The 288358-nt window shown below is 37.6% G+C and overlaps 2 protein-coding genes and 2 pseudogenes across 10 annotated transcripts in view; 2 read left to right on the top strand and 2 right to left on the bottom strand.

Annotated features, from left to right (window-relative positions):
* Positions 1-18391, top strand: part of NDNF (neuron derived neurotrophic factor) — a 40817-nt gene extending 22426 nt beyond the window's left edge. Inside the window, exons 2-4 of the mRNA XM_025873989.2 lie at positions 4602-4790; positions 14345-14469; positions 16363-18391. Coding sequence (XP_025729774.1) covers positions 4603-4790; positions 14345-14469; positions 16363-17756 — 1707 coding nt within the window. The 5' untranslated portion in view covers position 4602 and the 3' untranslated portion in view covers positions 17757-18391. The remainder of the gene's footprint in view (positions 1-4601; positions 4791-14344; positions 14470-16362) is intronic.
* Positions 18392-19401: 1010 nt separating this feature from the next.
* Positions 19402-20532, bottom strand: LOC112825854 (V-type proton ATPase subunit e 1 pseudogene; annotated as a pseudogene).
* Positions 20533-95081: 74549 nt separating this feature from the next.
* Positions 95082-285957, top strand: PRDM5 (PR/SET domain 5). 9 transcript variants are annotated; one of them, XM_073892198.1, is made up of 17 exons: positions 95086-95471; positions 110336-110419; positions 114280-114426; positions 149277-149399; positions 172793-172967; positions 175266-175440; positions 176626-176718; positions 176985-177106; positions 180804-180883; positions 185330-185414; positions 186659-186816; positions 206143-206236; positions 210346-210506; positions 213638-213731; positions 233281-233366; positions 271629-271733; positions 280657-285957. In XM_073892198.1, the coding sequence occupies exons 1-17, from the start codon at positions 95379-95381 to the stop codon at positions 280819-280821; spliced, it is 2040 nt and encodes a 679-aa protein (XP_073748299.1). In that variant the 5' UTR covers positions 95086-95378; the 3' UTR covers positions 280822-285957. The 9 variants fall into 9 exon arrangements, with proteins under 9 accessions (XP_073748301.1, XP_073748302.1, XP_073748305.1 ...); XM_073892199.1 differs by having other exon boundaries at positions 95112-95235; XM_073892201.1 differs by lacking the exons at positions 271629-271733; positions 280657-285957 and adding an exon at positions 265614-265940 and having other exon boundaries at positions 95083-95471.
* Positions 182172-182284, bottom strand: LOC112826239 (U6 spliceosomal RNA; annotated as a pseudogene).
* Positions 285958-288358: the final 2401 nt, after the last annotated feature.

Genomic DNA, 288358 nt, shown 5'->3' with positions numbered 1-288358 from the left:
TACTTCTGTTGGAACTAGACCCTTGATTATATAAAGATAGCGTGGTTTCTTGCTATACAGATAGGTTGCCGAGATTACTACCAGACGCCCGTGACAAAAGAAATAATGCTGAAAGAGAAATTCTGAGAAATGTTATTTAACTTAAACTTTAAATCTAGATAAGCTCTGGATACCTAGAAGTAACAAAAATAAATGAGAGGAAAAGTTACGCCATTAGAGGGCACTTTTGTAATCTTAGAAGAAAAGTCAGTTCTTATAGACTAGCTTACCCAAGTCTTATTCTTAAAAGGAATGTATTTTTAGTTGTTTATTTAAAATGACTAATTCTTAAGCTGAGTGTCAGAGAGAGTATTTTATTGGTAGAGGAAAAAAATCTATAGCATCTTAAAACAATCCTTTAAACAATATCTAAGTGACACTTGAAACCTGAATCAGTAAATAGAAGTTGTAAAAATATATACAGTCTGTCTGCATAATAGTTTTTTGATGCTTCTTTTAAATACATTTTGTTTAAAATAATTCTGCCTGTAACCTGATCAAATTGATCAAATGGTTAACTTTTCCTAATAACTGGGTATGCTTTTCCCCAACAACAGATGAATGTTATTAAATAACATTTTGAAAGAGATAATCCTATAGAATATAAAGACTTGTGCTTTGGGATCATACTAATTTTTTCCAGTTTCTTTGAACAATAGTTGTCACATATCACTGTGTAAATTTAAGGTGCACATATGATAGTTTGATTTATATAGATTATGAAATGATTACCAGAATAGGCTTAGCTAACATCCGTCTTCTTATAGAGATACAAAGGAAAAAAAAGAAAAGAAAAAAAGATCATACTAATTTTAAACACTTTTCCAAAAAGTGTCTGTTTTGCCCATAATATATGGCAATTAAAATGGTTAAAATTGTTTCAGAAATAAAAAGCTGACCTGATAGAATTTTAGCTGGAGAAATAATGATTTTTTTTTTTTATAAAGAAAGCAAAAAATAGAGTTGAGTCTACTCCCTGTTGGTGGTAATCTAAATAAAAACTTCTGCCTGAGCCAGTAAAGTAGATAAGCCAGTAAAATAATTTAGCAAGTAAGACGGAGTGTCAAGAACTGTGAAGAGTTTGAGATTTTACTCTGCTTGTAAGCTAACAAGTTAGCCTGTCATACACAGCATCATCAATGCTAGATGGCATGAGACTCCCGGGTCAGAGACAAAAGCAGTACTCAGAGCAACTCAGAGCCAACCATAGCACAATCCACAGTATTAACATTTTCCCCCACTGGCTCCCTGACCCCCAATTCCCACAGATGAAAAGAGGGCCAGATAGCACCAGCCCCAAATAGGTTTTTTTGTTTGTTTGTTTGTTTTTTAATGAGAGGAACCCTGAACTTGGGGAGCCCAGATCTTCCATGGTATAGTGATCATGTCTGCTCTTGGCTCAGGAAACTTTATCTTCCAAGGCTTTTCGTTGCACAGACATCCTTGAGAAGATAATCTGGAGCAAAGGCAGTGAACTCCTCTGCTCCCAAGATGTGCAAAAACAAGCACAGAGACCCATGGAGAATTATCTCTCTACACTTACTTTGTAGAATCCTACCATCTGAAGCTGTTCACTGCTATTCATTTATTTATAAGTGAAAAAGTAGCTGATGTGGCAAATATGCAATAATCCTATTTTCCATATTTTTTAACTTACTCGTGAAAAATAGTTTGTATTTCTTATATCATATTGTATTCACTATGTGATCTTACCTGTCCAAGCCTGTTTGATCATTTTTGAAATGAGAAAATAATAGCACCTACATCATAGAGTTGTTGCTAGCATTACATGAGATTATATATATATATATATATAAAGCATTTAGAAGAGTGCAGCATGTATAAAATAAAACTTACTAATATTGTTGTTTTTAACTCAAAATTCATTTCTTATCACTCACTGATTTAATAAAGAGAAAATTCTTCCCATGGATGGCTAAGGAAGCTGGGAAGATTCCCACCAATCATAACTAGCTACCTCCCTAACTCTGGAACTGACCTAAATATCCCAAATATCCTGGGGCATTGGGCAGCCTGTCCTGCTCATTCATACTGTGGTACTGTGCAACTGACAACTTTCTGGGCAAACTTGGTGCCTAATGAGGTAAAGCTGCCTGAGAGTGGTTCTAGGGCAAATACACCTGAGTATCTCATACTCAAGGGCTGCCATCGCACGTTTGCTCTAAGTTCCTAATAAGTATGGAAAGCCAAATTCTAACCATTTCTAGAGACCAAGTTTATTGTCTGGCTTCTGCTCTCAGGAGGCAAAGTTTCGGGGATGCCACTACAAAGTAAACTGGATATATTCCATTATGCTGAAATAATAATTATTTCTTAACAGGGGCAGCCAAGCAAATTCTAGCATATCAAATTGTTCACTTCTGTTAGCTACAGGAGGAGGGCATCAGAGGGGAGGGATTAAGGTTTGTGAGTAGAGGTCCCATTCTGTTTGGTCAACCATGTCCATGTTTGTTTCAAATGGGTTCATTGAGTTTTGATTTTGATCCATCTAGCCATCTTTTATACTTATAAGCTTCATCTGCTATTCGTAACTAATATGAGCTCCCGCTTTCCATCCCCAACTTCCCTTCGATTCCATCCTGACAATTATCTGGATATGTGAGGTTCATATTACTTAATGAAACTTAAGAAGGCCTGGTCTTATTCCTAAATTGCTAGCTAGTTGGGAGGAGGAGTTGAGGATTCAGTCTCAGAATCATCATTTGTTTTCAAAGTTTAGAGATCATTACCTTAACCCTTCAGAAAATTGAGGTCCATCTGGAATGGCTAACTGTAGTGCCTTAGATTAAACATCTAGTTAGTGCTGCAACTAAAAAGTCAGATTTCTTAGCTCTCAAGTCAAGTTTTCATTCAATTACAATACAATTGAGAAATAAAGATGAGAAATAAGAGCCCCTTGTAAGAAATTATGATGGCTTTCTTGAGAGATATTACAGAGGACAAACATTTGGGCTCTGCAGTCAGATCCACCTGGATTTATATCCTTTCACCGCTTACATAAGTGGTGATTTACTCTTACATGAGAAGAGTACCTACTTCACCAGGTTATTGTGAGGACTAAAGGCAATAATACAGCTATTGAATTTAGCACCTTGTTTTGCACATAGTAACTCTCAATTATTATAGATATCTTATATGGAAAACTGCAAAACACATGGCAAAAAAAAAACTTTTTGAAAGAAGAAGTTAAATTTACTTTTTGGGTAAGCTCACTGTGAGAAAATTACTTCTCACATTCTCATAAAAAAAGAAAAGCTTATTCTCTTCAAAAAATATTTTTAGTTCTATGAATCTATTTTGATAGCACTCCAAGAAAGATAAAATTAAAGTTAAATGATGGTTTAAGTGGAGGTGATCTCATAGCTGTAGTAATGACTCTTTAGAAATAAAACTGGCTTTCACTTCATTTCAAATTATTGCAAATATTTTCATTCGACTTTCTCACTATTTAAAGCACTTAAGTGTAAACACACTATGTTTCCCTAATGCTTGAAATCCCTGATGTATGTTGTCAAAGAGATAAGGGAAAACAACTTCTTACAGAGTTCTTTTTGTGAGGGAGAAAGGCACCAAGTCCACAGAGAAAAGAAAGCCTTTTGCCAGTACTTGACATCAAAAGAACTTGCCTACACGAGGCTTCCTGTTAGGGACACTGAGACATGTCGAAGATGGTGTCCTTGACAATATCCCCACAGCAGCGTGCAGTAGAGAGTGATCCATAATTACCTGTAGGATCTTCGATGAAAGCCAGTTTGAATGCCAAAATGTAACTCAGTGAAAATACTCTGCTGGAGTAGTAAATATACAACTCTGTTGGAGGTTAAGACAAATGACCTAACTATACAACTTTCCAACGGTCTCACTTGATCTGAGAGAGGGAATCCAAGCCCACTTCTAATATTGCAAAGGTTTACATTTAAATGATGTGTTGAAGAGTCTAGTAATGAATAATAATTAGACATCAGCAAATAATTTATCTTTTGATTTTGGACAAATTGCTTAACCTATAACAAAATTAACTTTATCATCTCTTAAAACCTCTGGTTTATGAAAATCTGATCTTGGAAACAAGAATAATACTATACATGTATAATCCTTAGTCAAATTTCAAGGAAGAATAAAAATAATTGTGCAATGGTAATGGACTCTCAGTGAGTCTGTGTGTCTTTTTATGGTATGGTTCAACCGTTGAGACATTTGTATACCCATTTCTACAAGAACCATATTGGCTTCTACCATAGTGAAGTGGAGATTTTCTCTCTAAATATCCAGAGAAGTTAATGCACCAAGAGTCCTTTCATTTCAAAATCTTTTTCATATCTGAAATTCTAGCGAATTTGTTATCAATTCCATGAAATACTTCGGGAAAAGACAAAACAAAACAGGAAGGTTGTCTTCAAGATCATGTATGTATCCAAAATACACACTACAACTCTAACTTTCTGTCAAAACTAAAATATTCTTAACCCTTTAGAAAGTTTGCAACTTGCCCAAGTGTCTACCTGCAGAACTAATGTAAGCAATCATTTCTGTTGCCCCAGGATGGTGCCTCTCCACTGGTGTCTGCTGTGGCTGCTATTACCACTCAGCTCAAGGACTCAGAAGTTACCCACTCGAGATGAGGAACTTTTTCAGATGCAGATCCGGGACAAAGCATTTTTTCATGATTCATCAGTAATTCCAGATGGAGCTGAAATTAGCAGTTATCTCTTTAGAGACACACCCAAAAGGTATTCCCTCTACAGTACCTTCTTTATCAATAAGTTCATTAAAAACAAAGTAACCATTTAGACTTAGATTAGATAATTTACAATCAACTTCTGAATAATATTGCCTATTTTCTCTAAGAAAAGAAAATGACAACACAACTTTTAATCATTAAGTAGAGGCTATTTGATCCTTGCTGATTGTGATCTCCTTTGGGATGGAGAGAGCAGTGTTTGTAGTTCTTACATTTTAGAGTGATTATTTTCTTATCTTTGGGATAGCAGGAAATTTCTAAGAAGGGTTCTGTAGGATTAAGGTGAAATTAATCAAGAACAGGGTTCAAAACAGGCATAAGAAGACCCTGAGCTCACCTCCTCCTATTGACACAACAAAACTGCAGCTACATATAGAACAATTCTCTCTGAAGAAGATCTGAAAACTAGCTGAACAGTTCCTCCACACAAAGGATAAAAAGGCCACATAGAGATGGACAGGAGAGGCAAAGGCATGATCTTGCAAAAAACCCTACCCCTAGTGTGGCAATTCACAAACAGAAAGACTCTGACAAATACAGAGCACATCCCTGAGGAGCAAGGGGTTTGAGCCTCACATCAGACACCCCAACCCTTGGGACCTGCACCAGAGAGACAAATCCCCAAAACATCTGACTTATATCTAGGAGACCCAAAAGGCTATGAGAAACTAAGCCTCCACTCTTTTTTTTTAAAAGGTTTATTTATTTATTTTAGAGAGCAGGGGGAGGGGCAGAGGGAAAGAATCTCAAGCAGACTCCCCACTGAGCGTGGAGCCCAACACGGGTCTCAGTCTCACAACCCTGAGATCATGACCTGAGCTGAAACCATGAGTAGGACACTCAACAAATTGAGCCACCCAGGCGCTCCCTAAGACTCCACTCTTTAAGGGCATATGCACAGATTTACTCACCCCAGGACCCGGTGCAAACATAATAAGTTGAAAAATGCCTAGACTACATACAAAGGAGATTCACTGGCTAATCTAAAAGTGTCTGTTGGAAGGGCAGGGGTCTCTTGGAACTCTTTTGAGGCATGGAGGTGTTGGCAAGTATCATTTTTGCCTTCTCCCTCTACCTTTTTAGCACCACTAACTGGTAAACCTGTTTACCACATTGTTAAACCTGACAGGTGGACTTGCCCCAGCCTGGCACTCTACCACAGCCCAACCAAAGCCAGCATATGTGCACAGGCCACACAGGGGATGCCCCTTGAATTCCTGGGTCTGGTGACCGACCAGGGTGATTACATTTCTGAGCCCCGTGGGATTAAAATAATCAGGGAGACAGTTCTGGCAGGCTACCACCACCAGGATACTGCAAAGACTAAGACTGAGACACCCCAGTTGTCCTGTGATCAATCCTTTAAGACAGGGAGAGATAGTTCTTTCACCTAATGCATAGAAACCAACACAGAGACTTGAACAAAATGAAAAACAAACAAACAAACAAAAATAAAATAGAGGAATATGTTCCAAATGAAGAATAAGATGAAACCCCAGGGAGGAAAAATAAAAGAAAAAGAAAAAAAAAACCTTAATGAAACAGAGATAAGTAATTTACCTGATAAAGAGTTCAAAGTAGTGGTCATAAGGATGCTCAGCAATCTTGGGAGATGAGTGGATGAACACAGGGAATTTCAGCAAAGAGATAGATAATATAAGAAAGTAGTACCAGACAGAAGTCATAGATCTTAAAAATACAGTAACTGAACTGAAATATACACTATAGGGGTTCAACAACAGACTAGATAAAGCACAAGAAAGGATCAGTAACCCAGAAGACAGGGCAGTGCAACTCAACCAAACAGAGCAGAAAAAAGAAAAAATAATCTGAAAAAATGAAGATTATTTAAGAAACCTATAGGACAACATCAGGTGGAAAAATATTTGCATATTAGAGGTCCCAGAAAGAGAAAAGAGAGAAAGCAACAGAAAACTTATTTGAAAATATAATGGTTGAAAACTACCCTAACCTGGAGAATAAAATATATATCCATGTCCAGGAAACCTAGAGTTCAAAATAAGATGAACCTAAAGAGATCCACACTAAGATATGTCACATTAAAATGTCAAAATTCAAAGATAAAGAGAAAATCTTAAAACCAAGAGGAAAACTTGTTACAAACAAAGGAACCTCCACAAGATGATCAGCAGATTTTTCAGCAGAAACTTTGCAGGCCAGAAGAGAGTGACATGATATATTCAAAGTGCTGCAAGCAAAAAACTTCCAACCACGACTACTCACCCAGCAAGATTTTCAGAATTGAAGAGAGATAAAGACTTTTCCAGACAAGCAAAAACCAAAGGAGTTCACCACCACTAAACCAGCCTTACCAGAAATGTTAAAGAGATGTCTTTAAGATGAAAAGAAAGGGCACTGACTAGTACCAAGAAACCATATGAAAGTAAAAATTTCCCTGCTAAAGGTAAATATATATTAAAGGTAGTGAACTAATCACTTCTAAGGCTAGCATGAAGATTAAAAGACAAAAGTAGTGAAAGAATAACTAAAACTACAACAATTAGTTAGGGTATATACACAAAATGATGTAAAATGTGACATCAAAAGCATAAAATGTGGGACTGGGAAGTAAAAATGTAGAGTTTCAGAATGTGTTCATACTTGTTACCAACTTAAAATAGACTGGTATATATACATAGGCTTATATTTGTAAGTCTCATGGTGACCACAAAGCAAAAACCTATGGCATATACAAAAAAGATAATGAAACTGGAATTTAAACATAACACTAAAGAAAGCCATCAAACCAGAAGGGAAGAAAGCAAGAGAAAGAGAAAGAACAGAAGGGAACTACAAAAAAGCCAGAAAACAATGAACAACAACAACAACAAAAAATGGCAGTATACACCTACCTATAATTACTTTAAACATAAATGGACTAAATTCTCCAATCAAAAGACATGGAGTGGCTGAATGGATTTAAATCTATATGGTCCCTACAAGAGACTCACTTTAGATGTAAGGACACACAGAGACTGAAAGTAAAGGGATGGGAAAAAGTGTTCCATGCAAATAGAAACCAAAAAACAGTTGGGGTAGTTATGTTTATATCAGAAAAAAATAGACTTTAAAACAAAAGACTATAATAAAAGACAAAGATGGGCATTACATAATGATACAGGGGTCAATCCAGCGAGAAGATGAAACATTTGTAAATATATTTTTTAACTTTTTAAACATTTGTAAATATTTATATACCCAATAGAGATAGGAGCACCTAAACATATAAACAAATATTAACAGACCTAAAGGGAGAAGTTGAGAGCAATACAATTATAGTAGGGGGACTTAGTACCCCATATTCATCAATGGATGGCTCATCCAGACAGAATATCAATATCAATATGGAAACACTGGCCTTAAATGACACATTAGACCATTTACTAGATATATACAGAACATTCCATCCATAAGCAGCAGAATATACATTCTTCTCAAGTGCATACAGAACATTCTCCAGGATAGATCATATGTTAGGCCACAAAAAAGTCTCAGTAAATTTATGAAGGCTGAAATTACATCTAACATCTTTTTAGACCATAATTGTTTGAAACCAGAAATCAATCACAAACAGAAAACTGGAAAAATCACAAATATGTGGAGATTTAAAAACATGCTATTGAACAACCAGTAGGTCAATGAAAAAATAAAAAAATACCTTGAGACAAATGAAAGTGGAAAAGTCACACACCAAAATTTATGGGACGCAGCAAAAGCAGGTCTAAGAGGGAAGTTCTTAGTAATACAAGACTACCTCAAGAAATAAAAAAACTCAAATAAATAATTTTATACCTAAAGGAACTAGAGAAATAGAATAAATGAATCCCAAAGTTAAAAGAAGGAAGAAAATAATAAACATGAGTGGAAATAAATAAAATAGAGACTAAAGAGACAACAGAAAAGATTCCAATGAAACTAAGAGCTTGTTCTTTGAAAAGATAAACAAAATTGACAAACTTTTAGCTCTACTCACTAATACAAAAAGAGAGAACTCAAATAAAATCAGAAATGAAAGAAAGTAAGTTACAGTTGATACCAAAAAGATACAAAGGACCTACTATGAGACTAATATGAAGAATTATATGCCAATAAATTGGACAAACTAGTAAAAAAATGGACAAATCCTCAGAAACATATAATCCTTAAGACTGAATCATGAGGAGTAGAAAATCAGAATAGACCAATTATTAGCAAGAAGATTGTTAGTCCCAACAAACAAAAGTCCAGGACAAGATGGCTTCACTGATGAATTCTACTAAACATTCAAAGAAGATCTAATACCTATCCTCCTCTAAATATTTCAGAAAATTGCAGAGGATGGAACACTTCCAGACTCATTTTATGAGGCCAACACTACCCTGATACTGAAACCAGATATAAGGACACCACAAAAAAAAAAAAAAAAAAAGAAAGAAAGAAAGAAAGAAAGAAAGAAAGAAAGAAAGAAAGAAAGAAAGAAAACTACAGACCAATATCCCTAATGAACATAGATGCAAAACCCCTCAACAAAATATTAGCAGACCAAATTCAAATCATACATTAAAAAATCATACACCACCATTAAGTGAGATTTATTCCAGGGATGCAAGGATGATTAAAGATCCACAAATCAATAAGTGTGATACCACATTAACCAAATGAAGGATAATCACCTTCATTTCATATATCAACATATAATCACCTCAACAGATGCAGGGAAAGCATTTGGTAAATTCAACATCTATTTATGATAAAAATTTTCCACAAAGCAGGTATAGAGGGAATGTACCCCCACTTGGTAAAGGCCATATATGACAAGAGGGAATGTACCCCCACTTGGTAAAGGCCATATATGACAAGCCTACAGCTAATATCACACTCAACAGTGAAAAGAAGAAAGCTTATCCTCTAAGATCAAGGACAAGACAAGGATGCCCACACTTGCTACTGATGTGTAACATGGTATTGGGAGTCCTAGCCTAAGCAATTAGGAACAAAATGATATAATAGGTGTTCAAATTGGAAAGGAAGAAGTAAAACTCACTGTTTGCAGGCAACATGATTTTATATATAGAAAACCCACGAGATTCCACCAAAAAATGTAACTAATAAATAAATTTATTAAAGTTGCAGGATACAAAAATCAATATACAAAAATCTGTTGTTTTTTTAAGTACACTGATAATGAACTACCAGAAAGAGAAATTAATAAAAACGATCCTGTTTACAATTGCATCAAAAATAATAGAATACCTAGGAATAAATTTAACCAAGGATGAAAAAGACCTGTATACTGAAAACTGACACTGATGAAAGAGATTAAAGAAGACACAAATAAATGGAAAGATATTCTGTGTTCATGAATTGGAAGAATTAATATTGTCAAAATGTCCATACTACCCAAGGCAATCTATAGATTCAGTGAAATCCCTATCAAAACTCCAATGGCATTTTTCACAGAACTAGAACAAATCATTCTAAAAGCTGTATGGAACCACAAAGACCCTGAAAACCAAAGCAATCTTAAGAAAGAAGGACAAAACTGGAGGTATTATTTTTCCTGATTTCGAACCATACTACAAAGGTATAGTAATCAAAACAGTACGGTATTGGCATAAAAACAGATACAGAGATCCATGGAACAGAATAGACAGCCCAGAAATAAACTATGAATACCTGGTCAATTAATTCATCACAAAGGAGCCAAGAATATACAATGGGAAAAGGACAGTTTATTTAAAAAAATGCTGTTGGGAAAACTGGGTAGCCACGTGCCCAAGAATGAAACTGGATCACTAATCTAAACATAGGCAGTAAGCTCCTTAACATTGGTCTTAACAATGTTTTGGGTTCTTTTTTTTCTCTGTTTGTTTGGGTTTGTTGGTTGGTTGGTTGGTTTTGGATCTGGCTCCAAAGGCAAGGACAACAGAAGCAAAAATAAACAAGGACAACAAAAGCAAAAATAAATAAACACATCAAACTAAAAAGCTTCTGCATAGTGAAGGAAATCATTAACAAAATAAAAAGACAACCTACTGAATGGGAGAAGATATTTGCAAATCACATATCTAATAAGGTGTTAAAATCCAAAATATATAAAGAATGCATACAACTTAAAAATAAAAACACAGCTGGGACGCCTGGGTGGCTCAGTTGGTTAAGCAGCTGCCTTCGGCTCAGGTCATGATCCCAGGGTCCTAGGATCGGGTCCCGCATCGGGCTCCCTGCTCAGAGGGGAGCCTGCTTCTCCTTCTGCCTTCCACTCCTCCTGCTTGTGCTCTTTCTCTCTCTTTCTCTGACAAATAAATAAATAAAATCTTTAAAAATAAATAAATAAAAAGAATAAATAAAAACACAACTAACCTGATTTAAAAATGGGCAGAGGATATGAATAGACCTTTTTCCAAAAAAGACATCCAGATGGCCAATAGGTACATGAAAAAATGCTCAACATCACTCATCATCAGGGAAATGCAATCAAAACCATAATGAGATGCCACCTCACACCTGTCGGAATGACTATTATCAAAAAGACAAGAGATAACAAAGATTGGCAAGAATGTGGAGAAACAGGAACCCTTGGGCACTGTTGGTGGAAGTATAAATTAGTACAGCCATTATGGAAAACAGTAATAGGTCCCTCAAAAATCTATAATTAGAACTATCATATGATCCAGCAATTCCACCTCTGTGTATCTATCCAAAGAAAATGAGGGGATGTAATGTACAGCATGGTGACTACAGTCAATATTATATTGCGTATTATGTAATTTTATATGGTTACAAGGGGGAAGTAGACTCATAGTGATGATCATTTCAGTGTATACATAAATCATTATTTTGTACATTTGAAACTAATATATTCCAACTGTATCTCAATAAAACAGGGCTTAAATAGCTAAAAAAATATGAAATTAAATGAATACATATGATTCCTCAAGGGTTTATTGCATTATAAGGATAATATTTCTGGGGTGCCTGTGTGGCTCAGTTGGTTAAGCATCCGACTCTTTTTTTTTTTTTTTAAAGATTTTATTTATTTATTTGAGAGAGAGAGAATGAGAGATAGAGAGCACGAGAGGGAAGAAGGTCAGAGGGAGAAGCAGACTCCCTGCTGAGCAGGGAGCCCGATGTGGGACTCAATCCTGGGACTCCAGGATCATGACCTGAGCCGAAGGCAGTCACTTAACCAACTGAGCCACCCAGGCGCCCTAAGCATCTGACTCTTGATATCAGCTCAAGACTTGATCTCACAGTCGTGAGCTCAAGCTCTGTACTGGACTCCATGCTGGGTGTGGAGCCTACTTAAATTAAATAATAATAATAATAATAATATTTCTCTGAACAATATGATTAGGTTCTGAGAATATTAAACCAAACTGTAGTAAAAACTATCACAGTTCCTTTACCTTTACTCCATTAACAAATTGGGCTCACACATAATAGTTCTAAATATTTTGACCTTGAAAAATGATATATATTTGTTTATCCTTTCTTGGCTTTTTCCCCCCCACAAATAATGATCGGGGGCTTTGATATCTACATTGGGATGAAATGTTACCTCACACTGAGTTGAGAGTTACAACAACAATAGAAACATCATTTCTAGGAGTGAAAGACACAGTGGGAGGCACTCACAGACATTGTTGATATTACAACTAAAGATGAAATTCCAGATAAAATGTAGCAGCAGCGGATAGCTTTTTTCATTAATTATTCTTATGTTTACACATAAATTCCAAAGGCTAAATGGTTCATGGAGTGTTTATCCCTCAGCTTTGGCATTATAATTTGGGGCCATGTTTTCTTAGTTATTCATTACATTTCTGTCTACCTCACCAGCCAGTAAATATCTGGAGCACATCGATCATGCCCTATTATTTTTGATTGCTGTTCTCTTCCACAAATGCTCTGTGTATGGTAGCCAACAAATGTTTGTCAAATTGTTAAAGTTTATTCAGATTATCTTTTATCCCTAATCGTAAATGCTTCCATATGAAAATGTTGAGTTAGAGGGACTCCCTGCTGTTTTGTATGTATAATGAATACCTTGTGGAATGCAAGAATTGTTTTGTCATTGGTTGCCTATGGCCTGTATTTAAGTTAGTAAGACACAGTTACTTTGGGAAATAAGCTACTTCCTTGTTTGAAATGAGAACAGAAGGTAGTAGATAAACTGACACATTGATTTCGGCTTCAGCAGTTAGCTCTGCTACCCACATAAAAATCTAACCCTAGAAGTTTTGAAATTTTTTTACTTCCATGATGCCAAACAAAATATTTTGTTGTACCTATTTCTTTGTAATATAGATGGGTTCAGTTGTGTGTGTATTGTTAATATATCCCATGCAGCCTGGCCAAAGGAGCAAAATTCTACTGTCCGGAAAGTAGACTGAATTGAAAATTAAGCCATCTTGTCTTGAAAGATGCTTATGATACATAGACTTCCTACCCAGTAAATAGTATAGTTATTTTGTCTAGATGACTTTATTATTTTATGAACAAGTTGTTTTTACTTTTATAGAGTCTTTGTCTTCCCACTGCCTGACTCCTACCCTCCTTCTTTTAATTCTTATTTGAATAGTGAGGGGGGAAAGTGCTGGATAGTGCCATTCAGATTCTGTATCTTTAGATAGAAACAGACTTGAGGTGTAAGTCTCCTGGAGCTGGAACAATAGGGTTGGTGTTAGGATTCTTGGGTTCTATTCATTAATTTAGTAATTGATCATTCAAAAATATTTATCAAGTACCTACTACATGCAGAAATCAGTGCTAAGTGCTGGGAATACAATGACATGGCACAGGAACTCTAAGTGGGCCTTTGTAGAGAAAATGACAATCAAATAATACAAATATATAGTCACAAATTTTAATAAGTGCCCCAGGTGAAAAGTACAGGATGCTCTGAGAGTATACGAGAACCAGACCCAGAATTAGAGGAATCAGAAAACGCAGCCCTGAATTCAGAAGTGACACTTAAATATGAGTAAGGGCAAAGGGTAGCATTTCAGGCATAGGAAACAACATCCCAGAGGTGCCAATATGGGGTAGATTCTGGGAAACTAGGGGAGTCCCATGTGATTCAAGCACAGAAGAGGAGAGGCCAGTGAGGTAGGCAGGGGCCCCATCACTGAGGAAGTTTTAGACTCTGCAAACAATTAAGGACTTTTCCCCAAAAAGCTGAAGTCTAAAATACTCATCAATTCATCCAACAAATATTTATTAGGAATTATTTTAGTCTCTAGGTCTTCATCAATGAACTGAATGCCCTGCCCTCTTATAGCTTTCATTCTAGTTAGAGGAGATGGAAAAATAAAAAGGTAAACAAAGAAATAGATACTATGTCAGGTAGTGATAAATGCTTTGAAGACAAATGAAGAAGTGTGAAGGAGAGCTTCATGGGTAGGAATGTGATATTTCCCATGAGGGGTCAGAGTAGGTCTATTAAATGAATAAAAACAAAACCAGTGATTTTTCCAGTGACTCTTGATTATAAGTCCTAGCACGAATGAGCTCAGTCTGAATTGGTCTACTTCCCCACAGGTATTTCTTCGTGGTTGAAGAAGACAATACTCCATTATCAGTCACAGTGACTCCCTGTGATGCACCTTTAGAGTGGAAGCTGAGTCTCCAAGAGCTGCCAGAGGAGACAAGCGGGGAAGGCTCCGGTAAGCAGCATGCTAAGTCTGGCCCCAGACTGCTCAATGGATAGCTAAAAGACATATGACATAGACTGCCTTCGGTCTGTAAGAAAAAGCAGCGTGGATGCATAGGTGAAGACGCCGGAGACTTCACAATGGGGATGAGAGAAATGGGGGATGGCACCGAATGACGGTGATCTTGGTAAAATAAACAGTTAAGGGAGGCAGACCTGGAGCCTGAGGAGTGAGGAAAATGGAAAGGTTTGGACTAGCCTCTCCAGCTGTGGTTTGCAATCCCACCCAAACACTGGAATCAACACTGGGGGCTTTATAAACTACTGATGCCTGGATCCCACCCTTAGAGGTTCTTATTCAATTGTCCTGGAGTGTGATCTGGACACTGGGACTATTAAAATCTCCCCCTAGGTGATTCTGGTATGCAGCCAAGATCTCTGGGGAGTAAAGGGTGGCACCAGAAAGAGGAGTAAAAAGGCATTGAGCATTGTTGAAAGGCCAGGATGACAAGAAAGTCAGTAAGAGGGGTATGTTAGGCATTTAAAGAAGATGCCAATAGTGGAAAGCAAATACCAAGATACAGGGAAATGAGAAGAGTCCATATGAGGCCCTGGGGTGACCTGCTCCCTTTAAGGGGTGAAGGCATCATAGCTTAAATGTGAAGGCTTGGTGACTGGTGCCACGCAAAGGATGCTAGCAAGATGCGCTACTTGTAGGGATAAGATGACAGAGAGTTGTAACTAGGAAAAGATGGGAAGTATGTCATCAGGGGAGACAGAGAATAAATAACTGCGTGAGATTGTTCATCTCATGGTTTGGGAATATGAAATTCTACATCCCTCACTCAACTTGCAGCAATAAGCTGAGCAAGGTACATTCCCACACTGGCTACTCAATCCTTCACTAAGTCCTATAAATGTATCTGGCATCTATATGATATCTGATATTAACAATAAAAAGACAGAAAAAATTACTTTGGTTTCAATACTTTCCTCCTATTATTCCTAGGCATGTGTTCTCTACACTGAAAATTAGGTACTCTTACTGGTGCTTTATATTCTATATTTTAATGAAAGACTGTCCAGTCCTAGTAACAGGAGTAAAAGTAGTGAAAAGGCTGGCCATCAAAATGCAATCAGATTGAATCATTTTGATAAGCAGATTGATGGTAGGGATTAATCTCTAAAAGGTTTACAGTCTTTGACCTGAAACTTCCAGTAATTGGAGTCTATCCTGAAGCCTAAATTTAAATATATATGTATATATATATATAGGCATTATCTTAAATGGTCAAAAATTGACCAACAGTATTATCTACATATTTATGAAAATATTGTTTTTTTAAATTTTTATTTTATTATATAATAATAATATTAAGTGAGAAAGACAGGATTCAAGATGGAGGTTTGTCTGGGAACATATATGTATGAGAATAAATGTTACTAAGTTATAGAGAAAGATGAAAAAGAACACCAATTGCATAAAAATATGTAAAGGACTGAATGGAAATGAATCAAAATATTAATGGATGATTTTTTATCTTGTTCTCTTTCTCTATTTCCCAATTATCTACTGAGAACATTATAATTTTTTAAATTTTTATTTATTTATTTATTTTAGAGAGAGCACAAGTGGGGAGAGGGGCAGAGGGAGAGGAAGAGAGAATCCCAAGCAGACTCTGCGCTGAGCATGGAGCCTGACTTGGGGCTCAGTCCCACAACCCAGAGATCATGACCTAAGCCGAACTCAAGAGTTGGATGCTCAACTGACCGAGCCACCCAGGCGCCCCACATTATTATTTTTATAACAGAGAATAAAGAAGATAGTTTTGAAAATAGAATTTAAGGTCAGCAAGCTACAGTACGTACCCTGACATGTAGCTTGTGTTTTTCTCGTGTCTTCTAGGTGACCCAGAGCCTCTGGAGCAGCAGAGGCAGCAGATCATTAATGAGGAAGGCACAGAATTATTCTCCTACAAAGGCAACGATGTGGAGTATTTTATATCTTCTAGTTCTCCATCGGGTTTATATCAGTTGGAGCTTCTTTCAACAGAGAAAGACACTCATTTCAAAGTCTATGCCACCACAACTCCAGAGTCTGATCAGCCCTACCCCGAATTACCTTACGACCCAAGGGTAGATGTTACCTCCCTGGGACGCACCACAGTCACTCTGGCCTGGAAACCGAGCCCCACGGCCTCCTTGCTGAAACAACCCATTCAGTACTGTGTGGTCATCAACAAAGAGCACAATTTCAAAAGCCTCTGTGCAGTAGAAGCCAAACTGAGCGCAGATGATGCTTTCATGATGGCTCCAAAACCCGGTCTGGACTTCAGCCCCTTTGACTTTGCCCATTTTGGGTTTCCTTCAGAGAATTCGGGTAAAGAACGCAGCTTCCTAGCAAAGCCTTCTCCAAAACTGGGGCGGCACGTCAACTCGAGGCCCAGGGTCGACATTCAGAAAATTTGCATCGGAAACAAGAACATCTTCACCGTCTCAGATCTGAAACCTGACACCCAGTACTACTTCGATGTCTTCGTGGCCAACAGCAACAGCAACATGAGTACGGCGTACGTGGGCACCTTTGCCAGGACCAAGGAGGAAGCAAAACAGAAGACGGTTGAGCTAAAGGACGGGAAAGTTACGGATGTGTTCGTCAAACGGAAGGGAGTGAAGTTTTTACGGTTTGCGCCAGTCTCTTCTCACCAAAAAGTCACTTTCTTTATTCACTCCTGTCTGGATGCTGTTCAAATCCAAGTGAGGAGGGACGGGAAACTTCTTCTGTCTCAGAATGTGGAAGGCATTCGGCAGTTTCAGCTTCGAGGAAAGCCCAAAGCGAAGTATCTCATCCGCCTGAAAGGACACAAGAAAGGAGCATCGATGCTGAAGATACTGGCTACCACAAGGCCCAGCAAGCAGCCTTTTCCCTCTCTTCCTGAAGACACAAGAATTAAAGCCTTCGACAAGCTCCGTACCTGCTCTTCAGCCACCGTGGCGTGGCTGGGCACTCAGGACAGGAACAAGTTCTGCATCTACAAAAAGGAAGTGGACGACAGCTACAATCAGGACCAGAAGAGAAGAGAGCAAAACCAATGCCTAGGACCGGACACAAGGAAGAAGTCGGAAAAAGTCCTCTGTAAATATTTCCACAGTCAAAACCTACAGAAAGCAGTGACCACGGAAACAATTAAAGGGCTTCTGCCCGGAAAGTCTTACCTGCTGGATGTGTATGTCATAGGACACGGGGGGCACTCAGTGAAGTATCAGAGCAAAGTCGTGAAAACCAGGAAGTTTTGTTAGTTACCTCGTCTGGAGAGATGCTATTCCATAGACCTGCAGGAGAGACATGGAATCACTTTAAGGATAGACTGACTCATCCCTCGGCTGAGAGAAGTGGTGACTGGTCGTCGGACCACGGAGGGAAGGATATCAACTTGTGTATGTTGGTGTTGATATGAGTAACTGTTGAGAAGACTTGGTGTCTAGTGTGCCTCGGTGGTACCTAGTGTGCGTCTGCTGCCCGTTGCTGTCAAAGCGAGAGGGCATCTGGAAGGAACTGCCATCCCTTGTTTTGACCACTGCATGAACTGCTTCTAAATTATTTTACTACATGAAAGTTTAAAATATGCCATTCATTGCACACATCCACAAATGCAAATCATTCCTCTCTATAGATGCTAGGATATATATAAATTATTTTATAAAGTCTTGTTTTAAATGTCAGTGTTTCTATGATTGTAAACTATTAAATTCTTTTCCTGTTAAAGTACAGATCTAATCTAAGTATATAATTAAGTGGACAGCCCTCTAGTCAGTTATATTGCTATTGTAAATTCTTATCTGTTGAGTAAAATGTTTAAATACTGTATGTATCTCATGTACAAAGTTGACATACATTATATTCATGTACATAAAATTAAAGATATTAGATTATATACTGTTCATTTTCCCAAGCAGCTACCACGGTGTATTCAATTTCTATTCTGTTCATAAAACTGCGCCCTTATATAATTTGGCACCTGAATCGACCCTTTTTGTAATGGTTAAGAGAGCATGCTGCATCTCTCTAAAGTTACTGTGGCATTAGAAATAGTTACTACAGTTCACTTTTGGACACTGAATTGGAGCCAGGTGTCATGAGAGTTGAAGGAGTTCCAACAGACTTGTTTTAAAAGGATAGGCTAAGCCAAACACTGTAGCTCAATAAGGATTCAACAAGTCATTCTTAAGAGCCAAAAATACATTACATTTATTTTAAAAATAGGCATCTATTCTAAGTAAAATATTGGGATATCCCAAGTATTTTCCATCTGCTTGAATATTAGCAAGATAACGATTTCAATGTCCATCTGAAGCAATCTAGCAACCACCAGTTAGGACTTTATTTGCTAATGAGGAGACGACAGAAGCTACTGTTTTGATAACATTAACAATCCGATACTTTGGTTTTTCACGAACTTTCACAAAGTAATTCAGGCGTAAGATGAAATTTAGGCAAATAATAACGGAAACCATTTAGCAAAGACTGCACAAAGAACACCCTTAGATAATTTCATTCTCCACAGTTCTATACATGAACTGTCATGAGAACATTAGATCAGGATTCAGAAGAGTGTAGAATTTGCAATCACCTAAGCTATATAACTTTAGGAAAATCTGTTAACTCCCACTGTCCCCCTTGCCCATTTATAAATTGGGTGGTGACAGATTTGGATAAGATGACATCAGAAGATCCTTGGTATTATAAGACATTGTCTTTTGTAGAATTCTATGATTCTGAAAATATAAAGCGCTTCTGTAACTACCAGTGGGGACAGATGCAATCTCTTGACCTCTGCATTGTCCCCTACATGCTGGCACCACCCTTCCTATGGCGGGCATGCGTCAGTGGCATTCCTACGGAGCGTAGCATCACTATGGCTGAGGTAGTGTATGTGGTGGTCCGTTGTTTTTTCTTTTTTCCACAGAGAAAAATAATTTATTCCAGTAGATGGCAGAAATAAGAAAGTCATCCTGAAAATATACTTTGGTGCAATTCTTTTGGGACCGACAGCCCCTTTGAACATGCTCTTCTACTGATTGCCCCACTGGATTCTGTCTTGTGACAGTTAAACACTTTGCTGATTCCCATGTTGTGACAGGCAGGAGTCATCTCCAAATTCACAGGTTCCAAGGAGAGAGCAATGTATTTCTCAGAAGAATAGCACCTTCTATCTCAGAAGAGTGCATAAACACTTTACAGAGTCAGCGCAGTTTAGGTTAAGTAGGCACATAATTCGTCAAAACGTAAAAAAGGTGACAGGAAAAATACTGCATTGTAGAATAAGATACTCAAACATGGTGTGAATATTTAAGGCAGCTGACGGCCAAAAGAGGTGAGTCAAAGAAGGTGGTCTGGGTTTGGAGTTGATTTTGCATCTAGAGGAATTCTCTTCGTGACCTCAATGATGGCACACTGGAGAGCAGGTCTTCCTCCTTAAGGCCAATGATACTTGAGCTACCAGATGGTTTCATTTTTCAACTGTGGTCCAAAGAGAGGGTTGAGTTGGGCCAGAATTGCAATCAGCCAAAAGAGATAGCAGCAAACTGAACAGGTTACCAGCATGGCGATGATAACTCCCCGGTTGGGACCCTTAGGAATGAACCAGGGCACGCAGAAGCCGACAAAGCCCCAGAACACGCTCATTACGATGAGAGGCACCGTGAGGCCGTTATACGCCATGGTTGCTGCCGGAGCTCTGTGGCGGTCGTTTTGAAAGGTCCTCTGATCACCTGAGGATAAAATATCTCCCCTAAAAATCCACCATCCAATTCCTCTGGGCTATGATATCAAAAGAAAATTGATCGTATCTATATAAAACAGTAATGATGCCAGAAAGAATGTTTAAAAAGAAAAAAAAAAGGACATGTGCCCAGTGGCCATGTAGCCAATCAACCTGGAAGGAGAACTTTAAAATTGACAACATCCCAGAGATGTTACATCCTAGGCTATAAATGTGGTGCATTTGGAAGGAGAATCGACTTTCTCCTATTACTCACAAATACGTTATTATAGAGCAGTGTGCTAAATAGAAAGGCAGTGGATCAAAGAGTTATTGCAGCTTCTGAAGGCGATGGACTTACTCTCAGCTATTGCTTAATGCCTGCGAACCCCTGGGAACCCGGCCAAGTCAATTTAACCAAGCTTTTACCTTTCAGCCAGCTGTGATGGTGGTTTCTACATAGTCTGGATAAATTTGAGAATTCTTTCATGGCCCCAGTGAAATTTGCCTTTTAGAACTTACAGGAAAATTAAGTACACATTGTGAAACTTCTATCACTCATAAAGAAAGGGAAAAAAACCTTTTAAAAATAAAGATCTCATTTACTAATGTGTTAGATTTTTAGGAGCACTCAGGTGAACTGGAGTCAAGAAAGAGAAACTTGTTGTTAATTAACAAAGAACTAGAAAGTCGCTAATATAAAAGCACCACCTTGTCTTCGTTAAAACCCTAGGATAGCTGTTTTGAGAACAGGGCGTTTAGAATCCCAAGGATAGTCACAGTATCATCGAAGAGGGAAGAATCTTTGAGGACATTTAGTTCAAGGTCACAATCTTTATTTTTCAGGTGCAAAAGAAATTGAAGACCAGAGAAATAAAGTTCTCATAGTCGAAACAGAGAAGTAGTGGAATTGCCCAGATTCCAAAATACTTACCGAATATAGATCACTAATTCTTGGGGGAGGAGGGGAGTCACTTGTGGGTCATTTTCCAAAAGGAAATAATCTTTTTGTCTTATTTATTATTGCAAAGCAACTTATTCTTAAAGGCCATTTCAGATTTTCTTAAGAATATGTGTGTAACGTATAACTGACAACCTCAAACGTGTAAGAAAAAAAATTGTTTAGTTATTTTCAAAGACACAGAGTGTTTTAGGTTTCCATGCACACACAAACTTCAGGCTATGAGATCATTAATCAATTGTAATGATAAGCCCTGTATCTAACACTATTCAGAATCTATAAAAAAATCACAGCAAATTATTTTCTTGGTTAAATTACTTTACAATCAATGTCTAGATTAATTTTCTAAATGTGCATGCATTAAAGGGTATGTGCTGGAAAGGATATATCCATTTCTTATTTTCGTTACTCAGAGTATCTTTGAAAAAATTATGATTTTGGCATCTCGAAAAGCCAAATGAAATGACTTCAATAAACAAAAAAATCTCTTAGATGAACTTTACAGTTTGAAATCAGCTTAATGATTCTTAATAGATTGGGAGGTCCAGATGCATTCCGTGAAAACACACACACACACACACACAGACACACACACACAGAGACACACACACACAAGCACTTAGTTTTGTATACAATTCAAGGGTTTGATGGACCCGAAACTAATCAGGATCTCTTCCAATACTTTACCAACCCCTCTTAGAGATCATCTATTTCTACTACCTCATTTTACAGATGAAAAAATTGAGGCCCAATAAGACGAGAGCCCAGATTCCTATACTCCCGTTTTAACGTTCACCCTAGGACTTAATTCTAAGCATTTCTTTACTTCAGAAAGCATGCAGTGACTCATCCAGAGTATACTTCTTTGTCTCTATTCCATGGCTGGCTTCAAAGCAAAACAAAACACGTTAGCATCTAACTTGAAAAACAAGGTCATTTGGAGCATCTCCAACCACTTCCTTCCCCACTTCGATATGGTGTGATAGAGATAAAATCGTCTGGGAACTTGACTTCGGGTCCTCTCACCAGCACCAAGAGAAGTGACCATGGCCAGACTTCAGCTGTCCTCTGTTTGTATCTGTCCATAGGACCTGGGAAGCATCAGGGCACACTCATCATTGTGTTCTTCCCAGAGCATTTTAGCCGGAAAAATATACAGTGGTTTGGGATTTGGGCCTTTGTTGTTGCTTTGAAGATGGAAAGTGGGAGAGAGGAGAGCAGGGAGATGAAATGGAGCATGGAGAAAATTAGGGTTTTGTCTAATTTCTTTCTCTAAGGGGTCTGAGAGAACAAGGACAGTAAGAGATCTCCTGTAGCTTAACTTTATCAAGATTTTGGATTCTGTTTTATGTGCAAAATTAACCTGGAAAATTTGACCTAGATCACCATCCACTCTATTAAAATTGTATCCACTGATTGACATTCTCATTTCCTCGGAAGTGTTGACCATGTCATTTGGGAAAGATTTTCAGTTCTGTTTATTCACATTGCCCCTTCCCAATCTTTGAGAAACAAATTTAGTAATCAAACTTTAGAGATAAAGTTACTTAGAATGGCTTTTCATATCCACCCTTTACCTCTTTCAAAGATATTTTTAGATATGTTTTCCAAGTGTAAAATAAATAGAAGGCTATTGATGGCCATCACAGACAAATGATTGGTTCCAAGATTGAAGAGTGCACAGCCTTTAGGCACAGTTATATTGCCATCTTGTCATTTTTCAGATACTACTGAAGATACAATGGCATCAGCTACCCCACGAGTGTTAGAAGGGGAGGAAAGTAGTTCAAGGAGGAGCACTGAGTCCTAGGAAAAGACTCATTAAAAAAACAGAAATAAGGATGAATGTAACTCATCATCCCATTAGGCTACAGGGCAGAATTTCAGGTAAGCTTCAGGTTTTCTTGAAAATTGTCAGAAATGTAAAGTTTAGAGACCACGAGCCAAGGACACATCAAACACCCTCCCAGGATGTGGTTGTGTCCCAAGACTTCAGAATTTGAAATAATATTTGAATTGAGACAAAGGTGTAATACAGAGAAGTCAGAGCAGATCAGTTCTCACTGGGTAATGAGATCTAGACAGAAAGATCTGGGGAAAAAATATCATTTTATAATAAGAGATGTGATGAGTCTGATATTATTTGATTCTGAGTCCGATATTATTGTCAGAAACTGAGTTTTAAGCAGCAATTTCAACATGTTTTGGTTCTCTCTCTTTTTGTGTAAATACCTGCCAAGATTAATGTTGCCACAATTTGGAAATAAGCAAATCTATCTATTTCTTATCTATAGTTAGCTCTTGGTATAACCCATCCAACTTGTGTAAATAAGGCAGCACAGAATAATATACACAGTTTTTTAAATGAGTTTTTTAAAGATTTTATTTATTCTAGAGGGAGAGACAGAGTGCAAGTGGGGGGAGAGGGAGAGGAAGAGAGAGAGAAACCTCAAGCAGACTGCGCTGAGCGCGGATCCCAATGCCGGGCTCGATCCCACAACCCTGAGATCATGACCTGAGCCAAAACCAAGAGTCAAACGCTGAACCGACTGAGCCCCGCAGGTCCCCCCATATGCAGTTGTTTTAAAAAGATATACTTGACAAAACCCCAAATGTCCATTCTTAATTATAACTGACAGGGTTTTGCTTCTGAGAAAAACTGTTCCTAGCAAACAGCACCAAGTACATTAATACACAGCGGGGTTAGAGGTTAGACTTCGGTCTCATCCCTTCCCATTAAATTTAAGAACTCAGACCTATTAAATAAGATTAATGTAATAGCTACTTTTACATTCAGGCTGGAAAGGTCCCACAATGCCAGCACAACAGCAGTTTTTAGAAGCAGCTTGTTACCCTCGAGAGCCACAGAAATATCGCACAGGCCTCTCTGTGTGTCTGACCCATTTCATGCTCATCTGCAGATCCACAGAGCAAAGTGACCAGCTTGTGGCTTAGCCATGTAATGGTTCTAACAACAGATCTAGTTTGCCACATGAGCAGTTTGCTAAGAGCAACTGGTATAGTCACAAATATGGCCCATTTCCAATGGCTGTGTTCCCGTGTATCATAGCAGCTACATTTAATATGTCCTGCTCTTTCTGGATGGAGTAAGAAAGATTCCTGAGACAAGAGGTATGAGAGACAAGTGAGAGAGACAAACAAGTATGGATATACTTTTTAAAGAACCAGATAAAATGTAACCAGTTTTATTATGGTAAAATGGCACTTTAAGAACAGTTTTTAAAGAAATAACAAACTCTTTTGGCAGGCTATTTTTAAATGGTAGTATTGAATATCTCCTTCCTGCTGAAGAAAGCTTGCCATTCTTTCTCAAAGAAAGAGTCCAAGATCTAAATTACAGGTTGCCGAATTTTTGCTTTTTTCCATCATGTACATGATAATGGGTTCTCTCAGGTTATCCACGGGTGATCTCTTCAGGCATGGAACAAGATGACAAAGATTCGACAGCAGGGTAAGATCACAACATTGACATTTAAATTGCTTGTGTTTTGTGCAAGGTCCATGGACTAATGGCATAGAGCCGTGCTTCAAATACAGCTGTGTGCTGAGCAAACTTGACTGCTCTAAATTCTGAACGGCCGCTCCTTTGCCAATTCCACGGGCAAGCATTCCGGGAGGCCTGAGCTGAAATGTGCAGATAAATACTCAGTTCAGGGGGTTTTGGTGCCAAAGCATACAGAATACTTATGCTCTGCTATGGAAATCTTGGAAGCACAGAACTTCTGTTTTTAATGTCTCTATGGATTTAAGACAGTTCTTAGTCTACTTATTACCTTTCATAAAACGTACTCCCACTTTAAAAATTTCTTGGTGGCTTACCTATATTAAAAAGAGGGAAAGAATACTTTTTGATTCCAGTGAGTTTTCTCTTCTCCATTGAAGTTAAACAAGCTTCTAGGAGAAAGGACAGTGCAAGAGTGTAGTAGAAACAGGACTTTGGGTGTGTGGGGTTTTTTTTGTTTTGTTTTGTTTTTTAACTTCTGTGGACTTGAGCTTTTTCACTGGTAAAATGAGAAGACTGATGATCTCTAAGATTCCTTTTGGAAAAGCAGGGAAACGAACAACCTTTAAGCACATACTGAGTGCCAGGCACAGGAAATACAGTGATTTAATCCTAACAACTCTGAGATGAAGACATTATTGTAGTCTCATGGAACAGACAAGTAACCTAAAGAACGAAGGAATTGCAGAATGTGCTCAAGGTCACCAAGTGGATACAAAGTGGATACATCTGGCTCCAAAGTCCTGCACCTTTCTCCTCCCACTTGTGTGGTTGCGAGCTCTAGTGCTCATTAGTGAACCAAAATTTTATCAGAATAGAATACATGAGGAGTAGATTGATAAAAATGGGGAAAAGTGAAAATACATTTAAAGCTTGGCCTGGACATTCAGAAACAAATGATCTTTGACATAGATAAATACAGAGAGCTAGAGACAGAAGAGAAATAATTCACAAAACACTGCCAAATTCCTCTTACTGGGCAGAGTTTTTCCGCTTTAATGATGTCTTATACTATACCACAACAACCTTGCTCGGTATTTGCTTATAGACCTTATTATGCAGAATTTGCTGTAATACTTACATATGATATGATGTGTGTCAGTAATATGATGCCAATAAACCTTTACTTAACGCTTTTGTGTTTTAGCATATAAACAGGTGTCTGTGGTTGTTTTTAGTTTGTTTCAATTTTGCCTTTATACATATTTGCCTTCTTTTGTTATTGTTTTATTAATGGCAGAAACCTACTGGGCCTTCATTATAGAAGAAGCCCTGAGCTGAGGCATTATGGCATTAATTCACAGGACAGCCTTATGAGGTGGATACTATTATTGTCCACATTTTATTGATGAAGAAACAAACCAAACGTCAGAGAAGTTAAGGTGCTCCCCCAACATCATACAGCTAATAAGGGGTACAGCCCAGTGTCAAATCCAGGGTTATAGATAAAGCCAATGCTGGAAGGGATGACTCTTGTTCCTTCCTTTTGGTTTCTATGGAATCCACTGGCACACGTTTACTTTTAATGTATGTTGGTCTTGTGTTCATTCTACTAAGGATTTGCTTTGTTGGTGCATTGGGTACTTGCTATTAATATTCTTCTGATACACTTTCTTACATCTTTACTCCCATACAAATTCTTCCTATGTATTTCGCATTTAAGAAGCTCACATAGCTGTTTTGCCTGAGTCCCAGACAGAAAGCTGGTGAACTCTGTGCCCTGCATGGGGAAGGAAGGAGCTGATAACAAGATTCAGGTATCGCGCTTGGGGCTAGTAAGTTAGCTGATGTGGCTGGCTTCTTTAGTAGTGCTCTTTTTCCTGGACAAATCTAAGGAGGGATAAGGGCCCTGTTGCCTCTCTTGCCCCTCCCCCACTTTAAAAATATTTTCTCCTAGTTCCTAAGGCAACATTTGGTATTAAAAAACCCTTCAACATGACTAAAACACGTAACATGAAACTTGAATCTTCACTCCCCAAAGAAAACTACTTTCTAACAATTCTGTTCACATGCCAATGCTTTCTCCTTCCCTGTACATAAACTAATATTTATTATTATTATTCATTTTTCTCAAATATGGAATTATACTAAATATACAGTTTTGTAACTGGCTTTTACCATCAAACTTGATACTTTGGCCCTCATTCCATCTCAGCTTGATCTCATTCTTTTTTTTTTTTTCTATTATGGTATGTTAGTCACCATACATTACATCATTAGATTGTGATGTAGTGTTCCATGATTCATTGTTTGTGCATAACACCCAGTGCTCCATGCAGTACGTGCCCTCCTTAATACCCATCACCACCATCACCAGGCTAACCCATCCCCCCACCCCCCTCCCCTCTAGAACCCTCAGTTTGTTTCTCAGAGTCCATCGTCTCTCATGGTTCGTCTCTCCCTCCGATTCCCCCCCTTCATTTCTCCCTTCCTTCTCCTAATGTCCTCCATACTATTCCTTATGTTCCACAAATAAGTGAAACCATGTGATAATTGACTTCCTCTGCTTGACTTATTTCACTTAGCATAATCTCCTCCAGTCCCATCCATGTTGATGCAAAAGTTGGGTATTCATCCTTTCTGATGGCTGAGTAATATTCCATTGTATATATGGACCACATCTTCTTTATCCATTCGTCTATTGAAGGGCATCTTGGCTCTTTCCACAGTTTGGCTATTGTGGACATTGCTGCTATGAATATTGGGGTGCAAATGGCCCTTCTTTTCACTACATCTGTGTCTTTGGGGTAAATACCCAGTAGTGCAATTGCTGGGTCATAGGGTAGCTCTATTTTTAACTTTTTGAGGAACATCCACACTGTTTTCCAAATTGGCTGTACCAACTTTCATTCCCACCAACAGTGTAAGAGGGTTCCCCTTTCTCCACAACCTCTCCAATGTTTGTTGTTTCTTCCCTTGTCAATTTTTGCAATTCTAACTGGTGTAAGGTGGTATTTCAATGTGGTTTTAATTTGAATTTCCCTGATGATTAATGATGATGAACATTTTTTCATGTGTCTGTTAGCCATTTGTATGCTGCCCGTGCCAGAGAGGACCACTCATTCTTTTTTTTTAAAACCTTGCTTCTTCCCTGACATGGCTCTCAGATGTGTGAAGTCTGTTATCAGCCTGCTGACCTACCTCAGTTACATATGAAACCATCCTCAAATTCAGCGCTGAATCAGCACCTACCTCCCCTGTGTCCACTGTGACACATGAGCTTTCTCTCCCAACAAGTGACAATGACTCTCTTTGACCTAACTCCCGAGGCTTGTCATCTAAAGCCGTCAAGGCCTGGACTTAAGGGTCCTCCTGGTAGGTTCTGCATTGGCCAGTTTTAGCGAGAATCCTGCTAGAGGGGCACCTGGGTGGCTCAGTTGTTAAGTGCCTGCCTTCAGCTCTGGTCGTGATCCCAGGGTCCTGGGATCGGGCCCTGCATAGGGCTCCCTGCTCTGCGGGGAGTCGGCTTCTCCCAACCCTTCCCGCTCATGTTCTATCACTATCTCTCAAAAAAAAAAAAAAAAAAAAAGAATCCTGCTAGAATCCCCCACCCCAGATATCTGATACTCTTGATATCTCACCAAACTTCATTCTTCACCACCCCCCAGATAATATCTTATCGTCTTGGCTTGCCTGCAGCAAGAGTCCTATTCGGTCAGTTGAGCCAGAATAACCATCCTCTTATCGTCCTTTTCCATCCACAGACCCCTTCCCCACCCTGCCACTTGGCTGTGAATCCCTACTTCTCTTTGTTGTATCTGGACTCTAGCTCGATCTCTCTCTCCAACTGCAAAACCCCACTGCAGTAGTCTCTAAGACCTATCATAACAGTCTTGAATAAAGTCTGTCTTAGCCTTTTAACAGATGTCAGAATGACTTTCTTTAACATAAGTAAAAACTCTCAGAACTTGTCTTCATCTTACGCCTCATCAGCAACTTTGCGGGAGTATTCACCCCCACAATATGGAATTTTGCTTAGGGGTGAATGCACACATAATTCTAAGAAATAGAGAAATATACTCAAATGTGAGTTCCAAGGAAATGTTCTGAAGCCCAGGTTAAGGGATTTTCATGTTAACATTTATATTAAACATTGTTTGGGATGATCCGTGTTTCTGTTCCACGCTAATCAAGTTGACATTTGGCAAGTAAAAATGATGACCTACATTGTCCCCGAATCCATGTGACATAGAGGTTGGGTTAAAAGCAGGTTACCCTCTGGCTTCTCTTTGACTATCGCTCTCACAAACCTCTCCCCCCTCCCCGACTTAGTCCAATAAGAGCAAGGAAAGGAGTCCTTTCAAAGGACTCCACTCTGTACGTGTCTTGAGCTAAAATCAGTTTCCTACTTGGGGAAGGAATAGTGAGGAAGCGAAGTCTCTTATCTTTCCACCATTACTGCCAAACAGTTCTGCCGTGGGTGCAAATGACAACCACAGCCAAGTCACCTCGGGGCTTTCTCGTTGTCTGCTGCTCTTGGAGCATTCAGGGTGGGGACTGATAAGGCAGGCACGAAAGAGAGCCAACAGCGTCTCCGTCACCTGGGAGTTAAATAGAAAGCCACCTGTGAAAAGATTTCAATCTAAAATGGAACCAGAGGATGTGAAATGGGAAACCTTGAGGATGTACCCTAAGGAAAATGAAACTTAAGAACTGAGAGACTGATTTCCCACAGAAAACCAAAACTTATATCCTGACCACCAAACATCTGACAAGGATCTCTCCCCATTCTCAAGCCAATGAACTTACTGACCGGAATTGGCTGGACTTCCTGTTCTCTGCAGTCCTCGCCCGTAAGTACAACACACCTCAGATCTTCAATGGCCTCCTTACAGGTTACTGCACTTTGCATTTCCTGAATTGCAATTCCTATGCTGTTCCCAAGTAAGCTCAGTTTTTGGTCATTCGAGCTTGCCTCAGTTACCTCCTTATTTAGGGTAACACACTCTTCTCTAACAAGAGCTTGAGCAAATAGCTTTAATATTCCTATTTCATGCTCATTCCAAATTCTGATTAAACAAAGCGACCATAAAAAAGTAAAATGAAACTACTCTCAAGGGACCTATACTGGACTAAACTAAGAATTGAAAAGTATTTTTAAAGAGTGTATAATAAAAATTATTACTACATCTGCATTTTGGGTAAGATAAAATACACAGTTTATGCCAACATCTGGTTCATTGTACATCTGATTTATATGTATTTACAAAAAATTATATGTATCTTATGTAAATACACAGAGGATATGAAGTTATTTACAAAAAGCATGTATAGAATATAATAACCATAAAATACTTGTCTTGGATTTATACTCTTGTGTTCCAGAATGAGAATGCATTCTAATTTTTCTTTCTCCTACTGCCTTTGTCTGGTTTTCTTACAAAAGTTATCTTTGCCTCACAAAATTAATCGGGGAGCTTTCCTTTTCTCTTTATCCTCAGAAACAATTTGAATAATATTAGGGGTTCTTGGTTTCTTGAATATTTGATAAAACACACCTGGGAACCATCTGGTTCTATTATCCTTTGGAACCTTATGACTACTTATTCTGTTTATTTACTAATAGTATTCTACTCAGTTTTCCTATTCCCTCTTCAATCAAAATTTTAACTCATATTTTCCTATAGAACTTGTCATTACATTTTCAAATACCCTGCGCCAAAGCTGTTCATAGTATTATGTTACAGTCTTTAAATATTCTCTCTCTGTATAGTTTACTTTATTATTTTCAAATTACTTATGTCTTATTATTTTCTTAAAGGTTCTCATGAGCTTATTTATTGTTTTATTTTTCTCAAAGAAAGCAGAAGCTTCTAAATTTTTTAATCTTCTAAATTTTCTAAACTGTTTCTTTCTTTCATTCCTTTTGGTATATTACATCCCCACAATTTATTTATTTTATAACTGGAAGTTTGTACCTCTTGACCCCCTTCATGCATTTTGCCCACCCCCATCACCCTTCCCCCTGGCTCTAACTGAGAAGGATTTCGGTTCCCAACAGCCCTTGGTTCTCTTTGGGTCTACTAGATGTGAGCTCTATTGGTTCTCAGAGCCAGACATTTTGGGGGTTCGTCCCTCCTTTGCAGGACCCGAGGGTATGGATGTCTCAGGTAAGGCACAAACCCCCCACTCCTCAGGAAGAAGCTCCAGATGTGTGAGATTCCTCCCGATCATAGGTCACAGCATTGGGGTGGGTTTTTTGTGAGACAGCTTCTCTGCTTCTCTGGCCATCTTGATGTGGCTCTTTTATCATTTGTTGTGAAGGAGCTGTTCAGCTAGTTTTCAAGTCTTTTTCAGGGAATTATTTCATATGTAACTGTTGATTTGGTGTGTTTGTGGGAAGAAGTGAGTTCAGTATCTTCCTCTGCCACCATCTTGGACCACCTCCTCTGGGTTTTATGTTATGTTAATTTCTAATGTTAACTCCATTTCTTTCTTCCTTTTTCTTTCTTTGCTTTTATACGGTTTTTTAAATCACGTGAGTTGATCACTTTGCTTATTTATCTTTACTTCATTATATTCTACCAGTATACCTTACTTAAACGCATGCAAATTTTAAGAAATCATTTAAGAGGTCAGGGAATCCCAGAATGGAATACAGATTTTGACCAGAGAATCTAATTGTATTACAGATGTATGAAACAATCCCACTGTAGGGAATGGGGGGAAAGTTGCTGACCTAAGTTACTTTGGAAAATGTGTATAAGACTGAGAGCAAAAGAAACTACGTGAGCACTATAGTTCAGTTGATAAAGTTGTTTCCCATTAGGCTAAGTGTTAATTCTAATACTGCTATGCTTGTATACTGGAATTGTGCAATTAGATAAAATGTATGGCAGATAGAAAGACTGGGAGTTGGAATGGGAGTTTACCAATAAGCAAGGAGACAAGGAGGCTAGAGTGATCCATGTGGTAATGGAATAGAGTTGGAGATGCCATTATAAACTCATGTTTAAATTAAGACAGCTGGGAAAAATTTATCAATATAGATACACAGATGACCATACACACATCTATTTCCATGCTTTGTCAGCTGAGAGGGCCTAGAAGCAATGATACCCCAGTAGCAATAAGCACAGCTGACACCCAGATCTTGGTTTCTGTCTTAGTCTATTTGGACTACTATAACAAAGCACCATTCTGGGTAGTGTATAAACAACAGAAATTTAATTCTCACAGTTCTGAAGGCTACAAGCACAAGATCTGGGTGCCATTATGGTCAGGTTCTGGTGAAGGCCCTAGGAGGGGTTGCCGACTGCCAACTTCTCCATGTGTCCCTACATGGTGGAAGGGATGAGCTAACATACTGGGTCTCTTTTATAAGGACACTAGTTCCATTCATGTGGGCTCTTCCCCCAAGAGCTAGTCACCTTCCAAAGACCCCACCTCCTAATACCGTCAGCTTAACTATTAGGTTTTCAATATATGAATTTCAGGTTCCAGTTATTAAGGTCAACATCGACAGTGATACTGATCTTGATAGCAAGTAACCTGACATCATCTTCCATAGTCTTCCCGGGTCCCAAAAACCCATAGCCCCAAGCTAATCATGAGAAATTCATCAGAGAAATTCTGACTGAGGGACCTTCTACAAAATGCCTTACCAGTACTCCTCAAAACTGTCAAGATCATCAAAAACAAGAAAAATCTGAGAAATGGTCACAGCTAGGAGGAGCCTAAGGACATTAAGTAAAAACTAAGGAAATATCAGTGAAGTATGGGCTTTGGTTAATAATAATGCATCAGTATTGGTTCATTAATAGTTACAAATGTGCTATAGTAATATATGATGCTAATAATAAGACAATTGGGTGGAAGGTGTATAGGAATCCTCTGTACTATCTTCACAATTTTTCAGTAAATCTAAAATTGTTTTAAAAAGTGGAATAGATGAGGTGCCTGGGTGGCTCAGTTGTTAAGCATCTGCCTTCGGCTCGGGTCATGATTCCAGGGTCCTGAGATCGAGCCCTGCATTGGGCTCCTTGCTCTGCGGGAGGCCTGCTTCTCCCTCTCCCACTCCCCCTGCTTGTGTTCCCTCTCTCACTGTGTATCTCTCTGTCAAATAAATAAATAAAATCTTTAAAAAAAAAAAGTGGAATATATTGGGGTGCCTGGGTGGCTCAGTTGTTAAGCGTCTGCCTTCAGCTCAGGTCCTGATCCCAGGGTGCTGGGATCAAACTCCGCATTGGGCTCCCTGCTCAGCGGGGAGTCTGCTTCTCCCTCTCCCTCTGCCCCTGCTTGTGTTCCCTCTCTTGCTGTCTCTCTCTGTCAAATAAATAAATAAAATCTCAAAAAAAAAATAAAAGAAAAAGTAGAATATATTAAAAGAAGTAAATGTTGCCTCTTAACCTTAGAAAAACCTTAAAAATGATTCCAACATGGTCAAGTATTGAAAAATACAGTTTTCTAGTGAATCCACCAGAATGTTCTAGGTGTACATATATCCCTAAGTTCCTAAATGGATGTATCCCCTGTATTCGGATTACTGAATACTTGCTGAATGAGTAAATGAATATATAAACCATTGTAAAACTAAAGTCACTGGTTTGTTTGGTTTTTTTTTACTCATTCACTCATTCAGCAAATATTTATTGAGTGCCATCTATGGACTAGACACCCTGCTAGGTATTTGGTATATAATAGGGAAAAACCAGATACCATCACTGCCTTCCCAGAAAGTGTAGTCTAGCCAACACTCAACTATTCTTTTTGACAACCGAGTTGAGGCAGATACCCACTGAGCTTACTCCTGGCTCCAGCAGTAGCAATGTTCAGCCAAGAGAGCCAAAGTCCAGCCCAAATATTTTCTGAGTCCTAAATATTTTAGCATGGAGAGGAAAGGGAGAAGAAAGCATCCAGTTCTTTATAAGCCATCTCAGTCAGTAAGATATAATTGAAATAAAACAAGAGAAGGAGGTAAAAGGAACTGACAGAATGTTGCCCTGTTTTTCAGGGACTGAGAGACCTTGGCCTGGACTCTGACATGTGCATACATGTGAAAATGTGGAAGTTCTCCACCTTGGCCTTATTCTCCTGGTCACAGCACACAGCAGAGCCTGGGTCTCGGGGGGCAGAGGAGGGCACAGCCACAGAGCGCTCAGTCAGAGCCCAGAGGTGTGGGAGCTGGGAGCCAGTTTGCTATGGTTTGAGTAGCAGCCAGAATTTTGCAAAGCATTCAGGAAGGAAGTAAAGCCTTCTAGTGAAACCCATATATGCTTAAACCCGTCTATACTGACTACATGTGAGCTATGCCTCTTCACCAAGAAAATAAAGCTTAAATTAGCACAAGTCTAACGTCAGACAGCTTTAAATTCAAATACCAGCTCCTTCATCTACTAACAAGGTCACCTTGGACAAGTGGCTTTGTTAAGCAAACCGCAGCTCTGAAAGGTGAAGCAAACTGCCCAGATCATAAGGCTGAGCTTTGGAGTCATTCTGACTTGAATGCACAGGCCCTTTCCACTTCCCAGAGCTGCCTTCCTGAGCAGAGAACCCTGAGGGACTGGGCAGTGTCCCCACAAAGGGTCAGATGCCTATCCCCAAGAGAAGAAGGTCCAGAGTGAGTGGGGCCACACCTTGCCATGCCCCGCACTGGTGAACTAAAGTGCTGAATCAGTTCCCTCAACTGGAATGATTCTCTTGCATTTTGCAACGTATAATAGAACCTTCAAGTAAATGAGGGGTATTCCAGTAGTCATGTAAAAAATTAAAGTAATAATAAAAGGTCAGGGTTACTCTCTAGTCACAAAAGCTGAAAACAACTTCTCTTTTTCTTTGGATTTTGCATTATTTTACTATGTTGAACCCATTTGAGAAATCCCATGACATTTTTGGTTGACACAACAGTATTTCAGATACTCACTGGCATATCTGTCCATCTCATTAGTGGGCTGATTAATAAGAACATGTTTTAGGTAATTTACCTAAGTTCACTATAACCTTCCTATAGAAAGAAACAGCAAGGGGGAAAGATATAAGCCCTCTGAAACTGAGGGAAAACTTTTATTTAAAATATTCTGCCTAAGCTGAGCTGCCCAAAAAGTCAATGACGATAAAGAATAATATATTTCTACAATGAGTCATAAAGTCAAGGGAACGTTCACTTTTATAAGTGGAGAAAGTATACAAGGGCTTGTAAGATCCTGAACATCATTGTACTCTCCCAGCTCTGTGATGGACAGTTTAAGCGAAAGATTATTTTCCCATTAATCAGGGATCGCGAGTATGTGAGCACTCATCAGAATCAGCTGCTACAGAGAAGTCTGCGATCAGCACACTTCACCAAATTAAAGACTCCATGTTTCCCCTCATGTGTTGTTGTTGATTGCTTGGAGAGCCAATATTTCCAGCCCATTTACTTCAAATTCATTCCACTCCAAGGTGTTATTTTGCATGGCCAGCACTCCCGTGTTACCCCTGGCACAGCTGTTGATTTCTCTGTAATTAAAATCCTTGTGGGGAGAGCAGAAAGCTGGCCTTTTACATCATTTTCTCATTAGTTTGGTTTTTCATTCCTCTTGGATCATTGTTTAGGCTTGTCACAGGGAAACTTTCATTAGGGTCTTTTGGCTGCAATGTTGTTTTAACAGAGCAAATGGAATTTAGAAACCCAAACAAATATCTCTTCCTCATTTCCAATTGATAAAAGAAAGATGCTACTAAACAAAACAACCTTTAGGGGTGTTATTTCAGCTGTATTTCATACTCGATCTTCAGGTTTAGGTAGAGGCTGTATTGTTTAAGAAAATTTTACAAATGTTAAGTCAAAATTTTAAGGGAGTCAGTTTTCTGGAAGGTATAAAATCTAAGTTCCAGAAACTCAAGAATGTGGAAACTCCCTCTGTGCTGTTGACTTTCTTCTCTTGGTTTTGAGCATTAGCGCTGATTGCAGACCCAAAGATACAATTAAAAATTGTATTTAATACAATGTTTTGGGGCATTGCATTTCTTTGAATTTTTATTACTTTGGACCTCAGCCTTCTCTTTCCAAATTCAACTTACCAGGGCATATTTGAATGCCTATTTAAGTATATATGTATTAATCTATAAGATACACATCTATATATCTGCCTCTAAATGTTCATCTATTGTAGAAACCCACTTCTAACTTCGGCCAGATGTGTTATTGCTAGGTCAAACAGAACAGAGTAAAGATAGTTGCTTCCCCTCATACCTCTGCTCTGGACTGACCTTTATCACCAAGGCATTTAGGGAAGGCTGGTACCAGGCTTTCACACATAGCTAGATTATACCAAGGAGCCATAAATAAGCTCGAGGTTGCTGACACCATTGCAGACATCAGGATCAAAAGAGAAAATTGCATTGAAACTAAACGTTAGCCTTCAGATTTTTTCTTTGTGTTGACGTTAGTTCTACTACACTTTCCTCTCACACTTCTTTTGCCTACTTATAAACCAGAATGGAGTCCCCAGAAAACATAGCTAGCAGAGTCTCGGAAAACACTTCCATTTTGAAACTGTAAAAATCCAATGACTTCCCATGGCCTCCATCACAAAACAACTGTGGCAAATTTATCACTTCGACAGAAGAAGAGAAAAGTATGTGTTAATAATAACCTATGCATGGGGACCTGGCCAACCCTACCATTTAAATGTACTGTCCAACCATTACACTTTACCGAGGGCCACCTAAAAATGACATTGCAAAAGGGGGTAAATGCCCCTCTTTGGGGTCTGCTTAATGTTATGACTTTGAGCTTCTGTGATTAGCTTCTTTAACCCGTCCCTGTTCTGAGAAGCTTATGTAATGGTCCTGCTGTTTCAGTCCTAACTTATTAAAAGCATTCTGTGACCCTCCACATTTGCAATATAGATAACATGGGTGCCTTGAGACAAGGGCTGTAAATCTACAGTGTTATGGACGGGCTCAAATGATGAGACATGAATAATATACCTTGTCAAGAATTCAGAAACAGAATGGAAACAATCCTGCCCCTCCACACCAAGTAATTTCTAGCAAGGCATAAAACAAGAGATAGAGACTCCCATAGATAATTAATGTTGGAGGAGCTCTCTCAGCTAATCTAGTGGAACATCCTCAGTTTAAAGTCAAAGAAATAGTCTCCGAGGGTTAAGCAGGTTGCCCAGGGTCACACAGCAAGTTACAGAGGCTGTTCCTTGATTTGTCTTCAAAGGCTTTTTTTTTCTACAATATTTCCTTTGTTTGACTCCTCTACTCACAGGCGCAATTTCAAAACGAGTTAGCAAACTTTAACCTGACAGTCATTATTATTTTTCAGAAGGATGTTTAACCATCAAAACTCCATGCAAGCATAAACTTCAGAGTTCGGTGGGAAAAGTGATGGTCAGGGATATATCTTCCACTCCTCTCCACTTTTCCAACTTGCAATAACGTCGCGCATTCGAAATACTCACATCGGAGCTTTACTGTAGAAATAGTATTTACCAATGTGCCATAATCAGTTATCCTCTTAGCCGCACTTCCGCGGCATTCCAGGTCTAATCAGTCTATTTTCTTTCGGTAAATGAGTCCTGACCAGTTCCTACTAACCCAGGTGCAGAGGGGCGGTAATCAGAAGTAACAACCGTGTGAAACTTACGAGGTACCAGTTGTTTGCAGGCTTCTGGGTGGAACTAAACACGTGGCTTGTCAGAGCCAAAGGCAACGTGGACTCATAAATGCCAGAGCTGGTGCAGAACCAGAGACTCTACATCCCTCCGTCCTTTCAAGTAAGAACGAGCCACAAACAGCACAAAAGAAGGGTGGCTTCAGCGGGGAGAGGAGAGGATGCCGCTGCTGGGTTTTGTCACATGTGGACTAATGCAGAGGCCTTCCGGAGAGGCCAGCCCTTGCAGAGCAGGAAGAGCAGAGCGCGGTGCAGCCCGCGCAGAGCTCTCTGCGGCGGGCCTTCGGCGTCTCTCCAGCTATCATAGTCCTGGCAGGAGCCCATGCTGGTTCCCGGCACCAGTGGGGAGCACCTCTGGAAGCTTTTGTTGTTGGTTTTGTTTTTCCTGTCTCTAAGATCTAGATTGGGGGGATTTCAAGCAAGACTAGTGGGTGAAATTAGAATCTTAGCAATAACTCATGGCATGGGCTGCTTGAAAAAGTAAGTATAAAAAGTTTACACTACAGAAGATATCCTCTTGTTTCCTTCTAAATGAAGGTATAAATCTAACCCGAAAGGAGAAGCTGAGAGGGAAATGTTTTATTGCTCTGCTCTCGAATTCCAGAGCCTGATTGTTGGAAGGGAAGCATGTGGGGCACAATGCAACTGGGACCAAGAGAAAGAGAAAAGACAAATTCAATTAAGCCACCTTTGAAAAAAAATTCAACCACAGAAATCGTAATGATTTCTATGGGAAAACAGCACGGATGTCATCCAACAATGTAACTATGCTGGTTTCATTTCCTACAGCACTGGGGCAGTGCTCGAGCCCGGGGAGCCTCTACCCACAGAAAGGTATAGGCTGTTGGCAGGTCTCGCTGTCTGGCCGCCTACAGAACCAGCCCTAACCCGCCTGCCAAGCGGCGCTGGGAGGCAAGGAGTCAGGGCAAGGAGTCAAATCCCCTGGGCCCCACGTAGGGGGTGGGGGGCGGGGCTCACTGGCTGTGGGTGACTTAATAATAAAGTTCTGATTCATAATATAAATGATTCTATGCACGCTTTACTTGCATGAAATCACTAAAAATAATATTTGATGAAAAGGAAATGGCAGAGCAAAAAAGCGACATTTTATATATGCAGCAATATCTAAATGAAGAAGAGTTCATAAAAACTTTAGCAAATTAGGCAGAATTAGGAAATGTGTTTCAGGAGTGGTAAAAAAAAGCTGACAGTTTTCCTAGATAATAAAAACTTTGGCTATGAGCTTTACCCAGAGATTCTTTCATGTTTCCAGTCTTAAGTAATAAAAGAGACCTTGGATATTTTAAAACCCAGTTTCTTCATCCAGCATAATTAAAGATGCAACTTTACATTCAGATAGCTGTTCACACTACTAAGCGAGTCCAATAAAAAGGATTTAAATATTGCACCATTTAGTACTTCGTAAAGACACATTTTGTCATAAAAAAATTTGACAGTATTCACTGTACAAGTGTAGAAGACCCCACACTAGTCACCCCTTATATATTGGTACAGTGTAACCTTGTTACACAGGTCTTTTATCCCTGCCTTTTAGTTGAGGGTAGTGGGGCTCAGAGACGTTAGGTGACTTCCTGAGGGTCATAGAGCTGCAAGTAGCAGAGCTAAGACTGTGCCGGCAATTCTATCCTCAAATCCAGGTCTGCTGCTCTTTTAATTTGTAACGTTGCTGTTGTCTTTAGATGTGAGCTCCACTGGGCAGGGAGTTTCGTCTCTTGCCCACCTCCCTACATGCAGATGAGAGCCTAGCCAATAGGAACTCCCAACAGATTTTGTTGAATGGATTATTGGTTATGTTATTATAAAATCAGTACATATTTGTCATGGACATTTTTGAAAACATAATAGGAGTTTAAAAAAAAAACAATATCCAGCCATTCAAACATAAGCACTATTACATTTCTGACAATTTGTTTTCATTCTCTATGCACATTTATTCAGATTTTAGGGTTTTTTTTTAAATATTTATTTTGGAGAGAGAGAGAGGAGATCATCACAAGTAGACTCTGCACTGAGCACAGAGCCTGACACTGGGCTCGATCTCAGGATCCCGAGATCATGACCTGAGCCAAAACCAAGAGTCGGACACTTAACCAACTCCGTCACCCAGGTGCCTAGATTTTAGTTTTATGTTGTACTTTATGATAGGATGTATTAGGCATATGTATGTAAATATATGTGTATTTATATAACCGTTTTATTCTTTCTAGCACCTCTTTTGAGAAATTTTGCTATTCTTAATCCATATAGTTTAGCTGGGTTGATTTTTCTCCATCAGAGCATTTAGCCTTTGATTGGTTCAATAAGCATTTAGAAAAACAGCAATAATAATAGCTAATATTTATCCAGTGTTTACTATGATCCAGGAACCCTAATAAAACATGTATTAATAATTTGAATGTATAATCTCATTTAATCCCCCAAATAATCATATAAAATGGTGATTATTTTTACTTCCATTTTTAAAATGAGGAAACTGCAACAGAGAAATATAGTAACTTCCACAATCACACAACTGGTAAATGGGAGAGCCAGCATTTAAACTTGGGGAGTTGTGCCTGCAGAGCCACTCTAGGCGACGTGGGAAGAGCCTGCCTAAAAGAAGGAAGCCCGGGATGGGCAGAGAAGTTGGCTCTTCCAGCATTCATCTTCCCCAGATCCAGCTATTTCTGAAGACATTACCATTTCTAAATAGACTGGTACACGTGTGAAATATTCAAGGGTATTTATGGCATCCTTATCTTAATAGCAAAAGACCAGAAACAGGCCACATTTAGCCATTACCCCAAAAAGAAAAAAAAAAAAAAAAAACGAGTCAACTGTATAATTTAAGAATTTTCTAGATCAGTTACCAAAAGGCATGTGGGACTTTTAAGGCTAGGTGGACATTGTAGGCACAGAATGCTAAATTCTGCTGAGATCACACTCAGCATTTTCTTTGGGAAACCAAACACGATCGCACTTTTTTTAAACTAAGGAAAGCTTTCCAACAACCCCCAATCTTATATATGTATATTACATATATTACATAATTATTACAAACTCTTCATTCTTTTTACCATAAATGTCCTGGGCAGGCATTGGGACATTGACTCAACTGCAAGAAAACAATCAGGAAGCCATTGCTTATTTCGGTCTGTTGGCCCATGTGTATCCACCACCACATGAAAGCTCTACTAGCAGAGCTTGTGAATATTTCAACTGATTTAGTTCTATTGTCTCCTCGAATATGATGACTCCCCATAATGTGCAGATGTCAGTAATTCCCAGCTAGGTACCTTACTAATATTCAAGGAAATCTTGTTAGTTTCCCTTTTAAATATCTGTATCCATTGCTATAATCCCTGAAACCCAGCAACACCCCTTTCTCTACCTAAGGAAGGAAAATCCCATAATCTTTGACTTTTGTAGGAAAAATTATTTTTGGAAACTCCCTTAGATAATCCTGATTTAATTTTGACGGTATCCAAAAATAAAAAATGGAAAACGTTACACAGGTTATATTATCACAGATCAAACTTCACCATTAGAGTATGAGTTTCTACCAAAAGTTCAATCTGCCAAATGGCTGAATTGATCACTCTCCTCTGAGACAAGCAAGTTACACAAGTTAAAGTGCAAATATTTATACCAATCGTAGGTAAGGGTATAGGATGGGCTGTGATGTAGGTAATGCTTCAGAATCAAAGAGGCTTCCTGAACTCTACAGAAATAACTAAAATTATTGCACCCATACCCCTCAAAAAGAAAAGCCTTGGAGAATTTCAAAGAGGTCATGCATTGCCAAAGGTAAGCCCCTGGTTCAAGAAAAGAGAGAAAGAAAGAAAGAGAGAGAGAGAAAGAGAGAAAGAGGAAGGAAGGAAGGAAGGAAGGAAGGAAGGAAGGAAGGAAAGAAAGAAAGAAAGAAAAAGAGAAAAAAAAAGAAAGAAAGAAAGAAAGAAAAAGAAAGAAAGAAAAAAACATTGGCAAAAATCATAATACACACTGCTTAAAGATAATTGTGGTTCACAAAACTGTTGTCTGATCATGCAAAATGCTCTTCTTGGGTTTATAAAAAAATGCTTCATTTTCTAAAGGGTATTGCCAAGGATGTTTCCATTATATGTCTTACTTGCCAATAACATAATCCCAGGAAGACAGTAAAGATGGGACACGGACAGGAATCACTGCTTCAAAGCTCCATTATATTCCTCCAGCCCTCTTCACCCCCACAAATGGGCAAAAAGTATCTTTTGGTCATTATTTGCTTCTTCTCAGGATGCGTTGAGGCTTGTTGGCACTGGAAAGGAAGTGGTGGTGAAAAATCTGTTTGATTTTTTTTTGTTTCTGATATGGGGAAATCTAACTAGCCCATCTTTCCAGGGACAGGGCACACCTTTTACTAGGACTCTTATTAAATGAACTTTGCAAAGCCTTGGCTTTTATTAACAAAAAATTCACCCTCAATCTTCAGGAAAAGTAGAATAAATAAATAAAATTCTAAAACTAAGATTAACAATGCTTTCAGCGATACTCAACTTCCCTTGGCCTAAGGTATTCCATTAGCTTTATTTTATTTATTTGTTTGTTTGTTTATTTTAAGTAGGCTCCACGGCCAGTGTGGGGCTTGAACTCACAACCCTGAGATCAAGAGTCTCCTGCTCTACTAACTGAGCCGGTCCAGGCACCCCTCATTGGCTTTAATGACAATGAAATAACTCCTTTTGGGATTCACCAGCTTTCACCTTATACATTAGTAAGAGACCACCGCAGCAAAATTATTTCTAGGATTTCATATAAATGAAACCATACAAGATATACTCTTTTGTGTCAGGTTTCATTTGCTCAGGATCATGTTTTTGAGATCCATCCATGTTATTATATAAATTGGTACTGAGTAGTAATCCGTTGTTGAATATACCACAAATCTATGCACCTGTTGATAGACATTTGGGTTGTTTCCAGTTTATGGCTATTAGAAATAAAGCTGCTATGAATATTTATATTTAAGATGTTTTGTGGACCTATGTCTTTACTACTCTCAGATAAAGACCTACAAAGAAAATTGCAAGATCATGGGGTAAGTGTATTATTTATAAGGAACTACCAAGAAGTTTTCCAAAATGGTGCTATCCTTTTATACATATACCAGCAATGTATAAGAGATCCAGTTGGTATCCTTATACATACTCACTGACACTTGGTATTGAGATTATTTATTATATGTTAGCCTTTTGGTGGGTATGTAGTGGTACCTCATTGGAACACCTTTTTTTGCGATAATAGGCCATTTGTATATCCCTTTTCTGAAGTTTCTGCATAAAAATCTGGTCTGTTTTGGGGCACCTGGGTGGCTTAGTTGGTTAAGCGTCCGACTCTTGATTTCAGCTTAGGTCATGATCTCAGGGTTGTGAGATCAGGCTTCGGGCTGGGCATGGAGACTGCTTAAGATTCATTCTCTCCTTCTCCCTCTGCCCCACCCCCAAAATATCTGGTCTGTTTTTATTGGATTGTTTATCTTCTCATATTATATTATAAAAAGACATTATATATAAACATATATAGATAAAGACCTAAATGTAAGGCCTGAAAGTATAAAACTCTTAGAAGAAAACATAGGGGAAGAGCTTCAGAACTTTGGATTTGGCAACAGTTTCATGGCCATGACACCAAAAGCAGAGCTAACTAAAGCAAAAAGGGACTAACTTAAAAACTTATGTTCATCAAAGGGAACAATCGTCGGAATGAAATGTGAGAATGCAGAATGTGAGGAAATATTTGCACATCATATCTGACAAGGGGTTCATGTCCAGAATAAATAAGGACCTTCTACAATTCAACAACAATAAAATAACCTGATTAAAACATGAACAAAGGACTTGACTAGACAATCCTCCAGAGCAGATATATAAATGGTCAGCAAGCATATGGGAAGATGTTCAGCATCACTAATTATAAGGAAATGAAAATCAAAAACAACAAGCAGATATCACCTCCCATACATCAGGATGAGCACGAGCAGAAGAAGAGAACATAACAAGTGTTGGTGAGGCTACAGAGAAATCAGAAACCTGTGCACCATGGATGGGAACGCACACTGGTCCACACATATGTTTACTGTAGCATTAATCACAAGAGCCAAGACGTGGAAGCAACCCAAAGGTCCACAGAGAGAAAAATAGATGAAGAAAATGTGTGTGTGTGTGTGTGTGTGTGTGTATAGAATATCATGCAACTTTGAGAAACAAGGAAATCCTGTCACATGCTACTACATGGACAAATCTTGACGACATTATCCTAAGCAAAAGACGCTGTCACAAAAGGACGCATACTATATGATTCCACTCACACGAAGCATCTAAAGGAATCAGTCATATTAACAGAAAGTAGAAAAAGCGTTGCCAAGAGCTGCTGGGGGAGTTACTGCTTACTGGGTATGAAGTTTCAGTTTTGCAAGATGAAAACATTCTAGAGATCTGGTGCACAACAATATGAATATACTTAACACTACTGAAGGTACACAAAAATGATCGAAATGGTAAATTTAATGTCTTTCTCCATCTCAGTAAGAAATTAAAACAAAACAAACAAAAACCAAAACATGAAATTCTGTACCCCACGTGAAAATGTAATCACACTTTAATACAGTCACTGACCTCACAGGACATCCGGCTGGTCAACTCTGTTGATGGTATTATTACGATAGGCCATCACGAGCAAGAAGTGGCAGACGGTCTAAACACCTTAGTAAAATAGTTACGTGCCTGGAAGATATATAACGTGGGAAAATGTCGCCTTTCTACCCCACTGATTTTTTGCTGGAGTCTGAGACATAGCAGAGGGTGATCTCCAAGATGAAAGTATGAGATATAAATTGTTGCACCTTGCTCCATCTCCGCTACTGCCAGTAAGGAAAGGCATCAGGCTTGAAAGACCTTTATAACGAATTTACGTTTTGCAAGGAGCATATATCACATTTGTGATGATTGTGTGTGTGTGTCTGTATACGTACATACGTGTACATATATACATACACATACATACAAATATACATGTTTCTCTCTACCAGATAAGTCATAAAGCTGCCAGCTTTAATTGGCCCTGGGCATGAGAAGTCTTTTCAGCTGGTTCAGTGTAACCTTTTTCAAAATCAATGGCTGCATACCATATGCTAGGAAGGGTGTTGTAAATAGAGCACATCTGGAAGAGCAGTACAATTTGAGTCACCACCTTATTAATTTCAGAAAAATCCCTTTTTATTCTCCAAAACAAAAAACCAAGTTAAAAGGCAATTTGATAGGAAACACCACCTCTACTTATTTCACGTGTTTGAAGATGACACTAACATCTGTAATCCTTCCAGAAAAGCAATACTGCTTTGGGTTAACAATTTGATATGGAAGAACGGTTACAAATGCTCCCTCTTGGCATTTTCATCGGAATAACCTTTACTTCATAAGTTAGTGAGTCAATGCTATATCCTGCTAATTGCCAAGTATTCCTATTTAAAATCTACATTAATAAATGGAAGAGGGGCACCTGGGTGGTGCGTAGGTTGAGCTAGCGACTTGATTTTGGCTCAGGTCGTGATCTCTGGGTCGTGAGCTCTAGCCCGGAATCAGGCTCTGCACTCAAGCTTGGAGTCAGCCTAAGATTCTCTTTCCCTCTCCCTCTGCCCCTCCCTCCCCCCCTCTTTCTCTCTCTCTCTCTCTAAAATAAATAAACAAATAAATCTTTAAAAAAATAATAAATGGAGGAAATAACTCAGGTATGATTGTGGAGCCATTATGTCCACCATGAGACAGTCTCAAGCCAAAATTCCTTGTATCACCTGAGCTTCATACATTGATTTCCAATCAACTGTCCTTGGTAGAACACAGTGATAATTAAATGATAAGGCTTAGCATCAGAGTAGAGCCCAGGGATCCCTGAAAAAGTTTAGGTACACAGCAACTTCAGTAAATGGTCACAGGTCCCTTTAGTGAAGTGCAGCATAAATATCTACAAACCAAACTTAAGGCCTTATCACAGTGTCGTCCCTTAAATGCACTCTTCAGTAATGGACCTTTGGAAATTGCATGAGAAATCATATCTCCCTACTGCGATCATTCAAGTCAGACTGTTGTGTTTGCTAGATATAGGGTATTCTAGAACCTTAGATGCCCTTTTTTTTCAGTTGGATGATCCCCATTTATCCAGTAGCTATCACCAAAGTTCTCTAGAGGAAAGGTCAAAACTTTCTGATTACCATTCCTTCCCTCCTACCTACTATGATAACCATGTCTGTCTTTGCTCTGGTGATTGAGAATTGTCATTCAGCCAAAAGCCCATTCATCTCTCAGGAAAAAGAGGGGAATCATCTCTTCTTTTGAAAAGCAACGTGCAGTGAAGCCTGGGCTCTGGGTGCTATGATTAATCTAAATTCCTCCAAATGTCTCCATTCCAATTCTCAGCTTCCCTCTCTCCTGATCAACATTCCAAATTTCATATAAAAGACCAAGAAAGCCTATGAATGAACTGCCCTTTAATGAACTAAGAATTTAAAACCCTGCACTTCACACTTCTTTCCTTAAATTTCTGTAGAAATCAGAAGAAACCACCTTGCCCTCAAGTCCTTGTACCCCCCACATAATGGCCCATCACAGGAACCCCAGCCCACCAAGCTTTGCTTTCAAAGGCCTTTATTCCAGGAGAAAATTTAAATAACTATTTTGCTCTTGTCATTTCCCATTTTCCATTAATAACTGGATTGTCTCTAATCATACAAATGCAGGGATCCGAAGGGGTACATGCACCCCAATGTCTAGAGCAGCAATGTCCACAATAGCCAAACTGTGGAAAGAGCCCAGACGTCCATCGACAAATGAATGGATAAAGAAGAGGTGGTATATATACACAATGGAATATTATGCAGCCATCAAAAGGAACGAGATCTTGCCATTTGCAATGGCGTGGATGGAACCGGAGAGTGTTATGCTGAGCAAAATAAGTCAATCAGAGAAAGCCATGTATCTTATGACCTCACTGATATGAGGAATTCTTAATCTCAGGAAACAAACTGAGGGTTGCTGGAGTGGTGGGGGGTGGGAGGGATGGGGTGGCTGGGTGATAGACATTGGGGAGGGGATGTGCTATGGTGAGCGCTGTGAACTGTGCAAGACTGTTGAACCACAGATCTGTACCTCTGAAACAAATAATGCAATATATGTTAAGAAAAAAAAAGAAGAAGATAGCAGGAGGGGAAGAATGAAGGGGGGAAATCGGAGGGGGAGATGAACCATGAGAGACGATGGACTCTGAGAAACAAACTGAGGGTTCTAGAGGGGAGGGGGGTGGGGGTATGGGTTAGCCTGGTGATGGGTATTAAAGAGGGCACGTTCTGCGTGGAGCACTGGGTGTTATGCACAAACAATGAATCATGGAACACTACATCAAAAACTAATGATGTAATGTATGATGATTAACATAACATAATAAAAAAACAAGTTAGATAACCAAGCTAGTTTCCCATACTTCCCATTGAGTGGCCTGCAACTCTTGAAACTAACAACTGAATGAGTCAAGTTTCAACTGCAGGAAATTTAAAACCGTTCTAGCATTCATAAAGAGAAAGGGATCTAGGTGTTTAAAAATCTAAAACAAAACAACACAAAACTGAGGAGGGACCAGATAAGCACACTTCAGAGCAACGCTGCTGAACCAGCCTGCCAAACTCTTACCATCGGCTAGATCGGAATCAGGGGCTGTCAGTGCAACTGTTGACTTCAAAAGCACACTGCCTACCCCAGGTTCACAGCAGCATTATTCACAGTGGCCAAGAGATAGAAGCAACACAAATGTCCATCAACGGATGAATGGCTAAAGAAAATGTGGTGCATACATATAATGGAATATTATTCAGTATTAAAAAGGAAGGAAATTCTGACACATGCCACATGGATGAATCCTGAGGACCCTATGCTAAGTGAAATAAACTAATCACAAAAAGACAAATTCTGTATGCCTCGGTATGAGCTATCTAGAATAATTCAGTTCATAGAAACAGAAAATGGAATGGTGGTCAGTAGGGGCTATGGGGGCAGGAGAAACAGAGCATTGCTGTTTAGTGAGTGTAAGGTTTCAGATTTGCAAGATGAAAAAGTTCTGGAGATTGGTTACACAACAATATAAGTAGGTTTATCACTACTAAAGTGTATACCTAGAAATGGTTAAGATGATGAATTTTGTGTCCTGTATATTTTATAACAATTACAAATAAAAATTTTTAAAAAGCATATTGCCTTAGCTGAGACCCAGGGATGAGATTTTGACGCTGTTACTGCCATCACTGCATGTGGCCACTAACAAAGGAAGTGACTGGATACTTACTTCTGATGAAGAAAAATCCCAAGGTCTCAAGGATCGTGCTTCTTAGCAGAAAAGCTGAACAGCCGGCAGATGATCTCTGTCCCCATGGTCTTCAAACCCTGCATGACTCTTTCCAATAGCCAGCACCTCCAGCCAGCTTTCGGACACTCTTGCACAGAGTATAAGAAGGAAGGCTCACCAGAAGGAGGTTCAATGGATGCTAAGTGCTCATCCACTGTCCACCACAGAAAAATGTTGTTCTACAAAGAAAAAAATACTTAAAATACATTTTTAGGACTTCTGGTTCTACTAAGAACATGGGGAATTTAGTTCTGAAATTTCCCACTTTCCCTGAAACCTATACAGAGAAATAAGGAAGAAAAATGGAGGGGGGTGGGCAAAAAAGTCCTACAACCTACATTTTGTATAAAACTACAAAATGTAGAAACCCCCTAAACCACAGATTATGTGTAAGAGATGTTACCACAGGCAGAGGTGGGACAACAGCAAGGCCAAAGAACAGAGTGCTAAGAAGCTAGTAGGGACAGATTTCAGAGATCTCTAGAAAATATCTATTCCCAGCAGATAGTATTGTCATGAGAAGGAGATGTGGAGAGCAGTGTGGAGATTAAACGGGGCTCAAATAATGCTCATATCCAGCCCAAGAACAGGGAGAGAGGCAGAGAAAAAAAAAAAGGTGAAGACTATAGCCAAAGGAGCCTATAGATGGCAGATCTTTAAAAGATCTAGCAAAATATGCATCTGAGAGTGCATGCATTCTCAGACGGCAGTGATAGCTCTTGGTGATGGTCAAGAGGAGGCTTCTGGATGGGGAGAAGGGAGATTGAGAAATCCATGAACTGGTGGCAAAAGCCCTCTTGAATCAGATATGACACTGGCTATCAGAGGAGGTGTGATTACACAGATTAAAGGCAAAGTCTTTAACTCAAGCACAGTGATTTTCAAACCTGGGCGATTTGAGCAACGTCAGGAGCCATTTTGGTTGTCACACTAGAGAACCTCCTGCAATGCATAGAACAGCCCTACAAGAAAGAATTATCAAGCCCCAAATGTCAATAGTTCCAAGGTTGAGAAACTGCTCTAGTAACAGAGAAGGGAGCCCTTGATCTGTGAGTTTTAGAATGCTACCTTGGGTCACCCCTTCCTCCATTGGAACCTCCTGCTAATGGTCCAGGAAAATCAAATAAATTCAAATTTTTTTTTTTAAAGAAGCAGCACAGATCCTATGAATTATACTATTAAGGAAACTGAAACAAAGAGGCTCATTTTTTTCCATAAATAATGAAAATTCTCCTAAAAATATTGCCATTGAAAGAGGTGAACGTTATAATCCAACTGTCCTACAGAAATTTGGAAAACTGATAGAAGACTACACAGAACATAAATACCATAACTAAGGGAGGAGACAGACAGGTGAAGGCACTGGGCAACTATGATTTGAGAATTTGAAGTGGACCTGGAGACTATAGGTTATTTAGAAAATGCAGGAGCTCAAGAAACCACTAGAACAAAGATAGAAAGTTTCTAAGATTTAGGACTATATTTTTTACAAGAGCAAAGAGGGGCACCTGGCTGGTTCAGTCGATTAAGTGTCTGATTCTTGATTTCAGCCCAGGTCATGCTCTCAGGGTCGTGAGATTGAGTCCCATGTTGGGCTTTGCGCTGGGCTTGGAACCCCCTCAACATTCTGTCTCTCCCTCTTCCTCTGCCCCTCCCCCTACCGCTCTCTCTCTCCCCTTCTCATAAATAAATAAATAAATAAATAAATAAATAAATAAATAAATGAGCAAAGAGATCACATAATGAAAAACATTTATTGACAGAGAAAATAATACAAGACTAAGATCAGACATATAAATAAGTATAAATGATTATTCTCACTTATTTTTTTTAGTATTTAACAACTGATTCACAAAACTGATTCAGAAAAGCTAAACATAAAAAAAATCAGCAACGGTTAAAAAGGCAAATAAAAATCCAAATAAATTAAGAGTTAAGATATTCTGTTATATGAAGAAAGCTTTACAAGACTCTTGCAGGACACAAAGTGGTCTGAATTAAGTGGAAAGACGTGTTTTTTAATAGGAAATTTTAATGTTATAAATATGTGATTTTTCCCTGGTTAATTTATAAAGTCAATGAAACCCCAATTAAGTTACAAATGTTTGCAACCAAAGAAATTAATCCTGAAGTTATTCTGTAAGAATAAACTAAGTAAAAATACCTCAGAAAACTGAAAAATAGGGGTGCCTGGGTGGCTCAGTCGTTAGGCGTCTGCCTTCGGCTCAGGTCGTGATCCCAGGGTCCTGGGATCGAGCCCCGCATCGGGCTCCCTGCTCAGCGGGAAGCCTGCTTCTCCCTCTCCCGCTCCCCCTGCTTGTGTTCCCTCTCTCGCTGTCTCTCTCTCTGTCAAATAAATAAATAAAATCTTTTAAAAAAAAAGAAAACTTAAAAATAAGTAAGTTCAACGCATGTCTTAATAAATAAGGTAACGATGCTAGTGCAGGAACAGATGGACAGATCAATAGTGCAAAGTAGAAAAACCCAAAATCGACTCCAATCTGTACAGGTGTTTAGGATGTGTCAAAGGAGGTATCTTCAATTAATGGCGTAAAGACAGACATGGTTTTGGAACAACTAAATAGCCATTTGGCAAAAAAAAAAAAAAAAAAAGGCAAAGTCGAGGCTTTCCTTCATAGGATTCTATGGGATAAATTTCACATGGATTTTAAATGTAAAATAGGAAACTTCAAAGTATCCTATATAGTGAAAAAGAGGAGAAGTGAGGAGAGGAGCGACAGAGAAAAGAAAGGAGTATAGTCACTTTCTTTTTACTGATATGGAAAGATTTCTAAGATACATTGTTAAGTGAAAATAGTAAGGTAGGGAAATGAGTACCAGTGTGCTACTTTTTATATAGGGAAGAGGGAAAATAAGAATATATATGCATAACTACTAGAAGGATATATAAGAACAAATAAATAACAAAGAGTGATTAGCATAGGGAATTATGTGAACTGAGGATGGGAGACAGACTTCTCTACATAAATCTTTTTATAGCGTTCTGATTTTGAAACTTGTGAATATGCCTGTTCATAAAATAAATGAAAATTGTTAAAAGTAAAGGAAAATACTCACTGGTGTCATCTACAAAACATCAACTTATACAAATCTTCCAAATGTACTCTAGATTCCAATTCACAAAAAGAAGGAAAAAAGAAGTCACGGTCACTCTCTACAAATACTCATAGTTCAGGTATCAGGAGGACTGTTTAATGTATATGCAAAGAAAACTAATATTTCAAGAGAATCCAACTGAATTTATTTTTTTAATTTTTAGTTATTTATTTAGAGAGAGAACGTGAGTGGGTGAGGGGCAGAGGGAGAGGGTGAGAGAGAATCTCAAGCAGACTCCATGCTTGTACTCCTCACAAGGGGCTCGATCTCATGACCCTGAGATCACGACCTGAGCCAAAATCAAGAGTCGGACACTTGACCCACTGAGCCACCCAGGTGCCCCTCAGACTGAATTTATAATGATGCTCTGAGGACCTGCTGTGTGTGGTAGTCTGCTGTGAATTGTAACAGAACTAGAGGTGTGCTCTTGGTGAGGAAAGAAAATTCAATATACCAAGACATACCAAATCTCCCCTCCCACAGAAAGGCAGCAAGGGGATGGAAGTATTATGCATACTGAATAAAAACAGTAGGCAAATTGGGCCAAGTCAAGTTAGAGACAACCATAAGTTAGTTTCATGATTAACTATGAAGGGAAACTAGAGGTCTGTGGGTCACAGATAACGCTGAGTTGGGAGTCAGGCTTCACACAGAGAAATTCACACTTCATCTACTTCACTCTTTTATCCGTGAGGTATTTGTAAGTTAAATTTGATTAAAAAGAATGATTAATAATATCAAACTTAAAAGAGAAAGAGACCTCCAAAGAGGATGACTCAGAAGGGCATCCCCCCCTCTAAGAAGGGTGGGGGACATGGACAAAGCTTTGTAAATTGGGCACTTTAAGTTTTACATGCCATTCCCATGGACATCAGTCCCTAAGGTCTTTTGTTAACACCAACTGCTCTCTCCCTTACTTTCTTCCCACCCACTGTCTGGATGGTTTCTATAGCAGCCTCACTTCCCTTGTCTAGCAAAGAGTACATGACCCTGGGCTATTGCCCTAATCTATCAAGCCTTAAACACAGAGCCATCTAAGTAAATCTTCAACCTCTCATAGACCACCCTAAGAAGAAACTTAACCTTCTGGGGCATATCCATTGTTCTCTAAGGAATGGGTTAAGGTGTTTGCTGCAGCATTTTCAAATGGTTTTATGTTCTGTATAAGTCAAAACAGCATCTTGTGTATCTCAGAAATTTGGATGCCAACAATGCATATGTGAAAATGAGGCATTTTGCTGTAGGTATGTATGCTAGAGACATTATTTCCAAAGAAGGACCAGATTTTAGCATCAAGTAATTGGCTTTTACTGAAACATGGTGGCTTCTTGGACACAACTTTATGCCTGAAACTTTACAGAAATTGCAAAGATTGGTCCCCCTCAGCCTGCCACCATCGGGTTCTTCCATACTAGATCTGCCCTAGGTCTTTGGGAAGGTAATGTTCTTTCTGGGTGGGGAAGGGGGTGTAACTTTATCTAGAACCGTCCAGAAGTAACTTTTCACAAAGGGCCATTCAGATGCCTGCAGGGTTATATTATTAACTACATACATGTGTGAAGCAGGCCAAGTGTGAGAGAAGAATGGTAAGCTGTATGTATTTCAGAATAAGGAGGAAGACAAGAAAGTGCTCCAGGCAGGGACACAAAAGTATGAGCAAGGATCCTGGGGTAGGAAAATGTTCAATATAATGAAGGTGAAGAAAGAAGGCCAGTATGGGCTAGAGCAGGGACTGGCTAGGGATTGGCTTTGCGCTATAACTGAGAGTAAGCAATTGCAAAAGAGACTGTCTGGCTTGGAAAGCCTAAAATAATTTTTATCTGGCCCTTTAGAGAGAAAGCATGCTGACTCTTTTTTTTTTAAGATTTTATTTTACAGAGAGAGATAGAGACAATGACAGAGATAGCAAGAGAGAGAACACAAGCAGGGAGGAGGGGGAGAAGCATTCTCCCGCTGAGCAGGGACCCAATGTGGGGCTCGATGCCAGGACCCTGGGATCATGACCTGAGCCGAAGGCAGACGCTTAACCGACTGAGCCACCCAGGCGCCCCAACATGCTGACTCTTGACATAGAGAATGGAGAGGCCGTAGCCAGGACATGGCTGGTGAACTAGAACCTGAATCATGCAGGGCCTTGAAGGCTCGAGTTAAACTATTTTGATTTTACGTTATGGGCCATGGAAAGCCACTGATGTGTTTTAAACAGAGAGTGCCATAACCAGGTAAATATTTCCAAAAGAGCACCCTGGCTTTTATGTATGTGAGAGGAGGACAGAGACAGAAATGGGAATGAGGAGCCTGGCTAGACAGTTATTGTGGTAATGCAGAGATGAGGGTACTTTGGGCTGGGGTGGTGTCAGTGAGTGTAGTCTAAGAAGAACTAAGTGGGGGGCACCTGAGGGGCTCAGTCGGTTAAGCATCAGCCTTCAGCTCACGTCAGGATCCCAGCATCCTGGGATCTAGCCTCACATCACGGTCCCTGCTCAGTGGGGAGTCTGCTTCTCGCTCTCTCTGTGTGCCCCTCCCCCTCCGTTTGTGCTCTCTCTCTCTCTCTCTCTCTCTCTCAAAATTAATAAAATCTTTTAAAAAAGAAGAAGAAGAATGAAGGGGACTCATACATACAGAAAACAAACTGGTGGGTGCCGGAGAGGAGGGTGGGACGATGGGCGGAATAGGTGAAGGGGATTAAGAGGTACGAACTTCCAGTTATAAAATAAATGTCATGGAGAGGAAAAACACAGCATAGGGAACACAGTCAATAATATTGTAAAATGTTGCATCATAACAAATTATAACTACTCTTACCCTGGTGAGCATTGCATAACATAGAGAAATGTCAATTCACTATGTTGTACACCTGAAAACAATGTAACAGCATATGTTGACTATACTTCAAAATTTAAGAAGGAGGAAAGGGCACCGGGCTGGCTCAATTGGAGGCGCATGCAACTTTTGATCTCAGGGTTACAAGTTCAACCCCCATGTTGGGTGTAGAGTTTACTTAAATAAATAAATAAATAAATAAATAAACTTTAAAAAATAAAAGGTGGGATGGGGGAGAGAAGTATTAAGGGGTTAGAATACCCAGAATTTAGGGATTTATTTGCTGTGACGATGAGGGTGGGAGATACAATTTTTTTTTCTTCGCAGTTATCTTGCCTCAAGAATATCAACTGAAATTAAGAAAAACGGAATGAGAGATCCTTGAGGTCTCAGTTCCAAATGTCTTACTTCTGTAATGTTTACACACTGATAACTTTGTTATTTCCAGTTATTTTTATTATTTTAAACTTAAAATTTAGGGTATGTTAAATATAATTATCAGTTTAAAATTATACTATTAGTCAAACATAAAATGAACATGTATCAAATATATTATTTAACTCATTAATAAATGAAGGACCAATAAAGAGTTGAAAAGAAATATCTATCTGAAATTTCACAAAGAAATGTTAGAATAAAATTGCTGCATTAGATACTAAACTGGTTATTATCTCACATCTGTGGTTATCTGTTCCACCAGACAGAAACTATTTATTTATATCTCTAATGGACAAAAATCTGTAAATTCACCTTTGCTTCTACAGAGTTGTAATATACCCCTGACAACCAAACATATCAAGCCCAGTACTACAACAAAAGAACACTCAATAATCTCTTTTCAAGTTTCATGTAACTTTTCTGGTAGGTACATTATGTTGCCTATAGTGAAATAAATGGCATAGCTCATTTCAACATAATTTAGATTTATAACAATTCCACTTCTGCTCTGATTTCTGTCATATTCAGATCCAAGTAAGGGATAATCAAAAGACATCTTGGCCATAAGAACAATAGCAGGTGAAAAGTGAGTTTTATGTAGAATGATGGTTAGAAGACTTCTTTTGGACTTTAAGTGCAAGTTTTCCATTTCTGGGATACTCACTAAAATCTTAAGTCCAAGAGTCTAACTTTAAATACATAAACTTGAATTTGTAGTATGGGGGGGGGGAAAAAGAACTCTTCTTAAAACTGAGAGCAAAATTAATGATAACTTATTGCAGCCAAAAACAAGATTTAAGGATATTTTCCTTACTTGTTTCATATGACTTTGGCTTGCCTAGTTGGCAGTTTCATAATTTGAACATGGCCAGCTGTGAACCGAAAAGCTGACCAGAGTTTTTTGAAGAGGGTTATCAGGTTTGCAGTTTCTAGCAATTGTACTTGTATGTAAGCTTCCTGTTCTTCTTATCTAATAGTCACACTTAACGGAATGATTTTCTGTCATAGGACTAATTATGAAGCATATATAACTAAATGTTTTAATACTCCATATTTATTTTATTTTATTTTTTAAAGATTTTATTTATTTGACAGAGAGAGACACAGTGAGAGGGGGAACACAAGCAGGGAGAGTGGGAGAGGGAGAGGGAGAAGCAGGCTTCCCTCGAGCAGGGAGCCCGATGCGGGGCTCGATCCCAGGACCCTGAGATCATGACCCGAGCCGGAGGGAGCCACTTAACCAACTGAGCCATCCAGGTGCCCCAACATATCATATTTTAAACCTATATGTTTTCTCAAAGCAAATCTTTGTGGGCAGTAACTTGTATCATTATTCAATTATTCATCTCACTTGACAGTGGGAAGTCAGAGCCATGAGAAGGAAACATCATGCCTGTAATGTCCCACTAAACAATTTGGAGAAACTTAAGAATATATTTTCCTGAGAAGTTGAAGGCATCCAATCATGAGGATTTAGTATTGGCCTGGAAATGTATTTTGAATGTCAAGAATAAAAATTCTGAGAAGAATAATTTTATAGAGGAATTCTAAGAATCTTTGGCTTTTTAATAGGTGGTATTCATGACTAATGAGGTGTTCTATTGTGAACTTGGATAAGCTAACTCCCAAAGGTGCTTTCATGCAATAAGGTGGGAAAGAGGCCATATCACTTGTAGTATCAGACTTGGGAAATGAAAATGGAATTGCTCCCAGGGCTACGATTTGTCTGTCATTTAGTACTAAGTAAGCTCAAAGGCCCAATTCTCTTTCTATTCTTGGTAAAACTAATGCAAGAGGCAGAAGAAAATTAACTATGTCTTACTGAATTCAGACAGTTCTAGAAATAACCCAAATGGTCAAATTATTTCTTTGGCTTGGGGCATGCATATCCTTTGCCTTCATAAGTTCATTCATTGGGTTATAGTCCTATGTCTCTTTCATTTTCCACTGGCCATTCAGGAAAACAAAATGGTGCTTTCTCACATGCGCTTGGGAGAACAGGAAATTTGGAGCAATCCCATAGTGGTGAGGAAGCATTCATGTGCTTTATACCTATCATAAAGGTAAAAAGTAGAGTTTTCAATAAAAAACGTTTTCCATTATCTAAAACAAAATTAAATTTTTCGTTCAAACATAGAAAGTATTAATTAAATAAATAAGAAGTCTTCAAAATAATTTGTTTTAAAATGTCATGGATTCTTTTTCAAAGAGTAGAGATACTTTTCATATCTAGCGAGGAAAGCTCCAAAAGCAACTTTGCTTTCTTCAACAATATCTGTAACCAGAAAGAATCTAACACATATACACAAGTATTTCACCGTTAAGGTAGGCATACATCCGGGCAACAGTCATACATGTTAACTTGACTTCATTTTCCTGGATATATTTACTAGGGAAAATTCTCTTTCTGTTCTGAAGGCTTAAGAGAATACATACTTGGATCCTTCCAAGTTTAACATGAAGCTACATCACCTATTGTGATATAGTAAAATCCTATTTATTCCCATTTTCTTCATCTTAGACAATTGTGAGGTATTACAAGAAGTGAATGGGTAATCTCAAAGAGAATGGAAACTTCCCTCAGTGGAGACTGAGGAATGACCATGGTAAAATCTGCTTTGGTATTACTTTTTTCTACTTTAATAATGGTTTGACAGTTTGATAAAAAACTGTCCTTAACACTGTGCAACTGAAGATGATGATGATGATGATGATGTTGATAAAAGTAATAGTAGTAACAACGACAGTAACAGTGACTAAACTTAACCAGGCACAGTACTAAGTACTTAGCATTACCTCATTTACTCTTAGCTGTTATCTCTCTGTGAGGTCTGCCTATATAAAGGAACACTCAGGTAAACACAAATTATCAAAAAACCCACTGTTGGGGGATCTACAGACATACTCCAAAGTGGCTCACTATATTACAAAAATTCTTTTTATTTCCTGTTTCATCATAATCATATAGGTTAATTTTACATTCTACTTTGTAGTGTATATGCCTTTATTTTACTATTAAAGTAATATGTTTTAAAAGTTAACAATAGAAAATTTATATAAATAAGTGTTTATATAAATAGAAAATTTATATATATATTACCTATAATCAATATTGCTTACTTGATATTTGAACCTCACTTTCATTGAAGCAGTCTGTTTCATGAAGTAAAATACCATTGTAGATTTTTTTAATGATGTTAAGTCAACTTAATAAGCTAACCATTATTGGGGCACCTGGGTGGCTCAGTCGGTTAAGCATCTGCCTTTGGCTCAGGTCATGATGCCAGGGTCCTGGGATCGACCCCTGCATTGGGCTCTCTGCTCAGCAGGAGTCTGCTTCTCCCTCTCCCTCTGTGCTCTCTCTTTCTCTCTCAAATAAATAAATAAAATCTTAAAAAAAAAATAAGCTAACCATTATTGTTAAGACAACAATGAATTAATTCACCTTATCCAAGATTTTTGCCTCTATCTTTTCTTCTACCCTTGAAGCTTTCCCCACGCCCTCAGAAACTTTTAATCAGTATCTTCCACAGCTTATTCACAGAGAGTAGCCCAAGGCTAACAAAGCAGCAAAGGATCTGAGGCCACAGTTCTCTGTCTTCTCCCAAGTACAGTTCTTCGGGTCATCCACTGCATGAATCTGTTTGGTTAGTTCCTCTCTCTCAGGTCCTGGAAATAAAGTCATCCTGGACATGACACAGTTTTGGTCATTCTGACATTCACCTTCAATTGCCCTCAATTTAGAGGAGCAGAAGAAAGTGAGACTATAAGACAAAGGCTGTGCACATCTTATTTTAAGGTTCATTGTCTTCATTTACAAACTCACAAAAATAAGTCTTCATGCCCACTCCACAGAGCCCAGGAAAGGAAAGATGTAGATGTGCCTGTACTAAAATTTCTTGGGAGTCTCCAACATCAGAACAGTTTTTCTTCAAACCTTTCAAAGAAAAGGACACTCCAAAAGGATTTGGCATGTTCCATTGACTTTTTGTATCCCAGCGCTTCACTGCAATGTCTTGAAGGTTCTTACAGGCCAATTAAGAAGTCTTAGACCAAATTTCGTTCAGAAAATTGTCAAAAACAGCTGCCAAGCCTGGGTCAGTTGGAAGGTAAGAGGATGTAGGTTAAAAAAAAAAAAAAAAGGAGATACTTCAGGAGAATTCAGTGGAATAAGAGCACTTACATTGTTGACCTACCTCCTAGGACTTGGGACAAACTCAGCCACTTAACAAAATGAGGCTCTTAGAGGGGGTCTTAAAGCCTTTCATCCTCTTGCGGCTAGTACGCTGTGGGTGACTATAGGAGGATCTTAGGCTCTGTCGACTTGTTGTCATATGTGAACTTACTGCCTTCAGAGATGAAGCAGATAATAATTAGTGAGGTGACAGCCCTGAAGTGCTTTTGAAAAGATGACTCTCGTAAAGAAGAGTGAAAGGAAAGACGGAGTGGGGTGTCTTATAAAAGGCCCCTATATGTTCAGTCAGGGTCAGTGACCTCTCAGGTCAAAACAGAAGGAACCTAGGTGAGATGAGAACCATTACCGTTCCCCCAAGATGATTTTCCACTGTTTTGAGACTTACATAGCATTCTTGGTGGGCTAAAAAATTTCCCCGTTGCCATGGAAAGAGGGAGAAGAATGACACCAAGGAAAATAGAGGCAACGTGACTTTAAGTCACGCTTGGTCTTTGGTCAAGTTTGTAAGCAAAGCTAGAGCAAAATATATCTTTCTCCTCACTGCTCCTCCCATTGACTGACAATTTTGAAGTCCACGCTCCAAGCACGTTGACTGGACATCTCAGTCAAAGGATTCATTAGGACTAGTTTTGCTGGTATAATGCAATTGTTCTTGTCACTGTACGTTTGTTCTGTTACCTCTATCTTTTGAACTTTATAAATAATGAGTAAGCCCTGCATGAGATGGTTTAGAGGAAAATTAAAGAATAAACTTGTGTAGTAGAGGATTTTAAGGCACACCATCCCAGCTGAAGACATATTCCCCGTGCATCCAGAGCAATGAAAAACTGTCCTTAACACTGTGCAACTGATAAGCTTGCTTTTCAACTTCAATTCTTTTTAGAATTAACAACCACTCCAAGGTTGTTACGGAGTTATATACAACATTTTCAAAGAATTTCATTTTGTCAGGATGCAGTGACTCTACACTTCATCTATCATCGAGAGATATCTGTCTTGGGGTCAATTTTGCATGATACTCTTCATCATGTGTAGACGAGAATGCAAAGTTTTGAGGTAACTTTTTTTACATAGACTACATCTTTGAAATATTTTTCCCAATATACTATTAGTTATGAAAACACTCAGAATGTGTCCATTCTTCTGCCAGTAAGAATATTACCTCGCTGGCAGTTACTGAATATAGTCTCTTAAGAGTTCTAACTATCCTCCATAGTTATTTGTCAACTTTCAAATATAATTTAATAAATGTTGTGTTGATCGAAACACTTAACACTTCACATCGAACATAGGTCAATTGGCAATTACCCATTAGGAAAGCTTCAGTTGTAAAATCAACCCACTTCTCCGGGAAATTACCAGCATGGAATTTAAACTTCCATGTCCTGTTCAAGAGCATTACAAAAACACTTAAGACTGTTGAAGCTCTTTCAAGAGCTCATGATTAATTTATTGTACAGTTGTACTGCCAAAAGTAGAGAGTTAATTGATAGACCAAAGTAGTCCCTACATCAGAACCGAATTTATGGAGTTTTGCAAAAGGACAATCCCTGCATAGGGGGAAATAAACCAAGGCTTCTAAAACACACTGGAGCCGCTTAATCACTTGGTTAACTCTTCTGCACAGTGAATAAATTCTGTGACTTTCAAGATCGCACGTGCTCTTTTTGTGACTTTTATCCCCTTGCCTGCACCTGCACTTCTGTTGTGCTTGGATGACGGAGCGGATAGCTCTGATTCAAATCATCAAGAGCTCTGTGCACTGGAGTTCTCTTGTTTTCTTTTCTACTCAGTTTTGTTTGGCCTCAGTGACCCAGATGTAAGGTAACACCAGATTTAACGTATTTTATTAAAACTCAGTACAACTGAAAGAAGACCCCAGCTAGGTTTGACTCTTACAGACGTATTAAAAATTTGAATAACCTCTGATCATTGCTCACCATCCTTGAAGTTATTGTACAGAAACTATTATTTTTTAAAAATATTTTATTTATTTATTTGACAGAGGGGGAGAGAGGGAGAGAGAACACAAGCAGGGGGAGTGGTAGGCAGAGGGAGAAGCAGGCTCCCTGATGAGCAAGGAGCCCAAAGTGGGGTTCGATCCCAGGACCCCAGGATCATGACCTGAGTTGAAAGCAGATGCTTAACTGATTGAGCCACCCAGGCGCCCCTGTACAGGAACTGTTATATCCTCTGTTAGAGCACTAGCTTTCAAATCTCATTTTAAAATACTATGCCTCCATTTATCTATCTATCCATCCATCATACATTTGTTAGGCACCTCTTATGTTTAAACCATGACGTTGGGTGTTATGGGTTTTACCATAATGTAGAAGATAACCAAAGAGAGTGTGATTCTCAGCTCACAAACTCAAGTAAGCAAAATACAAAATTTTATTTCTTTATTTTATTTAAAGCCCTCATCCTGTCAACCTGGAAGGTAATTCAGCTGCGGTCGTCACTAAGTTCCCTGTGCAGTTTTATATATGCTCTGATACATCAGAGAGGTCCTGTGGCTACAGCTGGTCATTTTTTCACACTGATCACTGAAAAGACACTGAAAAGACAACAGGATTGTTGGCTTATTCTGATCCTGCTATTCTGTCCTTGGCCATGGATATTCTAGTGGCTCAAAACTGACCGCTTTCAGTGTACTATGCATCCATTGCTTTCAAGGGCTCTCTCAGGGAGCAAGTGCTGTTCCCCTGTGCCCCACAGATCTCCATTTTCCCCCCAGGCTAGAAGGATCACTTGCTCTACTCTCCAGGACACTGTTTGCTGGCATAAGCTTTAGGAAAACAGAGCCACAAAAGGAAGCATTGAGTGGACATCTTGTGCTTTTTGCCTTATGACATCAATCACAATCCCCAAACAAGGAGAGATGCCAGAATCCCCAGAAATTTTCCTGACTTTTACTCTGATGAGACCATCCTTGAAACAATCTCCATGGCCAGGCAGATGTCGTGCATTCAGCTGGGCTGAACACAAGTTACCTGCTCTGTGGCAAAAGAGATGGAATTAGCCTGACTGACTGAGGAATTAGGATTCACCGCTGGAGCTTGGAGGTAAGCCCACCCAAAGTGAATAGCTACTACATAGTGAAGTTGGGTAAAGAGTCTTAATGTGTTTCATTACCTGGTTTAACAAACTATTTTCACCCTCAAACCTTCATTATTATTTTCTGGTGACTCTGTATATAGAACCTTTAAATGCCAATTTCAACTTTGGTAGTTGTCCTAGGATACTAAATAAGTGCAGGAGACAGCAAACCAAGAAATCAAAGCTGTGATTACAAACCATTCCATTACTGACCAGGAACATTTCATTTATTTGTCATTCACTGGGCACCCTGCAGTTGCCACATTGTGTGCTGGGCACAGAAAATAAAAAGATAAAATAAATAATCCCTGCCCTCAAAGAACCCAAGGTTGCCTTCTTCTCACTGATAGCCTCATATTGAGGATACCGATTAAAAAATATTCCCTACATACCTCTCTCTGTGAGTCTTGCACTTGAAGCAAATAAAAATGTTAAAAGGGTGGTAAATTTGAAGGCTAGAAGGGCATTTAAAAGCTTACATAACATCCCTAACGTAGTTTCTGGCAAGTGGATTTTCAAACCCCTTTATTCTCAATGCTTAAAAGCCCAACATTACAACGGCTCTGACCACTTCTTAAAAAAATTCAAATGTAACTTTCTCAGTCTCCATCTCTGATTCTTAGGCATTTAGGTCTTTGGACCACTTGGACCTTCTTGAAATTTCTCTTGCATTGGCTTGGCTTCCAGTTCTCACCATTTAAATTTCTCCTGTTTTCACTCTTAGTCTTCTCTCCTCTTTACTGACACTTCCTCCCCACCACCACCATTGTCAACTCTGGTTCTGCCTCACATCCTGGCTTTGTACCCACTCATATCTGGGAACATCTCTCCATCTTTCTGGAACCTCCTAAACTCGATGCACTCAGCTAATTGCAGGGCTTCAACCATTATTTCTTCGGATAATTCCTAAACGAACATCACATTTCCTGTTCTTTGCCTATATTCCTGGTACCTATTGCCTGGCACCATTAAGACTCCTCCCCAGAAAAGTTTCAGTATTACCCGGACATCACCGGAGCCCAAGAGCGGATGCCAACTCTCACCACTTGATAACTTTGAGGAAGTCATTCTACTATCTAGGCCTCAGTATCCCTCCACTACAGCCTGAGGAGGTTGGGCCAGATGATCTCACACATTCCATTCAATTCCAAAGACGTCATGCTAATTCATTTCCAAATCTGAATAGATGTCTACCACAAAAAGCACATTTTTTAATCTCACTTTCTAGTTTCCATCCCATTTTACTTTTGAACTCTGCTCTGTCTTTCATATCAACTGTCGCCAATGTTTTTCTCTCTTCAAAATGTGTCTTTCTTTTGACTCCTAGTGTTCTCTCCTCTGCCACTTCAACTATGCTTTCATTTAGTCTCCTTTTTCCCCCCTTAACCCAAACCTTCTTTATACCTTTCCTAAAACAATATTTTTATCATGTCATTCCCGGTGCAAAAATCCCCAATGCTTTTATTGTCAATGTCAGTCTCCATAGATAAAAATAGTGTGTGCTTACCATTTTCAAGGGATCTAGGCGCCAAGTCTAAGCATTCTCTGCAAGTGCAAAAATTCTTTTAAAATATTTTAAAGTGGGTTTGTGGTTTAGTTCATTATATTTCCATGTAATAGCCATGTATGATGTAAGGATATTTGGTGTGTGGGCATTGCTGCTGAAGTGGTTAAGTGTGTGGACTCTGTAGACAGACCTGCATTTGAATCCCACTCCACTCCTTACCAGCTAGGTGACCTTGGACAGATGACAATCTCTTTGCTTCTTGATTATCCCCATCTGCCAAATGGGGATAATAACAATACCTATAATATAATTTTGTTCTGAGGATTAAGTAGTGAATGTAAAGTGCTCGGCATAGCTTCCGGCCCACGATAAACACTCAGTTTTGTGTTTGAGCTCCATACTCAACAATTAGGACTAAATTCTTTTTTCACTCCTTGCTAGTTCTAGGACTCTCTGCAAGTCTCTTAACCTTTCTGAATTCCCTCATCTGGAGGTAATGGTAGTACTTACTTTGTAGAACTGCCCTATAGATAAATAATCTGAGGTGGATTTACCATGAAATGAATAAAGCTTAAGCTTCAGAGCCTCTTACTTTCCCAGGTTCCTCCCACAACCCCAATACTTAGCAGGGTGGGGGCGTGGGGGGTGGCTAGAAATCCACTTGTATGGTTATATGTGTTTATAAAATTTACAAAAATAAGATGTTGCATCCACACTTGGTTATGACTGGTGGTGCTTTCTACTCCAACTTCACCTCCATCACAGTTCCCCTCTGGTGGGCGAGGTTGGGGTGGCCTGTGGCATTTTGGGGGTGTCGCCAAGGTAAGACTGAGTTGGGGATTCATTTAGTCTAGGTTTATGGGACATTTGTCTGATTCACACAACTTTTTGTATAAAGTTACTTCTAGCTGTCCCTCTTGTAGATGGGATTTCCAGAAATACTGCCACCCAGCCTGTGGCATGACTAAACACCGCAGGGCCAGAGGTCATGGTATGAGCATGCTCTGCAGTGTCCAGTGCTGACGTATGTGGATAATGGTGGAGAAACTAGGTATGCAATGCGCAGAACCAGGAACCAATACCTGTATTTTATTTTTGATGCCTGCAGCATATTTGATAAAGTTCTAATCCATCATTTTAGCTGTAAGTTAGAAAGACACTTTGGAATATTTCAATAAAATAAGTAAAACAATTGTAGACTTTTGATTTGGTCATATCTTTTGTCGTCTTTAAATCTACTATTTATTAAGGAACTAAGTGAAAATTCAGGTAAAAATTAATGAAATTCGAAGTGGAAGTGTTAAGGTAAGTGATGAAATCAATGTAAATTATTCTGCTGTTAGAATAAAATTCTAAGAAAAAATAGATTATTTCACAGGCTGCAATTAATTAAAAGGAAGAGACAAGGTTTGAATACAACAATAAATAGGCTCTTGGATTGTTTGATAATCAATTCATGAAGAGAAGTGAATCATATACACACTAGAAAAAGATTTGTGTATTTTTTTGAAAGATTTTATTTATTTATTTCAGAGAGAGCACAAGCAAGGGGGAGGGACAGAGGGAGAAGCAGACTCCTTACTGAGCAGGGAGCCTGATGCGGGGCTCGATCCCAGGACCCAGGGACCATGATGCAAGTGATTTGCATTTCTTCATGATTGCATGTTAAATAATGGCAGTGACAGAGATCTATAAAACACTCATAACCGCCATGACAACCAAAGACAGCAATTAAAAATTGGCTAATTGTCAATTTAATGAGTGTGAACACTCCCTGCACGCACACCCACCCCTGCCACACACACAGAACTTGAAATGCCCCAAAGTCTTACAGTTTATTAAAAAAAAAAAAAAAATAGTAGGAGCCTTTACTGACCTTGACAAAAATCTGGAATATTTCTGTAACTTTACCAATAATGATCTGTGAAGCTACATAATGCTTTTGTAACCTGTTAGTAATAACAATAAATTTTAAGTAGGAGAAAATTTAAATTAGCTTCCTCTTCTCTCTGTGGAAAAGGTATCACTAAATCTTTATCATCAGAAATGCAATCAAGGGGCGCCTGGGTGGCTCAGATGGTTAAGCGTCTGCTCCTTTGGCTCAGGTCATGATCCCAGGGTCCTGGGATCGAGCCCCGCATCGGGCTCCCTGCTCAGAGGGAAGCCTGCTTCTTCTTTTGCCTCTGCCTGCCCCTCTCCCTGCTTGTGCACGCTCTCTCTCTGTATCTCTGTCTCAAATGAATAAATAAAATCTTAAAAAAAAATGCAATCAAAATGAATACACCAAAAATGAGGCAACAAAGCTATTACAGAAGTGTGTCCAACATTTATACTTCTCCCCTGGATTTCGGAATGTTTGTGGTTAGTTTTTTTTTTTTTTTTCATTCTAAGTAAATTCTCATTTTCATACTCAATCTTGTGTCTTGATTTTTTATTCTTTTTCTTTCATGTACCAACCCCCCATCCACCCCCCCCAAACACACACACAAACAACTGCCTAAGCATGACATCCCACAAAACCTGGATCCACTCCTGGCATTTCTTGGAGGAGTGCCTGACACACAGGAAGCTCTCAGTCAGTGTTCACTATGATTGCTGTCCCTCGTGTTTTATATTTCCGAGCTTTGGGAGAAATCACGCTCTAAGAGATCAGGGCATTCAGGTTTGTAAATGACAGTTTCACTTATCAAACTCAAATTCTTTTGCCCACTATTCAAAGCCTTCATTTTCTTGGTTCTAGACTACCTCTTATGCAAACATTTGCTGTTGTCCTCAAGTTGTATCCTTGGTTCTATTGTGACTATTTTCTGTTCATTACTGACACTTTGCCTTTGCTTCAATTGAGGGAAAAATTAAGTTGACGTGAAAATGTTGTGTATGTACTGTATATTTTAGTGAAAAAAATTTCTAAACTCAAGCATACTCATAACTTTGAAATGAAAGTAAATTTACGTACAGAAAACACACATCTACACACAAGTATACTGCTGGCTGCCTCTGAATTTTACACGGTTATTATTTTATTTTTTATATATTTCTGTAAATGCTGACTGTTCTATAGTAAACATTTATTCAGAAAAACATACTTAAAATGAAGTGAACGAAGTAGATTTTATTTAGTTATTTTTAAAGGGGAGAAAGTGTCTTGAGTAAAATGTGCCTTTATTCAGACTTTTCAATAGGCCATTCTTAGGGACCTGGTATTCTAATTGGAGCTTAAAGGCAGGAACCTGGCATTCCTGTGATCTACTCCCAGAAATGGTATTAACTTATTCAGTAGCCTTAAGCTCTTCACTTAACCTTTTAGTTTACCCCTTTATAAAGAGAGGATAATAGCCATTCTTGGCAAATTACAATGGCAAATTAGCTTAGGTTTGTAAAGGGTTTTAAAGACGAGTCTCTGTATTAAATTGCTTTGTAATTTTTGGTATCAGTCAAAGAAATAATGATGATGGTAATTAATTATCTTAAGTGTCTATGTTCCCATGGTAAAAGAAAAACAGAACTTTAAAATAATGTATTGCGTAGAAGCTTGGGATGGAGGCAAAATGGCTTGGGGAATGAAAGCAGGCAGGCTTGACAATAAAAGTCAGGCGAAAGCATCAGTGTGTGTCCTTTCTCCAGGACCCACAGAGTTGGTTCTTTATAAAATTTTATTTATTTATGTACCTTTGAGTCTGAGGGGTAGTCAGGGAATCTGGGTTGAAAGACAACATTCTTGGCAATGTTATTTTAATATATGAATAGAATGGAGGAAAAAAACTATAAAATTGAGAAATGATTTTAATGAAACCTCTTCCATGTGAGGTAGCAAACTGAGAGCATAATGTCACTTTCTTAAGCTGTTTTCTGCTGATCAAAAATAAAATTCTCCAAACCTAATTCAATCTAAACTTAACTTAATGGGGAGGGGGGGAGGGTGATGATTCTCCTGTAATTTCTGAGGTTTAAGAAATTAATGGACTAAATTGAAGTACTGATTAAAGTCAAATGGTTTTGAAATATCTTCTAGAGGCAAATGTTACCAATTTTTATTTTTATAAATCATTTGCTCATAGTAAGTCAAAAAATATTAGAGGAGAAAAAAACACGTTTTTTCCATCATCAAAAGTGTAGGCAAAGAAAACAACATTATGGAGTTGGGGAGGGGGAAGGGTAGCATTTTCCCTGAGGGTGGCGGGGTCTGCCACCAGTCTTAAATACTGACAAAAGGCCTGTTTAATTGTTTAAGAAAGTAGATTATGTCTTTGATTTCTTTTGAGGAACACAAGTTCGAAATCAGTAGTGAACATGTGGTTTGCGTTGAGTTCATGTCAATGCGATTTGTTCCAGGTCTTCTATCTCTAACTGTCCTGGTCCTATCAACACCAGACTATGAAGGAAAAAAGGTGAGTCGTGAAGCTCGATCTTTCAGAAGCAGAACGTAGTACAGGAGACATCATATGACCTTGCCCAGTGCCCTGCAGTGAGACCACATCCTCGCCTTAATCCTCATCCCTCCCACCAGTGTCGCGAGGGGACTCCCCTCCCCCAGCGCCCGTGCTGAGCTTTGCTGTGCAAGTACAAAAGCTGTCAAAGGCAATTTTTATAAAGTAAGGTGTCACCTTCCAGACCCAAACCCTAAGACTCAGCCGAAAACCGGCCCAGCAGTTTCCCAGCACCCAAGGAAACGTGTCGCCCATTATAAAAGCTTAGCGGGGGTTGGTCTTGCAAGTTCTGGCTCTAATTTTGTTCTTTTGAACATTATCTTAAACCTTCCAGGAGTTCCTTGCAGGTTTACAATTTTCTTGATTTTACTTGCTTTGCCGTTCTGATGAGCAGCGAGTAAAAACATAACTCAGTGCTAGGAAGTATTATTCATGGATTTGCTGAAGACGTTATTTACATTGCTCTTTTAGATGTCAGGAAAGAACACACTGTTTTAAAAGTCATGGACTTTTTGTTGTGTTGTGAAAGAAACACACATATCCAAGGGTCTCTGCCTCTGTTTCAAGATATTCCCTGTCTGATTTTCTATCTGTAATGTCTCAATCGCTAAAATAAAAGGAAAACATAAGTATGGAAGGAAAGTTTGATTCCAAAATTTCTTACGGTTCTTGAGACTAAATGCTTTGTCTCTGGGGTACATTTTTGGTCAGTTAACTAACAAAGAGAGTCATTATTATATAAGGAATATTAATAATAGTAAAAGATTAAATGTCATAAGGTAATATTAGAGTACAGTATGATGTGTATTTTAATAACCTAACATCTTTCACAGTTTGGCATTTATACTAAAGATCTTCACCTTCTGAGATTTTGGTATTATCTTTTTCAGAATAATTTTTATGTGTTTTGCATAAACAAATAAATTTGAATAGCAATTTAAAATTGAAGTGAACTCTGGAAATTCTTCACAGTTTTCTTTAATCACTAATTTGCATTTACTAATAGACTCCTTAAGAACTCGGTTGGGAAATCAAGGAGTTAGAATGACTCAGTTGCCTGAATAGAATTCAGCAAGAGAGGACATTAAGAGCCCTTGGTTTTAACATCAACTCTCTCAGTTTAAGAGGAGAAAGCTTGCTTTTGAAGCAGGCAGGCTGGGTCTGACAACCCACGGAAGGGTCCCATAGGACTAGCCACGAGGGTCGTGGCTTCATGCAGGATAGAAATCAAATATGAGCTGGAGAAAGTGAAAACAGAGCTTATTTAATAGCCTGAGTGACAGACAGAATAGCAGACAGAGTGCCTGGGAGACTTGGAAAGGAAAGGAGGATGGGTCTCATCATCATTTGAGGCTAGGGGTGTATATTGGAAAGGGGTCTAGGGTACGTGTTCCTTCAGGAGTTCAGGCTAAGGTCCAATCACAGGTGAGTGTCCAGTGAACAGTAAGTATTATTTTATAATTTACCCAAGGCAGTGATATTGATGCCAGCATCAGTTTTGTTTGAAGCTGAGTTTTGTTTGAAGCTAATGTCCCGGAACATGTTCGGAATCTGGCTCTTCTTAGGTGATAGCAGGTGTTTGGAGCCTTAAATAGAACTCAGAGAATGATTAACTTTCTCTCTCCCCCCTTGAGGTGGGAACATAGCTCCTTTGGCTTATTCAGGGGTAAACTATGGAATATGAGTAAATGGGGCCCAGCTGAAAAACAGCAGAGATGGAGCCTTTCTAAAATGGAGTCCCTTCAGCTTCCCCATCTCACTTTCACTGGCTCGAAGATGCAATCTTTAGACTCTTCCCTCCACCTTATTAATTCCCTTAGTGTCATTACCACGTATTCATTTAAATGTAGTCCATTGGCCGTAGGTCCTAAAAAGGGCAAGAAAGTTGAGGTTCTAGGGGTTTTTATTTCATTCAGCTTCAAGAAACATCTTTTGAAGCCAAACATTAAGTATTGTGCCTTATCTATCCTGAGCACACTTGTCCAAAGGGTTGACCACAAGTTTGGAGGCCATATGCTTCTTCTAATGGTCTTCTACCAAAGAAGGATCAGCATATGGCCATCATACTTTGATCCAAACCTAAGTAAAACTGAGCTTTCCAAGGGGAAAATACAAATTGTTTTACATTTTTCATTTTAGTTTCTTATTTACCCATGTGGTTATTAACGATTGCCCATATCTCCATTGAGTTCCACTCAGTCACACTCTAACTTTCCCTGGGTAACTTGCAGTGGACACTGTGAGTGAAACGATGGGCTACTCATGATTAAAGTCCTTGAGAGTTTTCTCAAGTAAATAATATGAATCAATTTTGAAAAGAATACAACACTATCACAGTCATATACTCTTAATTGAAATACAAATCTTGACCACTGATTTACCTTATAGTTATAAGTGTTCCTTGGGTAACAATATTTTAGGAAATAATAAGAATAACTAGCATTTATTGAACACCTAGTACACTTAGGATATACTAAGCTCTCACTCTATGTTTCACATTCATCATCTCAAATGCTTTCTACCACAACCTCAATAAAGAAAATTTAGGTTAAATATTTTGACATTCTACTTGATAATCAGAGTTTACTACGAAGTAAAACAATAATATGGAAACTCCAAGCAATAACAAGATAATTTAGGCAAAACACCTAATTTGTACTTTATTGAATTATGTAAATCTAGGTAAAATAAGTTATTTTCCATGTAGATGTATGTGCACACCTTTAGAAGTGTTTGGATCATTCAGGTAGTGCTCTGGTTCAATATTTTATATCTGGATAGTTTTTCTAAGTGATCTAAAAGTTTCTTGCGTTTGTTAAGATTAATGAGAAAGTCCCTGTGGGAATTCAACCAGTGTTTTACTAGTAAGTGCTCCATAAATATTAGCCTGTCTTGTTGCTATTGTTTTGTTATTCATTCATAAATTTATTCAATAGTATTTATTGAGTGACTTCTATGTATCAAATATTGTTCTAAGCAGTAAGAATACAACAGCAAGCAAAATAAACAAAAATTCCTATCTGGTCATCAATAATAAGAAAAGATTTTGTAAGATAGGACTAGGCTGGAAATGAGTTTTATAATAATAGCAACTTCTGAATAATGCTTGCTGTTATTTCTTACTATTATATCCCTCTCCTGGACATTGTGACAGTTATTGAGATGTCTGTAATTTTAGCCAATTTGACAGTCCTTTTAAAATTTTTACTTTTTTTAAAATTCATTTGGCTATACTTATAGAGTGCCTCCTATAAGATAGCTATTCCTCTGAAAACGTAACTCAGAGACATTTAGCACTGAAGTGCTACAATTTTGCATTTACCTTTCTTAAGTACAGAAAAATCGTGCATAGACACACAAGTAAAAGATACAGGAAGGGGGAAGTATCAGAATGTTAGTATCAACAATTTACAACCAAAAACAGAGACAGTGACAACTTTTCACACTTGTCACCTATCATGGGTGGGATAGTAGCGTAGGTCAGATATTTGTCCATCCAAGAATTGTTAGGAGTTGAGTAGAACTCCCGGGAAATCTGTGGTGCTGCCTTCTTTTGGACCATTGAGCAATGCCTCTTGACCCCCATCCTTCTATTCCTAAAAGAGTGAAGGTCAGAAAAGGCATCTTACAGATGTGACAAAGACTCTGAGCCTAAATACCTTGATTTATGGGTTTGTGGCCTGAGGCGCAGAAAGAGGTGCGTTAGATGCAAGAAGAACTGAGGAGGGGGCTAGGAGAGGAAGGAGGGGACAGACACAGACCTACTTCCTGATGGGCATTAAGTGGTGATTGGTGGTGAAGGGGCATACCCACTGGGTGACACTTACACGGGACTGTCCCCACGTGGAAAACTGATGAAAGGAAGATTTTGGATAAATGAATTACTCATCCACTTTTTTTCTTGCAGGAGCATTTTTCTTTTGTTTAAACTCTCTGGAGGTGATAAAATTGTATCTATCATTATACTAAGACACTAAAATTCAATTTGAAATTGAATAGTTTAAAAAGAAAGTATAAAATTCAGCCATGAAAGTAGCCACCAATTAGAGAAGAGGGAGGGAAGAATCTGTTTTAAAATAAAATTTCTCATTGTTTAAAATTACAGCCAAAGTGATGTTGGGTTTCAAATATATGGAGACATTTGAGAAATTGTTTACATGCGACAGTAACTTATGTAAGGAAACATGGTATGAACTTCCTTTTAGAAGGTGTATGAAAAATATTTGAGTCTTAATCTGAATAGAAGTGCAGTATTTAAATGAGATTAGTTGGGGGGGGCTTTGTTAATGTTCTTAAATGTTAATAGATATCATACATAAATATATTGCACCAATAAGCCAGCTGCTAGCTTAGTAGACAGCAGGGTCAAAAACTAATTAAAGAAGCAAATTTTCCGTTAGAGTACGCTGTTTCTCAGAGACCTCTATAATTTCCTTTATTTATGAAAAATTGTGCAACATCCATGTAAATATAAAATACTTATAATCAAAATGTTATTGGTTCATGGAAATCTATAGTAGAACTACAATAGTGATACAATGTCCACATCTCAGCAACTGTTCTAATATTAAAACAACTTGTGTGTAAAGAAGGGGATGTGGTCTGATGAATCAAGGAAACTTCAAGGTTCCAGATGGATGGATTTAAATGAGCAAGGACAAGAAGAAAAGACTTACATGACCATGAGAAGATGGATTTGAGGAAAACAAGAGAAGAAATGGCAAGTGGGTGTTGTTTAGAACCAATTACAGAAGGGCTATGCCTCCTATCATATTAATGTATGAATCTTTTGAAGTTGTTAATATTTAATATTTATAGTTACTGTTTGTAATAGTTTAATTGAAGAAGGATGGAATGAATGAGTACTTACCATTTATTGAATAAAAATGTTGATATAACAGATGAGTTCACCTTTGCAATTAATTTTCCACAAAATTCTTATACTTGAACATGTGGAAGCTGTGTTTTCCTCAGGTTCTGGGCAGTGTGTTGAATATCACTGAGTATGAAAGCAATGTACAGTTCTAGAAGACCTGTGCTTCCTAGGGTAAATAACCTAGAATGGTACACTGTGATGTGAGCCACAAGGAGAGCCCTTGGGGCAGATGTTTAGATGGACACCCATTAAGCCCTATATTTACTAAAATTGCTTCCTTTTGCCTGGAAGGAAAATGAGGAAGACTTTAGTTTTAAAGTGATAAAATCTTGTGTAAATCTGGTTTAAATGACCTAACCTAATGAATAATTTACTTCTAAAAAAAGACCTTTTATATTTGCTCACTGTAGAATCAAACATAACAAAAACTTTAGTCACTGCTTTTGTGCACTACCACGCAAACATATATCTATAAACAATTACTTTCTACAGTGTACCACTTCATTTAAGGATGAGCAATTTCTGTAGTTGAATAGTAAGAAATAGTTGACTCTTGTGTTCTTCCAGAGGGGGAGGTTACTGTTTTGTGTTTTACCACTTTTAGTAAAAAGAAAAAAAAAGTCTGAAGATGAGTAGAAGAGAAAGCAAGAAAAATTATGGGTAGCTTTACTTGTAATTAATAGAATTGGTGATCACTTTCAAGTTCTCTCTTTACGAATGCAGAATGGAAGTGAATTTTAAAGTTGTTACACATTACATATTTTGCAAGGTTTTAATTAGTAAAGAAAACCAACCTTAAAATTGTCTTCAGTAAGCTAATTATATCATTAATTAACAACTTGAAAATAGATTTGGACAATGATCTTTAAAAGTCTAGTTGATACGTTTCATGGATCCTGTGATTTTTATAATTTAATATTAAAATACATTTATTGGAAATTCAGCAATTTGAATAAAAGGCTATGCTTTTTTTTTTAAGATTTTATTTATTTATTTGACAGAGAGAGAAAGAGAGAGCACAAGCAGGGGGAGCTGCAGAGGGAGAGGGAGAAGCAGACTCCCTGCCGAGCAAGGAGCCTGACAACGGGCTCGATATGGGCTTGACATGGGGACCCTTGGATCCCAGGACCCTTGGATCACAACCTGAGCTGAAGGCAGACACTTAACCGACTGAGCCACCCAGGTGCCCCAAAAGCCTATGCTTTTTTACATTTTTAGTACTTCAAGTAATGAGTGACTTTTATGCCATTTTAAAAGATCAATACATATTTATTTGGTTAGTAAAATTGAAATGCCGAGTTATATATTTATGCATGTGAGAGTATGTCTTTTATTTTTTATGAATGTCTTTGAATCCAGGGTGAACGATTTAACAAAGATAGCCTGAAGGAATACTGGAACTTTGGCCAACCAGCTGAGAGGACAGAACTTTACTTGTGTGGAGTATGGCAAGAAAGCACCTCTTAGTTTTCTGTAGGAAAGTGAAGAGTAGGGTGGGAGATGGGGTGGGATGTGTGATGAAGGGCAGGATTCAAGAGAAGAGCTGTCCTGAGACAGAGGTTAGTTAGACCGTCAGGGTCTCCATACTTGGGGAGCCCAGCCACCTCTCTTACTGGTCTCATCTAGTCTCTCTGGCACCTCAGAATTCCTAGGGAAATTCATTTTCAGAATTGGACTATTTGATTCAGAATGTAGACTTTTTCCCCCTAGGAAACACTGGCAATCTGTGTAGGCTTCAGTAAAAGTTTCACACCACTTCCTGAATTTGACATTAGAATTTGCCTGCGTTGATACAAAGGTTGAGGGCTGTAGGAACACTGGCAGACACCAGTAGGCGTCTTGGCTAGGTTTCTCTAGGTTTAGAACTTAATGTGGATTTATTAAATCCATGATCTGAGATGGGCTTGAATGATTTAGGAAGGAGATGAAAGACAGAAACCATAGTATTCTGACAATAAGTTTATTAAAAATCCATCAATGTTACGCTTATTACATGAGAAATGTACTTCATATTTGTTTTAAATCCACTTTCCAATCTTCATCACCAGATTAGCTCCAAAAGATATTGCATTTTACAAATTCCAAGAGATTAAAAGGGGGCAATCAACTTGGAAAAAGAAATGCAATAACTTGACACTTGTTTTTCATAGAGGATCAGATTTTCAAAAGGATTTTGTTATTAAGTATCGTTAGGGTTAGGCTTAATATCAGGATCCATATAACGAGTCCATGTTACATCCACATTATGGTCTGAAAGGGCCAATATGTTTTTGAAATGTGAATAGTTTAGCTCCTATTTATTGGTAGGGCTTGATAAATAGCCCCCAATGTGCTTTAAAATCTTTCTTCTTATATTGTTTTCATGACATTCTTTTGAGTCAGGAGATTACGACCAACTGTCAATTATACTTAAGTGATGGAAGGCAAGGGTAGCAGAAAATTGTGGTACATTGTTACGACAGCCCTGGTGAACTAAAACAATGAATGAAGAATATAAAATCAAGAAATAAAAACTTACAGATTCAGGTATCAGTTTTTAGAATTCAGAGGTATCTTAGAGATTAATGGGCCCAATTACCTTGTTCTGCAACTGAAGAAACTGAGTTATAGAGAGAACTCTGTAGCTCCTAGGATGGGAATAAGACAGGCCCTTTCCATAAGGTCTTCATTCCTGGTCCTCCTGGTCTCGCAATTGCTTGCTATGCTTGGAGAGAAAGGATCTATAACCAAAGTTCAAAAAGGCTGCAAGTAAAAGGGACCATATGGACGAATGCATCTGATGTTCAGATTACACAAACATCATTTTTCTGAGACGATCAAGGAAGGTAGCAAAGACGAGGTAAGGGGTATATGTGTGTGTATGTGTCTGTGGTTCTGTCTGTGTTTTGTTTTAATTTTTAGGCTTGAAGGATAAGCAAATTGGAAGGCTGGGTGGTGAAAGGAGAAATTTCAGTTAAAGCGAGTAGGTGCACCCCAGGTGTAGCACTAATGCAGTGGGTGTGTTTGGACAAAGTGAGGGATCAGTTTTATTGCTGGAATTAAAAAAAAAATTAAAACGAAGGTTCCTGTGGAGGTTTAGTAGCAAATAAAGCTGGAAAGGTCGCAGAGGCCACGTTGCCAAGAGTCAGCATGGGGAAGGAAGGCCATTCTGTGTGGATAGCGGCATTAGGCCTTGCTGGGTGAGGGAATTTGCTTTGATTTGGGGCCCAGGTGTCCCATCTGTCAGGATTCATTACTCTTCTCCCTGGCAGGAGGTACTTGCCGATGGGTAATTCAGATCTGATTATAACAGCATCTGGAAACTACTATAATTTTCTTCCTGCTTTTGATTTCTCAAACCTGGTCATTTGAGTAAATGCATGTGTGCTTTATATGTATAGGCACAAGAGAGGGACCCCCAGGTGAAGCCCCAAATTATTACACGTTTGTTCAAAAAGTGTCAGCCTATTCTAGCTAATCTCATGCTTCTCTGGGCATTAGAATGCCATGAAAATCCCCCACAAGAAAGTGAACCATAGCTCTTAAGGCCATATGTTTTTTGAGATAGAACGTTTGTAACTTGCACTATTCCCAAGAGGTGGAAGTGTTTCTTGAGGGGGATTAAATCTATTTATCCCTGTACATCTCTGAGGGGAAAAGTATTAAAAGAAATTTTATGTTGTGCAAATACTCATCAATAGCCATTTTTATTACACATGCATTAAGAATTCTTGCAATGTCGATGGACAAATTTTATATTTAGTGTACCATTCTTGCAAACGTTCCTTACAAGTCATTTAGCTCATGTGGCAGTTACTGCAGAAAGATGGTACCTTATTTTTTCATATTTGTATAGGTTGTCACAAGGTGAGGTGTGACTTTATGATACTTAGGTTGTTGTGTTAGGCAAATGACTAATTTTTGTATCAAGGACAAAGCAAACTCAAGGTGATACAATAATGCTTAATCTTGATAAGTAACATCTCTCTCCCCCCTCCTCCCTCTGACCCCAAATGGTCAAAGATTTTACAAATATCAATTTATTCTCATTGTTTTCAGATTATTATCCTTTTTTAAAAGAAAATATATGGGTTGACTTAAACCAGTTTTTTTTTTTTTTAATCTTGCATCAGTAATCGCATTTGGACATGCAGTTCTTAAGGCCAAATATTTTTTAGACATATTATCTCCATTGCTACTTAGGCACTGGTACATTGTATTTTAAAGGTAGATTTTATTGCTCTGCAGAATTATGCACCTCTGTGCTTGCATCTAATTCAAATTAAAATAGGTCACAAATAACTAAGAATCCATTTAGTCCCAAATGTTTATTTCTGAGTTACAGATGTTTACTTTCTTCATTTTTCTATGTTAGGTGCATTAGATTCCTTTTTAACTTTATAAACGAAGTTAAATAAATAAACGTTTCCATTGGGAAAATTGGGAAAAAGAATTTCATCAGCTGCAAGCTTCACTGCATTGGTAAATTTATGTTTATTCTATAGTAAAACAATAATGCATGGCCCTGGCCTGAATTCACAGCTAAAATTTAATCTGTTTAATTGGGCAAGTTCAATCTGAGGTCCTTCTGTCCTTCATAAAACTGTACTCTGACAGTTTACGATTCTAACAAACCTCTAAGAGTGAGTTACGGTTTGGTGCTCAAACTGGGAATATCCACAGGATTATTCAGAAAGTAATATCCCATTTGGGGGCACTTTATCTTTTTACAATGGGATATTTAATTTTACTGTGCCTAGAAATATTTGTCAAAGAGGCAAAAAAAATGTTTTTTTAAAGACCTTTGGTTCTTTTCCCTCATTTTCTAAGGTAATTAGTGTAATAATGTTTTAGTTCCCTTGGGGAAAATAAAGTGTTTCAAAGCTGTCAAATGAGTTTTAAAGAGAAGTCAAGGCTGTATACAGGTTAATGAATCATGTCTGAATTTAGGCCTTGAGTTCTCTCCCATCCCCTTGGTCAAGTGTTTTTCAGATAGATTAAATATAGACTGTGAGTCCACAAATTAGGTGTACCCTTACAAAAGACTTTAAGCACCATTGTGCATGCTCTGTTGTCATTTAATGGAAAGAAAATTGGCATTTTTTGAGTACCCACTATAAACATAGTGCTCTGTGTGTTATAAACGTTAAATCATCCAAAATTCTCTCCATATATATACATATATCTCTATATACTTTATATATGTATCTATATATAGTAGTATCCCCTTTTAGTAAAAAAGGAAACTGATTTTTAGACAGATAATTTTTCCACGTGGACCTGGAAACTAAAGCATAATCTTTCAGGCTCCAAAGTCCATTCTCCTTTTAACTTCATTTTTATTTTTTAAAATTAAATGAGTACTACAAAGATCCATTCTCTTTGTAAAAAAACTAGAACACTGTGTTTAAAGCTAAAATACCTTTAAAAACCACCTCTGATCCCAGTCTCCCCTTTCCCTCCACTGAGACAGGCCATTTTATGTATTATAATGTGTGTTGTTCAGAACTTCAGTATCTTTTACTAACATATAAGTATCCGTAAAAATGTATAGCATAGTTTAGTATATTCTGTTATTTTTATGTAAATAATACTGTGCAAAAAATTATACAGGTTGCTTTTGTTGTTCAACATTATGTATTTGAGACCCACCCATCTTGAGACACACAGATCTAGCTGATTCATTGTTAACAGCTCTATCTGTGACTATATCATATTTGAATTTATGTTTGCAATTACAGTGAATATTGTGACAACATTCTTTTACAATTCTCCCTGAGCATATGGGCTAGTGTTTCTGTTAGAGTGGGAACTTCCTTATAAGTAGAACTGCTGAGTAAAAGAGTATGTGCATATTTAGGTTTAACACATACTACTCAATTTCTCCCCAAAGTGGATCTCACACTTTATCTTTGTACAGTGTGAGAGCACCCATTTCCCCACACCTTGCCAACTTTGGGGTCCTTGTTCAGCCTTTAGAGTTTTTGCCTCACTGGTGGGACTTAAAATGTGATCTCACTGTGGCTTCAATTTGTCTTTCCCTGAGGACTACAGCAGTTTGCCATCTTTTCAATGGCCATTTACATTTTTACTTTTATTTACTTTTTCATTTTTGCCCACTTTTCTTTTAGGTATTTGTCTTTTTCTGCCAGTATGTTGTGTTGCCTATATTGCAAATATTTTTCTTAGCCCACAGTTTGTCTTTGCACATTATAATGGTTTCTTGATTGGGTCAGAAGTTTTACATTTTGATGTGTTCCATTGTTTCAATGTTTTACATTAAAAAAATACTCTTCAGAAGTTTTCTCCACTCCATAGTCATGGAGATATTCTTCTGTTTTTTCCTCTTGTAATTTTAAAGTTTCCATGTTTATGCATAGTTATGTTAGATGATTGAAATCTGTCCTGTCTCAAGGTTTCCAAATAGTGTAAGGCTAACAGCGGAGACAGATCTCTATGGAGAAAAAAGTTACTAATTTCTCTGAGGTCGAGTTCAAAGAGGTCCTTGGCAGAAGATACCCAGTCTGACCCCAGGTGCCAGTAAGATTAACCTGTTTTGACAGTTTTTACCAATGAGAGAAACAGGGAATTTGGAAACAAAAGATACTTGCTGGAAAGCGTTCAATATGCTTACAAGTACACTATTTTGTTCTCATTCCTAAAGGTTGGGGGTGGTGAAAGAGATGTATGTCTATAGAAATTTAAGGGTGTGCTTAAACATAAAGACTAGAGCCAGATTCTTGTCTGAAGATTTCTGAAAAGGGGATAGCTATAGTAGTAACTCATCCTTGCTGGTCACGAAGGGAACAGATTGTAGTCTGTGAGAGTCCAAAGTTACATTCTGGAAAAACCACACTAACACCCTATTTCCTTGTGAGCCTTAGAGTATCTGGAAGTGGACTCCAAGGGTTCCCTGTGGCTTCACCTAGAAGAGCATGGAGAGTAACAAAGGGAAATTGAGGCCATGGGACTTGCCAACTGGAACCTCAGCTGAGCTGTTGTACACCCAACCTGGAGATCTCTATTGGCAGGGGAACCCCATGTGAGTGCTGCAGGGAGTAAAGTTGCCCCTCAGGAGGGAGGGGGTCGTCTGCGACAGTGGCAACTCAGGTAAAGAAGAATGTCCTTAAGAAAATCAACCTCAAAGCAGACAAATCAGAGCACAGACACATGGACCGAATTTCTGCTCCCTCTTCTCCTCATTTGCTATATGCAAAGAGGCTATTATGAGAATTTAGAGGGGGGTGGGGAGAGAAGAGGGCTATTCAACCAGAGGAAGAAAAGGGGAGTAAGGAAGATGATCACATCCATTTTTTCCCCTCCCTGATGCCAGAAATATAAATCCAACAGCTCGGAAGTGGGTCTGTTGGGTTCAAATTCAGACAGGCCGACTTCAACATTGACCTCTTAATGACCTCTTAATGTTTCTTCGCAGGTATGATATTTGCTCCTAATTTCTGGTTTATATCCATTTTCAGATTCTGGAGATTTCTTTTGAGTTCCAATTTGCTAATAATTTTCTTTTTAAGGATTAATAGATGGGATACCTGGGTGGCTCAGTCAGTTAAGTGGCTGCCTTCGGTTCAGGTCATGATCCTGGGCTCCTGGGATCAAGTCCCGCATTGGGCTCTGCTCAGTGGGGAGTCAGCTTCTCCCTCTCCCTCTGCTGCTCCCCCTGCTTGTGCTCTCTCTCTCTCTCTGACAAAGAAATAAAATCTTAAAAAAAAAAAAAAGATTAATAGACGTTAGCTTTTATTTGAAAACTTCGGGGCAATTGTTAAATTATTTTTCTGTTAACATGTTAATATAGGGAATTAAAATAATAGGTTTTCCAATATTGAATCATCTTGCAGCCTACTTTAAATCTGGCATGTTGCTAGGTATTTGCTAATATATTAACATATCATTAAGGCATTTTTAATTCATGTTCAAAAGTGAAATAGAACTATTCTTTTCTTGTGGTATTATTTGTCCACTTTTTAATTCAGAATATTATAGGCTGTGAGATTAGATGACTAGACTTAATATTTTTCCAAATTATGGATCTGTTCATATAAAAGGAGGATTGTGGGCTCCCTGATCTTAAATTTGTCTTGAGCCAGGTGCCTTTTGTAAATTATCTACTGAGCTTCTGTTATTGTTGTTCTATCGGGTTTTCTATTACTTCCAGTTTGGGTGATTCGTATATTTCTAGAAAAATGATCTGATTCACGTAGAGGATGTCAGAATTCGCTGGTGCAAGATTACTGATGGTAGTAACTGAAATCTGGTAATTTTATAAAACTCTTTGAATCACTAAGGGTCCCTTTTATGGCCCAATTGTTATTAGTTGCATCCTCACATCTTTCTTGATTATAATTGCCCTTAATTTGTCTTTTTTATTAGTTTTTTTCAAATACCACTTTTTGTTTTAATCAATTTATTTATTCTTTTGTTGTTTTCTGTTTTATTAATTTATTCTCTTACCATTGTTGTATCTGCCCTCCCACTTTCTTTGGGTTTGTTTTGCTTTTTCCACTCCATTGTTTTTTGATTAAAAGATATAGTTCATTTATTTTTAATACTTCTTATTTTTTAAATAATCAAAGCTGTATATCTTTTCAATTAAGTACTACGTTGTTTATACCCTGTGGGTTTTTGTTTTGTAGGGCTTTCTTTCTTGTTGGCAAGTTCTAAGTATTTGATTATTACTCATTTTTAATTGTATTGTTCTGTTCATTATATTCAGTCTTTGTGACATAATTTCAGTTTGTTTTTTTTTAATTAGTATACATTCTAGTCAATTTAGCTTGTGTGTCCTTGCAAGAGGGATTCTGGGAAGCTGTGCTGTAGAGGGCTATGCTTTGGCTTTTATTTTTTGAGTCCAATCAGTGACTCTATCTTGTAGTTTTTTCCTTCTTTTTAATAATTAAAAAAATTAATTGTGATAAAAACACATAAAGTTTATCATCCTAATTGTTGATAAGTCCAGTAATGTTAAGAATATTTACACTGTTGTACAACAAATCTGTTGAATTTTTTAATTTTGCAAAACGAAACCCTATACCCATTAAAAAACAACTCCCCATTTCTCCCTCCCCCTAGTCCCTGGCAACCACCTTCCGTTTCTAGAATTCAACTATTCTAGATAGGTCATATGAGTAGAATCATATAGTATCTGTCTTCCTGTGACTGGCTTATTTCATTTAGCATAATGTCCTCAAGGTTCATCCATGTAGCAGTTGTCAGAATTTCCTTCTTTTTTTTAAGACCAAATGGTATTCCATTGTATGTTTATACCACAGTTTGTTTAAACAACATCTTTTGGACATCTGCATTGCTTCCACATCTTACAGATTATTTTAAACCCATTTATATTGATGGTACTTACGTCTATGTTTTGATTTTTTCTTCTTATTTTGTGTTTTCTCTTTATTATTCTTTTTTTTTTACTTTCTCTACTTCTTCAAAAAATCTTGAAAATTTTAACACATATTCCTAACTTTTTCTCTGACAATATCTAGAGCCAATCAACCAAACTTAGGTCCAAACCTTAACATGCTTTTACTCAGTTCTGCTTTCTTCTGCATCCTCAGCATATATATATATATCTTCTTTGCCATGTCAACAATGTCTAGAATTATAGGTTTAGGTTGATATTTTAACTGATTTTTGAAGTTTTGCAATCCATAATGATGTAAATTTACTTATTTTTGTTAATCACTGTTCATTATATTATTGCCTCAACTTACTTTTATTTCTTTTCTTGCTGGATCACATCTTTCAGAGTCTTTCAGTTTTGGGGGCAATCAATGTTGTGAATCCATCTATATCTGAAAATGTCATTATTTGCTTTTAGGTTTGAATCGTAACTTGGTTGGTTATAAATTCTAGGTTCAGTTCTCCTTTCCTTCATCAGTTATGTGTTTTAAGAGTTTGATCGTTGCTTTGCTGTGTGTGATATTGCTAATGAGAGGACTCATGAGAATCTGATTCTCATTCCTTCCTGAGCCTTGTGTTCCGTTCCTTTTTTAGTATTATTTCTTCATTCATTTCCTTCTGAATTTAACTATGATGGTTTGCAGGTTCTCAGTGGGCCCTTTAGATGTGAGATTTTGTGGCATTTACAAGATCATCCTGTTAGCTACTGACAAAATCAACTCTCTTGACTCAACCTTATGCTTTTTATAATGGTCATATAAGGGAGGAGATCTTACAGCTTCCATTTAAAAGTTTTAGTCATCAGACAGGTACAATAATAAAAAAAAAACCACTAGTTTATAAATAAAGAACAATTGGATCCAAATTGTGTTTCTGGCAAATGAATTAAGTTGAAATTACCTGCTCAGATGGCTAAAGCTTTTTACTAATATTTGTGGAGACTATGATTTTCCATTTATCTAGTTTCCAAATAGCACTTCCCTCTTTTTTTCCTTCTGATGTGAACCATCTCCCTAACGTTTGCATTTCCTAGAGATGGTTCTCAGGTCCTAGAGAAGACAGTAAAAAATTTATCTCAAAGGCACAGAGAAAGGATGTTGTTTCCTCCAAGAAGGAGTTTTGGGCATATTAGCCTCTTATCTGAGGTCTGGGTAATTACTATGTAAATTTTCCTTCTTTCTTACATGCCAGACAGTTCTGTTTCCAGGGTCCTGTTCTTTTACAATATCTGCAGTCTGAATAATATCAAGGGGCTGACTCATCCACTCAACTACATTTTCTTAATTTCCTTCTTTTGTAAGGCTGAAGATTTCCAACTAAGATGGAAATCAAAAGAGTCTTATGTTTTAGATTTAGAATTGCGTGTCTTTGAAATATTTTAAGAAATCATTCCACAAAAACTTCAGACTGTTTTCTTTCCTTCTGGGTATATAGTTCCATTTCAGCTTACAAGAGAAGCCCGCTTCCTACTTCCCCAAAATTTCCTACCAGGCTCTGAATATCAATTTCCACTTAGGCCAACTTCTAATTGTAGAGCTTCTTATAAAAAATCCTTTCAAATATCTTATTATCAAGTTTCAGTCGGGACAAACAATAAATATTCCTGATTAGCACTGACCCCCTTTTAAAAGTTCTTTTTCCCTTTATCTTTTAAAACAAAAGTATACCTACAGGTGACTCAAAATCAAAACCAATCATCTTTTTATGATTTAACCATGGATGCAAGAGACATTCCCAAAGAAGTTACAAAAGATACAGTCCTCCCTCGACCCAGAGCCACTCTCAGGGACAACCAGAAGAAAGCAAGACAATTTCTGAACTGTTAGCAGTTGGTAGGACACAAATCTGGACAAACAGGAAAACAATAGCCATCTCTGGGAGGAAAGGAGCGATAACCACTAGGTACCCCAAAACCAAATTCAGAAGAGTCACAATTCACAGAACTAATTCTTACAAATGTTTTTCTCCTGCTAATTTGAATTCAAAAAAGAAAGGTCAAAATGAAATGTAACCCTTCTCTGTGGACTGCACCCTACAGATAGTGATCTCCAAGAGCTGACTTTGGTAAGAATTCTTATCCTTCACGGGCTTCTGCTGGTTTCCCAGGATCCCATTGTTAAACTAGTTAAACAAGGAGACCATTACACTGAGGTGGTTCCAAAGCTGTGGTGGCCTACATAAGCAAACCAAAATCTAAGTCTGTAAATGTCTCAAGCTTATGAAATCGAAACACCTAGGACAATCAATCGTTAGCAGCCAAATGGGTTTTAAGCTATTGCCACTCAGTGATTTCCTTACTTTGTGTCCACCTTTTCTCTATGAGAAGTTTCTCTCCACCTCCTATCATTGAAGAGCTGCTCACCATTTCCCATGCGAGGCTGCCCGATTTGAATCGATTTTTGCCCAAATGAAGTCTTAATAATTTTAGTATGTTTCAGTTTATTTTTTAATACTATCTGCAGGCTTTGGACCAAGTGGGGTGTTGCAATGTGTCCCTTCCTTGTCACCAGAGTTGTAGGGGAGGAAAAATAATATCTGGGCTCTTGCCCGAGACTCCCAGTAATAAAACACAGATTAATTAAAGAAAAACAAACTGGTTTATTAACATACATATCTCATCTTTTTTAAAAATTTATTTTAATTTTTATTTATTTTTAGTTTTTTTCCAAGCCACCATCTTAAATACCATCTTCAGGCAAAGACAGAAGATGTTGAGGGAAGTGGGATGAAGCCAGTTATGGGAAGTTAGCAGGAAAATGTTAAAGAGTAAGGTTCCTTATGTGGATTTTAGTCACTGCTTCTCCATAAATAAGCTTCTTGTGATTTAAAATCACCCTTGTCCTCCTGGCACCTAAAGGGAGACATCTTACAAATGAAGATTTCCTCTATAAATGTAAATTTCTCCTGCAGAGGATAACTTCTCCTCTATTTTCAGAGCTTCTCCTGGGTCTGCTGTTTCTCGAAAATAATCAGCTTAAAATAATCCTTTACGCCTGAAACGCGTATTTTGAGGTGGCGTATTCTGCTACTCCTCAAGAGTAAGAAGTCAAAGGAGTCCCATCAACGCTTGAGAAACTTTTGTTATAAAGAATTAAAGAAATGACACAAGAGAGGTAGAAAACGTGCAAATATTAAGTTTATGCTCTATGCCAGCCAGTTGCTGTTTATATATAGCACGCAAGCTGCGCACTGCTCAGCCTCGGAGGGAGACATTGTCACCGACTGCGCTCTGACCGAAGCCCTTAGAGGCATGGCATGTACGACGTGATCACGCTGCGCTCCGGCACTACTTTTAAAGTGGGATGCTAGAAAAATAAGGATATAAAATGTAAGACACAACATCCTCCTTCGAAGACCTTAAAATCTGAGTAGGTAGATATGAGAAAGACCCCCCCAACACACACACCTAACAATATAAGATAGTTATTTTTAAGTGCCAAATTAATGAACAGACAACAAAAATATGGCTCCATAAAAGCAGGAGAGATCGCTTCCAATTTGGGGGCTCGGAGATAGTTTGATGGAAAAGATGAAACATAAATTGGACCGGGAAGGATGGTAGAAGTTAAACAAGAACTTAGTAATGAAAAGGACGTCTCAGGCGATGGAAAAAAGGTAAGCACAGCATTGAGCCAGGTGTGATAAAGTTTGAAGAAAGAGACAATAAGTGAATATGATTGAATGAGGGGTCTAAAGGAGTAGTAGTAGTTCAGGTTGGAAGGGGGAGATGGAACAGGTTGTGAACAGCCTTCTGACTGCAGGATAGGATTTTTGGACTATCCGGTTGGTGTGTGGAACTATTCAAGTTATTCAAGAAAGAGAATGTCAAGGTAATATTTAAGGAATCAGTCTAGCAATGATGTCTATAATGCATTCAAGCAAAGAAAAGCTAGAGTAGCAAAATCGAATGTAGGGCTTTGAGGGTCTAGGCCGTAGATAGAGCCAGTCCTATGGGAAGAGGCAAGACAAGAATGAAATGAATCTAGGTCTAAGGCATCTATCTGTTCATCAGGGAGTCAGTATTTCAAGAACAGACACTGGCAGAACTGTTTCTAGAGTAGGAAGATCAGAGTGATTAAACATATTGAGGTCGTGTCACAAAGGTTTAAAACAAACAAAATAAATAAAGCCAGTTTGTTTTGGTTATTTAGTTATTTTAGCTATTTACTATTTGTCACTGTCTATTCTTCCTAGAATGAGTGTTTGACTCCTATGATTGCAACTAAATATATTACATGGATCAAAGAGGTTCTTTCTTAATATAGTCAATACTTAGAAATTTTTCGGATTTTACATTAGAGGTAATTGTCATATTGAATATTATTGAGATAGGAAATAGTTGTCCTTTGAAAGAAGTGATGTTGGTATGAATAAATATTTTTTAAATGGATGAATAAAGTACTCTTTATTCAGTGTATTCTTTAAAATAAGTTAAAACTCTTCAAAGCTAGTTAAATTAACAATTTTTTTTTAAGTAGGCTGCATACCCAGCATGGAGCCCAGCGCAGGACTTGAATTCACGACCCTGAGATTGAGACCTGAGCTGAGATCAAGAGTCAGATGCTTAAGCAACTGAGCCATCCAACAACTTATTAATTAAATTTGCTATATTATGCTATATTTTAAATTAAATTGCTTTAATTATATTATGCTATGTAGTTAGTATAAATTTGCTATATTTTAAGTTAAATTTGCTGTATTATGGATTTTTAATGTCTTCCTTTTGGAAGTTGCACAGCTACTATATAATCATAAGCCTAAGAAATATTTTACTTACCCTACAATCATTTTAAGTTTCCTGGGCCAAATTCTTCCCTCAGATGTACTTTTTATAACTCACACTGAAGTGAGTGGAAATTTAGCTAGACTATCTGAGGGCAAAATTTGGAATCACATTTGCAAAGATACTGACTTTTCCTGCATGTTTTATTGAGAAATTGGACATCTAAATAAGCTAGGATTATCTGTAATAACGTATTTGAGCTTGATACCATTTAGACATACTGGGAAAAGGAGAAAAATAATGTTTTACTGCAAGTTGCTACTTTTCAGATTTTGACTTTCATTTCCCATGAAAAAAAAATATAAAACTGGAGAATTAAACACCTCCATATTTCTCCCTACTGAGCTGGAAAGTTAAAAAGCACTGCAATTGCCTGAGTAAAATATTTTTTATAGCGTACAATAACACTGGAGCTGCAGGAGATTGTCAGAAAAGGGGAAAGGAAATGGAAGTGTAGAAGAGGAGCGTGTATGTGCAATATTGGACCCAGGAATCCAGAATAAGTGAACCAAATAGTTTTAAGATTAACTCATATTATTTCATCTCTATGTTCTCATTGTGCAGTCATTACAAAGATTTCCTATGGTTCTGGGTTTGTTTTGGGTTTTGTTTTGTTTTGTTTTGTTTTTGGTGTTGACCTTAATTATCTTGGCTAAATATTAGAGGAATGCAGTGTACCCAGATGAAACTCAGTCCTGTGCAGACAGAATTCTGCAAGGGATCTGCTTCTTGTGCCTTTGTCCACTCTGGGCACCAGACTTTTGATGGCAAAGCACAGGGAGAAGTCATTCAGTTCTACTGCTGATATTTTAATTACTTTTGGAGGAACTTTTTTAGTTCTTAATGAAAAATTTGTTTAAGATGATTGTGCCCATCCCCTTAATGAGAATGACCTACAGTTTATTCCTCACACCAATTTATAATTCGCTATGTGCACAGTTTACTACATGAACTATCTACATGTGTTGGGTGTCAGTATTTGTGCCGTGTCGGCCCATTTCCCAACCTTGTGTGTAAAGAATCACTTCTGGCCCTTGTGAATCCTCTTCTGCGTCTACCTTGTTTAATATGTCCCCACAACTGTTCTTCCAGGTTAAAAATATCATATCAGGTTGTACCTTCAGGAACTTTCCTGCCGAGTTTCATATTTGCTTATGCACCTCCTCAAACATTTTGTCCATAGATATCAGTTGTCATCAATTGATGTCTAGAAGAGGCTTTACTTTTCTCCTGTGAGCTCGGCAAGATGATTTGTGTGTTTGTGCAAGACCATAGCACTCTTGTTTCTAAGGTGACTGCTCCATATTTGTGTTCCCTTCCTATTAGTAATATAAATACGAGCGTGACAGAAATACTATTAAAGCCTCCTTGTAAGAAACGCTATATTTCCCCACAAATTCACTCTGCCTCCAACTGGACAAAACCACAGATTGCATGGGACAACCTTTGAAATACATTAAATAGACTCTTTTTCTCTTCTTCCCACCCTGAAGTAGAAGTATTGGCTACTATATTATTTTCACGTGCTGTTGAATTTGCGAAGTCTCATCGCTTGTATTGCTTATTCTTTGTGCTTGACACATTATGAGTTCTATAAACACTTCTTGCAGGAGTCTACCTTGATCTCAAAGATTTATCTTTTAAATAGATAACATGTAATTTGAGTTAAAAACTGAAGACCACCTACAAAGTTTTAAGTAAATGGGGAGTATAATCAAGGACTTCAAACTGATAAAATTAATACACTTTAACTTGTGGAAGTTTTATTTCCTCCCCCATTGAGAGACACAAGTGGTCTATGAGCCCAGAGAAGAACTGTTTCCTACAAGTTCTCATTGGAAAATTTTAGTATCCTGCTGATCTCTGTGGAAGCATCGTTGTCCTCTAGCCAGCATTATGCAGGTATTAGAGACACTGTTCTTGTCCTGGAAGGATGACTGGGGGCCGCCATGTGCCACGGTGCAGATTAATAGACTCACTTCTGGGTAATTAGAGCAAAACCTAGATGGCTTGGTTCTGAAGAATACTAAAGTATAGCAATGAAACAGTCCCAATCCATGGTAATAATAACAGTAACAACAATTTCTGTTGATTTTTAACCTATTTTGTGTCCAGGGTTCTGCAAAGTTGGCAGTGTGATCCTCACGGTAGTTGTAGAGTGGCTATTAACCTTTCCTATGGCCTCATGTTAATACTTCTCAGCTCCGTGACTCAAACTCATACTCTGATTCCCGAATCCTTGCTGTTTCCATGGCTCCCTACTACTCCAGCAGAGACTGGGAAGCACTCCTAACAGAAAGGAGTTCCCCATGGTGGAAACAAAGGAGGGAGACTATTTTGGCAGTTTGTCTGGGGAAGAGGTTTCCAGAAGCTATTTTTGTGGGTAGCCTATATAATTTACCACAGACTCTACTATGGTCTGTGTGATTTAAAAAAAAACAAAAAACAAAAAACAACTCTTTTTGCTTCCTTCTGGCCTAAGATTCCTTATGGTGAAATTTTTCAGAAACGTTCAGAACTGATGACTTGAAGAATAAGCATGATGCCAATTTTTTTTTTCACAGCTGCATAGTGGCCTGCAATGAAGAGAGACTTATAATAACTGAATTCCTCAGACAAAGAGAACAGCAGTGCAAGGCTGGCTGGGTGATAATTCACTGAGGAAACATTTGACCCAATGGTATGAGAGGATCTGTTATTTTTGCCATATTTGATTATTTAAAATTTTTTGGTATCTTTTCTCCAGAGAATATACCTGTCACATAGCCAGAAGTCTTCCAATTTGGTTTTCTGTATGTTGACAAGTTTCTTATAATAATGGGTTTAAGTTACCTTCAGGGCAGTATTGGTAACTTTCAAAATAATATATTGTTTCTTATTTCTGTCATGTATACAACTTAAATACTTCCCAAATTAGGTTTGGATATAAAAGCTTAAGATCTATAGACCCACTTTAGCAACAGAAAATTTTGTTGGTGTGTTAGAAATAAGTGACGTTAATATACTGTGGCCTAATTATGAAGACATTTTAAAACACAGTAAAATAAAGTTAATGAACATTACTGTCTTGAACTCACCTGTGGGACTAAATAAAAAACAATATTCTTCATTCATATGTAAAATATGTTAATATAGTCCTTGGTTACAATTGGAAACAACTGAGAGAAATTTTAATATTAATGATTGACAGTGTTAACTTGCTATGATCACACACTCAGCCTGAGAGGATGGAGTTAGAAGCTTACCTTTCTCGTGATGAAATACTCTGTGAAACTTCAAGCTGTCGAACATAAGAAAGAAACGGTAGAGAGGAGGCCTTATGGAGACCTCGATTCAGTGGGAATTATATCATTGGTTGTGTATGTGCCCTTTCTTATGGAGAGGTCACCAAGACATCAGCACTCAACTGTGATGTTTATTTGAAATAACATTTTCTAAGAAAAGGATGGTTCATGCCTCTCTGTGCTAAATAATTAGTGAGACATTATTATAACAATTATTATTTTACTCTCTACATAGTTTCTAGAGAGTTTATAGAAAATGATTACTTTAAGATTTCTCCTTACTCATTTGGAATGGTATTCTATGAAGGTGCCCCCCTCCCCAGTCCCTTTTATAATAGTTCAGCTCTGAAGTCACCATTTTATTTCAATAAGGGAAAAGGGAAACCAGTAGAACAAATTGTGAGGTTCTGACAAACATGGGAGCATTGGTATTGCTTTTTGGTTAGTTACTGATTCTTCTTAATATTATCACTTCTGTGGATTAGAAATATGTGGATGAGCTAGGTTGTGGTTTTAAATAGACCAAGCTTCAAAATATGTATCAGGTTCAGGGAAACTTTCTGTAAAAGCAGTGTCTTATCTTACAGTCACTCTCTGCAGAGGAAATGTCCTTGGACTTGATCTTCTCTTTAATACAGTTGATTGAACCCAACTGGAGCATCTGACAACAGAGTAAGTATTTTATGGACTTTGGCCAATCAAATTTTCTGCCCAGTTCTAGAGGAGGAGTTGGAGGGGGCATTGGGAGATGAGTTGAGAGAGGGAGAGAGAGAGAGATAAGTGGAGAGTTCCTCCTCTCCTAAAGCCTCATGGGAAGTGTAACTGGAAAGTGAACCAGACCAGAATGAGCAGGAGACAGAATCAAGGACATAGGAGTCATCAGTCCTGAGTTTGAATTACCTCCACCACTTCATAGATGTGTCAAATTGACTTATGATTGATCACTTCTCTGGGATTCAGTTTCCTGGTGTGTAAAAGGGGGCAAATAAAATTTACTTTACCAGACTGTTATGGTAGGGCTGTTAGGGTTTTAAGATAATGGATACCAAGAACCTAGTCTGGTTTCTGGTATATACTAGGCTCAGTGAGTGGAAACTATTATCCTTGGTTTCCTTCTGTTAGTTTCCTTCAGCTTCCACATGCCGCTCCATGAACAGCATTGACTTTTGGAGCCATGACCACTGATTTATCCTTTGGCTTTTCTTTTTTTCCCCAGGGCCCAAGGCATCATTTTTTTTAATTATTATTATGTTATGTTAATCACCATACATTACATCATTAGTTTATGATGTAGTGTTCCATGATTCATTGTTTGCATATAACACCCAGTGCTCCATGCAGAACATGACATTTTTAATACCCATCACCAGGCCCCACCCCCCCCGAACCCTCAGTTTGTTTCTCAGAGTCCATAGTTTCTCCTGGTTCGCCTCCCCCTCTAATTTCCCCCCTTCATTTTTCCCTTCCCTTTGGCTTTTCTTTTTACAACATTACTCACTCTAGTCCTAATAACTTCTAGGATTTTTCATGTTTTTGTTGTTGTTGTTGTTTGTTATTTGTTTGTTTTTTGTAATCTCTACATCTATGTGGGGCTCAAACTCATGACCATGAGATTAACAGTTGTGTGCTCTATGGAGTGAGACAGCCAGGTGCCCCTAGGTATTTTCTAATTAAAGGATTTAATGATTATGTTCTGGTACCACATATAAGTCTTTGGTATCATCACTTAAAACCAAGAGATTAAGGAAAAATAAATATGCAGACTTTTTCAGGTTTCAGGGTCATCTTTTCATGGTGCTGTTGCTATTGTAGAATCAGTGCTAAGGAGAAATGATTTTAGAGCAAGAAGCCAACAACCCCACTATGGATTTTATTTTCAGAATTTTTTTTTTTTTGAGTCACACTAAATAAATCTTTATTCTTTTCTTCTCAGGAAACTTGGTTTCATATTCATTCACTACAAAATCCTTCTGACTCTCAGGAAACTAAACACAAATAACCCTCAGTGTTTTGTTTTGTTTTGTTTTTTTTCTATTAGGTTTTTATTCTATCATAGCAGCTGGAAACAATCAGTAATAACCAAGACACAATCAAAAGAATTCTGGTAAAATAATCAATATAGAATCATCATTCAAGTCTTTCCTTCTAATGAAAAACAAGGCCTGCACCAGCACACAAGTTTGAATTCAATAAGTAGAGTTTGCTTTAGGCATATCAATGAAAAAAATTTCCTCCAGAAGCAAATTTGAAAATAAGGAGACATGTTTTTAGAGTCATTTATCTTGCATCAGAATTTTCTAGAATAAGTAAATCAGGTGCATGGTAGTACTCAGACGTCAACATTTTGGTTTTCTTACTTATTTTTTAAAGACTGGATTTAAACTCATGATATAAAGCAGACATTTAATTTCCCGTTTTTCTAAAGATAATATTGAAAGGTCACTTTCTAGCTTTTAAAGTTCTAAGAAGTGACTCATGGTACAACTACTGTCTTTACAGGCTTCAAAATCAAATTTCCGGTCAGTATTATGCATTTTGATTTGGCAAACATGTATCCTTTTTTATGTGTTGTAATAGAGATTATTATTAAGAGCTTTTTATTACTGATTTCCATCTTTTAGGCAGATCTTCTGAACACTCCATCATATAGGTAAAAAGAACACTGTAGTCTTTGATGAAATCTACTGTTTGTGCCAGTTATAACAAAATCTCTGACAGAGATTCATAAAAGATCTGGAAAGTTTCTCATTTTATTACTTCCAGACTTATCTTTACACACATTTATTTTTTACTATTTATTGATTAATAAAGATACATACATTCAGAAAAATGAGCATTCTCAAGCTGACAACTTTGCTCCCCGAAACATAACACACAACAAAAAGGGAGATATGCCAAACAAGGGTCATCAGTGAATGAGGGTTGTGTCAGACCAAGACCAGAAAACATTTCTTTTTCTCTCTAATGACCAAAAGCTGTGGAAACTTCTGTGCCCAGAGATATGGCAGAGCATTTGACTGAAAAGCCAGTATGGCTGAGGGGCCAGAACTGAAAGGCTTGTGTCTGAAAAAGGACTGAGTGCTCTGGGGAAAATGCCATGGCCACCCTCTGCATTGTGATCTGGTTCCAGCTGGGCTCAGGGGACCTGGTGTGGCCTGGGTGTAGCACTGGTTTAAAGGACCCCAGGAAAACTGATTTAGTCCAGATTCTTTGGGGCACAAGTGAAATCTAGGCATATCATTCATTCACTAGTTTGAAAACCTGATTAGCCTCAGAATTGACTTTTAAAGATTTTATTTACTTATTTGACAGAGAGAGTGAGAGAGCACAAGCAGGGGGAGCAGGAGAAGGAAAGGGAGAAGCAGGCTCCCTCCTGAGCAGGGAGCCTGATGCGGGCCTCCATCTGAGGACCGTGGGATCATGACCTGAGCCGAAGGCAGACGCCTAACCATCTGAGCCACCCAGGTGCTCCCAGAATTGACTTTTAAACAAGAAATATTTATTGAACACCTGTTATGTGTTTCAAGGCCATTTAATTTCAAATTCCATTCAAATAAACTATTGATTGATTTATTTAAATGATTGTATTTATTTATTTTAGAACGGAGACAGAAAGCCTGTGTACATGCACGAATGCAGGGGAGGAGCAGAGAGACAAGCAGACTCCACGCTGAGTGTGCTAAGTGAGGAGCCTAATGCCAGGCTTGATCTCAAGAGCCTGAGATCATGACCTGAGCTGAAACCAAGAGTCCGAAGCTTAACTGATTGAGCCACCCAGGTGCCCCAAACTGTATTTATTTATTGATTCATTTCCCCTCTAAAGATTAGATAGTATCTTCAATGGTGGGTCAAAGGGATGGAAACTCAGAGAATAATTAAGACATCCTTCTTCTCACCCCTGACAAAGCTATTCTTACATTTTTCCAAAAAAGAGAATCATTTATTCTGTTCTTTAAAATCTGCAAATAGTATTATATGATTTTAATAAAAGGCTTCCACTTAAGAAATGAGGAACTATTTTCATTCCAAGGCTTTTCTTAATCAAGAAATAGAAATCATTTCCATGATGTGTGTTGCTAAAAACAAGACAACAGGCTCAAAATGGAGTCACTTATGCTAAGCTCCATGTTATCAAACTGAGATTCAAACTAATTACTTCTGGTTTTTGTGTAAATGTAATTTTCAACCAGTCAGTGGGGAGTTGCCTGATGAATACTAGATAGGTAATCTGCCAGATCGGTACCTGCCATCACCTAAAAGAAAGTAACCTTGCAACAGCCAATCTGCTTTTTTGTTTAGTATAATTTCCTTGTTCCTGCTTTCTTCTGCCTGTAAAAGTCTTTCATTTAGTACAGCTCCTCAAAGCTCTTTTGTTTGCCAGATTGCATGCTGCCCCATTCATGGATTGTTGAATGCAGCCAATAAAATCTTTAAAATTTATTTAGTTGAATTTTATTTTTTAACAGTGTGCTCTTTAATGTTATTTTTAATGGTTTATAAGCAACATCAAATATGTTTAGGAACACTAAATGAATTCCAAAAGACCTCAGAATAGAAAATTATCAAGAATATCAAGAGAAATGAATACAAACCTCCTAGCTTGTCTTAAAGGAGAAAATAGCCTTTTAAAATTTCTCCTGAGAAGTACCAAACGTTATTAAAACCACTAGAACAAGGCTTCTGTTGTTTCATTGCTGTGATACAGGATTCTACTGTTTGGGCGTTCCCTCCCATCTCCCCCACCTCTCCTGCTTATGTCTGAAGATCTGACAGGTCTGGTGATTTACAAGCAAGAGAGGACTCAGGAATGGTGTATCTTGGGAAGTGTAAGAACTTCCCCTGGGTTACAGCACCATACAAGAACTAGTTTCCGCTGGATTTAAATATTAAATTGTTCGCGACAAATTTTGAATTAACTTGAAATCGATTAGTTGCAGACTGTGTACACCCCCTTTCCGTGTACGTTAATCACCATACTTACTGATCCCCTATGAATTCAAATCCCTGAAACAAGTATTAAAAAAAAAAAAGAGACGCATAACTTAGATGTGAGAAGCACCCAAAGTTCCTAGTCCTTAGGGTTGGCTTTCAGTAGCCGGGCAATAAGCATCCTTTCAGAGTCTGGAATTCCATAAAATTGTTTGGGAGGATACCCCCAGCTATGTCATGGCCCATTTCGTTTTGCATCTAAAAACAGTAAAATTCCCCTACTAGGAATACTACTAGCTCAGCGGGGCAAAACCCAGACCTGGACAAGGGCGGGTCCGTAAGCTGTAGCGCCCGGCGCGGTGAGCAGACGGGTACTCTCCTCTCGCCGGTCTCTGGGCTTAAGGCCCCGAGGTCAGCTCCGCTCCCGGCGCCGTACCCGGCGCGGGTCGAGCCGCCAACTTCGGGCCAATCAGCGCGCGGCGTCTCTGAGACCGCAGCGCCCCGGCCCGCGCCCCCCGCGCCCCCGCGGCAGCAATGGCAGCGGCGGCCGCGGCGGCTCCGGGCTGAGCCAGACCCGGGACTAGGAGGGGCTGAGCCGCGGGGGATCCTGGAATCGGCGGAGAGGTGGGGATTCTGGGAGGAAAACTCCATTTCCTCCTTCCCCGCCGGCCTCTCCCCTCCACCCCAGCACCCCAAATTTCGATGTGTCGCCGCCCGGGCGCAGAGCGCTGGTGCTGAGCGAGGCGGCGGCGGCCGCGGCCGGGAAAATGCTGGGCATGTACGTGCCGGACAGGTTCTCCCTGAAGTCCTCCCGGGTTCAGGACGGGATGGGGCTCTACACGGCCCGCAGAGTGAGAAAGGTGGGTGACCCGAGGGCAGCCTGCGCGCCCCTGCTCCTGCCGCGCTCTGTGCGCCTCCCGGGGTCGCCCCTCCGCCGGGGCCGGGGGCTCCGCGGGCGTCGCTGCCGTCGCCCTTAGCCGGGGTCGGCCGGAGTCCGGCGGGCAGGCCGGGGCTGGCGGGGCGGCCTTCGCCTGCCCGCGCCTCCCGAGCCGGCTGCGCCACGTAAGTGCCTGCGGGGCGCGCTCCGCTGCCGGCCGGTCCCGGGGCGGAACTGCCGCCGGCCGCCTTGCGGCAAAGATGTCTTTCCTTTCCCGTGCAGGAAGTGAGTCCGGATGGAGCCTCCCTCTTCCTCGGTTCAGGGAGTGAGCTGCGTCCCGGCGTTGGCGGAGCCGCGCGTGGGCGGGTGTCTTCATAGGCGCGCACGCAGCCCCGCCGCCGCTTTTCTTCCTTTAGGATGAGGAAATGTGGCCAGAACCGCCTCACTCTCCCTATAGGGATTGGGAGGCGGCGCCCAGGGCGCACTTCAACACAGGCCTTAGAATCTCATTCAGACAAGCGGAACTTTCCCTCCTTCCAAAATGTGTTTTGTGGATCCTGGGAGGTGCCAACTAGATAATCTTAGAATCTCTGATCTTTTTTCGCTGCTTTAGGATTTTCTCTGACTAGATCTCTCCTTCCAGAAATTTAGAGGCAAGTGAGCAAGGCAGGCACATTGCAGTGTACATACGGGAACGGCTTGGAAATGTTGGATGTTGAAAGCAAAGGCCTAGGAGGAGAGATAACTGGAAAATTCCAGACCTTTGGAGTTGATGAGACCTGTGTTATGGCTCTGTCACAGGATATGTAAAATTTGGAACCACGAAGGCACTGGTAAAGTGCTCAGGGTAATGACAGCTACCGTTTATTGAGCAGATACTTTGGGCCAAGGCCAGTACTTGGAACTTGACCTACTTTAGTAACATCACCAGCACAACTCCCTTGAGAACAGTAATCCTCATGTAAGAGATGAAAAAACAGAAGTACTGCAAGGTTAAATTTCCTGCTGAGTTAATAAGTTAGGCTTCAAATCCATGGCTTCTGGGTCCAAAGCTCATGCTCTTTTCAGATCTGTCCCTGCCAGGTACCCCCCCCCCCCGCCCGGTGCTCTCCCCCTCAACAGAGATTTTGAAAAATAGAGGTTTGGGCAAGGCAGGCTTGTTTCGGAAAGGTATGCTAGCAAGAGGTTTCACAGAATGCACCCAGAGACACTAGGATGCCTTTCGTATGGGTATAAATCTCCACCCCCTCACCCGAAGAGCAGCACGGTGGACAGGTGCTTTGGGGCTTCCTTGACAGCATGACCTATAAGTATCTCCTAGGATAAGACTGGAAGAAGCAAACCCCATATTTACTTTTTCAAATGGGAGTTTGGAAGAATGCTCAAAGTTGAAAACCAGGAGTAAACCCTTTATCTGAATTCGAGATGAACTGAATAGATGTTTTTGCCAAATAGGTAAATGTCAAAGTCAACATTCTTTCAAAGCAGAAGTTGAAATTCTGCTTTTAATCTTTTCTCACAGGATGTGAAAATTCCCAAATGGGTTTTCTTGAAAGTCTCAGGTTTAAGTGTAATCACTTAAAAATTAAACACAGTTCTTATTTTGTTTATTGTTATTAATAGTTATATATTAGTTATATAAATATTAGAATTATTTCATAATCCCTAGTTTTTGTCTTATATTACTATTTAGGTGTTTAGAAACAGCTGGCGAATGTACATTCTTTTGATACTTTTATAAATTCCAACTTATTTTTCCATGTACTTGATTATTTGGAAGTTTTTTATTATTTTTGGATATAGAATGAACTACATCCAAAATCACCATATATTATTCTATTATTGCAGTATTAGATAGACACTTACCTTTTCTTGGCTTTTGTAATTTCAACATGTAAAACACATTGAGATTTTCATCCAGATCACATCTAGAATGCTAATCTATATTTCAGGTGAATATGCAGATGTTTGCATTGAATTCAAATGACACACTATTAGTGACATAATTTAGTTATGATCACAAGATACTCAGTCATAAGGTCATTGATCATGGACAGGTTCACTGATGCCAGAAATGATCCGGAGTTAGGCTTCAGCTCCTTTGCCTTCCAAAGGCCAAGGACCACACTGAAGCTGAATAGCAGATTTTAACTGAGTGGTAAGGATGAAGCTAAATGTCCATGTATCCCTTACCTGTTTGCATGTAGTTTCTTGATTCTTAAATATTTTCCAAGTTACCTTTAATAGGCCTACTGGCCTTAAATCAAGGATCAAGGGGTCTGAGAAGACAGTATTTCAGCAAAGACCTTATTTTAAAGCTTTCATGTTCTCCATTCTAAATAAATTTTTTATTATATCACGTTATATATATATGTGTTGGAAGTTACAAATTTTTGTCACACTTTTATAACACATAATCTCATATAACACTTATCTTTTAAAAACATAACTGCAATGCAAGCCATCTACTGATTTCAAATTCAGAGAATCTAATCCAGACTGGTACTGAAGTTGGGGGATCTTTCTAGATACTCCACTCCCACTATATTGATCATGTCCATTTGAGAATCACCTAATGCCCTGGCTCCACCTTAGCCCTACTAGGTTTTTCCTTGGCGGTTATCTTTTTTTTTTTTTTTCAGGCCTGCTGCCTCGTTCTTTCTCTCTCTCTTTTTTTTTTTTTTGTAGAAAGTCTGCATGATGATAATAAAGTGAAAAGGAAAGGAAAGGACCTTCTTTCCTTTTCTTGCCATTATGGAAATTAGAGGTTAGATGAGGAGAAAGTCCTTTGGTAGCTATTTCTTTGTAAGCTATGAATTGTTCTTGGAGAAAGAATGGATTAAGACTGTTGGAAGGTCCTTGAGTAGAAAAAGGACGCCTGAGTTTCTTCATGGTTATACACATTGCGATTTGCTAATGATGAGGATAAGGTGGACACTTTTGCTTGCCAGGTGCCAGACCCTGTTCTAAGTGTCTCCTGTGTGTTACCTCATGAGCACAGTTTTAATTCTTCAATAAAGATGTGGAATTTTAGATTATAAAGTACTATGCAGATTAAAAATATTACAGGTAATACATTACATATACATACAAAAAAAAGTTGAGCAAACAAATATTTTACTACCTTACATTTTTTATATCGTGACCATTATTCCCCTTCACAGCTGATGAGATTCATCAGTGGATGGTGGTGGTTGACATTATGCTTGGAACCCAAAAAGTGGAAAGGTGAACCGCAAAGTTCCTTCAAGCTTTCAGATTTTATGATTTTATGGAAAGGGTTAAGGCAGGAAATACAGTACTACCAGTCTTCCTTCCCTTTAGGTCTGTTGCAGGCAGTTGGTTTTTCTTCCCCTCTGGCTTTCAGGCCTTTAGCCATTCATATGTGGCAGGCGCTATGCTAGGGTCTGGGGGTACACAGGTGAGCAAGACAGACATGTTCTTCATCCACAAGGAGCTTGTTTTCTTGTGCGGGGAGATAGGCAGTAACCAAGTAAAAAAGTACAAATTATGAAGATTATCATGATAATTTGAGCCTGTTTATCTGGATTGATTTTGCTAGGCACTATATTAGGCGATGGAATTGCTGAATTAGAGTAATTTTTAGTCTGCTCAGGGAGACAGCAAAGGAAATAGTTTCCATCCGATCTGACTGCTGCTATGATATTCAACCAAACGAGGTGGTGAAACTATGGGGTAAGAGATGCTGCAAGATTTCAGAAGAAGGAGAGACACCCCCTGTCCCATCATTACAGTAAGTGATCAGAAAATCCAGGGGAGTCAAAGAGGGCTTTATGGAGGAGTTGAATTTCTTGAGGGTCCTGTCAAATTATTGTTAAAATATCTTTATTGTTGAGCATTTTAACTTCACACATCTGTTGGTGTGACACCTCAAGTATTGCCTGGGTAACACAGATTAAGTGGTGGACCTGTGATACCAATTTCTGTGAGTCTGATCAGATTTTGTGCTCTTAATCCATTTGCATGGAGTTGAACAGTTTGTAGGTAGAATTGTTGGGAATAAAATGGAAGCAGTCCTTTAAGGGCTAGTAGCCCTTGTGACATACCATATTGCAGATGAAGGGAGTCGTTTAAACATTTCCACTGAAGCACCACCTTGGAGACTGTGGCAGCCTGAAAGGGTCACACAACAATCTGAAGTCTGGATTTTCTGTTTACTATGTACTTGTGTGCCTTCTCTCATTTTACTGTACGATTGTCTTTGAAGGTTTATTATTATCCCCATTTTACAGATTACATACTTGATGGATCATTACTTTTTGTCAAAATTTTTGCGGTTGTCCTTATGCTGACCTTTTAAAAGTTTTTTTCCTTTCCAGTTCATTCTTCACTAGCAGGCCTTACCTGATCAGATATGTAGTTATTTTCATTTATATCTAGAAGCCCTTTAACTTGCATAAGCTGAGCTGGGTTTGTAATTTTAAAAAAGAACCAAAGATTAACAGGAAAGCTGAAAAAAAGCTGAAAAGGAAATAACTAAATATAAATGAAATAAAATTATGTCTCTCCCAGATTTCTGGTCCCCCAGTTCCAGAAGAAGCAGTAAAGAGCATCGCTCTTTTTACACCACCTGCAATGAATTGACCCCACTGGGGTAGCTCTGTTCCTGGCTCCCTTTCCTCTCAACCTTGTGCTGTTTTGCCCAAGTGGCTCCTAAGTAGCATCCTGTGCCCATGAACCCTAGGGCAGTGTCCCACTCTACTTTGCCTTTCTCATGGACAAACGTAGGTTCCTAGTTCAAACTGTCAGATATCCTGGGATTTTATACACAGCTACTTTTCAGGGCAAAATGTATTAACAGTGCTGGGGTATGAGTTTCCTGTTACTACTGTGACAAATTATCACATTTCGTGGCTTAAAGCAATACACGTTTGTTACCTTATGGTTCTGGAGAATATAAATCCAAAATTAGTGGGCAGAGCTGATTCCTTCTGGAGGCCCTAGAGTCTACCTCCTTGTCTTTTGCAGTTTTCTAGAGGCTGCCCACATTCCTGTGCTCATTCCTTTACCCCAAATCATTCTGACCTCTGCTTTTGTGGTCACATTTCCTTCTCTGACTCTGACGCTTCTGGCTTCTCTTATAAGGACCCTAGTGGTTAGATTGGCCCGACCCGGGTAATTCAGGGTAATCTCCCCATCCCAAGATCCCTAATGTAATTACATCTGCACAGTCTCTTTTTATCAGATAAGGTAACATACAGATTCTGGGGATGAGGATGTAAACATTTTTGGTGGGCCATTATTATCCTACCTGGCCTCCAAAGTATAATTGTTCCTTGCCTAGATTATGTGGAACATTGTACGGTGACTAACGGGTGGGTCCTTCCCCACATACTGGTCCCGATAAAAAGTACCCATTGCAAATCTACCACGTTGATGAATATTCTGCCTCATTTTCAGTATTGATTCTGGAGAAGATCTTCAGAGTTGTCATTCATGCAAGAAAACCAGGATGAGTGGTTCCCTTATAATGAGGAGGAAAAAGTATGTTCTTAGAAGTAGAAAAAGAACTTCAGAAGTAATTGAATGTACCCATTCTTATTGTACAAATAATGACACTGGAGCCCAGAGAAGCTTTGCACAGAGCCTTGCAGCTAACAACTGTGCCTTCCATAATACCAACTCCCTCTCTTTCAAATCAAGGCAAACACCTTGGTTTTCTTTGAGGGACTTGAGTAAAGATACAGTGTGGTCAAATCCCAAGTGAAGAATACCGGAAACAAAGGTTCAAATCTGAGTTTATGAAAAGAAAATAAGCGGAAAAAAAAAAAAAAGCAAGTTGTATAGGGCTAGAAAAACATATGGGAAAGAGGTATCCTGAAAAGAAAAGTAAGTAAAAGCATAGAGGAAAAATCACCATGCATAAATGTTAATATAAGGAGACTGAATTTTGTGGAATCAAGTGTTTTGTTGATCAGCTTGGAAGGTGAATCTAGTGAAGAAACAATGGATCTTTATGCTAGGGCTAAAATTCTGCCAGTGAATGTTTGCTTAGATTTCCTGGTGGCTGATGATAACTAATTTGGAAAAATAATCAGAGGAAAAATCATCACCATTGATGCCTGCCATATGTGCTATCTCTTTTTTATGTTTACACATTTTATACTCTAGGATAGTGACTCAATGCAGCTTTGTATTTCCTGGTGTTACAGATTTTAAAATGTATAACTAATCCACTTAAACAGGTTTTCTCAGAAACTTCATATTTTGTTTTGTTGTATGTGATAGTAACAGCGACAGTTAATTTTTTCAACAAATATTTATTGAGCATCTGAAGTTGTCAGGCCCTGGGCCAGTTGCTGGTGACAGAAGGGTGAATGACTGAGACCACAGTCACTGAATGCGTCCCACAGTTCATGTGCAAGTCCTACAACAAGCCTACAAGGTGGCCATTATTATCCTTGTTTTATAAATGAGGGAGCTGATTTTGAGGAAGGTTATATCAATAATAAGTGGATTAATCAGAATTTGATCTCAGATCATTCCATATATTCTTCTCACTGAAAAAAAATTTTTTTTCTCTATACTTATAAAGTGTGTCCATGCTCATATAACACAATATGGACACACATCCACTCACACACTTAAACAGTTATTTTACAAAAATGAGAAAAGAGTAAACTCCTTTCATCATCGAGCATTTCTCATTCAACAGTATCTTATGGGAATCGCTTCAAGTGATCTCCTTTGGCTGTAATTTGTTATTTTTAATGACTAAATATATTTTATGCTGTCAATGTGCCACAATTTCCATTTATTCAGATTGTGTTTTACACAGTTATTCAAGATTTATCTTCATGACCAAAATCTGTACTGGGCATTATGAATACAGTAGTGAACGAAATAGAAATTTTGGCTCTTGTGGAGTTTGCATTCCAGTGAGAAGAGACAGAAACTAAACAATGAACATATTAGATAAGTTTTATACTATGTTACAATGTGGTAAGTGGTACAGAAAAAAGAAAAAGTAGGGCCAGGTATGGATGACTCGGCACAGTGCATGGATGTGGGTGTGGGGTTGTTATTATAAATAGGTGGTCCAGTGAGGCATCATGAAGCAAGGGAGGTTTGGGCAGTGACTTACAAGACGGGAGGAAAGTAGACTTCTAGGGAAAGAGCATTCTAGGCAGCAGCTAGAGCGAAGGCCCTAAGATGGGAGTTTGCTTGTTGTGTCCCAGGCCAAAGAGGCCAATGAGGCTGGAAGGGAGTGAGCAGAGGCCGAGACGAGGGGAGGAGGTCAGAGAATTAGTGAAGGGAAGTGTACTAAGAGCCACATTTCTTTCTTTCAGGCCAATGTAAAGATGTCAACTTTTCTTTGAGTGAAAACGGAGCTGCTGCTGGGTTTCGGGCAGAGGAGTGACATGATCTGACTTGAGTTTATCAAGGGTCCCTCTGACCGCTGTGTTGAGAATAGTCAGCCACAGGGCAAGTATGTAACCTGGAAGACTGGTTAGTACTCTGTTGCAGTGATGGTGCTTAGACCAACATGGTGGCAGTGCTGGGGGTGTAGTTTGAAGATAGCAGTGACAGAATATGCTGATGAGTAAGGGGGAGAGAAAGGGAGGGATCGAAGATGAGTCCAAGGATTTTAGCCTGAAGAAGCTGGAGGGTTGGATTGTCCATCAACACCTGAGATTGGTTAGATTGTAGGTGCAGCAGGCTTGAAGGGGGGGATCAGGAATCAGATGAAGGCAAATTGATTTTGAGGGTTCTGTTTGACAACAGGGAGAGATGTCAAAGAGGAGGTGAGATACAATTGTTAAACTTGCAAATCCTCTTCCCATCCTTTATGCCATTATTTGCATCTATTTTATTTTATGTTATAAACCTATAAACCTATATGCTATAAACCTTTTTACTCTATTCCCTTTAGATCATCAGTTGACTTTTAGAGCAATTAAAAATAAGATGAATTGTCTTCATTATTTATTTATTTATTTTTGACATTTCTGGAGCTCTTAACTACTTTGTTTTGAACTAAGTTTCTGTCTGGTATCATATTCCTTATACCTGAACCATATTCTTTGAACATTTCTGATATCAAAGGTTGCTGGCAATGAATTATCTCAGCTTTTGTTTGTCTGAAAAAGTATTTTCCTATGTTCTCGAGGTTGACAGTTCATTTTTTTTTTTTTTTTTGCATTACACTATAGATGTTGCTTATTTATTTATTTATTTTTTTGGCTTACATAGTTTCTGACAAGAAGCCTGCTATAAGTCTTACTTTCCGTACATAATATCTTTTTTCACCTCTACTTAAAAGACTGTGGGCTGTGGCCCCCTCCCCCATCTCTGACTTTCAAAATTTTCTCTGCATTCCCTAGTTTCCAGTCCTCAGTGATGGCTCTTCTGCTAGTTTCCAGTTTATTACTGAGTCCACTGGAGAAAATGCCTCAAGCCAGTTTTTTGCCAGAACCTAAGGCTTCACTTATGTTTGGTTGGCCATACACGCTAGTAGCAGTTGTTTTGCTCAAGAGAAGCAAGTAGCTTAGGGTTGGAGTTACCAGGAAGGTGCTCTATGCAGGTCACCATATACCCAGAATCTCTTCTTCCTCACAATTCTCCTGCATTTCCCATTTCAGGTTTATTTTATAAGGGACTCATTTCATAAAGACTGATTCTGTTATGTCTTGGGCACTAGTACATTTCTTTTCCTTGACATTTGCTCTGTCAGCTGAGTGTGATAGAGACGACTACAGTAATCTAAACCTTGGGGATTAGGTTCTCTATAACAAGAAGTTGGCATGTAGGCATCTACTGCTATCAGTTCAGTGGCTTAAGATTTTGGGGTGGGAGTCTTTGCATTCTCCTGGCCTCCATATGGCTGCTTTAGCTCCAACTATCATGCTTTTATTCCGGGTGGGAAGAAAGATGTAGTGACCAAGGCCCTAGGGTATACTTGCCAGATGACTTAGGCCTCTTGCTAAGAGACTTTGTGGTAGGTTCATATAATGATTTCTGCTTGCATGTTGTTAGCTCGCTTCCCTATTTAAGTGGGAAGCTGGTAAATGTAGTTCTACCTACATACATTAGTGCCTTCAACAAGTTCAGCATTCTAGTACTAAGGAGTATGGTTATAGTGAGCCGATTTGTCTCTGCCCCTACAGTCATAGTAGGGAAGAAAGATTGGATATTTTTCATTCTGAACTTTTTAGTAACGCACTTTGTTGAAGGCCTAATTGTACTGTGAGAGCAACACATGCATAGTAGTTTAACATTGAAATATAATTATGTTCTAAGTGGGACCCTAGACTCCTTTTGTGAAAAATTATCATTATTTCACATATGAATAATTCAACTGCAGACTGATTCACTTTAATATAATTTATTTCATTTATATGTATATATTTTATTATTTGCTCAGCCAGTTCAAAGTAAATTACAGACATCAGGACAATTTTTTCCCTCAGTATTTCTGTATGAGGACATTCTCCTAAATAGCCATAATATCATTTTCACATCCAACAAAAGTAACAGTAATTTCCTAACGTCTTCTAATTCCAACCCATATTCAAATTACTCCGATTGCCTCCAAAATGTTTTTATAGCTATTTGGCTTTTGAACCAGGATCACATCAGGGACCACCTATTACATTTGGTTATGTGTGTCAAATCTCTTAACTGTCTCCCCTTTTCTGTTCCCCTTTTTAATAACAGTGACTTTCTGAGATCAGGCTAATTGTATAGTATCTCGCAATCTGGCTTTATCTGATTGTTTTCCCAGGGCTTTATTTAATGTGTTTTTCTCTCTTCTGTATTTCTTCAAATCTGGAAGTTAGGTATAGATTATTCTACTCTTCTTCTTAGTGCACTGACACTGTATATTAAACACTTCTCCCTACCCTCAGGATACTTTTTACATTGCAATCAATAGTGCAGTTTTGGGCGCCTGGGTGGCTCAGTTGGTTAAGCGACTGCCTTCGGCTCAGGTCATGATCCTGGAGTCCCGGGATCGAGTCCTGCGTCGGGCTCCCTGCTCAGCGGGGAGTCTGCTTCTCCCTCTGACCTTCCTCTCTCTCATGCTCTCTACCATTCTCTCTCTCTCTCTCTCAATAAATAAATAAATAAATAAATCTCTAAGCATTGAGAAGTCTTGTGCTCTCATTTAAAAAAAAAAAAATAGTGCAGTTTTAGCAGTAGGCACCACAGGAAGCATCCACCTCCCTCTCCTATGTGTTTTATCGGTGTGCTCTCTTCCTAGGTAGCACGGATCTCCCCAGGTGCTGGGTGAGAGACAGGACAAGGGGGAAGAGATCCGCTCACGTTCGCTTGCCCTTTCACCTCTGGAGGTGCCTGGAGAGTTCAGCAAACACCCCTCTCACGTTCCTGTGACCGACACTGGGGAATGAAAGGCTAGAATGGTTTACCTCAAACTGCGTTATAGCAGGGGGTGTATAATGTCTGGTTTTCCCACTGTTAGTAATGCCAACACTAGGGTAACGTAATTTTTCCCTTTAAGGGGACCTTATGCTTAAACCAGTAATCTGTGAGCTGATACTGTATGAATATCTATTTCACTATCAACATTTTACCTAATGGTCTTAGCATCCATTGATGACCCCTGCCTGAATCAGTTACATTTTTAGGGATTTCAAAATGGTGATTTTATTCAAATAAATAGTGCTTCTTTATTTATAAATTAGCATTCCTCTGTAAAAAAGAGCCTTCCCTCTATTTGCTGTTATCTGGCTCTCGTGAACTAGGGTATTATTGAAAAGGTAGGGTAAAATGTTAGTTCCCTCTACTTATTTTTTTTAAAAGATTTTATTTATTTACTTGAGAGAGAGAACATGGGAGTGTGAAGGGGCTGAGGGAGAGGGAGAAGCAGGCTCCCCACTGAGCTGGGAACCCAACATGGGACTCCATTTGAGTTGTCAGCTTCTCTAAAATACTTGCCGATATCTAGGAACATTAGGTTCCCATTGTGATACAGCAACATTCAGTTGCAGTAGAAGAGCTTAAGTGGGCCTGCCCTTCCAGCTTGCCTCCCAGTCCCTTCCTAATGTGTCCTTTACATGTTCGTTGTTGGATGACAAATGTTGTGCTGCTTTCCTGCCTGACCTTGTAAGCATTTGAGATAGTGACCCCTTGGAGGGTGACCCCTTGATGTGAAGAATTCTAGGAAAATTCTTTAAATGAAGGTAACATCAATAATGTAGGCACACACGAACTGCAAGAAAATAGTACAACTGACAGTTTTCCTGCTGCTAATAGGAGATCTTCAGCAGCTTAATCACAGAGAGTAAAACCAATATGTCAGCCAAAAAATTTTGAAATTTTCAAGATTGTTTGAAATAGCAGTTTTCTTCCTGTCATTAGTTGTAAACTTCACCTTAGTGTTAATTATGCTAATGCATATGTATATATAATTTTTATTATAATGAATCATATGAAAAATTTTCATTTTGTAGGTTGAAAATGGTCAAATATTGGTAATTTCATATGGTTCAACTAAAAAAAAGTAATTACATATATCTGGGTTGTGTCCCCCAAATCTTCCTTTCACAGGTATGGTACCCAAGCAGGTTTGAAGCTCACTGAGGTAGAAGAGGCTTACTCTTTAAGTTAGAATTCCCATGGGAAATGGTTAGTGAATAAAGCAGAATTTGCAATAAAATTACAATTAGAAGAAAGTGCTGTTTGTGTAGTAGAAACAAGGACGAACAAGGAATTAGAGAAAGGGTGTATAGCGGGTGGTAGGATCCTTAGGGGAAAGCTTCAGAGTGAGAGTGGGTCCAGTGAGTACAAAATCTTCATCTCAAGTCAAATATAAATTGTTTTAATTATTGCACTGTTTTATACCATAAGCACTAAGGATAATTAAGAGTTGGCTATTTACATTTTTATAACCTTGCAGCTACAGAAACTCTAGTTGATCAGATCATGCTAATATGCTCACTGGCATACTTATAAATTTGCCTTCTCTTTGTATGTTTTCATGGCAATGTTTTTCAAACTGGATGGCAAGCCATTAATGAGTTGTGAAATCGACTTACCGGGTCAGAGCTAGTATTTTTAAAAAAGTGAAGTGAAAATGTATAAAATATATGAGTGTGTTGTACAGAGTAAGGATGGTATTGTTTCAAGAAATTTATATTTTAGTTTTAAATGTGTGTTTCTGTGTGTACATGTGAATATGCCAAGTTGAGATGCAAAATGTATTTCTTACTGTGGGTTGAAGAAAAAAGTTGAAAGCCATATTATTCTAGTTTGGTATTTTGAGTTTATGGTAGAGTGCTTGTTCACTATTAATAGTGAGGCTTTAAAATCAGAGTCTGATTCTTATTTTGAATTTTCAAATCTGTAGTTCTTTAATAATCTTGCTAGACATGCAACCAAACAGTCCTTTAACTGATTCCAGTGTATTTATTTAGGTTTCCATCCCTCTTCTTCAGTCCTTTGAACACTGCCGAATTGACTGATTCATTTTTTCCACCCTCCCGATTTGTACTGCAGAGAGAAACTGCCTGGCATGGGTAGATCAGTAGCCTTGGAAAGTGTGTACTTAGATTATTACCTTCTGCAATGATTGAGAAACACTAAATATGTGGCTAAGTAGAGTGAAAAGGTGAACTACATGCATTAATACCAAATCCTCAGATTTATTACCAAAAACACACCTTATTTTTTGGTCTGTCTTCCAGATTGGGCTTTAGCAACCGTTCGTCAGTTTTGTCATTCAGTTCAACAGTCCATGTGTTGAGTGACTACTGTGAGCAAGGCATGGCCCACATAGTTGCTAAAGGTTATAGTCAATGGAAAGTGAGAAGAGAGGGGTGAGCTGCCTGGGCACTGGCTCATACAGTTGTTGTGAGGGTTTTGAGTGGTGGCATAGTGAAGCAGACAGTGCCTGAGCAGAATAAACCACTGGTTCCTAAGCTCTTCTCGGATCTTTGCTAGGTGGTTGACCTTAATCAAGCAAGTTATTTAACTGTTTGATTCTCCATGTCCTTCAGTGTTAAATGGGGAAATCCTCACATAGGGTTATTTGGAGTATGACACATATTAATTCTCCCCTCTTCTTTCATTTCTTTTTTTTTTTAGATTTATTTGTTTATTTGTTTTGAGAGAGAGAAAGAGAGAGCGAGCGTGTGCACGCGTGTGTGTGTGTGCCTGCACTAGCAGGTGTGTGTGCATGGGGGGGTGATGGAGGAGGGGTGGGGGGAGGAGCAGAGAGGGGAGGGAGAGGGAGTGGGGCAGAGGGAGGGGGAAAGAATCTCAAGCTGACTCCACTCTGAGTGCAGAGCCTGACACAGGGCTCTGTCTCAGGCCCCTGAGATCATGACGTGAGCCTACATGGAGAGTCGGATGCTTAACTGACTGAGCCACCCGGGCGCCCCACTTCTTGAATTTCTTATACAGCTTTTCTTAACTGCCATTAAATACTGGTAGGGTCCCATGTTGAGGTGAAAAATGATTACTTTTTAAAGGAAAGCATTTTAGGGGCCGTTGTAGCTGCCTGAGAAGTGATGCCCAGTGCCTAGTTTTGGCATGAAGCGGCTAGTGAGGCAGGGAAGGAGGGAAGAAGCAGAGCTGGCTTCTAGCCCCTGAAATTTGCTTGCTAAACTTTGAATCAGTAACTCTATGTTACTATAAATAGCAGTCTTCCTGGTTCTTTGGTGTGCTTGTGCCTGAGTTATTTAGGAATATAATCTTGATTTGAGGAACCTCTGTACGTATTTTTTTTGTCCCTAAATTATCTTTAAAGAATAGGTCTTCTGGGCGCTGCCATTTTTTGCAGCTTTTCAGGACCTCTTCTCTTTATTTGTAAAATGAGGGGCTGGGCTAGTTAGCTTCAGTTCCTTTAAGCTTTAACATGTTACTATTTCCAGGAGTTGGGTTTTCTGTTGTTCATTAAGTAATTTATATCCCTCAAAACATTGCTTTTGTTGCTGGCTGTTTTTCCCTCCAACAGTGTTTATCAAAGTTCCCCTGGAGGTTTTGTTGGAATTTTCTTCCTTTTAGGAAGGGAAGGGTTCCGCTGAAGACTAGGCACAGGCGGGTTTGGAGGACTCTCACAAAGGCACGCATGGCTCTGTGTCCTCTCCGCATACTTTTTACAGATGCTCTGGCTGGACAAACTCAGCCTGGCTCCCTGGCTGTCCAGTCTCTGCTTTGGTTGCCTTTGTTGAGAAAACAATGTCTCTTACCCTGGAACCCTCCTCACAAGTAACTGCAGGGGCCAGCCACAGGTGCCTCTCACCTGGGAACTTGTCAAAATGCAACTCCCCACTCCCAGCAATTCTGATTTTAATAAGCCCAGGATTCTGAATTTGAAACAAGTGTCCTTGTTGATTCTCATGCCAGGTAGGCTCTGAAGCCTGCACTTTGAGAACCTCTGGTTTATAGTATGCTGCCTCGGCTGTTGGAAGGATGGGCAGGGGAATTTAATTTATTTATGAACAGTCTTCCTCTGAGAATGACAAGCCTACTTCTTTCTTGTTTATAATTGGGATGACTTTATGATTTTTATGGAAACCACGTGATTTTCTGCCTGGTGGGCTTGTCTCTCAAGTCAGGCAAAACTCAGTGCTTGTCATTTTAAGACCACTTGCCAGAGGCCTTGTCAGATTTGAATGTTATGCAATTTAACCCTTTTATGTTGGCTCCTGTCTTGTGGATTCAGTCTCTTAAGCTAAAAACAGATTAAGTTGGATTTTAAATATGTAAATATTTTGTGTTGTGTAAATTAGTTAATACTTTAAATGTGTCTCACTCATAGGGCATGGAGGTTTAGAGAAAAAAAATTTCCAGGAAAGAGGTAAGTTTATTTTAGTAACTTGATTATTGCACTAACCCCTTTTCAATGTAATCATCACTACTCAGGGTGAAAAGTTTGGACCCTTCGCTGGAGAGAAGAGAATGCCTGAAGACTTGGATGAAAATATGGATTACAGGTTGATGTGGGAGGTGAGGATGTCATTGTTATTTTAAATATTTAATGTTTTTCTTTATACTATTTCATGCGTTTACAAGGCTAAGTTAGTACATATTGATTCCAGTCGACTATTTAAACACTGGAATGTTTCAGTTTTAAGGGACCTGAGTAGCTTGAAAGTTTAGCATTAAAAAATATACTGTTGAAATATCTTACGAGACAATTCTTCTAGAACTCAGAAGTTTATAGTTCATCGTTGAAAAAGGAGTTTTCCATGCATAAGGATGTTTGGATTTTAAAATAAGCGTGTTCTTATACTGGATTAAGAATTCAATTTCTGTAAATGAAATTATACTTTTCCTTTAACTTTTATTTCCCAGTTGTAGTTCTGATTTCTTAGAAACAGTTCTGAGCTCTTTGTTGGAATGAAAAATACCACTTTAAAATGTACCTTACCTATATTTCAAGAACTGTGACTTTGTAGACAGTCTTTTGCAATCTGAAATTTCCCTAATGCAGGGATCTGTATATGCAAATGTACATCTGTATGAGAATTTTCATCCTAGTTTATGCCAAGTATATTTGTTGCTGAGGGATAGAAATAGAGAAGTAAAGGCATAGAGATTGTTGCAGCAAAAACTTGGAAAAAATTCAGTTCCAAGAATTGTATTTGGTGGGTTCCATGATTAGGGTGGGAGCTGAGTTCTGGGTAGGTAGGGCTGAGAGAGGTAGGACCAGTAAATCAGGAAGCGGTAGAATAAAGGGGTAGAGAGTTACACATAAAAAGCCTCTGAATGTGTATTTATCAGTTCGAGTCTGCAGAGCAACAGAACCAATAGGATGAGATATATATATTTTTTCCAAAGAATTGGCTCACGTGATTGTTGGGGTGGCAAGTCGGAATCTGTAGGGCAGGCTTACAGGCTGGAAACTCAGAGAGGAGTTGACATTGCAGTCTTGAGGCAGAACACCTCTGGCAGTCCTCAGTTGGCAGTTAAGGCCTTTGACTGAGGATGAGAGCCGGCCACATGCTGTATTGGCCTTAATCTCCTTTACTCACAGTCAACTGACTGTAGGTGTTAACCATATCTGCAGAATACCTTCACAGCTACACTTAGGATAATATTTGATAAATACCTGGTTACTATAGCCTAGCCAGCTCGACACAGAGAGCCATCATAGTGTATTATCTGCAAACAAAATACATTTTAATCATCATCCATATTGCTGAAACTGCTGGTAGTAGGGAACGGTGTTTGAGGAAGAGATTCTTGAAAGGTTTCTACAGTGCGGGTGATGGAAAATGGAAATTCATAATATAGTCCTCACTGGAAGTGGAAAATGTTATTGATTTGCCTAATTTAACGTGCTATTTTGGTTGTTTATTTTATGAATGTAAACATATTTTCAGTGGCTTTCACTATTTTTCTGTAAGGTCTTAATTTTCTCAGCAGTTATTTATTTATTTATTTTTTACTGTGAAGGTTTTCAGAAATCAAACATCTATGTGACAAATAAAAAGATAACCTAAATAAGTCACAAATACACAAATACCAATTATTTAAGAGGTTGTTCCTGGCTTTTGATATTTGTTCTGAAAATTTTAGTGTGGTGGGTTAATGTTTTGCACAGCTGGTTATGAGGCATTGTGAAACAGATAATGATTGTAATTTTTTTTAAAATTTTTTATTGTTATGTGAATCACCATACATTACAACATTAGTTTTTGATGTAGTGTTCCATGATTCATTGTTTGTTCATAACACCCAGTGCTCCAGGCAGAATGTGCCCTCTTTAATACCCATCACCAGGCTAACCCATCCCCTCACCCCCCTCCCCTCTAGAACCCTCAGTTTGTTTCTCAGATTCCATCGTCTCTCCTGGTTCATCTCCCCCTCCGACTTACTCCCCTTCATTCTTCCCCTCCTGCTATCTTCTGCTTCTTTTTTTTTCTTAACATATTTCATTATTTGTTTCAGAGGTACAGATCTGATGATTGTAATTTTTATTAAAGAAAAACTTGCCTATAGGAAACGTAAGCAGGCTGTTTCTGAACTGTTCTGTAGCTGACAGTGCAGCAGCGGATCATCTAGTTTTATATGACCTATTCCCATGGGCCTTCAACGTCTTTACATTAGTACTTGTTTTCACACACCCCTACCCCCTGTCCTCTCGCTCCACGGCCCAAAGAACTATTGATTTTATGTGTTGTAGGTTCAGGTAATGTTACATTCACTTAGTGATTGCTATTCTCTATTTTATTTTACTTCTTATTTAATATCTGGGTTTTGAATAAGTAATATTCTTATTGCTTAAAAAAATACTTTTTATGCAACTCAGGAGAGTATTGATGAAGAGTCTCCCCTTGATGAGCCTGCTCTTTTCACTTAAGTCCTTTGATCCTTTAAACCCCTTAGTTCACATGTCCTTCTACTCCTTCCTCTAGTTCTTCTTCCTCATAGTCCTCTGGTTTTCAGTTTGGATTGTCAGCCAGTCTTTTCTCTGCTGTGCTGTTGGGGGCGGGGGGGGGCAGTGCAGGACAGGGGAACACCTCTCTCAGTGGTTTGCCTTTTGGGGGGATTATTTAAAAAACAATCAACACCTTTTGAATTCCAAAAGTTTGCTGCCTGCTAGCTTTAGTACTATTAAGTATTATTATATTAAGTTAACTGAATGAGCGGCTTCCCAGCCTTGAGTTATACTAGTGAAGTCCACTTTTGTTATTTAGCCTTGGAGGTTGCAGACTCAGAAGGAGCAGAGAGAAAGGAGAAAGACTCCTTCTGCAGTCTTCCCCTCATGGAGCCCTTTGAGTCCTCTCTGAGGGAGGTAGGGAGCTGCCCCTCTCCGGGGGGTACTTTGGGGCTGGTTATTTAAGTCATTTCTAATTTGGCCCATAGCTACAAATTTAACCCCCTGCAGTTCTCAGATAGGTTGTCCTTCTCAATGAGAGCCAAGAGTTAACTTAGTCTATGTGTGATTATGGAACGTGAACCAGATCCTTAGGACAGTCTGGAAAATGGTGTCATGTGAGAGAGCATGTGGCATAGCTCTTCCTCAGTCTCTATTTGCACTTTGCTTATGGCCAACAGCTCTGGTGGACAGGGCCAGGAACCCCTAGGTGGCCATTTCATGCCAGAGAAGTTGGAGGCACCAGTTAGGAATGAACCTACTGGTATGTGTGAGGCCCTGTGAGTTTGGGACAGGATATAAAGGGATCTGATGGGACAATTGATACTGTCTGCTGTGACCTTCTCCTCTCCCTCTAGAGGTACAGGTTGGAAATTTATTGATGCCCACTGCTTCAGAGAATTCACCAGCACCTCAGCCGTGTTCTGTGTGGGCCACCAGAATTTGAGATTCAGGTCTGAAGAGACTAGTCTCATCTGTCCTTCAGGCTTGTTGGTATCCTCAGATTTTTGCTTTCTTTTGGAATTACGCTCATTGGTAGAAGATTCCTTTATTTCTTGGGCCTGAGGCCAATCATAAAGCTTGAGGTTGGAAACCCGTGCCTGATTGTAAATACTTCCCATGGATAATTTAGTGGCATGAGCCCAGTTGTCTGTATTGTGTTCTATTATGTAGAACAGTCTTTTTGTCTACTTTCTTCCAGGTCGTTTGGAGCTTGAGGTATATTTCCTTCTAGCCTGTACCTGCTCGGACTTGCTCTGAAACCCAAATCCATTACTGTACTGCGGCTAAACCTCTCAGTCGTCCTTTGTTTTTAAATCTCTAGGAGCTTCTTTTTCTATAATACTTTCTTCAGTATTTCAAGGCACAGTTAACTCAGATTCCTCCTGTCTAGGCTCTGGGTCCTTATGCTTCCTGCACATACATACCTTCAAGTTTTGGCACCTATAGAATACAACACAGATTGTACTTTTTCCTCGCCCAGCCTTTTATGCAGGTATTCCAAAGTGGCCGCCGGTGTCTGCTTGAATCCTCCAAACAGCTCTACTCTGTTTGCAGTGGGTCTTCCCTTGCTTTTCCAAGACATCCTTTTGCATCACCTGTAAGAAGTTTTTGTCTAGAAACTGGTCTGGTAAGTTGTCAAAACTTGGTATCATCCTGACATTGCCAGTGGAGTCATTCATTCCTAAACTTTACATCTATTGTGAGATCACAAAGGTCTCAATCCCATCCCTCTCTCTCTCCCGCTCATGCTGGGTCCATGTGCCTCTCCATCTTTGAACAGTTCAGCAGGTGTAGTTGGGTATTTGGTGGTGTGATCTGATGCAGGTTGAGCAGAATACCATGCTATAATTTAGAATATCGGATGGGCCTCTGTGGACAAAATGTTCTTGCTGTCAGCTAGTTAAGAACTCACATGCAGAATCCCAAAGAACCAGGTAAAACCTGGAGACTCAAGTGAAATATCTAAATTCTGAGTGTTGTTTTTACAGGAAAAAATAAAATCTCTCTTGCTTAGATACATGTTGATTTCTTGCTATTAAACCTTAGAAGAAAAGTGTCTACAACTTTGTAGAAAAGTAATTTCTGTACATTAAGAATAAAACAACACAAGACTTAAACTTTGCTTTTTAAAAAATCCATGCTCTTACTCTTAAGGAGCTTGTGGTCTTGTAAGGATTCCAGAACTAACACATTGTAGGGTGCATAAAGTACGATGAGAGAAATCAACTTTACCTGTATGATTGTGACTTAATGGCATTTAAAAAATCTTACATTTGTTTACTTTTTAAAATCTATTGACTTGAGGATTGATGAGCAAAAACTACATTTTTTTTTTCTTTTTACATCTGAGGCTAGTGGAATTACCAGGGCTATTAGTCATTACATTCTGCTAGGTACCTGTGTATTAAAAAATGCAAAATATCAAATAATCAGTTTTATTTATTTTTGTCAGCAGAAAAGATTCTGTACCTCTGAGTAAATAACATGCTTTCAAAAATACAGCTAGAGAAATATGATTACAAGATTTGTAGGTGTTTGTAAGAACTGTTAATCTTCTACAGTTATAGTAAATTATTATTTCAAAATAAATGTGCATAGCAGGTGAACTGGGGCCCCTTCTGTGTTGGTCTTTAAATATGGTTTGTTTTGGGGGACTTCTTTCCCAACCCCAGACCTTACACATTGGTGATGTTTCCTGATTAATAACCCTTCTCTCTATCTCTCTTCGGTTCTAACCAAGGAAGAATAGATAGGAGCCAGTTGAAGATTAAAATATCTACCTCATTAATAAACATACAGTAACCTCTAAGTTCATGGCTCCAGAAGAGCTGGATTGGAGAATATGACCAGGGCCCACAGTCAGAGTGGGGACTTTATACTCTGCTTCTTAAATCTTGGAACATGTTGATGATGAAGAGCTTGAGGATAAAGGGAGGAGATGAAAATGGTGATGATGTAGAAGAAGGAGAAAGGCTAAATAGGAAGACAGAAAGATATATATGGGTTAACAGAATACTAATAGATTCCAACCTTCCTTTTATTTCTTAAAATTTTATGTTTTCTGGGAGCAAGTTACCGTCTCCTATTTTTTCCTTTTGTGTTCAATTGCTTTGTTTTAATGAGATTTCTTTATGTTTTTCTTCTCTTTATTATATGACTCTCTACTTATTTTATGGGAGACTATTTTGAGCAAAATATAATGGGAAAAAATGTCTATCCATTTCTGATCCAAGTTACTTGTTATCCATTTTTGTCTCAAAAATCTGAATGTACTGGTGTGGAAATAACATATCACCATGCACTGTGAGAAAGAAGAAAAATTTCCCCCTTTGCTCTGCTGGAATCTAGAGAGTGTTCATCCTTGTGCTTAAAATCCTTGACTTCTACTTCTTTCTCCAGAGGTCTAGGAGAATACACTATGTCTCTATATAAATATGGACATTTAGCATTATCATCTTCTACAAGCACTTTGCTAAATAAAAAATCTAATGAAATGGAATTATGTTAAACAGGGAAAGGGTGGGTTTGAGATGTTGGGTATTTTAGTGTTAAAAAGAGAGGAGAGAGAATGGGCAGATGCAAATTTGAAAAGATAATGGCATTGAGTGGGTATTTAGATATGACTTGTCCTTGGGCATGCCTAATTAAAGTTTAACATGATACCTTTAAAATAAAATTTTCTTCTAATGGTGACTTGAATCCTGCCACTTGATGAAGAGTCATCCAAATTGTGTAAGATTTTTTTAGAATTGACACTTTCTGTTGTAATTTTGTTCCTATTTATTTTTAAATTGTGTTTTTCTTTCATGGAGAAAGAAAGAAAATAGCTCTAAGTCTAAAAGTATGTATAAGTTTCTTTGTTACAGTGAAACTAAATGTTTATAGAAAGAATTTGATGCTTTTTCCTTAAAACAGATAAATTTAAGACCTTCCAAATTTGATTTGCTTGATAAGTACTTTTGCTTTCCAAATTTGATTTGCCTAATAAGTAGTTTTGTCAAAAAAAGGCAAATAAAGATGTATTCAGATAAGCAAAACCCAACAGACCTATACCAAAGAAATGCTAGAGTAAAGGTAGCTCTTCTGGGAGAAAGAAAATGAATTCTGATGGAAACATGGAAATGCAGAATAGAGTGAATAGCAACAGAGGGAAAGTATATGGATGGATAAATGTAAATGTTGATAGTACTAAACAATTATAGTAATGTTTTATGGGTTTTAAAAATATGTATAATTTATATAATGATAAGAATAATTGGAAAGGCAGGAGGGAAACAAAGGGAATTTAAGAGTTCCAAAGTTCTAGCATCATCAAATAGATTTAACTAAATTTTCTAAAGTAATAGTAAAAGATTGTTTAACTAACAAGTTAATTAAAGGAAAAAATTGGATAATAAAAGAATTTTCTTAATGCAAAATCAGGTAAGAAGTGAGAAAAAAGAAACAACTGGGTCATATAGAAAGTAAATACTAACATGGTAGCTATCAATCCAACTAGATCAATAATTATATTAAATTTAAATGGGCTAAATATTTCAATTAAAAGACTATTATTAATGGATTGAATGCAAAAACCAACCTGATGTTCCTTAACAGACAGTTTTAAAATATGAAGACACAGAATGCCTGGAAATAAAAGCATGAAAAAAGAGATATCAGATGTAACTTCACCAGTATTTGAAAAGTAGACTTTAAGGAAGTGAACATTACTAGAAATGAAGGGGGTCAGTACACTAGAAGATATATATATTTCAAATGTGAAAGCAAAAACTGAAAGAACTAGCAATAGGCATAGACAAACACAATCCTAATGGAAGACTTAAACACATCCTACTCAACTGCTCAGAGAATAAGCAGGAAGATAAAACTGGAAAGGATAGAGAAATAATCTGATCAATGTAATTATCAGACATGCCCTAACTGAGATATGTAGAATACTACCCAGTGATGGTTGATCAAATGCACATGGAACGTTTACCACAATTAACCATACGCATAAAGCGTAAGTCAATAGATTTCAAAAGATGCAATCCCATTAAAAATCCTAGCAAGTTTTGTTTGGTTGGTTGTTTGTTTTGGTGGAAACTGATTGTAAAATTGATGTGAAAATTCCAAAGGGATATGAATTAACCAAACTTCATTAGCCTTGAAGTGAAAGATCAAAACTGGAGAACTTACACTATCAGATATCAAGACTTAATATAAAGGCATTCTAATTTAATACTGTAGTATTGGCACAAGGATAAGACAAGTAGACACTGTTTTTGACAAAGATGTCATCAGTACGGTGGGGAAAGGATGGAATTTTCAATAACAGCTAGGGGTCAAAATGATGTCCTTATGGAAAAAGAGTATTTAGACCCCTAACTCACGTTGTATATGCAAAATCAATTTAATATGATTATAAATGTAAACATGTCAGGGGAAAACAATCAACCTTTGGAAGAAAATGTAGGAGAATACCCTTATGATCTTAGGGTAGGTGGAGGCTTCTTAAATTAACAATAAACACTGTAAAGGGAAAAATGATACATTGGATAACAGTAAAATTAAGAACTGTTCATCAGAACATACAATAAAGAGAATGAAAAAACACATCACAAAGGGGAGGAAATTTGTAATGCATATGTCTGAAAAAAGATTTGTATCCTGACTATATTAAGAACTACAATTTGATAAAAAAAATTAAAAGAAAAACGGGCAAACACTTGAATAGACACTTCACACAATAAGATATCCATATGGCCAATAAACATGAAGTGATGGTCAGCTTCGTTAGTCATCTGGGAAATGCAATCCAAAAGCATAATGAGATGCCATGATATATTCACCAGAATACCTAAAATTAAAAAGATAGACAATGTCAAATATTTGCAAGGATTATCTGAAACTCATTTACACTGATGCTGGGTTTTTAAAATTAATACAGTCACTTTGGAAAACTGTTTAGTGGTATGTACCAGAGCTGAATATGATACAATGTGGCCATTCTATTAGGCATATTCCCAGTAGAAGTATGTTCATATATTTACTAGAAGCTGTGTACAAGAATTTTCCTAGCAGCATGATGAGAAGTTGTCCCAAACTGGAAATAACTCAAATGTCCACCTATAACTAAATGGCCAAATGCAGTGTAGTATATTATATTATTAAGCTTTGTGTTATAACTGTGCTTTACAACGTGGGTGAATCTCAAAAACATAACATGACTGAAAGAAGCTGGAGACAAAGAGTCTGCATGATTTTGTTTATATAAATTTCAAAAACAGGTAAGGCTAATTTATGAAATTATAAATCAAGATTGCTGTTACCTCATTGTGAGGATAGTGACTTGGGAGCGGGTTCCTGGAAAGTCTTCTGGGTGCTGTTTCTTGATCTGTCTGCTAGTTATATTGGTATGTTTACTTTGGGAGATTCATTGATCTATACACTTAACGTTTCTGCATTTTCTTGGTAATTATGTTACCTTTCAAAAAAAGTTTACTTTAAAAAATAGAACAGAACAGTGAGCTAAAATGCCAGCTCATGAATTTCTACTTTCTCTCTTGACCAGAGCTGTTAGGTTGTGCTGAGACCTAAACATTGAGAGCACAGCCGTATGAATACCTGGATCAAGAGCCCAGGGAGGAGCAGAGATGTCAATAAATTTGGGCTGTTCCAAGACCAGAAACAAAGCCAGCGTGGCTAGTGGTTAGTGCACGAGGGGCCAGATGTAGGGCACGGGGTTAGAGAGGTAGTTATAGGTCAGATCACCAGGTTTATTCCAGCAGCTAAAGGATTGGATCAAGAGAATGATATGATCCTCTTCATGCCCTAAGAAGAACACTGTGTCTGCTGGGTGGAGAACAGGCTCCTGGAGGGAGGTGAGAGTAGAGCAGGTACACTCGGTCTGCTACTATAGTCCAGGCGTGATTTGCAGGAGGCATGGACTTGGGCCTTAGCAGTGGAGTTGGTGAGAGGTGGTGGGCTTCTGGGTGTATGTTGTTGGAGGTCACTAACACCGATAAGGCTCACTGATTGATTCTGTGTTGAAAGGGAAGAATTCAGAATGACTTTTAAGTGTTTATCCTGAACCGTATGTGTGGAAGGTGGCGACGGGTGTGAGATAAGGCATGAGGCGAGTGAGAGTGTGAGGGGGTGGGGGATGGGTGGATTACTACACTGTAAACTTTGGAAGACCCGGCATTGTCCTATTGATCTGTACCCCTTAGGTCTTAGCACAGGTCTAGGTCATAAACATAATTGAATAAAAGTTAAAGTCATTTAATAGTATTGAATAAATCATTCATATTCCATAAATATTTTTGTTGAGGTGTAATTGATATATAACTTGATACTAGATTGAGGTGTATAACATAATGATTTGATATTTGTATAGATTGCAAAATGATTACCACAGTAAGTCTAGTTAACATCGATATTCAGTAAATATATTGAATAAATGTATACACGATTTTTACCATTGGCATTCTTAGAAAATACGTAATTTAAAGGTTAAAAAAGAAGAAACTTCTTGATTCCCCTGGTATTTTATTGTGTTGGGTTTGCCTACTTTGTAGACATCTTTTATTTATCGCTGTTGCGAAGATGGTGATTTGACTAAAATATGGTTTTTAAAGGAGCTGATTGGTTGGATATGAAACTGGACATTCTGTTTAGATGTTTTTTTCATTCTTTGCAGTTATTTTGTGATTACAGCTGTTCTGATATTTGGGAACTTGATTCAGCCCCAGCTTTCCAATGTGTTTCAGTTTTTGGGAAAAATGTTTTCAATCTTTTCAATCTTTTATTTTTCTTTAATGTTTATGGAAGTCCTTTTAGGTGTTTGGAACAAAGAAGTCTCTTTACTAAATGTTTTTCTTTTGCAGACGATAACATTTTGTTTTAGGTTCCAAATGGAACCACTTAGTGTAGACATCAGTGGGAGGATACCACCTAGGAAGCCTTGTAGAATGCTGGGAATCCTAAAACAAATGCCATGTGCATCCCTCCTGACACTAGTCCTCTAATAAGGGATAAAGCAAAGCAATTGAATGTTACATGTCTTCTGGAAGTTCTACTTCTGGAAGTTTGTTTTGTGGTCGTCCTTTGTCTGCCCTTCACAAGGCGGCTCCCACCTGAGCTTGGCAACCAATTTATGGCCATTCAGCCAAACCTGAGGTGTAATTAGAACAATGTTGGGAATCTAGGCAGAGTAGTTTGGTTAAAAAAACAAAACAAAACAAAAAACAAAAACAATTCAATATCTGTATTGTTGGAGTATTTTTGCCATATTTGTGATTCTGATCAACTTAGAGCACCACAGGAATTTTATCAAATAGATACATTTGGCTACAAACAACAGCAACTCCAACTTATTTGAATAATGAGGACATTTCCTCAAATGAGAGGAAATTCAATAATTAAACAGGCTTCAGGGATGGTTGATTAATTAGCTTACTGATGTTACCCAAGTTCTCTCCACCTCTTGGCTCTCTGCTTTGCTGACCTTGGTAGTGGCTTAATTCTCAAGGTGATGGCAGGTACCAAGCACGTTTCAGACAGGTAGTGTCCATAAGGAGCAAGAACACATTTTCAAGAATCCTCTTCCTAATATGTCACATATCCATTCTTGAAATGGCAAAAATAGGATTGCTCTTACCCAGTCAGACATAACCTGGAGCTGGTATAGGTCAGCTTTTTCATAGACTTCATAGGTGAGGGTGGGCATTGGAACAAGTTTATTTAGCATTCTTTAGGGGAGGAGGGTGGACGGAATGTATACTCCCCATGAGAGTGACATTATTGGTTCATACAGCAACTCTGTCTCAGTGCTTACTCTGTTCCAGATGATATATTAGGTGGTGGGTTTACCAAGAGATACAAAAAATACCTGGCAGAGAAGGTAAAGCTTAATATCTGGTAAGGAGTGCAGTATGTGTATTTTCCATTATTTCTATATTCTCCAAATGTTTTGATTAGAAAGCACCCTTAATTAAAGTCTTTGTTTATCAGGACTTTAAAGTCTTTGGTAATCAGATTAAAAGAATAATTCTAGAGTTTGAGGCAAGTATTTCAAGTAGAAAGTATAAAGGAAGGGAGAGAAAGTGTAAATGAAGAGAGATGCGTGTATCAACCAGATTATTATGTTTTCAAAACATTTATTTTTCATTACACAAGTCACATGTGATTACATGATGTAAAAAATTAGAGCAATAGACATGAAGTTAAAGTCCCACATTTTCTTTTTTCTATGTATCTTCTCTTGTAAATCATTTTGTGTGCATTTCCATACATATGTAATACCAGTAGGAATTACATGAATTTTTCATGTCTGTCTTACTTCAACATATGCAATAACAATATTGCACATCTGAGATGTGATTACTGAGAAAGCCTTGTCTCCTTCACTAACAGTTTACACATAAATGCAGGAGGCATTCGTGAATGTTTTTATAGCAGCTTTATTGAGATATAATTCACATAACATAAAATTCACCATTTAAAATATACAATCCAGTAGTTTAAAGTATGTTTATAGAATGTGGAGTCATCAGCACTATTTGATTTTAGAATATTTTCATTACCCCAAAAAGAAACCCTGTACCTATTAGCAATCATTTTGAATATTTTATGTACCCATCAGTGTCTTGTGTAAAATTACATTTTAAAGAGCCATATTTCTCTAAATAATTTTCTGAACACTTTAAGTCCTTATAGTGAACGTTCCATTAACTTCTTAGGACTAGTTTCAGGGAAAATATTTCAGATCCTTAGAAAGATCTCTGAGCAATGAATGTATGCATTTTTGGAAGTGTAACCGTTAGCAGTCCTGGGAGTGTTATTGGGAACTGGAGTATGTTTCGGTATTTATTGCATATATAAAAATAAAGAAATTTCATGAAATTAGTGGTAATCATATTTCCTGTATTTTTAGATTTCTAGCTGCATAATAGAACAAGAAGACAGTTAGCAAAATAAGAGAAAATCACTTTTAAGAAAGTACAGTGTTGGGGCATTAGAGGAACTGATATTTGTTACCTCCTAACCCTATAATAGTTTATAATTCTATTTTCTTTATACTGAGAGCTAAAAAAATGAGGGCCAAGGGGGACAACCTGAGTAATGTTACTTACATTAAAATCTCTTGAAAGCTTTTAAAAGATCTTCTAAGATAACACTTTAAAAGCACTGTATTTAACCTTAAGTGTGTAGACCTCCACTGTCCAGTGTGATAACAACTGGCTACATGGCTGGGGCCATGAGCACTTGATATCTGGCTAGCATGACTGATAAACTGAATTTTTAATTTTATTTACTTTTAAATAATTAAAATTTAACTTAAAAAACTAAAGCAATGTAAAATATTTTTCACTTAAATGATGCTTTATTTTTTGGTAAGACTATATTTTACTTTTCTGCTGCATGATGTGAGATATCATTATACTGTGGGTGTGTGTCAGGCATGTGCATTATTTTTTAATATTTTATAGAAACATACCACCAGTTTTTTTGGTGTCAGCAGAATAATTCAAATGGTTTTCTGAAAATAAATCAAATGTTTTTTTTTCTACACACCCATGCAACATTGTAATGTGTTTATTTGAATATTTTATGTAAACAGCATGAGTTACTTTTGAAATTGGTAACTTTATAGAAATATTTGTTATACATTATATGGTGTATGTATTTTATATGTATTTATAGATGTTACAATGGTTGTTTTAATACTATATCATTACATTAGCTTTCTAGTGTAAAAACAAAGTACGGAAAAACATTTAAGCATATGAAGTATATAACTGATGCAGACTTGAGTGGAGATGCAGGAACTAGAACAAGAAAAGATGGAACGAGAATGGAAGAAGATATGCCACAAATTTCACAATAAAGACAATTTTATTTTCTGTGATTGAGTAAAAAAAAGCTATTATAAATAAAAGAAACAAATTAGTAAAGATGACTATATGAAGAAATATTTTCAGCAAATACAGAATGAATTTGATGACAAGTGTCTTCTCAATATTAAAAAAAGAATTTATGAAATTGTTTGCCAGAAATCAGAATTAAATGTATAATAAAAAAATATGTTTGATTTCAACAGTATCTGAGAGTGTAATTTTGGCCACCTTGGTTCTCACCCTAAGGAAAAAAAAATTTTTTTTCAGTTGGAGAGATTATAGGAGAAATTATTTCAGTTGTGAAAATTTTTTTGGAAAATTACAAGGAAAAGCCTAAAAGTGAAAGATCAAATAATTGCCTGTAGCATACATGGTCATTCTGACAATAAAGATCAAATTGAGCCAAAGTTTGAAAAATTGCACATATTTTTCTTTGGCTTTAGATGAGTCATGGGCCATGAGGTTCTACCCAGTTAATACTTTCCACGTAGTTTGTTTCAGAGGATTTCCAGATTTACAAAGAACTATCAGTACATGGCCTAAATAAATGAACTTGGGGTGTAGACTTAAAAAAGTGGTTTTTCATGGAGGATGGTACTTCAGGTATGGTAGATCAAAATATCAAGATTTATGGAGATTTTTTTAAAAGAAAGATGAATATTTTTAATATGACCTAATTCTGCTATATGATACATATTGAAAATATTTGCATTCAGTTTTCTGAAGTAGACTCTATGAAAAGTATTATGGATTCAGTTATTAAATTCATTCATTTATGTGCCAATGATTTTAATCATTGCCAGTTTGGAATTATTAAAAACAGTAGAAGACAATGAATGTAATGATTTTGTGCTCTTTGCCAATATTCAATGGTTGAGTTATGGGTGAGTTTACAAAGATGACTGTACTACTGACTCTTGAAAAAAGAAGACTTGACAAATACTCAATAGTCAAAGACAAAGAACAATTTCATTGTGATTTACGTTTTCTCACCAATATCACACTGCATATAAATGAGCTAAATTTGAAGCTTCAAGGAAAAGAAAAGCATTTTATAACCTAGCTGGTTGTTGAAATTGAAAATTTCAGTGATACAAATCAATAACAATGTCTTTATATGTCTTAAAAATGAATAAATATACAGATGATTTTAATTATAATATGCAGTGTCAGGTAAAGTTGATGTGAAAAACTACAAGAACGATTTGATGAATGTTGATAACAATAAATTTAGGCTTTTCCATTTATACAATTATACAAATCTCTGAATTCAATTTTATGAATACTTTTTTGATATAAAAGCTAATTATTTTACATAACTTGGATAGATGTAGTTTTGAAACTGATATGCATTTTCTTCAAAGTCAATTCTTATAAAAATGTGGAACCAGTTTTGTCAATATGGATGTGCACATATAATTTCATTATTGGAAAAAAAAATTTTTTAAAGATTTTATTTATTTTTTTGAGAGAGAGAATGAGATAGAGAGAGCATGAGGGGGGAGGGTCAGAGGGAGAAGCCGACTCCCCGCTGAGCAGGGAGCCCGATGTGGGACTCGATCCTGGGACTCCAGGATCATGACCTGAGCCGAAGGCAGTCGCCCAACCAACTGAGCCACCCAGGCGCCCCTCATTATTGGAAAAATTATAAGTATCTTTGGAACAACTTTGTGAACCTTTTTAAAATTGTATATGAAATCTAAAATGAGATTAAGTATTTCTGATTTAAAATATAGCATACAAATTGATGTGTGGTGTGCTGTAAGTGTAAAATAATCCAGATTTCAGAGTTTGAAAAAGGATGTAAAATGTCTTATTAATAACTTTTATGTTGATTACATGTTAAAATGATAATATTGTGAAATGTTAGTTTAAATAATATTTGTATTATTACAATTAATCTTTTATTGTCCAATGTGACTACTATTAAAATTGCTTATGTGGCTTATAGTATATGTCTGCTAGATAGTAATGGTATAGACCATATCAGGATTAACCTGAGCTCCTCCTTGGGGCTTAGCTCATGGTATAATTGGATAGCAGCATAGGTCATATTTATGGAGAAAGTTAGCTTTATTATTTTAGTTTGTGTATCCTTTACTTTAGGATATACATTTGGCACTTGATCTTAGCTTCAGCTTATTTCTTTTTATATTTTGTGTATATTTTTTAAATTAATAGACCTTACTTTTTAGGGAAGTTTTAGATTACAGCAAAATTGTCAGGAAGGTACAGAGTTCCCATGTAGTCTCCCTTGCCCTGCCATGCACAGAGTTTCCTTTATTATTTCCATCTTGCATTAGTGTGGTTCATTTGTTACAATTGATGAGCCAGTATTGATACATTATTATTGAGCTCTGTAGTTTACATTTGACTTCTTTGTGTTGTACATTCTGTAAGTGTTCTGACAAAGATTTGTATCTGTATTTTACATTCTTTGTGTTTTTGACAAATGTATAATGACATGTGTCCACCATTACAGTGTCATATAGAATAGTGGCACTGCCTTAAAAATCCTCTGTGTTCTGCTTATTCATCCATCTGTTCCTTCCCTCAGTCATAATAGTTTTACTGTCTGAAGAGTTTTGCTTTTTCCAGAATGTCTTACAGTTTGAATCATATGGTCTGTAGCCTATTCAGACTGGTTTCCTTCATTTAATAATGTGAATTTTAAGCTTCCTTCCTGTCTTTTTGTGGCTTGATAGCTCTTTTATTTTTATCACTGAGTAGTATTCCATTGTATAGATGTACCACAGTTTATCCATTTACCTTCTGAAGGACAGCTTGCTTCCAAATTTTGGCAATTATGAATAAAGTTGCTATAAATATTTGTGTGCAGATTTTTGTGTGGACATAAATTTTTGACTCACTTGAGTAAACACCTGGTAGCATGACACCTGATTGTATAATGAAAATGTTTAGTTTTTTTAAAAGCTCCCAAACTGTTTTCTAAAGTAGCTGTACCATTTTGCATTGCTATCAGCAATGAATGAGAGTTCCTGTTGTTCCATGTCTTCCCAGCATTTGATTTTGTCTGTTTTGGATTTTGGCCAATTCTAATAGATATGTAGTGGTATTTCATTGTTTTCTTAATTTGCAATTCCCTAATGACATATGATATTGAACATTTTTTCATATGCTTATTTGCAAATTGTACATCATCTTAAGTAGGACATCTGTTGAATCTTTTGCTCATTTTGTTTTCTTATTGTCAAAGTTTTAAGAATTCTTTGTATCTCTTATATGCCAGCAAAGAATTTCTCCCAGTCTGTAGTTTATCTTTTAATTTTCTTCATAGTATCTTTTCAGAACAGAAGTTTTTTAATTTTAATGAAGTTTAAATACTCAGATTTTCCTTTCATGGATTGATGCTTTCAGTATTGTATCTAAGAAAGCCATCACCAAACCCAGGGTCACCTGAGCTCATGACCTGGGTCGAAGGCAGATGCATAACCGACCGAGCCACCCAGGTGCCCTGCAGATTGCTTTTTAATCAAGAAGTGACTTTAATGAATTTGTTTCTTATGGAGTCATAGGTACAGTAAAGTACAGAGATAAAGTTCTATAGAAGTTAGCTGGTCAAAAATTGTGTTGCTTTTGTTGGAAAAAGAAATTGTACTACTCTATGGAATGTTTAGTTACCATTATGGGAATTACAAATAATAAGAACATAATATAATATAATATGGTTTAATATAACAGTAATATAAATATAATTATTATAAATAAGGAATATTTGAGATTTCAAACTTACCTGAGTGACTTCACTGACAGTTTTTTTTTAAATAATTAAAAACTATTTCCTTATTTTATACTTTTGTCTTGTCATGTGGCCAGAGTTTCCTACATACTACATTTTATGATTTCCTGGGCATTAAAAATGAAGTTAGCATAAAGATAAGGCTGTTTTATTTGAAATCATTTAGACAGCCCGGAGTTAAACTTTGGTACCAGGAGTGGAAAAACAACTGAATTGCTAAATTGAAGTTATCCCAGGAACAGAATATGGTTATCACAGCAGCTGGCCACATAAATGACTGCAAAGCTACACAAATGTTAACTTGATTAGTTCACTGGCGATTCCAACTTGAAGGATGTGGTACATGAAAGAAGCCATGATCAGAAATTATGGGTGTTTGGGGAGAATACTATTTGCTACTTGTAAAGGTCACATGTGTTTCAGGAACAGAGTCTTCTATTTATTTGGTGCTATAAAAATATAGGTGAACTCACCTCATGCTCTCTTACTTATAAAGCTTACGATTCTGAACTCTGACTTGTTGAACCTACTTTGTCTCAGAGTTAAGATTGGAGTCATTTTCAGCAAGTAAGTCTTCGTGCTTCTCATAAAGTATATTTCATTTATAATAAATTATATGTGATATTTCTCAGATGAAATTTTTCTGGATAGGTCTTGATGACACAACTATTTTGAGTCTTACAATGAATCCCCTATAAGAGTTTATTTTGTTTGTAAGGATTCCTCTGGATTTAACTGATTCTATATGACATTATAAATTTTTCTCCGGTATTTTACTGAAGTTACATAAAGCAGAATACATCCTAGTTTCTATAGTAATAGAGAATGAAGGTGGTTTTTATTTTTCTAAAATTTTACATGCATTCCTTTGTGTCCTGGGGATTCCAGAGACTTGTTGTAAGTAGAATACTTGGACTCTTCATCAGATATATCTCCACTAAATGAAGCTTATAAAATTTTAATTTTATCCTGAAATATACATCAGACGTAGAATTTATTTCATGGTCTTAAGTGTTTTTTTCAACTTTTTTACTTTGTAGGGTTTTTATGTTTTTAGATCTTGTTTCTCGTTAGCTATTTGGCCATGTAGTCAGTCTTCCTATAATGTGATATGTATGTTACCAGAATTCAATGTGCTATGCAAAATGCTCCATAAAATCTGTGAGGCTTATGGGAAAAATGGGGTTAGGGACATGATGTGAAAAAAAATCTCCAGTGACATAAAATAAAAGAATCTAATAAAAATGGTAGTAGTTTTACACATATTAAATGGTTAAGCAATACGTAAATACTGTAATAAATATGTCAATTTGCTTTTAAAAAGACCTGAAGAGTGTTTGTGGAGGTATATGTCAGGAGGGTTGCAACTTGTGAGTTCCAAAGAGGTAGTGGAAGGAGGGTTATCTGAAATTGGTTGGAAGGTTGTAAAACCCAAAATGGATGGGTATGTCTCATAACACATATGGTAAACTGAAGTAGGTGGTAGGTATTTGAGGTGGATGTGTTTTGTGTATTTCTGTGTGGCTCAGTTCAACTAAGGGCAGTTTTCTTCATCCACTTAGTGTTTCTGGGAGACAAAATTTACACAGGCAGTTGCAAAATTTGTGTTATGCTGAAATTTTCCCCTACTCACATTAGAACCCAACTGACACTTTCAGAACAAACATCATAGCAGAACGAACTATATACACTTGAAATACTGATAGTTTTATAAAACATTTTCATAAAAATGTTTTAGAAATAACTTTACTTAAATTACTTATCCAACCCAACATGGTACCTACCCTTTAAACAGCTATTCCCTGCAAAAAGAAATATCTGGAAGCATTTTCTTATTGAAGGAGTAGCTACCAAAATGCTCACCCCTTTGTACTTTGCTCCTTGTCTACTACTTTTTACTGAATCTGTCACTACCTTCATTGCTCTGTCCACATCACACTTCCCCTTGCCCTTAGATTAATCATTTCCCAACATTTCATCGACATTTAACTTTGGCTCAGTCTTTCTATATGGTCACTTTTCTCATGGACAGTTGGGTGAGTCCCGTTCTAACTTGGCTTGGCCCCCAGAAACCATGCTCAACCTTCTTAGTTGTTTAGCCTGCTGGGCACAAGTGGATGTGCGGCTTCAGGATTGCCCCTGTGAGGTACTTGAAGTGTCTTGACTGTCCGACACTGGCTGGGGAAGAAACTTCTGCCCTGTATTTCTAATTCTACATCTGGTGAAGACAACGTGGCTGCTTTATCTCCAGATCATTCTCAGCACAGTGCTCTAGGCAGCCACCGTGGATCAGAATTGGCATGCAAGCTGAAAACTTTTCCCTATTTTTGTTTCAATATGTTTTCTGGGTTTGTGTGGCACAGGCCTTGACTTCCAGGGTGGCCTGAGCAGTTAACCCTGGGCAGGTTAACAGGGAGATGCAGAAGGTTTGGCCACATGCCTTCGGTCACCAGATTTGTCATGCAGTCCACTTCGGATATCCCAGTCAGTTCATCAGGGGGGCCTCTTAACATCACCATAGGCCAAGAACACTGTCCATCCACTGCTTGCTAGAGAAGAGAGCCCGTCTACAGCCCAATGTTGTGACCTGCTGCCTAAGAGCCAGACAGATGATTATGCTGCCTGCTCCACAGGCCGCACTTACAGCAGGAACCTTCTCCTTCCTCTTCCCTACAAGGCACTGCCATTGCCTCATGAGCAGTGGCTCTAGTCTCAGGCCCTGGGCAGTAGGAAAGACATAGAAACCTATAGCCAGGGACTAGCTTTCTCAGGTACCTATAAATGCCTCAGTACTGGACAAGAAAAAGAAAGACATTTTCAGAACAGTGTTAAATAATAGTGGTGTGATAAGAAATCTTGTCTTATTCCCGATTTTAATGTCAACATTTATGTGTTTCACCATTAAGTATATTGGCTGTGATTTAAACTCACTATTATTTTCATACTGAAATTGTTAGGAATGCGGTGACAAGTGAAACCAATCAAATGGAGTTAAGTCAGATGTTTCATTTTTCAAATCTTCTCTTGAGATTTTGAAGCAGACATCCCATTTTAAAGACAAAGAAAAGATAACATTTTACTACCTCCGCTTCCTACTCCCACTTTCCAAGTTTTGTTGATCTGTGATGAAAGTCATTAGTATGGACTTCATATATTAATCTTCTGATTCAATAATAGAATTTTTTACTGTTGGATTTTTGAGTTCCTGATTTTGATCACTTGGTCGACTGGGAAAACCTTCATCAATGAAAGTAACTCCAAATTTGGATAAACATTTTATAAAGCATAGATAGTAGCCCAAGATGCAGGAGGAGCTAATAAGAAAGCACCTATTTAAATTAGTTTCTATCTGCAGTCCCAGAAAAAATAATATACTTGGTGCTGAAAGAAAAGCTGTTCTTGCAGAAACTGTTTATTAGTTTTTGAGAAGTCATGGAGAATAGGGCAAAAAAGTCCCCAGTGGGGAAAAGGTAGATTTTGGAAATGAAGTTCTTCAACTACAGAATTTTGGAATGAAATACCAGACACATTGCTTGAGAGTAGTTAAGTTAGGAAAGTGGCAAACGGTAGGGTATAATAGAGCTTTAGTTAGGTCAAATGTTTAATGTTTAATGGTTATGTACGCCCAGAAGAGGCTTGCAAATCTGAAACTCTGTACCCATTAAACAGCTCCGCATGTCTTCCTCTCCCCAGCCCCTGGTAACTATCATTCCACTTTCTGTTTCTATGAGTTTGGTTACTTTATTTTTTTTTTAAGATTTTATTTATTTATTTGACAGAGAGAGACACAGTGAGAGAGGGAACACAAGCAGGGGGAGTGGGAGAGGGAGAAGCAGGCTTCTCGCTGAGCAGGGAAGGCAGACGCTTAACGACTGAGCCACTCAGGCACCCCAAGTTTGGTTACTTTAGATACCTCTTAATAAGTAGAATCATACAGCTGACTTCTTTCAGTTTGCATAATGTTTTCAAGATTCATCCATGTTGTAGCATGTGGTGGGATTTCCTAATTTTTTAAAGCTGAATTTTGTTTCATTGTATGTATATACCATATTTTGTTTATCCATTCATCTGTTGATGGACATTTGGGTTGCTTCCACTTCTTGGTTATTGTGAATTGTTCTGTTATGAACATGGGCGTGTGAACCTTTTTTTTTGAGATACTGCTTTCTATTCTTTTGGGTGTATACCTAGAAGTAAGTTTACTGGATTCTTTTTTTTTTTTTTTAATCTTTTTAGGAACCTCCATAGTATTTTGTACAGTGGTCGCACCATTTTACAGTCCCACCAGTGTTGCACAAAGGTTCCAATTTTTCCACATCCTTGCCAAAACTTGTTAGTATTTTTTAAATAGCAGCCATCCTAATGGGTATGAGGGATAGATCATGTTGAAGATATATAGTTGATATTCAAAAGCTGTTAGTAAAGTAGAGTGATGGACCAAATGCTTATGTGATGAAGTATGGCTAAATGTAAAGCCAATTTTTGAAGTCTAAGATGGGGGATACCAGACTTGATATTGACTCATATGCAAGTGTCTTAAGGGTTTACTTGATTTATATGGACATTTTGTTTAGCAGTATTACTTGGCAGCTAGATCAGAAACCCAACCTGCAATAAAAGAAGTAGAGTGTTGAGATCCTGGCAGAGAATAATGCTATTGTACTGTGCACTGGTCAGATTGTATGAGGAGGGTCATGTCGCGTTCTGGGTGTTAGCTATGGATCCAGAAATTGGTAAACAGCTGACATTCAACAGAGAGCAGCCATACACAGAAAGGGTTTAGAAACTGTGACCTCTCAGTCAGTTGAGAGAACTGGGGTTCTTAACCTGAAGAAGACTAGAATCATACTTGTCTTCATATGATTTAACATGTTGTCATGTTATGTCATTTGGTGGTTTGGCTTTCCTGTTTGAGGACAGAGCTAAAAAGCAAAACAAAACAACACAACACATGTGGGACTGGAGAGAAGCATGTTTCTAATGAACATGAGATAAACTTTTCTGTCAGAGGGGTAGAGTTCCCCTTTGAGGGAAGTGTTTGAGCTTAGCCTAGGAGGAGTTAGAAGGGGTGCTGTTCAGGATAGTCCTCTGCTAGATGGAAACCCAGCAAGGTGGAGCTATATAAAAACTGTTAGTGCCTTCTTCTATGAGCAAGAGACTGAGAAGTTAGGAAAAAACAGTTCCATCCACAAAAAGCCTGAAATCTAGTAGTGTCCATTTTTGCCTGCCCATTCTGAACCCTGCCTAGAACTCTGAGCTAATAAATTTTTCCATAAAGAAGAGTCTGGACTGCCAAGAATCCACTCTGGGTTGATGGTGACCTACAGTCTTTTTCCAGTGTGCCTCGAGGTGCCATACAGATCCCAAGACCTGACCCACTGCTAACCTCTCTACACTTGTCCTCAGAGTTCCTGCTTCACACTTAACTCTTTCATTATAATTTTACAGTACTTTCCCCTCCCTGTGTGTGCGTTTGCTTCTGCCAGTCTCCACTTGGACCGTGCCCTTCTTTCACTCCATTCCTGCCCCTTATTCCTGCCAGGCGGATGTAGGGGCTTCTCCTCACTGCTTTCTGAATACTTAAGGCAGGCTCCTGTTCCTGACTTTACTGCACTGTGGGGTATCTGTCCCCACATGCTGGACTGTGGACTAATAGAAGCGTTGAGTATATGTATTTTTTTCAGTTTAGGCCATAACATTATATTGTTCTAGAAACCTTCAGCCTTAATCTGGTTGAAATGTGCAGGCTGAATCTCGGAGTCGGAGGTTAGCTGAACCTCTCCCCTCCCTCCTGCTTCGCTTCCTTCACTTTCTTCCCCTTTGCTCCTCCTCCTCCTCGTTCATCCTCTCCACTTCTTCCTTCCTCTTTTGTCTTTCCTTCCTCCCTCCTCTTTCTTTTTATAAAAAATGTGCAGTCTCCTTACACGGTGTTCTCCTGCAGAGTTTGGCAGGCTTTTTCTGTTCCGTAATTCACTCATCCCTTAACCAAGCCTGAGTATTTCCAAGACCTCAGATGTGTAGATCCTAACAGAGATTCCAGATCACTTTTGTGTTGACATGAGGGGTTTTTTTTCTTCAATATGGAAAATGAGGTTCAAACATACCTTGTTCAATTTCTACACATTTGTCTTCTTACTTACTTGTCTTTCTAGTTTTTTTGTATTTGTGCCAGACTCCTGATGCCAACCATCTGTTGATTCTTTAATATTATAGCGACACAGGCTCTGTTTGTGTTTAGGGTAGTTTACATTTTTATGTTTGCCAAGACGTTTTGCTGTTATTATGTGGTAAATTAAACGTGAGAACAACGGGCAGGCTAGAAGTCTCTTTATGAGCAGCTTGATGGATTTGTATCTAAGTATATAAGCTGTTGTGTGGTTACTCAGTTTTTGGTCTGTTTTAGTAACAAATTGTAGCTCTAATTTATGTTTAATATAAAAAAGTAGATTTAATGAATTTTTCCTTAAGTTAGGTGTGGTATTTTCTACAAGTCAAAAACACTAGCATTCATGTAACTTCTTTGTATACAGTGGAGGCTCTCCAAACATTGTTGAAAGTTTGCATAAAATTCTACCTGAGGAATTTCATGTTTTCTTTTTATATAAAGAAGATTAATGTTCATGGACTTGAGTGAATTCCATCTAATGATTTGGCCTATAATTTCTTTACTGTATGATAAATGACTATTCTGAAAGTGCTTTGTTCTTTGAAGAATTTTTAGGACAGCTTAGATAATTAAACCTTTGATGTTCATATTTGTTACTTTTTAACTTTTGATTAACGAATCATATTTTCCCAAAATCTTCCCTTCTGTTAGGCCCTAGAGATCAGTCGAAACCCATATTCTTTTGTCCACATTTAAGATGGCTTTGTATTTTACGAATCTCATAGAAATTTCAAACCCAAAAGAGGGCTTATGTTGACATATTGCCAGGACTGGCAAGTTGTCTCCAATTTGCATGTTAATAAGTAAATTGCAGGTGACCTGGAGAGGAATATATTCTTGTGTATAGAAGAGACTGTAGATCTTAGTATTATTTCCTATTTTTTATCTGTGGACGTCATTTTCAGGTCAAAGGGAGTGTGGGAGTAGTTCTCCACAAAAAATCTGTTTTTTTTTTTAAAGATTTTATTTATTTATTTGTCAGAGAGAGAGAGAGAGAGAACACAAGCAGGGGAAGCAGCAGGCAGAGGGAGAAGCAGCCTCCCTGATAAGTAAGGAGCCCGATGTGGGACTCAGTCCCAGGACCCTGGGATCATGAAGGCAGATGCTTACCCAACTGAGCCACCCAAGAATCCCAGAAAATCTGTTTTCTTAAGAGTTGTAGTGCTCAGCAGCCCTTTTATATAAGAGTACCTGCTATCCATGCAACCATTTACAGATTTAGCACATTCAGGATCTCTGTTCCCACATTTCTTTAATTCTGTGGCATTGCATTTTCCTTTGGTACCATTGCCAGAGCACCTGTCATCACTCTAATAAATTTATCACATCTCTATAGAGAGAAAGGACTCTAATGGGTTTTCTAAGCACTCTTTTTTACTTCTAGGTTCATAGACCTTTATATGGAAATCTGAACTCCATAAAGCTCTGAAAACTGAATTCCTGAAAACCAAAGCTCTGAAAACCAAATATATATAAGATATATATCTTATTTAGCAGCAAAACCTGACTTGAACTTATGTAAGGCTGTTTGTAGCCTTTTGCTTTTATCCTATTTAGCATGATGATTCATACATTTAGTGCAGAAATACGAATGTGTCTGATTATGGGATGGTGTTCTAAACTCTGTAGAAAATGTTATGTAAACAGTATATGCACTATATTATCTTTCTAAAATAAATTAAAAAAAAATCAGCTTTCAGAAACATCTGGTTAAAGAATTGTGATGTTGGGTAGGAACATTTCCAATTTCTGTTTAGGTAAAAGCTCAAGAACTGTAGGTATTTCTATGGGAGAAAACCATTAAAGGTAAGTATAATAGGCTAACAATATATGAGTAAAGTAGTAGGTTTTAGAGTCAGTAAGGGACTCTTTGTTATTGAAAAAAAATGTTATGTATATTCGTGAGATAGAACATGATACTACCCACATGTATAAGTAGTTCTGTTTGCAGGCGTTCATTGCTTCCGACATCCTGATGTTGTGTCTCTCCCAGTGAACACGTTTGGAAGGTGATGTCATGGGTCTAGTGAGCTGATCATTAGAGTTTAATATTAGAGTTTTTGTGTATGCACAGCACAAGTTTTTCTCACTTTTGTGTTAACAATTGCCAGGGAAGTGAGATATCTCTGGACAAAGAAGGTGTTGTTATCACTTTGTAACTTTAGGTGAGTTATCTTTAAAGGTAGTTTGTTGCAAACTTAAAAACACTTCTTCAAGGAAGGCCCTAGATTTGTAAGCACACTTTTAAAAACCTTCAACCAATATTATATAGTACCTTTTGAACATCAGTTTCCCCAACTTCTTCTCTTTATTATGTTCTACATCTGTATTTTTAATGGTTTATTATGTCTTTACGAGGTAAAAAGTAATAGAAAAATATTTATGATCAGTCGTTTCCTTATGTGTTAAATTCTTGATGTGAGTTTGATATCTCTGTTACACTAGTGAAAGTATACTCGCAGCTATGTAATAAATGTAAAAAAAAACATAATTGAAGGTTTAAGATTTGGGAAAAACTGATGAAATGGGAAATGTAGAAACATTTTTTTTTTTTAATTTTAGCAGGGGAACTGATTATGTCTGTAACCCAAGAATTAGCGTTAAAATTTATAAATAATATGTAGTAGGTCCCTTCTCTATTCTTTCCCTCCCTTCCTTCATTTAATATAAGACTAAATCTCTTACCTTAAACATTTATATTATGCTTAAAGGCATTTTCATTATTTTTATATAACTAATATTATGTAGATTGTAAATCACCACTTATCATCTCATCTGAAGTGAAAGAAGCAAGACAGTGAGGATCTCCCTTGGTCAGACAGCTTCAAGGAGCTGGAATTTGGCCAACAGCCTGAAGCAGCTTGGAAACAGATCCCTACAGAGTCTTCCCCATAAACCTTAAGCAGAGAATCCAGTCCCACCCATCAAGACTTCTGATCTACAGAACTATGAAATAAGAAATGAGTATTGTTTTAAGCTATTCTGTTTGTGGTAATTGTGGTGCAACAGTAGAAAATGAATACAGGTTTTGGTACCAGGAGTTGGGTATTAGTTTTCTACTTTTGCCTATAACAAATCACCACACACTTTGTGGCTTAAGACAGCATTCTTTTTTAAATCTTACTGTTCTGTAGGTGAGAAGTCTGAGTGAGTTCTCTGCTTAAGGTCTTTCAAAGCCATATCAAGGTGTTGCAAGGCTGCGTTCTCATCTGGAGGTTTCAGTGATCAGTTTGATTCAAGCTCATTCTGGTTGCTGGCTGAATTCAGTTCCTTGAGGTTATAGGACTGAGGTGTGTGTTTTGTTGCTGGCTGCTGGTCAGAGGCAGCTTTCAGTCCCTAGATCTCTTAGGGTTCCCTATCAGGCTGCCTTGTAGCCCTACCATCTCAGTAATGGAAAACCCTTCTCATGTCAAAGCCTTCTCATGCTTCCTGGCTCTCTGACTTCTCTACTTTACCAGCCAGAGGAAATTCGAGGGTTTTAAACAGCTTGTGTGATTAGTTAGGCTCCCCAAGGGTATTCTCCCTTTTGTGATATAGCATGATCAGAGGAGTGATAACTCACTGTCCTCACAGACTCCACCTACACTCAAACTGGAAGGTATTCTCAAGGGTCATGAGGAGTGATTCTTAGAATTCTGCTTACCATTTGGCAACTAGGGACCAAGGTTGTAAAGATACTGACTTAGTATAATGTGGTGGGCTCTGGAACCAAACTGTCTTGGTTTGAACACTAGTGTCAATACTTAACTAGCTGTGAAACCTTAAGTAATTTATTCTGATTGTGTTTCAGTTTCCTTATCTGTTAAATGTGGTTAATACATAGCACCCACCTCATGGGGTTGTTTTGAGGAATATATTGTAAATTATGTGTAAAGGTGCTTATTAGCCAAGTGTGTGACACATAATAAACACTCAATAACTGTTAGCTGTTATTACTACTCTTATTTGTTCTTTAAAGCAGGATCCTTTTATGTTTCAGTTTTCAGAGAATGAATTTGACTAAATACAAAGCATATGTTCAGTAGAAGTAACATGATACTGATCCAAATGGGAGACTTTCATCATTGTGGAATCTGACTCACGTGAGCATCTCTCAGATGGAAGTGTGAGCGCTGTTCCCTGCTCCAGACAGGGAATATGTGCTTTTGGACAGCCTGGGCCATGTGTGTATGGGAGTGTGCCTGTGTTTGGGTCAGTCTCAGCCTATGGATAGTAATGCTGGGCATCCTGGAGGAATGCCTGGGGGAACTCACCTGGGTCCATGCTACTTTTTGGCTAGTCTCCAGAGACATTTCCCGAACCTGGGGACAATGTTGTGGCTGGACTGGTCCTTATGGTTCTTATTATGATTGCAAGATGAACCTCAGCAACAACCATCAGGGAGCTTCAAAAAAATGTTTATTACTTGTGGGTCCTGGAAGGGTACATGGCATGCCTAGGGCCATACAGTGAGGTCCTGCGGAGAGAGAGAGAGAGTGTGTGAAAGAGCGTGGACCTGGGGTTCTGCCTTTATTGGAGTTGAGGGTGGGGTGTCTAGGGTTTTGTGGGCTCACTCTTTATGAATTTAAAACATAAGAGTGGGTGGGGATTAAAGCATGGGAAGGGAAAAACAAGTGGTCAGAACGTCAGTTATCTATGTCAACCAAAGCTCTCTAAAAAGAGAACTTTATGAGTGAGAAAGCCAGGTTCTTTAGCTCTGTGGCTGTCCATGTCTTCATTCAAGATGGAGATCTTTGAAGTAGATACAGAGGCAATCAGTCTTAGTGTCAGGCATTTACATTACAGTCAGAAAAACTAATTGTCAGGTGCTCACGCTTAGACCTCAGTGCGGTGGGAAGAGGGTAGAGTGGCTTGAGCTGAGATGAGACAAGTCAGCATGTGAAGGCCTTGTATGTCATGCTAAGGAGTTTGGACATTTGATCGGCAATGGGCAGCTTTTAAACAGGCGCTGGTATGAGGAGATGTGTGAATTACAAAGAGAACTCCGATGGCAGGGTGAAGGATGAATTTGAAGATAGATTTTGAGTCAATGTGGAAAAATAATTATGAAAATGCTATAAGAAATGTTTAGGAAGCTCTGCTGGAGGTGAGGGTGGGTCAGACAAGGGATATCTGGACCACATGGTGGTCCTGGTGGATGCTGTTGGCCAGGAGATGTGAGCATCTGAGCCAGAAGCAGGTCCAGGTTTGAGTAAGATTTGAGTTCAAGGATAGATGAGAATCCAGGAGATTGGTCAATGAGGAGGGTCTAAATTGATGCCTAGGGAGTATAATCCACCATTCTGGTTATGCATCCCAGAGAAGTGGGACTGATGGCATGTAGAGAACCAAGGAGTTCCAGCTAGCAGGGCAGGACTGGCCTTCATCTGGCCTGGGGCAAATACAACAGTGCAGGGCTGCAACTCTGTCAAAAGAAAGGTTGGAATTGAGGAAAAAGAATCCAGTGACTAGAAGGACTACACTGGGTATAAAGCAGGCTGGGTAGGAGCCCAGTCACTTAGGGACTAGATTGGGAATGAGAGGTTGTCCCACAGGAGGAACAAATCAAAAATGCAATTTTAGGATTTTATGATTCAGAGTCAGAGCAGGGTCGATGTCAGGGTTGAATCGGCAACGGCAGACTGAATAATTTCAGTGTCTGTCCATGTTCTTAAACAGTCCATGAACTGGACTCAGAGGAGAGGAGATTGGAGAGTGAGGACTGAGGGGCCCCAGTGGTGGAGTCAGAGGGCCCATCCAGGTGGCCCATTTAGGACCGCATCTCTGGAAGGGACCACAAATCCTGAAAGATCCCTTGGAGTGCCCAAGAGTCCTTTTCTGAAGGGTTCCCCTTCAGGATGAGTTCTTAGTTCCATCGACTCCCTGGGCCTCTGGATATATAATACCAGCTGCAAGAAAATCCGATCAAGGGAAAAGCCCCAGATTTTTTTTTTTTTTTTTTTTTTTTTATCAGAAAGCATCCTCCATTGCAATATTTTTGTCCAAGGTTTGGACAGCATTCCTTGCCAGGCCTTTGGTTGCCAGAGCAGTTACTGGTGCCAGAGGCAGCTTGGTCTGTAATGGGGAGATATTCCAATTCCACTGATCCTGCCTCCTGGCAACATGAGACTTTTGGCAGAATTCTTGAAAATGAGCTACAGTAAGAGAGAAGCATGTACAACATAGATGTGTGGCCCCTTTTGAGCCAGTTCTTCTGTTTATATTTGGATGATAGGAAGTAAGAGCTTTAGCTAGAAATTTTGAGTGAGGAACCTAAATGTTTCAGGAGCAAGTAGAGATCAGCTTCTTGGAGAAGACTTCTTTTTCTGAACACTCCTTAACTCAGGTGGTATGCTGCAAATCACCCTTACTGATACTGTTCTGTGACATGCAGGGGCCTTCTGTGAATTATATGTGAGGGTCATATTTTGCCATCTCTCCACTGTGTCATGATATGACTCAAAGATGGAGAGTCGCGAATTGTTGGCCATCCAACCTGATGGGCTAGATGTGTGGGAGGAAGATTTGAGAATTGCCTACTTTCCTCTTTGTTACATATAGCATATATATTATTTAAATTCTGTGTTTGTATTCCTTCCTGTAATTACCTGAAATATGCCTGTCTGTATGGTTTTGTCTGCTTTGGAATCAAAGCTTCTAGAGGGATAGTTTGTCAGATTTTCTCCTTCTATACCCTATTTTTCGGATATTAGGTACCAACGTTCAGGGCTTCTAAATTAACGCTTACCACTCATCTTTCATTCTCTCCTTAACTCTGGTTTTTAATTCCAAAGGACATTTCTCTTTAGGTCTCCTTTTTATATATGAAAGTTCCTGAGTTGAATGCTAGGCGTATCTCTTCCTGTTTACTGTTTCCTTCATGTAGACATTGGTTTTTCAATTCCTGTTAGTATCAGTTAGACAGTCGGCAGTAATTGGGAAACATTTATTGTCTTAAGTTCATTCTTACATGAAGACAACTCATTTGGTCTGTATTAAGTTATGTACATTTTAAAGATGTGAATGAAGACAATATAATTAATTTAAGTGGATTGAGTGGATTTAATTTTAATTGCCTGTAGAAAAACCATGTACTTTAGAAAAAAATCTGAAAACAGGTTGACTATAGCAGTGGAACTGGGGTTAGAAGATTGGGATCAAAGGAAAAGTAGATTTTTTTTTCCATTTTTTTCTCCCTTTGGACTGCACTCTGCTCTTTGTTATTCAGTGTTTCCATAACCTTTGCCTAGAAGTTTCAGATACAAAGCATCTTATTCTAAAAATAGCACCAAAACTGTGATCTCTGGATCTTGGAGATTATCATTGCTTTTTATACAACCGACTGTTTCCAGTGATTTCATGTTTGATTAGAATTTTGCTACTCAAATTTGCTTATTATTATTTGGCACATTTTGTATACCCTTTTAATATGCCATAGGGAATGTTCTTCAGAAGCTGACTTCAGGCTTTAAGTCTGTGTAAGTTTCAAATCTATATTAAACAATTGGGCAACACTATAGTCTCATAAAACTAATTAGATTTGAAGTTTTGTGAATTGCTTCTGATGGATCTGATGGGTGTTACCAAACTGTCAGGAGACATATTGACTTTATTAATATGGTTTTCTACTTTGTGAAATAACACTTTACTTATAGAGAAGTCATCTGCCTTATGATACTGAAAAAATCAAAAAGTAAACAAATAAGCCACTAAGTTGTCAAAATAGATGCCACAGTATTCACACACTAACCCTTCCATATCCTTTACAGAAAACCCCTAAAGCAATGGGTATAATAAGCTAATGTCAGATGAATTTACTTTATTCTTTTTTAAAAGATTTTATTTATTTATTTACTTATTTATTTATTTACAGAGTGGGTTGGGGGAGAGGCAGGGAGGGGGGAGGAGCAGAGGGAGAGGGAGAGAGAGAATCCCAAGCAGACTCCACACCCAGGATGGAGCCTGATGCGGGACTGGATCTTAGAACCCTGACATCCTGACCTGAGCCGAAATCAAGAGTCAGACGCTCAAGCCACTGAGCCACCCAGGTGCCCCTACTTATTCTTTATGCATAAAAAACTTGTCTATCCAAAATGTCACTGAAATCTGAATATCTGAACATGTTTGTAAAACTATAGAAAGGAACGATGGCTACACTGTGAAGGGTCTCTCATAAATTTACAGTGGAAAAGATGATGCACTTTTGACTGTATCTTTCAGTTATTCCTTCTTTTAAAAAAAATTTTCAATTTTCAAAATAAGGTGAAAGGCAAGGCAAGACTCAAAAAAGGAGTGCTTTTAAAAGTTTTACATTAAGTCTCTCATTACTCTCATAAAATGTTTTTGAACTTTAAAAGGAAATAAAGGCAATGGCAGTTTTGTTTTGTTTTTTTTTTAGACACACTAGCTGAGCTTTTAGTGAATAAAATATTTATTGAGACCATCCCCAAATAAAAAGTTTCCAACTCGGAATGCTCAGTTGCCTAAGTATAGGTAGGGTTTACCTGCCTATGTAAACTTGACCGAGTTGCTCAGTTAAATTTGTCTTTGTGTCTGACTGTATCTCAAGAACGTGCTTGATATGGGTTAGTTGAATATAAAGGCAACCGCGGTTAAATGTAAGATATGGAGCCAAAAGGCCTTTGTGATTTGAAGTTGCATCAGTAGACGTGACGCCCAGATCATGGGCCATATGGCCCTTTGTATGCCGTTTCATGTCCCATGTTCAGAGAGCTTCGACAGATTCGTGTGCATCCATAAAGCGCAAGGAGGATAGCGAAAGAACCTCAATCACATCAGACCAGGAAAGTGTTACTTGTCTTGTAGAAGAGAAAACAGAGAAGGGAGGACTCTTGCCTTCAGAAATTTGAAGGTCCATATGTATAAGAGAAATTAAAACTACTGAAGAGGACAGACCTGGATTTGATGGCAGTTGGTCATAGGGCAACATGTACCCCTTTGGCTGAAGGATAGAGTGTCGATTCAGCTGAAATGGTTATCTGGATTTGCTACTATATTCTAAAGGCATCTGTTCTTACTTCGGGTGTGCAGGCAGAGGCTATTTGAATATGTGTTTGGATTTGAATCGTGGTAGTTAGGATGTCATTCATGTTTGTTCCTTGGAAGAAGTTAGCATTGCAGAAAAATGGTACATATGTTTTCAGCTGTGCCATTGGAAAGCAGTGTTTGTGTTGAAGGTGTCTGAGCTACCGTGAGCCTCTGTTTCCTAATACTTTGTGATTGCAGATATCCATTGGTACACAGTGCTGTCCTGCATCTTACTTCATTCGATGCTCTCACGGTTTCTGTGAGGTCGTGGAGCAGCGACTATCATCCCCCTCTCGGAGGTCGGGACACCGTGGCTCAACTCCGTGAGAGGGAATGACTCACCCGCAGTGACACAGTCAGAGCTTGCGTAACACCTCACTTTTTGATTCCTAGTCCGGCATTTTCCCCACTCCAGAATACTTTTCTGACATTCTTTTCAGCTTGACATATTTAGGGCACTAATTATTTGTAATGAAAAACAGACTTAATTTTTCACATCAATCCTTTTAAGTTATTTAACTTCCTGTGCATTATATTCTGAATGCTGTTCAGTTAAAGAGACTGGGATCTGTAAAAATCTGTTTTCTCTCTGTCTGCTTTTCCATCTGAAGATGGGGGATTCCATGGTTGGGGTGATTAGATAGTTTGGGAGGGGGGAGATGTAAGCAGATATGCCACAGTGATATGTGTGTGTCTGTGTATGTGCGAGTGTGTGTATAAGCCCAAAGCAAGCAAGAATTTTAAACGGAATCCCTTTGGAAAATCAACAGAAAAAAAACCCCACGCCCTTTGTTCAGAAACTAGAAATCACTAGTTTCCTAGTGACAATCCTTGCTGATTTCTGAAAGAGTGTCTCTCTTTGGCTTAAATCTGACAAAGTGGGGTGCCTGGGTGGCTCAGTCAGTTAAGTGTCTGCCTTCAGCTCAGGTTATGATCTCAGGGTCCTGGGATTGAGCCCCACGTCGGGCTCCCTGCTCAGCAGCGAGTCTGCTTCTCCCTCTCCCTCTGTGATCTCTCTTGCTCTCACTCTCTCAAATAAATACATAAAAATCTTTAAAAAAATAAATAAATCTGACAGTGTTGTGCTGTCAGAACTGATTACGTGAGCACACTTGTTTTTTTGTGTTTCCAAATATATCCTGAAATCTGTTTAATTAGACACTGAAGGCAGGGCATCTGACCTAACTTCAGTTCAAAACAATCATGGAAAAAAATGCCTGTAATTTAAATATAAAAATATGATGACATTGTATACTCTAAAGATATCCATACCTTAAATCTTAGTGCTTAAAACTAGCTTCTTTGAAAAGCCTTGTTGAAAGGTAGAAATGGAAATATATTTTATTTAATAAATAAATCATATCACATACTGCGACTTCTCATTAAGGGTATTATTACTATATATTTTGGAACTGACTGTACTTCACTGCCATTAAATTTTACCATATCTTAAATAAAATTCTACTGGTTACATTTTGCCATGTCTGGGGACAAATATGACTGATTAGCTTTGCCCTGATGTCCTATTATATAGTGAGTAAAAAATTCCATTCAGAATAATAGAGAAGGAGAATAATAGAGTAAATAACACTGTAGATACTTTTCTTGTAAAAATTAACTATCCAAATAATAAAATGCTCTTCTGTCTATAGTTGACCCAATTTAACACAGAAAATATTTAAGGAAATAAAATTTGTACTGGCTACCTATTGCCAATTTTTTCCTTTTATTTATAGGTTAGGGGGCTCCTGGGTGGCTCAGTTGGTTAAGCATCTGTCTTTGGCTCAGGTCATGGTCCCAGGATCCTGGGATGGAGCTCCACCTCAGGCTCCCTGCTCAGTGGGGAGCCTGCTTCTCCCTCTACCCTCTCCCACTCCCCCTGCTTGTGCTCTCTCCCTCTCACTCTCTGTCAAATAAGTAAATAAAATCTTTAAAAAAAAAAACAAGTTAGGATTTTTTCTTATTGAGCTGAATTTTGTGTGTGTGTGTGTGATATCTTCTGTTCTTTACTGGGTGGGAAGGCAAAATCAAGTGTGACTTATATTTAGTACTACTAATCTTTGGTCTGAAAAAAGGGACAGATCCATAGTAGCACGTTCTCTTGGACACTTCAAAAGTGATGTCAGTAGCATTTAACAGAGACTAGAACCTGCCAAATTCCTACACAGTTCTAATTTACATTTAATATTAAGTGGCAAATTCATAGACATATAAACAGCTATATGGAAATATGAATATTTTCATTTTTATATGAGGGATTCTTTAACCTTCCCCACCTTAGCTAATTTTTTTTGTGTGTGTAACTGGCTTAGGAAGTCTGTGCAGATCAAACAGGGTTTGGGATTGAGATGGTTTTTACTGCAAGAGGAGAACATTCACTTCATTACAGGCCCCCAGGCATGCAGAAGACAATCCTCAGTAGGACAGTAACCAATACACTTCATTTTCATGAAAATTCAGATAAAAGATGATGGTATTTGGAAGACCAGTTTTGACAGGGAAAAAAATACACTTTGGCTGCAGAGCTTAGATGGCTAGAACATGATACCAAGAGGAATATCTTCTTTATTTGTTAGACTTTAAAAATGTTCAATTTATTACCTCAGGGTTCAGTATCAAATTAAAAATAGATAAATGGAGACTTTAATAGTAGCCATCTGTCTGGAGAGTTTTTACATGGTTTCTCTGGAGAGGAAGGATGGCTTAGATTATCTTTGAATGTCTCTTTTAGATATTTCATGAGGAGAATGCTGTGGTTAGGGTGGGAAGATACAAGTTATGTGTGCAGGTAATCTAAGAGTTTCAGTGAAGTGTTGAAGACTGGGAGAGGGGAATGAAGCATTTGAAAGTTGGAGAAGACAGGTAGCCTGCAAAGATTGTGAAGGAACTGAAAAGTCATTTGGGTAAAGGTGTTTAGAATAAAATAAACAGACAGTGGGTCTGTTAATGACCAAAGAAAATTATTTCAACTATGAATATGTAAGCAACTATAGTACATTACTGCCTATGATAGTGTTGTTATGAGGCTATAAGTAAAAGTGAATCAATATATAAATTTGGATGTGTTGAGGGACACCTGGGTGGCTCAGTTGGCTAAGTGTCTGCCTTCGGCTCAGGTCATGAACCCAGGGTCCTGGGATCCAGCCCCAAGTCAGGCTCCCTGCTCAGCGGGAACCCTGTTTCACCCTCTGCCTGCCACTCCCCCTGCTGTAGTCGCTCTCTCTCCTCTGACAAATAAATAAATAAATAAATAAATAAAAAAAAATAAGATCTTTAAAAAAATAAATTTGGATGTATTGAAAGTGACAGGTATCATCGGAATTTTAATGTGAAATTAAACTGTGCTTGTTTCTTAAGGTGTAATATGATGTGAGGTTATTGACAACCAGAGAGTGCTTACATCTAATGGACTGGAAATGAGTCACTAATACTGAATAATTGGACATAGTTGGAGCGAAAGGGCCTGGGAGAAAGCTGAAATATACAAAGAACAAACAATGCCCCTGGTAAAATGTGCTTACTATAAATCAGGGAGAAATCTTCGTTATATTTCACATCTTTGAAGAAAGAATTCCAAATGTCAAACACATCTGATATATACTGTACTTAATACCAGGCGACAAATGTATGACTTAGAAGGGCCATTGACTAGTTTCTGTAAGTAGTGCCGTCGTCTCAAACTGAGATATGTCACTGACAGAGCCATTGGTGTTTCCCTACATAAAATTAGCTGGACTGTGTGGATTTCAACACTAGTGGTGTTATGGGTGAGAGAGAGTCTGTTGTGTGAATGGAGGTCTCAGTCCTTGGATTCCTCAGAAGATTTATGTGGTGATCTGCACTCCAGTCAAGACAGCCAGAAGGAAAGTAGCAAGCACAAAGGAGTTCATTAAAAGGAATGAATACTCTCAAGGTGGGAGAGGGGGCAGATTCTGAGAGGTGGAACCTGCCCCTAGGTTGTTTTGGGATTTGGGTATTATAAGGTCTCTCTGGGTGGGGAGGAGCCGTGACTTACAGTGGGGTGGTCTCTAAAGGAGGCTGCTTCCAGTCATTTGGGTAACTCCTCCCACAGGTTGGGAGGGGGAGTTCTTGACCTTACAAAGTTTGTACCAGAACAGTCAAGGCAGGCTTTGCAAGGGGGTGGGGGAAGGGATGTTGAGGTTGTACTATTAATGCAAATGCATTATAATGAGCCTAGGGGTTACCCTGGGGCAGAGGTGGAGGAAGAGAGGGCCTGCTCTGCACCTGTGGCTCTTGATCTGTCCGCCCCAAGGTCTTGGAAGCCAGAAGGTCAGGATGTCATGCCCGTGGGGCTTTTAATGTGTAGCTTATTTATCACCGTCCTTGCCTCCAGCTCCTGTCTCCGTCATTCCCCTCCAAGGATTTGGGACTCTGCCTTGGGGTATTCCTTCTACTGCTAGAGTCTAGTTTCTGCCTAACAGTTGGAGGTTTTAAATTTTGGTTCTGAAAAAATTTTCCTTCAAGTATCTAATGGCATTGCCGTTAGTTCTGTTGAATTTAACTGTTTGTCAATAAAGCAGTTTTGTTACTGTGTCTGTGGAGGAAAGGAGACTTTATACCCAGATATTTAATATTATTTATTTACTCTGCTTAAAGAGAGGTGAGTTGATGTTCTCTTTGAGGAGAGGTATAGAGGGTCCTTTGTATCTATCAGTGGGCAGTGAGGCAGTGGGCACCGCCTTGAGGGGTAAGCAGGAACGTAGTACAATTTTCAAGTGCCTCCCAAAGGAGATCTTCTCACCATGAGGTTTTTTCAGTGAGAAGTTACAAATTCCCATAGCTTCACACCTCAACATGTGAGAGATAAATAGTAGGTGTTTATAGTCCTAAATTCTTCTTTTAGCAATTATAATATCAAATTTCAGATTTATAATTTAGCAATTATAATATCAAATAATAAATTCCTCCTCAGTGAGGTCTGGTCTGGTATCTCATTAGCGAGATTTTTAAATGATTATTGAGGATGCTTTGGCATTGAAGAAAACAGGGATTGTTCGAGAAACATGGCAGTGAATGTATAAGGTAGTAGGAACAGGCAAACTATTTCTTCTGGACAATAGATGCTAAAATCCTGACATAAAAGTTTTTGCAGTGCGGGTAGCAGATTTTTCTATGTAAGTTTTTGGGGGTAACGTGTCCTCTGTAGATGGCTTTTCTAGTCTGTACATCAGTGTGTGCCTGGGCCTGTGTAGTCTGATCTGAATGCCCCTCATTTTTTTGGTGGCTCCTTCTGTTCTACTCCCAGGGCCTTTCTCTTTGCCTTTTCTGTGCTGTTCCGTCCTCCTGGGAGCACTCTCTCCAGCCCTCCGCTGGCCACTGGCCGGTGCCTGCTTTCTTTAGAGCTCTTCTCAGGTCACCTCATCAGACGGGCTATGCCTGACCCTCTCCTCTGAGATTGCTCGGCCCTCCTCAGTCTCCTTCCTCTAGCTCTGCGTTAGTTGTCTTCACAGCTCTTCTCTTTACCTGAAGCTATATTCTATGCTTGTTTGTTCTTAAGTGCTGCGACGTTAAGCTTCATCCATCTTGTTCACTGAAAGAGTCTCAGAGCCTGAAGCTGTACCTGGCCCATGGTAGGAACTCAAGAGATTATGTCTAGGGAATGCATGATTGTCCAAATGTATCATGAAAATACATACCTTAGTAGTCTGGTTGTGCTGTGTTTTATTAAATAAGATTTTGGAAATGTAGAATTTGTTTATCCCCACCCCCAGTCTGCAAAGGTGAATTTATGTTCTTACATTTGGTGTTAGAGATCTGTAGTGGTACTCATTCCTTCTTTGCTCCTCCCCTAGATTCTAATTGAATATAAACACAGAGTGAGTTGGTTGGAGATTGATATATGCATTATTAAACTGAGCAGTGCCTGATAACCTTCAGTGTGGGGGCTTTGGAGAAGCTCCATTTGAATCAACTTGGATTCAAGAATGTCCAATGGACTACCCACTACTTTGGCAATTACCTCCCTCCCTCCAACTGAATCTTGAGTGGGTCTGACCAGGAGGCTTTATGGCATGAAACAAAAGGCAGAGGGCCCACTGTCCTCAGCAGGCCATGAACAGGCCGTGAAAAGACAAAATGGAACCTGTTTTATTCATCAACTAGTTAAAATTGTGAAAATGTGGCTCAGTGGATGTCAGCTTCCACTGGTTTCATTAGCAAGTTCTCCTCATATGGAAATGATTCAGTAAACAGGTGGAGAGAGAAATTGAAAGGATTGCTCCAGCTCCACCCCCCTCAACTGGGAACCAAGCGATATCACCCTCTTCTGTGGAAAAAAAGGGGACAGGTTGCAATTACGGTTATCCCCTGAGTGATTGCAGTTGCAACACATATTAAAATGTACCTACAAACAAATAATTTTAACCAGAAAAGAGCTATCAACACAGGATGTTTCTGAGAGTTGCTTGCAATTGTGAGTCATCTAGACATCTGCCAAATAAAATAGGAGGCTCTGTTTGTACGTATGTTTAAGGGGAAGAATGGATGTTAATCCAGCATCTTTTCAACACCTGTCAATAAGAAAGGCATATACTTACGAAAAAAATACCATATCCTACTCTTAGTATGTTTAGTATAACTAATACTGACTTCAGGTACAAACTCAGGAGCTTTTTATGTTTCAGGTTCGTGGGAGTAAGGGAGAAGTTCTATACATATTGGATGCCACTAACCCACGACACTCCAACTGGCTTCGCTTTGTTCATGAGGCACCATCTCAGGAGCAGAAGAACTTGGCTGCCATTCAAGTGAGCTTATTTGCTTCTTATTTGTACTGTGCACTGTGAGGGGAATGAACTAATTTATAACTGCACTCCCTGTTTTAAATTTATTCCCAATGACCTGCTTCAAATAACAGTAACTAACTCGTAAAGCAGAGAAATCTCATTCATTCAGCATATGCAGGAAAGGGGCAAGTTTAGTTGCAAATTGACACCAGATCACTCTCTTTATGAGAATTCTTGGGGGAATGAATTACATGGTCTGATATTGTCCTTGACAGGTCTTGTTTTCAAGTACTTCTAATTTATTCAGTGAACATTTATTGATAGTTTCTTTATTTGATGGTTTATTTGGCTCATAGTACAGTGTTCTGTGTCATTGTTTGGGAAAGGCTTCATGGAGAAGGTTTACTTGGGTATATCCCCATGACTGGATTTTGAGCTTCTCGAGGATAGTGTGTTAGTCAGGGTTTTCCAGAGAAGTAGAACCAATAGGATCTATGTACCTATGTCTATCTATATCTAAATCTAAATCTATCTATTAGAGAGAGATTTATTCTAAGGAATTGGCTTATGTGGTTATGGAGGAGGCTGGCCAAATCCAAACTCTGCAGAGCTAATGTCCCACTTTGAGTCTAGAGGCCATGGTCTGCTGTAGAACAAGGAAGAACCCGTTTCCCACTTCACATGCCATTAGGCTGGAAGAGCAGCTATTCCAGTTTGAAGGTCATCAAGCAGGAGAATGCTCATATTTGGGGGAGGGTCACCCTGTTGTTCTGTTCAGGCCTTCAACTGACTGGATGAGGCTCACCCACACTGTGAAGGGCAATTTCTTTTACTCAAGTCCTTCTATTTAAATGTTATTTTCATGCCAAAACACCATCACAGAAACACCCGGAATGATGTTTGAACAACTGTCTGGGAATCCCATTGCCCAGTCAAGTTAACACATAAAATTAACCATCCTAAGTAGGAACCATATTTTATTGAATTCTGTATCCCTCTCTCCTAGTATAGTGCTGCACTTAACATTGGGCTCTCATAGAAACTATGATTGACTTTGGTGATTCCTCAGTAGAAATTAAGCCGAGAAGAGAAAAAGTTAAGGCAGTAAGTTTTTAGAGGGGTCCTCTAATTAAAACTCTTTGATCAGATGATTAACAGAACAAAGAAACATTGCATTCTTTTGGGAAATTGGCTGATTGCATGTGAAAACACAGCTCCTGGTTCCTAAACTGCAAAAGAAGAAGCAAAGCTATGGTTGGCAGAAGTAAGAGAGAAGGAAAAGAGTAAGGGAACTAATATTTCCTTAAGTATTGACCATGTGTCCTGTTCTAGAAGCTTCATAAATGTCATGTAATTTACTCAAATCAGAGAAACTCTCAGGTTTAATAATTTGCTGAGTGTTGTGCTGATTTCACTCAATTCTGAGTGTAAAACCAACAGTCACAAGAGGGAAAATGCACAGAATTAAGTTTTAGAGTAACCAGAAAAGATCGTCATCTGGAATATTCCATTTCCTGATGTTATTTGCTAACCAATGTTTTTTTCAGTACAAATAAGTATCGGATGACCAATGTGATTACTGTCTTTTTTTGTCTGGATAAATGAGAGATGTCTCTCACCAACAGGCTAGGTTGGGCTGGAAAATAGGATCTTTGGGCAGTTCTTAGAGATATTCAAGCCATTTTTCACATTATCCATAACATACATTGATCCAACCACAGATGTCGGCTGATCTTTTTAAATGTGTAGACATTAACTTTTTTTCAAGTATTTTGTATTTTTTTCGTGGTTTCCTGATGTAGTCATTTCACAGCATCCCCAGTTACCTCATAATTTTAATCTACAGACTCAGTTTTAGTGTTTCCTTGTGAATGTTACTGCTATCAAAAAGCCTACAGACCCATGAAATTTAATTTAGGCAGACCAATTGTTTTGTGTTGTTTCTTTATTATTGTGTTTTAGAGAATGTTATTCTATCTAAACTAGATTCTTTTCTCCTTATGCTTAAATAATAACTTTCACCTTTGCTCAGATGCCTTTTGTTTGAGACATTTCTTCCCATTGGCTGTTATTTCTGTAGCACTGGTAACTCTCTCCATTTGCCCAGACTTCCAAGGTGTCTCCCGCTCAGCTTTGAGTTTTGTGTCAGGTTCTCTCAGATAAGCCTTGTTGAAGAGTTCCCTTTCACTGTACATTTTGCTTGTAATGATCCCTTTAGGTAGTGGATGACTATGTCAGTAGGTGTTTGTCTCCATCTTCTCTTACCCACATTCGCACCTCCCTGCCCTATTACTTTCTTTCATTATATGGGACCACCTGCATGTCTCTCTTTTCTAGTCACTGCAGTTGCTCAGACTTAGACAGTTTTCACGTTCATTTGGGTCTTCAGTACAGTACTCTTCTTCCGCTAGGTCAGCCGTGCTTCTTTCCTTGAAAGAGAGGAGGAATCTACAAGGGAGGCCTGTTGCAACTTTGATACTCCCAGAAATTATTATTTAAGAGGAGGTGAAGCGGGATGGGATTAGAAGAGGATTCATAAACTAACTAGAGGCTCTGTGAAGTTTCACCCTCGAATTTAATTAGAATCTGTTCAGAGGCCACTGGGACAGTCTTTTGGTGCACAAGTGATGACAGTGCCTTTAATTCCTTTTAACATAGTTTTGGCCTTTCTTTAGAGGGGGGTGAGTGCACTCTAACCATGTTACTTGCCACGGAGCACAGTATGGATCTTTGTTAGCTCCCTTGGTGGAACGTCTGTTTTACTTGAACGGTAGCTGGAGTAGCAGAGCATTCAGGGTTCAAAATCACATCTGAGCTAGGGGCAAGAGGACATAATAGTTGGGTCACAAGGCTGACGGTGATGTCAGCCTTCTGATTCGTTGGGATAATCTCCTGAGGGTTGCATTCCAGAAACACTGAGTTGGTAGGAGAAGATCATAATGTTTCCTGCATAACATTATGAATCACTTACATTCCAAATTGTATCTGAAATTTGGGGTATTCAGGAAATTTTTTATTTGAGCTGTATGTCCCAGGAGTGGAGTAAATGAGAAACATTTGTGGCTATGTGGCTTGCTTGGTGGAAAACGTCAATACTTGGTCCAATTTTTTTGGACAAGGGATTAAGAATTTGAGGTCTGTTTGGCAGAGGATTGGAACTCCTTTTTAGAGACTTAGTTTACTTGTAGTTTTGCAATTTATTTGATTTTGGAAAATTTGCTTTGGAAATGATGATTTAAATATATGAATTATTGAAGGATCTTGTAAGCAAAAAATTCTTCCCACATGCACACATTTCAGAATAATTAGTTGAACTGTATGTTCAGACTTCTGAAAAATATTTCCAACTGAACCAGAAAATTCTAACCGTGAAAGATGTGGCTTAAAATGAACCAAAAGAATTCTTAGACCCTATAAAAAAATGGATGATTCTTATTAAATATTAATTTTGTTACAGCAAAGGAAAAAAATGTAATATTTGAAAAAATATTTGACCTACTCAGGGTTTTACAGGATTTTAAAGATTTCTGATCTTTTCATAGAAAATTATTTATTTAGGTACAGAATTTTGTCATTCAAAGTTGAGACTGTGATTCTTGGGAAATTTCAGAGATTTATTTAAGGACATATCTCCAGGCATCCCTTCCCTGGGACTTTTTTTGCAGTATATTATCAACGTAAATGAAAAGATGGCTTGGTGTTGTAAGAAAAAGGAGCATATGGAAAAACATTTGGGTTTTGGTACACCTCGCGAGGGATGTGAGGTTGTGGGGATGGCCTAAATAAGTTGAGAGAGCACTAGGTATTGAGCCAAACTTGTGATGTCAGCACAGCTTTGTCCCAATTCTGATGTCAGTTTAGTTTTCCTGTTACCAGGAGAGCTATTTTATTACACATTATTTTCTCTCCTTCCTCTGCCTTGTGCGAGGATGGGCAGTCTTAGGCAGTCTATCCTGGAGTCTTCTGGTGACATATGATATTTCAAAATGGCAGAGCTGGGAGATCAGATGTGGATTCCCTAGGAGAGAAGCAACTTGAGTGTTTTTAAAGCACAGACAAGACTTTCTCTGTTGTCATCAAGACACCAAGATCCACAGGCGTATTAAATGGTGTTGATGCAGCATTCAAATCGCAGTGTTACCAACCTAGCAACCAAGCAACCAAGAAAAGAAAAAAGAAAAAAAGAAATATCAAAAGGATTTTTCATTTATACCCAAAATTATAAATAGTTTTCTCTAATTCAGTGTCTTCTCTATTTCTGTTTCTTCCTATCAGATTTATATAAATGGTATTTTTAGATTTTTCTAGAATCTGTTACAGAATATTAAGGTGCAACTGTCTAATGAGTTCTTCAGTAACACCACAGAAATATCAGTTAAATAACTTGCAGATTTTTTAATGGATTGCCTTGTAGCAAAGTACATACTTGTCTTTCATTAGGTAAAAGTTAAAACTGAGGTACAATTACAAGCAGTTGGTCCTAAGAAGTTTTAAATACTAGCCCTACTGTGGCCACATATTCTTGTGGGGAGTAGAGGAATTATTGTATCACTTAGCAACTTATTATTTTAATTCAGATTGTAGTTTATTGGCAGGTCAAATGAGTATTATAGAAATACCCTTAAGTTATGTATAGTGATAACCTTGAAATATATCAGTTAATCCTTAATAATGATGATGGCGATGGTAGCTAACACTTACCGAATACTTAACTATGTGCCAATAAGTGGTTATGTGTATTATAACCTTAATACTTACCAGGATCCTCTGAGGAAGGTGCTGTAGTTGTTGCCTCCCTTTGTCAAATGAGGATGCTGATCCGCAGAGTCTAAGTAACTTGCCTGAGGCCACACAGCCAGTAGGTGGCTGGACAGGAATTGAATCCAGGCTATCTGTCCCCCCTGCCCACCCTCTAAACCTCTGTGCTGGAATACCTTAGAGTTGAGATAATTTATAAAGGAGTAAATGTAGATTGTAAAAAACCTTCAATGTTTCTGAACTTACTATTTGCATATTTTTGAAACTACTGAACATTTGCAGAACAGTTTAATTTAAAAATGTGCATATTTTAGAGTTATTTACATCAGGTATTCCTTGGTCTTTTTTAAGTTCTCAAACTAATCCCGAGTTCATTCGAAAGCACTGCACCTTTCTTAGGCAGTAACTGTCCTTGCCTCTCGTTCCCTTTGGTTCCTTTCTCCTCAGCTGTTAGCGAATGTGTTAAAAATACGTTACACTTAGCATTGAGGTCTCTTGAAATTAATAGTAGTAAAATTTCAGGATCAGAGCACGTCAATTTGGGTGTAGGGGAAAGTTTTGAGTAGGTGGGACTTCCTGAGCTTCTCAATCCAGAAACCATGCAGGTAGTTTCTGCTGCTGCCTCCACTTCTTCTTCCACCAGTTCTGCTTCCGAGTGTCCAGGTTCCACCCAGCAGCAAAACAGACTGGGCTGTTGCCTTTTGACTATGAGGATTCCGTGAGTCTCTTTTCTTAGGGTGTGACTCTTGAGTTATTCTTCAGAATGATTTCCATCTAGCCTGTCTTATCTGTGTCCTTTTGTGATTGTATTAGTTATCTATTGCTGCGTAACAAATTTCCCCCAGATTTTAACAGTTTAAAACAGCAGATGTTCATTATTTCACACATTTTCTGAGGATCAGGAATTTGGGAGCAACTTTCCTTGGTGGTTCTGGAGTTCTTGCTCAAGGACTGTTGCAATCAAGTATCAGCTGGGGCTGTTTGAAGCCTCCAGAGACTTGATTGGGGTAGGGATTCTGCTTCCGGGATTACTCACATGGCTCCTCTACCATGTGAACCTACTTACCTAGGGCTCCTCATTACATGGCAGGTTGCTTCTCTGAGAGTGATGTTGGGAGAGAGAGAGACAGGCCATCTTTTATAAACTGATTTTGGAAATGATGTACTGTACCACTACTGCTGCGGGATGCTATTAGTCACACAGACACAGACCCCGGTACAGTGGAGGAGGGGACTACACAAGGGTGTCAATTCCAGGAGGCAGGGCATCTTTGGGGGCCATCTTTAAGGCTGACTCTGGCCGTGGTCAGTGAGGGAAATTTACTTTGTAGAAGGATGAGGAAAGGTTAGAGTCAGTGGACAAAACAAGCACTTGATATAGAATCAGAAGGAAGGCAGAACTGAGCCTAGTCTGGATACTATTAAGAAAGGCAATTTAAGCAGTAGATTCCCGGCTCGGAGCCTTGCTGGCCGAGCAGTTCACTTGATGCATTCATTCAACTAATAGCTCTCGAGCATCTGCTGTGTGCCAGGGCCCGAGCTGCACACTGGAGCTATTACAGTTCAAAAGATATCTAGTCACTGTCTCCGTGGCGGTAAAAATAATCTTGGAACTCTTCCTTTTTGTGAATAAATGATCATAATACCTACCTCACTGGATTTTGTGAAGATTAAATTAAACGAGATAACATATGCAAAACACCTGGCCCCTATGTGTGCCAATATAAGTTAGCAAGTATTTTTATCACAGCTCTGCCACGTTTATAGTTTTTGTCTCTGTAGTTTTGTTTCTGTATGAAACAGGGCAAAATCTGTTTTATTTCTTCTAAAGTCTTCTCAAGGTAGCTGGTATAAATGCAAGCGTGTAGAAGACGTGTTAGGGAATAATCACCCCTCAGGGATCAGCCTGCTACGTGGAATGACTAAATCCTAACGAGCCTGCCCCCAACGATGCCAGATGCAGCCTGGCGCCCTGCTGCTGAGCTCCTCGGTTGTTGGGGGGCACGGGGAGGCGTGCGTCCGCTTAGGCCACTTGAACACTGTTTACTGCGCCATTGTACAGGCCGCGGCTGTGTGGCCTGTTTTCTCTTTGGAAAGATTGCTAGGACTTCATAAACGTAAGAAATGTCCTGTGGGGAAGGTGTCTTGTTGTGCTGTGCAGAGACCTTTATTAGGTACAGTGGTTTGGCAACCTCAGAGATAGGTTTAAGATCGTTATGACAATGCTAAGCCACTTTTCAGTGTTTGTAGAGAAGCGGGTTTTGTGCAGACCCATTGTTTCTTAGAGAACACACTGACTTTCTGCCTGCCCTCAGCTGTCTTTCAGAATGCGGAATGATAGATGTGAGTAGGTAGGGTCTCTAGAAATCATTTCAGAGACTCCTGTGCTTTCATAATTTGCAAGCCAGCAAAATCCATCTCTGTGACATCAACCAGAGAGAAGCTGGAGTGCTGGAGAATGTTTGTTTCCTGATTAATGTGGGGCCTTTGTTAACAGGATTGGTCATAGTGAAAGTATGAAGTAGAATTTAAAATAGGAATTCTGTGAAGTTATTCTTCTGGGAGCAAAAGTGCTGAGTCTTCTATTTTATATTTAATTTAAATTTATTATTACTAATTTAAAGTTAAATTCTATTTAATATTTTACTTTATAATTTTTAAAATTTGAAACAAAATTATTTAAAATGTTCCCAACCCCTCCAGAATAGAAATCCAAACTAAGTGATATATCCGTGGGCTCACTTAAAGAAATGATGTACTTCTATGTGTGTACCTGTCACTGGGCTGAGTTCCTCAAGAACAGTCCGAATCAGCTCTCTTTGTTTTCCCACTGCCCACCCTGGCAGGGGGTGCGTCCAGTTGGGGCTTAGTGAGCACTGGTTGACTTGGCCTCCTCTGCTCTCTGTCACTTCTCTTCTGATGTGGGACACCGAGCTGAAGGTGCCTTGTCAATTTGGAAGAAAGCTTATGTCTGTTTCCTCTGAAATAACAGAAGGCAAATGCTTCCACTTGAACTGTGGTCTGTAGTTTCCGTGCATGAGAGTATTGGTCTGGCAAAGCGTTACATTTTTACTCTGTGAGTGCAGAGTATGTACTGGTGTGTGTGTACAAGTTTCAGTCTACTGTGTGAGTACTGTGTCTCAGCCAGATAACTGTGTGGCCAACAGCACCTTGTTGTTAAGTCGTAGATCTTTTTACAGTTATTACCACAGATAGTCAGAGCCTTAGATTAAGAGAACTCCATTGACTAAGAACTAGGCAGTCCAGTCTGGACTAACTCGGAAACCTGGATATAGAATAGTGAAATGGCAAACGTTCATGGGAAAGATGGTATTTGCTGCGAACTGGTAGTTTCTTTTGAATTATACTTAATACATGTAATAATGAAAGATTAGTATTTAAAAGCTCATCACCGTTGCATTAAATACACTGGGATTATGCTATATCATTACAAGGTTTAGGAAGAGATATGGTAAAGACTGAAAAGAAGAAAGTTTAAAATATTTTAGTTGCTAAAAAATACAATGAAAAGAAGAGACATTTGTGTTAGATTCAGTAAAGCAAATAACAGAATACCCCAATTATCAGAGGAGGAAATTAAAATAATATATATGCATTTAAGTGTTAAATCTAAAATCTAAACAACTAAAATTAAGGATACATACCGCTCGTTTCCAGGCAAGAATTTTTTTTTGTGAAGAAAAACATAAAGAAGAAAATGGCTTAGTTTTTGTTTTTTAAAATTGGAGATACATTTTATGGTGAATTTTATATTAATTTTTAAATGATTGGTATTAAAATCGTCAATCTGCAAAGTGAAGTTGATTTAATGCATATAACATAAAACACTAGAATTAGCTACACTTAGTTCTTTATGAAGGGAAGTTGGGTTTTCTAGGGAAATATTTATTCAAAGAAAAATGTGCTCCATCCAGTACATGAGTAGATTCTCATAAAAGGTTTGGCCACTACATAGCAATACAAAAATAAAATGTGAAGTTCTATATTCCATCACTGAATTAATAAAATATTTGAAAGAAGGTGTAAAATTTGTCTTATAATTTATATATCTTTCAATAAAGATTACAATAAACAATAAAGTTATACTGTATTCAGCTAAGTATATTAAATTCTGAGAATTTGAGAAACCGGCTCACAGAATCTTAGGAAAAATGTTTCTTAGAACCTAATCTAGTTGTCATTAAGTGTCTCTTCGTCCTCTTTGGAAATCTCACATGATTCAAAAAAGCCTGCTTGGGGAAAGGAAAAAAGGAAGATTAATTATTGAGTTGTAGCCCACTGTTTGTGGTACTTTAATTGCATCAAGAAGGTACAGAGTTGAATGAAAGAGGAGTTCTAGGATTTGAGTTCTGTCCTTCCCTTTTTTGGAGTTTAACAAGAGTCTAGGAAGTAATTAAATATATCATCATCATGGCTGACTTATGTCAAAACTATACACACTTTTTATTATACTTAATTAAATGCATAATCAATTGACTAATGTGTCTGTTACTTCTTAAGTTGGTATTTAATTGAACATTTTATTTAATTCTCAGTGGACAGAGATTAAAGCACCATTTCCTGGTTTCTTTTCCTGTGGTTAACTAAGTCCTTTGATATATGGCTACGCACAGTTAATGGTGGTTTACATATCCGTCTGTTCTATGAATTTGTTTTCTTTGCTTCTTTCTTCCTTCCTTCCTTCCTCCCTCCCTCCCACTCCCTTCCTCTCTTTCTCCCTTCCTTCCTTCCTTCCTCCCTCCCTCCCACTCCCTTCCTCTCTTTCTCCCTTCCTTCCTTCCTTCCTCTCTCTCTCTTTCTCTCTCTTTCTTTCTTTTCATTCTATTAGTTTTTCAGAAAGGAAAAAGGGACAAAAAGGAGCGTGGTCATTCTTGCTGAGAATTAACCTGACTCTTCTTCGAGCAATAGCATGTAAACCAACCAGGCTTTTGAGAGTTTTCCCTAGGTGACTTAATTCCATGTACCCATTTCTAGACTTTGAAATGTAGTGTGCTTGTAAGTAGCTTTTCTTTCCTTTCCTCATTTTTTTCTTTATCATATTTAAAATGCATATTATTTGGCATTTATATGCATGTATTAAACTTCTGTAAATATATTTTGCTTTGTTTCAGTTCATGGTGTGACCAATGCCATATTGTATACAAAAGTGATATGTAATAATCCCTGAAAATATTTCACATCTTGCCATTCAATAACACATATGATTTTTAACACTCTTGACATCATCTAAAAGCCATTGGAAACCCTATCATAATTTTAACCCCTAGAAAGTCAATTAATAACTAAAAACAAAACAAAATAAGTAAAAACTGATTATCTGTATTTATGAAATGAGATTTCAAATTGCTACTTTGGCCCATTATAAAAATTTGTCACATTTTTGCATCAGCATTATCTCACTTAATTTCAACAGCCTCTCTCCCCCCAAAAGAGTAGTGTGATCCCCATTTTGCAGATGAAAAAGCTGAGCTCAAGTTTATAGAGCCTGGAAGGAGTGGAGCAGGGCTTCTCATCTGTTGTGAAGCACTCTCTTCCTTTGGCTTTTCTGAAAGCATCTTGTAGCCACTCATTTTCATTCCGTTTTTGCAGCTTATACTCTTTTTTACCCAGCTGCCAAATGTCCCAGTTCTTTCCACTTGCTCTGCACATGCATTTTCCCTTTTCCCTTTGTTACATTCCTCTGTGTTCTTCAAATCTGAGCCAAGTCATCACATTGCCAGGAAACCATCCTTGAACTCCAGATGAGATTAGCTCTCTCCATTACATACTCTGGTAGCACCATGTTCCTCGCTGTCCTTGCGTTCGTCAGGTTCTTTTCCGTTTCTCTGGTGGTTGACTAAAGGCATACACCTAGTCTATAAGTTCTTTGAGGGTGGACTCTCTGTCTGCTTTATTTCACTGTGGTATACTTAGTCCTAGCATAGTTCTTGGCATATACAGGCTCATTTTTTTTTTTCTCAAATGAATTACTTATCTCTATCAGAAGTGTTTCTATCTTCATTAAAATGAAAAGAAGTAGAATTAAAAACTATTGATAATTGAAAGATTATTGCTCTGAAATGATCTGTAGGTTATTTAATGTTACATTTTTGTCTAGGTTAACATGTTTTCTTTGACTAGAAGTTACATCAAATGTACTTTAGTTTTTTATCAGATAGATTCTATTGTAGCAATATAAAAAACATCTTAAATTTTAAGTTTGATTGTATAAGGCAGGGTTCTCCAGAAAGACAGAATCAATAGGATATCTGTGTGTGTATTTGTGTATATATGTGTGTGTAAAGAGACTTGTTGTAAGAATTGACTCACATGATTATGGAGGATGACAGGTCCCAAGATCGCTGGGTGAGCCAGCAAGCTGGAGACCAAGGGGAGCTGATGTTGTAATAGTCTGAGTCTGAAGGCCTAAGAACCAGGAGAACTGAGGGTGTAGTTTAAGTCCGAAGACCCTCAGGCTTGAGACACATCCAGTGTTTCAGCTCAGGTCCAAAGGCAGGAGAAAGCTAATGTCCTAGTTTGGAGGCAGTCAGGCAGGAGGAATTCTCTTTTACTTAGGGAAGGGTCAGCCTTGTTCTGTTCAGGCCTTCAACTGGAAGCCCTTCCATGTTGCAGACGGCAAGCTCCTATACTCAGTCTGTGAATTCACCTGTTAATCTCATCTGAAAATACTCTCACAGATACACTCAGAATAATGTTTGACCAAATATCTGGACACCCTGTGGTCCAGTCAAGTTGATACATAAAAGATACCATCATATTGATCAAATGAGCAAAATTTCTTAAAGGTTTCTACTTTTCATTCCTTTTTTTTTTTTTTTTTTCTGTCTCATTAGTGTGAAATGGTTGCCTTACAATTTTCTTCAAATGCTGCAATTCACAGAGCATGTTTAATCTGTGCCTGACTTCTCGGTCACTGCACACATCAAAGCCACTTTTTCAGTCAACTTCTCTGCAACTTTTCTGCAATACCCGGTGTTAGCAGCTAGGTTTGTTGCTTGCCATAACTAGACTACCCTTTGCAAGTGCTGTGACTTTGCCAACGTTGTTTTCCCTATTTTAATAGGCCCACTCCCTCTTGATCTTATCTTGTCCAAAATTTAACCAGCTTACAAGGTTCAGAGTGAACTTCAAACGCTGTTGTGAAACTGCGTCTAAAAGTCCCAGAGATGCTCTCTGTACAACTGTCTTGCCTTTTTGCTCTTTCTGGTAATTTAACCAGTTTCTATTCTATTTCCACCAAGAGCCTGTAAAGTCCTGTAGAGCAGGAACTGGCGTGGGCATTCTTGTGAGTGTGGGTATTTTGTGGTACTGTGTGCATTATGTGCAGCAATAAATGCGTTGAATGAACATTCAGTTTCTCTCCTGGTTTTTGAGTAGACTTCTGGTATCTTGTATGGGGTGTGCTCTGCCTGATTCTGGTTCTCACTCCAGGAAGCATATCTGCTTGTCTACTGCTTGTCTAATCTGTTCCCTCATTTCCGGTTGGTTAAAACACTCTCAATTGTTGGCTAACTTTTGAGTTCTTAAGAATTCGCTGGGAATGGGAAGTTAATTCCCCAACCCGTTTTGCAAGTTCCACTTTCCTGAATGACACTCTTGCCTTTATGGTTTTATTAATTCAAAAGGAAATGACAATTATTTCTCCCTTACTTAGTTCAGTTCAGTGGATCCTTTGTGGATAACCTTCAAAGAGCAAGGTGTTGAGTCAGGTACTGAGATTTCTACATAGATGAATATGATGTAGGGCCTGCCCACAGGGAGCAATGTGTCTTTGGGGAAGGGGGGAGGCAAGGGGAAGGAGAGGCCTGTGTTTAGCTAATTCTCATGCCATTTAGAATTATAAGTATTTTTGGAATAATAATTTATATATAATTTGAGGTTATAATCCCTTCCCCCTATGGAGTTAATAGCCCAGTTGGGGGATGCAGCTAAATAAATACAGATCAGGGTGGTAAATACTTTGACAGGGATAGCATAGACCTTTAGGGAGGCATGTATGGGGACCCTATTGCTCAGACTTGGTTATATGATAATTTGGTTGAAATTCTCTTTTCTGATAAGATGTGGACCAGTACTTGGTCAGGTAATAGAAAAAGTTTGTGCTAGTAGGGATCATAGAATTACTATTTCAACCATTTTATTTTAACTGAAGTTTTATAAGTATACTTTGATTCTTTAATTTTTTTGATTTATGACCAAAGCCTTCTTGATTCTGAGTATAGGTTTTCTCACTAGAGTTTGCTACCATATTTTTTTCATAACTACTCCTTATAGTATTGTTTTGCTTTTTTAAAAGTCATACGAGTAAAGCCTCTTTCTTGTAAAGCAACCTGAGTGCTGAATCCTTCCAGATTTATAATTTTCCCCCATCTTTTAGAATTGCTTTGCCTTCTGTATCTTGACAATTTTTTTTTTTTTTACAGACTTACCTTTGAGTCTTTTCAAAACATACAACTGATTTTCTTAGAAACAATGGCATTTCTTCTTACTCATATCTTTGGTTTATGTAACGTTTAGTTAAGTTACTAATTAAAATAACTTGTACCAGTGACATAAACATGTATGGGAACAAACACGTTGGACTCGGGACGCAAGTACACAAGTCAAGTGGCAAGGACAGAGGTGTGCGGGCAAAGCAGAGAGCAGGCTGCTCCCTGATAAGACTTTGTTTTGGGCATCATTTGGTAGATTTGATGCAAGGTGTCAGGGAAATCTGGGAATGAGTTAAGTGGAGGTCAGTTAAGAGCTTCTGATGTAAAATAGAGCAAATATGCTGTGGGAACACAATATGCTCTCTAATTACTTGTATATAAAATAGCCACTCTGTTCCTGGCAGCATTATTTTAAAGTGTTTTGGCCTGTCAATATTGATAACTTATATCTAAGTAAAATAGCCGAGGTATAGGTTTTTTTCGATGAAGAGCCTTCATTTCCCAGGATCAAATCATGCGTTTTCTATGTAGCAAATTTTTCTTTTTATTCTTCTCGTCTTTTCTGTTGACTTCTTTCTCTATGATGTCAGATTTGTTTTGTAAGATGCTTCAAAGATTACTATCTTTGCTTGAGCCCCTCAGAGAAAGATGGCATATATGTTAGTGATTTGTGATTGTTGTTTTTTATTTATGGACTTTTTTTTTTTTTTGTCTAATATAGTATCTCATTCCTGGGAATTAAACTGTTTCTTTGCTTTGTGGCTGATTATGAGCTGTGATTAGAAAAGAGACCAATTTAGGGGCGCCTGGGTGTCTCAGTTGGTTAAGCTCTGGTAATGATCTCATGGGTGGTGGGATGGAGCCCTGTGTAGGGCTCTGTACTCAGCGGGGAGTCTGCTTCTCTCCTTCTCCCTCTCCCTCTGCCCCTCCATGTGCTTGCTCCCTCTCTCTCAAATAAATGAATAAATCTTAAAAAAAAAAAAAAAAGAAAGGAGACCATTTTATTTACATTTGTTTGAAACTTCATTTTTCTTACAGGACCTGATTAATGTACCATAAACATGAAATTAACTTACTTTGCACAGTTCACCCTTTAAAATACCCCTGTCATTTTCCTGCTTCATGTGATTTTCCTTGATCTCAAGACGTTTTCGTTTTACTCACCAAGAAAATAATTTAAAAAGTATTATTTTTGCTTAAGTCATTGTATCAGTCAACTTTTGCCAAGAAGACTGCTCTAACAAGTAACCTTAAAGTCTTAGTGGTTTGTAGCAACAAAGATTTAATTTTTGTCCACACAAGTACGGGCTCCTGGAGGCTGTGACTCCTTCCAGCATTCAGCTCCACCTGATGTCTATAGGAGCAACCCTTAGCAGAGACTTGCATTTTTCTGGCAAAGGGAAAGAGCAGTCACCCAAACGTGATGACTCTTTTAAAGCTTTCTCTTAGACATGGTTCACCTTGCTGCCAGTCACGTTTCTTGGGTTGATACAAGTCACCTGGTCAAGCCTGATCCAGTACACACCTCCCACAGCCACCACTCTGAGACTCTAAGCTCCATCGCAACTTGGTACAGTCCTCTTCCTGGGATGGGAGTGAATAAAAAGGAGTGTGATGTTCTATTACAGTTAGGTCTTTTTAAAAGATTTTTTGTTTTATTGTTAGGTGAGTATTAATAGATGTATTTTGTGAATTTCACTGTGGAAATGATTTTTTCCTGATATTTTTCAACTTTGTATGTTGAGCTCTGTAGAAATGATGTTGATGTACAGGTTGAGGCAGAATTAGGGTTTTTGTAAAGAAGAATTAAGTGAGAGGATATTAAATATGGAATTCTTCCTGTTTCATTACATTTTCTCCTTTCCACCTTTGTCGCTTGTCTCCTACTTCTATTGATAATCAAGTAGGAGTCCAAACTTTTTTTTCATCCACACTGGTAGGGTTTCAATTTGTAACCTCAGGAATTTGGTAGATGATTTCCTATTGTGTTGATTAGTCATTAGTCATTTTGGCTGGGGAATCTGAATTCTCACTACTTACTACCTTTTCAGTACAATGAATTGTGTCTTTGCCAATTTCACAATCATGGTTTTTTTCTTACATCATGCACATGTGGAGAACAGTCTGCCAACAAGTAAACAGAAACCAAGTTAAGTCACAGACAGGCGCAGCTGAGATACCAAGTCACCCATGGCCTCTTCTAGAGTTATATTTATTTGCACACAGTGGGGATTATATTTCCTTACAAAACAAGAGACAGTTACTTTTCCTGTTTTGAAATAGCAGAACTGAACCTCAAATGCATGAGTTCATGAAATCTGTCCTAATGGGGCATGGTACTTGAGAAGGGACAGTGGGCAAATTGTCAAAGAAAGCTGAGGTTTTTGAGTGATGCTGGATGTCGGAAGGAGATAGGGAATTTGAAAAGTAGGTACATCTAGATATCCAGGAGTTTTATGATAGTGATAGATATCCAATGTTTTATAATAATGATAGAATCAGGAAGAATTAGACTGGAAGGCATTGTGAGTTTCTTTGGTTCTAGCTATTGCCACAATACAGAAGCAGTCACATTGATAAAATCTTATCAAGTGGTGACTTACATTATCCTGTGTAATTTCAGAGAAGCCCCCTCTCCCAGTCTTACAGGGTTGTGTGCCAAGCTTTTTTTCACTGACATCCTCCTTAAGTGTCTCTTAATTCCATACCAACCTTCCTTTTCATAGGGTGAAGTCTGAGAGGGGTAGCAATGATCACATCATCCTGTAGGCATGCTTTTCTCTTTAGCTTCGTTAAAATAGCCCTTTGGAAAGATGTTATTTCACTTGTGATTGAATCTAGCTCTGGAAGGGATGAGATAATAAAGTCTATCTCCATCCTTTTACAGATGAAGTAAAAGAGTTTCAAAGATGATAAGAGACTTGCCCAAGGTGAGAGGACCTGAGTGGGAAAGCCAAAGCCAGAAGAACAATCTTGACTCCTAATTAAGTGTTCTTACTTTGTATATGACATATAAGTGGTTATTTTAATAGATATTAATATCAGATCTACATAACAGAATATAAGTTTTTCCTGTGCATGAGGTTAAGGCAACATAGTAAATAATAGGTGTCTGACCAAAGAAAGGAAATGATTTTGTGAGTCATTGAAAAGTAAGCAGAGGGGCGCCTGGGTGGCTCAGTCGGTTAAGTGGCTGCCTTCGGCTCAGGTCATGATCCCAGGGTCCTGGGATCAAGTCCCACATTGGGCTTCTTGCTCAGTGGGGAGCCTGCTTCTCCCTCTGTTTATACGTGCTCTCTCTGGCAAATAAATAAATAATAAAATCTTAAAAAAAAAAGTAAGCAGAAAAAAATAAAAAAAAATTATATGAGGACAAATCCCCTTTAGGCCATAAATGCATTGGGTTATTGAGACTCCTTTAGGAAATATTTTATCCAGTAAAATTGAAATCGTAGCTGTATAGATTAACTAAGTCTACTTCACTTCTGACCTCATTATGCCAGTTCTTCTCAACAGTTCTAGTTCTAGACTGGCTCTGAGATTTATTAAGTGTGAGCTTTACAATTTATTTATCATCTCTGAGCCTCAAGTTTCCCATTTGTAGAATGTGCACTGGTTGGAGGAGTTCTTCTGGGAGATGGACCCTGATGCTGGTTCTAAAGCCCTAAAGTCTAAAGACTGCCTCCTCATGTTCCTCTCTAGACCTGAGTTTTACTCTGGCATAGGGGCTGATTCCATCACCCCTGGACTCATTCCCATGATGGAACTTCCCAACCAGTGCGCTAAGACACCCTGGTGAGCTAAGAGTGGGTTACTAGTATGGAAAGAGATAATGACATTGATGATAGTATTTGTTTTTAGGACCATACACCTACAGTTAGTCATTCAAACTTCATGACAGTTGATATAACAGTATTTATATGGCTACCCTGCTATATACTTTATGAATTCAGAAATGGATTTTGGTAGAGCACCTGCCTCAAGAGGGTGTTCTGTAGCAACTCTACCACATGGCACTTTCCTGTTGAATTATCCCTGCCAGGTTACTACTTTTTTCTGGATTTGTTTATCTTCATTACCTAAGTTTGTTTCGAAAACCCTGACAATTAAGATGTTCAGAGAAGCTCTTGTGTGTGTAAATTTGCCTCCAAATCTGAATTCCATATGTGATGTTACCAAAATGATGAATCTAATAAAATCTAAGCCACCATTATTTTTTTCAGTGTCATTCGGAGAGACAGATCAGCATTCTCCTGTACTTTACATATCTGAATGGGTTGTCTGTCCAAAGGAAGAGCTTTGCAAGTAGCTTATGACCTAAAATATTTCTTTTTTTCGATTGGGGATTATGAATGACTCTTACTTTGCAGATTTGTTGAGGAATAGTAATTAACTTTAAAAATGGCTGCATTGGGGGCGCCTGGGTGGCTCAGTCGGTTAAGCATATGCCTTTGGCTCAGGTCATGATTCCAGGGTCCTGGGATCGAGCCCTATGTCAGACTCTCTGCTCAGCGGGGAGCCTGCTTCTCCCTCTCCCTCTGCCCCCCCTCCCCCCGCAGTTCTTGCTTGCTCTCTCTCATTCTTTTTCTGTATCTCAAAAACTAAAGAAAATCTTTAAAACATGGCTGAATTGGGTAGTATTCTTGGGCACCTGAGTGAAGGACCACATGAAAATATATTTACATATACAAAGAAGACACAGGTTCAAAGCAAAAATCTGAAGTTGGTGTTTTATTTTGAACCTTAAGAAGCATTGTTATTAAATAGAGAAACATCTGTGAATGCTTGAGGGAAAACTGTAACAGCCCAGACTCATCCTCGACCCTTCTGCTCTCACACTGCATGTACATTGTCAGGAAATAGCATCTGCTTTCTCTTCAGATCATACTTAATACTTCTCAACATTTCCATTATTTCCCTGCCATAACCCTCCCATGTCACCACTATCTGTGACCTGGTTTATTGTAATAGTCTACCACCAAAGGCAAATCAAGGAAAGTATCTGTAAACTTTTTACTAATAAGTGCTTTTCTTCTATAGACACAAGCATTTTAGTATTCTTTTTTACTATCCATTATTTGTAAAGTGTTGAGCAACTGTTATGAGTACAGCTTATGCTGTGGGCAACACGTGGTAATTCCTTGTTGGCTGCCTTGAGGAAATTATCTTTGGGAAGACAAGATCAACACATACTAGAATTTCACTGATCATATGAATTAAATGACAAAAACCACAGAAATAAATTATAACTGCCCAGTAAAGTTAAGACATTTTATGTAGAGAAACCCCCTGGAACCTACATGCATTTAGTAGATTAGAGAAGATTTCATGGAGAAGGATGAAAATGAGCTGTGCCTCAGATGATGCTGAGGAGTTGTAACAGGGAGGCCAGGTGGCATCTTTGCAATTATACTAAGGCAGGAATGAGGCCAATGTCTTCTGAGAAGAAGTATACCAGCTGGACTGAAGAATAGGAGGCAGGTTCGTTTGAAGGATAGTTGAAGATGAGAGGACAAAGTGGGTTCAGATTATGGGAGTCTATTTGATAAGGCTTTGGAGCCATATTTGGGGATATGACTGGTTCTATATGTTGAAAACCCTGAGCGGGGGCTGGAGATTGGGAGATGGACCCAGTCAGTATTATTGGTAGGAAATCTTAAGTAGAGTTTAGAATGTGGTTTTGGAGAACATGATGGGTGTAGGTACGGTGACCAACTGTCCTGGTTTGCCCAGGACTTTTCAGTTTAGCTGTGAAAGCCCCATGTCCTGGGAAACCCCTCAGTTGCAAGCAAAGCAGATGGCCGGTCACATTAGGAATAGTTCAGACAAGTGACTGAGATTGGAGATCCAAACCAGAGTGACACTTTAGTATGTTAACAAGAGAACAGAGCGTGACAACCAGAAATCCAAAGCAATTCAGAGCTCTGGTAGGCAGTCAGTGGAATTGAATTATATTTTGACCGAGAGCAATTTGACCAAATGAAATTCAGTCAAAAGCATCATTGTCATAGCAACTTTATGTGGCAGTTGGGTTGAAATAAATTTTGAAAAAAAGGAATATTGTAAGCACTGGTTTTCAAGTTTTATATCATGATAATAATAGTAACAGCAACAACAACAATAATAATACTAGCAGCAGCTACCATTCATGAATGCTTACCATATGCCAGGCACTTTACCAGATTTTACAGATATTCTCACTTTTAATTCTTACAACCAGCCTGTGAGATAAGCAATGTTATTTTCTTCATCTTGCAAATGAAGAAACGGGTGGTGTGGGAGATTAAGCTGTTGGCACAGTTACACAGCCAATCAACCACAGAAAGAGACTTTGAACCCCGGCCAGTCCAAAGCCTGTGCTGTTTAGTCACTATGTGGTACCACTTCTGGGTATCAAGAACCAGGTCTGTTTATTATTTATTGTTTTCTTTTACTACAAAAGTAACCCCTGTTAATTCTAGAAAAATTGTAAGGTATGATCTAGCAGAAGACTCTGCAAAATACTTAGAATTACCTCTACTTAGAAGTAAGCTCTGTTAACATGCTTGTTGGTATCTTTTTCTTTGTGGGGCACATTGGTATGTGTGTGTGTATACATATATATATATACACACACACACACATACATATATGACATATATTTTTTTCCTATAAAAATTACATCTGGTAAATTTTAAAACCAATTGCTAGGCATTTAATTTATTCCAACTTCTGTTGTTGGACATTTATGCTACTGCAGCTTTTTGATGCAACAAACAGCTTGCAGTAGAAATAATTAGCTGAAAATGATATACAAATAAAGCAAAATGAAACAAGACTAAGAGACAACAAATTCAGAATGATGGACAGTAATGTAAGAGTTGGATAACAGTTGTAAAACCATTCACTCTCTATTGTATCCTGATTACCAACACAATGAAAACCACTGGCTGAGGACTATTTGCTTTTGGGGCGCCTGGGTGGCTCAGTTTGTAAAGTGTGGGACTCTTGCTTTCGGCTCATGTCATGATCTCAGGTTGTGAGATCAGCTCCCCCTCCCGTGGGGCTGTGAGCTCAGCGTGAAGTCTGCTTGAAAACCCCCCCTCCCCCACCCTCTGCTCCTCCCCCAACTTGTGCTACCGCACCCTCTCTCTCTCCCTCCCTCTAAAATAAATAAATAAATCTTAAAAAAAAAGGAATATTTGCTTTTGAACAGATCATCATGTTGAATAGCCTTCTTTCAGCCAAAGCATTTTTTTTCAAAGATTTTATTTATTTATTTGAGAGAGGGAGCATGAGCAGGGGGAAGAGCAGAGGAGGAGGGAAAGGGACAAGCAGACTCTATGCTGGGCGCAAAGCCTGACCTGGGGGCTCAATCCCAGACCCCCAGATTGTGACCTGAGTGGAAACCCAAGAGTCTGATGCTCAACCATCTGAGCCACCCGGTGCCCCCAACGTAAGCATTTTCAGGAAAATCACCAGGAGCCCATAACAGGAACCAAAAACAGGGCCCCAGACCCCAGGCAGAGTCCAGGAAGGTGCTAAACCCTAACATGTAAATATAAAGAGTGATTTTCTTAGGGAGGGAACTGTGTTCAGGGGAATAAGCCACAAACCTGATGACCAGAAATGATGGCTTTAATAAGAAGTAAATTTCAGAATCAAAATATTAGAACAGTCATCAAAGCTGGAACACAAGGTCAGAGCCAGGCTAACGACAACAAGGAGTTGATGCTGAGTCCCAGGACTTTGGGTCAACACCCTTTAAATTCTTCTTGCCAAAGGGCACAGAATTGGGCCCGGGGGTGAGCCTACAGGTGAGGAATATTGCCCCAAGAGCTCAAGAGAGCTCCAGATATTAGGAATCTGGCAGGTTCTGGCAATGGGAAGTTTTGAAGGAGAAAAATATAATGAAGAGTTGTTATGTGATTAAATTAGTGAAGTGTAGGGAAGGAAGCAATTTAAGAGGATACTTCTTAAAACTACTGTGGTAGCAAATGAAAGGAAGAGACTCTTGGTCTGGGTAGTGGTAGGAATTATATGTCAAAAGGTATCTATATATTTCTATTAAATAAATAGATTGGAGTAATACCTGTAATGACATTCCTCTTTGTACCATATATTGGCATACAGGCAAAACATGTAGTTGGCCCTTGGCGGCTATCATGCTATTACTTTTATTAAATTGAGGTTTTAACTGGTATATGAAATTTTTTTTTATTATGAAGTCCCTAAATAGGCATGCTGTGTCTTATGATTGCAGTTTAAGTTAATGATATCATGCTTTAAAATTAAAAATTATCTTTTCTTGGTGCTGTGGAGGCCATCACAAAATTGATGATTAATATTCTGGAAAGACGTTTCAGTTAAATTTCTTGGATGTTGATCAGATAAGTGCTAAGATTTATGATTGTATTCTGAAATCTTCATTAGGTGAGTCCTTTGTTGCTTTGGGTAACTCTTGGCGAGTGGTTTCCAAACCCTGGAAATTACCACTTCTGGGTTAATTTAAAAAGAGACCACTCCTTTGCTGAGTGTCTACATTGTTTTTTGTTTATTTCTGTTGCACAAAGAGTAACAATTGTGTAGAAGTTAACTGTGTTCTTAATTAAAAATAACTCTGTATAGTTTCTGGAGGTTTAAAATTCGAAAAACTTCCAAGGGTGCTCTAAATATTATAGAAACATCCTTTAATCAACTGTAGCTGATGGTTAGATTTGTTCAATGCTTTGAGCTTTTGCATCAAGCCTTTCTTGACCAGAAATGACAAATATGATCATCATTTCTGTCTCTTGCATGGTATTTTCTAATGTATATTGTTTTAAAAATTACAAAGATTCTGTTCATTGTAAAAACCAAAACAAAAAAACCTAAAACGGTATTGAATATAGACTACTTTTCCTCCCAGCCTCCAAATGATAACTGTATAACAGTTTGATGCATATTTTTCCAGCTTTTCCCAAGGGTTCTGCTTGTGTATACATATCTACACACACACGTAGACCCGTTACATGTCCCTCTTCCTCCCCTCGCCCTTCTCCCACTCACCTTACCTATTGCCCCTCGTCCTCTGTCTCTTCCTCCTTAACAAGAGTGTGGTGATAATGCCAATGGAGAGAAGGCTTTGTTCTGTGTTCTCTCCCTTATTGAATTTCACCCCTTGGTGGAGCTTATTCTTCTTGTCCTTCCCTCCCCTTGCCTACCACCAAGGTTCAAAAAATTCAGGCTATGCTTTGCTTCTTTTTATCCTCAGCAGCCAAACTAGGAGCCCTCCCAGAACAAATCCTCAACTATGTAAAAGACAGCAATTCTGGGTGTTTCTCCTGGGCACAGCGAGCTAAGCAGCCCCAGTTCTGGCCTCCCTGGTGATTGGCCGAAGGCCCAGAGGGGCTTTTTGTACCAGTTCATTCCAAGTGTGAAGTTTCTCTGGAGTTTCCTTGGGAAGTAGGTTCTTCTTTGTAACTTTTTTCTTGTGTCTTTTATGGGTTGGAATTTCTTCTGCAGTAGTTATCTATCATTTCGACCCTGATTTCTAATCTTCCAGAATTTTCCAAAAAAATTTTGATATGTTGATAGTGGAACTTCCTTTCTTCTCTGTTCTCCTGTCATTTTAGTGGAATTTAGGTACACATGATGATTCAGTCAATTTTTTGAACCTCTCAGGTGCCTGGTCTTTTTTCTATTTTTGGTCCAGGTTTTTGGAAATTCTTTTAGGGTTCGTTTGCTGTTCCTCTGACTTTTGTTATAACTTGAAAGCTTTTTTTTCTTCTAGTTTTGGATTTAATATTAATTGTAATTAGGTCACTGATAGCACACTGTTCTCTGGGTGCAGAAATGACACCATTACTTAACAAATTTCTTTTTACTGCATTTACGGGCCTCCACAGGTGTTACTGCATTAGGCAAATTAACAATGTGAAATTCACTTCTAGAAATATAAATAACTAGTCTTTCATTTGATATATATAAATGTCACTATCTGTAATATATATATATATATTTGTATTTTATTTGCCAGGTGACTGAATATTGTCAGTTTCCTTTTTCAGTATCTAGATCAGTGAGAGCTATGAAAAAAAAAAACAGATGAATAGTCTTTCAATGGGCACATGGGACTCAATGTATCTTAAAATGTCATTACTATTAGAAATGAATGGTTCAACGTTTTTTAAATCATTGAGTTATATTTGTCATACAACAGCATATTTTTTAATTTTGTCTCAGGAAGGAGAAAACATTTTCTATTTGGCAATTGAAGATATAGAAACAGATACAGAGCTGCTGATTGGCTACCTGGACAGTGACATGGAGGCCGATGAGGAAGAACAGCAAATTATGACAATGGTCCAAGAAGGGGGAGTTAAAAATTCTAAAGGACAATCAACAGCTGGCAGAAAAGGTATTGCCTCTAACTGGTGATCTGAGAGAAGGGAAGTTGTAGGAGAAATACAGTTTGAACAGCTGGTGCATTATAGTTGCGTTATCATAGGGGGTTGTCAAAATAGTTGTGGTCAAAACGACTATCAGAGGCTATCCAGCTGTAAGCCCACTTTTCTTCCAGCAGGAGGAGAGTGCTGGGTGTGGGTGATAGATGTACCCTGTAGGACTGCCAAGGTCAGCACCAGCTCCCGGCTCGCACTGCTATCCCTGGTACAGTGGGGTGGCGAGCGATGAGGAATTTTGTACTCCAGCCCTGGATCTGCCACTAGTCAGTCTTGGAACCGAGCAGGTCACTAACTCTTGGAGACGTTACGTTCTCATCTGCACAAGGGGAAGGGCGAGTGCAGAGGTGTCCAGAGGGTGCTGCTGGATGCTGGGCCTCTCTCTCTTGTTAGAGATCCTTGGAGACTCTGGAACTTCTGGAAATCTCTTTCTGTTCTGATTGTAGAGGCCTGCAGGACTGTTAGGTTGTTTCAGTTGGGTAACCAAAAACAGTGTGTTGGCTGTAGGTCTGACCTGCTTAGAGCAGTCCTGCAATCCGGAGATGTCGCTTGTTTGCCATCTGCTGGGGAATAATCGATTATTAGTGGGACTTGTTTCTGTTACGTTGTGTTTTATTCCTGATGGGGTTTGAAAGAAATATGAATGATGTTATAAGTATTCACATTTTGTAATAGGCTGAAATTTACCATAGGGTAGTTTTTCATTTTGTTTATTAGCAGAGCCATTTCAGAAGTGACACTAGCTTCTTTAGCCACCATAGTAGTAATGTCTTTCATAGGAATTTCCTATTCTAACTACGTTACTGGCTGAGAAAGTGTAAGTGTTCCGAGCATTGCCAGCTTATTGCTTCTGTTTCTTTATTTGAGTTGGATTATTTAAGGGGAAGATGAGGGCAGGCTTTCTGTTCTATCTTTCAAATATGCATTTTGCTGTTTTGCATTTCAGACTTTGGGTGAAAGGGATTATTTCTTTATTATTCTGTGTTTTCTTTTTGAGGGGTATGTATTTATGTGAATTACAGTATTACTGACTGCATTCCCTATGATGTACTTTTTGTATTTATTTTTTTATTTTTTTAATGTCACGACCCCTCTCCCCCCGGGCATGTTATTATTGTGTCCACTATTTTAGCTTAAAAATGAATCTCCTGCTTATTATTATTACCCTGATTTTTCTTTAGTTAACAAATATCAAATTCACTTCGATCAGATTTACTTTTGTAAAAATAATCAACAGAAACTTAAATAGATTTTTAAAACACATGTATCAGGTACTTATATTATTAACATTATTGCTATTTTTACTTTAGAAATCAGTTTTTATTTAATAAAACCATCCCCCCAATAAAAACCCAAAACACGGAATAACAAACCCACAACACAAAAGAAACAAATAATCCACTCCAATGTCAAACAATGGGGAGTTTAGTTAAATAAATATGGAACCTTATTTTTTTAATAGAGAAAATGTTGAATGAAAAAAAAAAAGAGCAGCAGAAGAAATTGCATAAGAAGTATGATCATAAATATAGTTATTCTTAGACTGTGCATAAAATGTGAATGGACAAAAGACAAATCAGACTTGAGAATATATTATTAAGCGGTTGTCTCTTCCTTATGGGATTATTGGTCATTTTTATTTTCTTTATATTTTCTAAATTTTCTAAATCTCATCTTATTTAGTAATCAGAAAAAAATCTGTAATGTAGGTAGTGTACTTTGAGAAATTTGGGTGGAGCTGTGACCGTCCATAGGGACTGACAAGCCAGAGACGCAGTGGAGCCTCACTGCACCTGCCGTAATGATTGCTGTTTTTTTGACTTTGGTCTTTTTCACATATATGTCAAATTCCCCTTGGTGATTCCATATTGTTTGCCTTGGTTGGATTTTTTTCTCTTTGTGCACTCAGTGAACTCAAAATGACCCATTTCAGGGAAAACTTTTGCTTTCTCATTCAACATTTGTAATAACTCTTTGATGTGAAAAGTGAACATTATAGGATAAATTAAAAATTGGTTTTGATTTTGTATTAATTTGCTGAAACAAGAGAAAGGAATTAAAAGACAATGTATTTCTCTCTAGTAACACTTCCTGTTATTTTTCGTAGACATTATTAATATTCATAGAAGTAATTAGCGTTTACTCTTCTGATACTATTAAACAGAATTAATTTTGATTTTAAAATGAAGATAAAACTGAGTAGTTCTTGGCTCTTAATTTTTGTCTTCTAAATCTGTTCCCTTGTAAATGTGCAGATTGCCTTGGCCGTAAAGAGGACCATGCTTGTCCCCAGTGTGACTCAAGTTTTACCAGCGAGGAAATTCTTGCTGAGCATCTTCAGACATTGCACCAAAAACCTACCGAGGAGAAAGAATTTAAGTGCAAGAACTGTGGGAAGAAATTCCCAGTTAAACAGGCTTTGCAAAGACAGTACGTACAGCAAAGAATATCTAAAATTATAAGCTAACACTTTTTTAACTATTCCATTTGATTTGCTTTACAGTTTTTAACTTGTGCATGTGTGCATGTGTGCGTGCGTGTGTGTGTGTGTGTGTGACAGAGATAGGATGGGAGGAAGATAGTAAACGTTCTGTGTTGTCATTGTCATTAACTTATCTTTTCTTAGTATAATATGTTGATTTTGAAACATTCTGATTATGAACTTCAACAAGTGAGCATTGTTTATGCTAATAAGTCTGTCCATTTAATTACTTGCCATTAAATATCAAGCTCATTGGTTTACTAAGCTGAAATTCAGTTATGCATAATTTAGTTAGTGCTCTGAGGTCACAGATCAAGTTTCAGTTGTCTACATTTGATATTCTCCCTGAAATCAGTAAAAGAAAAGTTTAAGAAATGGAGAGAGTTGAGAGTATAAAGAAAACAGGGACATTTTAGAAAAGAAGCACTGTTTATTTCATAACAATTTAGAAGGAACAATTTAATGATGAATAGGTATAGGATATGACATTAAGATGAATTAAATGATCCCACACATTGCTCTGCACCCTTTATTATTTTGACTTTATATTAACAAGCATATAAAGTTATCTTTTTACTTAAATATTTTACACTCATTATTAAAAGTGAGAACGTAGATACATATATTTTTATTTTAAGAATGTCACCTGTATATGAGCAAGAAATCTTTAAGAGACTTAATATTTCATTTTTTACTCATTAAAGTAAAATTCTGAAACATTCTATATTTTACATTAAGACAATTTTCACATATTATATGCATCCAACTTTGCTTACAAAATTTGAGATGAAAAATTTCTGCTTAAAAAAAAAACTTTTATAATAGCAAGAGAGTAAACACTTAGAAATTCTGTTATAGGCTCTTGAAAAAAAAGCAAGGGCTGTATACTTTTTAGTGAAAAGACTTTAAAACTGCAGTCTAGTCAGCTTTTATTGAATCTACACCAAAGATACTTTTGCTGAGCTGGGTCTTACAGTTAAATTAGGTACTATTAAAATTTTAAAGGGCAAAGACAGAATGAAAACAGAGATCACAAACATGATTTTATTTAAAGTAGAGAGATTTTCTTAAGTTTTTGTATTACGCTTCCAGTTTTTATTTCTTTTTGTTTCTTTTTTTCTATTTCCCCTCAGTGTTCTTCAGTGCACAGCAAAAAGCAGTCTGAAGGATTCTTCACGAAGTTTTCAGTGCTCTGTTTGCAGTTCTTCCTTCAGTTCAGCATCAAGGTTGTGTTTCTGAGTTCTCAGATGGCTGTTATCTAATTGTGGGTCATTTTTAGCATGCGTGCTTTCCACGCTTTGTAGTGACTTAGTATCACAAGGCTGTTGTGGGAATTTAAGTACTTTCCTTTTTCCTGCCCAGGTAATGCATGAGATGACCCAGAAACGGGGCTAGAGAGCTTGCATTGCAAAAGCTTGCCGCGATGTAAGAATTATTTAGGTATGGCTTCACCGTCTCTTCTCCCTTTTCCCCTTGCCTGGTTGTCTTGCAGTTTTGAGCAGCACCAGGAGACCTGCCGGGGAGATGCCAGGTTTGTGTGCAAGGCCGACAGCTGTGGGAAGAGGCTGAAGAGCAGGGATGCCCTCAGAAGACACCAGGAAAACGTCCATGCTGGTGAGAAGTCCCTGCAGGGTCGTTTCTAAAGGGGCCTCCTCTCCCCGGGCTGCAGTGATCTGTTTTTAATTCTTGCTCCCAAGGAGAGAGCTTGCTTTTCCATCGGACTCATACAGATGTGGAGCTCTGGCAGTGGACTTTTTTCTTTCACCAAACACTATTTCTTTTGCAAGTTGATTTCAGCAGTATTTGTCATTTTTCGTATGTCTAAAGTAATCTTAGCTGGAAACCTAAGCTAGAACCTATTGGAGCTTGGTAGGCAGGTGTATTAAGAATTAATATTTTCAAATAAAAATTTAAAGGTGAAATACGAAATTTCTCTTTATGGAGGTAGATTTTAAAACTGTTACATGATGCTCTCGTGCCGTAGTATTTTTACAGTAAAATTCCATTTTTTAAAATTTATATTTCTTCTATATTGGAGAAAATTACTTAACTGCATTTTGACATGGGAATTGAATGTATTTGGGTTAATAGAGCAGATACTATTTGAATGCCTTCTAATGGCCAGCTAAACAATAAAACAAATACAACATTTGACGGTCACTTAGATCGTATCTGTTTAGCACATGGTAAATGCATTTGGCTTAGGGATTGAATCTCTTGCACTGAGTTGAACCGATGGCTGTACTGTCAGAGTTAACTTTTCACTTCCTCAGCGTCTCTTCCTTAAAGGAGGCCGACATTCGTGGAACTCCTCACAGCCGCCTGTGTCTATACTGGTCTCACGTGTTTACATTTGCCCTTGGCTTCTGGGAAATGTGTGGAAAGATGTCTTTCTGGATGTGGGGAATGTGGATTTCTCTTCTCTCGTCTTGTTTATTCTCACATGCGTGAGAACAGGATGATCACTACTCAGCTTCTGTATCCTCTCTTTGTTCATTGTCCAAAAAGTATCTCCTTTAATGTTAAAGTTATATAGAAGCGAGTATGAATGTGACTTACTGGCTCCCACTTGGCATCTCTGTTTGGGCCTCAGATTAAGTTAGAGCTCTGTTTGAAAGCTCTAGGTGGTAGAAAGTATGGCCTTGGAAAATGCAGCTTCAGGATGAGATCAACAGGACTTTCCAGTATTCTAACTTCTTTTTTTCCGTTTGAAGAATATATGGCTGATTTAGGGAAGATGGCATTTTTCTGAATTCATTATACTGGGCCTTCCCTATGCTTACAAAAGGCAAGCATAACTTTTTGATAGTTTTTTGTAGTTTTTTTTTTTTTAAGCTGTTATGTTTAAAATGCTGTTCTTAATTTTCTCCATCTTTGTCTGCAATGTATTACAACAAATCTTTCATGTCATTTTTAAAGTTAACTTTGCTGAACTAAGTAAAAAAGCAGATGCATACTGAAACTCTGGAAACTTGCATTCTTGTTATTGTGCATGTGGTCTTCAGGCTGTGCTATAAGCATAATTTCTTTGAGGCTTCTTGTAGTTGGCCTTGGATATTATAATATTACTGATTCTGGAAATCATTTTGACTTCGTAGGAAATAATTTATAAGAGGAATTTTTTTATATTTCTATGTTGTGGAAACATACAAAATATGGAACATACTATATTAGAGGTTACTATATGTACCTTTTGTTGGGATCGGTACACAATCGGTCTCTCATTCATAGCCCCTCTTTTGCTTCTCCCCTTTCTTCTATGAGATACACAGGCATTTGGAGAGAGATATTCCACATTCAGAATAGCATAGCAAAGCAGTGTTCACACACTTGATTGTAGAATGCTTGGAAGCATACTTAAGCCACATTGTACTGAAAATCACAGTACTTAGGTGACTGTGTATTCAGTACAGCTGTATTAATTTCTCATATATCTCCTACCATCATAAAAAATGTGTTCCCGAATTTTTTGAAAGTTGAATCTGAAAGTAAAAAATCAAACTTAACTGAATATAGCAAAACTAAAATAGTAAAAAGTCTAGTTATGGCTTTGTATGTGCTGTTGTCCTTCAGCCTAGGGAAGCCGGTAGAGTGGTAAGGACCTTCACAGTTACCCAAGAGGAAACAGAGAAAGTGAAGGGGCTGGACTTTCTTAACCCACTTCCATTTTTTTCTTTTGTTTAGAGTCTGTGGGTACTAAAACCAAGAGGTTTTGTATTTATGGGAGATAACATTTGTCTGTACTCTCAGGCAAATTGTCATAACCTTTTAAAATATATATATTTTTTTTCTCAAAAGAGCTAGGATTTCAGTCCAAGGATGACGAATAGAAGACATGAGGAGGAGAGGAGAGGTTGAAGAGTAAGGATGGGGGTATGGTATACTGCCTATGATTCCAGCTGGAGGGACAGTGGCAGGAAGATGAAGCTAAAGTAACAGGTGTGGTTGGGAATGTCTCACTTCTTTCTGTTCTTTCCCTCAGGCTCTGACCTACCTTTTTGGAAAGGTTAGGGTCTAGTCTCAAGGAGCAGCTGGTATGAGGGATAAGATCGAGCAATAAAAGTTTATGGATTGAAGGAGGGAAATGCCTGCTAGTGGGAGCTGAAAAGAAGGAATATTCTTTCTCAGTGGCCCCTCATGTATTCAGTCTATATGTACAAAGATACTTATTTTGTTTGGGAGAATTTTCTCCTTCAGTAGCCAAATTACTTGTCAATCACTAAGAAAAATTTTCTTGGCTATAATATTCGGCATGCTAAAAACAGTGCATCATATGAAATAAGTAACTTGAAGGATAAGACAAAAATTCATATTTTTCTTTTTCTAAAAGTGTTTTTCTTTTATAAACACAGTCCTATGATAAAATCATTTTGGAAAACTTCTTTTTAACTTGGTTTGTTTTCAAAATAATGGATAAATGGGGGAGGAGATGGGGTTGAGGCTAAGGCAGGAATAGCCATGGATTTGTCATTGTTGGGGCCAGGTGATGGATACATGGTGGTTCCTCATATTATTTGTTTACTTTTTGTATATTTGAAATTAACTAATTAAAAATTGAAAAAAAACCACTCCAGTTATTTATGGTAGTGCAGATGGTGCTATTATTACATCATATTTGAAAAATGTTTTATTGAGTCTTCATTTCTACAACCACTGTGAAATTTGAAATATGAAATGAGCTACTATGATCACTATGTAGGAAGACAAAATTGGGCTTGTTTTGATTTGTATATTAATATGAATGTCAATATAATGTTTTATTGTACTTGATTTTTTTATTGTCTTATAATATTAATATGAGAAAGTATATGTTCATAGATTTTGCAGGAATCTAGTGATGGAAAGAATAATCTATGAATTCCATCTTAAAAAACCCAGAATGAGTTTTAAATATTTATATAATACTTATATGTTTATATATAAAAATGGTATAATATATTAATAATATAATATTAAATGAAATATTCTGTTAAAATTTAAAGTAGCAAAATAAGCTTGAGTTAATAAATCTAATTTTTATAAACACATTTGATTAATTTCAAGTAAAATTTTTCATGTAAGTGCTTTTTAAAAATTTTACATTAGTTTATGGAAAGGTGAAAGACCTATTTTATTTATGTAGAAATGGTATATCATGCTGAATATTTTTCATATTTAAAAAGAAAGGGTTTAAAATGCAGTTTAATGGATATAACTATAACACTGAAAGTTTTGGAATTCTAAGTTAAGAAATATGTGTTTAGAAACATTGTATCTGATATCCTTCTAATATTCTCATTTAAATCATGTTGGCATTTTATTTTCATTTTAGGAGATCCTAAGAAAAAGCTCATATGTTCAGTGTGCAATAAAAAGTGTTCTTCAGCCTCAAGCCTGCAGGAACATAGAAAGGTCAGTAAGATAAAGATTAATGCTCATCAGAGTATAAGATCTTTTAGTCATTTATAGTGTCTGCCATGAAAATTTTTAGTTGATTTTTTATATTTATACAGACAGAGCTTTGTCATTAATTTATATGCTAACATATTCTAAAATGCAAGACTGATATGCAGAAAAATAAGTTCTTGCAAAAATGTATTTTGAATTGTTTATCACTCAGAATTAATAGAAATATTTCTCCATTGCAAAGTGTTACATCTAACTGAGCCTTTCACGGCAACACCTCACCATGGTTTCAAGCTTTGTCAGTTGCTGTTTGCTCAGGAAATACCATACATTTGATGAAAACTTAACAGTTTTGTGTATTTATAATGTGCTCTGCAGTGGCACTTAGCTATTAAAAATAGATGCATATGATGTTTAAGTCTGGCAAAACAAAGACAAGAGCTCCATTATTTTGAAGAACTAAAAATAATGTTCAAGTATGTCAAAGTGTTGTTGGCAGGAACAAATGATTATATTTACAGAAAATAAATTAAGTATATTTTTTAATAAGCATAAAGCTTACTAAGTTACTATTTTATGTGGAAATTTAACCTGAAAAATACACAGTAGTTATTAACCCTAACAACAGTGGCACTAGTTAATAGAATTTACAATAGAATAGAACTAAAGTAGAATTTCACAATTTTTGTTCTTATTATAGCAAAGTCTAGAAAAATTCATATTATATAATATTATCTTATATTGTAATAACAAAGATGAACGATTATTTTTAAATTTCACATATTGTTTTGTCAGAATATCTAGGAGCATATAATATTTTCTTTTAGTAATTTAGTATCGAACAAGAGAAGAGATGGTACTAGTGAATGTAAGATTTTACTTTTCTTGTGGTTTAAAAAATTAATTTATCTTTTTATTTGTATATTGATATATTCCAAAATAATCTGACAGACTTTAAAATTCATATGATATTCAGTCTGATGGCTCTAACCACGTGCCATGGATTAATCTCCAAACACATGAGATAGTTAGATGGCAAAGATGTCTGAGGTTATATTTTATATGTTGGGTGATTGTGATCCTCAGGGAGAAATAATGGAACAAGCAGTGGACTGAGAGTGAGGACAGTGGGTGTCATCTTCTGTCCCTAACACTCCATGTAACATTGGGTCTCTGTTCTCTGTTTTATTACATGTGACTTGGAACTGATTCATGCCTTTTAATTTTTTTTCTGTAAGTGCAATGAAACTTTTTTTTTCTAGTTTCCAAATGGTTTTCTTATTAGGATTGTTGAAAAAATATAGAACACTTGAAGAATTCGTATATAATTCTTGTGCACGGACCATGCTAATCTTCACTGTATCATTCCAATTTTAGTACTTGCACTGATCACTTCACTGGCATTGCTTCTGAAGAAGAACCTAGTCTGAGACAAAAACATTGTAACCGGGTGATGGGTATTAAGGAGGGCACGCGTTGTGATGAGCACTGGGTGTTACACAGAACAAATGAATCGTTGAACACTATGTCAAAAACTAATGATGTACTTTATGTTGGCTAACTCAACATTAAAAAAAATTATTAAAAAAAGATTAAATCCAATTGAATAGATGTTTTCTAAATATCTTTGTACTTGTATGTATTTCTCATCTCTTTAAATCGTAAGAAGTTGAAGTTTAAGATATTTTTTACCAAGTTAAACATTTTACCAAGTAGAATGTTTCAGGAAAGCTGCTTGTGGGGCATATTTCTGAAAAACGTTCTATTTTCCATTTATTTATTTATTTTTTTCATAATATAAGAACCTTTTCCCGAAGGAATGTCTTGGCAGATCTAAATACTACCTGGTGATGGTAGAACACAGCACCGAAGTTATCTCTGCAAAATACTCATAACTTATTAGCTTGGTGTAGCACTTCCTTCATTATAGCATAGCTCCTCTAACTTAGCTTTGCTGAATCCATAGGCAGCTTTTACTGACTCCCAATTTTGACTCTATTCTTATAGTTAGTTGGATATGTTGAATGTCTAGTAGAGTTTGGTTGCAGTATTTACTCTTGCCAGTAGAGGGTGCTTTATAAATATGCCAAATTACATTATGGTCTAGAATGGTATCTTACGTTACTATATACTATCCCATGTTACAATAAGACATATTATGGTCCTTCTTGAGAATGACCTAATTAGGGACTTCAAATTGTAAGTTATTACCCTCCGTATCAATTAGTAAGCTGGACATTTTGAAAATTGTGCTTTATTTAGCATTAGGCATAGATAAATGGTTTTACCTGTCATTTTCATTTAAAATCTGATTGTTTTATCACGCTTTTTTTGGATTTTTAAAAATAGCTTGGGCCTCAACTTTCCACTGTAAGTATGGTATTCAATGCAAAAATGCTTGCATGTACAGTGAAAATTCTATTTTGTAATTATGGAAAATCAATTCAATTGAACCTTTAAAAATAATTCGTGTTTCAGGAGCCACTAGAGTTAAGTGAACAAGTATGGGTACTATGCTACAGTAGTTTATTTAACAGTTAACATTTTATATTTGGTTGAATAATTTTAAAAATTTAATATGTTAATATAAATTTCGTATTAAAATGAAAATTAAATATGTTTTCATTTATGTATGGTTCAGGAGGCATATCATCTTTTTAAGGGTATATTGTTATTATAAAACATACTGTTATTATAAAAGGCATATATTACAGAAACACAGAGTTTAAGAATATAAATGCCTTCATACTGTCTTTAAATAAATATTACGCATAATATCACTGCTCCTTAAACATAGTTGTTCGACCAAAGCCACGGTGAGGGTCTTGGATGATTGAAGAGGCTGTCTTTAAAATGGCTCAGGCTGAAAGTTTTTCTCTGTACTGCGTACTACTTGCTTTCTGAGTACTTGTGCAGATTCCCACCTTGTTTTCTGAGGAGTCATAGAACTCTTTGGACTCCATGTATTCACTGATTGAGATGAGGTAGCACTGTATGGAAGCAGAGATGTAAGTCAGACTCTAGTGGAATGACACTGTTCTGCTTCTGCCTTGTTTATCTACCTTTTCTCTGCTTTTCCCAGAGGAGTTTACTCATCAGGGTCTGACAGAATCAGGTCTGACAGAAGCAGAAGGTGGCTAGGCAGCCTCAGACCTGCCATGGGGTTGGGTGTAGCATTAAGGCACAGACCGCAGACCTGGGATCTGTTAACTTTCCTAGCTTTTGTTTCCCTGCCTTCCCCGCTTTTCAGTCTCTCGGTCTTGAGTTCTTCCATGGCCACTTAGATCAAGGGAACCGTTCACCAGAGTATAACCCAAGCCCCTCTTTACTCACTGCTGTACCAGTTCATGGTCCTCTGCCTTGACTTCTCTCTGCAGTGGCCCTAGTTATTCTGCAGGGATAAGCATAGTATCTGGCTTTCCAAGGAAGGGCCTTTGCTTGTCTGGTGCTTAGTATTGTGAGCTCTACCTTTCATGAGGTTGAAACAAAAACTTAACTTCACCATTTTTGAATCTTTGGCAAAACGCTGTGATGTTTTTTCTTGTAGTACATTCCTCTTAGAACTTTGTGCATTGTTTCTGATCATAAACTGGGCTTCTACTTTTCATACCACCTATTCAATTACTCTGAGTTAGTGTCTGGAAGGGAAAGAGCTAAACTTAATATCTAGTTGTAATAATTATTTAGCCAGTTGTTTGCTAAAGTTATGCTCCACCTCTTCTTATTATGGTTTTTGAGCTATTCTTTTTGTTGTGATCTTCCTATCATGTAAGAATTTCACTGTGAGCTAAATGTTTTTCAGAATCATGTATCTTCTTGCCTTTCATGATAATTAATGCTTTGTTCTGTAGTATATACATTTAAATTTAAAATAGTTTGACTACTGTAAAGGGAATCTTATTACCTATAAGATTACATATTTTCAAATCTAAATTTGTGCATAACAAAGAATTAATGTAAATTAGGTATAACTTTTTACAGAGTGTAGAAATTTAATACTCACTAAATAGCTGCATCACATATTTAAATACTGTGCTGCAATCTTGTATTTTCTTTCCTTTTTAAATTTTATTTGAGAGAGAGAGAGAGAGAGAGAGAGAGAGAGTGGGGAGGGAGAGTGAGAGGAAGAAGCAGACTCCCCGCTGAGCAGAGAGCCTGACGTGAGGCTCCATCCCAGGACCCTGGGATCATGACCTGAGCCGAAGGCAGCCGCTTGACCAACTGAGCCACCCAGGCACCCTTCCAATCTTGTATTTTCTTTTAATGATAAGATTTTACTAGGTAACATGTTCACTGCATTTTCAATTTATATAAGACAGTGTGAATAAATTAGGGCTGAATTATAATACATAGATATTGCAGTAGCAGCTGTCTACATGTTTATACTTTTACTTTTGCTCTAATTTATTTGGCTTTGACAGTTGACTTAACTGTCCACTTAACCTTTTGCAGATTCATGAGATATTTGATTGTCAAGAATGTATGAAGAAATTTATTTCAGCTAACCAGCTAAAACGTCACATGATCACTCACTCAGGTAAAATATATGTTTTTCCATTTATATTGAAGTCACTATGAAAGATTCACTGTCATTTTTAGGAGCTCCAAGAGTAGTAATCAGGAAGCCTGGCTCTTAGTTCGAGTTTGGCCATTAACTAGTCATGTGATTTTGAACAAGTCACTTAGCCTCTCTAGACCTGTTTATTTATAAAGCCAAGGTGGTTGGACTAAATGATATCAAAGATCTTCAGAGTCACCATTTAATTTGTAATCTACTCCTCTTGGAGCCTTAGATTCTGTTCTTTATCTGTGAAAAGGTATCCTACCTTTCAAAATTTCTGTGAAGTTTAAATGAGATCATTATGTATTGTGCTAGCATAATGTCTGACTTTTAGGAGGGATTCAGCAATTAGAATTTCTACCTTTCTAGATACTTTCACATTCTAACTAAGGTACTAATAAATGTTAGTGAGAAATTTATAAATACATTTTGAGAATATAAGTTTTTAAAGCCGTAGTTTCATTTTAGGCAAGTTTGACTAATAGGGCTGTTAAACAGATTTTTCAAAAATAAGGTCTGAGAATAAATTTTGCTTTATGAAGTCTCCTTCTAGAGTTTAGAACATCTATCATTGGAGGCCACTGAAGAAGTCAGAATTTTTTTGAATATCCACTTTGCTTGGAGACAGATATAGATATTTTGACAAATGGAAATAGGAGATCAGACACTGGTGGACTGTTGAGATATGCTTTGTTTGAAACAAGCAGTATTTTTTAAATCTAGTGGTCAACATTACATGAACATTGCATAAATAGGGATTTTATACAATAACCTAGGTGTGTTGTTTCTGCTGAGGATTGAAGCTGTGCCCATATGGGGTCTACTTGTTTGAGTAGGAGGCAGGTCTGTCATTTACCTTTATCACTGTCAGACCACTCTTGGCATTCGGGGTTGTGACCCTGGTTTAAACTCACACCTATCAGCAGATTTTTCATCTGGAAGTAGGATTTTTTTCCTTGAATTTAAATTTCATCCTTACATCTAAGCTGCTTTATACACATAGTTTACAGCATAGGTCTATAAAAGAACTAGCTTACATTTCTTTTGTGAATAGGCTCACGTATCTAACAGAAATGGATTGGTAAGTAGATTTTTTTCTCAGTTGTTTCAATCATGTTTTAGTTGACTTATCCATAAGAAGTAATATAAGGTAAGGCTATTTCCATTTTTATCCTTTACCTTTATATAGATGTGAGATTGTCTCCACTCATTTTTCACAGAAAAACGACCCTATAATTGTGAGATTTGTAATAAATCTTTCAAGAGGCTCGATCAAGTGGGCGCCCACAAAGTAATACACAGCGAAGATAAGCCTTACAAATGCAAGCTTTGTGGAAAGGGATTTGCCCACAGAAATGTTTACAAGAATCACAAGAAGGTAAAACCTTATTCATATTATTATTACTGTTTTTGCTGATTTGTTGATTTGATTTCTAGTTGTTTTTTTTTAAAGAGGTTTTTGTATATCTGGACATGCTGTACATGTGGACTAACTAGAGGACAATTTTGCTTATATGTTCTACTCCCCCACTCAGGCCATAACCCCACCTGGCCTTATTTCCTGTTTTCCCTCCTCTGTTGAAACTGTTCTTATAAGCAAAGTGTCATCCACTGTTTCCCAGTGTTGTACTAATTGCAAAGTCTTTTCTTCTTTTCCTTTTTTCTCTAAAATTTGACACTCTTGTTCATGGTAGCTTTTTTGAAATTCTCTTCATCTTTGATGTGTAATTGGCTAGGTGTTCCACCAATTTCTCTGGACACTTTCATCTCTCCTCGCCCAGGAGGTTATCCTGGATGCGTTGGCTATGGACCTCTTTTAGATTCTCTGCATCAGCTACATCCATGACTTCTGCCATCAACTCTATACCAGCAAATCCCAAATGATTTCTTTCTTTAACCCAGGCTTCAGACTCACATTTATTTTTCTTTATTTGATACAAAACTGTATATCTTTTTGACCTAATGAATTTAGCATGTCCCAGAATGACCTTTTTATTCTTTATGCCCCAGATAACCTCTCTTTTGGAGTTTCTTCTTTTTGTTAATGACAGAAGCATATATTTATTCCTGTCTGTTTCTTTAGTCTTAAGACCCCTTTTAAAATTAGAAGCCAGTTCTTTTTTTAAATTATTTTAATTTTATTTATTTATTTATTTATTTATTTATTTATTTTGAGAGAGAGAGAGAGAGAGAGAAAGAGAGTGAGCAGGGGAAGGGACAAAGGGAGAGGGAGAGAGAGAATCTTAAGCAGGCTCCATCCCCAGTGCGGAGCCTGACATGGGGCTTGATCTCACAACCCTGAGATTATGACCTGAGCTGAAATCAAGAGTTGGAAGCCCAACTGACTGAGCTACCCAGGCACCCCTAGAAGTCAATTCTTAAAGATTCTACCCTCTACATTGGCTCATCACCCTCATTCCTTTACCATCCTATATCCTGATTATTGTTCAACTTCATTACTTTAATACCCATCTAATCAGATTCTTATTACTTGTCACTTTCCACTTACCCATCCTCCTAGATAAATGGTTCCACAGTGCAACTCTGTCACTCTTGTACTCTAAAATTATGAGTAGATTTCCAATGCCTATGTAAGTTACGGTATATGCATGTTACCCTGTCATTCAGAGTTCTCTGCTCATGACCTCAGCTTTTCTAGATTTCTAGCCTTTTCTCTGCATTAGTCATACCTAAGACAACTTGGCATTTGCTTTCAGTCAGCATGACCTAACTTCCCCTTCTTCTTTTCTTTAAATTTTTAATTTAATTTTATTTTTAGCTAAACTCTACACCCAATGTGGGGATTGAACTCATAACCTGAGATTAAGAGTCATCATGCTCTACTGACTGAGTCAGCCAGGTGCCCTACCCCTTCCTCTTTTCTGATAGGACTCCAAGTTATGATCTCTTAGTCTTCTTAATTTTTGTTTGCATTTCCTGTGGTTTACCTTTACTCTGGTTCTTGTTTCAGAATGTATTAGTTTTATTTATCTACTCTGCGTTGATAATAAATAATGTTTGAGTTGAATTCAGAATATTTGTCCAAAGACATTCAACATCTAAATAATGCATATTAAGATGTATTTATGATGTGATAAATAATTAATTATTGATTTTTTAAGAAAGGTTTTATTGAAGTATAAATGGCATACAGTATTATTAGTTTAGTGTATACAAATAGTGATTTAACATTTATGTTCATTGTAAACTGATTACCACAGTAAGTCTACCATCTGTCATTGTACAAAGTTAATACAATGTTATTGACTGTATTCCTTATGCTGTACATTGTATCTCCATCACCTATTCATTTTATAACTGGAAATTTATGTCTCTTGATTCCCTTCACCCATACCACCCCCTTAGCCCCCTCACCTTTTGGCAACCACCACCCAGTTCTCTATCTATGAATCTGGATTTTGTTTTGTTCTATGTTAGTTAGTTGTCTTTTTTTTTGGCTTCCATTTAATAAGTGAAATTATGAAGTATTTGTCTTTCTCTGTTTGACTTATCTCATTAGCCTAATACCCTCAAGGTCCATCCATGTTTTCACAAATGACAAGATTTCATTCTTTTCTGTGGCTGAATAATATTCCATTGTATACACATGTACTGCCGGTTCTTTATATATTTATCTATTGATGGACACTTAGGTTGTTTCTATATCTTGACTATTGTAAATAATCATGCAATGAATGTAGGGGTGCATATATTTTTTTTTAATTAGTGTTTTGTTTACTTTGGATAGATACCCATATGTGGAATTGCTGGATAATATGGTAGTTTTTAATTTTTTGAAGAAAATTTAGTACTGTTTTCCATAGTGGTTGCACCAGTTTACATTCACACCAACAGTGTATGGGTTTTTTTTTTTTTTCTACATCCTTGCCAACACTCGTTATTTCTTGTCATTCTGATGATAGCTATTCTGATAGGTGTGAGGTAGTATCTCCCTGTGACTTTGATTTGCATTTCCCTGATGATTAGTGATGTTGAGCATCTTTTCCTGTTGGCCATCTGTATGTCTTCTTTGGAAAAATGTCTATTTAGATCCTTTGCCTATTTTTTAATGGGATTTTGTTGTTATTGAGTTGTGTGTGTTTATTATATATTTTGGATATTAACCTTTTATCAGATATATGATTTGCATATATCTTCCCCTCTTCAGTAGGTTGTTCATTTTGTTGATGGTTTTCTTTGCTGTGCAGATGTTCTTTAGTTTGATGTAGTCGTATTTGTTTATTTTTGCTTCTGTTGCCCTTGTCTTTGGAGCCATATCCAAAAAACATTGCTAAGACCGATGTCAAGGAGCTTACTGCTTATGTTTTCTTTTAGGAGTTTTATGGTTTCAGGTCTTACATTCAAGTCTTCAATCCATTTTAAATTAATTTTTGAATATTGGGTAAGATAGCGGTCTAATTTCATCCTTTTGTACGTGGCTGTCCAGTTTTCCCACTACTATTGATTGGACAGACTGTTCTTTTCCCGTTGTATATGCTTGCCTCCCCTGTCATAAATTAATTGCATAAATATATGCATGGGTTTATTTCTGGACTGTCTATTCTGTTCCGTTGATCTATGTGTCTATTGTTTTGTTAATATATTGTTATGATTATATAGCTTTGTAGTATAGTTTGAAATTTGGGAATGTGATACCTCTAACTTTGTTCTTCTTTATCCAGATTGCTTTGGCTATTTGAAGTCTGTAGTTCCATAAAATTTTAGAATTATTGTTTCTACTTCTGCAAAAAATGCCATTGGAATTTTGGTAGGGATTGTATTGAACCTATAGATTGCTTTGGGTAGTATGGACATTTTAGCAGTATTAATTCTTCCAATCCATGAGCATGGCATGTCTTTCCATTTATTTGTGTCTTCAGCTTTTTTCATCAAAGTGTTAATAGTTTTCCGAGTACAGGCCTTTTACCTCTTTGGTTAAATTTACTCCTAGGAATTACATTCTTTTTGATGCAGTTGTAAATGGGATTGTTTTCTTGATTTCTCTTTCTTATAGTTTCTTATTAGTGTGTGAAAATGCAGTGGAATTTTGAGTGTTAATGTATCTTGAAACTTTATTGAATTCATTTCTTAGTTCTAACAGCTTTACTGGTGAAGTCTTTGGGGTTTTCTATATATAGTATCATGTCATCTACAAATAATGACAGATTTACTTCTTCCTTTCAATCTGGATGCCTTTTAGTTCTCTTTCTTACTAAATTGCTTTGGCTAGGACTTCCAATATTATGTTGAATAAAAGCAGAGAGAGTAGACATCCTTGTCTTGTTCCTGATTTTAAAGGAAAACTTTCAGCTTTTCATCACTGAGTTTGATATTAGCTGTGGACTAGTTATATATGGGCTTTATTATGTTGAGCTACATTTCTTCTATACCCACTTTGTTGAGAATTTTTATCATAAGTAAATGTTGAATTTTGTCAAATGCTTTTCTTCATCTCTTTGAGATGAGCATATAATTTTTATCTTTCATTTTGTTAATGTGGTTTATCATGTTGATTGATTTGTGAATATTGAAACCATCCTTGCATCTCTGGAGTAAATCCACTTGATCATGGTATATGACCTTCTTAATGTGTTGTTGAATTCAGTTTGCTAATATTTTGTTGAGGATTTTTTCATCTATTTTTTTTCTGTTATATTGGCTCATATTTTTTTTTTCTCTCCTCCTCCTACACTTCCTTCTCTTCTTCTTTTTTTTGTGGTGTCCTTGTCTAGTTTGGGGATCAGGGTAATATTGTCTTTGTAAATGGGTTTGGAAGCATTCCCTCCTCTTCAAATTTTTTTTTTTTTTTTTTTTGGAAGAGTTTGGGAATGATAGGTATTAAATCTTTGAATGTTTGGTAGAATTCACCAGTGATGCCATCTTGTCCTGGACTTTTGTTTGTTGAGAAGTTTTGATTACCAATTCAGTCTTCTTACTGTAATTGGTCTATTTAGATTTTTTATTCATGATTTGGTCTTTTTTAAAAGTTTATTTATGGGAATTTATCTATGTCTTCTAGATTATCCAATTTTTTGACATGTAATTCTTTTTGTAGTTGTATGATGATTTGCATTTCTGTGGTATCAGTTTTAACTTCTCCTCTTTCTGATTTTATTTCTAAGAATCTTCTTAGCCTCTATTTCACTGACTTCCATTCTGATCTTTATTATTTCCTTTCTTCTACTAGCTTTAGGTTTCATTTTTTCTTCTGTTTTTGGTGTTTTTTTTTCTTTTTCTAATGGTTGGGAAAGTTGCTTGATATGATTTCAGTCTTTCTGAATTTTTTGAGACTTGCTTTGTGGCCTAACATGGGATTGATCTATCCTGGAGAATATTCTCTGTGCACCTGAGAAGAATGCACAGAGTGCAAATTTATCTGCTTTTGGATGAAAGGTTCTGTATTTATCTATTAAGTTATCTGGTGTAATATGTTCCCTTATAGACTTTCTGTCTATGTGATTTCTACTTTCTGTCTGTCTGATTTATCCATTGATATAAATGTGGTGTTAAAAAATGATGTCACATTTCACATCTTTTATGTATTCCTAATTATTTAATTTTATTACTTTTGTCTTTTAACCTTTATATTAACTTTATAAGTGGTTAATCCACTGTTTTTACTAAATATTTACCTTTTTTAGTGAGATTTTTACTTTCATATGTTTTCTTATTATTAATTAGTGCCCTTTCTTTTCAGCTTAAAGAAGTCCCTTTAACATTCCTTTTAGGTCTGGTTTAGTGGTGATGAACTCCTTTGCTTTTGCTTATCTGGAAAATGCTTTCTCTCTCCTTCTATTATGAATGATAACCTTGCCATGTAGAATATTCTTGGTTGGAAGTTTTTTCCTTTCGAACTTTGAATACTTCATGCCACTGTCTGCTGGCCTGCAGAGTTTCTGCTGAAAACTCTGGGGATAGCTTTATAGGATTTTCTTTGTACATAACACATTATTTTTCTGTTGCTGTTTTTAAGATTCTCTCTTTAACTTTTGGCATTTTAATTATAATGTGGGTTGATGTGGATATCTCCGTGGGCTTCCTGGACCTACATGTTTGTTTCCTTTCTCAGATTAGTAAAATTATCAGTTATTATTTCTTCAAAAAGTTTCCTGTCACTTTCTTTTTCTTCTCCTTCTAAGATCTCTATAATGTGGATGATATTCTGCTTCATGATGTTCCATATGTCACTTATGCTGTCCTTACTTTTTGAAATTCCTTTTTCTTTTTGCTGCTCTGTCAGGGTGAGTATTGTTGCTTTTGTCTTTGAGCTTGCTAATCCATTCTTCTGCTTCATTCAGTCTTCTGTTGAGCCCCTCTAGTGTATTTTTCAGTTCAGTTATTATATTCTTCAGTTCTGTGACTTCTATTTGGTTCTTTCTTATATTTTCTGTCTCGTTTTTGGAGTTTTCATTCAGCTTTATAATCATTACTTTATTTTCATGTTTTCACTTCTGATTTTATTTGTTTTCTCTCTCTCCCTCCTTTTTTTGTAACGAGTCTGACCAAAAGTTCATCAATTTTGTTAATTTTTTCAAAGAACCAGCTCCTGGTTTCATTGATCTCTTCTATTGTTTGTTTATTTTACTCTTTATTTCATTAATTTCTCCTTTAGTCTTTATTATTTTCTTCCTTGTACTGGCTTTGGGCTTTGTTTATTTTTCTTTTTCTAGCTCCTTTAGGTGGAAGATTGTTTGCTTATTTGGGATTTTTCTTGCTTCTTGAGGTAGGCCTGTACTGCTATAACTCATGGGCCCAGAAGTGTAATCCCCGTGGTCATGAGATTATCCCCTGCCCCAGACATTCAAGAGGTGTACCCTTTGTGGGCTTTGTGTGCTCACTGGCTGTGGTGGAATTGCAGCTGAAGCTTGGGGACTTGGAGTGCTTGCCCAGTTGGCTGTGGTACTGCTTGCTTATTGATTTTGGTTAATACATTTTAGCATGCTGTTAAGTAATACGTATATAATATCTTTTAAAATAACTTGTTAATTATTTTTCTCTTAGACTATTCCATTGGAGTTATAGTTATTTCAATATTTATTGAGACTTCAAAGCATCATTCTTTCTCTTTTAAAATCTTTTAAAAAGTTATGACATCATTTTAGCTTTAGCCTAGAAAGAAAAAAACAAAAGTTAGATTTACCAGAGAATAAAAAGAGTTGATTGATGGTGTCCCAAATTGTCTCTTTCTAATTTCTTGCTGACTGTTCTTAGGTTTAATTCAAGCATTAAATGATCAGGGGCAGGACCACATTCATTACTTCTGCTTTGGAATTGCATGACTGTAAAAAATTATCTGGCTAGTTTCCTGCTCAGTCTCTGGAACTCTCTTGCTTCATTCTTTGATGAAACTGATCTACCCACATTTACGAGTTTTTCAGTTTGGCTTATGTTATATGCCATATGGGAATTTGGCACAGGATCTTTGCACCATCTCTCATACATTCAGCCATAAATCATATGAAAGTAATAATGAGGTCTTGGGAAGGATAGAAACAATGATGCCTATAATTTCTAAAGTGGAAAGCACATTCAGTCCTTCTGCTATAGACAAATGTGCTTCTCACTGTTATGATCCTAGCATGTATTTGGTATGGTTAAGTGAAAAAGTCTGAAATATTCTCCATGAGTTATGTGAAAAAAGCAAATAAACTTTTTCTTCTATCATTATTCATTAATGGCCAGTTAGTAAACTGAAAAATAAGGATATGCAAGGAAATTAGAAAAAAAATTTGAATCAAACTGATCTCCATCATATAGCATGACCAAAGGTTGTTATTTTAAATAAATAAATTATTCTTCTGGTTTCTTTGGTGATGTAACTTTTGCATTTTTATTATACTTACTTTATTCATTTTGGGGTCTGTTCTCTTAACATTTGGATTTTCTTGAAAAGGAAATACTGTCTTTCAGTGTGATTATGGCAGTATCAGACTTTGAAGGGGTGATTTTTTGTTTCTAAAACTTAATTACTTGTTTCATCATTTTGCCAGTATATAGGCTCAATAGGTCAAAATTAGTTTTTCCTCTCTCTAATCCTTTCTGACAATTATTTGACCCGATTACTAGTTGAATTTTTTGGATCTAGTTAAAATAATGATTGGTTATCTGGATCTAACTAGATCTATAAATCACAACTGGACACACACTTCAGAACTACAGGTGGCAGAAACTAGTCTTTACACCCTCCATTTGCTTCCTTATCAAATTTATTGAAAAGCAAAATTGAGATAAGGTGTATAGTGCTTCCCTCCTGCTATAGGCAGGACATCTAGGTGGACTCAGTCATCCTGGATCATGAAGCTGGTACTACAAGCTTGATGATGGAAATGAATACAGAGAGGTTTTGTCCTGATGAAGTCATAGACAAGCTTCTGGGGACAAAGGTATGTCTATTCAAATAATAGACTTTTTTCTGACCCTTTACATATCCCTCCAGAGATGAACTTAGAGGCCTATGAGGAACTCTGGTCACACCCTTTCCTGGAATAATTCCATTGGGCCTTCTATATTAATATCTCATCCAATGATTTCCAAGCTCTGGGCCATGGCCACTTTGTGTCTTGAAATCAATTTACTGGGTCATGAATCGCCATTAAAAAATAGAACAGAAAACAGAAGAATACGGGCGATTTATTTATTTATTTATTTATTTATTTATTTATTTATTTATTTATTTTTATTTTTATTTTTTTCAAAGATTTTATTTATTTTTCAACAGAGGGAGAGACAGCGAGAGAGGGAACACAAGCAGGGGGAGTGTGGGAGGGAGAAGCAGGCCCTTTGCGGAGCAGGGAGCCCAATGTGGGGCTCGATCCCAGGACCCTGGGATCATGACCTGAGCCGAAGGCAGATGCTTAATGACTGAGCCACCCAGGCACCCCTTATTAAGCCTTCTTTAAAGGAAAGGATATATCTCTCCCTAAATGAATCATGGATTAGGTTCTAAAACTATATAATATATGGCATAAACTTTATATAATAAAAAATTCTTTGAAAATCTCTAAGGAAGGTGCCATGTTGTAGACTGAAAGAATCACTCAATAATTTCGTCACAGTCACTTTTTCCTTTGACGTTGTACCGGATTTGTCTTCCTTAGGTGTGCTGTAGGTGAAGTAGTGGGTGGTTCATTTAAGGTGCTATGTTGTACAAAATTACCGATTTTTGTGTTCTGGAAGCACATTCGCAATGATGAGATGCCACACTGAGAGAAGCATGCAGCTATTAAACCTGACAGAGAGAAACAACAGATAGATATTTGTCTGAAACTTATTTACCTAATGGCAAATCGCTTATCCTATTACAATAATTTTTTTCTGAAGTGCATGATGAGATAGCACTGTATAATTTCTAACATAAGTACTTTATTTTCCATATTAAACTATAAGTTTTGAAGATAGATGCTGTACTTTAATTCATAGTACTTATTGACTGCATTGTGCTTTGAATGTGGCACATGTTTTCTGAATAAATAAAATCCATGAAAAGATTATCCCCAAATAATAAGATTTAATGTTCTTAGTTAAGTAGTTGTTGAAGCATGAGAAGTGAATTAAAACATATATATCTGCAGTACATTTTGCCACATTTGCAGTGCTGTTTTTCTGCACATTCTTCCTCTCTCTTGATTTTATTTTATTTTTATTTTTTTTAAAGATTTTATTTATTCATTTGAGACAGAGAGATACAGAGAGAGAGAGCATGAGCAGGGGAGAGGCAGAGGGTGAGGGAGAAGCAGGCTCCCCGCCAAGCCAGGAGCCAGGAGCCAGACGCCAGACGTGGGGCTCGATCCCAGGACCCTGGGATCATGACCTGAGCTGAAAGCAGATGCTTAACAATCTGAGCCACCCAGGCGCCCCCTCTCTCTTGATTTTATGAGGGTATTAGTGGTCTAGTGATATACTGGGAAATCTTTGTTGTATTCATTCTACACTAATTGAGTTTACACACTCCGAGATACCTAAGTATTACTCTTTAAACCTTTAATTTGAACTATTGTAATTTTGAGATAAATACTTGACTTGGAGTTCATTTACTTCCAAATCAGTGATTCCCCTTTATTCTCAGACTTTAATAGGGAAACCTCCATCCAGCTTTATTCTACTCTCTCCACTCTCCCCACCCCTAAATATTAACTTAGGAGTCATCGACTGGAGACCATACCTCCTAGTGTTTGCCAGAACCACGTCATTGCTCATTGCCCTTCAGAGCTTCCTTCATCCCTGCTCCTCTGGGCACAGGGCACCTTGCCTCCCAAACTTCTGGCCTCCAAGTCTTGTCTCAGCCTTTAAGTTCCGCCTAATGCTTACCTCCTGAGCTCATCTTAAGTGGGATATCAGCTTTACTCTCTGCTCTGCTTTTTACCAGCCTAGCCCAACCCAGTCTAGGGTTTTGAACTCCTTTCACTTGACCTGTCTGATCAAGTACACATCCCCAACCCTCTTAAATCCACAAAGCTGGAAATATTGAAAGAGAGGAAGGTGTCTTGTTTTTGTTTTTGTTTTTTTTTAATTTGATTAAATTTTTTTTCTTTTGGTAACAGGTATCTTAAAGTAAAATCTCAAAACACACATAGTGTATGGGTACTCAGTTATGCAATTTAGGTTGTAATCCCTGACAGCACCTACCTTCCCTGGTCCCCCACAATTCCAGTCCCCTCCCCAGTGGATACTTTTTGGGACTTTCTTAAATATATTAAAAACTGTACACATTATGTGCACAAACTGTTAATTATGACCCCATCTACTACTGTATTCAGGCTGGTGATCCTAATAGTTAGAGGATATTTTATACACAGTAAAATAGAATCGTTATTTATCTTCAGTATAATGCCTTTGACATACCTTCTCACTGTTTAAAATCGGTTAGAGTGTGGGAAATTAGAAATGAGAAGGTGAGAGTTGTTTGTGTTTGTGTAGCAGAATTGGAAAGATAGGCTAGGAACTGTGAAAAGCGGCTATTGTAAAGAGATTCCACAGTGTTAGATTAGATGTGAATTTTTCAAGTGCTGTGCATACCAGCCATCTCCTTCATCTCTCTAGTCAGATCTTCAGTAACTTCCACATGTCACACTGATGTTTTTGTATAAGAGAACGTTCTTCTGGATGGAACTTGGAGAAAAGCACAAGGTTTTAGCTGCCCATCTGGGAGATAAGTATATTTACATGTAAATGGTATTAGGACATAGATGTCATTCTGGAACTTACTTTTTTGCCTTAACATTATGATTTGGAGAGTTTTTCAGGTAAGATCATATAAAGCTACTCATTTTTTGTCACTATAACTATTTTACATAAAACTTTATAACTATGTCAAGAGCATTAGTGCAAATAGTCCTTAGTTATGAAATTTATGAAATAATAATAGTTTTCTTTACTAAAAAATTATTTTTCTTTAATAGAATAGGAAGTTTTGCTCCTGCCCAACTGCCTTCTGAAAAAGCTCTTTCATTTGGCAGTGATTGAAGTGCCCCTTTATCTGTACAATTAACATTTGATTTTGTCAGTCTTTATTTTTCATTCTGAGAATTGAAAAGTGATATTTCATTCCATTTAAGCAACGGTTAGTGAAATTATGTTCTTTTTATAAGTTTATGTTCCATTTACATTACTTTTGAGAAATGCTTGTATGTACTCTTTATCCACTTTTCTATTGAACTATTTGGCTGTTTTCTCATTGGTTTCTAGGAACTCTATAGATACTATGAATGTTAATCCTTTGTTATTTTTGTTTCTAATATTTGTCCCCATCTATCAACTTGTATCTTTTGAATGAAGAAGTTTTACATTTTTATCTTTTGAAGTATGACATGGATTATGAGTTTTATGGCTTCTGAGTATATACAGCTTCTGAGTTGTATGTCTTATTTAGAAAACCTTCTTATTCCAACACTATGCAAGCATTTATTAATGACTTTAAAAGTTATATTAGTTTCTTTTTTGTTACCATCTTAGTGCATGAAGAATTTGTTTTTAGGTATGGAATGAGCTCCTCATTTATTTTATTTATTAATTTTTAAAAGATTTATTTATTTATTTGAGAGTGAGCGAGCTAGGGGAGAGGCAGAGAGAGAGAGAGGAAGAGAGAATAAAACAGACTCCCAGTCAGTGCAGTCTGTTGCGGGGCTTGATTCCACACCCCTGAGATCATGACCTGAGTCGAAATCAAGAGTCAGCCGCCCAACCACCTGAGCCACCGAGGCACCTCTGAGATCCTGATTTATAACCACTGCTATTACATTGTTGAATGCTTCTCATATAAAACTGTTTGGATGTTGTTCTTTTCCATTTAATCTCTGTTCTCTTATAATATCATAGTATTTTAATAATTGTACTTTATAGTATGTTTTAACATCTGTTGGGTAAGGGCTTCTTTTAGTTTTTCTTTTACGAAATTCTTTTACATGGTGCTTTGGGAAGATGGATGTTAATAAGCAGATTTCTTTCCACTGCTTCCTTTTTATCTTCTTGTAGATCAATGTCATATATTAAAAAATAGCTCCTCTTCACAGAAAGTCTTCATATATATACTTGCCCTTGTGAATAATTTGGATCAGAAATGTTTTATTCTTCCCCTTTTTGGTAAAAAGAATAGGAAACAAAAACATAGCTTATTTTCCTGTATAATTATAAATTAATTCTCCTCTACTGCTAAGTTTCATGTTTTTCATGTATTAAAACATGTTATTTAGTCATAACATGGAGATCCTTTCTTTCTCACTTTAACTTTTACTTTATCTGAGATTCTACCAAGTTTAATTGACTCATTTCCTAGCCCACAGGACCTATTAGAAGGTTAAGTGAAGGATGAATTAAAAAGCAAAAACAAAAACAAAACTTAGGTTAGCAATAGCCGGAAGATGTGGTAATGGCTTGTTACAGCAAGAGAAGACAAAAACTTTGGAAAGTAAACTCAGTGACTCATGGAACATAACATACGGTGGAAATTTATCATGAAGGCAAGAAGTATACCTATATGAACCCTCAATACACACACAGGGTAATGAATTTTTGAATGATATAAACAATTTTGGTGGGCAGGTAATATAAATTTGGAAGCTAAGTTAAATTAAATGGAAAATTGTATATTTTTGAAAAATAGATGCTCTTCTCATATAACATTTTGTACCATAATAGCCAAGATATGAGGCAATCCAAGTGTCTATCGATAGATGAATGGATAAAGATGTGGTATATACACAACGGAATATTACTCAGCCACAAAAAAGAACAAGATCTTGCCATTTGCAACAACGTGGCTAGACTTAGAGCGTATTATGCTAAGTGAAATAAGTCAGACAAAGACAAATACCATATGACTTCACTTATATGTGGAATCGGAAAAACAAAACAAATGAGCAAAGAATTTGTGTTATACCAGAAAATGCTGTAAACCTGAATCAATGAAAACTAAAAAGGCACAAATGAGAACTATATGTTATAATTAAAATATGCTGAAATGCAGTATTTTCAGTAGAAAATAGGCTTTGAACCTAATACCCCATCTTGGATGTTTTATATTTAAAATTAGAAACTGACTCTAAACTGTGATCTTTTGAATTTAGTTTATATCTGTATTAGGTTGAAAAATAGATTAATTTTTATGAGGGTTTCATTGAGAATATGCCCTCTGGTGATGTTGACACTTAGATAATTGGATGGTGACTTAAACACACATATACAACACACACACACATTTTACTATCTGTCTATCTATCTATCTTGTCTGGCCAAGTATTTGAATCCTATTAGCATCTGTTAGTTTTTATCCTATTATTGCTGATAATACATATCCTATTATATGTTAATTTCTAGGGATTTATATTTTAAGAAAACTTTCTTATTCAACAACTGGTAGTAATTTTTAGAGAGCGTAATTTTATATAGGATTAGAATCCTATAAAATCCAACAATCCCTTGTTGTTTTATTTGTCTGTTTGTACTTTAGGTATCTGCACTTGTTTATTTTTGGGTGGCACATAAAATTCAATGCAGAATTACCAATTTATTTAGCCATTTTGCATAGCAAACGAATCATCCACTAGAGGAGCTGGTATAATTGCTATGAGTTGTTCCACGTGAGTTATAAAAATTAGGATGTCTGATTTTTATTTTATTCAGAAAATTCTGCTTTACAATTCCTGTGATGTATCTGAAAGCCATATTTTCATGAGTGAAGCTACAGGTGTCTGGTTATCACAACAGTTTGTGAAGGGACATGGTTGCTGTTTCCATATACTTGTGGAAGAGAGAGTAAACTTGTTCCGTATGACTCTAGGCTCACTGTAATAAATGGTGGCCATTGTAGAGGCAGAAGTTTTAAATTAATGGTCAGATCAGCTAGCCTGAAGGGTCATATTGTTTGAAGCAGTATTTGTTAAAAGCATCTTGATTAGAAGTATGGGATGCTATGTTTTAGTAGTGTTGTAGAGGGAAAAATTCCCTGAGTGGTAGTCTAAATTGCTGCCCTTCAAGGAAGACTTCTGCAAGTCTATGGTTATTCCTTCTTTTAGCAAATTCCCTTTGCCCTGATCAGGGTATAAACTTGAGGCCTTTACTAGTTGGCTCCATGGAGTTACAGCTTTGTACTAATGAAATTGTGGCTTTTCAAGCAGTGGAAAGGTTGGGCTTGGCCATGAAAGGCTATGCTTCTGGAAGAGTCTTAACTTAATCTATGTGAAATGAGCTACCTTTTCCTGTGCTGAGTTGATTTCTTTGATATCTCTCTAGTTTCCATTCATTTTTGTGAGGACGAGGCCCTTTAAGGAAGCCAGTTATAAAGCTGACAGTAAAAATTTAATCCACAGACCTTGTAAACAGCCAGATGACACACATTCTATGCAGCTTTAGATTTATTATGTGACCCAGTGGGATAGTAATATGCTTATGATATGCAGACTTGAGACTTCAATAACAAAAGTCTTTTTTTTTTTTTTTAAGAGAAAAGAATAGTTCTGACATGTATATCTCAGGGATATTTTCTTCAAATTTATTTTAGCTCTTGTTATTTCTCTGAATTTTAAGATAGTTTTCTTGCTTTGCGCATGACCCAAAGAAAAAATATCATTTCTAGGGTGCCTGGGTGGCTCAGTTGGTTAAGCGACTGCCTTCGGCTCAGGTCATGATCCTGGAGTCCCGGGATCAAGTCCCGCATCAGGCTCCCTGCTCAGCAGGGAGTCTGCTTCTCCCTGTGACCTTCCTGCCTCTCATGCTCTCTCTCTACCATTCTCTCTCAATAAATAAATAAATAAAAATCTTTTTTTTTTAAAGATTTTTTTTTTATTTATTTATTTGAGACAGAGAGAATGAGAGAGAGAGAGAGAGAGAGAGAGCGCACATGAGAGGGGGGAGGGTCAGAGGGAGAAGCAGACTCTCTGCTGAGCAGGGAGCCCGATGCGGGACTCGATCCAGGGACTCCTGGATCATGACCTGAGCCGAAGGCAGTCGCTCAACCAACTGAGCCACCCAGGCGCCCATAAATAAAAATCTTTAAAAAAAAAAAAAATATCATTTCTAGTAATACTGTTACTACAGAGCAATATATACTGGTGATAGTCATGGTCATAATTTTTAATTGTGATTGGGCCTGATGAAAATTTTATTCTGTTCTCACGAAATTAATATTTGGTTTGTATAGCTAGAAATATGCTGATTTGGTGATTATTGTATAAAAATTATGTTGAAAACCTGAAGTATTCTTGAGACATTTTATTAGGCGTTATAAAGAGTGGAACACATTTTCTTATGTGTTTTCTACATCTGCAACAACGATCAGACTTGGTGCATAAAAAGATATATGATATGATACATAAAATATATATGTATAGTTCATGGACGAGTTCATTTGTTATTACCAGCAGATATTGGTGTCATTGGTGACTTGGCATTTAAGTGGGGGAATGTTCTATAGCTGAAGGATAATGTAATTAATAAGTCTGAGAAGTTTGGCACCCTGTAGAAATGAAAAACTGAAGCATAAGCACCCTTTAAAAAGCTGAATTTTATCTGGTACTTGTAAAGTATATTATGCCGAGACTTTGACAAGTCATGCCATCACAACTCCTTTGGTGGTATTGGAATCTTTGACAAAAATATTTATTCACCGGCCTATGCACTAACAGCTTACTACTTAAAATAGCTCCTGACTTCAGGCTGTATGTAGATGTTGTGGCTTTGGTTTGGTTAACATAGGCGTGAGGCTTCATTCTGTCCCAAGTTATTTCATCATCAAGCTGCTAAATCATAGCCGCACGTTGTATTGTCCTGGATTTGGAAAAAGAGAAAGAATTGGTTAGGGTGGAATATCATAGTTTTGGAAGACTAAAAGCAACCCTTTGTTCCAATATGGGTGCTCTAAAAACAAAAGAGTTTCTTTCTTTTAGTAATAATATAATCTACTCTTTGTAGAAAACTAAAACATCAAGAAAGATGTAAAGAAGAAAGCAAAAGCTCTGTCAGGTACCACTCTCCACTTTACTATAAGAAACCTCCTCAGCATTTCGTACGACATCTTCCTACACCCATTCTACATGTGTGTATGTATGCAGCAAACGGTATTCTATCTATAATGGTTTGCATTGTGCTTTTGACACTCAAAATATGGTATAGTGGGTTTTCCATACCAAAATAAATATACAGTAGCCACTCAAATTTAGTTATCAGGTTTATATCTGCCAGTGGGCATTTAGGAGGTTTTTTAAAAAAGTTTTTGTTTATGTAAATAATTGCCAGATCTGTGTCTGTCAAGGGAGTTGGTTAGTCAAAGAGTATGTGCATTTGTCAATTTGGTCAATAGAGCCATACTGCCACTCAGAAAATGTACATTCCCGGTTATAAGATATAGGATTGCTGGATCTTAACCTTTTTGTCGACAATGAGTAATATCCATTCTCCTCACTTTTGCTGATCTGATATACCACAGAGAGTATTTTTTTTTTTTTAACTTTTGTTCTCTCATTGTACTCCTGGCTTTAAATACTAACAATATATAATCTGACATCCCCAAATATTCTACACTATAATGCAGACTTGAAAGGTTCCACTGTCTACTAAACATCTTTGATTAGTCATTTGAACCCACCCAAAACTGAACCCCTCTTATCTTTCACCAGACTTGTTTCTTGCTTGCTCTTTCATGTGTTAGTTAATGGCTGATCCAGCCTACCATCACTCTGGTCACAATCTTAGATCTTCTTTTCTGTGTCTCATGCTTCAAATTCAAGGCTCTCCACAAAACCTGTTGACTTGCCTCATATATCCAGAAATCTACCACTTCTCTTTACAATGGTAGCTACCACTCTGATATAGGCCTTAATTATCTCTTGTTTGGTTTATTGCTGTTCTTCTCCAGTTTCTCTGCTTTGCCTTGTTCCCCTCTCTCCTTTTCTCAGCACAGCCACCTTAGTATCCTATTAAATGTCAAGTGAATCATGCCACTCATATGCTCAAAACTCATTTGAGATTTTTTATCTTTTTCAGTAAAAGACAAAATTCCTACAGCGGCCAGCCAGGCTCTACGTGATTCACTTCTCCTTCCCATTCTTTGCCCATTTTTTTTCTGGCCTCATCTCCCCACTTCTGTGCTTCTTCCACATGTACTCCAGCCACACTGGCCTCCATAGTGTTTCCTGCCCAGCTGCCTCTGAGGGAGACATGCCCTTGCTCCCTCACTTCCATCAGTTCTTCTCTCAAGTCACCTTCTCAGTTAGAATTTCTGTTTAAAATTGATACCCCATTCTTTGAAACTTTTGCTATCCCCTTTCCCTTCCTTTTTTTTCTCTATAGAATGTTTTTCATATTTTATCATTTGTTCTTTGTCTTTCTCTCTTTGCCAGTGTGAGAGCTCTGTGACAGCAGGGACTTAGTCTTCTGTTTTTACTACTATATCCCCAGTGTGTACAACAGGACTGACACATAAGGGCATGCAGTGCATAGCATGGACTGGGTACAAAATAAGTAATGAAGGATATTGCAAGAGTGCTACTAGGAGAAGTCTTTTTGCCCCTTTTCTTTGGAGTTTTCATTTTTTTCCTGTTAATGTGCCATAACTCCTTATATTAGCAGCTTAAAATTTTTATTTCATGTTGCAAATATTTTCTTTGTCACCAAACATTTTTGCCTTGCAGTTTTAAATTTAATGCCTTCTCTCATCTGCATATCTGAGTTTCTGCCATGCTTAGAAAGCCTTTTCCTGCTCAAAAAGTATTTAACAATTCACTCATATTTTCTTCTAGTATATTTACAGTTTATTCTTCACATTTGCAAAAAAGGCTGAATTGAAATGGGATTTATTTAAAGGGGTGAATGAATAATAGATCCAGTTTAATTTTTTCCTAAATGTCTGTACAGTTGCCTCAAAACCATTCACTAAACAGTCCACTGTTCTCCTACCAATTTGAAGGACCATATTTTCCTATACTAAGTGTCCATATATTTTATGTAATGAAAGAAACTTATTCTCTGTTCTATTTTATTCCCAGCTATCATGTTCATTTATGTGGCTAAATAACACATTTGAATATGTGTAGTGGTTTATCCCAAGTTTTAAATATTTGTTCCCCTCGTCCTTTATACTTTTTACCACTGAAAACAGGCAGGATAATCCCTTTTTCACCAACATTATGTTAATAGGTAATACTTACATCTTGAATTTTATAATGTACATTAAGAAAATGTTTAAATCTTTATGCTGTGAATAAAGTGCTTTATTTATTCCCTTTATTTTTATACCACATGTATCATAAAAACTAATGAATTACATGATTTGTTTTATTATCATAAGAGAAAATAGTTCAATTTTTGGTATTTTAGCATTTATGAGCATTGTTATCTTGCCATCCATGGTAGAATAGGATTTTATACACTGACTTGTGCCAAACAGGTTAATACTGATGTGCAATAAAAAAAGTGAAGTTAACAAGCATACTGTTTTGTTGTTTGTATTGTTCTTATTTCTGATTTTCTGTTTATTGTTTCTCAGTGTATTTTTGTTTGTTGTGTGTTTAAAGGTGCTTGCTGCATCTACATTGTTTGATCTCAGGGAAGTTACTGAAATTCTTTGAGCCTTAGTTTTTTCATCTGTAAAATGGGGACAGTAATAGTATGTTGTCCATCCAATTACTGTTAGAATTAATTGAAAAAATTCATGTAAAGTGTTGAGTGCAGCAGTGACACAAAATAAATATTTAATGAATATTACCTGGTTTAAGTATGAGTAAATGTTCTAGTTTAATTTAGGAGGAAAAGGGTATCTAGGACTAAAAATTATTGGAACTTATTCAATCAAGTTGAGGATAGAAGGTGGAAACTGTCTCCTTTTACCAGTTTCCTTTGATTATGTTGAAAATGTTGTGGTAGCATAGTAAAAGCTTGTCCAGTAAAAAAGAAGTTTTAGTCTTCAGAGAAATTACAAATCATTTTACTCTGCAGAGTAAATCCTGAGAAATCTGTGTATATTCAGATTAGCATTTTGAGATTATAGGGACAATTTCCTTTATTACTTATCAAATTTATAATTAATGTGAGAACTTAAAAATACAGTTGTTTTGCATATTTGTGTCCACGGTTTTATAGTGAAAGAACATCATCAGAAGAAACAAGATACTGTCTACCTTCCCATTCCTCTCCCACATCATGAATACAAGCTCTGGTTATTGTCATGATCAGATGATTCTAGATCCTCCTGATTCACAGTTTCTTTCATCTGCAGACCCATTCTGAAGAGAGACCATTCCAGTGTGAGGAATGTAAAGCTTTGTTCCGAACCCCATTTTCTTTGCAGAGACACCTGCTCATACATAACAGTAAGTCACAATACAAGCAGTTGAGGACAAAGTGAATTATCTCAAACTTCGTTCTTACAACTTTTGAGAATGTAGGCATCACAGAAGTGGACCTATATGTGGTTATGTGATCTGCTTTTGAACATAAACAGGGCTGATAATCCTGCTTTTCACCTTTTCTTCCTTTATCCTTGCTTTATTTTCCCACATTAAGATAAATCATTTTATGAGACATTTTATTTTATATCATTTCTTTGTCCTATTTAAGGTTTGTATATAAAATCTTCTCTTATATTCAGTAAGGTACCTTTGAAATTTGTTCTGAAATAGACATTTTTGTTCCCTTTTAAATATAATGATTAAGGAAACATGTCTGACCCTTTAAAACATGCAGATGTCTGGCATGGTTTTATTAGCTCACAGACTTTTAAAGTTGGAAAAGATCAGAGTACATATCTAATAACTTCTAATATCTACATATCTAATAACTTCTTACTTCTTTTGGCAGGAGCACTTCTTTTTCTTTTGAGAGAAGTTACACACATACACAGCATGCAAATTTGTAAGGCAGGTACACTCAGAGCTGTATTTAGAATATAGCACCTTATACCCACATCGCTGAAAGGCCACTTTACATCACTTTATTTCAGAGAAAATGCTATTGCTAAGCTGAGTTTTAAAGTGGGTTCAGATATCAAAGTAACTGGACATTTGCTGCATTGCTCTATCTAAAAGTAAAGAAAAATGGCGTAACGTAGGTAATCTTTGTATTGATTGCTTTTGAATTGTTTAGTCAGTGGAACATCTTCTGAAACAAAGTTCCTACTGCTGATTAAACTTTTAATATTTCTGAGGAAAGCAAAACAATTAATCAGTTGTGACAAGTGTATGGATAAGATAGTGTCTTGGAAGAAATTTTCTCCGGTCAAATACAAGTGTCTAAAACTCAAAATACCGAAGATATTAAAGTTTTTAAAAATACCGAGCGGTAATGATCATGACGAAATGCCTCTTTTCCTACATAAGAGGTAGTGTTAAGGTCTCGGGCCATTCTGCATTTGACCTTACAGCTCTGGAGAATTGGTCAACACCACTTTCTGTTTCTTTATTAAGGACAGCCATGCATTTAAGAAATAAAATTTGTCATGTAACAGCAGGAATTTCCATCCCATTTCGCTCTCATTTGATTAAGAAAGACAATCATTATGAGATGAATGGATTTTAGAGTAGGGATTTGGGACTAGTGAACCTCCTTAATACTATTAAGACTTCTGTGGCCAAATTTGGCCTGATGCTCAGGAAATTTTTCTTTAGACAGATGAAAATTTAATTTCAATAGCGACAAGGAATATTTATTATAAGGAATCTGCTACTTTTGATTTCTGCTGATTGGTTCTCATATACTTGAGACAGAGGATTGAAGCAGTGGTGTAGACTCTGCTTGCACACTCTGTATTTAATATAATGTCGATCAGTACATTAATCACAGGCTTTATGAAGCTGCACCGACATTTGGCTGGAAAATCAGCTTTGTAGTTGACTGAGTAAGTGGGTTATTGAAGGTAAAGTTAAACATCAGATAAGGCGAGTCAGCTAAAAGGATGGGAAAAACCAGAAGTAGATAGAATAAGACAAAATACTAGATGTTATCTTACACAATATGAAAATTAAAACCTGTTTAACTTCAAAACATGCAGGCTGTTTTAGAAACTTCTATCAGCATTCTGGCTCAAAATATGAAGAATAGCTTGTCATAATTACTTTGGGAATTACTGCTATTTTCTAACACACTGAAAACCAAAAGGCAGGTTACTAAATAGCTTCTTGGTTTTAAGATAGGAAAAATCCTATCTTTAATCCTATGTTTATTTCTTTAAGGCAAAGAAATCTGATAACATCAGATTAAATCTCATCAGAGTTAAAAAATTCTGATAAGCTTAAAACAAAGAAATCTGGAATTAAAATATGAAAGAAGAAAGATAAGGCCTCCCTTGGTATAGCTTGAAGAGGTCTTTGTATAGGAATCAATATTTTGATTCATGTGATAGTTTAATAGAAATGCTTTAATAGGAGAAATCTTGGAGGTTTACTTTTTTGTTTTGTTTTTGTTTTTTGTTTACTTAATTGTAAAGATTTACTCATTTATTTTGAGAGGGGGGTTGGGGAGGAGCAGAGGAAGAAGGAGAGGGAGGGAATCCTAAGCAGACACCCTGCTGAGCACAGAGCCCTAAGACACAGGGCTGGACCCCTGGCCCTGAGATCATGACCTGAGCTGAAACCAAGAGTTTGACCCTTAACCGACTGAGCCACCCAGGCACCCCTTGTTTTTGTTTTTTAATTTCTCTTTGTTCCTGAGTTGCTTTGGTATTATTTATAGTCTTATGTCATTGATACTTTCTTTTACTCTCACTGGTTATACATTTTATACAAATAAAGTATTTAAATAAATCTAAAAAGATATGTAAAGACAAACTAGTAATAGCACCGAGCAACAAAAATGCACAAAGGCAACGTACAAACATAGCTCTCAGAATCTCCACAGTTCTTGCATGGTTTGGGTGTCACTTTGTTCCAAGCATCAGATTTCAACAGGGCTCTCAGAGATTTTACGTTAAAGAGCCATAATTCTGTTTGAAAAGGGTCATTTGTCTTTTTCTTTTTTTCTTTTTTCCTTCTTTTTGTCCTTCCTTCTTTAAATTTGGTATGAAGAAATAATAAGATCTTCACATTTCTAAATCTGTGCTAGTTCTAATGGAGGGAAATCAGATGAGTTTGGTTGAAATTGAGGTAATCTCTTATTTCAATGTAGAAAGTTATCTGTATATTTTGTCTTATAATGAATATAATATGTGAATCTGTACTAATATAATTGTTCTTTAAAAAGGGAAAATATGTTCAAATATTAGTCTGTCTAGGGGCGCCTGGGTGGCTCAGTCGGTTAAGCGTCTGCCTTGGGCTCAGGTCATGATCCCAGGGTCCTGGGATCGAGCCCCGCATCGGGCTCGCTGCTCAGCAGGGAGCCTGCTTCTCCCTCTCTCTCTGCCTGCCACTCTGCCTACTTGTGTTCTCTCTCTCTGTCAAATAAATAAATAAAATCTTAAAACAAACAAACAAACAAATACTAGTCTGTCTAATTTATATAATTGTGTTAAAATTCCTGAGAGGTAAAACTGCCTTCTAATTGTGCACATGCATCGCTTAAATGTATTTAATGTATTTAAATAGACCACTAAAAGGTAGACGTGTTTGTTAAGAAGACCTACAAGGATAGCATTATATGAAAGTTTAAAAAGTACCATACCATACAACCCCTAAACATAGTTTGTGGAGTTGCTTTCCCTGTGGGTCTAGGCTATAGAATGAGAACAAGGTGAAAACCCTCAAAGGTACCCCGGGGCTCTTGGGTAGAAAAGGATAATTGTCCCAATCCAACTGCCTCTCTGAGAGGCAGCCCCCTAACCTGTCTGAGGAGAGCCTGGGAGCTGCGCCCCTTCCCTGGCTAATGAATTAATTAGCAGACCAAGGACCATGTTAGGGTGCCTCTAGTCCAAGTTCCTGAGATAGTGCTGAGGAAGTAAAGGGGTGTTGTAGCCCTCTCCTGTCCTAGAAGGGGGCTGGCTCTGACCTATTTCTGTGTGCCCCCAGGGGCTTCCCTCCCCACTGTGCTACCCATGACCCTATTCTGCTTGTGCCCTGTCCCTTAAAGGCCATAAAGGTTGTGGAGTGAGGGGAGTTTAGGAGGGACCCCAAAAGCCACTAACTCTGCTTGACAGAAGCCTTTTGTCACAAGAATCTACTTACTTCAAACCTGAGCCCCTGCCCTAGAAAGACTTACTTTCTTAAAGAAAGTTCATGGTTCCTTTAGAAAATTAGCTAACTGAGTCTCCACCTTTTCCAATAAAAGAGGCTGAGAACATAAGGTTAAAGTACTTCCCACTGGTCACATAATGAATGAACAAATATGGAATTGAAAGATGTGAAAAATTACCTTTTCTGGTTATGATAAATTGTTAGTAATAAAGCTAACTTTTTGGAGAAGAGAACACTACGTCTGGAACCTATGAGGGAGAGTTAACATCACCCTGCTATTGCATCTGATCTTTCTCTTATTTGACTTTTTCACTTCTCAGGTGAGAGGACTTTCAAGTGCCATCACTGTGACGCTACCTTTAAAAGGAAGGATACCTTAAATGTTCACGTCCAGGTGGTCCATGAAAGACACAAGAAATACAGATGTGAGCTATGTAATAAGGCATTTGTTACACCTTCAGTGCTTAGAAGTCATAAGAAAGTAAGTAGAAGCCTTCTGTGAGTTTAAATGGATTACATATTCAGCAATATAGGCATGCATGCTAATTATGTGATAATCAATTTTATATTAATCAACATATTTCCTCAAAATGACAAGGGATGCATGGTTTATATGAGCTCTTCAAAAAATGTCTGCTCTTTACTTTTTCAGAAGAGATATATAATTTGGATGAAGGTGAACCTAGTTTTAGGTATGGATTCTGCATAACACCGAGCTATGGTGATAGATGGGTCAAAGTATTTGATGAGTGGGAGCTTGTCAATTTTTGTACATTTTTGAATTATTGTGGGTTTTTATCTAAAAAATGATTAGTGCCTTAATTTTATTTTTCAGAACTAAAAATTCAGGTGTTTATTGACAAGTTATTAGATTGAGCTCTTTTCTAGGATTGGAATGGTCCTTCTTCATCTTGCATCTCTAGGGCCTAGGGAGGTTCCTGGCACAGAAGAGGGACTTGATAAGTATTTGCTTAACTCAAATAAAATGAGGTTCTTACTTATGGTGATTTGGAGATTATCTTTTTTGTGTTATCCTAATTACTGTAGGCAAATCAAGAGGTTATTTTTATTTGTTTTGTAAGTACATTTTAAGTGTATTTTCAAAAATAGCAAAATTCATAGTGTAACAAACACCATTATAAGTTTTACTGTTGACTCTAGAAATGACTAAGAAGTAACAGATTCGGCTACTTGGTGTGTACTGCTGAGTGAATGTGAGGAAGTGATTCCTGCTTCAGTGTGACTTTTATTTTGGTACCTGTCCTTAGTATGGCTGTGTCAAAGGACTGAATTGAACGTTCTTTTCCTGTTTCTTTAATGTTCAGTAATAATGATATTGTCTTCTTTTTTCAAATTTCTGGATAAGACAGTCTTTCAACTGTCTTTGCTTGAATTACTTTTTTGCATGAATTTAATAAACTTGTGTCATGTTTTAATCATTGTGGGAAAAAATAGCGAGTTTTCAAGAGAGATAATCGTTGTTTGTCCACAATCACAGATTGTCGTATAGTACATTTTGCAGAGCATTGTTCATTTTTGTCTCATACATTTATCCAGTATTGTCAGAGTGATCTGTTTCCATGCTTTCTTATCTATATTTAAGATATTTTAGTATTGTACCTTAAATGACTTTTAAAACCAATTAACCAAATTCCATATCTAATAGGATGATACATTTTTGAATTAAACTAAAGAAGCATTTTAATTCTTTTCATTAATGTTGACTTAAAGTTGTTCAGTTTGAAACTTATGCCACTGAAAAGTAACTTAGGTCATGTAGGTGAGCAATGAAATACTTATGTAGCAGCAAAAGAAATGCTGTGGATTTTATATGGATACTATAAATAAATTGATAGCTGCCTCTTTGGAATAATCCAATGTTGTAATAATAGATATATACAATTTCTAAACAACCGTACACTAATCAAGAAAGAATTATTGTATTTTGCCCCTTCTGTCAGGGAATGAGAAGAAAATAGGTCTGCTGTATGTTAAAATGTTATACCATTTCCTTTAAAATGAGCCATAATGGGGACCATGGGAATAACGGCTCTTACAGTAAAGAATGTATAACTGTTTTGTATAAAAACTTAGAGTGAAAATGGAAAGTTAAGTTCCTGCCAAATGCAGAATCAAGGAGATGTCTGTTGTAGCCAGTGTCATTGGCTAGCGTGGCAGTTGGTTAGACTCTATTTCTCAAACTTGAATATAATGTAAATCATTTTCAATGGAAAAATATTTAAAAGGACACTGATGTTGACTAAGGTATTTAGTTTATAACTCTTTTAAAAACTACAAATACAATAGTGTCTATCCAAATGCACATTATAATTCAAATGTGAAAATTTTCAAATTAAATACCAATAAGGCTATGAAACTAATTATATTAAAGTTAGCAATTAATATAGAGAATGTTTTGCTACATTGGTGGTTTTCTGAGATGAGGTAACTGCCCCACCCCCCTCCCCCCCTTCACTCAATCCCGGCCAATGCGTCCCTCCTGGGAACACATAATTTAAAGAAAAAAATAAATAAATAAATAAATAAAACTTTCCTATTCTTTTTACATTAGCCCATGGCTATGCCAGTAATTTGCACAAACCTAATGCAAACACAGGCCCTGGAAACTCTGCGTTCTGGTGGTAACACAGATGATCCACTGTATGCTTTCATTGATGTGTAGGTCATCATTGAAATGAAAAAAAAATTTTTAAAAGGTGTCACTGAGAATGTGCAGATATCCAGAGTAATTTCCTTCTCCCTTCTTTTCCCCTTCTCCTAAGTTTGAAAAACAATGGGACTTGAAAAGTAGCTCTGACCCCCTCATTTATTGGAATGACCTATTTTGATGCTGGTAGAATAACTGGTCTCCTGATGAGATTGTGAGACAAGTTTAAAAATCTCCATCTGCCTCCTCTTTTTGGGAGAGCTTACTCTTTTCTTTGAACTCTCTAACATTCCGGCAAAATTCACTTTTGATGATACATATTCACCTTTCCTTGTGTGGTTGTTTTATGCTGAGATTAAAGGTGTGTGGAGGGCAAGGATGTTCTTTCAAATTGACTGCTCAATTAACACTGCTGATTTTAAAGATCAAATCGGATTTATATTTCTTTTTGCTTTGCTGTAAAATCAATCCAGTCAGGCAAACATAATGCAAATAATAGATTACTTTATTGAGATTAATTCTGTACTCAAGAGTTAAATACACACGAAGAATGTGAAAAATGCTTCTAAGGAAGTGTTTCTTGGCAGCAGTAAAGGGCAGCTTTAACCCCATTTTGATTATGCGGTTTTGCCAGCATATACTGGTTTTGTATAACTTAATCGCTTTTACTTGGGGGCTCCATAAAGGCTTAAAAAGTAAACTGCAGAATTATTTTCAAATTAGCACTAATGCATGATTCTAAGGTTTGTGTTTTTATTTTATTTTATTTTTTTGAATCAGTGGGAATACTCATGATAAATTGTTTAAAATCTCAATTTGATATTAAATCATCTTAATGAAACATAATCCTGGAAAAAAAGGATTTACCATTGTCAGAGGCACTTAATCATTTTAACCTAATTCTTTATATTTATCCTCAACCCTTTTTATTCCTTTCCTATTAGACCCATACAGGAGAAAAGGAGAAAATCTGCCCATATTGTGGCCAGAAATTTGCCAGCAGTGGTACACTGAGAGTTCATATCCGTAGCCACACAGGTATGTAAACTGTAATTGGTGATAAAAACAACTTAAAGAAATCAAGTTCCTTTAAGACAAGGAATATAATAATCTTACAAAATATCTCCCAGATTAAGAATTAATCTTGGCTATTTTCTCTTCCTTAAAATTTTATAGAATCCAGTTCCTTACTTTAGAAAAATCTTAAATAAGTTTACTTTCCCAAACTAAGTTATATGTCTGAAATGGAAATAATTTGGCTAATGTTTTGTTGTGATATAATTGTGATTTACTGTATATTCTGTTCTAATGGAGGAATAGGGAATGGCAGTTTCACTTTTTATAGAAGGCTAAGGGCCTCCTCTTAAAATTCCTTCCTATAACTGACATCAAATGTGGCTTTTTTAAAGTTAGAAAGTTCTTGGAATACTGCCTGGATGCTGTAGGATTTTATTGGCTATGAGGGTGATGGAACCGTAATGTCCCGTATGCCATGGATTGCTTCCTAAAGGGGTCGTCCCTTGATTTCTTATGACTTTTTGTGCAGTTTCTCCCATGAAGGAGGGCTGTGCCCTTGTGAAGGCTGAATAAACAACTAAATTATTCTTTTTTAAAATTTTAACTGAAGTATAGTTGACATAGAATATTTGTTTCGGGTATACAACATAGTGATCTGATAATTATATATGTTATAAAAAGCTCACCATGGTAAGTCTAGGATAAGTCTAATTACCACCTGTCACCATACGCAGTTATTACAGTATTATTGAGTATATTCCCTATGCTGCACTTTTCAACCCCATGACTTATTTTGTGACTGAAGTTTGTTCCCTTATCTTCTTCACCTATTTCACCCATCCCCCCACTGCCTTCCCCTCTGGCAATCACTAGTTAGTTCTCTATTATTTATGAGTCTAATTCTCTTTTTGTCGTTGGTGGTGGTATTTGTTTATTTGTTCATTTATTTTTTAGATTCCACATATAAGTGAAATCATACAGCATTTGTCTTCCTCTGACTTACTTAGCATAATATCCTCTAGGTCCATCCACACTCTTGTGAATGGCAAGATATCGTTCTTTTTTCTGGTGAAATCATATTCCATCATATATATATATACCACATTTTCCTTATCCATTTATCTGTCAATGGATACTTACATTGCATTGCCTCCATATCTTGGCTCTTGTAAATAATGCTGCAGTAAACATAGAGGTGCATACATCTTTTTGAATTAGTATTTTCATTTTCTTTTGGTAAATACCCAGAAATGCAATTACTGGATGGCATGGTACTTCCAATTTTAGGTTTTTTTTTGAGCACCCTCCAAACTGTTTTCCAGAGCGGCTGCATCAATTTAAATTCCCACCAGCAGTATACGAGGGTTACCCTTTCTCCACAGTCTCACCACCACTTGTTATTTCTAGTCTTTTTGATACTAGCCATTCTGATTGGTGTGAGATGTTATCTCATTGTGGTTTTGATTTGCATTTTCCTGATGATGAGTGATGTTGCACATCTTTTCATGTGTCTATTGGCCATCTCTATGTCTTTTTTGGAAAATGCCTCTTTAGGTCTTCTGCACATTTTTTCGTTGGATTATTTGTTGTTTTGGTCTTGAGTTGTATGAGTTCTTTACATATTTTGGATATTAATCCCTTACTGGATATATCTTTTGCAAATATCTTTAAACAATTAAATATTCTTGACAGGACCTTGTCTGGATTTTATCTGTCATGTAGAGAAATACTTGAGAAGACTTGAGAAAATACTCTGAATATTGATAGCCAGATCATTTTACCTGAATCTTAATGGTTTTCAGTAGCTGGACTGTATGTGGTAAAATGTAACTAGATTACATTGCTGAGGCTTCCTATTCAAGAGCCAGAATATTTGACTTTATCATTGTAGCCCCAGTACCTCATGCAGTAGACGTCTAGCATAGTAACTATTTTGTGGATGAGGAAATGTTAACTTACATAGACCAAAGAATCAATAGCACAACTATTACACATAGGTGGGGGAAAGGACAGCTGTGGAACATAATTTCTTATTCTGGAATTTTTTTGGCTAAAGCTAAAAGACATAATGTCAAAATAGTATTTGTAATCTTAGAGTGGTCTCTTAAAATACTTTTAAACTAAACCTATAACCAAGAACATATCAAACATTATACATGATGGATGTAGAATAATGGGTGCCCTAAAGAGAGAAAGGAGGTCTTATTGCTTAGAAGTATCCAGGGAAAGTGAAGTTTTGAGAACCAAAACAGAAGCAGAGAACAACAAAAAGAAAAGAAGCAAAAGGAAAAGAGCGGTAGAGAGCCATGTGGATGGAGGGTGGGTGGACTTAAAATCGTGCCAGAGTCTTAGCACTGTGTCCTGATTGTACAGAAGAAACAAGTGATTGATATAATTTCTTATATTATTCTTTTCTCCTTTTCTTAGGTTTTTCCTTCTTACAGATACCATCCTGAGAATTTTATGTTCAATATCTTTCCCTTTCCTTTCTTTCAAGTTTATCAAGGTCCTAAGTCGTTGAATATGCTGAAACTTTAATAATTTATAGACATAATCTTGATTGACTATTGATAAGGAGCTAATTTACTGTCACGTTGTCTGGCATTTTTTTTTTAATGTATTACCCTTGGAAAAATGCATTTTTGATGGAAAAAATGCATTTAGGTGGCTGTGTTCCTGATTAACCTGACCTTTTTGTTTAATAAGTGTTGAAAGGAGAACTTGGTTGGAAAAATTATTTTTAGTGTTGTTTTAAATTCTGAGCTCTGTGTTTTTAACTAACTTCTTTCTTAAAATTAAACTGTAATGATCTCCAAGATAATCTATCAAAAATTTAATTTACCTTGTCACATCAAAAGTTGTCCTTGGCTTTTTAAATTATTACTATCTTCTTTATTAGACATAAACTCAAAGTATGCTTGATTTCTAAGTCCAAAAAGAGATCATAGGCAGTAAAATTTGTTTAAAAAAAAGAACAATCTCCTGTTCCTTGAAGAGCTATTGATAATAGGGGGAAAAAAATGGAAATAGAGTCTTTAGTTTAGAAGATTGGTTAAATAAATTATGGTCTATCTATAAATTGGAATATTCTGTGACCAATACCATATATTAGTAATCATATATTTGTTAACATGAAAAGAAATGTGTTATAAAAACAAAATGATATATTTTTGTAAGGATAATATATTTATATATAAAGGCCTTAGAGGTTAAATACTGAATTATTAATTGTGGTTATTTCTTTGTATTATAAATATGGACAATTTGAATTTTCTTGATGATTTTCTGTGCTTTCATATGTTTCTTGTCTAATAAAATATTTAAAATATATTAACATGATTATGCAGGTAACTGCTATTATTAGGTTTATGCTAAATTACTTAGGTGTGACATGTTTCTGCATCTGATTCTCAAATGGAGCAGCAAAAAGAAGTGCAAAAAATATATTTAAAAAAAGGAGAAATGAGAATGAGAAAGCAAATACGGTGACATTAAACCCAAGTGAGGGTATATGTGGCTTATTGTACTATTTTTCCAATTTTTCTGCCTGTTTGAAAATTTTCATAATTAAAAGTGGGAGTGTTCTATTCCAGTGAGAACAATTGAATGGATGCAGATGCTAACTAAGTGCCGCTAAGAGCTGTGTCCTGAACATCCAGCTTCACAGCTTACATCTTGTTCGCATCTCTCTCAAAGCCTAGTTCTTTCAACAGGAAGACTTCTATTCTTTAAATATAAACAGACTTTTTATTGTTTTATTTTGTCGCTTACAGTCATACCACTCAGAGAGAAAACTCAGATTCTTCTGAAGAAGCAGAACTTCATTACTGCATGCTTAGTCATCTTCTTGAAAAAGGAATTCCATGAAATTTGCTATTGGCATAGTCTTTAGAAGTTTTTTTTTTAAATATATTGTAAAGTATATCTATTTTTTACAAAAGAAGGTTTAAAGAGTTGGTAAGGCTTACCCAGTCATGCTGTTATCCTACTATAAATCTCGCAGTGGTTTCCCCTTGCTTTCTGCAAAATGACTGTCCCTTACCTATCACGAGACTCATCAACTACCAATTCCTCTCACAGTTGACATTCCAGGCTCAGTTATTAGGCTTCTTTTGCTTTCCCCCAGTCTCCAAGTAAATGTAACTTTCTCCACAATATGTCACGTGACCATCCCTTATTCCCACCACATTTGTGCTTCTCTCAACACCGCATGCTTCCAAGTGCTCATACTTCTTCAGTCATCTGTAAGTTCTCTGTTCCTTTAGAGCTGTGCCTATATCTGATAACTTACTTGTTTACTATTCAGAGAACTGACTGGCATGGAGAAAGAACCTAGAGAATGCTTCTTGAATAAATAAAAGAATCTACAAATACATTACCATACCTGTGGGATAGTGGAAAGAATGCTGGCTTCATAGCAAGAAGTCCTGGATTTGAGTCTAAATTTAATTGACCACAAAATCATTTTTTAATAAATTATACAATCATGGAATTCACTTTGAGAAATGTTAAAATCAAAGAATAAAATTACTGAACTCCCCAATCTATTAGCCAGTCCCACCTCAATATAAAGTTGGGCCCTTTGCTCTCCTTTCCATTCTTCACCTCACTGCTTTATCATGCTGTTGGTTGGAAACAATTGTATAACAGATAATAATTAACAGCATGGTTTAAGATTTAGCTCACCAATATATATAAAATCATAGTGCTTAAATGAAGGAATAAAGAGCAACATCTGGCCAACCAGTATTAAAAACTTACCATGACTCTTTTTAACTTGGAATTGGCTAGTTTTTAAAATTCTTATTAGAAAAAAGGTAGAGGAAATTGGTCCTGACAAATGCCCTATCCATTTTGTTTGACAAAGTCCACTCTACAGGAACTGGAATAATTACAAACAATTGTGTAGTATATTATAGTCTCTTGCTCTTCATAGCCTCTCATCTAGTAGAGATTTGGGACTCCCCTTGCTTACTATATATAAACATCTCTTTTCAATTATGATATTATACTTACTTTGCATTATCTGCTCCATGACTAGATTCTGAGCTGAAGGGCAGGGCAGATCAGGCTCAGGTTTTTAATCAAGTTTATCGAAGGAGAAAAGTTTTTTCAAATATTATCTGAGTTAATCCTTCCACAGTTAGTGTGATAGGTTTCTAAGACCATTCTCATTTTCTAGATGAGGAAGCTGAGATTCAGAGAAACAAATGACCTATCCAGTTAAAGTAGTAAGATCCAAATCTTTTGACTTCAAGTTCTGTCTTATTTTTGTGTTATCTCTTCTTTTTTGCTACACAGCTGCTATGTAGTTGTTATAATTAAAAGATTTACACACATCATGTAAGTTCTCCAATATAAAAGATGAGGAATGGAATTCTAAAATTCACATTATTTTAGTAGTGTGAAAATTTTATCTTTTAGAATGAAATGGAAGGGGTGTGTGTGTGTGTGTGTGTGTGTGTGTGTATGTATTTAGGATTACATGTTCATTTTCTTCCTCAGTCACCTTTATAGTGGGTAATGACATACAGAGAAAATGATGACTAAATTTAATTTTCCAGATTTTTATTTTAAGATTTTATTTATTTATTTGTCAGAGAGAGTATAAGCAAGGGGAGAGGCAGAAGCAGAGGGAGAAGCAGACTCCCCGCTGAGCAGAGAGCCCAATGCGGGACTTGATCCCAGGACCCTGGGATCATGACCTGAGCTGAAGGCAGACCCTTAACCGACTGAGCCACCTAGGCATCCCTGCCTTTATTTTTTAGAGTAGTTTTAGGTTCACAATGAAATGAGGGGAAGATCCAGAGATTTTCCCTCCTACCCCCTCCCTCCACTATGTATACCCTCCTCTGTTATCAACATCCCCAATCTAAGTGGTATGTGTTACAATTGATGAACTCACATTGACACATTATAGTCACCCAAAGTCTAGAGCTTACATTATAGTTCACTCTTGGTGTTGTACATTCTATGGGTTTGGACGAATGTGTAATGTGTGTTCATCAATATGATATCATACAGAGTACTTCCACTGCCCTAGAAATCCTCTGTGCTTTGTCTGTTTATCCCCTAACTCTCAGTGCTTGGCAGCCACTGATCTTCTTACTGTCTCCATAGCTTTGTTTTCCAGAAGAACATTTGACATTTATATAGTTTGACATTTTTCAGAATGTCATATAGTTCGACAGATTACTTTTTTTATTTCTAGGAAATGATTATTGATAGTTGGGCTTTTTAGTGGGATGGATGTACATTTGAATACACTGCAATGTGGTAAGATTTTTATAGAGGTAATAGTCTTTCCATGGTTTTCCCATTATGTTGAAGGAGTCAATTTCATTTCATTTTTGTAGCATTCAAACTGTCCATCAATATTTTGGGAAGCTAATTCTCTTTTTTATAACATCAAATAACATTAAGTTTTATGAAGAGAAAACAGGACTCCTGTCTATGTTTCTTCCTTCCACCTTGCCAACTGGTTATCTTTCATCATTTCCTATTTAGTATAATGATGGTATTGCTTTGTGGAGTATTAAAGGCAGTTTCCTTCATATTAATTTTCTTAGAACAGGTCTTATTTTATTGGCTCATGACTAATGGTCATTCTATAAGACAGTGATAACTTAGCTATTGGATTACTACCTGTTAGTTCTGGGAAGAGTCTCAGAATTTATGTCTCTATTGTAATTTTTTGTTAATAGTGCTTTAAAAAAATTTTAAAAACTTCTCCAATTCACATTTTGATTGGTTTTATCCTTTACTACCTTAAGTAACCAACCAGTTGTATCCTTGCTTCACCTTCTTTTCCCCTCCTTCTCCCTCCCCTTCCCATTACCGCCATTTTGTACTGCTAAGGTGAAGTCTGACAAAACTTTGTGGTTTTTTTTCCATTAACTTTGAAAATGTTATTTTTTACAAACCCTGTATCCACCTTCTGAAGTCCATTCATTCTTCATAATTAAGTGATTAGAATAAGAACATGCACAGCAAGTGTGCACAAGTCATTTGCTTTTAAAGATTATTAAAATACAATACCCTTCACTTTTAGAATAGATGGAATTTCATAAATTTTGTAGTTCAAGTCTCTTAACTGAACCCATGCCCCACAAAATACAGTGAATTGCTAAGGTTACACTACTCGTATATTGTTCCTCTAGAGCTAAACTAAGGCTTAAATTTTGTTCAGTGTACACTTTTCTGGTATTTTTAGTTCTTATTCTAAGTTTTACTGTTACTCTGAAACTTACTGTAGAATTACATATATCCCTTCCATGATGTTTGATGATAGTATCTTGTTGACATATCAACCAATTGAGGTTAATAATCTCTACTTAGAAGCTTGAGGGTCTGTAGTTCGTTACTTAATTCCACTTAACGGAGAAATTTTCCCACCACAAAGTCATCTATCTCCACTTCTTGTTATTTAATACCTAGTTCATATCCGAAGTATGGATCGTGGAGTCATATGACAGGCTTTCAAACTCCATTTTATTCATTTCCTCCCTGCGTGAGCTTTATAGTAAGTTGCTTAGTTTCCTCATTTAAAGGACTGGGGTAAGAACAGTTCCAACGGGGATACCTGGGTGGCTCAGTTGTTAAGCATCTGCCGTCGGCTCAGGTCATGATCCCAGGGTCCTGGGATCGAGCCCCACATCGGGCTCCCTGCTCAGCGGAGAGTCTGCTTCACCCTCTCCATCTGCCTGCTGCTCCCCCCTGCTTGTGCTCTTTCACTGTCAAATAAATAAATAAAAGAAATTGAGGAAGACACAAAGAAATGGAAAAACGTTCCATGCTCATGGATTGGAAGAAGAAACATTGTGAAGATGTCAATGCTACCTAGAGCAATCTACACATTTAATGCAATCCCTATCAAAATACCATCCACTTTTTTCAAAGAAATGGAACAAATAATCCTAAAATTTGTATGGAACCAGAAAAGACCCCGAATAGCCAGAGGAATGTTGAAGAAGAAAAGCAAATCTGGCGACATCACAATTCTGGACTTCCAGCTCTATTACAAAGCTGTCATCATCAAGACAGTATGGTACTGGCACAAAAACAGACACATCGATCAATGGAACAGAATAGAGAGCCCAGAAATGGACCCTCAACTCTAGGGTCAGCTAATCTTCGACAAAGCAGGAAAGAATGTCCAATGGCAAAAAGACAGTCTCTTCAACAAATGGTGTTGGGAAAATTGGACAGCCACATGCAGAATAATGAAACTGGACCATTTCCTTACACCACACACAAAAACAGACTCAAAATGGTTGAAAGACCTGAATGTGAGACAGGAGTCCATCAAAATCCGAAAGGAGAACACAGGCAGCAATAAAAATCTTAAAAAAAGAACAGTCCCAATGTCCTGGCATTGTTTTGAGGAGCAAATGAAAAGTCTGTGTCGGGAACCTTGCACGGTGCCTAGCACAGTGTGCGCATGCGGTATGTGAGCTGCTGCCGCCACGGTGGCTCTTTGCTCTGTCTTCATAATTCCTGCCTGTATTTAACCACAGTTATGCAACCTCCCTTGATATACGGTCTGACCTTTTGTTCCCAGTGTCATCATCATCATCTTTTTATAACCTTTAGCAGCAGAATACAGATCATCTGTAGAACATAGACGAGGGTTTGCTGTCAGACAGGGCTGGTCTGGGGTGAGTGAGGGTGCATGTACTGTGTGTCACCATCAGCGTCAGGGAAGGTGAAATGTTTAGGTCTGTGCCTGGCGGCTCTGTAATTTACCATCCGGTTTCCTATGCTACAGTGACAGGGATGGCACTCTGTGGGTCAGCCGAAATAGTAGAGCACATTCTTCTGTTGGTTTATAGCTTCTTAGGGTCGGTGAGAGCTGGGGCTAATTCCGCAAGGGAATCCACGGACTGTGACAAGAAATCCATCAGTTGTTCATAAATTATGAAAGAAATTCTAGGAACTGCTTTTGGGGTTTTAAAGCTCTGGGCCAGAAGGTTAATTACTTGCCTACAGTTCCAACCAACTTTTCGTGTTAATAGATACCGGCTGTGTTGGCCCTTCTGTTCTAGGCTTGCTTGCACACTGTTGTATGAATGTAGTAATAAATCATTGTCTTAGGAAACAGTTAATTTTTTTTAGTAAATACCTGTGATCAGCTTAGAAATAAAGGATCAGTATAATTTGGTTATACTTGGATTTTAGCCATTGTTTTTCTGATTCTTTCTCTAAAAGAATTTATTCATTCTTTTTAGAATATTTGTTCAAAATTACAAAAATGGTAGCTATAATTACAAACAACAATAAGACAACATGGCAATTATTAATAAAAATAGACAATTAGCAAAGTCATTATGAACACAAATGAAAATTTAAGACATGTTTTTCACGTTTTTATAAGAATTAGATAACTTGCCTGTGTTGAGAGGAAACTTATTTTGCTATATTTATTTTCTAAGTGGTTAATTACTAACATTAGGTCATATTGAATGTTCTCTTACCTGCAGGTAAACTAAGAGTTCACAGAACAGTTCAGTGTAGAATCTGCACAGAAGTAAATGATATTCTCAGCATCACATTTTGGGAGCCTTAGATTTTCCCTAAGAAGTCATTCGTAAAGTCTTGAACTACATGATTTTTGTTCTCCGTGTTATTTTGACACTTAAGATCATTTTTGAACACTGACCACATTAGTGGAATGTAGTGTTTCTTTCCTTTTTTTTTTCCTTTCTGTACTTCGCTCCTCCCGTTTGATTCTGAGTTAGTGACAAGTGCATATAACAACTTAAAAGGGAGATATGGAGAAACATCCATTTTGATTTTCATTGATAGTATTATTATCTATTTTTAAATATTTTTTCAAAAAATATCAAAGGCCCTAGTTTCTAATGCAAAAGCTATAATGCTTATGTCAGGGTTTGTCAAGGACGGATAGAGGCACAGTGGGAAGGGTGAGGGAGCGGCATTGGTCTTGGGATGTAGCATCATGAACCAGATGAAGTAGTAATATAGTCACAGAGTCTAACAAGAGGGATCATTTAAAATATATCATTGTTTAGTAACTCTCTTTTTATCTCTTCTTCATTTTTTTTTTTTTTGATACACTGAGATCCTCAAAGATGGAAGTGGTCCAGGCAACAGTTTTCATCACCTGTATCTCAGCAACTTTATCTATTAGTCCATTTCTACATAATATTATGAATAGCTACCTCTGTTAAATTTGGTGTTCCAAATTTAACTACAAGAGATTGGGTTTCCTCTGATACTTGCTTCCTCTTGCCATTACTACCACTTTCTCCCCTGAGGACAACTTCTCTGGCTGTTGTTTTCCCACGACTCCGAAGTATGCTTCAGGGCTGGGGAAGGTTTTATCCCTTTTCTAGTTTGCGGGGTAAGGAGAATCATTTTCAGGGTTTCATGCTGCTCAAAGTTATATAGTCTTGATTCTTCCTTGCTGGCACTGTTAGCAGGAAGCCCCTCCATTTGCAGCTCCTGAGGTTTAACTACTTCATCACCCCAGGACCACTGTTCACAAACTATGCTCATAAATATGAGACTAAATAAAACTTTTGGTAGAAATTCCTAAACACGGGAAACTGCTGGGTGAAAGGATTAGTTTTCCCACTGAAGTCTGACTCCCTACCAACAAAACCAAATCAGTAATTACCTTCCCTTTCTCTACTTACCTATCTTAAAGTGTCCCTTAACAGTAGCGGGGAGAATTCATGTAGTTTTTCTTTCTTGGTCAGAACCTTGAAAACTTTGCCAGTGTCTGGATCATTCAGATGTTTCTCCTGTTTGTGAAGCAAACCCCTTTGCTTTTGTTGGTGCACATATGAAGGAGTCGTACTCCCTCAGACAAATTGCATGTGATGGGTGTCATTTATACACCTGGTCGACTGAAGCCTTGAGTAAGGAGTCTGACTTTCTCTTCCTAGCTAATTATATATTTTTAACTATTCATTAACTCTTGTACTTTTTTTATTCTGCATCATGTATTCTATTTTGTTTGCATCTGTAAAACTCATTTTTTATTTTGCCGTCAACCCAAAAATAGTTGTGGCTCTTTATTTGAGATTAGAAAATTAGTGAGCACATGACTCTCCTATTTTTCTGCTTCCCTGTGAACCTCACCTCATTTGACTTGGCAAATCTCTTCAGAAATGAGGGATGGATACTGTTAACTGTAAGATTCTTAAGGAGAAGAATGCATCTTTTACTTTTTTTTTTTTTTTTTTTTGTAGCTCCATTCATAGAACCTGGCATTTAAAAAAAGACTTGATTTGTTTTGATTCAGGTGGCCAAAGTATTTTGAGAAGTAAAGATCTCCGCATTTAGTAAATTTTGATTTTTGTGTTTTACTGCCCATTTCCTTCTTATAGTAAACTCTTTACACTTTTAAAAGTAGAGCATCTCTGTAAATACTCAAGGAGAAAATGTCAAGTTCAGACTTTTGTTGTCTTTCTTTCAAAGAGGGTGTCCTTGGGCTCAACTTCTTCAGATCAAGTGAGATTTTTGCAGGATTTGATTAATAGGAGCATTCCAAGAGTAACAATGTGGGGTTCAGTGAGGTCAGTGGGGTTTCATGGCTTTTTTTGTTCCTGGAGAAAAAAATAAGTATTTCAAATCATAGAAAATTGTCAAGAATGAACTTGAGCTACTCCCATCTGTCAGGGTAGCATTTCACTTCTCTCTGTGGTGTACTTTTAGTTTATTAGATGCTCCATAAATTGAGGGGATTGGAATGGTGAAATGGGAAAAGTGGGCGGTGCTTGCCCCATTACATTTTTTGTTTAATTTTTATTTAGAATGAGTCACTTTGATGTCTTATAACAATTTCCTTAGTTCACAAAAGCAAAACAAGCCAGTCCCATGATATTTGTGGAAAACAAATTTAGAGTTCTAAAGAATTCCCATATAGAATAGCTTTTATTTTGAAGTCCAACCACATGGAACCATCTTATTTTTCATGAAACACACACTTTCAAGGTTTGCTTGTTCATTTGAAAGTTGCCCTCTCCAAAACTGATTTTCATTGAAAAACTCAAAAAGTAAAACTGTGGCTCCAAAATCTTTAAACCTTATTTAATTTAATTATTTAAACATTATTTAATTTGGAGTCACTGTAAGTGGGAGTTTAATTTTATTCCATCTTAAATTACATTTTCTGTGTGTATACATCTTTTCATCTTTTTAGAAAATTATGAGAGCTCTCTGAAATCTCATCCTTTTTTTTTTTAAAGATGTTATTTATTTATTTGACAGAGAGAGACACAGCGAGAGAGAGAACACAAGCAGGGGGAGTGCGAGAGGGGGAAGCAGGCTTCCTGTGGAACAGGGAGCCTGATGTGGGGCTTGAACCCAGGACCCTGGGATCATGACCTGACCGAAGGCAGACGCTTAATGACTGAGCCACCCAGGCACCCTGAAATCTCATAGGTTTTAAAAATATACTGACAAAATAAAAGTTAAAATTATTAAACTGTTTTCTGGAAATAATCTATTTTTATTTTAGTCAAAATCTCTTAAATTGTATACATTATATTATTAAGCTTTTCTGCTTCTTTAAAATCTTTCAAAGCATAGGGCTCATTGGCATTACACATCTCTTTTTGTTTTTTTAATTTAATTTTATTATATTATGTTAATCACAATACATTACATCATTAGTTTTTGATGTAGTGTTCCATGATTCATTGTTTGCATATAACCCCCAAAGCTCCATTCAATATGTGCCCTCTTTAATACCCATCACCAGGCTAACCCATTCCCTCACCTCCCTCCCCTCTAGAACCCTCAGTTTGTTTCTCAGAGTTCAGTCTCTCATGGTTCGTCTCCCCCTCCAATTTCCCCCACTTCATTTTTCCCTTCCTACTATCTTCTTTTTTTTATTAACATATAATATATTATTTGTTTCAGAGATACAGGTCTGTGATTCATCAGTCTTACACAATTCACAGCGCTCACCATAGCACATACCCTCCCCAATGTCCATCACCCAGCCACCCCATCCCTCCCACCCTCCACCACTCCAGCAACCCTCACATCTCTTTTTAAATTGTGGTAAAATATACAGAACATAAAATTTATCATTTTAACCCCTTGTCATTTTAACACTTTTTAATTTTCAAGGTTGATCATGGTCATTATTGCTAAATTTGTTGAAGTCAATGTGTTTAGTAGCTTGAAATAAAATTTTATCTCTGATTCCTTTTATAGAGTGGCCAAGTTTATTTCTTAAATCCAGGGGCTAATTTAAGAATATCAAGGTTTGCAAGATTTTGTTTTGTTAATTTCATATTACATAAACATAGATCTTAAGAAAAGATTTGTGTCAAGTTGTTGGACGTTGATTTCGTTTGGAGCCATAGATGGATAGTCAGTGATACTGTGGCTTTAGTATCCTTTTATCATGGAGATGCATGCCAACATGCATTCCCTTCACGCATTTTAAGATTCTGTTTTAATATTAATATGTTAATCCTTTGATGAGGGTTGGAGTTCTTTCTGATGAATTAAAATTACATTGCATAAAACAATGGTAACGTCAATAAATCGTCATTCTAATGGCATATATTAACCTAGAATCTGACTTTTTCCAATTGTTTTTAGCCATATTTACCAGTGGATGGTTATTGTTGTAGTGCCTTTTCTTCTTCAAAGACTCAAGGCAATGTGTTTGAGGGCCAGGCTAGACTCTGTAAGGTGTTCCATGTGGCATCCAGATGTCCCCTCTTGTTACCACTAGCTGCATCTAGAAGGCCATCCCCAATTTTTTGGAGCTCTTCTCTGAACATCCTCCACACTCCTCCCCACACATTTCAAATACTTTTAGGCTACTTCCATATCAGGTATGCCAGCAGTGAGAATTTGGAGGCACTTATTTCAAGCCCAGTAAGCTTAAATAATTATGATTCAAATATGAAGAGTTAAAAAAAAAAGTGTGCCTCAATCATGTGAAATTGGCATCAAGGATTGGCATTGGCATTCATTCGCTTCTTCTGCCTTTTGTAACAACTTTAGCTCAGTCCTTCAGCTCACTCCCACAGAGATCTTCCTTAAACCTATCTCCTTGTTTTATTTTCTTCATGTAGTTTATCAGTATCTGAAACTATCTTGGGGTCTTTCTCTACTTTTTCTTGTCTTTCTCATTACACTAGCAAAATTGAAAGGCAGTGACTTTGTGAATCTTTTTGCAACTGCATTCCCAAAGCCCAGGACAGTAATGAGAAGAGGGTATGTGTTCAAAAAATATTTAATGCATGACTAAAGTAGCTTCATGGAGTATCCACTTTGTGGTACCTTTGGAAATCAACTTAAAATCAACCTTTTACAATTGCCATCAGTGTTTCTGTTTGTTCCTTGATATGTTTGAAGAAAACACAAGTGGATTTTAATGCTTAGTGTCAGAACATAATTTAAAGAAAGAAGCATTGCAAAGAACTCATCCATTTTCCTTAGTTGAGTGAAAAATATTTTGCCATTATGTACACATCAATATTATTTGAGCTACTGTGGTCATTAAATTTGACTACTGATAGTTAAATCTCATAGATATTTGCCAGTATTGTATTTACCTTCTAAATTTTGAAGGTGGTTACCTATAGAGAGTTCTCAATGCACAGCTTTATATTATGTTAGTATTTGCATTCACTTGGGACCTGCTTTGAGACATAACACACATTCCTAACCTGCCCCCTACTTTTTCCTGAAGAGCTTTGATAAGTAAAAGAATGCTTTAATTTACCAGCCAAAAAGATCTGGTTAATGTTAACTGCTATTACAAGAAGCTGAGTTTTTGTCAGAAACTTTAGAAAGGCTAACCTCATTTACACAAAATACTAGCTGTATTATTAATTTATGTAATGGCATAAGAGTTAAGGGTTAAAATTCTGATTCCACCACTTAATAGCTGTGTCATCCTGAGCAAAGTACTTACCCTTTCAGTGGCTTACTTTCCTCATTTGTAACTAGGGATAGAATACCTAGATCATAAGGTTGCAAGAATTGAAATTGTTAATATACGTTAGGCATTCTGAACAGAACAGAGGTTCTATATGTTTAAGCTATTATTATTTCCATTTAGATTGGTTTTTAGCTATTTTTTAGCTAATTACTAGATTAATTAATATTCAGGTTAGTTAAAATTTGAACATTTTAATTAGCCTGAGCAAAATGAAGACAGTGTCTAAATCTATCAGAGATATTAAAAAAATAGTAGTTCTTGTGGCACCTGGGTGGCTCAGTTGGTTAAACGTCCGACTCTTGGTTTTAGCTCAGGTCATGATCTTAGGGTCCTGAGATTGAGCCCCCATGTTGGGCTCCTTGCTCAGCAGAGAGCCTGCTTTTCCCTTTCCCTGTGCCCCTCCCCCCACTCATGCACTCTCTCTCTCAAATAAATGCATAAATAAAATCTCTAAAAAAATGGTAGTTCCTTGGATTTGCTTCATATTGTGCATCAGAACCTATGTACTGGCAGTGTTCAAGTAAGAAAGAAAGATTTATATTCTCAGGGTTAACTCACATTGAAGATTGGTTCCTGTTTGCTCCAGAATAATTTTATGTGTAGACAAATGTATTTCCTAGAGACATATTTATCACAATAATTTGAAATAATGAAGGAAGATACCATATGCATAATGTGAAAAAACTAAGAATAACAGCTTCCTTTAGTATGAAAATTAGGAAAATGACTTTAATAGTTATTAGCATGTTGATTTATACAGGTAACCTTCAGCTTCAGATTATGTGGGACCACAAATGGCTTTGTCCTCAGAGTCTTAAGGGCAGGATTCCTGCAAAGATGCTCCAACCAAACAGGTAGAGAAGGTAGCAATTTAATGTACAGTCTGGGCTGATTTGCAAACCACACACTCTAGATTTCAAATGAATTTTGTTTATCAAAGCCATTTACCCAGTGACATTCTTTAAAACTGGAGTTATATTCTGGGAAAGTAGAATGAATAAGTAGAGTTAGACTTACTCAAGTTTCCCAAACATACCAGCTCAGTATCCCTGGATTTCAGTGTTGGAGTAGGGATGGGGCAGCAATTCAGTCCTCTAGAGATACCAGTTTCTCTCCTGGGCAGTTTACAGCAGCGTCATGGGCAGCAGAGAGATAGACATCATTGAAAATAATAATTGCCAACACTGTGAGTCAGGTGACTGTATTAGTTTGCTAGGACTGCTGTAATAAAGTACCACAAACTGAGTGGCTTAAACAGTGATTTGTTGTCTCACGGTTCTGAAGGCTAGAAGTATGAGATCAAGGTGTCGGCAGGGTCACATGCCCTCTGAAGGCACTAGGGAAGAATCTGTTTTAGGTCCTGGCTTCTGGTGGTTCTTTGCCTTGTGGCAGCATCTCTGTGCTCTTTGCATGGGGTTCTCCCTGTGTGTCTCTGTCTTCGTATGACCATCTTCCTATAAGGATACCAGTCAGATTAGATTAGGGATCCACACTACTCAAAGAACATTTCCAAGGACACATTTTGAGGTACTGGAGTGGGGGGGTTAGGACTTCAACATATGAATTAGAGGTGTGTTGGGGGGGTACAGTTCAAACCATAATAGTTAACTGGGTATTTTTATTGTCCTAATTGGGACACTGGTGAAAGTGAAGGGAGTACTGTTAATCATTGTTCTGGGATAACCAGCATAAACTGAGACTGCCTTAGGCAAACCTGAATATATGGTCACTGTCCCTATGAGATAGATACAATTTATCCCATTTTTCAGAGGTTTAGTGAGGTTGAATAACTTCCCCAGAGTTATAACTAGAAAGAGGACAAGTATTATTCAAATTCAGGACAATCAGATTCTAAAAAAAGGAGAAAATCTATGCTTCTAACAAAAGAAAAGTTAACGTTTTCATGTCTATAGAGAAAATTTCTATATTATGACACTAGGTAAGGTAGGGAATGAATTTGTTATGCTGCATTCTCTAAAATTCCTTAACTATATCTTTTTCCTTGCTTAATCACTTTAGCTATTATGAAAGAAAATAATAACCTGGTGTATTATATTCGGCTTAATTAACATACAATTTACCTGATGACTGCGAGTCTTTGATTTTTGTTTGCTGGCTAGTCTATTGGTATTTGGAGAGCAAGACAACACCCAAAGCTATACAAAGAGAATAGCCATGAATATTAAATTATTTTAGGCTTGCTAGAAAATTTTTGAAATGACTTTTTGTAAGTGTAAACCACCTTACTATTTTTATCATGCTTTATTTGTAATCCAGATTTGATTTTTGATTGACTTGTTATTAAACATTTTAGCATTCCTCATTATCTATCACTAAAGTAAGATAAACTTTGAAAATCTTAAAGTTTACTTTGCTTTTCATACTTTATGAAGAAGGAAATAAAAAATTATCTGGAATTCTACGATGCAGGTGTTACCACCATTAGATTAGCGTTTTGCTGTATTCTTCAGTTCTTTTTTTGCAAGGGGGCTATGCATGGGAAAGGTTAGATGGTCAAGAACTCAATAAATGATAGTTGTTGCTACTACTCCTTCTACTGCCAATACTGTTGCTGCTGCTACTGCTATTAATATTATTTTCATTTTTGTCCCCATCATCAAGGAGAATTCTAGAAATATCAGAGAAGGGCAATCAGTACGACTTAGAGACTGGATGCAGGGGGCAGTGAGTAAGAGGAAGTACGTTGGAGGGCTAAGTTTCTTATTTGGTAACTGGGTGAGCGTGGTATAACTAGTCAGGACAGGATTTGCAGGATACCCAGGATCAGAAGTTGAAGACATGAATTCAGAACGCTGTATTTGACTTGTCCATGGGCTATCCAAATGAAGATACCTGGTGGACATATGGCTGTCTCAAGACCAGGTCTCAACAGAGAGATCTGGAATTACGATAAATATATATTATCAACTTAGTGTTAAAATAAGATTATACTTTCATAGTTTTTCAAATAAGTTGGACTCTACACCTTTAGTCTTCTGATAGTAAAGACACCCGTAGGGTCATGATTATAATAAGGCCAAAAATTCCAGGTCCACTTATCTAGTACAAAGGTTGACTTTTATCTCACAGAAGAAGTTGGGAAGTGTAGATAGTTCTGTAAAGAGTCCTGCTTCTGTTTGTACTGCCATTGTTACTTTATTGTTTATTCATTTCCATTCTGGATGGTTGTCATCCTATTTTACAGTGCCCAGTTCAAGGGGAGAGTCCTGGGTGCTCCTTCTCAGGGAGAGGCTGGGAAAATGCGGCTGTGCTGGGGGCTCTGCTATATTCGCCCCCCTGTGATGTTACTGCTGAAAACACTCAGTTCATAGACAGAGCAAGGCCCCTCAAGAATGTCGCTGTCATCTCATGACTAGGGAGAGGTCCAGGAAGACCGTGATGCCAAGTGACCATTGGAGCAGCAAGGATTTCATTGTTGACCTGATAGGGGAGTTTGCTGGAATAATGCGAGTGATACCCGGATTGAACGAGAATGAGAATCAAATGGTACATGGGGGAGTAAAGGACTAATTGTGCTGCTTGTGAAAAGCCCTGTCCCTGAGGGAAAGGAAAGACAGATAGGACGTTTTACATTTGCAGAAGGCAAACGTTATACTGTGTCCATCTTTGATTGCAGGGTCTAGCATCCTCCCGTGTAAGTGCATTGTTAAATGAGACAATAAAGAAGAAATAGTGATTTTGAGTGACTGTTTTTTCTAAATAATTAGGCTTTGACTAGAGGGCAGCTTCAAATTCCTCCTGGAGACTAAATTTTGTCACATTTTTGTCATTTCACAGTAGAATTTTTTTTTTTTAATGTGATGTGTACGTTTACTTGTAAGTTTTTTTAAAAAAAATGACTTGGCTCTTTTCTAAATAATAACCTCTAGATGCAAGATACTCAGTTATAGCAGCAAGTATGGATCAATTATTAAACTACCAGTGGTTCTGTTTAACCTGTACCAATGTGTGAAATTCTTTTGAAACTCATCACCCCAACTGAGACAGAATATGAAGTCTTTGTTAAAACAAAGAATCAATAAATCAATTAAAGACCCCTATAATGAGTAGTACAGTGACAGAATGAATGGATTAATATAAAGTCCTTTTAAGAGATTCTTAAAATCAGAAGATTTAATTTGGGCTCAAGTGGTAAAAGGAATATGCCGGGGCACCTGGGTAGCTCAGTCGGTTAAGGGTCTGCCGTTGGCTCAGGTCATGATCCCAGGGTCCTGGGATCAAGCCCCATGTCAAGCTCCCTGCTCAGCAGGGGAGTCTGCTTCTCCCTCTGCCTCTCCCTCTGCCCCTGCTCATGTGTCCTCTCTCACTCGCTCACTCTCAAATAAATAAAATCTTTTAAAAAATAAAAATAAATAAAAGGAATATGCAAGAAGCCTGCTGCTGGCCAATGTTGAAATGTTGGAAGTGCTCTGGGCTCAGTCCCTCTCCACAGGAGGGGAAGGCACAGTCCTTTGCCCTGCAGCGCCCATGGTGTGTCAGCCCAGCTGTGCAGGGAGCCTCTTTTTGGCAGTGCAAAGAGCATATGTGGTGATTAGGATATGAGTTGGGGGAGTGATGGCAGTGCTTGCTTTGCTAGTTTACTTTTTTCTGACCTGAAGACTTCCTTTGCAGGTGAGCGTCCCTATCAATGCCCTTACTGTGAAAAAGGATTCAGTAAAAATGATGGACTGAAGATGCATATTCGTACTCACACCAGGGTAAGATTATATTCTGTCTCAATATTTATTATAAAACTATACTTAGTTTTTTTTTAAAGATATTTAACTTGGCATGAGAAAGTAAAAGTGATGTGTCTAAAATTATATGTTCATATTTAGGATGGACATTTGGGGATTAATTAAGAAAAAGACAAAACAATGAAAGAAACAAAAGTCCAAATTCCAAAAGGATCCCCATTCTTTCAGTTAGGAATAAGTGCTCAGGAGTAATAAGAATTATCAATGGCAAACTGCCAAATAAATAGAACACAACATTTTAGGACTAAAAAGTATAAAAGATGGTGCCTTGCAGGGCATTTGCCAGTAATAGGAACATTTTTGAAGAGAGGCGTGTCTGTAAGCATGTGAACACCAATTAATACACATGAGCAAATACATTTGCAAGAAAGATGTTGAAAATAATGTAAGTTATCGGAAGGGACAGAAAACAGGAAAGGACAACTCACTGCTTCACAGGGTGCTGCCTGGTACTGCCTTCCATTCTTTTCCAAGGGTGCCCTGTGTTTTTTAGCTTGTCAACACTTGTCACTGCACTCTAGTCATCCTGTTACATACGGCTTTCCCAAACTCAAGCATCTGCCTCACCTGCTATATAAAAACCCGTGAGCAGCTCACCCTCCATCCAGCTACATTTCTTAACCCACTATTCTGTTTAGGGCACAATTAGATACTTTATATGAACTTTCCACTTGGAAATTTGATGTTTTAAATAGTTCTTGAATTTGCTTTACCTGTCTTTCCACTGTATTATCTCTCACACAGTTCCTTTTCAGTCTGGCCTTTTAAAGGTGCTTATGATCTGTACATAAATGACATGTTTTTCCAGCTTTGAAGAGACCTGCTTAATCCCTCAAGAGCAATTCTAATTTCGGCCTTTCCTGGATTTCACTTTTTTACCTTAGCTATAAAATACAAACTTTAGAGAAAACACATAATAATAATATCCTTTCCAGTATAATAATATTCTAGCCTTCCACGTCAGTTCTGTAGGCCATAAAAAATACCCTCGGAGGTCCTGTTAAGAAAATCACTCTTCTTATCTTTCTGGTGGAGGACAGAGGCAGTTTCTGTACTCATTAAAGCAAATCCATAGCAGGTTTCTCCTTCTGGTTTATAACATCATATTTATATTATATGGATATTAGTAATTGGAGTACTTACTGAATATAAAATTACTTCATAAACAATAAAGGATTAGACAAATATGACGGCCTGTAATGATATGACTTAAATATTTATTTCACCTTGAGCATTATTAAAGAGATTTAAGTTAGTTTTAGTTCAGCCTAAGAAGTTATCTTATGTGTGCAGTCTTCATAGTGCTGTTAATAATGCATTTTAAAGCTGCCAGCATACAAGGAACCTGGTTCCTCTCAGTGAAACTAGTGATATTAACCAAAATCTGGGCATGATGGGTACATAACTATATTATTGCACTTGATTACGGATGATAGACATGATTATACCACAGAAGAAAATCACTGCAGGAAAAAAAATACCTTTTGGGTCCCCTCAAGAAAGTAATATTTCCAATTTGATTAGTTTTTTACTTTGTTTTAATATAAAGTTTATTAATGAGACTGATACAAATTGTTATAATTACAAAGACCACTATCCCATGCCAGGTCTGGGCCTTCATATTTATTCATTTAAGAAGCCTTACAAAATTTAGGTCTCATAACAACTTGTTAATGAATTTAAAAATTCTTTTAGGCCCCTATAAGGTAGATATTATTATGATCCCTTTTTTAAAAAATGAGAAACTGAGGCCTAAGCCAGTAAGGAGCAAAAATGAGATGGGAACCCAAGCAGATTGGCTGCAGAGCCGACCCCCTTACCTAGTACATACATCTGCCTTTTGTTTACTTGAATATTTTGACTCTACCAACTGATGTACTTTCTTGTATATTTTTAAACTAAACAAACTGCAGTAACGACCCCAAATTTAAAAGTCTCATGTTCATTTGAATATTTGAGCCTTGACTTGAGGATCCTGGAACTGCCTTGAGGTGTCCAGGTGCAGGTGGTACCTTTTAGCAGCTCTCGAGCACTCACTGCAGGAAAAGAAAACAAATCCCAGCCTTTGATTAAGGGAGCACCCAACAGGGTCTCAACTAGAAGCACCCAGCATTTTAGACAGAATCCCATACAATTAGTGGAGTACTCTAGAGGAACAGGGTAAGTAGATCTAAGCCTCTCAGGTTTTGCCTCAAACTCTAATTCTTTTTCATGCATTATTTGTATTTTATCATAGACAGCTTTAGTTTTGAAATTATATTTCCTAAGCATTGAATGGATACAGATATTCTTTGCTTATTAGTGCAACTTTCCAAAAGCTAATTATCAGCTAATGCAATCTAATTAACGTCAAGAACCAAAAGAGACTTTTAAAAAAAGTTCTAGAGGAACAATCTCTGCAAATTCATATTTTCCCCAATATTATTGGGTTTTATAGGACCAAATACAAAAACGATATCATTACATTTGGACCGTAACACATTTCAGTTTCAGTTTTGTATTCACATTACGTTTAGTATTTAGATCATTCTAATTCCGGGCGATTTTGCCCTATCTCGAAAGATCATTTTAATTCTGTTACAACAACAACAAAAACCACACTATTCAGCAACTTACATCTTTGAGAAGTTTTGGTTAGTCTACACAAAATGCCATGCCATGCCTGCACCCTCAGATTCGCATTCTGTGGTTACTGCATGGATGCCTTAGCGAGGGAACACAAAATCCTTTCATCCTGGTTATCGTTTATGTGGTCCAGTAAGGGCTGCAAATGTGGGAGACAATTTTGCTAGAATCCACATTTTACTAAAAGGCTAAACAGTCATTGGTCTTTTATGGAGAGGCCATGGCTTAAGTCCAAGGCTTAATTTCCTTTTATCCATTTCCTTCAATGTATTATATATTCTCCTTATTTTTGGTTTTCAACACTGTTGTGCTAGATGTGTTTTTCTTTGTATCCATCCTGCTTGTATTGACAGTTTGTTATTAATAGCTATATTTTGGAAAATTCTCAGCTGTGTTTTAGAAATTATTTCTTTGGTCCCTTCCTTTCCTTCTTTTTCTTAAGGGATGTCGAGTACATGTGTTAGATTGTTTGATGTCGTTCCATAGCTCTTGGTAGTTCTCTTCTGGTTTCGTTTTGCTTTGGCAGCTTTTTGATTTTTAACCACAGTGTTTTTCTTCTTGTTGTTTGTGTTTCTAATTTCCATTCATATATTTTCAGTTTCACTGAATCGTTCCTCTTTTGTTCCCAGTCTGCCTATTGAAGGAGTTCATCTTCGATACCATGTTTCTCACTTCTAATATTTCCATTTGGCTTTAAAAAAAAATCACTTCCATGTCTGTTAAGATTACCCATTTGTTCGTGCATGTTGTCCACTTTTTCACTGGATTCTTTAAGATATTAATTATAGTTACTTGAAGTTGTCTGATAGTTTCACCATCTGGGCCATCCTTTGATCTTTTTGTGTTGTCTGTTCTGTCTGTTGATAATGGGCTTGGGGGAGTTGCTTTTTGTGTGTCAGACAGAATTTTTATTCAATGCCTATTACATGTGTGAAAGAATAGTAGACATCAAGGTAAATGTTACGTATACCTGGAAGTAGATACACCTTTTTCTGCCAGGCCATTAATGTGAGGGGTTGAGCCAATCTGGTCAATAGTTGAACTATCTTTGGGTTTTGTTGTTGCTACAGGTACCATAGGCTTTAAGCTTCTCCCATGGTGGGCTGCTATTTCCATGTTCTTATTGGGAAGTCTGGGTGGTCAGGGGTTTTCTGCAGTAATTCTCCTCTACCAAACAGACCCTGTTACTCAGCATGAGATGTGAGTGGGGCAGAGGGTTCTCTTGGTTCTCCTGTTCGAGCAATAGGGGGAGGCAAGTGCTATGTACCTGAGTCTCTAAAGTGGAACTTTCTCAGCATTCCTACTCTGAGCCTGTGGCGGGCAACTTCTGCCTCTGCCTTAGTACAGGTCTAGAGCGGCAGTGTCCTAGGCACAAGCTACATGTGGTTATTTAAAATGTAATTGTAATTAATTATAATTACAAGTGTTTGGAATTTAATTACAAGTAAGGCTGATTCATAGAACATGCAGCTTGTGGCTCCTGTATTGGACAGCACAGTTATAAAACATTTCTGTCATCGCAGAAAATTCCACAGCACAGGTCTAGAAGGGCAGGTGGCTGAACTTGGCCTTGTGTCAGTGGAGAGTTTGGGGTATAAGTGAGGTTGTCACTCCTCTTCTGGCAGCAGCAGACCTCTTCTACACGTCAGTGTGGGTCTTGGGCAAAAGCAGGTCCGAGAGCACCTCCCCTGTGAGTCTCTGCAGGGTGCGGGGTGTGGGCAAGCTTCTGTCCTTCCCCAGAGGCACAGTCCTTCACCTGGGACCAGTGTGTGCACGGGGTTCCTGCCTCACCCCCAGCAGGTTATGGCTTTTGCCTCCTGACGGAGATAAGATACAAGACAAGGCAGAGACTGAAGGCATTTGTTTCCTGTGTCAGGAGGGTCTGTGGCCTTGTGCTTGTTCCCTGGCGGTGGCCAGTCACCGCCTCATGGTCACGCAGGGCCTGTTCCACCCTGAAAGCTCGTCAGGCCCCATAGCCTGCGTCGTGACTCTCCAGTCTCCAGTCCTCCCTGCCTGCCCCTCATCTTTCTCACCAGCACCTGGTGGAGCCAAAGGAAAAGAAGCTATGAATGGTGTGGACTTCCAGTGTGCTTGGGTCCCCCCGATTCTACTCTGAACCATCCCCATAGCCCACAAAGGACCTTGAAGAATCCTTTAAAGTTTTACTTGTTTTCTTCCCACCCACTGACCCGACAGCTGCCTCATCCTCTGTGCTGTGACCAAGAGGAAACAGTTCTTGTGTTCCATCTCTGTGGCATTCAGTTCACCTGCTTGTCTGGGGACTCACAAAACATCCCATGACCTTAGGTTCAAAACAATGATGTAGATTATCCAGCAGGTTTTTTTTTGTTTTGTTTTTTTTTGTTTGTTTGTTTTTTGGTTTTTTTTTTTTTTTTCTGTTTAGTGTGAAGGTGATGTTCTTTGTGTTTTTTTCACATTTTAAAAGCAGTAATTTATCTTAGCTATTTAGGTTTGTTGGGATAGCTTCTTGTACTTAATTAATGTCTCTAGATAAGATTTTCTGCTTCTATCTGCTTTCCAAGCAGAAAATTAAAGTCTTACACTCCATGACCAGTCAACACCTCCATTTAGTTAGGGAAGCATCCCCATTTACAGGCGCATGTAGTTTAGGCCATTGTGTTAGGTTTGGACAAAGGGGTTCTGTTTCCCAGGATGTGGAGAGGTCAGTCAGCCTCAGGGCAGGGCTTGGCAGGCCTCCCACAGGGCAATGCATTATGAACCATTTCTCATCTCTGTCTAGGTTCTCTCCTATCTACCTTCTCTCCTTCCCATTCATGGGCTCCTTTCTTTGCTTGGGTGTTGGAGGAGACAGCTTTTCGTGGGGATGAAGACTTCTTTTGCACGTGGGTGGGAGGGATTCTTTAGTTTGGACACTGTGGCTTCAAACCAAACCTTTTAAATGAAACAACCTCAAAAGGCAGTATTTATTTTCCCAGGGGTTTTAAGCCTGGAGATGCTCCAGGCACCCTGGCAGACCCTCCCCTCCTTATCTCTGTAGTCCTTTTGTCTGAAAGGTCTTCTTGAGCACCCTAAATTATATCCAAGGTAGATATCTTTATGTGTAATGTCTCAAGTCCCAAATTAGTACATTACACTTAGGAACAAAAATCATCTGGAAATTATGGACCTTGGGTTTTTATTGTCTTAGACACATTGAGCCAAAACACTCTCACTGAAACGGGGCACATGCTCATAAATATCCATTTTGTAAACATTAGGTTCAAAAGGAATTGTTTTTATAATTATTTACTACAGAAGGCTTCACATCTTACTTAATCACTTTTGAATTTCAACATGGAAAGCACCTGGACCAATTAGAAAGTTATTTCAGAGAGTCTGCCTTTTGAACACCACTTAGAAACCCAATTAGCTTACATAAGTTTCAAGATCACAGCTGTCTCTCCAGCCTTGTTTGTGGGAAGAGCCAGATTAGTTCTTACAAATATGAAGATGCAAGTAATTGCCAGTGGTTCAAAGTAACAGCAAGTCTTTTATGTTGTTTTTTATTTTGTTAATTTTCTTTCATGAAACTTCCTGTCCCTGAGTCCCAGGTAGTTCAGGTTTTCGGTGGGTTAAACAAACATGTGCACTTTGCACTTTTTTTCTGACACCATGCAGTGACCCTGGGTCTCTGAGGCTAGCCCGGAGTAGTATGTCTCAGAGTCCTGGACATCAGGCACAGCTGAATTTATCTGGAGGCTGTGGGGGTGGTATGCCGTTGTAGCAATTGGAAAACTATACAAAAATATCTGACTAGAGCACCCATAGGGTGCACCATGTGGATGCAATGTAAGCATGATGTTGAAGGAAAGAGAAGAGTTAATTCATTGTGGGTGAAGATGCTGGAGGAGAAGTGAGAAGTGGATACTAAGAGGAAGAAAGGCAAGAAGAATTTTCCCAGCTACAGGAACATTGTAGAGGATTTTTGTAGCCTTTGTTGAGAACAGAAAGCGGTCTTTTAAGGGTAAGAATTGGCTTGCAATCTTCATGAACACATTATGAGGCATTCCTAAAAAACCTAGAGACAGATGCAGAAGCAAGCCTGTTGTATCAGGAAGGGGGTGGGTGAATTCATTCCAGGAAACGCTAGAGAGAGAGGGTGGTATTTGAGTTGAGCTTTGAGGAATAGGGAGGAGGGCATGCTGGGCGGATGTAACCGCTGGGGCAAAGAGAGAAAGGTAGTAGCTCCAGATCCCGTAGGGTGGCCTCTCCACTGTTAAGTCTGAGGATGCATGTTGGAGTCCAGCTGTAGTTGTGACAGACCAGGATGCAGGAGTTGGTATGAATCCTGGAAGTGTGTTGTTTTGTGTGATGTGTTTTATTTTGAGTAGAGGGATGACATGATTAACTCTCTTTTAGAAAGGCTTCTCTGAAGATATCCTCAAGTGTGAATGAAAGGAGGCCGTCCTGGAGGTAGGGAGACCCAGTCAGGAGGCCTGAGGCAGCCAGCTGCGCTAGACAGAGAGCCCACACCAGGTGGCCAGTAGACTTGAAAGTAGGAACGTATATGAGAGACGCCTTTGAAACAGTATTGAAAAGGTGTAGACATGTACTGCCTGTAGGTGGTGAAGACTAGGGAGGAGTCCCTGATGAACCTGAGATGCTTGGAAGGGGCACTTCAGCATATGGTGATGTTCCACGTAGAGACAGGAAGTGTAGCTAGTAGGTTTAGAAATTTAGATTTAGAGTGTTTTTATATCTAGAAAAGAGGAAGAGATTAAAAACAAATTTAATAAACTTTTAAAAGTTTAGTATATGTGCTGCCGAAGCGAGCACTAATAAACTTTTAGAAGTTTATTATGACTTGAGAGAAAACACTGAAATGTGTTTTTATTTTGGATTTTTCTAAATTTCACCAGCTTTTGTGCTTGTGGGGACAAAAGGGTATGGCTCATTGCCACTATTTGAAAACATCTTTAATTTGGTTTTGGAATTAATACATCTTCATTTCCACACATAGTTCTTGGGGAATTTTAGATGCCTTACACATGAATCATTTAAGATAAATGGCTTTGAGATACTGTTGTGTTTTATTTGGCTCAGAAAATACACCTGCATGAAATTGAACATTCTTATTCTAACACAGTAAGCTGCCTTTCCTTTGTAAAAGGGAAAATCAGGCCATTTGAAAAATAACTCCCCTTTCAGGGACTGACAGCATCATTTTCTCTCTTTCTTTTTCCCTTTTTCTTTTCTGTGAAAATTCTTTTTGATGGTCATCGACCCACTTGGCAGAGCACCTCCTTTTTTAATTCTCTGTGCAGCTAGGCTCATGAGCTAGTCAGCTCTCTTAAAATCACCAGCAAAGAAACTTTTGGTTCCCTGGTTTAGGGATACTTTTCTGGCACATCAAATGATGTTCCCAGTTTAAAATAGGACTTCTGGTCCAGGCATTCTAGAATGTGATAATTGGTTCCCTGAATTTCTATAGGCTTTGATAGTAAGAGATGAAAACTTAAAATAAATTGGATTTCATACTTTTGACAAATTTATGGGGTAGGTAAATTATCCTATGGAAAATGGACAAAAGTCTTTTGTGGAGTTAAGTTCTCTTTACTGTATTTAGAGTTACAAGGGCAGAGTTATATTGATGTGAAGGATTGAACTGGTCCCAGGCATCATATGTGATTTTTATGCAGATTTTTTTAATTCTCCTTTAAAGTTTTTTAATTTTAATTTTTAATTTTTACTTTTTTTTTACTTTTAATTTGATTTTTTTAATGGTACTTACATTATCATTCAGTATTTCTTTAGTTAACTTGATATTTTGGAAACAAACAAACAAACCTAGAACCATTCGCCTGAAACATAATGTGTGTTAGTGTGGTAATGGTGTCTTCAAGATGGTTGCCATCACTTTTTTTCCCTTCTTGCACGTACATGCTGCTCTTTACATCCACAGGCAGAATCTAACTTCCCTTCCTTTGAATGTGGGCTGGCCACAGTGACTTGCTTGACCAATAATAGAATGCAGCAGAGTTAATATTGTAGGAGCTCAGAGGCTCCATCCTAAGAAAGCTTGTAACTTTTGCCTGTGTCTCTTGGAACCATGCTGTGAAGACCACAAGTCCTGTGGTGACATCACAGATAGGCACTCCACACAGCAGCCAACATGAACTGCCAGCCATGTGAGTAAGCCATTTTGGACACCTGGCCTGTTTGAACCTTCAAATGACTTTATCTATAGCCAACTGACTGCAGTTATAAGAGAGACTGAGAACTGATGTCTCATAACAGTCAGCTCTTAAAATCATGTCAGTCTGCATTCAGTCCACAAAACCATGAGAAATAACTATTTACTTTATGTCACTAGGTTTGGGGATGGTTTATTACGCATGGGTCGGTAACTGGAACAAGTGCTAAATATTGTACAATGCTGAATAAGTACGATTTTAATTGTATAATATGCTTTTGCATTTTCAAGTGGTTGACATTTCTGGACAAAGTGCTAAAGTAAGCACATACAATTATGTTCCTAAGCATAAGTTAGCTGTTGGATCATGATAGCATCATTTAGCAATGGGAACTATGTTTTGTAATTGGAAAATTTAATTTTTAAAATATAGTTTAAAAAATAGTACTAACAGTTGTTTATAAAGGGATATGCTGCTCTGAAAAGGATTTTAGAGACCAAGAAATGTGTGACCTTTAAGACTCTCATGATACTTATATACTACTTAAGTACTTTGGATTCAAAGTCTAATGGCAAATCTGCTTATATAATACTGAAATTTATATAAATGAGCTAAATTAAGAGCTTTCCTTTAAATAGTTGGCCTTGTAATTGGTGGGATATCGGGACGGCTAAAGTGAATAGGCTCATCACCATCCTAACATTTTCTCTGGGATATGTTTGAGAAAGTTAAATGACAACTAAAGAGTCTGAAACAGGTTACCTGGCAGTGTTATGATCAGGAATGCTATATGTTTGGGGGCCTCTGGTGTGTAATTCTTGCCTTTGGGGCTAGTCCTCTGGCAAACACAATTACTAGGGTAGTCTCCGCTCACATGTCATGATCATGAATAGACAGTTGGGACATCCCTGTTTAGGACTTTCTTCCTGATTAGGACACTTTCTGACTGAAGCTGTTTAAAATACACAAACCTCAGTTTTTGAATTTAACAAACTTACTGTTATAATTTGTTCATGTGTTTCTCTTGTTTAGACCTTGACTTCCATGTGGACAGAAATCTTCCAGCTCTTTTTCCTTAGCACCTGTGGGCTTGTCTTCTAGTAGTTATCAGACTTTTGAATGAATGAAGTAAAATGATATCAGAAGTGAACTATATTAATCTACCAACAAATCTATAGCCAAATAAGATATATGAATTCATTCACTCATTTATTCAGCAAACATTTGTTGAAGGACTACAGGGTGCTAAAACTGAGAATACGGCAATAAACAATTCGACCATTATCCCTACCCTCAGTGAGTTTGGAGTCTGTTTATGATAAGAAGTGTAATTCTTGCTTAATCAGCCATTCCTTCTCATACTCAAAAGGTATGAGAAGACAAGAGCATGTGCATTTAGCAGATATTTGTGATAGTGCGCACTTTGTGCCAGAAACTGTCGTGTCACAAGCCCTGCCTTGTGTCCGTCAAGAAAGATGAGCATATGATCTCACTGATATGAGGAATTCTTAATCTCAGGAAACAAACTGAGGGTTGCTGGAGTGGTGGGGAGTGGGAGGGATGCGGTGGCTGAGTGATAGACATTGGGTAGGGTATGTGCTATGGTGAGCACTGTGAATTGTGTAAGACTGTTGAATCACAGACCTGTACCTCTGAAACAAATAATACATTATATGTTAAAAAAAAAAAAAAAGACAACGATAGCAGGAAGGGAAAAATGAAGGGGGAGAATCGGAGGGGGAGACGAACCATGAGAGACCATGGACTCTGAGAAACAAACTGAGGGTTCTAGAGGGGAGGGGGTTGGGGGGATGGGTTGGCCTGGTGATGGGTATTAAAGAGGGCACGTACTGAATGGAGCACTGGGTGTTATACACAAACAATGAATCATAGAACACTACATCAAAAACTAATGATGTATGGTGATAAACATAACAATAAAATAAAATTAAAAAAAAGAAAGATGAACAATAAGGGCATTATTTTAAGTCATAAACAATAACAGCTGTGCAAAGTGATGGAGTGGGAAAATAGCAGGTCCCAAGTGTATAACCGGTACCAAGCCTAGTCCTGAGGTCCTGGAGCCGTTGTCATGGCCCTCTCCTGTGTCTCGCTGGACCTTCTTTGTTGTGTTAGTGTCTGCCGTTACATCAGCCTCTCTGCCTTTCCCTAGGTTACAGTGAGTGGGAGGCAGTTCTTTCTGTCTAGGTAGCAACGGATGACTATAGACCTGTTGCTCTGTGCTTCATGTACCGTGTTGATGTACACTGGGCCAGCATTTCCCTGGTTGGCCTCTGGGGCCGTTCTTGTTATCTGGCTCTAAAGACTTTGTTCTTAGAGGTCTGTTTGCTGAAGAGGGAAGCTGGAAGTCTATGGTCCTCTGATGGAGCCATACTCCTCCGTTTACCTACCCTGACATACCTGGCAGATGAAGTTCAGGTGGGCCGTGCACCTCAGGCTACAGCATAGACCATGTACAGTCCTTCAAGCTTCAGCCTCATTTCACTCTGCTCACTGCTCATTTAGGACAGCATTTGGATGGAGATGAATATGAACAGTCTTATTAGGGAATAACATTAAAACCCAACTCATTTGCAGAAAAGAAACTAAATATGCAAAGTTTAGTACTTTGTTAGTAATGAGATATCATTTTACAAATAAAATATATCACTGTGCCAAGGAATTGAGATTGTGACCATTGATCTAAAAGTTGTCTCTTTTAAGGAAAGTCGGAAAGAACTCAAATACATGGAGGCTAAAGAGCATCCTACTAAAGAATGAAAGGGTCAACCAGGAAATTAAAGAAGAATTAAAAAAATTCATGGAAACCAGTGAAAATGAAAACACAACTGTCCAAAATCTTTGGGATGCAGCAAAGGCAGTCCTAAGAGGAAAGTATATAGCAATACAAGCCTTTCTCAAGAAACAAGAAAGGTCTCAAATACACAACCTAACCCTACACCTAAAGGAGCTGGAGAAAGAAGAGCAAATAAAGCCTAAACCCAGCAGGAGAAGAGAAATAATAGATCAGAGCCAGAAATCAATGGAATAGAAGCCAAAAGAACAGTAGAACAGATCAACGAAACTAGGAGCTGGTTCTTTCAAAGAATTAACAAGATTGATAAACCCTTGGCCAGACTTATCAAAAAGAAAAGAGAAAGGACCCAAATAAATAAAATCATGAATGAAAGAGGAGAGATCACAACCAACACCAAAGAAATACAAACAATTATAAGAACATATGAGCAACTGTATGCCAGCAAATTAGATAATCTGGAAGAAATGGATGCATTCCTAGAGATGTATCAACTACCAAAACTGAACCAGGAAGTAATGGAAAACCTGAACAGACCTATAACCACTAAGGAAATTGAAGCAGTCATCAAAAATCTCCCAAAAAACAAGAGCCCAGGACCAGATGGCTTCCCAGGGGAATTCTACCAGCATTTAAAGAAGATTTAATACCTATTCTTCTGAAACTGTTCCAAAAAATAGAAATGGAAGGAAAACTTCCAAACTCATTTTATGAGGCCACTATTACCTTGATCCCCAAACCAAAGACCCCATCAAAAAGAAGAATTACAGCCCAATATCCTTGATGAACATGGATGCCAAAATTCTCACCAAAATACTAACCAATAGGATCCAACAGTACATTAAAAGGATTATTCACCATGACCACATGGGATTTATCCCTGGGCTGCAAGGTTGGTTCAACATCTGCAAATCAATCAACGTGATACAATATATTAACAAAAGAAAGAACAAAAATCATATGATCCTCTCAATAGATGCAGAGAAAGTATTTGACAAAGTACAGCATCCTTTCTTGATCAAAACTCTTCAGAGTATAGGGATAGAGGGTACCTACCTCAATATCATAAAAGCCATCTATGAAAAACCCACAGCGAATATCATTTTCAATGGGGAAAAACTGAGAGCTCTGCCCCTAAGGTCAGGAACATGGCAGGGATGTCCACTATCACCAATGCTATTCAACATAGTACTAGAAGGCCTAGCCACAGCAATTAGACAACAAAAAGAAATAAAAGGCATCTGATTTGGCAAAGAAGAAGTCAAACTCTCACTCTTTGCAGATGATATGATACTTTATGTGGAGAACCCAAAAGACTCCACTCCAAAACTGATAGAACTCATACAGGATTTCAGTAAATGGCAGGATATAAAATCAATGCACAGAAATCAGTGGCATTCCTATACACTGATAACAAGACAAAAGAAAGAGAAATGAAGGAGTCGATCCCATTTACAGTTGCACCCAAAACCATAAGATACCTAGGAATAAATCTAACCAAAGAGGCAAAGAATCTGTACTCAGAAAACTATAAAATACTCATGAAAGAAATTGAGGAAGACACAAAGAAATGGAAAAACGTTCCATGCTCTTGGATTGGAAGAAAAATATTGTGAAGATGTCAATGCTACCTAGAGCAGTCTACACATTCAGTGCAATCCCTATCAAAATACCATCAACTTTTTTCAAAGAAATGGACAAATAATCCTAAAATTTGTATGGACCCAGAAAAGACCCCGAATAGCCAGAGGAATGTTGAAAAAGAAAAGCAAAGCTGGTGGCATCACAATTCCAGACTTCAAGCTCTATTACAAAGCTGTAATCATCAAGATAGTATGTTACTGGCACAAAAACAGACACATAGATCATTGGAACAGAATAGAGAGCCCAGAAATGGACCCTCAACTCTATGGTCAACTAATCTTTGACAAAGCAGGAAAAAATACGCATTGGAAAAAAGAGTCTCTTCAATAAGTAGTGCTGGGAAAATTGGACAGCCATGTGCAGAAGAATGAAACTGGACCATTTCCTTACACGACACACAAAAATAGCCTCAAAATGGATGAAAGACCTAAATGTGAAACAGGAATCCATGAAAATCATAGAGGAGAACACAAGCAGCAACCTCTTTGACCTCAGCCACAGCAACTTCTTCCTAGACACATCGCCAAAGGCAAGGGAAGCAAGGGCAAAAATGAACAATTGTGATTTCATCAAGATAAAACGCTTTTGCACAGCAAAGGAAACAATAAAACCAAAAGACAACTGACAGAATGGGAGAAGATATTTGCTAATGACATATCAGATAAAGGGCTAGTATCCAAAATCTATAAAGAACTTACCAAACTCAACACCCAAAGAACAAATGATCCAATCAGGAAATGGATAAAAGCCATGAACAGACATTTTTCCAAAGAAGACATCCAAATGGCCAACAGACACATGAAAAAGTGCTCAACATCACTCGGCATCAGGGAAATCCAAATCAAAACCTCAGTGAGATATCACCTCACACCAGTCAGAATGGCTAAAATTAACAAGTCTGGAAACAACAGATGTTGGCGGGGATGCAGAGAAAGGGGAACCCTCCTACACTGTTGGTGGGAATGCAAGCTGGTGCAGCCACTCTGGAAAACAGTATGGAGGTTCCTCAGAAAGTTGAAAATAGAGCTACCCTATGACCCAGCAATTGCACTACTGGGTATTTACCCCAGAGATACAAATATAGTGATCCAAAGGGATATGTGCACCCCAATGTTTAGAGCAGCAATGTCCACGATAGCCAAACTATGGAAAGAGCCATGATGTCCATCAACAGATGAATGGATAAAGATGATGTGGTATATATACACAATGGAATATTATGCAGCCATTAAAAAAACGAAATCTCGCCATTTGAATGATGTGGATGGAACTAGAGTGTATTATGCTAAGTGAAATAAGTCAATCAGAGAAAGACTAGTATCATATGATCTCACTGATATGAGGAATTCTTAATCTCAGGAAACAAACTAAGGGTTACTGGAGTGGGGGGGTGGGAGGGATGGGGTGGCTGGGTGATGGACATTGGGGAGGGTATGTGCTATGGTGAGCGCTGTGAATTGTGTAAGACTGATGAATCACAGACCTGTACCTCTGAAACAAGTAATACATTATGTTTAAAAAAAAAAAAGTAGGAAGGGAAAAATGAAGGGGGGGAAATTGTAGGGGGAGACAAACCATGAGAGACTATGGACTCTGAGAAACAAACTGAGGGTTCTAGAGGGGAGGGGGGGTGAGAGGATGGGTTAGCCTGGTGATGGGTATTAAAGAGGGCACATACTGAATGGAGCACTGGGTGTTATATGCAAACAATGAATCATGGAACACTACATCAAAAACTAATGATTTAATGTATGGTACTAACATAATAAAATAAAATTAATAAAAAAAAAAGTTGTCTCTTTTAGATCCCAGGATGTAGGAAAACTTATTTCTGCTGCCAGTATTTATTATGCATGCTGTGTGCCAGAGTTGTGCTAGGTACCAGGGATACATGGTTGAATCTATAGTACAAGGTGCCTGGGAGTTTCAGGTATTTTATGTGATGGATTATGGCATATATAATAATAATATTAATAATAATAATAATAGAGGCTTCCAGGGTGAGTAAAGGAGATAGATAAAGAGGGCCACTGAGAAGCCCTAGAAGGTCTGTGGCCTCAGAATTTTGGCTTTGTAAAATTCTGCTAAATACTTTGTTTCTAGCTGATTACTGGCCAGTACCAGCCCCATTCTGATTATCAAATTACTTTGTCCTTAAATCTTAGAGATCTCTTTGTTCTCTGATTCAGTGATCCTTTGGACTCACCTCAGCTTGCCAGTAAGTTTTGATTATTCTGCCCAGGGAGTTTTGGGTAGGGATAAGGGAGTGTTGCAGGAAAATACTCCCAGGCTAACCATCACTGGAGAAACAGCAAATCCTTTTCTAAGTAGGTTTTTCCTAGGATCCATTTGGTCTCTCTTCTTTTTCCGACTGCTTTAGAGCAAGGAATAAAATAACTGTGCCTAAAATCAAAAAGCCTTATTTCCCATCCTCCTCCCAGACCTGACAGGAGAGCTCTTCTCAGCATTTTAAGTGAGCAACTCTTTCCTGCCCCAATAGGGTACACAAAGACAGATGTGCCTTTTTTTTTCATCTGTCACATAAATTTCAGTTTGGGACTATTCCCACAGCTGGGATGATATTTTAACTGAGGTATTGATGAAGCTTTGAGCTTACGGGTAATGTAAAATTCGGACAGATTTTCATTTGAAGGGGTTATTTATGAAATATTTGGTTAACTGACTGATATTACCATTATCCTGAACGATGGGAATAAAATCAGATCCCTGTGTTGTAAAGTTGAAAATACTTGTGATGACGTATGGCCTTTCTTGATTATCTCACATAAAGTCTTAAAAATTAAAAACAAAAAGAATTTATCATAGAGGTTTCTGTGATAGTTTCATTTTAACTTCAAATATTTGTTGCATATATAGAGAACTCCTGATTAGAGAAACTTCCTTTGACCAGTGTGGGACGTTTCTAATTGCAACTCTTTAAGCTTTAGGAGAACATATGTTTAGTCTCAGTTGGCCAACTAAATTTTAATGAGCCAACTTCTGTGTTATGTGCTGTGTATTCAAGGAAGGGTTAAGAAAAAGTCCTAGCCCTGAAGGACTCTGGGCAGAGCATCTGAAGGAGATGATGCTAGAGCAAGGCAGGGCCAGTGATAGAAGTATCCCCAGGGTACACAGGAGAGGCACCTGCCTCACTCTAGGAGAAGAGTGCAGGCCAAGAAAGGTGTCAGGAAACACATGGGCGTTTAGTCTGTGGGAGTAGAGAGATCATTCATGAAGTCCCCGTGGAATGAAAGGAACATGGCTGAGCAGCAGAACATCTTTCAAAAGGAAACCAAGGAAGAACAGCCAAAGAAGCTGAAGGAGAACCAGGAAAAAAGAGATGGCATTAAAGCCAAGGGAGAGGAAGTTGTAGCCATATGTGCGATCTTTCTCTTATAATTCTGTCATCTCCACAAGCATATTACAGGTTCTGGGAAGCCCCCCTCCCACTTCTCCCTGTGGAGATCTAAGCTTCCTAAAGCTCCTGGTCAGGCACCACTTTCTATCCAGCTTTCTCTGCCTCCTCTGCCATGGACATACTTTACAGATACATTAATTATACTACATTCATTCATTTTTTTTTCAGTTTTAGAGCCTAGTTTTCCTTTTCTTTTTTCCTTAGAGCTTATTTATTTAATCATTCAACAATATAATTTTACGTCTTGTAATTTTATAGTTAACCTTATTAGTATTTATATATCTTTTCTGTGAAAATGGACTTTCTAAATAGGTCTTCCTTAGTGGTGAAGAGACACACTTTCTAAGACTTGTTCTCAGCTACCAGGAGTTTTCTGCATACCCTGGGGGGAGACAGACTTTCACATTATTAAAATGGATCTTCTTTCAGAGAGAGGATCCATGTGTATCGGGAGTGTTGGTACGTGGAAAATATAGCAGCTCACTTTGCCCAGGGGAGACCAGATAGAGTTCACTGAAGAAGTCAGAATTGGGTCAGAAAACAGGAGAATGAGCTTTCTAGGGAAAGGAGCAGAATTGGGGGTAGGGCATGCCTAATCAACAGAGTGCTGTGTGCAGTCATGAAGTTGTGCTTTGTGAGTTGGTGAGAAGATCGGTGGTGGAGCCCATGGTGTATGTTGGAGAGAACTGAGCATAAGGTGCGGGACTAGGCTAGTTCCACAAGACCATGAGGAGATTTCTGTGCTGGGACAGGAAAATTCGATTGATTCTGTAGGCAGTAATGAGTCAACACAGGCTTTTGTTTCTCAGTGAGGGCGTGAAGGAAGAAGAGAAGCAAGAATCCTAGGTGTGTTCTGCTTACAAATACAAAACTGTGAGATAAAGAAAAGTGTTCCCTCCAAGCAACTCTAGCCCCTAAACTAACATTTTTTTCATCTTTTATGTCAAAATTTTTATACAAAAACTTTCATATTAAGACTAATAAAATTCTAACTCAATTGCTAAGGCTGTAGTTATTACTGTTCCTACTGTGAGAACAAAATATAGGACACAACTGTCTCTTCATTCCCCACGGCGTCCTCAGTGGAAAGCCCACATATTGGGGTCTTGGGGTTGCTCTCTCCAGTTGAACTTGTTCCTATAACGGCTGGGGCAGAGTGGTGTCAGAGAAAAACTTCATCTCCTCGGCTTGAGCAGCCCCTTTTACAGTAATAATGTTGTTATTTCGGAGACGTCTACTCAGTTCCTTTGTGAACGTGCTGTATCAACAAAGAGTATATGCACAGCAGTTTGCAGATTTAGCTAAAATAAAATTCTATAAATATTTAACATTTCAGCTAAATGATGATGGCTGCCTTGCTATTATTATATTATCCTTAGACTTTAATAATATACTTCAGGATTTAAAGGAAAGTACATGCTGTGTGAAGTGCAAAAAGAGAATTTTTCTTTGTTTTTGAGATAGGCAATATATAATTAATTTTAAAAGAAATGGGACCATTATTCTTAGAAAAGTAATACATTTTCTATACTCTTTTCTCTCTGAAACAGAATTTTATATTCATCTGCACTCTATTCAGGGACTTTAATTACTAAAGTATCATAGGAATCTTGAAATAAAGGACTATCTATTTATATGAGTTTCCATTAACGGATTTCAAGAACAATACTATATTGAGATTCATACATAATTTCCTTTCTTCACAAAAATCACCCCAGCTATATCTTCATAATTTGTGTGCCTTTTTCAATTTTGAATTACATTATTTATGTGTATATTTTGATAATACATAGAAGAAAGCAGGTTAATATAATATATAAAGTACCCTTCTTGAATTCTCATTATGAGCCAAGCATTGCGATAAGTAAAATCCAATGATACAGGTATAAAATCTCATGTTACAAATGAAGGAAGTAAGGTTTAGAGAGGTTAAGTAGCTTGTCCAGTCAAACGGCTAGTGGGCAGGACAAAGTGGAAATTAGATGCCTTTATCACTAAAATCTTTATTCTTTATTACTACATATATAGAGTTATCAAGATGTTTTAAAGGATTACCTTCCGTATTGTATGAACCCATCTTTTACAAATACTCCAAGAAAACTGGTGCTGACTTCTTACTCGGTTCAAAAACAACTTGTTGCTGCTAAGTACTTTTTAAGTCCACTGCTCTCCTCCTTCCCCGTTGCAAGGTCCCCAAGGTTTGTGCCGTGAGAATGCGCCAAGAGGACTGTCACAAGGACACTCCTCATCAAAAATTATTCCACGGTACTGGTATGACCTCTGCAGGCATTTTCCTTTCACTTGCACGTCTTAAGCTATTTTCAGTAAAATATTGTTAATGTTTTGAAAGCCATCAGGGAGGGATGTTTCATGCCCCTTGTAATCCATTTTAATAAGTGCAATTTCAGTGTAGGGAGATTTACTCCTCACGTTTTACCTAAATTCCTCATTTGCAGTTTCTCTGCATCGTTGGAAATTAAAACAGCATTTTCAGTGTAAGAACCTTTCAGATCTTTGAAGATCGATTTTCAGCATAATATTTAAGACTATTTTAGATATATTCCTCCAGGAAGATATGTCTAGGCCAGGAATGACTCCCAGTAGGACACATGGTAAGTTGATATCAAGACCAGTGGTCAGGTTGAGTGAATTACGGTTTTGAGGGACCTATTGGGCCTCTCATCCATACTGCCTTCATCCCGAGGAGGTTGTGAATATTTTTTAAATGCTTTGATTTAAGTAATTCTAGGTATTAGGGTGAAATTTATTTTTAAGTTCATGAAGGAAGCAAGGGCCCTTTAGGATAGAGGTCATTTATTTTGGTTTCAGTTTAAATTATAGTGATGGATATACCCCTTTTCTCCATAAAAGAGGCATTACTCTTTGATTTCTTTATTTTTCACTATAATCTGTGAGGTGGTTAGTGGTTCCAACAACATGTATATCATTATGGTCTGACCCAAACTATTCTTATATTGAAGTGAAAATCTGCTTTCTCTGATAAACATTCAAGCTCTGGCTATCTCTTTCTCTTTATGCTTCAGACTAAATCCTCATTCTCTGTATCAGTTGTGATTCAGTAGAGAGAAAATTGCCTCCTTCTGGGGTGTGAGAGTCATAGCTGCTAGGCAGGCTTTAGCCACACTGCTCCTGAGGAGTATTTAAGTGTGCTGCTTGTAAAATCCCATTTTCCTTCAGTTCTCGTCTCAACTTCAGTTCTCAGTTTTAAGTGGTCTTTTTTGGGGTCACAGACTTGGGTATTTTCCAGTGAAATGATACTTGTGTATATTTTCTATGTAGTTAGTCTCTTCATTTTAGGAAATCTGTAATGCAGGTTTTATCCTTTCTTGTGACTTCTGTTCTTTCTATAGAGTATTTAAGTATGAATATTAAAAAGTTAATACTATGGGGGAGCCTGGGTGGTTCAATAGGTTAAGCATCCAACTCTGTATATATACAATGGGATACTGCTCAGCCATCAAAAAGATGAAACCTTGCCATTTGCAACAACATGGTTGGAACTAGAGGGTATTATGCTAAGCAAAATAAGTCAATCAGAGAAAGACAACTATCATATGATTTCAGTCATATGTGGGATTTAAGAAACAAAACAGATGATCGTAGGGGAAGAGAGGAAAAAATAAAACAAAATCAGAGAGGAAGACAAACTATAAGAAACTCTTAATCATAGGAAAGAAACTGAGGGTTGCTGGAGGGTGGGGGGGCGGTGAAGGGATGAGGTAACTGGGTGATGGACATTAAAGGGGGCACGTGATGTAATGAGCACTGGGTATTATATAAGACTGATGACTCATTGACCTCTACCTCTGAAACTAGTAATGCATTCTATCTTAATTAATTGGATTTAAATAAAAAATTAAATTAAAAAAAAACAAATCAGCCAACTAGTTAACAAATAAACAAAAATAAAGTTAATACCATGATTCTAATGCCACACAGGCAGAATATGCAGGAGGGCTGGGTGTTGTTTGCTGGGAAAGTGAAAGATAAGAGTTTCTACAAAAGAAATGAGTATAGCAAATTCTATGATGTCACGTGCTTACAAAACAAAAACAATTCATTTAAAGAATAAACCAATTGGTCTTTTTCTTTTTGTGAATATTTGGATACTACTAGTGTAACTAAATGTTCTCTGAAATCATCATTGCATGGAGTCAGAATATATATTCTGGTTCTTTTACATATAGCAAATATATGTAAAATAAATATATATATAATGTTTATAATTTTATAAATATATGAAAATATACTTTTATAATTTTACAAATATGTAAATAAAATATAAATATATATGATTTTTTTAACTTAGTTCCCTATATGATTATATGTTCGAGATTATAGATAGAAATAATAGGAACCAAAATTGAGAACAATTTTTCAATGAATTTTTGTCATGAACTGTTATTTATTTGTACTTTTTTTATTATTATTTTTCAAATTTATCTGTACTTTAAAGACCTATCAAACAGAGGTATTGTTTTTTCTAAAGTTTTTCTTTTGCTTCGTAAAAAAACTCTTTACAGTGATTGTGATGGTGCTGTTTGTGGTCTTGATGCCAGATTATAAAAGATTCATGGGGCAGATTACTAATTTGAGATTTGGTGTTCTGGAAATCGTGAGGCAGAAGGAAATGGGCAGGAGACTCTGGAGGCTGGTCATCAGACCTGCAGCCCTTCACTCCAGGGTTAGTGGTAGCGCTAGAGTAAAGATGTGAGTGATAGAAGCCACTCGTCCAAGGACTGATTCTTACCATGGCAGAAAACGGATGGTCTGAGGTTCTTCAGTAGTACTTTCAGAGTGGAAAGTGCCTTCCACCTTACCAGTGACAGACACTTGAGAACCTCCTTGAGCTTGATGACTACTCTTGAGGCTCCCTGACTGCCCAGCTGCCCAGCCCTACAGCCCTAAAGCCTGGACTTATTCCAGGTCTCAGACATCCCAGAGCCTTCATGCCAGATGCAGGCTGGATCCCAGCGCCAAACTCAGCACATTATTGGGGACAATTCTGGTGGTTTTCCTAGGACTAGTCTCAAGATACATTACATTGAATTCATTTGAATTAATTCTATTTAACTCAAACCTTTGTCATTATCACGTAAATCGTATCTATACCTATCTCTACATAACTATACATATTATATATATGCATATATACATACACCTTTCTTATGTATGTGGCTGGCTATTTCAGCTCCTCCTATTCAGTGAATGAATACATTTGGTTTACTCTTCCAGTACAATTTAAAAGCAACATTTTTGCTGGAATGTGGTGTGCATGAGTGCTTTAGATCTATTATATATATTTGGCTTTGGAGAAGCAACAGAAGTGAAGGAACAAAAATTAACATGTGTTTTTAGACATATAAGTAGCATACCAAGTCATTGCCAAAGAAATGACATTCCATCGACAATATAGTCTTTAACATGAGGGACAGTCTATCACCAAGTAATATATGACTTAATGGCTAAATTTTGAATTTTCAAAATATTAAATTCTGTTTACATTTCCCCATTGGCAGGACATGAGTTAGTTCTCCAACATCTGTCTCGTTAAGAGCTGTTGCCAGAGCCGTGGCTGCCGCGTGCTCAGTGTCTGTTCCTTTTCATGCAATCCTGAGCCTAAAGCCCGAGAGGCCTGCCCTACTGCCCATCCCCACCCTCATTTTTGTGTCTTGAGATGACCAGTGTATGTTCTTTCACCCCTGTTTGGAGAGAGGTCTTTGGAGATTGGTTCTGTACTTAATTTGAGAGGTAAGACGTGCACTCACTGACCTCTCTCTGGGCCTCTTTGTGGTTTAGCTCCTTTGTGTGCATAATAAAAATTGTGTTAATTGAATCTTCCACCAAATGTATTACTTACATTGATTTGATTTTGAGGATATCTGGCTACTAGTAGAAAACTAATGCCACTGCAAGTATAAGGAGAACAAATGTCTAGGAGATCATACTGGCAATTCTTTTCTTACATGTTAGCATCCTCTGAGTGGACCAATATATGTAAACCAAGGAACAAATGTAAAGAATGAAAACATTAAAGAAGATCATCTCAGTATGCAAAGGAATGGGTCAGAATTAAGATCTGCAATTCTATCAGGCTTTCTGTATCTTGGAATTTAGTAAAAACAAGGAAATTGTCTCAATTCAAAGTTCTTTTCTTTTACCTAATATGTTCTGAGAGAATGAGTTGGATGATTTCTGAGTAACTCTCATAGCTCATAAGCAGCTCTCTCTGTCAAAATGTTCTTCCTTTAAACAAAAACAAAGCAAAAACCACCTTCTTGAGGGGGAAAAAAGCATTTTGGTTGGCCCAAGCAAAAATTTGGCACTTCACCCTGAAATACTGGTCTTCCTTCCTCTCAGCCATCCTTCATCCTTCATCCTCCAGCATCTTGACTTATGCCGGCTGGGATAAGAAGCCAGTCTTCTTAGTGGGGACAGTCAGTACTTGTCCTGAGTAACTGAGTTCATCCTGCCAATGAGGTGACAGACTCTATTTGTACTTGGGGTGAGAGAACAGGGGAGAGATCAAGGAGTAGTGTAGGCAGGCCTTGTGTTACAGAATCTCTCCTGCTTAGTATATTGTCCTATCAAGTGACAGCTGAGCACATTTATAGGGATGATGCCTGTAGTCCCTCGATGATATATAAATGCAGAGTTACAACAGGCCGTTATTCCTAAATTCAGGTGGTGCCGTTTCATAGAGAAACTGAGTTGGCATCATCTTGCTTTTGCCCACACTGAGGAGATTCCGGAGATGTGGGACTTTTAGGGCTGAAACCGGGCTCGTCCCGGGTAAATGGGGACAGTTGGTCATACTAGTCAGAGTTCTTAAAATAAATTGAGAAATATCTTCTCAAGGAACATACTGAAGCCCAAACCATCAGAAATTAGTGAGTGAAATCACCACTATGTTAAAAAAAAAAAAAAGGCAAAATCTGATTTGTTACTGGTTACTTTTGACAGTCATTTTGTTTTGGGGGTAAGAATGGTGTTTTGCAGAAGGTAGGAAGTATATATCAGCCTTCGGAGTCTGTGTAATACCACCAGAGATAACAAAAAGTTTTCACAAGATACTCACCCATTTGTGAAAGAAGACTGAGCTCAAATTTACCTGCAGAACAAAACCATTCAGATGGAGTGAAGTAATTTTATGAGTAAAAATAATGTTCTGTGGTTGCCTTTGGGTTAAAAATGTTTATGATATTTAAATTTGGAAAACAAAAACGTTCCCATTTATTACAATAATCCTATTCTTCCTTTTTCTTCCTTCTTTCCCTCCCTCCCTCCTTCCTTCCTTTCTTCCCTCCTTCCCTCCTTCTTCTCCTTCCTCTCCTCTCTCTCTCCCCCCCCCCCCAACCTTATAGGCTGACTGACTTTTTGTCAAAACGTTGTATGACTTGAGCACATTCAAATCTAGCAAGATCTTTGCCAGGACAGCCATGGAATCCTCACCTGTGCAAATAGACAGACTGTTTTTTTCAGCCTTTTTGAGGTTTGAAGGGTGCAGGTTTATGCTACTAGCTCGCTGCCATCTGTGGAGGGTGTTGATTCAGAGACGTAATTTATATTGACGATATGATTTCCTCTGACTTCTGCCTGTGCCTTGATGGTTGTGTTTCACCTGTTGACATGAACTTGGCTGAAATGAATGCTCCATTGGCCATGGGCGAATTAGTTGCATGTGTGATAGCACCTTTCTGCTGTGTTCTTATTATTTTCAAATTTGTGTAATGGGATCAGTATGTTATTCCTTTAGAATTAGATATCCCATTTCTAGGGCTTTCATTTACATAATTCCTTTCTCCTACAGACCTCTGAATAAACTTTATAGTTTTATTCAAAGATGGATTACACTTGCCACCATCACATATGTCAGAAAGCATGCTTGTTATTTTTGGAAGTAGGCAAGTTGAATTAAATCAATTCTCTGTGGACTAATTGGATCTGCTTCTTAAATGTGAGAGTCTGTGACTATATTGTGTTCTCATTTCACATTGTTCTTTGTAGCCCGTACAACTATATTATGGCCCCTAAATTGACCGGGATATTTGGTATTTGCCACATATTATATTTCATATTGTATGGCCACAAAAATTGAAGGTTGATGGACACGTAAACCTCAACTCCATCTACTCCATCTCCCCTTTTTGCAAACCTGTTAAACTTTTCTTGAGGATAAGGATCATGTCTCAAAGCTTGTGTCCCCCACAATTCCTAACACTGTGTCTGGCTCAGTACGCAATGGAGACTTTTGCTGATGAATTTACCCTCAATTATAATCAAATCATGGGGGTTATCTTGATTGCTGTCAGAGCTAGAAACATTTAAATTAACTGGTAGGTAAGCTTAAAGTACTAGTCTAAATATAGAAAAGGACGTTTTTAAAGGAAGTAGTTAATATTTTTCTTCCTAAGTTTGCCTTTGGTGGTGCATTGTTGTGTCTTGAGACCAAATTTTTCAGAAATATCCCATATGTAAATGAAGCAACCTAGAACATTAAAAAAAAATGAGGCTGTTTTAAACTTCTAAGACTTACTTTGATTTTCATTAGCAAAGTTTTAGGATACAACAAACAAAAATGTTGAAGACAATATGTAACAAAAGACTAAGGCAGGCGCATTAGCGTCCTATGCTGTCACAGCTCTAACAGCTTGTCTTCATGATGGACTTCATTTCTTTTTTTAAGATTTTTTTTTTATTTATTTGAGAGAGAATGAGAGAGAGGGAGCATGAGCAGGGTGAGGGGCAGAGGGAGAAGCAGACTCCCCACTGAGCAGGGAGCCTGATGCGGGGCTCAATCCCAATCCGGGGACTCCTGGATCGTGACCTGAGCCAAAGACAGGTGCCTAACCTCCTGAGCCACCCAGGCGCCCCTGCTTGGCTTCATTTCTGATTGTTATATGAAACTCAACATTTTTGGACACTATATGTTTATCAAAACATATAAACATAGATACACATACCTGTTTATCTTTTCCATATATCCTTTATATTTTTATATTTATTTCCCTTCTACTCCCATCTACTTCTTTCCCTTATATATATTTTTGTTATATTTTGCATTTATATTTCAGAGTTTGATTTATAATTTTGTAAGATGGTGAGAATAACTTTTTCCTTACTATAAAATTTTCGTGTTCACAAGATCAGTCTTTTGTAAGATTTTTGAGGAAAAAAAATCTAAATAATTAGTCATTATGCAGGGAAAGGAATCCTTTCCCTTTAGATAATTTAAATAATAACACTTTCACTTAACCAGCATTCCTTTCTCTCAAGGAGTACAAAGAACGCCCTTTACAATGCACAGATCTCACATTGTTCTTATCAGCAAATACATTTTCAGCGGCTTTCTAACTTTCTCCATGTGTATCAGAAAAGTGCTGCTGTCCGAAAGGACACTCAACCGCCATTTTTAGAGCTGAGGCTCGTAGACTGGGTTGTGCCTCGTCGTTTTTAAGAGCCAGCTTTTAACAAGATGATAGTGCTTCATCTGCAAGTGACTTTGAGTTTTTGATTGATTGGTGTAGTGTTGTACTTCCGTCTGAGCCAGAAGTTTCTCCGTCACTAGCATAGAGCCGTTGGAATATGGCGTGATGGTGAGAAAGACAGAGACAGCAGAATACGTTCATTCCTAAGTAACCAAAAGCCCCACCGACAGGGTCGTAGATGATAAAGGTATTTCGTAAGTCCCATAACAAGAATTCAGAGGCAGGGCCGTCTCGTGGTTGGGTAAGACGGGGCTCCACAAGGTCTTCCGCGGCTCAGGTTCCTCTCGTGTCCTGCCGTCCTCAGCCAGCTCCTCACGTGCTACCGCGGGGCTGCAGGAGCCCGCGCATCATGGCCATCCGTGGTCGGCTGCAACAGGCAGGAGGAGCCTTTCCCAGAATCCCCCTATCGACGTGCTGCTCAGGAAGCACTGTCGTGTGACAGGCTCCAGTCTAAACCCATCCCTGGAAAGGAAATGGAATTGCCATCTTTGGCTTAGCCCAGTGCTTCCCAAATGTGTGTCCATGTTAGAGTCGCCTCCGAGTCTTTAAAAATGCCAGAGCTCAGGCCACACCCCCGAGCAATGAAATCACACTCTCTGGGGGCTGGGTCCCGGGCATTAAGATTGTTGGAAGCTCCCAGGTGATTCCATGGGCAGGCAGCTTAGCCTCATCAAGATTCTCTCTGGTGGCTGGGCTTGGTAGCCTCCTCTTCCGCTGTGCTTGACCGGGAGTCAGGGGTTTGACGGGGAGGAGGCCCCAACACAAGGAGGTCACTACGACACTGGGCCTGAAGTAAGCATGCTGTATTTTGAGTTTTGCCCTCTCTACCCGATGATGTAACCTTGGCCGTATTTTAAAGCTGATAGTGCTTCATTTGCAAGTGAGAATATGCATGTCAAATTTGCAGCACTGCTTAACAATTAAATGGAAAAAAAAAATCCTTAGAAGTTCCTAGCACTTTACCAGCCAACGGGAAATAGACATTCTGTTAACAATACACAATAGTGCCTTGGTAGGAGGAAATCATAGGAAGAGGAGGAGAAATAGAAGTTATTGTTGCTAGGTTGTTGTGTTTATTCGTAGTAGTACCGTTATTATTTGAGAGGATGGTGGATCAGATTAGAAGTTCTCACTTCTGGTTGCCTGTTAGAAGCACCTGGGGAGCTTTAATAAAGGCCCTCTCCTGGCCACATCCAGGCCAACTAAGTCAGGCTCTCTGGGAATGGAGCCCAGGCATCAGTGTTTTTAAAAAGATTCCCTGGGTGATTCAGGTGTGCAGGCAACCACAATCCATAGGCTAGAGACTGGGAGAGTCTGAGGGAGAAAGGTAGTTAGGTCAGTTTGCCTCATTATTCCACATGACCAGTCCGAGACACCAGTGTAGCCCCAGGGAAACAAGGTTTTCCAGCTAGTCTGGATGATTCTTTGCTTGCTTAATGCCAGACAAGCTCTTCTGTCACCTCTATGCAAGTGATAGGACTTTTTCTAGCCATTTAACTTACAGACATTATTCTGTAGGCCTCGGGAGTGGATTAAAAAGGGACTGAGTGCCTTCTTGTTTCTATTTAAAGTTTGTATACAACAGTTTAATATAAGAATTATATTCTATTTATATTCTAATTATATTCTATTGTGCTTATTTTTAGTTTTCTATATGTGAATTGTGCAATCATTTTCCTAGTTTATAGAAAGTATGTTTTCCATTAGCTACAATGCAAAACCAATTATGGATGTGTTATGTAGAAACCTGCTTTAAATATTCTCCTAGCTTTCTGTAGGCTTCCCGAAGAGTTATAATTTTTAGGTGCATTGTTTACTAGGCCATGAGCATGTTTTGTCATATGTTGAAAGATCACACCAGCTATAAAAATAAGATGGTGAATAAAAAGCCACAAGAGCTATAAACATCTGTAAAAGAAGTTTTCTAGCCAAGGCTGCTTGTTAGAGGGAAACTCGGTGCATTTTGATTGTGTGCAGCTGGTGGCACATGAACTTTCAGAAACGGGGCCATTAAGAGGAGCTGTTAGATATATGGCAGCCGCACTGTGGGCCGTAGATCTGTCCCCTCAGCTGTGTGTAATAGCAGCCCGTGGGGCCCCACTCACAAACCCCCTCTAAATTCCACCTGCGACTCTGCCGTGAGTTGGATATTTTATGGAATTGGGTAGTCCTCTTTTGGTCGCTAAACCGGTCTTACCAAGAGAATTAGCTGGCTCCTAGTAAAGTGGAAAAATCTGAAAATATCAGCATGGGCTTCACAGTTTCTGCCACCCTGAAGAGCGTGTGTCAAGGCTGACCTCTGGTCCGTGTCAGGGCCACTGCAGGATTCTGCCTGGAGCTCTCATTTATTATTCTTGGAGGATCTCTCATGTGAAATACCACATAAAGTATGATGTTGACCCAATTAAACAGATGATCCCATTATACAAGAGCACAAGAGACCCCCTGCTCTGGACACATATCTGGGTGAACGGCCTGGGCGTGCTGGGCTCAGGGGGAGAGGGGCTGGGTGTTGGGAATCTACTCACCAGAATGCTTTTGTGTGGCTGGCAATGGGACCAGTCACTGGAGCACTGAGTCTTCTCTGAGCAGGCTTTCCTGAGGCAGCATTTCTGACTTCTGAGATGATTAAATGTTTACGGGATCCATCTTCGTGATACCAGAAACAGTTTCCCTAAAAAAAAAAAAAAAAAAAAAAAAAAGACAAGATCTTTGAAGCAGAAGGAGAATGGTGATGTTTTAAGTTTTAGAATAAAATGAAAGCCATTTTTTATAAAATTTCCTTTAACTTTTTATAAGGAAAATTTTAAACCCACAGAAACAGAGGGAATAGGGGAATGAATCTCCATGGAACCTCACTCAGATTCAACAAATATTAATTTTTTTCCATTTATAACCTCCCCGTAACCCCAACCATAAAATTCAGAATTTTTATATGTAATATTAAAATGATATTTAATTCAAGGTTTAGATGTAATTCTGTTGGTAGTTACCTTTTATGTAAGGTGTATGATATAATTTGTTCACTTAGATGATGATATGACTGAATCATAGGCATTTGTGATCAGACATTTTTGTTCTAGACCCGTGCTAGCCAAAGTGTGGCTTGAAGACCAGTACCAGCCCACAAATTCTTTGTTTCTGGTCCGTGATGAGATAGGTACAGAAATTGTGAGGAACTATTTAGGACTTATGTAACATTTTGGCATTGCTGCACCTCTAAGTGCATGATCATTTTTTTAGTAATTCATTTTCATCCTACTTTGCGAAAGTATCAATCAGCAACACACTGAGAAGAACACAATCTTTCACTGCAGATAATTCAGGAAGTACTCTTCTGTATGGCACTTATGTGATTTTTGCCCCCAGGGGACGTTTGGCAATGTCTGGAGCTATTTTGAGTTGGCACAATTGGGGAATAAACTTGGAAGGGAGAGGTATGTGCTACTGACATCTAGTGGGTACACAGGACGGCTCCCTAAAACAAAGCATTATCTGACCCTACATATCAGTGATACTGAGGTTGAGAAACCATGCTCTAGACCACAGTGGAGGGCTTAGGCTGTCTGTGCTTTGCCTAAGAAAGGTTTGGCAAATGGGTCTTACCAGGGTGCAGGCTGACAAGAGTCTAAGTCTGTTTGTATGTGACCTGCCCTTACACAAGAGTCTCCACATTCTACTTTGGCAATTAGCGAGACCTCTTGCAGATGGAAGAGTTTGATGGTTAAATGACTTTGCCCCAAATGATATAAAAATATGATGCTTTAATATTTAGTCACAGGTTGCCTGTTTTGTCTCTGCCAGAGTTTATAATGTGCCCAACAGGAGAAAGTCAGCCATTGCTGCAACAGCTGAGAAAATAGGGAATGAGAAATTTATAAAATTTGTGTTTATTTAGAAATTTCATATTTAAGAAAGTTACACCAACTCCCTGCTTAATGAGGTTTTTAATATTTTCTTTTAAATTTAGAAATAGGAAATCATCTGACAAAAGTAATCATTTTTCTGAACTCTAATAGAGGAACTATTAATAGCTAGAAATATTTAGTCTAGAAAAGATCAAATGAAATTAATTTGGAATAAAAGATAACTTATATCCTAGCATACTTGTGTGTGTGTGTGTGTGTGTGTGTGAGAGAGAGAGAGAGAGAGCAAGAGAGAGAGATAAAAAGACTTACTTCCACATCTGATTCCTCTTCAGTGAGTTTCTTCTCTCAAATTCTATTTGATGTCCAAGTTGCTCACATGGAAGTTATTTCATTAACAGCATGGACACTCTGGCCTTGGTATAGCTTTGAGCAAGACAAATAGGGGAAAGGTTTGTCCATCAAGTATATCATATACTATATAACAACCAAGAAACCAGTGTTTTGCTTATAGGTTGAACCCTGTCATAAGCCAGCTGTGTTTATATGTGTTCAGAATACCACAGGCTCTGCCAGTCCTCACCATCCTCACTAGTATGCCTGTTTTAATTGCTTACTAATTTTTCTCAATTTTATTAGAGTCAAGCTACCACTGTCACAAAAGAACATTTATTAACCATCATTCTATGACTTCCTTACACCATTTACCTTGACCTCTGACTACAAGGGAAAAACCTCACTTGTTATATTTTCTGTTTCTATTTGATTGGTCCTAACATAAAAACAACCAAGGTAATATTCAGAATACCCACCTATGGCATGAAGATAATCTATCCATGATCCATTCTTGTCTTTGGAGTCTGTGTAGTGGAGGGCATGCTTCTTTACCTCCTGGCAAGTAATCCTTAGCTAAACTAAGAGGAAACCTCCAATAAATTTCTATTTTAAAGAACTTCAACATTCACATCCCTCCAAGATTTATTAAAAATGTGACTTTGTTTCTAAAATGATTTTGAGATTTATTAATTCAGTTCTTGTTGGGAAAAAATATAACATTTGGAGTTTTTTTTATATAGATGGTCATTAGCAATACAAAAATAAGACTTATTATTAGCTACATAACAAGGTACAGGGTGTAGAACTCTATAACTCCTACCTTCTGAATGAATTCTGCCAAGTGCTGTTTGATTAAAGAGAACTGATTAGACTACTGATTAATTCTGCTTTTGACAGATTACATAGTTTAACTGACAAATAGATTGCCTCCATTTAGTAATGATTCCCCAGTTATGATGACAAAGGACAAGCTATTTGTCACTTAAACTGTGTAATCATTCAGAAACAGAACTAATCAAGGACCTAATCATTTTGTCTCCGGTTAAATCCAGCTAATGAGTTAAAATGTGTAATTTATACTACATATTCCCCTCGGAAACAGTGCTACAATTTCCATGATATTTTATTGAATCGGATTTTGTGCCCATATTAAAGATTTTTGTAATGGAGGAAGAGTTGGTGGAAGAGAAGTAGTAGAGTTATGAGATGATTAACGTTAAAATGATGCTACTGTATGAGTTCTTCGTGGGGGAGGAGCAATGAGGCCTTTGGAAGTCCAGCGGTATCCGAACTTGCTTAAACACGTCAGCCACACCAGCCTGCAGGTGTTCTCCGGTGTGTACTTGGGAAGGTAGCAGATAGCTCAGCCTCACCTCTGCTGCCTAACCTGACAATAAGAACTCAGAGATTTCCTAAGCTTTCTGTATCACATGGTCTCTTGCTGTATCAACCACTGTGTAGTTGCCTAACTACTGTCATCCTCAGTGAACCTTATGGTGAGAGCAGGCAGCGAAGATTAGAAATTGAAGTTCTCCTTCCTTGCACACAAGTGTGGATTCTTCTGGACTCGGAAGTTAGGGCTAGGAATACTTAGGAATGCTCTAGAGGTGACATAGATTTTTTTCAGTTTCCAGAGAAAAAGAGAGGGGAAGCACAGGTGTAGGTGTCTTTGTACCACTCAGCTTACTCTTTGTGCCCAACTACATTTACCACGTGAGAGGTGGTATTTCTTTCATATGGCGGACTAGGAATAATTGAGAAGAACTTAGTAAATAAGGGGGATGAGGGTTTTGTTTCTTTTTTCTGAAAAATAAAATCACTTTTTTTCTTCCTATTTCAGTTCATTTGGTTTTCTAAAATTTGAGATGAGTGACCTGTGATCTTCTGGCTCTGCCTCTGGTATAAAAGCTATTTATTGGAGCAGGAATTCTCTCACACTTGCTTTGGCATCATTCTCTGTAAATTGGAATGTTTTCAGGGGTACCTGGGTGGCTCAGTCGGTTAAGCGTCTGACTCCTGATTTTGCCTCGGGTCCTGATGTCAGGGTTATGGGACTGAGCCCTGCGTCAGGATCCACACTCAGCACAGAGTCTGCTTGGAATTCTGTTCCTCCCTCTCCTCCTGCCCCGCCCCCCACTTGCTTGCATGCAGTGGCATGCATGCATACTCTCTCTCTAAGTAAATAAAATCTTTAAAAAAAAAAAAGATGGAATCTTTTCAAGGGTGGGCATTAAAGTTCTTTCCAAGGAGCACTATATGGCATTCTAACCAAATCTGTCAGGAATTATATCCTTCCTTGCAATATCTTCAGGAAAATTGTAGATTGTTTAAGACTTAGGGTTAAAAGAGATGGACAGACTTATGAAAGGCAAACATGGCTTCTTCTTACTATACTTTGCTATGGCCTAAGGATTTAGAGAACCTTTCTTTCTAGGCTGACATAAAAGTGGATTGTAGAGTCCTTTGTGAGCTAATAATCTTAGGACAAAACCCCAGGGAATCCTCAGCTTTAAATGGTTCTTGGTAGAAAAGAGGGAGTCTAGGCAGATACAGAACTACTGCATCAAATGGGTCCCTTTTCCAACTGTTTTTCTCCAATTTTTTAAATTGGAGTAACCTTTCTAACATAAATTTCAACCCCAACTTCCCTGCCAACACACACATAGAAACACACGATGGTTGTTGTACTTTTAATGTCTTTTTTTAAATAAAAATAAACATTTTTATTTTATAGCTGTTTTGGAAATGCAGAATTATTACAAAAGTTCAGAGAGTTTCTGTGTACCTCACATCCAGTCTCCCCTATTTTTTTCAGCTATTCTTAATTCTTTTTTTCATTGCCTTTTTTTAAAATTTTTTTTATTAGATTATGTTAATCACCATACATTACATCATTAGTTTTTGATGTGGTGTTCCATGATTCATTGTTTGCATATAACACCCAGTGCTCCATGCAGTATGTGCCCTCTTTAATGTCTTTTATAGGAAAAAATGAATAAGTGAAGGTAGTATAATTTCAGTGACATTTGTAAATAAAGTGTGTTGAAGTAATCTCCAATAGTACTTAATAAACATTTGAAAAATACCAGTATATGACTGGGTGAATGTGTGTGTGTGTGTGTGTGTGTGTGTGTGTGTGTGTGTGTGTGTAAAACATTATTTATTCAATCCAAGCCAATGCATAATACATATTTGGGTTTTTGAAAACTCTTGTGATAACTGCAAAACCCCTGTGCCTTGCCGGAATCTCCATACACTGGCTTGGAACCTTTCTCAGTATCCATGGGGCACTGTAGGATGCTTCCCTAGACAGGACCTGCTAAGAAGAAATTTAAGAATGAATGAGAAGGGTGTTCTTAATCAGTGATGCTCAGACCTTGTTTTTCACTGCCTTTTCCTCCTGGAAACTTCCCATCACTCTCTTAGGATGTCATCCAGATAACTGGTCCTGTCTTAGGTTGTTCCCTGCCAGACACTTACCTGTCATTGCAGCTGCCACAGTGATGTGCATCTTACTTCTTTATAAGATCTGGTTTCGTAGATAAATTGTAGGGAGAAGAGCTTTCCTTTTTTTTCTTTTTGTATACATCGTATTGATATATCTTTATATGTTTTTAAAATATAAGTTTAGGTAAACTGTTTGGATATCGTAAAAGTTCCAGCAACTCCAAGAAATTTCTGATTTAAATACAACTACATTTTCAAGTTTTGTTTGTTTGTTTTTTTTAAAGAACTGGGCAATATTTGAAGAAGTAATAGGCACCAAAGACCATGCGATATGTGAAAAGAGATTGTGTTTAGACTAAATGAACACAGTAAACATATTTTTTGGACTGCCAAGAAAATGCAGTGTTTTTCTGTTAACTTTGAACAGTCATTTAAAATAAAGAGACCCTATACAAAACACCTATTCACACTGGATATAATAAAGTAAATAGCAAATATCTGAACTTGTGAATAAAAAAAAGTAACAGTAATCCCCGGGATCCAGCAAAGCAAACTGCAGCCAAATGCCAGAGTTGAGAATGAGAACACTTTCAGGGTGTTTGCCAGTATCTGTAAATTCAAGGTGGTTTTTAATGGTGATGGAAAGGGAGGCAAGCTCTGGGCTTAGGTTATAGGGCAAGATGGAACCACATCCCACCACAATGTGGGGACCCTAGAAAAGCGATACTCAAAATGAAATCAGGAACTGGAAATAATCTACCTTTGGCAAATGGAGGTGCTTGCGACATTTAACTGTCTCAGAGTAATTGCTGGCTAGAGAAAAAGAGTTCTCCCTAGAGTTTGTAACCACAGTCTTTCTCTCAAGTGTGTTTAGAGTTCAGACTTAAAATGCTTCCCTGACCAGAAAACCCTAAGGCAAGAAATAAACTTAAAATGGTCTTTGATTGATAGCATCCCAGAATGCCTGGCAGAAGCAAACACAAATGCTGTCTGGAGGGACTTACCCTCAACCTAGGGGTCACAGAATTTTAACAGATAAAGACCACCAAACATGAGCCCATGATTCCAAATTCCAGAAACATCCAAGGAAACAAGAGCCATGAGCAGGAGACAGGAGAAACCACAAATAGCAGAATTAGTTTTCCAAAAAACTTAATGATTTATCAGATGAGGTAAATTATACAAATGTCTAGAATATTTTTTAAATAGACATAAGCAACATGAGTAAAAAATAAGATTTTATCAAAAATTAAGCATAATTGAAAAGAACCAAATAACTTATAAAAATTTAAAATATAATGGAAATTAAAGTGATCCTATTAACAAGTTATTCCTACCGGAAGATAATTGATCAACTGAGTCTAAAGAAATTACATATGGTGCAATACAAGGAGATGGAAATGGTTAAGATGTGAAAAATAGAGTTTGTTATACATCTAATTGGATTTGTAGACTTTCACTTAATAACAAATGAGACACAAAGTCATTTTCAAACAAATAAAAACAGAATTTACCATCATCAGATCCTCTGAAGGTCAGATAAGAAAGCATGAAAAGTAAAGAGATTGTTAAGTGTGTATAAAACTGAACTGCACTGTTGTATAAAGTAATAATGATTCCATATCGGGCATTAAAAATCAGTAAAATACTGTTACACATAATGTGTAAGACGGGAACATTCTTCAGGACTTGTTATTCAGTAGGAGGGAAAACATACAGATACATTTTAGATTGTGTTAAATGTACATGGTAGAATTGTTAAGGATAACCACTAAGAGAAATAGTGTTCATAACTTCTGTGATAATATGGGGGGGAAATCATCAATCCAAAACATACAAGAAAATATAGGGGAAAAAAACCTGAGAAGATAAGCAAGATAAAAGCAATGCACAAAATAAAATGTTAGAAATATATTCAAGTATATTTTTAATAACAAATATTAATAGATAAATATACCTAATGTATTTATTATAACAGTAATTATATTATAAATGAAATGAATAATAATGAATATTAAGAGGCAAAACTTGCTACCTTAAAAACAATGATATAAGCATAGGTTAAAAAAATCCAGTTGGATACTGTTTATGGAGACACTCCTCATACCTAAGGATATAGACTGTTTGAAAGTTAAAAGATGAATATACCAGGCAAACACTAATTTTACTTTATTTTTTTCTCTTTCTTTTAAACTAAGGTATAATTGATGTATAACATTATATACATTCAGAGGATGCAAGTATTGATTTGATACATTTATATATTGCAATACGATTACCACCATAGTGTTAGCTAAACCTCCGTCATGTCTCGTAATTACCTTTGTGTGTGTGCGTGTGTACAGAGATGGTGAGAACATTTAAGATCTAGTCTCTTTGCAACTTTAAAATACATCCTATGGTATTGTTCACTATAAATCACAATTCTGTGCATTAGGTCTCCAGAACTTCTAACTGCAAATTTGTACCCTTTGACCAACATCTCCCCAATTTCCCTACCGCCCATCAAATACTAATTTTAAAAAGCTTTTACAGGTATATTAAGACCAAATTAATTTTAAAGTAAAAAGAATTATTACAGATAAAGATTACTTCAAAATGATAAAAGATCCTATTTTCTAGGAACATAAGAGTTTTAAACTTATATATACTCATCATGTTCCTCATGAGTCTCAAAATTTGCAAAATACAGTGATAGAATTATAAGAATATACTGGAATGTTGGAGTGTTAAATGGTTTATCCACTCTGTAGAGTTTGGCCATTCCTAGAAAAGTTGAAGGTGCAATCCCACTTCTAGCTAAAATACCACAGGGGATTACATTTCTGCATTCAAGTATACATGTACAAAAAAAATCCAGAGCAATGTTATTTGTAAGAGTGAAAAATTGGAAAAACATGAACTACTCATCACTCGACAATGTATATAAGCAAATTGGGGTATAGCCATTGAATGTAATATGGTATTAAAAATGAATGATTAGGAACAACATGTGTTCACAAAATGAAATTGGGGACTAGAAGCTCATAAAGATAATGTTGAACAAAAATAAGTCAATTTCAAAAGAACTCGCAGAGTTTACATACAGTATGTATGTAAATAGTATCTATTTAAATAAGTTTAAAAGGCAAAATAATACTATGTCTTACTTAGAGATCCTTCCATACATGTGCAGTAAAAAATGTAGAGAAAAGCAAGGGAACGTTAAGCAACATGTCCAGCACAGTGGTCACCTCTGAGGACATGGACCAGTGCTGCAGTCAAGTAGTGGGGGTACAGGTGCGTTGAGAGGCATGTACTGGTAATGTTTGATTCCTTAAGAGCTAGCTGGTAGACACACACATGTTGGTTTGGTTTTGTAGGTCTGGAAATGTTTATAATACTCTTTTAAATACTAAGGAGAAAATATGCATGGAACTTGTCCACATAACAGGAAATTAGATACACACACACTACCTCAATTTAAAAAAAAAAAACTATAACATTTTTGAAGATGTATTTGGGAAAAAATCTCATTGCAAGTCTACTTTAAACAAATCTTATTTTTTTCCTCAAATATTTTTATTTATGCACTGTTTCATAATGACCAGCTGTTTTTAGGTTTTGTTTTTTTTTTCACGAGCTGTTTTAATGGAACAATGTATTTTGCAGTTCTTTCCAAGTGAAAAGAATGGTGATATAAGTACCTGGTATCAAAGGTGGCTAAGGAATGTGGACATTTTTTCTTTTCCTGTGGAGATGTTATTTTTCCTTATGAGTCTGTGACAAACAATTTAAAAATGCCTCATTTAAAAAAGTAACAGATTTTATAAAAGAATATTCTACCTAGGAAAGAAAGATTGAGCAATAGAAATGAAAATACTTAAATCACAGTTGAGCTATAGTTTTTTAAACTCACCCCCAAAATCTGGTGACAATTTTTTTCTGAAGTTTTCATTCCCAGGAATTCCTCTGAGATAGTAAACAATTTGCACCATCTAGATCAGGGGTCCCAAACTCTCTTGGTCCATGATGCCCTTAGTATCTCAGTAAATTTTTGCAGCCCGCCAAGACCAAAAGAAAACCTAAGAGTTCAGTTCTTTTAGTAGTTAGATCATGTCTATCATTCAGAACCTTGTATACATGGTATACATGTATACCATGCCTTGCAAAGGTATGACATAATTAAAAGAACTGTTGTATAATCTAATGTTGGAACTGAACTGCCATGAGCCAAGTAGTTCAATTTGTCCAGCAGATGTTGAGTAGTGCTATTTCTCCTGAACATTTAAAATAACTCATGGCACCCCTCTGGATTTGCTGCGGCACCCTACAGAACTAGATAAAATACCACCCCCCCCCATACACCTTAGTAAGGAGGGCTCTAAGTTCACTCACATTCATGGCACTCTCTTTCCATTGACTGCAGGAGAAGCCATACAAGTGCTCAGAGTGCAGCAAAGCCTTCAGCCAGAAGCGAGGCCTGGATGAGCACAAGAGGACGCACACTGGAGAAAAGCCTTTTCAGTGTGATGTGAGTTTGGTTTCTCTTTTCTTTCCCCAGTGTCCTCCAGTAACAGACATGCTGGAAGTGTGTGTGCGTGTCTGTGTCTGTGCATCTGTGTGTGTATGTATGAGTGTGTGTTTGCGTTTTGCAGTGCTGGTCTTTCTATTAATGTCTTGTGCTGCTTGTATCTTGTGATTGAATAATCCATGTAACCACTTTGTAGTAATTTGGTTCATCCTAGTTTGCTGGCAGCAAATAAACTCTGATTTTCTTCAAGGCACGCTTGTACCCTTTTTTAATGCAATTGAGTTCTTTCAAGGTATAGGTGCATGATGATTCAAGGCAGCTTTCATGTGTCTACCCATATCTTTGACAGGTTAATGACGCTTAAACCAGAGATTTAACTGGTCGTAGATATTATTTATTTTGTTGCAGCCTAACCATGAAATTCTAAAACATGAACAAACTCCTTTGTTTAAATAATATTGCTAATTGTTTAGATTTTCTGCTTATGACATTTGAATTGAAATGAAATTATCAACATAGTTGTTTACACTATTTATGAAAGGAAAAATACTACCACTGTCAGTAAAATTAATCTGAGCATTAATTAATTAAGGAAAAAAACTGGTTTCTTGATGCACAGTGTCATGATTCTGTGCAAGATTGACCGTTGACAGAAGATTGACACAGGCTTTAGAGAAAACACTTGGATGCTTATTTCTAACATAAGAATAGCAAGAAGAGTATTAATGTAGCTCAGTAGAAGAAGAAGAAGCATTAAAGTTGTAGTGTGTGAAATTGCACAGTGGAATTCTCTTTAAATGTGGAGGGAAACTCAAGGACTTCGTCCCATTGGCATATCCCAACGGATAAAGTATGGGGTAAGCAGTCCACATGAAAGGAAACTCACAAACACAAGATGTTTTGCTTGTCCTTCCATGAAACTTTTGGTGGTAAGGTTAAGGCAACAATGTACTCCCATTGGGCCTACTCATAAAAATACCTATATGAACAGTGAACTTCTTTAAGGCAAGAAGTACTTGGAGAGAAAGAAATGTACACATGTAGAGCTCTATCCTGAAACGGAGGTACAGCCTTAGCTTCATAATTTCATTTGGTTTAATTCATTTGTGCTTAAATTGGAAACATTTTCATATAGGCAAAACCTGTTTAGATTACTTAATTGTACAGCTACACAAACAACTGATGGGACACAGAAATTAAATATTAACTGTGAAGGACACCTTCCTACTATCACATTCAACTCATCTTTCATTTATGCTAAATATTTTTGTTGACTACTTCCTAAGCTAAACTGGACCATGATGTTATTTAAAAAAAAACTGTAATGTTACAAGCATGATTTTTTCTATTTACTTCTATCTCATCTATTTCTATCCTATTTTCAAAACTCTCTGATCCTTATCTGTGGCTCAGACCGGTCCATTGAGTAGAGATCCACTGCCTCTGAAACCTCTCTGAAATGCAGCCTGCTCAGTAGAGAGAACTGGTTGTCTTTGTTCCAAAATCTTACCCTTTTATAACCTACTCATTCTGGAAAGAAGTTATCCTTTCTCACGCATTCCCAGTCTTTCTCCTTCCTAAATGACACTCAAATCTATTACTTCCTCTCAGTTTCTAGTCCCACTAGCAGTGCATAGCCTGCACCCTCCCTGTGTTTTATTACATTCCATCTCCAGTGTATGTATTCTCCACCCTGCCAAGGTAATGGTTTTTATTTTTTAATTGAGATGAAATTCACATAACATAAAATCAGTCATTTTAAAGTGAACAATTCACTGGCATTGAGTACATTAACTACGTTGTACAACTATCACCTCTATCTCGTGCTCAGACTTTAATGTCCCAAAATAAAATTCCATACCCATTAAGGAGTTATTCCCTACTCTCCACAGACCCTGACAACTACCAATCTTCTTTCATTTCAATAGATTTACCTATTCTGGATATTTCATGTAAATGAATCATATAGGATGCGACCTTTGTAACTGGATTCTTTTAGTTAGCATAATGTTTTCAGGGTTTATCTGCATCATAGCATGTATCAGTACATCATTCCCTTTTATGCTGAATGATATTCCATTGTATGTATATACCACAGTTTATCTATTCATAATTGATGCACATTTGGGTTGTTTCTCCCTTTTGGCTATTGTGAATTGCTCTGAGACAAACATGTGCATACAGGTATTTAATTACCTGTTTTAAATTCTTTGGGGCATATACCTAGGAGGAGAATTGCTGTGTCATATGTTGATTCTGTTTGATTTTTCAAGGAACTGCTGTATTGTTTTTCATAGTAGCTGCACCATTTTATATTCCCACTAGCAATGCCCAAGAATACAAATTTTTCCACATCTTTGTCAACGCTTGTAATTTTTGTTCTTAAAATTATAGTCACCTTAGGGCATGTGAAGTGATATCTCATTGTGGCTTTGATTTAAAGTTCCCAGAGGATTAATAATATTGAGCATCTTTCTATCTACTTGTTTGTTGGCATTTGTATCTTTTCTGGAGAAGTATCTATTCAAGTCTTCTTCCCATTTTAAAATTTTGTTGTCTTTTTGTTGTTGAATGTAAGAGTTCTTTGGATATTCTAGATACTAGACATCTTCTTACATTCCATAAGTTATCTTTTCACTCTTTTAGTAATATCCTTTGATGCACAAAACCTTTCAGTGTTGGCGGTGCCTGGCTGGCTCAGTCAGTAGAGCATGCGACTCTTGATCTGGTGGTTATGAGTTTGAGCCCTACTTTGGATGCAGAGATTACTTAAAAAAATAAAATCTTAAAAAAGAAAGTTTCAATGTTGAAGTCCAATTTATCTGGTGTTTTTTTTTTCTTTCCCTTTTCTCAACATGCTTTTGGTGTCAGATCCAAGAACTGTCAATTTCAAGGTCATGAAGATTTACTCTCCTGTTTTTTTCTAAGAGTTTGATAGTTTTAGCTCTTACATTTAGGTCTTTGATCTGTTTTAATTTCTTGAATATAGTGTGAAGTGTAGGGGTCCATTTTTTTGCATTATTTTTCAGTTTTTCACCATTCAATGTGATGTTAGCTTTGAGTTTTTTATAAATGCCCTTTATTATGTTGAGGAGGCTCCCTTCTATCCTAGTTTTCAGTATTTTTATCAAGACAGGGTGTTGGATTTTGTCAAAGGCTTTCCTTCATCAACTGAGATGATAATTTTTTTTTATCTTTTGTTCTGTTAATGTGATGTATTACATTGTTTGATTTTCTTATGTTGAACTACCATTACAGTCTGGATAAATCTCATTTGGTCATGACTTGTAATCCTTTTAATATGCCTTTGAATTTGGCTAATTAGAGTTTTTGTTTTTTGTTTGAAGATTTTTGCATCTATATTCAAAGGGGATATTGGCCTGGCTCTGGTATTAAGATAATGCTGGCCTCACAGAATAAATTAGGAAGTATTCCCTCTTCTTTGTTTTTTTGGGAGAATTTGAGGGGATTAGTGTTAATTCATCTTTAAATGTTTGGTGGAATTTAAAAGTCTGGTTTCAGACTTTTCTTTTTTGGGAAGTTTTGTGTGTGTGTGTGTGTGTGTGTGTGTGTGTGTGTGTGTGTGTGTGTGTTTTGTTTTGTTTTGTTTTGTTTTTATACAATCTCTTGTTCCTGGTCTCTGGAGTTTTTCTATTTCTTCTTGAATCAGTTTTAGTTATTTGTGTGCTTTAGGAACTTGTTCATTTCATCTATGTAATCTAATTCGTTGGCATACAGTTCATAGTATTCTCTTAAAATCCTTTTAAATTCTCAGGGGTCAGTAGTAACATCCCAGTGTGATTGTCTCAAAGTAAACCTAATCATGTGCTTCTCTGTGATAGTGTCTCACAACCCATAGGGTAAAATCTACCTTCTTACTTGACTGAAAAGTTATTCTGGTTTTTGTCAATTCTTATTATTAAAATCTTAATAATCTCTTATCTGTCAGTACTCTGCATTTTATTTGTACCAACACTGAGTTTCCTAAAGCATTGATGCCATTCTGCATCTCTGTCCCTTGTTCCGTGTGGCTCCATGCACTAATCCTCTGCCTGGAAAGTCTTCTCTATCTCTTGTTCACACTGCCTGGCATTCTCACACATACACACACACATACACACACACACGCACACACACACACACAGATGATGTTTGAGTTGTGTTTGAGCGAAATTGTGAAGAAAAAACTGATATATGTTTATCTCAGTTCTTTATAATTTTGCTCAAATGCCACTTCACTCATCAACACTAGCCCCTTCAGCGCAGTCATTCCATGCCATGCAGTTCCCCTGGCATGCCATAGCTATTGAGCTTCTAGTATCTTTGCTACTATCCCTATGATGATGACTTCCAAATCTCTCTTTCTGCTGCCTAGATTTCTCTTTTGAACTCTCTGCAGATATTTTGAAGCTGCCTGTAAGACTTCTCTCCTATATTTGAGACTGAAATCAGTATCTCTCCAGCCTTCTCAGTCACTCAGCATGTTCCCTTTACCTATACATCTCTCTGAGGGTTCCACCATCTCCAAATAACCCAAACCAAAGCTCTGAGCCTCGTGCCAGACACTTTTTCCATGACCAATAGCATCATCTAGTTGAGCTTCTATTGTGGGAAAGACACAGTGACCCAGTTTATATATATTCTCTCTGATCTTCACTACACCCCAGAAATACCCAGGTATTATTTCCACCTCTATGAAGCAACTGAGGCTCATGGAAATTGAGTGACTTGCCTCTTCTCTACCGCTTATAACTGGCCAAGTCAGGATTCTAGGGTTCGAACCCAAGTAGCTCTCATTCAGTCCCAGTAATTCCTGACAGTCTTTCCTTCTGTATATTTCTCAAACTTATTATCTTCTCTAAATTTCCACTGCCACCTTTACTCCTCTCTTTTTCTCACTCCTGACCTCCAACCCAGTAGCAAATCTGATTGGCTCTACATTTAAAATAAGTTGAGAATCTGAACACTTTTCACATCTTCCCAGCTACCATCTTAGTCTCCTGCAGTAATGCAGTCATTCTTAATTTATCTGTCTTTGGTCTTTGCTCCTCCCAGTCCTAAGCTTGCCACCCAGAGTGATCTTTCTAGAACCTGAGTCAGATTTTATATATTTTAGATGTAGATTGTATATGTATTATATTTCACTCATTTGCTGAAACCCTCCAATGACTGTACATCCCATTTAGAGTGAAAACCAAGGTTTTACCATGGTCTGAAAGTCCATAGAGATCTGTACCCCCACCCTCCTACCCCACCTGCTCTCTCTGACTTCACCACCACCATCCACCTCACTCTGGCTATATCATTTCCTTGATGTTTCTCAGACACACTAAGTATATTCCAGTAAATAGGTCTTTTTGTTTGGGGGTGGGGGGGCAGTGCCTGCTTCCCTGGCCTGGAACACCATTCTCAAGTATCTTTATGGCCTTCTCCTGTACTTATTTCAATTCTCTGCTTGAGTTCTTCTTTTTCTTATTTCCATTACTTTCTTAACCCTCACCCCGTATTCTTCTCCTTCTTGCATCCACTTGAAATATTATGTTTGTTTGTTTAATTATTTATCATCGATTCTAAGTTCCATGACAACAGAGCTTTTTTTCTTTATTGTTCATTGCTGTGTCCCCAGGCCTAGAACATCCAAAATAAGAAATATTTAGTGAATATTTTTAAAAGCATGAATTGATGAATCAATAAGTGCTGTCTTAGTTCATATCCAAATCATTTCTGGCTTAGAGTGGAATAATAGTATTGGCTATGCTGACTCCAGTTTCATACTCTTGAGCTTGGTGACTAAATGATATTTTAGTTTTAGTCTCTATTTAGAATCCTTTAATGAATCCCCACCACTTGCAGAAGATACTTCCAGTGTCTTATTATGATTACCAGGATCTCCAGGGTTTGGCTCCAGCCTTCAACTCTAACTTCTTTGTGAAGTTATTTCTCTTATTTATTTATGTCAATTTATTGCTCTAATAATCTATTTCTTCAGCCTTAGTGAACTGTTTTCACCTCCCCACATGAGCCTTGCTCGTCACACCCCTGTACCTTTGCACGTTCTCTTCCCTCTCCCTGGGATATCATTCCCCACCTTACAACATGACAGCACCCATACACCTGGGAAGACTTGACTGTGCTCTCCTCTGTTGCTTCTCCTAGCGTTATGTTCATGGCATCGAACATATTTCTCTTTAGGACTGTGGGCCCTACAGGGCAGGACAGAGTGCTCTTTGTTATTCTGTTTCTAACTGAAGTGGCACAAGGCACATTGTATGTGATTGATAAATATTAACTGAAGATGTTTGTATAGAATTTTAATATTATCTCTCAAGGTACTGCAGTAAATGTGTTTTTTCACTTCATTTTAAAACAAAATCGGTTTATTGCTAGCCTAGAAAAATAATAAATATTTTCCTATTCTTTGGCAGGTGAATTAATACTAATTTGGAGTAGGTGGAAGGGTTGGCTAAGAACTTCAGGTGGAAATAAAGAAAAGCATCCCTGTTGCACTATTTGAATTCTTTCTTGCTCTCCCTTAATTTTAAAATGACCATGAATGTCCTTGCATTTTACTGATTTATAGAGAACATCAGTTTGAAGTCTCTTAATGACTACATTTAAGTTCATGAAAACATAGCTTTTAACATGTAGGTAGTCACTTCCACAACTGTGACATCAGCTACCCTCTACTGACATTTAATCCTCTACCTGGCCCTCATTCAAAAATCCGTTGGGATGTTCTCCTCCCAGCTCCTATGTGGAGCTTCTAGGAACTCCTTAATTCAGAGCCATTATCAATGACTTCAGGATCTTGCTCAACTTCCTTTTCATTTCTCCAGCTTGCTGCTGCTATAATTTTCCCATGGTAACCATGTAAATGAACTTGACTTGTAGCCCTCACAACACACTGGTAAACTGAACTGTCTGAGAATCTCCTTTATTTTTTTCAAAGAGGTTTTTATTCCTTAAAAATGGTATCAGCCAGGCAAATGGAAAAAGTACAGTCAGCTCACATATCTTTGTTTGAAGTTTGAGCCTTTAATAATAGTCTGTCCTTGGGGTTGTAAAGACTCTAAACCCAGACTGCATGGGTTTAAATCCTGGAAATCACTTCCTAGTTCTGTGACCTTGTACAACCTGCTTGAGACACTGAAGTGAATGTGTCAGTTTCCTTCTGTAAAATGGGGCTCAGAGTACTAGTATCTACCTAAAAGGGTGAGGTGAGGATTGCACAAGTTAATGTTTATGAATTGCAAAGAATGGTTCCTGGCACATAATGAAAGCTGTTAGCCCTTCAACCTAGTCCCTGTGCCAAGCACTGAAATGAGACAGTGAACAAGGCACTATGTCCCCTGTGCTCACAGAACTCACATTCCTGTGAGGTATAGACATTGAACAAATAAACCTGTATTGCATTCTATGATGAAGACTGAGAACAATTTTAAAAAGGAGGAGGGAGAGGCATAAAAGAATACTTAAAGAAGAAGTGTCTGAGAAGGTAACTCTAAGTAACCTAAAAGATGAGAAAGAGTCAGCCATGGGGAAGAGAACATTCCAGGCTCAGGGGACAGTATAAATCAAGGCCTGTAGGTGGGAATGAGTCTGGGTATTAGGGGAGGTAAGAAGGCAGGTGGAGCTGGAGCATCGTGAGAAAGAAGGGATGCAAGTGAAGTTGGCGAGCAAATTGATGGGCCTTTAAACCATGGTAAGGAATTTATTCTGAATCTACTTTCAGTGGGAAGCCAGTGAGGAATTTGGTATCTATTCATTACGTGGGGTTTAGAGAAGGAGCCAGGGAAATAGAAAATAGGGGATACATTATAATTCTATGTTATGATAACAAATTTTGATTATACTTATAAAGACAATTTGGAAACTTAGAGTTTCTTTTACTTGAAAATAATCTCTATGGTTACCTTCTTTGATTTCTCTGGAATTATTCTGCAGCCTTTGGTGTACTTATATTGCTCAAAAGACTTTTACCTAACTATCAAATATCTTATCTACCTTTCTTTAAGTCAACAAATATTTATGGAATGACTACTCTTGCCCTAATGTTTCTTAGACCGGTAAGGAGACAGACATAAAGAAAATCACCTAATAATTAATTACATTCAGGGTAAGTGTTATAAAGGAAAAGTAAAAGCTACTATGAAAGCAATTAACAGGGGACTTCTGGCAGACAGATCATATAGGCTTCCCCAAGGAGTTAGTAAGAGGAAGCTACATCAAGGGAAGTGGGCAAGTCCTGAGGCAGATGTAAGGAAAACCTTACATCTTCTGTGGTAATATAGTATTTTTAATTATTAGACTGTTAACGTCTGTTGGGCCAGGTGGCGATGTGGCAGAGCTTATATGAAGTAAACATTGGATGCCTTAGTTAAATGAGCGTATATAATAAGAAATAAAGAATTGGAATTGTGGGTAAAAAACTTCCACTTAGGATGCTTAAAGCAGTGTTAACCTTTTACTTCATAAATGGGACTAAATTGAAGGGATCACTGGTGAGACATGTCTTGTGCTATTTATGTCATATGGAGAGATGCCCTCTGGGCCATTAGGCATTTTGTTTAAGAGGTTTAATATAAAATTGTCAATACACTCCATCATGGGAAGAAAGATAGTGTTCCCCAGGAGTTGTTTCTCTAGACATGTTTAAATACAGTAGTGGGGGGGGGAAGGAGGGTGGTTAGGGTGTAAAGGACACACACATTAAATGCAAACAGCTTTTGGGAACTATAATTAATTTTCTTTACCCTTAAGTTGGGATGTTAAATTCCATTTATTTCAAGCAATTTTTGTTCTTATGCCCATCCGTATATACTTGATAATAGGACTATGCATAATGTATATTGTATAAATGATAAATTGGCATATCTTCAGGTTTTTCAGTATAATATGATTGGTATCTTTGGGTCTTTTCTAGGTTTGTGACTTGGCTTTTAGCCTAAAGAAAATGCTGATCCGACACAAGATGACTCACAATCCCAATCGTCCACTGGCAGAATGCCAGTTTTGCCATAAGAAGTTTACAAGGAATGACTACCTCAAAGTGCACATGGACAATATCCACGCTGAAGCTGACAGCTAATGGTAGCTGTAAAGGAATTAAACCATTTAGAAGGGCTCCTAATATGAAACCCAGATTTCTCTCACCTGATTAGCATAGCAGAAGCAGCTAAAAGTAATTCACTGGTCTCATAGTTCTTATTTGCCTACCTTTAGAGTTTGTAGATGCTTATGCAAAAAAAAAAAAAAAAAGAAAGAGAGAAAGAAAGAAAGTCCTACTTCTACCAAAAAAAATGGTGCAAATGGAAAAGAAAAGTTTGTAGCCTTGCAAAATACTACTTGTGGTCTGTTTTATAAAATGGAAAAAGGAGTCATGACTTTCCTCCTTGGCCACCTCTCTGTAATGAAGTTTATTAACATACTCTTTATTAGGCCTTTTTATTTCATTGTCATCTCTTTGTGTGTGCATGCGTGCACATGCTGGTTATTACAACTGACTACTACTACCAGAAAGATATTAATATACCAAAATATTTCATTGCAGATGAGGATAAGGTTAAGAGTTTTTAAAGTATCAAGCATGGTAACAGGATAAAACTTGCTATTTTGTGAAACAGACCAAAAATTGATCTTACTTATAGCTCCCTACAACAGTTCAGTTTAAATAAAGAGGTATTTAAGAACTAAAGCATCTATTGAATTATTCTCATTTTAGACAATTCTTAAGGGACATTATTTCCTTTAATCATTTAGATGCAGATATTCATGGTCTGCAATACTTTCATAAGATCTGTATAAGACCATACACTTAAATGTATATCTAACTGATCCTCCTGAGTTTATACTAGTTATCTTTAGAAATTAATAATATTCAAATACATATAACTAAAAATTGAAACAAAATAGGTTTTCAGTATTTGCTGACTGACAGAGTGTCAGCACATCGTGGCATTACAATAGTAGCTATGATGAACCTAGCCCATTACCTTCTCATTCCATAAAAGTGCACAGAACGTGTTGGTGCAGATATAATAGAGTCCTCAGAGCATTAACATTCTGTTTTGCGAAAGACGTTTTCCAGAATCTTGGCAGTAGGTGATTCTGAAACACTTTGAATTACCCTCAATTGTCCTATATAATTGGGAATCCAGAATAAAAAATACAAATCTGGCAATTGTTATGATTGAACTTATCACTGATGCTTAAGGAAAATTGAAGCAAGAAGCTCAATTTCTTCAAGTTATATTTCAATAACATACTTGAAAGCAACATACAATGAGCAACTTGTTTTGAGAAAAGGTATGATAAAATATAATAGTGATGTCAAAATAGCAGAAAGGAATCCAAAAACCAGAAGAAAATCAAAATGAAGTCCAAATCATGAATTTTTCTACTTGCTGCTCAGTCAAAAAGAGGAAGTATAATTTTAAGGAAATTGGTTCTAATGATTTAAGGAGAAAGGTTATCTGAAGACACAGTTCTTTGAAGTCAGGAATCTTGTTTTAGAATTATATTTTTGCTCAGTTCCAGTTTTAAAAAGAAACATAAAGGTTCAATATAGAGATTTAAACTCTGTAAAAATACTAAATTTGAAATTCACCAGAGATAACTTTAAAAAATATAAATCTCAGATTATAATTTAGAAGATATCTAAGTATGGTTGTATGTAGCATTTTTGTATCTGAAATTATAGACTGTATTTTATAAAAATAGATTTTGGTCTTGTTTCTCACTATGTCATTTATTTCAACAGTATATTTTTAGATCTAAAATGTTTTCAACTTAACATGACAGTGTGCTTAATATCATTTGAATATAAAAGGACAGCTATAAAATTGGGTAGTGTGTATTATTTAAGCACGTTCCTTCCTTTGGATGCTACTTCCTCTGTATGGGATGCTTCATATCCCGATTATGTGATGAATGTGAAACTTGAAGAGAAGCCAAATCCCATTTTGTATAATCTCAATGACTCACAATTTACAGATCTGGTGTAATTGGAAATTACCCTTGAAACCATGTTGTCGCCATGTTGCAGAATAAAACTGATGAGGAAGAGGTGCTGGGCCTTATCAGGCTGAAGGTTCCTAGTCAAGGAAACTTGAGAAAATGGTGTGGAAAGACTACTGGTCCACAATCGTTACTTTTCAAAGCCCTGAAACCAAAACAAGTCCTTAGAAGACTGTGTGCTGTTACCTTTATCCAAAAGATGATTATATATAGGCATTTCAGATATATTAGTATTCATGCCCTGCAACTTTTAAATGATTTAGCAATATCAAAAAGATGAGAATTGATTTTATTTTTAGGTTTGATTGAGAAATTAAGAACATAAATAGTCACGGAGGAAAAGTCTTACTGGCAAATTGGAGTACAGGTACCCACTTGGAAGTGTCTTTCTCTGCTTCTCTGCTACAAAAGATTATGGCTCAAGTACTTTCTTGGAAACAGGCCAAACTCTCAGGTACCCATGAAGTCAGGGCTACATAATATGAGAGCTATTCAATAGTATGGGTGGGTTCAGATATCTTCTTATAATCATTATCTTTGTGTATTAACATTCAAGATATTTACATATCTTGAATTCCTTCTTGTTTCACAATCACTAACTTGTATTATTTTCCATCTTGTTCCTTTTTTTTTTTCTGGTTGTTTTTGGCTAGATGGGAGACTTTATTGATTAATCATGATCAACAGTTACAGTGTAAAAGTATTCATCGGTGATTCATTCTTAGGGTTTTACAGGATAGTTAAAATGCTACTTTTAAGAAACATGTTTCTTATATTATGGGTGTATGTGCGTCTGCAGAGGATCACTTTTTTTTAATTTTATTTATTTGAGAGAGAATGAGAGACAGAGAGCATGAGAGGGAAGAGGGTCAGAGGGAGAAGCAGACCCCCCGCTGAGCAGGGAGCCGGATGTGGGACTCGATCCCGGGACTCCAGGATCATGACCTGAGCCGAAGGCAGTCGCTTAACCAACTGAGCCACCCAGGCGCCCCAGAGGATCACTTTTATTCAGTGTTTTACAATGCAAGTACATTGCTTTGCTCAAAATTCTTCTGACCTATTGCAGCCAACTCATTGGATATATGTGAATATGGATCATAGGTCTTACAAACCTTAATTTGTGCATGACATTCTGTGTGCTTTTGTGTCTCCCAAAGCTGGAAAGGAAGAAAGGAAAGAGGTTAGGTGTTGGAAATACTCATTTTTTTCCTTCATAAATCTAAACATTGCTTATGAAAACTTATGGTTGTGAATATATGGAAATGGGTGGGTAGGAGGAAATGTGCCTCTTTAAAACCATAAGATTTTATCATTAATATTGAGGTGTATTTGCGTGTATATAAACGTACCATTGTAAATATAGCAAAACTTCCATAGCATTTTTATTTTTTTATAATCTATAATAAATCTGTATAAATCACTGCCACAGTTGGTCTTAGCATTGTATTTTACTATAAAACTAACTAGCACAGTTCTATAGTAAAATCCAAATGAACATTTTAAATTTGGTTTTGATGAAAGAAGAAAATATAATTGTTCTTACTCCCAGGCCCCCTGCTTTTATAGTTTACTTCTAAGCATTTCTAAATCGGGAAAATATCTGTACATTTAAGCCGAGTTGGTCTCAGGGCAATAAGAGAAAACAACTTCCTTACATCTTATCTCATTGTTGGTCATACATAAACAACATGTAAAAAGGAACATCACTGCAAACAAAAGAAACTTGATTTATAGAACCATCTCTGAGCAAAAATAGTCTGAATTTCACAAATATAATGTAAGGGTGATAAAAGTTATAGCTAATGTTTTAGGTATTCCTTTTTTCAAAAGCAGTGTTTCATTATCTTGGTGTTGCCCCAATCTTGTGAGTCTTACCTGATAACAAAAAGAAATCATCATCATCATCATCATCATCATCATCATCATCATCATCATCATATGTCTCCAAGGAGTGGATTTGGAGATGATGCATTCATTTAAATTTGAATTTCTCAGAATCTGCGAGACAGTAGTTCTTTGGAGCTGACTCTCATAGCTTTGACTACCTTGGGCTCAAAACCGTGTTATCACCACAGGTTGTTAATTTGTTGTATGACAAAATAGAAAACTAACTCTGGAGTGCTCAGCATGGGCCATGTCAGAATATTCTAAATTCCCTAGGCTCATGAAACAGTACAGAGTGCAACAGCTAGCTATCTTATACTAATGGTGTTGCTGATCCAATGTCCAAGTTTGTTTTCTTCCTTTAAAAAGATGCTTAACACAATACTATAAAATAAATGTTTATATTTGTTACAAAACAGTCTCCCTAAATATTTGATGGCATATTTAACAGACTAATCCTGTAAACATTTAGGCGATTAGAATAAGATTTTATTCCTTGGGCCCATGCCACTCTGGTATAGAAGGAAACTAAGATTTTGAGTAATGTTGATAATTTATGTGCTGAAAATTAAGAAAGGTTGTGGGACCACTGAGACTTGATCATCTAAATTAATGTAAAGGAATTCATATGAAATATCACTGTTTCTGATAAGAAGCACTATAAACTTACTAGGAATTAATTCCACTTAGAAAGCACACACAAAAAAATCCATTTGCCTTGACAAAATAGTATAAAAATGAAAAGAATTCCAGCTCACAGGAGACACTTGAAACATTCCATTACTTCATTTTTAAATTTTGTCTTCTTGGAGAATATCAAGTAATGCTCTTTTCTTTAAAGTTAATTTTGTCTGACATCTTTTGCATAATGTTTGACTGGTATACCTCCCCCCCACCCTTTTCTTCTACTGAAAACTGTTCTGTGAGTATATGTAAATTTTAGATGTGTTTCTAATAAACAACCTATGGTAAGATTTCACATTTTTATCCTGTCTGACAATGCTGTGTGCTTTTCAGGCTGTGATGATGAATTTTCCCTGCTTTTCCCACAGTCTCATGCAGCCTCCATTCAGATGCCTGACTGGGCTTGTATCGGAGTCTGTACTCAGAGAGAAATATGTTCCTGACACCCAACATACGAAATTCATCATCACCAACGTGTAAATCTGATAAAAGCCTGACACTGTAGACATAATCATAGACCCTCCTTTGTATGGTTCTCGTTGACCCAAGGTAGCTACTGATGCACAGCTTAAAGCAAAAGAGATTCCTTAAAAAAGTATTCCGGGGCCTTTGATAGCATAGATGCAAGTATAATTGCTGAAATCTGAACTAATACACTACCATTATTGGGATTTCGTTGTTGAAACAATGTATCCTCTCTTTGTTCTTTAGTATTTGATAAAGCAACCCATAAAAAAGGGAAGCGCATTGGCTTCCAAGTCTCTCTCTCTCTCTCTCTCTATATATATATATATATTTTTTCCTTTCTAAAGTAAGTATTAGCCAGCATCTGGAAAGCTAAAATTGCCTTTGATGTAAAGAGGGCCTGAAATTAACTCCTATGAAATCAAAGCAAAATATATAGTTCCTATGCTAAGTAGGAATATAAAAGTATGGAGACAGGCAGTTGCCACATTTATTTGATTCTAAAACTTTTATTGAAATTGGCAAACTGATGAGTCTTCTGTGGAATACTACATATAGTAAATAAGACTTCTGAAACATTGAATTTTGTGGAAATTAACCAGTCACTACTTTTGACAGCCTTAAGTCTGGTTTTATTATTGAAATCTAAGAAATCCTCTCCTGACCTCACATTTTTGGTAATCAGGTTTATCACACTAGTGAAAGAACTAACCATTTTCAGCTCATCTTCTGCCTGGCAAGTAGAGCACACAGCGTTCTCCAGAGCATAAAATAAAATAGAGCAGTGTCAAGTGTAACACACTAAGTGTCGCCTTCAGCTTTTCCTGCTCTTTTTATTTCTTGTGCTGTTCAGCTGCTGCATAACTTCAGTGTTCTCTCCAGTTTCACCTTCAGTTGGGCTTTGAGGGTGACAAGTTGGTATTGTTCCCAGACTCAAATTACGATATTTAGGATATTAGGTTGTATCCTTTCTGCTCTGACCATAAAGTGTGAAATTGGGGCAGATGAATTTAGTTGATTAAGGTATTATTAGACTAATTTGTGAGTTGAGCCAATTGGCTTTATACTGATAAAAACTATTTCATACCCATAATCGTGGGGATTCAGTAAAGGGCATGGAGCTTATGGCTTACTACAGATCCTAAGCGAGAGGATGGCACAAAGTCATGAGGATTAAAAGAAGAATTCAAAATGTATGTCTTATAGACAGGAATACAATACCCTTCTAAAACCGGATATGTTGGAATTAAAATTTCAGGTAAGAGTATTACAGTATAGGAATTCAGATGTCTTTCCTAAAGCATATATGTTATACAGCATTGAGATTAAACCCCCATCCCCTGACTTCTTTTTCTCTCTTCTCTTACTGGAGATCAATCACATCACACTTACAACAACACCAAATCTGAGTCTGAATTTGATATATGTTAATTTCCTTAACAGTGAAATGGATTTAATAACATCTACCAGTTGGCTTTGTTGTAAGAAATAAATCAGAAAATGCATTCTGCAAAGGATGCCTGGCACATAACTGGGGTTCAAGAAATAATAATGCCCTAGTGTTCCTCCAAGTAATTCCCTTGTCATCTTGTATATGCTATCAGAAACTTCCACTACGGGGCGCCTGGGTGGCTCAGTCGTTAAGTGTCTGCCTTTGGCTCAGGTCATGATCCCAGGGTCCTGGGATCGAGCCCCACATCGAGCCCCACATTGAGCCCCGCATTGGGATCCCTGCTCACCGGGAAGACTGCTTCTCCCTCTCCCACTACCCCTGCTTGTGTTCCCTCTCTCGCTGTGTCTCTCTGTGTCAAATAAATAAATAAAATCTTAAAAAAAAAAAAAACTTCCACTACTCTGCAACATTCCAGCTCATGCCTGAAAGCAAACTTGTCACAAGCCAAATTAGATAAAACTTAAATTGTATATCATTGGTATAATTACAGTAATAGAAGCATTTCATTTTAGAATTTTTTGAAAATTCTTAACATACTGTATCAATTTAGCACATTATGCTTTAACAAAATTACCTATTCTTTTAACTCAAGCATATAAATAAGATATTTTTGTTAATGCCTAGATTATCAGGGTGTTTTATTATTGTGCTAAAATTACATCTTGCTCTTATCTTAAAACATAATCAATAATTCTGATTTTATACTTGAGCTACCTCTTCACTAAAAAGTAGTAGTACCCAAATGTTCAAATAGGGAACAACAACCTTATTCTATTATTCATATTTTAAATGGCATAATTCAAATGAAGCTCTGCTAACAAAAACAAAAACTGGGCGTTAAAAGTAATTTAATTGCATCAAAAACCATGAATTAAATCAAGTATGTGCAAATGAACATGAATACATCTTTCCCCTTTAAACACACTGAAAGAGAAGGAAGGGAATTTTCTGAGAAGATTAAAAAAACAGAAACGAGTAATTCATTTATGGCTAAGTTCAGCTATTTGGAAAAAAGGTAAAAGTATATAACATGAGGTGAAAAATAAGGTCAGATTTTTTTAAAAAAATGGTATAATTCAAATCCTGTTATTCATACAATGATCCTTCATACAATGATCCTGAG

Source organism: Callorhinus ursinus, unplaced genomic scaffold, assembly GCF_003265705.2.
Source record: "Callorhinus ursinus isolate GAN/ISIS: 27379988/994484 unplaced genomic scaffold, GSC_fseal_2.0 scaffold4, whole genome shotgun sequence".
NCBI classification, from domain to species: Eukaryota; Metazoa; Chordata; class Mammalia; order Carnivora; family Otariidae; genus Callorhinus; species Callorhinus ursinus.
Note: the sequence above shows the minus strand (reverse complement) of the source record. Positions and strands in the feature narration are given on the sequence as shown.

Excerpts from the sequence above, each read along its gene's own strand:
- PRDM5 (XM_073892198.1), top strand. The coding sequence starts at position 95,379 with ATGCTGGGCATGTACGTGCCGGACAGGTTCTCCCTGAAGTCCTCCCGG. Across the intron at positions 95,472-110,335 it reads CGGCCCGCAGAGTGAGAAAG|GGTGAAAAGTTTGGACCCTT; the intron begins GTGGGTGACCCG and ends ATCACTACTCAG. Across the intron at positions 213,732-233,280 it reads TCATATCCGTAGCCACACAG|GTGAGCGTCCCTATCAATGC; the intron begins GTATGTAAACTG and ends CTTCCTTTGCAG.